This window comes from Populus nigra, chromosome 10 (genome assembly GCF_951802175.1).
Source record: "Populus nigra chromosome 10, ddPopNigr1.1, whole genome shotgun sequence".
NCBI classification, from domain to species: Eukaryota; Viridiplantae; Streptophyta; class Magnoliopsida; order Malpighiales; family Salicaceae; genus Populus; species Populus nigra.
Window position 1 is genome coordinate 8,962,705 of NC_084861.1, and position 285,522 is coordinate 9,248,226.

At 34.4% G+C, this 285,522-nt stretch overlaps 27 protein-coding genes, 2 long non-coding RNA genes, 1 other non-coding gene and 4 pseudogenes across 41 annotated transcripts in view; 14 read left to right on the forward strand and 20 right to left on the reverse strand.

Moving 5' to 3' along the window:
- LOC133704169 (uncharacterized) overlaps positions 1 to 2,545 on the forward strand; it is a 4,042-nt gene extending 1,497 nt beyond the window's left edge. Inside the window, exons 4-7 of one of the 2 annotated variants that reach the window (XR_009844008.1) lie at positions 457 to 575; positions 674 to 876; positions 957 to 1,047; positions 2,163 to 2,545. Coding sequence is in view for 1 of the 2 variants with exons in the window: in XM_062128936.1 (XP_061984920.1) it covers positions 457 to 575; positions 674 to 865; positions 957 to 1,047; positions 2,163 to 2,252 (492 nt within the window). In the remaining variant the exon portion in view is untranslated. The remainder of the gene's footprint in view (positions 1 to 456; positions 576 to 673; positions 877 to 956; positions 1,048 to 2,162) is intronic. The other variant, XM_062128936.1, reaches the window with a different exon arrangement.
- A 5,619-nt stretch (positions 2,546 to 8,164) lies between these two features.
- Positions 8,165 to 10,873, reverse strand: LOC133704781 (transcription factor HHO2-like). 2 transcript variants are annotated; one of them, XM_062129752.1, is made up of 5 exons: positions 10,150 to 10,873; positions 9,748 to 10,073; positions 9,355 to 9,658; positions 9,177 to 9,253; positions 8,165 to 8,717 (listed from the first exon to the last, which is right to left on the reverse strand). In XM_062129752.1, the coding sequence occupies exons 1-5, from the start codon at positions 10,268 to 10,270 to the stop codon at positions 8,370 to 8,372; spliced, it is 1,176 nt and encodes a 391-aa protein (XP_061985736.1). In that variant the 5' UTR covers positions 10,271 to 10,873; the 3' UTR covers positions 8,165 to 8,369. The 2 variants fall into 2 exon arrangements, with proteins under 2 accessions (XP_061985736.1, XP_061985737.1); XM_062129753.1 differs by having other exon boundaries at positions 9,748 to 10,055; positions 10,150 to 10,872.
- Positions 10,874 to 15,729: 4,856 nt separating this feature from the next.
- Positions 15,730 to 17,237, reverse strand: LOC133705271 (alpha-mannosidase 2-like; annotated as a pseudogene).
- A 217-nt stretch (positions 17,238 to 17,454) lies between these two features.
- LOC133705272 (uncharacterized) lies at positions 17,455 to 18,015 on the reverse strand. The gene has a single exon (XM_062130412.1). The coding sequence runs from the start codon at positions 18,013 to 18,015 to the stop codon at positions 17,455 to 17,457; it is 561 nt and encodes a 186-aa protein (XP_061986396.1).
- A 2,883-nt stretch (positions 18,016 to 20,898) lies between these two features.
- Positions 20,899 to 23,261, reverse strand: LOC133705504 (allene oxide cyclase, chloroplastic-like). The gene is made up of 3 exons (XM_062130756.1): positions 22,355 to 23,261; positions 21,676 to 22,269; positions 20,899 to 21,583 (listed from the first exon to the last, which is right to left on the reverse strand). The coding sequence occupies exons 2-3, from the start codon at positions 21,926 to 21,928 to the stop codon at positions 21,060 to 21,062; spliced, it is 777 nt and encodes a 258-aa protein (XP_061986740.1). The 5' UTR covers positions 21,929 to 22,269; positions 22,355 to 23,261; the 3' UTR covers positions 20,899 to 21,059.
- Positions 23,262 to 23,410: 149 nt separating this feature from the next.
- On the reverse strand, positions 23,411 to 28,493 carry LOC133705502 (methionine aminopeptidase 1B, chloroplastic-like). 2 transcript variants are annotated; one of them, XM_062130754.1, is made up of 10 exons: positions 28,277 to 28,488; positions 28,103 to 28,184; positions 27,773 to 28,010; positions 26,534 to 26,695; positions 26,428 to 26,469; positions 26,280 to 26,351; positions 25,934 to 26,013; positions 24,802 to 24,899; positions 24,194 to 24,241; positions 23,411 to 23,662 (listed from the first exon to the last, which is right to left on the reverse strand). In XM_062130754.1, the coding sequence occupies exons 1-10, from the start codon at positions 28,407 to 28,409 to the stop codon at positions 23,517 to 23,519; spliced, it is 1,101 nt and encodes a 366-aa protein (XP_061986738.1). In that variant the 5' UTR covers positions 28,410 to 28,488; the 3' UTR covers positions 23,411 to 23,516. The 2 variants fall into 2 exon arrangements, with proteins under 2 accessions (XP_061986738.1, XP_061986739.1); XM_062130755.1 differs by lacking the exons at positions 23,411 to 23,662; positions 24,194 to 24,241 and adding an exon at positions 24,365 to 24,699 and having other exon boundaries at positions 28,277 to 28,493.
- Positions 28,494 to 30,847: 2,354 nt separating this feature from the next.
- Positions 30,848 to 32,335, reverse strand: LOC133705850 (AP2/ERF and B3 domain-containing transcription repressor RAV2-like). The gene has a single exon (XM_062131248.1). The coding sequence runs from the start codon at positions 32,216 to 32,218 to the stop codon at positions 31,109 to 31,111; it is 1,110 nt and encodes a 369-aa protein (XP_061987232.1). The 5' UTR covers positions 32,219 to 32,335; the 3' UTR covers positions 30,848 to 31,108.
- Positions 32,336 to 45,423: 13,088 nt separating this feature from the next.
- LOC133704788 (receptor-like protein 4) lies at positions 45,424 to 55,123 on the reverse strand. The gene is made up of 9 exons (XM_062129781.1): positions 54,448 to 55,123; positions 53,301 to 54,344; positions 53,057 to 53,207; positions 52,848 to 52,919; positions 51,979 to 52,047; positions 50,981 to 51,052; positions 48,749 to 48,826; positions 47,195 to 47,400; positions 45,424 to 45,996 (listed from the first exon to the last, which is right to left on the reverse strand). Exons 1-9 carry the CDS (start codon positions 54,515 to 54,517, stop codon positions 45,890 to 45,892), a joined length of 1,869 nt encoding a protein of 622 aa, XP_061985765.1. The 5' UTR covers positions 54,518 to 55,123; the 3' UTR covers positions 45,424 to 45,889.
- Positions 55,124 to 65,851: 10,728 nt separating this feature from the next.
- Positions 65,852 to 67,388, forward strand: LOC133704431 (probable galacturonosyltransferase-like 3). The gene has a single exon (XM_062129247.1). It carries the CDS (start codon positions 65,925 to 65,927, stop codon positions 66,963 to 66,965), a length of 1,041 nt encoding a protein of 346 aa, XP_061985231.1. The 5' UTR covers positions 65,852 to 65,924; the 3' UTR covers positions 66,966 to 67,388.
- A 2,139-nt stretch (positions 67,389 to 69,527) lies between these two features.
- On the forward strand, positions 69,528 to 74,215 carry LOC133705702 (serine/threonine-protein kinase STN7, chloroplastic-like). Its single transcript, XM_062131055.1, has 10 exons — positions 69,528 to 70,161; positions 70,268 to 70,354; positions 70,792 to 70,926; positions 71,073 to 71,171; positions 71,564 to 71,732; positions 71,819 to 71,912; positions 72,401 to 72,494; positions 72,593 to 72,649; positions 73,342 to 73,755; positions 73,841 to 74,215. Exons 1-10 carry the CDS (start codon positions 69,736 to 69,738, stop codon positions 74,003 to 74,005), a joined length of 1,740 nt encoding a protein of 579 aa, XP_061987039.1. The 5' UTR covers positions 69,528 to 69,735; the 3' UTR covers positions 74,006 to 74,215.
- A 5,373-nt stretch (positions 74,216 to 79,588) lies between these two features.
- On the forward strand, positions 79,589 to 80,011 carry LOC133705051 (small polypeptide DEVIL 4). The gene has a single exon (XM_062130144.1). It carries the CDS (start codon positions 79,651 to 79,653, stop codon positions 79,789 to 79,791), a length of 141 nt encoding a protein of 46 aa, XP_061986128.1. The 5' UTR covers positions 79,589 to 79,650; the 3' UTR covers positions 79,792 to 80,011.
- A 7,063-nt stretch (positions 80,012 to 87,074) lies between these two features.
- On the reverse strand, positions 87,075 to 92,760 carry LOC133705916 (SUPPRESSOR OF GAMMA RESPONSE 1-like). The gene is made up of 6 exons (XM_062131360.1): positions 92,483 to 92,760; positions 90,476 to 90,614; positions 89,019 to 89,205; positions 88,440 to 88,939; positions 87,464 to 87,859; positions 87,075 to 87,352 (listed from the first exon to the last, which is right to left on the reverse strand). Exons 1-6 carry the CDS (start codon positions 92,488 to 92,490, stop codon positions 87,296 to 87,298), a joined length of 1,287 nt encoding a protein of 428 aa, XP_061987344.1. The 5' UTR covers positions 92,491 to 92,760; the 3' UTR covers positions 87,075 to 87,295.
- Positions 92,761 to 101,288: 8,528 nt separating this feature from the next.
- LOC133704982 (leucoanthocyanidin reductase-like) lies at positions 101,289 to 103,353 on the forward strand. Its single transcript, XM_062130064.1, has 5 exons — positions 101,289 to 101,666; positions 101,771 to 101,911; positions 102,031 to 102,268; positions 102,636 to 102,839; positions 102,945 to 103,353. The coding sequence occupies exons 1-5, from the start codon at positions 101,463 to 101,465 to the stop codon at positions 103,214 to 103,216; spliced, it is 1,059 nt and encodes a 352-aa protein (XP_061986048.1). The 5' UTR covers positions 101,289 to 101,462; the 3' UTR covers positions 103,217 to 103,353.
- Positions 103,354 to 104,447: 1,094 nt separating this feature from the next.
- Positions 104,448 to 113,821, reverse strand: LOC133704980 (uncharacterized). 2 transcript variants are annotated; one of them, XM_062130062.1, is made up of 14 exons: positions 113,264 to 113,818; positions 111,136 to 111,226; positions 110,919 to 111,003; positions 110,638 to 110,707; positions 109,268 to 109,337; positions 108,767 to 108,836; positions 108,321 to 108,366; positions 107,984 to 108,230; positions 107,675 to 107,880; positions 107,478 to 107,552; positions 105,869 to 105,929; positions 105,648 to 105,728; positions 105,450 to 105,529; positions 104,448 to 105,113 (listed from the first exon to the last, which is right to left on the reverse strand). In XM_062130062.1, the coding sequence occupies exons 1-14, from the start codon at positions 113,377 to 113,379 to the stop codon at positions 105,035 to 105,037; spliced, it is 1,377 nt and encodes a 458-aa protein (XP_061986046.1). In that variant the 5' UTR covers positions 113,380 to 113,818; the 3' UTR covers positions 104,448 to 105,034. The 2 variants fall into 2 exon arrangements, with proteins under 2 accessions (XP_061986046.1, XP_061986047.1); XM_062130063.1 differs by lacking the exons at positions 104,448 to 105,113; positions 105,450 to 105,529; positions 105,648 to 105,728; positions 105,869 to 105,929 and adding an exon at positions 106,613 to 107,054 and having other exon boundaries at positions 113,264 to 113,821.
- Positions 113,822 to 117,039: 3,218 nt separating this feature from the next.
- Positions 117,040 to 121,835, forward strand: LOC133704573 (uncharacterized; annotated as a pseudogene).
- A 1,029-nt stretch (positions 121,836 to 122,864) lies between these two features.
- TRNAI-AAU (transfer RNA isoleucine (anticodon AAU)) lies at positions 122,865 to 122,938 on the forward strand. Its single transcript has one exon. It is a non-coding gene; the product is annotated as a tRNA-Ile (tRNA).
- A 2,068-nt stretch (positions 122,939 to 125,006) lies between these two features.
- Positions 125,007 to 128,041, reverse strand: LOC133704746 (transcription factor bHLH30-like). 2 transcript variants are annotated; one of them, XM_062129706.1, is made up of 3 exons: positions 127,573 to 128,041; positions 126,801 to 127,392; positions 125,007 to 125,909 (listed from the first exon to the last, which is right to left on the reverse strand). In XM_062129706.1, exons 2-3 carry the CDS (start codon positions 127,374 to 127,376, stop codon positions 125,427 to 125,429), a joined length of 1,059 nt encoding a protein of 352 aa, XP_061985690.1. In that variant the 5' UTR covers positions 127,377 to 127,392; positions 127,573 to 128,041; the 3' UTR covers positions 125,007 to 125,426. The 2 variants fall into 2 exon arrangements, with proteins under 2 accessions (XP_061985690.1, XP_061985689.1); XM_062129705.1 differs by having other exon boundaries at positions 126,801 to 128,029.
- A 7,560-nt stretch (positions 128,042 to 135,601) lies between these two features.
- LOC133706057 (uncharacterized) lies at positions 135,602 to 138,070 on the forward strand. Of its 3 annotated transcripts, XR_009844430.1 has the most exons (5): positions 135,602 to 135,828; positions 135,943 to 136,076; positions 136,666 to 136,792; positions 136,895 to 136,954; positions 137,460 to 138,070. It is a non-coding gene; the product is annotated as an uncharacterized LOC133706057 (long non-coding RNA). The 3 variants fall into 3 exon arrangements; XR_009844429.1 differs by having other exon boundaries at positions 135,603 to 136,076; XR_009844428.1 differs by having other exon boundaries at positions 135,602 to 136,792.
- A 4,680-nt stretch (positions 138,071 to 142,750) lies between these two features.
- Positions 142,751 to 144,363, reverse strand: LOC133704703 (aspartyl protease family protein 2-like). Its single transcript, XM_062129627.1, has one exon. The coding sequence runs from the start codon at positions 144,327 to 144,329 to the stop codon at positions 142,869 to 142,871; it is 1,461 nt and encodes a 486-aa protein (XP_061985611.1). The 5' UTR covers positions 144,330 to 144,363; the 3' UTR covers positions 142,751 to 142,868.
- A 4,767-nt stretch (positions 144,364 to 149,130) lies between these two features.
- LOC133705123 (transcription factor TCP12-like) lies at positions 149,131 to 151,146 on the forward strand. Its single transcript, XM_062130232.1, has one exon. The coding sequence runs from the start codon at positions 149,558 to 149,560 to the stop codon at positions 150,920 to 150,922; it is 1,365 nt and encodes a 454-aa protein (XP_061986216.1). The 5' UTR covers positions 149,131 to 149,557; the 3' UTR covers positions 150,923 to 151,146.
- Positions 151,147 to 154,090: 2,944 nt separating this feature from the next.
- Positions 154,091 to 157,114, reverse strand: LOC133704123 (uncharacterized). The gene is made up of 6 exons (XM_062128875.1): positions 157,008 to 157,114; positions 156,747 to 156,809; positions 156,580 to 156,659; positions 155,753 to 155,861; positions 155,065 to 155,224; positions 154,091 to 154,886 (listed from the first exon to the last, which is right to left on the reverse strand). The coding sequence occupies exons 1-6, from the start codon at positions 157,008 to 157,010 to the stop codon at positions 154,360 to 154,362; spliced, it is 942 nt and encodes a 313-aa protein (XP_061984859.1). The 5' UTR covers positions 157,011 to 157,114; the 3' UTR covers positions 154,091 to 154,359.
- Positions 157,115 to 167,446: 10,332 nt separating this feature from the next.
- LOC133705273 (uncharacterized protein At1g26090, chloroplastic-like) lies at positions 167,447 to 172,475 on the forward strand (annotated as a pseudogene).
- A 1,351-nt stretch (positions 172,476 to 173,826) lies between these two features.
- On the reverse strand, positions 173,827 to 180,801 carry LOC133704635 (protein CHUP1, chloroplastic-like; annotated as a pseudogene).
- Positions 180,802 to 182,972: 2,171 nt separating this feature from the next.
- LOC133705274 (uncharacterized) lies at positions 182,973 to 186,870 on the reverse strand. The gene is made up of 7 exons (XM_062130413.1): positions 186,834 to 186,870; positions 185,352 to 185,438; positions 185,114 to 185,263; positions 184,660 to 184,785; positions 184,473 to 184,569; positions 184,268 to 184,343; positions 182,973 to 183,440 (listed from the first exon to the last, which is right to left on the reverse strand). Exons 1-7 carry the CDS (start codon positions 186,868 to 186,870, stop codon positions 182,973 to 182,975), a joined length of 1,041 nt encoding a protein of 346 aa, XP_061986397.1.
- LOC133705275 (uncharacterized) lies at positions 186,583 to 193,012 on the reverse strand. Its single transcript, XM_062130414.1, has 9 exons — positions 192,731 to 193,012; positions 192,551 to 192,602; positions 192,202 to 192,398; positions 190,770 to 191,092; positions 190,312 to 190,417; positions 188,199 to 188,369; positions 188,069 to 188,117; positions 187,532 to 187,731; positions 186,583 to 187,324 (listed from the first exon to the last, which is right to left on the reverse strand). Exons 1-9 carry the CDS (start codon positions 192,881 to 192,883, stop codon positions 186,998 to 187,000), a joined length of 1,578 nt encoding a protein of 525 aa, XP_061986398.1. The 5' UTR covers positions 192,884 to 193,012; the 3' UTR covers positions 186,583 to 186,997.
- Positions 193,013 to 198,415: 5,403 nt separating this feature from the next.
- On the reverse strand, positions 198,416 to 203,471 carry LOC133705179 (protein decapping 5-like). 2 transcript variants are annotated; one of them, XM_062130316.1, is made up of 8 exons: positions 203,094 to 203,471; positions 202,416 to 202,516; positions 201,412 to 201,483; positions 200,272 to 201,327; positions 199,581 to 199,646; positions 199,174 to 199,371; positions 198,966 to 199,076; positions 198,416 to 198,864 (listed from the first exon to the last, which is right to left on the reverse strand). In XM_062130316.1, exons 1-8 carry the CDS (start codon positions 203,260 to 203,262, stop codon positions 198,712 to 198,714), a joined length of 1,926 nt encoding a protein of 641 aa, XP_061986300.1. In that variant the 5' UTR covers positions 203,263 to 203,471; the 3' UTR covers positions 198,416 to 198,711. The 2 variants fall into 2 exon arrangements, with proteins under 2 accessions (XP_061986300.1, XP_061986301.1); XM_062130317.1 differs by having other exon boundaries at positions 199,180 to 199,371; positions 203,094 to 203,468.
- Positions 203,472 to 213,381: 9,910 nt separating this feature from the next.
- LOC133705961 (nuclear matrix constituent protein 1) lies at positions 213,382 to 221,900 on the forward strand. 2 transcript variants are annotated; one of them, XM_062131423.1, is made up of 8 exons: positions 213,385 to 213,923; positions 215,093 to 215,302; positions 216,204 to 216,457; positions 216,551 to 216,821; positions 216,901 to 216,984; positions 217,965 to 220,078; positions 221,124 to 221,334; positions 221,448 to 221,900. In XM_062131423.1, the coding sequence occupies exons 1-8, from the start codon at positions 213,609 to 213,611 to the stop codon at positions 221,661 to 221,663; spliced, it is 3,675 nt and encodes a 1,224-aa protein (XP_061987407.1). In that variant the 5' UTR covers positions 213,385 to 213,608; the 3' UTR covers positions 221,664 to 221,900. The 2 variants fall into 2 exon arrangements, 1 of the variants encoding a protein (XP_061987407.1); XR_009844371.1 differs by lacking the exons at positions 221,124 to 221,334; positions 221,448 to 221,900 and having other exon boundaries at positions 213,382 to 213,923; positions 216,901 to 217,057; positions 217,965 to 218,049.
- A 3,626-nt stretch (positions 221,901 to 225,526) lies between these two features.
- On the forward strand, positions 225,527 to 227,972 carry LOC133704417 (piriformospora indica-insensitive protein 2-like). The gene is made up of 2 exons (XM_062129232.1): positions 225,527 to 225,828; positions 226,681 to 227,972. The coding sequence occupies exons 1-2, from the start codon at positions 225,613 to 225,615 to the stop codon at positions 227,902 to 227,904; spliced, it is 1,440 nt and encodes a 479-aa protein (XP_061985216.1). The 5' UTR covers positions 225,527 to 225,612; the 3' UTR covers positions 227,905 to 227,972.
- A 14,128-nt stretch (positions 227,973 to 242,100) lies between these two features.
- On the reverse strand, positions 242,101 to 243,487 carry LOC133705928 (protein MIZU-KUSSEI 1-like). The gene has a single exon (XM_062131378.1). The coding sequence runs from the start codon at positions 243,055 to 243,057 to the stop codon at positions 242,269 to 242,271; it is 789 nt and encodes a 262-aa protein (XP_061987362.1). The 5' UTR covers positions 243,058 to 243,487; the 3' UTR covers positions 242,101 to 242,268.
- Positions 243,488 to 248,624: 5,137 nt separating this feature from the next.
- On the reverse strand, positions 248,625 to 250,277 carry LOC133704690 (nudix hydrolase 1-like). The gene is made up of 2 exons (XM_062129603.1): positions 249,737 to 250,277; positions 248,625 to 249,239 (listed from the first exon to the last, which is right to left on the reverse strand). The coding sequence occupies exons 1-2, from the start codon at positions 250,110 to 250,112 to the stop codon at positions 248,941 to 248,943; spliced, it is 675 nt and encodes a 224-aa protein (XP_061985587.1). The 5' UTR covers positions 250,113 to 250,277; the 3' UTR covers positions 248,625 to 248,940.
- Positions 250,278 to 250,962: 685 nt separating this feature from the next.
- On the reverse strand, positions 250,963 to 251,905 carry LOC133704691 (nudix hydrolase 1). Its single transcript, XM_062129604.1, has 2 exons — positions 251,510 to 251,905; positions 250,963 to 251,419 (listed from the first exon to the last, which is right to left on the reverse strand). Exons 1-2 carry the CDS (start codon positions 251,652 to 251,654, stop codon positions 251,121 to 251,123), a joined length of 444 nt encoding a protein of 147 aa, XP_061985588.1. The 5' UTR covers positions 251,655 to 251,905; the 3' UTR covers positions 250,963 to 251,120.
- A 7,363-nt stretch (positions 251,906 to 259,268) lies between these two features.
- On the forward strand, positions 259,269 to 270,244 carry LOC133704817 (phosphoenolpyruvate carboxylase 4-like). The gene is made up of 20 exons (XM_062129828.1): positions 259,269 to 259,586; positions 260,270 to 260,433; positions 260,505 to 260,619; positions 260,993 to 261,070; positions 261,181 to 261,249; positions 261,378 to 261,456; positions 261,563 to 261,639; positions 261,744 to 261,839; positions 262,653 to 262,794; positions 263,501 to 263,632; positions 263,846 to 263,922; positions 264,045 to 264,323; positions 265,350 to 265,475; positions 265,594 to 265,695; positions 265,779 to 265,925; positions 267,548 to 267,646; positions 267,779 to 267,867; positions 268,558 to 268,684; positions 268,769 to 268,975; positions 269,212 to 270,244. The coding sequence occupies exons 1-20, from the start codon at positions 259,431 to 259,433 to the stop codon at positions 270,037 to 270,039; spliced, it is 3,189 nt and encodes a 1,062-aa protein (XP_061985812.1). The 5' UTR covers positions 259,269 to 259,430; the 3' UTR covers positions 270,040 to 270,244.
- A 5,884-nt stretch (positions 270,245 to 276,128) lies between these two features.
- On the forward strand, positions 276,129 to 276,876 carry LOC133704913 (uncharacterized). Its single transcript, XR_009844147.1, has 2 exons — positions 276,129 to 276,571; positions 276,656 to 276,876. It is a non-coding gene; the product is annotated as an uncharacterized LOC133704913 (long non-coding RNA).
- Positions 276,877 to 280,126: 3,250 nt separating this feature from the next.
- Positions 280,127 to 284,141, reverse strand: LOC133705848 (ceramide synthase 1 LOH3-like). 3 transcript variants are annotated; one of them, XM_062131247.1, is made up of 7 exons: positions 283,803 to 284,140; positions 282,325 to 282,554; positions 282,042 to 282,197; positions 281,626 to 281,811; positions 281,000 to 281,184; positions 280,622 to 280,689; positions 280,127 to 280,456 (listed from the first exon to the last, which is right to left on the reverse strand). In XM_062131247.1, the coding sequence occupies exons 1-6, from the start codon at positions 283,938 to 283,940 to the stop codon at positions 280,658 to 280,660; spliced, it is 927 nt and encodes a 308-aa protein (XP_061987231.1). In that variant the 5' UTR covers positions 283,941 to 284,140; the 3' UTR covers positions 280,127 to 280,456; positions 280,622 to 280,657. The 3 variants fall into 3 exon arrangements, 1 of the variants encoding a protein (XP_061987231.1); XR_009844355.1 differs by lacking the exon at positions 281,000 to 281,184 and having other exon boundaries at positions 283,803 to 284,141; XR_009844354.1 differs by having other exon boundaries at positions 280,622 to 281,184; positions 283,803 to 284,141.
- Between the last annotated feature and the right edge of the window lie 1,381 nt (positions 284,142 to 285,522).

Sequence of the window (285,522 nt, forward strand, 5' to 3'; positions counted from 1 at the left end):
GTGTATCACAGGCCTGCTTGGGTAAGAGACTACGTGAGTGGTTGCAATCATGCGTGTATGGCCGCATGCTTGTTAGTTAAGGCAGACTAAACACTTGCCGATAGCATGCAGTCACTTTTCTAGATTTGAGCCTGCGCCATTGTTAGACTGAAGCAGAGCATAATTTATGGCTTCGTTGTTACATTAAAAAGCTATGGTCATACCAGTATACCACATAAACATGATTTTGGATGGACTTACAAGGTTTGCCAGTGCATGTGTACTCTCTACTCTCCCCTTCCCAATGTAGACGTTGAAATGAACAATCCATGCACTGAAGTTACTTCAAAACAGTTTGAAGCTTTATGATTGGACATGCAATGCTGTGATAAAAGATAAATTGTCATGTATTTTTCATGTAATGATGATTTAATATATCTCATTCAAATACAAACAAAGCCCTCGGATTTCTTTCAGGTCATTTATCTAGAACCTGGTGAGAGTTCTGAATTTGATGCCAGAAATGGCTCTAAAGTTGGAGTCAAAGCAACAGCAGGGCCAGTTCTAGGTCCTCCTTGGCAGCGCCCTGAGAATGGGTAAGAGTTTCTGTGCTTGCAAAGTTGGACTAATTACGTGTGTTGCCTATGTTCAGTACCCATTCCAGTATTAAGTGACTATCTGGTTATGAACTCAGATACCTCATCAATTCTCCACGAGGTCAATTAACACTCTACTATGAGCCTCACTGTGTATATGACAAGGATTTTCTTGAGAAGGAGCATGCTGACATTGTTATCACACCAGTCATCAAACAGCTTCTGCCTAAATTTACTTTGGTTTCAGGACAAGAAGATGCAGTTAAACTTGCAAAGTTGCTGCGTGCCAAGTACCCAGCCTGTACCTTGTTTTTTACATCTCTGTTGACGTACTTATTTATGGCTGCTATATATTTTTATTGACTTGTCCTTATTTTCTAGGTTTATTGTACCAATGAAAAATGGAGACCTCGATGGCAAAGGGTTTCTTGCCAGTATCATTCAGGCAGAGGGAACAGTAGAATCATTCAAGGTTTGCTATCTTTTTACCTACAGACTACATAAGTTCTCATAGAGTAAAATCAGTTTAGGGGTGCATGATTCTGGATAATGCAAAAACAATATGGGGTAACTGTGTCATGTTTTAACTATTATGTGCTGTATGAGATGAATTGCAAGGCTAGTGCTCCTAAATTGATGTGGTACAACACGGGAGAGAATAGTAGATTATATAAGGGATATATATTTTTGGAATGCGATGCAAATATTGCTATTTTTCTCCTTTCCCTTATTCTCAACTGAGTACTGGAAGATGAGGAGCCTCTTCATGAATCCATTTTGTGATTTATCAAAAACAACCTAATCATTGTGACAAAAGTTGATTGTTGTCACTCCTTTCAAGATTTAATCAAACTCTGCCCAAAAGTAGTACAATTTCATAGTAGGCAAAGCTGGGGAAGAAAAGGGGAAAATGAAAATCTGTTCAACCAATTTATTCGAGTCAAGTTTTATTTGAAAATGAAAGAATAATAAGTTTATAATTTGAAGAAAAAAACGGCAAGGCAACTAAAAATATCTTACTTTTATGCACATCTGCAATAGTACTTGATATATCGCAAAAACTACAAATCACTTGGTTGTATTTGTGCAAAGAATCTTGTCTAAGCTATGTCAAGTCCAACTGAGTGATGTCAAACTTCTGTGGTGGATATCCCTGTGTGGAAGGTATATGAGCTACATTGTAAATACATAGATGCCAGTTTGAGGTTGTCATATTTGTGTGACTGGTGGTGACTAAATTGATATCATCGTGTGCTGGGGTGCTAGCTAGCTGGGCTTTCAGGGACACTCCGGGCAGATTTATTTGGTGAATAGTCAATATAGTTCTCTTCTTGTTATGTCCTCATATTACAAAAAGAAAATGCGTTTTGCAGCAAGTCAACAATGAATTGCTGACAGTCTGGAATCAGTTCTGGTCTCTCTTTTTTGGGTTAAAATACGGTAGTTTGACAAGCAGCAGCTATATGTCCTCTTTGATTGTTGTAAACATTCTTTTCTAGCCCCAGGATCACTTGTCCTCTCTATTTGGTGAATTTTTCCTGCATATAAAGCTGAACATTGAGGCATCAAAATCTTCTATTTTTGTAGGAGCTTTTAGCAAAGGAACTACCAGATACTCAGGCACTTGAGCCCACCCCTGGTGTGCCGCTGGAAATTTCAGCACCTTTAAATTTTTAAGGTGCTCGTACGGATCATATTTTAGTAAATATACTGTTTCATCAAATATGTAAATTTCCATATCTCTTTTCTTTTTTTAGCTAGTTGATAACGTTGAAACGGATCATCTAGGACTATTAAGGGCGAGGGGGTAAAAGACAACCAAAGTAAAGGGAATGATCTCTGTAACTTGAATTGGATTTTTCTTTGACCGTTGTAGTATTATGGAAAATTTTGGCTCCCTTGCTATGTATTACGTGGGTCTTTTCTGAATATTATCTATAAAAATGAATAGAAAATGACTTTGCTATTAATTCATTATTGCTGAAGATGCCTTCATTAATGTACAGTAGTGCAATAGGATTAAGATACTAATTAAAATGTAGTCTTGCATACTTGAGAAGTTTGCCAACCTAAGATGGTATAAAAACTGCCGTGGCAATTTTATACAGAAACTGGAAAATTTTGTTTCCGATTTGTGTTCGTACGTACAGTGCAATCACTGGTGAGTTACTTTATGGTTTTGCACTTTCTTTGAAATTATGTTGTCATGTAATTCATTAAAACGCAAGTAATTCTTCAATGATATGAAATATAATAGCTGAGTCTCATGCTTAAGAAATGTGTTCAAGCAATTTAATTCAATTTAATTCATTCTTTTTTAGTCAAGTCTGGTGACTTGATATACAAAGATCAAGGGCAGGTAACTAGTAGCTAGTAGCAGGTAAGGTAATATTTGGTAAGTCAAGGTAATCGATAACTATGATAGTAACAAGTGATATCTGGTAAGTTAGGTGATCGGTAGCTAGTATTTATAAAAGGTTATTTTTTATTGATATAAAACCCACATGGGGTCTCAAAAAAATCTCTGGTAAGTATTGGACTTTAAACCATAAAAGATGAAAAATGAATTCAGGAACGCTGTCTCAACCCAAACATGTTGGGTTTGGGGTGCGTTCCCAATACCAAACATGTTGGGCTCAGGGTGCGTGCTCGAGCCCAAGAGAGCGTTGGGGTGCCTAACCCCTCTGTTAGGCATTGGGCGTGTCAGCATGCACCATCCTAGTATGGGTTAGGCTACCATGCTTGAATTTATATTTCTTGAGTCTCAATTACATATGTTTTTTAAAGTGTATTTTGAAAGAATTTTTTGAATTTATTTTTTTATTTAAAGTTTTAATTACATTTTATTTAGATTCATCAATAATAAAATATAGAAATCGGTTACTAGTTGTAGGTGTGCACAGGTTCATGATGGAAACTAGTTTAGATGGCAAAGTTGTTCATAAGTATTCGATAACTAGACTTGCGACCTGTAAAAAGATGGCAAGGCAAGTTATTTATTTATTATAAAAAAATTAACAAAAAATAGATTAGTTTTTTTTTTAAAGTGTGTTTTGAAGTGTAATAGTGGTTGATTTTTAAAATTATTTTTATTTTAAAATATATCAAAAAAATATTTTTTTATTTTTAAAAATTATTTTTAATATTAGTACATTAAAATAATCTAAAAATATTAAAAAAATATTAATTTAAAATAAATAAAAAAATATTTTTTTTCAAAAGTATTTCCGACACACCCAAGGACAGCGAAGCTCTTTTGACGGTTGCATTTCCAAACCTTGAACAATTTGTCTTTTTAAGGGATCACATGCTGTAATAAATGCTGGAAAGCAGATGGATTAAACAATTTGCAGGCTTCTTGGTTCTTTTTTATTCGGTTTCAAATCTCTTCTTCTTCATACATTGTCCGTCCTTGAACTCATATGGACAGTTCAATGTACCAAAATAAGTCTAAATGGGAATGCCCACAAGCACAAGCACAAGCACAAGGACAAGCACGAACCCAGGCTTGTCTTATACTGAAAGTAGCCATTTCCATGGAGAGCCTTCATCAGTTAAGATTTGAGGTTTTTTTCTGAAGTGGTCATGCAATAAAAGCATCAACATGCTGTTACACACGCTCTCTCTCGGAATACACGGTAAAACTTCAAGTATCAACATTTATTAAAGCATCATGCCTTTGACATGACAAAAAAAAATAAAATGATATTCTTCTGATTTTTCTGTTAGGCCATCGGAATATTCAGAAGTCCCATCAGAATGACACTTCACCACGTAAACCAAGAAATGACTTTATTAGTTTTAAGTAGCTGCAGGAGTCATTTAGCCTTAAGATTCACTGAAGAGACACGTCTCCGTGGTTTTTTCGCAATTTAGCACATTGAGATAAAAAATTGATATTTATATGCGTCGATAACAACTCTCTTAAATTATAAAATGTCGTGACATAATTTGCAATAATAATAATAATAATAAAATATCAGAAACATGTTAAAATTCTAAAAATAATAATAATATTATTATAAAAAAAATATTAACAAGACAAATTTAATAATACCAACAAAAATCATTAACGATGATTGGAATGGATCACACAAGCCGTTCAAAGATGACTAATGCCTCACTTATTTTTAGATAACTTGAATGACCCACCATGATCACAATTGATGAGCTTTCTTGGTGTTGTTAGATTCGTCTCGTCAAGATCTTTTCGATGGTTTCATCATTGAAGTTTTAATGCGTCTCCTATATCTTTTTTTTCTTTGTTTTATCTCTCATCTCTTCTCGTTATAAATTGTAAAAAGAAAATTGAGAGAAAAATAAAAAAAAAGAGAAATTTTAATGCATGCCAGAGTTTTGATGACAACACCATCACAACTATCAGGAATATTTTGATATAATGAATTCAATAACATCAAGAAAGGTTATCAACGATGATTGGAGTAGGTCATACGAGTTGTTCAAAGGTGATGAGTGATATGCTTACCTTTGAAATGGCTTGTGTGGCCCACTATAATCATTGTTAGTGATTTTTATTTGTATCTTTAGATTTATATTGTCGAAATCTTTTTGATAATATCAGTGGTGTTGTCATTTGAATTTCAATATGTTTTTGGGATATTTTTTTCTTCCTTTTTTTGTAGTAAAAATATTACAAAAGGATTTTTATATGTAAAATAAAAAAAAACAAGTCTCCATCAATAAAAAAATATGTTATTTTTATAAAATCAAGATTTAAAATTAATATAATATTTATTTATTTGTTGGTCGATACAAAATATAAGTTACAACAGCATTAAATCTAATTTTTTTAAAAATTAATTTTTTTAAAATACGTTGATATTAAAAATAATTTTTTTTTAAATAAAAAAATTAATATATTTTTAAATAAAAAATATTTTAAAAAACTAATATTAATATATTTTTAAACACAAGGTGTAAATGTATGGTTGGTTGGTCCCATGTGTACCAAGTACACCCTCTTGACAAGTAAAATATATTATAATTGGTATGGAATCTTGGACGGTAAGATTTTTAGGTATGAGTAGATCTCACCAGGGCGGCGGCGTTGTTTAGAATTGTATTATAAATTATAAATGATGTTTTATAAAATTTTTATTCTTATTTAAAATTAAAATTTTATATTCTTGTTTTTTTTTTTATGTTTTGATATTAAAAAAATAAGAAATAAAAAAATATTTTTAAATAAAAAACATTTTTTTTTAAAAAATACAAGCCATGCTTAACGCCGAGAGAATATACCGGGACAACAAGATAATGATTACTCACGATGCACATTTCAGGTTTATATTTTATATAAGAAAAAAGCTCCCAATCAGATTAAAATTAAAATATGCGGTATATTCGGAGGTGGGCCATGGAATTGTACGCATTGGGAGAGTATATTTCTTTCTCCTGTTTTTTATTGTAAGGAACGTGTAGTGAGATAAATTATAGAAATTGCAGCAACTTCACACCCTTGTCCTATGCTTTGACGTGTCGGCCTGGCACAAAAACATAATATTCTTGCATATTCGGGCTTGCATGCTCATTCTGGTATTTAAAGTATGCTTTGGACATTTGTTTGGTACAATCGTTGTTTTAAAATTTATTTGATTGTGAAAAATATCAGCGGGGATAGTATTTAATTTAAATTGATGTTTTCTCCATTTCTGTGATATTGAAGAGAGAACACAATTTCATAGCCAAATATCATATGTTATCAACATCTATCTATACCAAATACAAATTAATTTCTAGCAGCGAGTATTAAATCGATGCCCATATCACCATTATACAAGCAAAATATTACATAAAACATCACCTTCTTCTTTGTCAGTGCCGGTTTGTTTTCACAGTTGGCCACGTGTTTTTTAAAAAATAATTATTTTTGCTTGAAATTATTTTTTTATTTTTAAATTGTTTTAATATACTGATAATAAAAATAAAATTTAAAATATAAATTATTTTAATATATTTATAAATAAAAAATATTTTAAAAAACAATCATGGTAATGAATGCTATCTTTACCGTGTAACCTGTTGTCATTAGGACAGCTATTGTATATCCCCGTCCAAGATGCCACATGGATCACCATCACCAATTATATTGGTGAATCCCCCTGTTACTGGTTTCCAAGAATCGGCTCAACATCATGCAATATTTTCTTCAATCAATGCAGAAACTACCAAAAACGCGTTTATAAGTAGTGTCGTTGACTAAGCTTTATCATCAGAATTGATTCAATGATACCACTGTGATCCACATCACTAGCTAGCTAGCTCGGCAAGCAAGGTCTTTTGTAAGGTTTGACGAATCCTTGCATCTCACGACCCCATAACTTTCCGCTCCTGTATATATATATATATATTTTTTATTTCTTGTGCCTATCCCCATTCAAGTAATGCTAGAAATCATTTCCTGAATCAGTCCTCGTATCGGTCCATGAACAAAATATTGTGCCAATACACTAATTTTCGATAGGGTCCAAGACACTAGCTTTAGTAGTAAAGTTAGGGTTACTCTTTTCTTATACCTAAGATTTTTTAGTAACCTTCCAATATCAACTCAACTGTCTTCAATTTTATTTTATTTTATTTTTTGGCTACAAAAACGATGCTCCCATCAAAATCTTTTGAAAGGAAAAGGTCACGGATGTGGCTGACTACAAATTTGTTCCAAGAAAATTGCGGTTTTACAATCAAAAGTTGGGCCTCTACGTATGGTAGACACATTCAATTCGATATCTGAGCTTGTTTAGCACCTGCTTTTGTATGGTAAGGTAAAAGTTATTTAAACGCAGAAAGGTGCTTATCACATTCTCTCGTTTTCACATTGTATCAAGAGCTGGGCGAAAAGATATCTGATGTGGGCAGTGCCGATTTTTCTTGGTACGTAATAATTGAGAAAGAACTGTGGCATCCGCGTATGGACAGCAATTTGAGATATTATTGTTATTACATGCCCATCTAGTTTTTATTGGTATTTCCTGAAATTCCATCTCCGAAAATTAAAAAAAATTGAACAAATATCTTTAATTATCTCTTTGATTGTTAATATACGGAGAGTGAGGGACACAATTTAAACCCAACCACTTTCGGCTTCAGCTATCTATTTCCTTTATAGAGATTTCTGGACAAGTCAAGTTTTTCTTTTTTCTTTTCTTTTTTTCTAGGAAGGAATGAATTTGTTGCTTAAATGGCCGTTGGTCAATGTTTTGATGGTGATATTGTTAGACGAAGGCCATTGCTTGGAAATTAATCAAGCATTTCCCTGAATTCCAATGATGTTTCCTTCGAAATCAAGCCGTTTCCAATAAAAGAATTGCAAGAAAAGGACCATTCGATTGCAAGCAAAGTGGCGAAAAAATAAAAAATAGAAAGCCAGGGGCCAATATTGCAATTGACCTTTCGTTAGTTGCTTCATGTCCTAGATACACGATAAATGACCTGTACCAGAACAACACAAGTTCGTATGTTAAGGAATATATAGATTTGTGTCCGGTAAGCATTTGATGCCTGCTGCATTGTCTTCTGATCTCTTACCAGTGTAATTTATTTGTCTGTCTTCAATCTTATGGAAACCTCAATGGTCGTAAAGTACATGGATCATTATTCATCTTTTCAGCTGACGAGTCGCCAAAGAAAAAAATGGTAACGAGAAAATAACAAATCAGAAAACAAGAAAAACAAGTTGCACCCGAAGATTCAGAATGATGTCTATCTCACATATAGCCTTTGATCTATAGTGTTGGTTACAAAAATTCTAAACCACTCTTATGCAATGCATGGTAGTCAAACCACTGGGGATGTTGTTGTAGTATGTGTGGAGGAAGATGTAGCAGGGGAATTATTAGAATGAGCACCCCCTTCACTATGACTGCCCCCTCCTTCTGATTGCAAGGGCTCATATCGTACATGGTGTGGCTTTTGAGGGAATGTGGGCGGTGCTGCAGCTATTGGTGCATAGATTCCGTTGGCAGCGGAAATAGGGGAAGTTTCCGCTGGGGCGGTTGTGGCAGCCACTGCTGCATATTCGGGTGGTGGAACCCAGATACCACCAACAACTACAAATTGTGGTGCCTGTTGATTGCTGTTATTGTGGATAGTAGGGCTTGGTCTTCTTGTATGCAGACGGTATTTCTGAAACAAATGAAACATAAAACAGGATTAATGCTTTGCTTGATTTCACATACAAGACATAAATAAACAGCTGAAATTTTTAGTTCCTTTGCTGGTTTTCCATCCACTACATGGCCGGCATAATAAAAATTCTCGCCTTTTATAAAAAAAAAACCCAGCATATACTTCATTCTATTTCTGCGCATGAAGATCATTATCTTGAATCCGTTAGGCCAGATCTGTATTTTTCCAAATTCAGAATTCCTAAGCAAATAGTAGACAATCCTGTCTACGAACCCAGCTACATGTTCACTAATTTTTCCACTGGCATTCAAGCAAGCTTTCTACCCAGCTTCAACTTTTTTCCAAGCAATGCGGGTTCAAATTATCAACCTGGTGGATTTTGATAACCATATTCCATTTTCCTAATTGAAGATAAATTTTATGAATAACAGCGTATGTATAATCATAGATACCAACCTGTAAATGACTCTTGACTTCATCATTAGTAAGTCCATCCACCTTCATTAGCTCCCTAATTTGCTTTGGTGTTGCAGCTGCATTACATTAAATCACAACCACATATCAACACAAATTCAATTCACAGCAATGGCACAACAAAACCATAACCTCCCCTCAAAAAGAATCACTAACTCACCATGTGAACCACCAAGCTGTCGAAGAGCATGTAAGAACCTTCTATGCAGCTCAGGTGACCAACACCTTCTTTGCTTTCTTTGATTTCCCCCATCTATGTCTTCCTTTTTATTGCTTCCACCACCAGTCCCTCCTGTCGCAACAACCGCTGTTGAACTTGTTGTGGAAGCGGGCACTGAAGTTGGTGCTTTAGCAATTGCCTGATTACTTGTCTTCCCTATACTTTTCTCCCTGTGGAAGGGCTGAAATGCACCTCCAGCCCCATTTCTTATCACTTCTGTCACCGCTGCCTTTCTTGGCAGATCCTGCAAGAATCAAACACGCAAAGTAAAAACCATTGTTTTTTTGTCTCAATTTTCTCATTAACCCACGCAAGGGTTGGCCATTACAGTACCTGTTTTTGTGGTGGATCCGGGGAGTGATTCCACAACTGGACAGATCTAAGCCAATCAGATTTCTTCTTGTGATCATTGTTACCGCTGCTGATGCTAGTCTTGTTTCTCTTACTATTATTATGTGATTGCTGCTCTTGATGATCGTCATTTTCATTATCATTTTTATCATAAGAGTGAGTTCTCTTGATAGGAATAAATTCCTCTAAAACCGGCCCTTCACTTGATGTCTGCTCAGAGCATTCTGATTGTCCATGCATGTTATACTCCGTAGTTGTCCCTGATAACTCCCTCTTACATGCCTCAATCGCTGCAACAAACACACAAACTTCAAAAAATTCAATCTTTCTTTAGCTCGCCAAAAAAAATGGTCCAAGATTTTTTCTTAAAAAAAGGCACAAAACCTTGAGTAACAAGCTCTAAACACAAAGGAAGCTCGCGTTCAAAGACTTGAATCTTGCGTCTTTCTTCTTCTAAAGCTTCTACATATTCACCACACCTTTGTATTTTCTCAGCAAAATCCATTCTTTTTTGTTCAAATAACTAACTCTCCAGTCTCGAGAAGAGGTAGTAGTTCCTTTTTGACTTCTTTATATTATTCTTGGTGGTGATGGTAGTAGAAGAAGCGAAGATAGATTATAAGTAGAAGCACAGGTGGGTCGATCTGGTTAGAAAGCATAGATAGATCCGAAAACACAAGAAGAATATGGGATCTAAGTAGAATCACAAGATGGAATAAACTTGACAACCAAGCAAAAAAAAATACTACTTGTGTAATATATACACACACAGTAAAGCTAGCTAGCTAGCTTGTACTGAGAGAGAGAGGGGGGGGGGGAATACTGGTGAGACCTGTAAAAGAATAAGATAAATAACAAGGGATTAGCCTCAGAAACTATGGTTGTAGTCAGAGAGAAGGAGAGGGGAGAGGAGAAAAGCAAAAGCATGGCTTGGTTACGAAGGCATGAGATCGAAGTCGGGGCGTCGCATACAGACACGAATCTTGGATGTGCGGTGTATCCTTGTTTAGAGAGAGAAAGAAGAAGGTACGGGGTTGAATATTCGAGGGCCTGATTCCATTTTCGTCTCTCCGTTGTGGGCTGGCAATGATGTCAGCGTTTTGTCCTTCCATTATCTGGGCGAGTTGTATATTTAAAAAACATTGCCTCGTTCAAATATTATATATATATATATATATATATATTTAACCAATTTAAAATTTTATAAATATTCAATAACAAAAAAAATAAAATTTAATATCCAATAAACAAGAAAAAAAAAAGATAAACTGATATGGCATGAGAGAAAAAAAAAATTCACTATACTTTATTTTTGACACATTCAATACCATTAAAAAAATTTCAATGAAATGATTTTAATCACACATTGAAAGAACCAAATAAATTTAAAATTGATTATGATTTTTTTCAGGGTTAATTTATGATTAATTATGATTTTTTTTATGGTCTTCCAAGATATGATTAGAATCGTTTCGTTGAGATTTTTCTAACAGTACAAGGTGTGTCAAAAACAAAATGTCAATATATTCCTGGTGATCTATTCTTTTTTTCTTTTCTATTTCTCTCGACTGTCAAATCACCATATCTCTCTCTTTTTTTGCCATTAAATCTTCAATTTCATCTTTTCACCATTACAACTTCATAAAATTTTGAGTTAATTTTTGTTTATGTTAATTAATTTGTAAAAAACATATATTTTGAAACATGACTATACAACTATTATTGAGAATAGCATTTATGTATAAAAACAATATTTAGAAACATGGTTGTGTTATAACTGTATTATTTTTCAAATATTTTTTCAACCTATATTACTCTCAAGATTTTTACTGGGTTATGTTATTTAAAAAAAAAACATCATTATCTTCAAATAAGATTAAAATACTTGTCTTTTCCTTGTTCTCACCCTCACTGTCCCTGAAATTCAAATAATTATTTTTTACTTTCTAATTTTACTAAAATTATATGTTAGTTTTAATATTTTTTAAAATTTCAAAAAATAAATAGCATTAATTTTTATTGCTTGCTTTGAAAACACTAGGTCAATTAGAGAACTGTCCAATATTGTTTGTAATCATCCTTCTATCTATCACTAGATAATTGGTTCGCATTTCACCGCAAGTCGAACTGATTTTCTTACAACGTAAAAAAAACAATGTTTAAGTGTTGCTTAGTGTTTCTAAAGAAACCGAGAGATAATTGATTTAGTGTAAAACGGTCAACACCTGGCCTGATCTATGTTTTGGTTAATCCGAGGCAAATCCAGTTAAAATAGGGTCAAAACTCGTTGTTTATTTTTTTTTTCAAAATGATATCATTTTGATTTTTTTTACAAAATAAAAAGATTTGATTGATTTAGATTAACTTGGGTCAACCCACTTGACTCGATAGTTGTCCCGGATTAACTATTGGGTAGAGTATAGAGACAATGAGAAAAATCAAGGAGACCAAATCCAATAAATCAAATGTCGAATGGTGAAATAAAAAAATCAAGGATAAAAAAATAGCAACTAAGAGAATGAGGACCTCATTTGAAAAAAAAATTGAGGGGACAAACTAAAATTTTGAATTAAATAGCAAATTTGAAAAAAAAGCATTAAATTAACAAATAAATCCAAAATAAAAAATAAAAATCAAGAGAATGAGGACCAAATTCATAAAAAAATAAAAGTATGGATCTAAGGATGAAATTAAAAATAAATTAATTTTTGATAAAAGGGCTAAGAATCAAAATTAGAAATCAAAATATTGAGGTCAAACCTTAAATATTATCATAAAATATTGAATTGAAGGGTAAAATAGAAAAGAAAAAATAAATTCACAAAAGAATCCAAAACAAAAATAAAAATCAAGATAATGAGGACCAACTATGAAAAAAAATAAAAATTAAGATCATGGATTCAAGGATGAAATTGATAAAGAAACTAAAATTTAATAAAAGAGCCAAGAATCTAAATTAGAAATCAAAACATCAAAGGTTAAACCTGAAACATCATAAAATAGAAGGACAAATTTGATATAAAAAATAAATTTCAAATGATCAAGTTAAAAAAAAAGAAACTTGATACAATTAAAAAAATAAAGACCAAATATGATAAACTTTATAAATAACACACTCACTCAACTGATTTTTTGCAAGAACTGTATATTTTTTAAGGTTAAAGAGAGAGAGAAAAAGGAGAGAAAAAAAATATTATTGAAGCTCCATAGTGTGTGGGGCTGCTACACGCGTTAAACCACAATGAAAGAGGTGGCAAGACGTATCAAATGATGCCCTAAAATGTGGTGTTCGACCATCGAAAGACACCACATACGCCAACAACTTTTTATTTTTTAATTTAATTTATACAAATATCAAATTGTTTCTGACCCCATACAATATTAACAGAAAAAACATAATAAAAAGACAACCAAAACTTTTAATCTTATTTATAGATTATTTGACTCCAAGGGCACTTCAATAACTATATTGTGTCAAGAAAAAGTAAATACCAAAAACATCCCTACTCTTATTGTTAAGAAAATTAAACTTATGATGGTGTTTTAGATATTATATCATGTAGATCAAAGATTAAAAGATTCATATATCCCTATTTAATTTTGTAATAGCAAATGTGTCCCGTGAAAAATACTCTAAGAGTTGAATTGTCAAGGGCAAAACAATAATTTACTATAGAAATTCATGATAAAATATGAGTATGTACACTGGAAAACAATGAGTTCTTTTTAGTTTTTGTTACGATAAATAGGTAGGATCTTGACATGGATTTTGTTTTTATTTTCGTTGAAGCTATTGCTTATACCCATGGAATATACCAAAGGTATCTATTTAAACCTTATTCACCGCATGTCGTTATCACTAAAAATTATATTTTGAGATATTGATTAAAAAAATTACAATTGTTTTATATATTTTTCTCAGACCGTTACCAAGAAGTCAAACGCACACTAAGGAGAAACAGAGATCTTGTGAGTTGAACCTGAGCGTGAATACGCACTGACGATGCGGCGTGTGATTAGGTCTGAAGATAATGCAGAGTACGTGATCCTTCTTGTCAACGTGGCTGGCTTTTCACGCCTTGTAAGGGCGGCCAAACCCCAATTCCCACGTCCCATTCCCTCCCCACCTCCTCCACTCTTTCCTTGTTTTTGTGCCTTTCCTAATCATTAATTCCCTTACTCGCTATTCAGGCGCGTGATTTAATTTCATAAATTATTTTAAATTAAAAAGTTAAAGAATAATAAAATAAAAAAAAATTAATTTTATAAATTATTTTAATTAAAAATAATAATATAAAAAATATGTACCAAATCTAATATATAAAAAAGTTGAAAAAAAGATAAAATTGAAAATTTTTTCTAATTTCCTAAATTATTTTAAATAGAATAAGTAATGATAAAAAAAATAAGAACCAAAAGTGATAGATAAAAAAATAATAAGAGAAAAATAAATAACAATTAAAAAAATTAAGAAACAAAATTGATATAAAAACAAAATTAAGTCAAATTCTAATGGATGAAATTGAAAAACAAAATCAAAACAAAATATATAGCAATAAAAAAATTAATGACTAAATTTAATATAATCAACAAATAACATGATAATTTTTTTATTTTTTCACAACTTCTGAAAAGTGTATTCCTCTCAAATTACCTCGTTTTTTTTCATGGAAAGTGATTTTTTAGAAACTACTTTTTAATATTTGTTTATCATTAAAAAAGTTGGTTAATAAAAAATACTCTCTAATCAGAGAAAAATTGATGTGATTTTAAAAAAAATATTTTCCTTTTATTTTGAATGGAATGCACTTTTTAGAAGTTATAAAAAATTTAAAAATATCATGTTATTTACTGATCCTATCAAATTTGATTCTTAATTTTTTAATTGATATATATTTTGTTTTGATTTTTTTTAATTTTATCACTTAGCATTTGATATGATTTGATTTTTATATCAACTTTTTTTAATTGATTTTTTTACCAATCATATTCGGTTCCATTCTCTTAATTGTTATTTATTTTATTTAAAATAATTTATAAAAATAAAATTTTTTTAATTCCATCCTCTTTCAACTTTTTCATATGTTAGATTTGGTTATCATGCTTTTAATAAACTTGAAAAAAAAATTAAAACATTGATAAATTATTTTCTAACTCATTTTTTTATGACATAACTAAATATTAGAAAATATTTTCCAACTTATTTTCTATGATACTTTCAAACATAAAAAAAATAATCACTTTTCACATAAACTACTTTCCAGCAAACAAATTAATAAAAAAAACACATTTTTGAAAATCGAGTTTAATTTTTGTTTAACTGAAAAATATTTTTAATTAATGGTAAACAAAAAATAAATTAGAAACTGATTTTTACAAGAAGTCCTAGGACCCATTTCACCATAATTGATAAAGAATGCTATATTTTTTTAAATAGAAAGATAAAATATAAAAACTTCCATTGAAATGAAACAAAACCGGAGATGAAACCAAAAGAAAAGGAAAACAAAATCAGATCCAAAAACACATAAAATTAAATTTGAATTTATTAAAAAGAACAAGGAAAAGGAAGTGAATTTAAAAAGGGAGGACGACGGTGAAAGATTCACCAGGCTACCATGATTTTTTCTTTTAAGAAACAAGATAAAGATGGCTAATTCATTATGGCTAATTCATTATGTACGAGTACATGGTTTCTTCTTCTTCAAGGCTCCGATGCTTTTTAGGAAATCATGGAAATTATTTCTCTCCATAATTGACTAGCTCATCAATTTCAGATACAGATAGGTCCGTGTGATGTTTATACAAGTACTAGCTACAGCCTACAGGTCTTTTCTTTTAGCAAATGAAATGAACTCCGTGCACCCATAGAAGTTCAGTTTGATATTTTCTGGCTTATTGGTCGAGATGTTCTAGGTAGGACTTGGGATAGATTTTTTTTGCCCTCACCTGAAATGTGAAAGATCAAGGAAACAAAAGAGAAAAGAAGCGATCGGTGCCTCTTGCAATGGATAATTCAAGGGAACAGTGTGGGAGAAAAGAAGGGCTGAAGGGAAGAGGATTGGAAACAAGATCTAAAGTGGAAAAAATGTTAAACTCAAAAAGAATGTGAAAGATCGCATTCATTGGGCGATTATTATCCATCCCTCCTTGCCCAAGACCATGTCCATCATCTCTTGACAAACGACAGTCAAGCCTGATCTCTAACCATCCATCTTTTTGAGTTATTTTCCGCAGCAGACCATGCTTGATATCAAAGTTGAGAGTTTGATGTTGATTTTGAATTTCATCCACGCCACCTTCATTTCTGGAGCAGTCATGTGGAGCAGGGCAAGAAGATACATTGGACATCGGGAAGTATTCTAGTCTTGCTGGTTTTGCCTTTTCACATCTCACAAAGCCATTAGCAACATAATATGTTTGCAACCCCATGGCAGGAACAGAAGCTTTCCAGAGGACACTATGCCTTCCAGTAAAAGTTTTGCTTTTATCGTGCTGCTATTCAGAGGACGCTTGGCTTCGAACACAAGTCCAGTTTGAATCCAGAATAGTAACATCTGGCATGTTAACAATAAGCATCGCAATTTCTTCTCTACTTTGCTCCAAGGGATTAGAAAACTCAACATATTGTGAGGTTCCTTCACGGGCATTGATTGCCTTAAACACTGGTTGGGACATCATATTTAGACCTCACCTGTTCTGACTCAAACTGGGATGGGTTATGGTCAGATTTATCATGGCGAATACCAAGAAGTACTTCAATAGCTTTGGACATGAAAATTTGCAAGCCCTGTAAACAATTCTGCATTCGAGTTCCATAGTCCCAAACAACATGATACTTAGCAGTGCCAGTTACGCCGTCCTGATGTTGGAAAGAACTAAATTCCCCATTGCAGTAGTCATCTTGTAGGCAAAGCCTGTGGCCAATTTTTCACGTTGTGCTCTCTGGCAATAAGTATGCCACGAAGCCATCATTATCTCGACAGCACGTTGTCTTTGCTCTAGTACCCGATCAACAGCCTTAAAGAAAGGCCTTGAGATGTAATAGCCACTCCAATAGTCCTGTTGCCTATCAGCATAAGTAAAGAAGTCACCTGATAAAGATGGAAAACCCCCAATCTGATCAGAGCCAACCTCTACAGGAAGAGAATAATTTATCCCGTCAGACTTTCCACGAGGAGTTCGGAAGTACTCATCCAAAGTACCAAATTGTGCCCCTGCATTTAAACTCGGATTAGAGTTGACGTAATCAAATAACATTCGGTAATTCTGAAACTGAGCCTCTGCTTCATCAATACTGATGTAACAGAAATCATCACCAAGAGGAACAAGGAGAGTATTAGTCCGGTACAGAGTTAATTTCTTCCTGTATTGATCCAGTAGCTTTAGTGCTCTCTCCTGAATATTTTCCACTGGTTGATTTCCACTGGATGTTTGCCCCATGGACACAGTTCATAATTAAAGCCATGCATTCGAGCAAAATCAGTTTCACAACAAATAGCAGGCTCGGTCCACAAGTATGAGAAATATCACAGGAATAGAAGGGCATTGTGTATATTAAAATATCAGTACTTCCCTCAGCATGCTCATTTGGATCTTCAAAGTCATCCCCACCAGGATCTACAATGCCTACTTGATCTCCATACTCCTCACATTGATATCATCACCACCATACTCATCTTACATCGACTAAGCAGTCGTACTGGAGGTTGTTGTAAGTGTAACAGCTGAAGCAGGGACACTGATTAAAGGCGCAGAACTATCAACTGGTTGAGTTTGCGATTTTGAAGTAGAAGCCGGGGATATACTGGACAATGAAAATCCAGTAAACGAACAAGTAGCAGTCCCTGAAGAAGTCATCACACTAGTTGTAGCAGAAGCAAAATCCGAAAACGAAAACAATGCAGAGCCAGTAGAAACAGCAGCAGCACTCAACCCCGAAGTAGTATTGCTAGTACCGGTAGAAGTAACTGCAGTAGCACCACTAGCTGGAGCAGAAGCATGTGTATTAGTTAGTGTGGAAAACAACGGCGATACAGTTGTGGATTTCGCTGATGAAGAAGAAGCTGCATTACCATATAATGAAGGTTGTGAAGGTGCTGATGACTGCGTCCCAAACGAAAAAGAATTTGGTTGAAGGGGTTGATGTGGATGCGATAGCAGTGGTACTAACAATAGTTGGCGTTGAAGCTGGAGTGGTTTTTGGGAAAGAAAATCCAGTAGATCAGAAGATTGGAGTAGAGCTTGCATTAAGGAAAGAAGATGAAGAACCAAACAAATTAGTAGTGGTGCTGGTGGTTGAAGCAGTAGATGATCCTCCTAATTCCAGAGTGCTTGTGACAGAAAGCAAATTATTTTACGTGTGAAAGAGCAAGTGCATCTCATCGTCCTGCAATCTCCTCAATAAATAAACGGTTTGCTTGCCAACCCGACGATATGGTTGAGGAAAGTAACCGAGATTTTATAGTGGTGCGCTAAAGGAACTTTTCAAAAGTTCTCCAGCTTTCCAGTTTCCCTTTTCAACTGATTCGCCTGCAATCTAAATCAAGAAATTACGGTAACATTTCTTCGTGCTTCGTTTCAAGTTATTGCAGAACACTGGTTGCTCGTCATGAGCCTCAAATCTTTGACGATCCTTGGATCACAAGTTCTTGTAGCCCATCTCTTGAAGCCTGGATGGATGTGTTGGGCCCGTTGGTAACGAATAGCCCATGATTCTTGAGGATGGCCCAGTTATTGCTTGACCTTGACGTATTTTAGTAATGCTCTCAAGAAAAAAAATATAAACAATCACAAGGGAGGATGTCGACCTTGACATGGTCTGCCAGCGACTCGAGATGAGTTTCTTGCAATCCTTCCTTTTTATCAACATCAACAGTAATAGTATTAATAATGGACCGACCGCCAGCGCCACCGAATCTTTTATATAAAAAACAAATGTTGATAACAGTAAATAAATCTAAATTGAGTGTCAAGACGAAGTGGCCCAAAATTAGGACTATTACTGTTTATTTGACGGAAATGCTATGATTTCCAAGCACAGTTTGATGACATTTTTCCAAAGGACATATTAAGAGCATTCTTATAATTGGTTTATAAAGCTTGTAGGTTGTATTTAATTTATTAACTTAACATTCCTATCTCTTCTCTACAAGTAGATTATAGATTCTGAGTTTTATTTTATCTTTATCTTTTCATGCGAGATATTGAAAGGAAAAAAAAAATGCAAGTCAAGTGAAAAAAAAAAAATCAAAGATAACATGAATAAATGAATAAATAGAGCACCCACATGCATAACATAGGCTGAACAGTACCGCTCGATTAAGGCCTGTTTGAAATAGTAGTAATGATGGGTGTTTAAAATATTTTCTGTTTAGAAATATATTAAAATAATTTTTTTTATTTTTTTAAAATTATTTTTGGTATTAGTACATCAAAACAATTAAAAAACATAAAAAAAATTCGTTTTAAACAAACGAAAAAAATCAAAATTTTTAGGAATGTAGTTTTCATTGTATTCCCAAACACTCTCTTGACCCAAGCTTAATACAGGCGCGAATCCTGTTCCATTCCAAAAAAAAAATTACTATTATTTGATCAAGTTCGTGTGCACAAAACTTCTATTGATTGGTGTGTTATTAATATTTATTTATTTAATTTAATTTTTTTTTTAAATCATGTAGATAAAATCTTTTCATCTATTTATATAATGGATTTTAATAGTGGTTTGATTTAAATTCTCTATCATTTTTAGCTGCTTTTGTGATTTTTTTCCTACCCTTTTTATTTTTCTACTCTTATTTTTGTTTTGATTTTTTGGTTGTTGTCGGGTTTTTTTATATTATCCTTTTTTATTCTCCCGGGTGGGTTGGTGTTGTGGGTATTTTAAACAATTATCTTAATTATGTATTTAATATATTGGGGGAGAAAATATGCAAAATCATGTTCGAATGTTAACTTTCTTTTGTTGTCCCTTAGAGAGTTGAGGCATCAAGAAGGCTTGGCAGAGAGCGAGAGGTGAGAAAAGACACATTGATGGTTCATAAAGTAACGACGAGGATGATGCTTCATTATAAAAAGGAAGAAAGGAATGAAAAAGTATTCATTTCTTTCGGACTCATCTCTCTTCCTGTCTTTATTGATTAAAGGAGGAGGGTAGTGATTAATAAACTTGCTATTAGAGGTTCTTATAAAATGGCTACAATTATAAACCTATCAAAATCTATAAACATCCTACTACTACTACTACTACTACTATTATTATTATTATTATTATTAGTAGATTAACATAGATGTCTGGGCTAACTTGCGCACACCTTGACTAATCTCACGGGCCCTGAAATTAACGACCATGTAAGTCTCTAGTGGCCATTATATGAGCAACCACAGGGTTCGAACCTGAGACCATAGAAAGAGTAAACTCCTTAATCCCAAATTCTTACTATTGAGCCACCACCTAGATAATTAATTATTATTAGTCATAGCTTTGTGTATCAAACGATAAATTTTTTACATAAAAATTAATTGTTTTGATAATTTAAATCTTCAATAACAACAATTTTTTTTTTCTAAGTTAGAATTTAATGACCTCGTCATTCTCTTTCACTAAAAATAGATTAAAAATTATAAAAAATAAAGTTTTATATTAAAATATCATTTTAAAAATTATAAGGATCGGTTACCTAATAGCTTTAAAAGATAGGGATGAAAATGAATTTTCCAAGAAAATTTTAAAGAATCACCTATATTACATGTGTGTTTCACTTCAGTCCTTTAACTTTCAATTAGGCCCTCACAACCAAACAAACATGTAATTAGGTTTTAATTTAAGCTTAATTGTGCAAAATATAAGATTAAGGAGCATAATTTAATTAATATTTATCGGATAGATAACTGCTTTGTATCTGGCACACCGCAATCTCTATTCTCTACCGGTGGCGAGGCCACCACTATCACCCCCTGATTGGTCCCGGATTGCAAGCCATTATGTGCATTAGACCTGATGACATCAATGTGTGTAGCAAGTACCTAATGCGTGCTATTTGAAGGTTATTTGTTTTCTTTACTTATTTTTTTTTTTATTTTGATTGTTAATATATTAAAATAATTTTTTTTAATATTAATTCATTATAATAATATAAAAAAGATATTAATTTAAAATAACTGCAACACTACAAAAACAAACACCGCCCCCCCAGATACATCATTGAGACTTAATTTCTCCGGCGAGAAACAAACATTGACTGGAAAGAAAATGGCAAAAAGAAATTTAGCTAAAAAATAAACAAAATGGATCAATTAGTGAAGTTTTGGATAATCCCACGAGGTTCCGTGGCCTTAGCAGCAGGAGCCGGTTCCACACTTGGCGATGGGGTGACTGGCTGTCCCAGAAGTTCAGCTGGCAAATCAGGTATTCCCTTCAAATAGAAAGTGTAAAACAACTTGAAAGGAAACACAAGTTGCTGCAACTTGACCTGTCCATAGACACCCTCAAAGATCCCAGAACCACCAGTCACAGCTAGGTAGGTATCCTCATAGGTCAGGTATGCTCCTTGTACTGATATGTGACCATAATCACCAAAGTAGAAGCTGTATGTTGCCTCATATCTATCACCTTTCTTTTCTGGCACATTTTGGATTAGTACACAGAGACCAGAAGTTATGCCTAGCCGTTTCTGTAAGTCTCCAGAGTAAAGCTTGTTGGAGAAAGGCACAAGGTCACCGAGAGAGTTTTGGGGTTTTTGACTCAGTTTTAAAAAGGCTGGGCTGCCTCTGTCTCGCTCGTTGATTTCATACACATTCAGCTCTTGAACTTTAGCTAAAAAAGAGAAAATCACTTCATCAATCAAGTAATATAAACAAGATCATTATTTTTAAAGCGAATTATATTGTTTAAGTAGTTTAACTTACTTGGTTTTGGAGATACTGGAGGGGACCTAGGCTTCTTGTTGAAGAAGAAAGCTCTGGTGGTGAAGTCCCTGGAGCTTCTTTTTGTTGAGAAATCATCTTGATCACGAGTTGCTTTGGAGAGTTTGAGGTGTTGAATTGCAAAGCCTTGCGAGTGAGTGAAACCCAATTGTTGTTGGGATTGGATGCGAGATTGGGATCTTGGGTTAGAGAGTTTGAGAGAAGAGACTGGCTTGAGAGAGCTGGTGGAGGCCATTGATGATGCCGGTGACGATAGAAAGATAGACAGAGGAGAGAGTGCCAAGAATCAAGATGGGCAGCTCAAACTCTGTAGAAATAGTACACAGAGAGAGGATTTTTCAAATATTTCATGTCGAACACGTGGGGATTTTTTTTGTATTTTTATTTTTTTCGTGGAAAGTGGAGAAGTGGAGCTGGGCCGCATGTGAACGATCGTCATGTGGAAAGATCAAAATCATTTTAATTAAATTTCGTGGAGGGTGCCTCTCATTTGGTCTATGGTAGCAATAAACTTGCAAGCGGCTCATTTCTATGAACATGGTCGGTTGGTAGCTTGGATGGAGCTTCCTCTTCCCTCTACAAGAACAAGACAGTCATTTAGTAATTCCATTAATGGCTTCAAAAAAAAAAAACAATAAGCAATTTCAGAGCTTATAAATACCATTCCAGATGAGGTATCTAATGCCATCTTTAGTGCTTCATTTCCTCAAGAGAATATACCAATAGGATCCTTGGTTACAAAACACCCACTTGCAAATTGGTGCACGTCCACCCCATTAGTGCACAAGAAGAGATAGGGTTAACTCGTTGACTATTCACCAACCCAGATTCAGGCATCACGGATTTCACACGAGCCAGGTAGGTGTTTCCAGGAAGTTACGGGTCAACACAATCGGCCGGAGTAAAAAACGTGAAAGAAGTCTCTATTCCATGTCCTAGTCAATTAAATAAAATAAACTCCACTCCCCTGTCCAAAAGAAAACAACTATCGTGCTCGTCTCTAGTAGAGACTCGTGCGCCGTCTCAGAGACCACGGTTCGAGAGAAATCAACATAGATAGATAGCATAAGCCTCAACAACAGTATAAATACCTGGACCTACAATCATAGTTGGCCCAGAACCAATTAAAATAAAAACACAGGAAAAAAAAAAACAACCATGCTTGTCTTGTGACACTTGTCACCGAAAAAATCTTCCTTGCCTTTTAATTTTTTGGTTCGACCCTGAGGGCAAATCCTATATTCAGACAGTTTTAAGAATACATCCCCACCTGTTCCTTGCCACAATAATGACATCGGCAAATGCTGGTCGTCATCGACTCAATAGATTCGAATCTAACCAGCAAGCCCCATGATCAGATCAAATGGAGGGACGCAGGCAACGAATGAAGTGAACTAAAGACGAGACCATATATCCTATTATAGTTTGAACTACAAAGAAAAAGTACACGAACGTAGAATCAGAATTACCTAAATCAATGATATAGTTGCCAAAAATAGAAGAAGAAGAAGAAGAGGTCACTCAAGAATAGTATAAGCATGTCTTAGGTATAGAAGAACTTGTCCAGCAGCCATTAATGGAAGTCTGGTTTCTTCTATCTACTTTCCTAATCCATAAACTATAACCTGACTCGCATTGTTTGCCTAGTCCTTAGGAATTGAACCTCTCAAATCAAGATTTGCTTCTTTACCAATCTAGAATGATTAAATTTCAAGCATTAGAGGAACCCACATGTATAAAACCAGAATTGGATCCTACAGTATCTACTTCAAAAAATGCGAGGAAAAGATATTGGGGCCGAAAATATAATAAATTACAATGATTTAACACTTTGTCAAAATTTCCGCACCAGTTCTAGTAATTAAAATGGTATGCTCAAATTGTGCTGCAGGACTACCATCAGCTGTCAAAGTTGTCCAGTTGTCAGGCCACGTTATGCACTCAGTGCTTCCTATTGTAAGTATTGGTTCTGTAGAAAAAGGTTTAAAATGAGAGGCATAAAGGTGGTATGAAACAAAATAACAGTTGTTCAGCATTATACTTGTTTTTTCCCCCCTTCAATGAAAAGAAATGTATCTGATTAGCATGGACACAAGGAATTTCTCTAATTATAGAACAGCGCAAGGTTTAATTAAAATGTCCTGACAATTTCATTTTGTTCACAAAATCACGGAAGATGCCAAATATACTCTATTTTCAGCTAGAAAACACTGATAAGGGTAGGATCGTGAAATGTGTACTGCTATATGATAATTGAGCGGTAGCTAGATTAGTAATGTCACTCTGGGTCCTCCTTGATGCAAACACAGCATGGTTCAGCGCAAGGAAATTGTGTACGACAAGTAAAAAGCATATTTGAAATGCACTACAGAATGTGTAGCAGATCAAACTAAAGAAAACAAGAAATAATAATGGATATGTGAAAAACTAAAGCAAGGATTACAGATTACAGTTGTTAAATAAAGGCAAACAACTCTGGAAATTTAGAAAATGAACTCACCAATGGTAAAAGTTTCACCTTCAACCATGATGCCAGGCCTGTCATTGCCTGACAGACAATTAGACAAAATTAGCGAATTTTTTAGGATGAATGTTCAACAGCATGTGAAAAAAGATTTTTAATGAAACTACACAAGGAAGCTTTGTAGACAAAAAAAATTCAGTCCATCTCTGACTTGAACAAAGATGATGCATTTGAAGGCATTCCATTTGTTTATCCTTGAATAATAACAGGTCCATAAAAATATTTCCACTTTTCTAAACATTGGAAAATTAAAATGGATTATCAGTAGGGAAAATGAAAGAAAAAAGGGATAGGCCTAAATAGTTCAGATTAAGGCTTAGCTGAATTGATTTGAGTTTGTTGTTTGATATTCAACCGGCAAAAGAATTGACAGAAATTAGTCCAGTAGTGCTCATAAAGCAAGGATGATATACTGCTACTATGCCCATGAGCCACGAGGCCTCTTGAGTTATTAGTGCAAAGCACAGCGCAGAAGAAACAGACTGGACCATATACAAAATGTTTCAACTTCACCTCCTCGAAACTTAAAAAAAAATGGACAAAAAAAGCAGGATAGTAAAATATTTTTGTCAAGAGATACTTACGATTATGTAGTATTAATGGTTCAGAATGAAATACAGTCCCTACACCATGTCCAACAAAACGCTCCACCACACCATAACCATATTTTTCAGCATGCTCACTGCGATCATCCAAGTGTGTAATGTTATAAAAAGTTTAAGTTGCCATCAAATAACAAATACATAAGAATGAAGTTCTTATCCTCGCCACCTACGGACAAATCCATCAAGTTCAGGTGATATTTTAGCAAATACAATCATGAAAAATCCATTACTATACAATTAACTATAGATAAAAATATAATTGATAAATGACATGATCAGACAATAACTTCACAAGTTTTATGTTTTTCATAAATTTTCCATAAAACTTTCCATAAATAAACCAATTACCATTGATCAGTCCACAACCAACCACAACACTTGGTAACAAATCATCCGATCTGGAGAAAGTAGGTTTAGGTAATCCAATTGCTTAACTCATAATCATATAAATTATCTAGGAAATGATAAACAAAAGAAATGATGACTAATTACTATGAAAAGCTGTCATCAAATGAATTGTAGCTGCATTGTGAATGGGTCTCTAATCCAGTTCTCTCTCCCTTTTATGTTTCAACTGGTTTTCCAAATTATACCTACAGTTATATCAGCTACTTGAGAGATCTACTCTATCCAGTGGAATTTTTTTCAAAAATGATCCTCAAGTCTAGTTTGCTTTAAGGTAACAGAAACTTAGTTCTATTCTTTTTAAGCAAAAGAACTAGGTTCAACCTTGTCAAAAGAATTAACTGAACTCAACCCTTCAAAAGAGGTTGCGTTTGGTTGGTGATTTGTTATACATATACAAGAATATGACTGCATTGAATTCCACTCATGTACTAGTAATTTTACTAGATAGATAAACATCAGAAATTTTCTGGGAAATAGGAAATGAAATAATATTGAAAAATTAAAAGTAATGAAAATAGTGCACAATAAATAACTAATAATTAATCAGGTTTAAAAAATGCTAATGACCTGTAAACTATGGCTATTTTATGTGAGTACCAAACTGTGAGAATGAATATCACACCATGATTCTAATATAGTAAGCCAGCACAGTAAAATTGTTCTCTTCCCATTCCAACCAAAAAAGGTAAAACAGCCACAATACCTAATTCTCTTTCCGATTTTCTTGAAACTAGCACCATCTTTACATAGAGCTATCCCTCTTTCCAAACACTCCTCAGTCACCTGCAGCAAGAGGTATAAATGAGGTCAATGCCTGAATAACATTTCTGGTGAATGCAAAACAGAAAAAAGGACTCAAATATCTATTATATCATCAATATAGAGGGATATGCAGGTTTCTTTGACAAAAATTGCCAAAGCAGGTATCAGTTGCCGAAGTACAACTTCATCGATTAATTAAAGATTGTCAAATAGTCATGGCTCCAATCTGCAAAGCTATCAACAAAGAGAAATTGTTGTTATTATTACTTGTACAAAATATAACTCACCTTCACGAGACGCTTAAGAGCATCATTGACATTCCCACACAGAAATGTTTTTGAAGTGTCTCCATGATAGCCCTAGTAGGCAAAGGGAAACATATTGTGTATAAGGAACCACCCAAGTTAATGATAAAATGGTGAATCAGGAACTTACATTTAAGTAGACCGTCACATCAATATTTATTATGTCACCATCCTGCACAGAAACAAATGTTTAGAAATGATCCACATGCATGTTAAACAAGCAGCAACAAACAGACCTGCAGCTGACGGGAGTCAGGTATTCCATGACACATGCACTCGTTAACTGATGTACACACACTCTTTGGGAATCCTCCATAACCAAGAGGTGAAGGATAAGCACCAGCATCAATGATCATCTGGTGCACTGCTTTGTCAATCTCATTTGTTGTCACTGATGGCTGATTGAGATAAAGAAACAAGTAAAGGCCGTATCAAAAGGATATAATCTTAAAAATCTCTGGTATCAAATGCCACTAAGTATAAACATACCCAAAGGGTTATACACACACACACACACACACAGAGCGATAAATAGAAAAAAAAAAAAAAACAGAAAACATCCTCCTCCAAAATCATAAAAAAAAGAACCAATTTTGTAAGGAAATGTCAGGGGAAAATGAGAGCTTTTATCTCTGTTTTCCAGTTCTATTCTACCTTAAGAGCATAATTTCAATGCATGAAAGTTGAAGAGAATTTCTATTCACAGGAACATGAAAACCTCAAAGGTGTTCAAGTGACAGCAAGTTGAAAGGTCAAAATACCAGCCTGTCCTTAATAAGATAACCACACAATAATATCATAGGATTAATATGCATACCGGCCTGTCCTTAATAAGATAACCACACAAAATACTGGCCTGTCCTTAATAAGCTCAAATTTGGAAAGTGGCAGATTGCATAAGTGTGAGCATTCCTAAGCAGGCATAAAAGTCATTTGCAATGAATTCTGATCAAAGCATGCTCATGCATAACACCTAGATAACAAGTCAATTAACAACTGACCATGACGTCAAGCAAAGGCTTTGACTGTTTAATGACTGTTAAAGAAATTTGTTATAATTAATTGACGGGTAAACATTTGTTTTCCAGAAAATTATTTAACCAACGTGACAAGCATATGAAAACCAGAATCACCCTGCAGTTGACACAAACACTTCAGAAATGCTAAAAGATTGGAATTTGAAGTCAGGAAAATTAACTAAAATTCAAAAAAGTAAGAAATGGGACATTTTGCTTTGCTAAAATTCCAGCTTTGCATCGTTGAAAGTGTTCACTAGCATATACAATGGCTTCTATCCCGTGAGAAATTTGTTTAACATTTGCTTGACTAACTATCAAAACATAGACTTAAACATTACTAGATAAAGGACCAAAACCTTAACATAAAATACCAAATCATTCAAAGTCAACAAGAACAAAAAAGTATAGGCATCTAAACAGAACAAAAACATAAAACATAAGGGAGCTCCTACTTACCCTAACCAATTTGCCAGCATTATCCAAAACGCGAGCAGCAAGCTCGCAGGCTGCCCTCATTTTAACAATCCCTTCAGAGTCATGAATCTGATGCTCACTAGAAATATCTGGCAACTCATTTGAACCTAAATATGGAGGCTTTGGAATATCATCGGGCACTGGCAACCTTGGCGATACTCTCCCCCGCCTCAATGGTGGCCTTTTTCTAAACTTAACCGTCTTTTGAAGCTCTCGTTCTCTACAAAAATTAAATAACACGCAGCCAAACCAATCAAGAAAGTAAGCAAGTAACCATAACACAATCATCACTTCAAATTTCAAGAGGCGTACCTCCTGATTCTCATGCCCTCTTCTAGAGGTGAAACTCTCTTTGACAATACGACGAGTCGTTTACGATACTGTGCATTTTTTCCTGGATTTAGTAATTTGAAAGCATTTAGGAGGAGGACTGCATTTTTGTGGAGTGAATTTAGTAAAAAAGAGTCAAAAGTTTGAGAATTTTACCAGTTGGAGGAGAAAAGGAAACTGGGGTCACGCTGAAAAGAGCTGACTTTGACCATGATGATGATGACGAGGAGGAGGAGGAGGAAAGTTGCAGAGGAGGAGGAGGGGAAGACATTGAAGCAGCAAAACCCATTTTTCTCTCCAGCAGACAACGAGAGTGGAAAGAAAGAAACGAGGATAAACCAGAGAGAGAGAGAGCGGGGCCGGTTTATGGATTAATGGGTCCGATGGTTCTGCAACTGACCCATTTTAATATGGTCTGGGCCAGTTGTGGGTCTTTGTTATAAGGCCAATATTGTGATATTTGGACACTCCTTGACCTTCAAAATGTGCGATGGCAAATGCATTGAAATTTCACCTGGGAGCACTTGACACATCCGTTTTCTTCTTTTATTTTGTTGGTACAATTTCATGCTGTTCACTTTACTAACAACACTAGCCAGGCCAACAAAAGTGGAAGCATGCTCTGCATTTCCACCTTAATCGTGGCAAAACCATATTGTGGAAAGACATGTTTCAGCACCCATGTGTAAATTGGCCAAAAAGAAGTTGAATTTCTCAAGTAGATTTGGTAGTGACAAGAAGGTCTTGGGTGTTTGGCTCTGCATTTCCATACCTGAAAGAAAAGTAAAATGAACCCGTTAGGCATGGGTGGAAAATCTATGGTTGCCCTAATAGCATATGGGGGGATGCCGCTTTGTCAAGTTGATTTACATGGACAAGCCACCAAGCTCAGGGCAAATGGTAAGAGACTTGCCCTGGCCTCCAAGGGAGATTCAGGACAGGGAGACGTTAGGTTCAAGTCTCACTTCCAAATAATTTCTGAATTTTTAATTTTTGTATATATGTATGACTAGATATGCAATCTCTTCTTTTTTTTAGAAAAAAAAAAAAACAATATGGACCCTTGTTAATTCAGAGGTTAATTGCTAATTGCTCTATGCTATGTTGGATGCGGTGAATGGACTGACTCTTCTTCAACTCAAAAACTTACGAAGCATGCTTCAGGGAGAATTCCGCGTAGTTGCCGGCAAGTCCAGCTCACATCTCTTTTTGTTTAGTCGGTCCAATATTTATATCCAATCATTTTAATTTCAAGCCTGATTACAATTTTATACGAGCTACTGTGACTGTTGATTTAGGAATCGATGTGATTTGGTACATTTAACAAGGATCTATGAGTATCTTGCTAATTATAAATTAAAAAAAAAAGAATTATGTCAAAGAATTTGTAATCATATTCACATATTTTTGGAACGTGGCTAGGAAGAAAATGCTGGGAAAATTAACTGTGTCAGAGGAAACTGCAAACAGATTAGCATCTCCTTAACAACTAGAAGACTTGGAATCAAATCTGTGAGTATCTGGAAACCCATAATTAAGTGATGGAAATGTCAATGATCTTGTGTGGTTTGGAGGGTGCCATGGATAATTGTACAGTGTCACGCTTATTTCTTTGAAAATACCAGCTTTGACTACCATATTGTTCGTTGACAATAATTCATGGTTTGACATTTTTCCATTAGATTAGCAACGTCAAAGCTCTTATTTAATTGGCAGTGACCTTTAGGCCACCGGTGTAGGCCAGTATCGAGCGGATTTAGCTGCCATCTACCACCAGGGTTTAACGTGTAATGAGAAGATTAATATGCTAAGATCAGGGCAAGCATCGAGATTTGAAAAGAACTATACAACTAGCTTGTTTATTGAAAGGAAAGAAAGAAAATTTGACCGTGAAATCAAGATTCAGCTGGTCCAGAAAACCTACATTATTATTATTTTTTTCCCTTTGATTCATAGAAAAACTCCATGAAAGGAGAACTTCCTCAAGCTCCCGTACACACTGGATAGGTGGGTCTCTCCAGGGTGCCTGTATCTGCATAGAAAGTAAAAGTAAAGTCTGTTCTTATTAAATCAATTGTGTTTGAAATATCCGACCCTGTCTTAAAATCCTGGAGCTGTTTCTATTTCTATATATGTATAGTCATTCTGGAAGAAATATCTCAAGAACAACACCGGCCTTCGAATTTCTCTGAAGACACTTGTTAACTATATAAGAAGCTACATAGACCAAGGCCTGTAATGAACGTGAAACCAGCTTCAAATCATTTTTCAAACTAAATAACCATCACCTCAAAAATTAACTTTTCCTGTGGATTGCTTTCAAAAGTAAAAGGTTTTCCCACTTGCCAGCTTAGACCTGGTCCTTCCTGGGCAAAATCAAAGATGAGCTGTCTTCTATTTGTGCCACAAATATCCATCATTTTCATGTGCCACAAAGGTAGGCTGGAAGTGTGTATGAACATGTAATGGGATTAGGGGCCAAGTTAAAACACTTATAAATCGAGACAAGATTTTATAGTGATAATCAGCCAATTAGCCTGAGCTTGTTTTAGGACAAAGGTGCCGTCCATACCTAATCTCTATCTCATATCTCATCATGAAGCATGAGATTATTTTGTCAACACGGAAGATATATTTTAGGAAAGCAACACCACCAGAAAAGCCAACAGAAGCCATAATGCTACATAACAAACATTGAAATATTAAAGAACAGTTCAAAAGGCGATGTGGAACATAAACAAATTGAGAGTCATCCATTTCTTGTTTTCTTTTTTCTTTCGTTATACTTTGTTGCACCTAATTTCAAGCTTTCTTCAGCCTTTTGTCTTGTAACAAAATAATATACAATTACCCTTTTGCGCAACTTGCAGCAGCTACACCTCCACCTCCTGAAACCCCACCCTCCCTACACCTTCCTAAAATTCACAAATTGCCAAGAAAAAAGCAGAGAAAAACATGGACAAAAACCAAAACACTGAAAACAAAATGTTACAAAGCTCCAATGATCCTTTGTTTCTTGCTATACTGATGATCTAAAGACAAAAGCTCCATTTCTCTCACTGATCTCTTCCCATTACACCCATTTTCCATCCCAGGTACGTTAAAGATGTTGACCCCAAACAACCTCACCATCTGAATCGGTTGAACCGGCTGGACCTGGTTGGACCCGCTTCTTGCTTTCCAATCAATGTAAAGCTGCTTATCTGGCCCTGTTGATCTTTGAAAGCAAACAATGTCACCAGCTTTCAAGCTCTTTTCTTTTACAAACCGGCTCCACCCTTTGGTCAAAACATAACTCTGGCTACTATTCCAATAAGAATAACGAAACCTCCACACTTTACCACTCATATCTTCCAGGTTAAGCAACACACCCTTAGTGCTACAGCTTGATGTACTCTGCAAAGGAAAATGCTTTTCTGCATGTTGTTTTGGTATGACAAGCCGATTTAATTTCCCAACGTCACTTGGAGTCACAGCTTTCTCGAAAAGCTGTTCACGCGCTTTCAACACCCGGCCACAACCATGGTCATAGCTATTACTCCCATAGTTTGCTGTATTCTTGTATTGCTTCCCATTTACCCCATTGTTACTCCTTTGGTTCCTTTTGCTTTGCTCTAGCTCATCGCTGTACGTATGTTTCCTTAACATGTCAACGATTTCAGCTTTTGAATGAGTGATCAGAAAAGCAGCCTCTATCTCATCATCTTCAGTTTCATTAACCTGTTTGAAGTTAGTCACGGCATCCCTTCCACGAAACCTTTGCGCAGCGGTATCATAGGCTCTCGCTGCTTCATCTTCTTCATTGAATGTCCCAAGCCACACACGCTGGTGCTTCTCGTAAATCTGTGCACCCCAGCGACCATTTGGTTGGGGGACAACCCCTTTGTATTTAGAGGAAGGGAGCTTTCTTGATTCGGCTTCGACACCTGATTCCAAATCAAGAATCACACTATTGCCGCTCCCAACACGGCAAAGTGACTCAGGTGGTGATTTTGTTGTGGTAGCTGGAGGTGGAGAAGGGGTGAGGGAGGTTGGTGTGATGGATATGGAGTTATCAGTACTACTAGTTGTGCTCTCATCTACGCAGCTTCCATCCATTTCTTTTCTTTTTGTTGTTGTTGTTGTTGTTGTAAAGAGAGAGGAGCAAGAAAGACAGAGACAGAGAGGGATGAGGTGTTTTTGTTGACTAGAACTAGAGTTATGATTTGGGTTGTGTTTGAGGATTTGAGAATATATATAGAGAGAGGGTAGAGGTGTTGGGTAAAGTTTTGGGATTTTAATTTTAATTTTGATTTTTGATTTTATGGGTTAAATTAAGAAATACGGGGTGGGGTGCACTGTGTAGTCTTGGGAGAGATGGGGACGTGGGTGAGGTGGGTCAACCCAAGGAGGAGATGGTAAGGAACTAGGAAGATTCATGGAGTTAGGGTCGTAGTGTGTGTGTGTGTGTGTGTGTGTGTGTGTGTGTGTGTGTGTGTAGGGTGGGGCCCTTGCCAACAAGTTGATGGGGTTCACATGATTGTGGACCGTGTTTTAAGTTAAGTTCATCCCCCCGAGCCTTGCTGCTACTGCTGACTACCAAGCATGGTCTCCTCTTCCTTGTTTTAATTTGTTTTCTTCTCATGTACACTTCATAGTTCATATCTTATCCCATCCGTTTGCATTGCTTTCTAAACGGGGCGGTCAAATCTAGAAATTTAAAAAAAATTTAATAGTTTTTTTTTAATTAATATGGGTGTTCGGGTTAGCTTGCGCCTACCTCGACTAATTTCACGGGTCCTGAAGTTAACGACCATGTAAATTTCCAGTGGCCTTGAGAGAACTCGAACTCGTGATCATTGGGGAGCAAACTCAAGGCCTGACTCAAACTCTTTTAATGGTTTTTTTAATTAACATGGATATCCGGGTTAGTTTGCGCGCACATTAACTAATCTCATAGGCCCTAAAGTTAAAGACTATGTAAGCCTCCAGTGGTCCTGAGGTTTGTAGAACTCGAACCGATAACCTCTAAGGAATAAATCTAAAGTCTAATTAATTAAGCTACACCCTTCAGGATTTTTTTTAATGGTTTTGAATGGTCTTGATATGGGTCGATATTAAAAATAATTTTTGAAAGATAATAAAAAGATATTATTTTGATATATTTTTAAGTAAAAAACACCTTAAAAAACAATCAATACCACACCTACAAACATCTGGCTGCTTCCATCGAAATCTTCTCTATTATTTGTTGTTGCTTACCATTAGTTAGAATCCAGTCCAGATAAACATGGAGGGCTGGGAAAGGGAAAGGGATAGGGTTTCTGTTGGGTTTGGTTTTCTTCCCACTAGGAAGATGGGCAGTGGACCTCGCCAAGATTAATACAACCATTGCTATTCGCTGGTTAGTAGTAGTAAGTTGATGGGGGTGGATAGACACGAGGGACAAAGGCTCACCCAACAAGAAATTCCCGTAAGAGTACACCTGGCTTCATTCGATTCGCCCTCCTACAACTTCGGTTTGTCTTATTGGCTAGGTTCACCTTAGTATCTCTCAAATCGAAAACCTCCCCTCATTAATATCATCATTCCATTATTTTGCCCAACCAACGCCTGACATTTCCTGTCACCAAGTGGGTTTCCTCTTGATTGTTTTTTACCCTTTACTTGCTTGTTCATGCATTCAGCCCATGGCTCCATGTAACTAATAACATGCAAGCGCCACCATCCCTTAATCCAGGCCATTGGATCAAGATCCAACGGTCGCAGATAGATTCAATCTCCCAAGGGACCCGGGATTTATTTATTTATTGTGGGCAAGAGAATCTGGTTTAGCACAATTTCTTTTCGCTCCCGTCCCATCGTATAATCAATAATGGAGATCAGCGAATAACATGAGGGGCGAAAGTGATGCTATAATATGGGTATTTTGTACGGACGAGCCTGGGTCTCCAGAAGGCCCACATGGCAAGTTGATAAAACCATCTTGGAGTTTTACTATTGGCTACGCTGCTATGGTTTTGTGTCCGAGTGGGTCCCGATTAGAGATTCCACCTGATTTCCTTCATCCACTGATCTAAGGTTAATCAACAGGAAATCATGATAGTACTAGTTTTAATCTTAATTTAACACTGTTCTGTATTATTACTTAAAAAAATGTTTTGGGAAAAATCTAACGTACATGTACGGTATTCTTGTGTGGTGATACGGGGAAGCTGTCTTTCTGTTTTATTGCCTCTCCTTACAAGTGGGAACGAGTGAATCCAATGCAGGGCTGTCCTTAGAGAGAGAGAGAGAGAGAGAGAGTTATTATTGCATTGAACATGAAGTATATGATTTGTAATGTTACCACGTACGCTAGCAAACTACATTTACTGGATTGATTTGGGATCTATGTGGATGTTATGCCCTTTTCAGCATCTTTTTTTTATTTTTATTCACACACCTGCTGAAACAATCAGGGTACTAAACCAAGTACTAGTTTGGTATAGGGTGGCTTTCAAGCATTAAATTAATGTTATTTTATAATTTTAATGTATTTATGTTAAAAATTAAAAAATAATTAAATAAATATTATATTAATATATTTTTAATTAAAAAACAGTTTAAAAAACAATTATATATTATAATAACAAAAACACACTCATAAAACAATGTGAATAATTTAGTTATGCAAATTCAAGAGTGCTATTTCCTTCTCTCTTTCTCTTCTTCTTTCTGAGGAGTTAATTATTAGAAATTAAGTGATAAATTAATAATTGGATATAGCTCGAAGATAAAGAAGAGCATCCTCGTGGTGGTTAGTTGGCATGGCATGCCCGTGATGATATGCAATTATTTTGCTTTGTTTACAAATTGTCAACACGACTAACTAATTATTGAGACCGAGCTAGCAACTTAATAATAAATCGATCCATTTTCTGTACATCGTTCTGGACTCCATTTTTTATAACTATATATATATGGGAAGACGGGGACTGTTGGTCATGATCTTTCCAATTTAAACATGTGATTCTAAACTAAATTCTTCCCTTTCCACCAGGAGTGTTGTAGAATTGTTCGAAGAATTTTCCCTTTCCCTCCCCCTTCTTCTTTTTTTGTCGCTTGAAACAGCAAATATTTCCCCGTCCTGTTGTAGTCACTAATTACGGACCCTAAATGAAATCATGTTAATATTTTTCTCTTTTTTTAGATTAATATAGTTGTTTGGGTACTTAACTTGCGTGTATCTTGATTAATCTCACGGATCCTGAAATTAATAATCATGGAATCCTTCAGTAACCCAAAAATTTATAAGTTTTGAATTAGTAATTTTTTTAAAAAAATAAAATCTAACCAATTAAACTATATTCCATAAATTAATCCTGATTTTATCTCAATATCAAGTTAGAAGCCACCTAAATTGGATTGATGTGCCAACCTGCATGACCACGTTAATGACGAGTAAGGTTAAATGCGTTAGAACACGTATCGCTAGGACGTGACAATGATATTCATATCAAGAACTTAAGTTAATATTGCTCAACTTTTTTTTTTTTTTAATTTACCGGATTAGCTCAGAGAGATCAATTAATGCTATATATCTAGCTTCTTGGTATCATTCCGCTAAACAATATGGTAAAGGCAAAAATAAACAGCGCCCCAGGAAAGGTATGATTAGCACATCTTGATTATTGTGTTCCATGAATATATGCTTTCCTCTTCTTAATCATCATCAAACTCATCTGTTTGGTTGCTTTCAATAATGGGCGTGATTTGTCCACCATGATTTTTATCTCTTAAACAGTTGCCCATGCTTATCCTTTTCACTCTCGATAAAACGTTTTCTTTCTTGATAAGAATATATATATATATATATATATATATATATACACACACACACACAGTTTTTTGTTGCTTTCTTGATGATCAATCTTATGTAAGCCTATTAGAAGTACACTAAATTTTCACTTTTTCCTCATTAGAAACAAACTTGGCCTGTTCTTCTTAGAGATAACACTCTCATTTGTTTAACCCCAAAGTGTGTATCACACCCTTATCATCACAAGGCAACCGAACAATTAATATTTGATGATAAAAAGAAAGGGGTAAAAGAGGATCCTGACGACGGAGGAAATTTATTCAGGCGTCAGCAAATCCCAATTGGCTCAGTGCGTGCGTGGTATGCCTCAAAAGCAAAAGCATGTGCTCATTTATTTCTACAGCCTTTTCCAATAAAAAATTACGTTTGTGGTTATCTTAAATGAAACATAATATGTGTGTGTGTGTGTGAATGACATGTTATCACTTTCCCACTCCCTAGGGTTTTTTTTTCAGTTGGAGATGACTTAATATATGACTTAAGATGTCGACGCCACATCATTCCCACCGACGCCGTGCCATGTCACATTTATTGAATTAACATTGCAAATCAAGATGGTACACGTTTGTGATGAAATCACAATACAGGGAATCTTTGATTTGGATGCGTCCTTAATCTGCTTTAGGCGATTTAGATTAAGCTACTACTCCCTAATGATCATTAATTATGTTTTACTAGTACGTTCTTATTAATTAATGCCGAAGTGGGGGCAAACATGAATACATATATAGCCTGCAAATATTTGATGATGACCCCACAGCATTAAGAAACTTGAGGCTATGGCTTTTGGTATGTCGGAAGAGGAAAGGATAATTGATCTCATTTTACGTTTTTTTTTTTTTGGATGTTGATAGGAAATTAAGTCGCCAATTTCCTCTGATTTCAACAAAATAATAAATTACCATCAACCACAACAGCGCCAGTACCAAAATGTCAAGCTAATTAACGAAGTAGTAACCAGCTGAGTGCCCCCAGAAAAAAAAAAAAAAAAAAAAAAGAGTACTAATGAGCTCTTGCATCACGAGAACCAAAACTTTAGCAGGCTGATGGCAAATGGCTAGACAATTGAGTGCTGGGTTATTCGCGTCAGTAAAGATTAATTTTATATTGATTTTGGATCCATCGTTGTAAACCAGTTGAATGTTTACGCGTAAGGGGAAAAAAAGTGTTACGGAGATGGCTGAAGAAATTTAGCTAAATTACCACATTCTTTCTTCTTTCTTTTTCATTCTTATAACAATATTCATACTCGTCTATAAATAAAGATTTTTATATATATATTGCGTGATTAGTGGACTTTTATGTAAATTTAGCTAAGATTTTTATGTATTTTTTATATAAATATATATATATATATTTAGAAGTAATGAAGTGTTGAAAGTTCCCTGTACAAATGGATGCATTATATCATCAACACGAGCTGTTGGGTCAATAGCCGAACTTGATCTAAGCTCCAAGAACTCGACAAGTTTGGATTTTTAGTGCGTAGACTATTAAATTAGAGATAGCAGGATACATTGAACCACATGCTATTTTTATTATTATTATTAATAAGACTTGGTTAAATTCATGGGAAAATAAAAGGAAGTATTTGAGGTGAAGATCTTTTGTCCTGACACGGTGAGATTCTTTTTTTAATCAAGTTGCTATTATATTGTACTAGATAAGATTAATTAATCTGGTCGATTTTTTTTTAAAAAAAATCAGAGAGTGGAGGTAATAATTCGAGAAATGGGAATATATAGAATCCAAAATATATTGCTCCGAAAAGAAAATCCAATATCACATGCTATTTATTTCTGTAAAAACAAAATGCTATTTACAGGGAATTGGAAAGACGTGGCAGAAGCTCCGAGATATTGTATCCTCCGAAGATGAGTACTGATAATTATTCTCGTGTCTTTACTTTTATAAAAGGATAAAGATAATAAAGAATGAGGGTGAAACAAGATGACTAGATGCATACGTGTTAGAGAGTGTTTCCACGTGGCGTAGAGCATAAACGGTGGGTCTGTGGTCCCGAAAAAGCAACCATCGAGTGAGTACTCAAAATCCCTGATCGCCTTTTGCCGTATGCAGCTGATTAATCAAGTAGATCACATATATTATTATTATTATTATTTACAGAAATAAAAAAAGGTGAGTCACCACCGAGGAAAAGTTTCATATATATATAATTAACTGGTAAGATTTGGAGATAATATGGGGAAGAATAACCAAATAATTTAAGTGGATTTATAGCTTATAATAGTATCGTTCAACTTGCTTTTGCTTACGTCAACATGTTCACACGCTTATATGTTGCAAAAAGAAGAATAACAGCAGAAGTTACGGATAATGATTAACTAGGCAGATTAATACGGATTGATCATGATATTAACTACATTATCTTTGACTGTTGCTTTGATGCGCTACCGACGTGGACAATCCTCGTGATTTTCGTTTCGAACTCGTCCCAGTAACAATGATTGTTGATTTCCACTGCTGAGCTGGTTTCCTTAATTTTTTTCTCATTTATTTTTTTTTCTCAGATAAAACTTTTCTAATTTTAGACTTCATATTTTTCATTTTTTTTGAAAAGGAAAAAAAGAGACGGTCGGTTTTGTTCTATGTTTTGTGCTTAAAAGACAAAGAAGTGGTTTTTTTCCTCATAATCTGGCAACCATTTTTCAAATCCTTAACTGCACCCATTGTCCAACATTAAAAGATTGGTCGGAATGGAATTACTACTCTGGTTCTAGAGTCCACAGAGAAAGGTTCTGTCTCTGACTGCTTCAATTCTACTTTTAGAGAAGGAAACCGAACAACATCCACCTAGGCAGAAACAATCGTTTCAAAGTAAACCAAGAACGGGTGCAGAAGCTAGGCTAGTAGGCTCGTAGCCCTTAAGTGGGGCAAGGCATGCAGCCCGCACCATGTAACTCTAGAAGTTGCTTTTGTTGACTATCCATATCAAGTAAACATCAAGCAGCTAGCATCATTCCAGTGGTCATAAGCGGGCCTACCACCTCCTGCATGCCACATAACTCTCTCCACTGGTGCAGATGTGGTGCGAGTCAGATCGAACCTTTCGAGGGTATCTGAGAGAGTGACAGTACTGTTGTTTATTTCATTTTTTTTAAAAATAATATTTTTTTATTTTTTAAATTTATTTTTAAATCAAAATAAATAAATAAATTTTTTTTTTAAAAAAAAGTTTACGAAATAATGATGCAACCGCAGCGGAAAACCATCCCTTGACAGGTAAGGAAGGGGTTCCTGAGAAGATAAGGCGCCATTCTGTGTTCTCTACCCACCATCTCGTATCTGTCCTGTTGGTCCCAGTTTACATCAATTATTATCAAGCTGCTCCATTGAGTTGTAGCGAGGGAGTGAATTCCTTATTCTTTGTACATATAGAATAAAAAAAGAGAAGTAAACTCCTTGTTCCCGAACAAAGAAAAATAAATTAAGTATTGGAATGAAAATACTACTTTTGTGGCGAAAAAAGGAGGAGGGAATTTTGAAGTCAAGGGTTATAGAGTTTGGACCGCTAAATTGTATTGATGAGGTGTCATTCAATTTGACCCGATCAACTCTTAAATTTCAATGGTTTCAACGATTGTCCCAATCAAGCATTATTTTCTTCCATTTGGAGACTAGTGCGACCGGTCCGTTAATTAACCATGCCTGATTTCTCTTATTATCTCCCCGCAATCAATGTAATAGGGACGTCTTTTTATTGGCTTCAAGAAGGAGAAATTTTCAAAAGAAGAGGAATGGAGATTAGTACAAATTCGATATTTTGGACTATTCTTTTTTTTTTATATATATATATATATATAAAACACCAATAAATAAAAAAATTACTTGTCCTTGATAACAAATTGGTCCCGAACAATCCTCATAATCTCTTTTATGTCCTTAAGAAATTGAGCCCTACTAATCCTTATTGGCTGTATGTGTTAGAAAGACAAGCCAAAGCAGCTCAACCACCGCAGACGATCACTCCCTACAACATGTACCAGCAACCACAACTCCATCTGTTATCCCTATAATTTAAAATCAACTCAATGCAAGAGCAATATACACGGCTGTATCTTTCCGAATTCTTTTGATGTGATCCTTAAATACAGTTCAACTAGTTAGATATTCAATTTTTTTTAATAGTTATAAGTTTAATTTTTTTTAGAATCACTAAAAACTTACATAATTATTAATTTTAAAACTTATAAAATTCAATATACAAACTTACATGTAGACAAAAACAAAAAAAATTCTTTCAGTGTGCAGGTACGTAGCTAATAGTACATAATTAATAAACAAGTCAGGTGCACATAATTGATCTAAAAAATGTTTAACAAATTACCCATTAAATCACTCGCATAAAATCAAATGTGATTAGCTGTGATTTTCAATTCACTAATGGGTGATCTTTATTTTATTTTATTAGTGGAAAAAATCAAGCGGACTACAAGCAGGGTATAATAATGTTGCCGACATGGCACGCATCAACTAGATCTTTACAAAGTCAAAAATATAAACTTGTCCCTTGGTGGTTGGCTGGCAGGCAATACCAATAGCTTGACGTAGCTAAAAAAAACGATGTTCTTGTTTTCTTCCCATTCTGGTCAATCGTCATCTTGTTCCTGCTAGCAACTAGGGGTCCTAGTTGCCAATTTATACTATATAGTAATTGAAGATATTTCATTTAATATCTCAAACAATCAAGTAAAAGCTAATTAATAATCTCAATTTATTATAAGAACTGATCATTATTATTTACGTGCAAGCTCATTTGCACTTCCAACATCTGTAGATCACTCAATCACATGAACAGTTCCCAAGTAATCTATTATTATTTATAATAGATTGAGATTTTAAAATTCAAATATTCGCGTGTTTGTATTTGAATATCGTTGATGTATCCATTTTCCTCTACGGGGGAATTATTTAGCCAGGCAGGGGATCATATGGGAGAGAAGACTTTTTCTTATGCGTGTACCCAGGTCAACCAAGTCAACACTTTTTTTTTTCCTTATAAATTCGCAGAAAACGGAGACCTCCATGCATGCGTTTACATTGGAAAAAATATACAATTATACACACACAGACGCGCTAACCAGTGGCTCCCTTGGATCTTATAAAGCCACGTCATGGCAGGGGCATGGCTCTTTGAAGTAGGGTTAATTGCGTGGTTAATTGCTGTGGATCTAGGAGAAGTCAAGAGATTATGGTGCTGAGTTTTACTTTTTAACCAGGGCCCTTGCGTGGTAAATTAATGAAGGCTTTTCCTCAAGGATATACAAACTTCTCTCCCATCGCATAATGATAGAAATATATTATATAATTAGAGATTGGGTCTTAATTTATCGAGAAAAGATAAATCAACACATAGCCTTTAAACCAGAAGTGCATGTACATTTATTTTTTTTAGCTGGTACGCCTGGGAGGATGACCATGAGGAGGATAGGCAGTGTCTGTGTGGTGGGTGCTTCATTATTTTGGGCCCATGGGCAAGCCGGTGCTTGAGGTGATCTTTCGAGAAAGTCTTGTCATGTTCTGTATTTTTTTCAAACATTACAACAATTATCTCATTTAATACATCAAACGAAGAAAAAAACAGATCCGAAATTTGTCTCTCCTTGTTATCTTTGAGAGGCGAGTAAAATAATATTTGTCAAGGAGTGCTGCATGGGCCATGATTGTTTAATCCCACCGAGTCAGTGCATATGGCCTGTAATTAGAGAGATTAAACTAAGCAAGTGACCAATATGCCAGTGCACAGAGATTAGCTCAAGAGAAGATAAGGATTCAAAGCTTCTCGAATTGAACACCTCTTTAGTGAGACACTGGTCGAAGTTTCAGTGCTGAGATCACGATCCACAGGCGGAGCCTAGCCAGATACAGACACTGAAAAAACAGGAGGGAGGGAAGCTAGCCAATCAGTCCCAAGGACACCCTGACCATGTATAGGTTTTAACCTAATATAATATTGTATGGTTTTTAATTAAAGCAACCACGTCTAATCTTAGATAATTAGTTCCCATAATTTGGATCTCGTGGTGTTTGTAAACTCTACGTGGCCTTACCTAACCCCCAGACGTTACAGATTAATTAAGTCACTTCGGATTTTCTTAGGACATACATACATATCGATGTCACAACTCGCAGTTTGTCCACCGGGAGTTCATCAAGCATGGTGTTTTAGGAGGGTTTTTTTTTTTTCTGGTGATATTTTTTAAATTTATTTCTCACGGCCTGATTTAATTAATATTCGAACTATAATAGTTGCGCAATAATACTTCTTACCCATCAAATTAAGCCCACGTATTCCTCTAGTTCTGTTTTAGTTTATGGTCAAAACTTGAGGGATTTGATTATTTATTAATCAAGATTGCAGTTGAAAATGGAACCTCTCGCAAGATTAGTTAATAAATTAGTCTTACTTCAATTATATTCTGAATTATGAGTCCGAGTCAATGTTCAAAACCCCGTCTGGATTTAAGTGGAAAAATCACCCATCTCATCACGGAGGGGTCAGAGTCAGCATTGATATACAGTACAGTACACTTGCATTAGGACATACGCAACTTGGGCTTCATTACATCGCGGTGCCAACTTAACATGCTTCATACATTTATAGTATCCATGTGTATGGCTAATAATTATGGTATTCTTTGGTTGCTGTTTCAGAAAAAAAAAAAAAACAGTGAGAATAAAAGAGACGAAATGTAATACAAGATAGAGATAAAATTATATCGGGTAATGGTATATAAGATAAAATAATTATTTGTTATGGTATAAAAGGCAATATATATATATATATATATATATATATATATATATATATATTGCTTTTCAACTTACATGTTTAAAACAATAATTATATATTATTTTTATTTTATTTTATATTGAGTGTTAAAATTAATAATAATATAATAACCCTAATTATAAATAAAAAACAACTCAATAATTTAACTTGAGATTTGACCGACTTGGAACTAGGATCGATTAAAAAAAAATAGATGAAAGATTGATTCGACATATAATATGCATTAATTTTTACATGATATATATTTTGAAGATAAAAAACAATAATTATATCTTTATAATCATTTTTTTTTATGTCACCAGTTTTAGAAATATATAAATTAACTCTAAAATTATTTTAAAAATAAATTTATTTTTATATTTTTATTTGATCAATCAAATATATTTTTGTTCTTGCTATCACCGTGTTTTTTATCCCGAAATAAATATCCTAAATCAACATGTAACTTTATAAAGTATAACCATGTAAATATACCTCACAATGATTTGTAGATACATTGATGTTAGAGTAAACGGAAACTTTAATTAATAGTTTTGAAAGCATGATACTAATACCAGTGATGATTACATTTTCGAAATCGTCATAGAAAATCATTTGATATATTCTCAAAGATTTGATGTCGAATTCTACTAGAAAAAGGAAAAAGTAACAACAGAAGAGGTTAGGTCCCCTTGCTGTAACTGCGCCCTCTTGAAAAGAAATAAATAAGTATATATAGACACACGCACACACACCTGATCATGAAGTATAATCAGATTCTTTTTCAAAGAGCAGAAGCAGTCAAAAAACGACGACCGTGATGGAAGGTGACAAGCAAACCCTAACGTGGGGTCCAAGTTTGAGATGATATAGCAGTGGTGATGCTAACCTTCAAAGTCCAAAGTTAAGGTTTTTGACATTTAGGGCACAAACATATCATATGCGAAACCAGCAGAGATTCCCTGAGTTTCTTTATGAACTGGGACGGCCGGTTCTCAATACGACAACACTCCTGCAACCTCAACTACATATTTTCCTAAAACCGTGTTGAAGATATGCATAATTGATGACAAAGAACTCGCAAGCTTGTGCTGTTATTATCACTTTGACTAGTGATATTATCGTTCCTAGGCCTACTCTAGGTCTTCTTCATCATTCTCGTATTCTCTGGAAGCATGTTTATTTTTTTATTTTAAAATTTTATTTTAATTAATTTTTTAATGTTTTTTTAGAACGTTTACTAAAATTAAAAATAAATTTTAAAAAATAAAAAATTATTATTTTAATATATTTTCAAATAAAATAACACTTTTAAAAAATAACTATTACTAAAATAGCAGACAAACTCTGTATCTCAGTGAAGCATTCTAATACCTTCCATCAGTCTCTTTACAGCTACAAGCTAGCCACCAGCAAGTTAAATTTCACCATGCCTTCGTTTGCAAAAAAAAAAAAAAAGATTGGGAAAAGTTCAAAAAATAGCTAACATATAGAGATAATCTTAATTTGGTCCCCAATCTATTTTTTATCCTGATTAAGCCACCAATTAATTAATAGATTTTCAATCGGATCATTTTATTAGATTAAGTTAACAAAATAGTCAAGTAGTCATTTAAAAAACATGTGATCTCTCTTTACCCTCATTAAAAACGCATGAGTTTACTAAAATTTCTCACATAAAGAGATTTATTTATGTAAAGGTTTTGCAATTCTTCATATAGTTTGATATATCATGAGAGCTTCACGCCATTCAAAGTGAAGATCTTAGAAGATTCACAGTTTTTTTAATTTTAGAAATTTTAGAGAATCTGATTGAGAATTCATTGATATGTTAGAAATGTAATTGAGATGAAGAATAGGGACCTAATCGATCCTACCCTCAAAGGCTGGGGATTTCTGCGGGGTTTGCTCAAATACAAACTAGTATTGTGGTGTTATATTTATAGATTATTTGGTATTGAGATTTAATTACTTTTTCAAATGTGTTCAGATTTAAGAATATTAATTTATTTCAAAAATGATGAAAATAATTCTTCGTGAGTATTTTTAATTGTAATTAACTTCATCACATTAAAACTAGTATTAGGATAAAAATATAATTACATTAAAACCATTAAAAAACATTTTAAAAAAAATCATACCGTGCTTAAAAGTATTTTGAAGAACTCCTTCCGGAAAACATCATAAGATACACACTTGATTTGCATTTTTTTTTCCTTAAAACTTCAATGATCAATGTGTGATGCAGCTGATGGTATGAAGGAAAACCACCTTCCTTTTCTTGTTTTTTCTTTTTTCAAAAATCATGTTAAAAAATCCAACACGGATCATCAATAATCCTTTATACAAACAGATTGAGCTTCAAAATTATACTTCATTGGTGATGGTGTGATCTTTGATTGTATGAAATCCAAGGTTCGACCAAAGATATTCTCTGTAAGAACACAGATAAACAGTGCTGCCCGACAAAGCCAGCTCTACCCGGAAGTCCATAGAAAGAAAATCATTTCGAGTGGACACAGCGCAGCTGTCTGAAAATAGTAGCATTATTGAAAGTTTTGCCTGAAGTCGAGTAAGAAGATCATCAATAAGCAAACACAACTCGTTTGAATGATGGAGAACCGAGCCATGGTGAACAATCTTTAGTTTAAATTTGTTGCAGAAATAACAGGAAGGAAATGTCAGTCCATGACAGATAAACATTGCTTAAGCTGAAAATAATTTCCGCAAGGAACTGGAAAAATAATCAACCAAAAAGTTGTATCATACAATGCTACCACATCTGGGACCACTGGGTATAAATGTGTAACATAAATTGAAGATCTACTCACAGCAACTTGTCATAAAATGCTGCAAAGCCGCTATGATACACTAGGAAGGCTTATCCAGTTTGTTGTCAGTAAGAAGGGAAAAAAATACCAGATACATTGCATTCTATAGACAGTGTGACTTTTTTAGACCCCATCTTATTTCCATTGTTCAAAGAATCCAAACCCACGAAGTTTCCTTTGTGGAGCAGATGCAGCTCACATCCTATGTGAGCACTTCGAACTAACTACATCCAGGGTCCCCTCTCCATGCTCTCTTAGTGAGCTGAAGAATATGAAGATCAATATTATCTTTTTTCAAAAGTCTGTTAATGTGGACCATAAGGTGATGGTAACCCTTTGGCATGTTGGCTCTCCATTTCAAGAAGCATCAAGGACTTCTGCCTCTGGTATCTGTTTCTCTTGGCAGCCATTGCTGGGAGAATACAATTGGATGAAATTAATCAAGATTCAATAACGAATGCATGATACCAAATGAAAAATTAGAGTGAGCACATATAGTTGTCACATAAACTGAAAGGTTCAAATTCTTTCACGGCGGCAACGACAGTGATGGAGACAAAACTTTTAGAAAGGTTGATGTCAGATAAGAGACCCGGACAAATGAAACCATCGAGAAAACACTCCTACTTTTTCCCTTTTCTTTTTGGCTAGGAATAACACCATCGAATTTAAATAGTTAAACTGAGGATGAGAAACCTTCCATAACGACAGCTGATATAGCCAAATTGAAGATGATGGAATTGTCATTACTACACGCTATAGAAGTTTCATGTTGTGCTACTTTCAAACAAGATCTATATGGATCCAGTTAGGAGACCAGATCTCTTGGACAGACGACTTCCTTGGCTACTATGGAAGAAACTCTTTTGATGATGAGATGATATATCATTGGCATGATACCCAGTTGCAAATTCTAGGTGGTAGTTACCCTATCTTTGGTATATTGTGAAGAATAGCCATTGAGGGATGAAAATATATGTAAGGTGTATCCACATGATGTCAATGTGGTTAGCACTGGTTTTACAGCTCTAACCAAACCTCTGGCATCAAGGCATACACAAAAGTACAGACTATGATACCTACAAAGTACTAACATCATCTAGCAGCAGTTCAATGACTGAAAATATATCACAAGTGGCTACATGCAACGTTCAACTATACAAAGGTTTGTATTTCAAATGACATCTCATTCCCAAGTCCCAATCCTTGTTGAACTACTCCTGCAGTTTATATGTTATACGGTGCTTCAAGAATAAATATAGTTCCAGATTTCAGATCCTAATTTAATCTACTGTAAAAAATTTTATTCTAAACTAGCACTCCTAGTGGTTAACACCGGAATTTTAGCATGTTGTATCAGGAATAGAGAATCCTAAATGATTAGTGGTTTCAAACTATTCTGCAATAAAAGGAAGTCAAAATAAGGTCCAGAGGTGGAATGCAGTCTCAAATTTGACTGGCCTCTAGAGTGATATCTAATATGCTCTGTAATGCAAGCCTTAATTCAACAACACGTTGTGACAGATGACATATCAGACCATCTGATAGCCATGACATCATGAATGAACGCAAAAAAAGCTACAAGTTGAACATTCTTGAGAAATACTTACACATTAGATCGTGAGGTGGAGCAAAGTCGTAATCATTTCGACGCCTCCTGATGCAGATTATGTATCCCAATACAAGCACAGAAACAATTACCAGGCAGGATAAGCCTATCCCAATTTTACCACCAGTGGACAAGCGACCATTTTCCCATAATAGAGAGCATTGTGGCAAAGATGGTACACCACACAAACCTTTGTTACCTGAGAGACTGTAAGAGAAAGTTTTCTTTCCTAGTGAGTTGTTAAATAGACATTAATTCAATTGGAAATAAGATTTAAAAAAAATGACCAATGGCTTATACGTACCCTTAAAAGGTAAGAGGGGTGAGGCATTCATTCAATTCACATCGTAAGCAAAATTAATCTCCAACGAAGGAAAAAGAAGGGAAAGACAAGATATATCAAAATTGGTATATTCCAGAAATTGTGTGTCCAATAGGGAGCCAAACATTCCACACAGCAAGTAAAGAGTTGTTTATTAGAATTTTTTGATGCTGCAAAAAGTAATCTGTACTGCATGCATTAATATGCAAATATTAATCACCATTGGCAAGTACCGTATTTTTCAGTTTCCATAGCAGTAAATTGGCTAGGAACCTAGTTTACTGATGACAGATAAAAACGCTGGTTGACAAAATTATCCTGAAGGTAGTGGTGTGCTTGCTAGAAAAAGTTGATAATCTGGTTGCCGAAGAAAATAAATTTAAGTAGCCACAAAGTTCCTAATAAATCAAAGAATATTTAATGACAGTTTTTAGGCTTAACCTCCCATTACAATTTGACAGTGGGCCGAAGGAAATGAAAAGATGTTCTGGTATATCAACAAAATCACAGGTTTGAACAGATTAAGAAACTTTTTTCCAATGTTGAGAACAAACAGCAACTTGAACTGAAATGGGGATCTCACATGAAAAAAAGGGAGAGTGGGTAGATAGGACTTCCCTTATTAACAGAAGACTAACTACAAACCAGGGGTATACATTGCCTTTTCTATAGTAGCAAGAGTGAAACTCATGCAGATACAACTTTTTGGGAAGGTATGGCTGAAAAAGGAAAGATGCATGCAACCATCAGACTAGTGGTTCAGGTTTGAAGAATATAGTGAATTGTTACATATTATGATTGTCCATCTTCTTAGATAATTAAATTAATTGGAAAACGATGAAATTATGATTTGCAAACCTTTAGTAAACAACAGGCACCTCTCTTGAAGATAATCATTAACGTTTAACAATGCAATATCAAAGACAACTAAAAATCATGGACCAAAAGTATACACTTCACTATTTTGATAAATGTATTCCTCCAAGGAGCAAGGTCTTTCAGATTAAGTTAAATAGACTTAGAAGTCTTTCAGTTTTCATCCTCTAAAGGATTTGAGGTGAATATAGAATAATCGAAATCTGTTGGTGGATAAATAAATAAAAGTAGAATCAAGAGATTTAAAGTTAGCACATAGGCTTTAATGCAGGATGATACATGCCAAATATTTTATAACTCGAAAATTGTTACTATAATAAACTAAATAGAATTGTGAAAGCTAGAAATGAGACATACTCAATAGCTCCACCATGCACACCAATTGAATAAAGTTCCTCTGGTACTCGCCCTTCCAATAAGTTACCATTCAACAGCCTGGAAATAAAGAGATGTTGAGGCAATACAATCATGGAAAATAACTGGGCAATCAACATTAGAATTGTTAATATTTGGACTTCTATTGCAAAATGTCACAGGTATTCAAGTAGCTAACATTTGGTGTTTTTTCAATCAATTTGCTTATCAAATAATAAAAAAGGGAATACAGTGTGGTACATCTATCAACAAGCAGAGTTGCAAAAAAGAATATACTGAGGGAATGTTCGCAATGGAGCTCATGAAGTGGTTCCAACAAGATCTGGTTTGTTCTGGGGAGGTTTGTGAACAGGTGGACTTAATACTTCCTAAAAAATAAACAGAAAAAATTGAAAGAGCAACATGTAAAGATGCAATCTAACTGGAAATGCAAATATGATTTTAATGGGTAGACATCAAACAACTATAGTGCTTCTGTCTTGTGTTGCTTCAGTGTTGACTTGATATTATAGGATTCTGACACCAGAGAAAATTTCAGCAATTTAAAGTTGTGACCACAAAACAACTGTCCTGGTTGGCCTTTCTGACAGAAAAATGTTCATTTTCCTTTTCAAATATAGAGAAATTGCAATCCATTAGATGTGATTATTCATTATAACAACGGAAAGAAAAGAAATCTAGTAATGAAATGTGACAGTACTGATTTCATTATAAGTTCTATGGCCTCCAGCCTCCAGGGACTGGTCAAGTAAAAGCAATACAATGAAAATAAAAGAGTACAATTACGCAGAGAATGGTCCATCAGAAACGAATATGAATATTATCATAAACAACTTAGGATTATATGAATGTTCAGTTAAGAAAAACAATACTTCCATAACCAGTTCTATAAATAATTGCATGATATTATATGCTGCTCGTGAGAACCACGTTACACTTCAGCTGAACAGTTTAACCACTTGCCTGTATTGGTGGAAACACTAACAGGACCTTGGTTCCTTCATCAACAAAGGCAAAGTAGACAATCAACTAGAAGAGCTGTCAAACATAGAGATCAAATTCCTTTCTTTCTAGTCTACCCACTATGGTCTAAAAAACTAACACTCGATATATCCTCAACAGCAGTTTTCAGTTATTTTTAACGTCATGACCATATGCTTCTAACAATGCAGCACACATTGTATTACCCCTATTGTTCATGTGCAAGTGTAAATGCACATGAGCAATGGATTAACGAGGACAACTGATCCATGTCACCGCCAATGTGTCGAATATTTATTTTGATGATGGTGGGGTTTTACACACCACCTCAGGCATGAGCATTCAATGTCATATGTGTATAGCATTGTTTGAGTTTTCAATTTGTAGTTACACAAATTCCTAGCATGAAATTAGTTGTTGAACTTTAATTCATTACTAGTTCAAAGATAACTGAAAGACAAAATTTTAATGATAAGTAGGATCCATTCTATATATATATATATATATATATATGGTGTGGATGTTGATCAATCTCTTCTAAGTTGAAAAATCAAAACATTACATTTAAAATTGCAAGGTAAAATATCCATCTTCTATAATAAATTTCAAGTTCTTAACAAACTAAAGTAAACAGATCCCAACTCACATCTTGGTTAATTCCAAACAAAGTGGTATCATTGATCTAAACATGAGGTTGAATTAAATAAAATCCATGTAATAACCAATATTAAGTAAAATTATTTCAAGAAAATCAAACTACTTCAATTTCTGGCAGAATATACAATTAAAAGCATGAAAATGTTCTCCCTATTTGAATGCATGAAAATATGCTGACAGCACGGCATGCAAGATGGAAATGGGTAAGACTATCACATTTAAACTCCAGACTTAACAAATAAAAATTGGAAAGGAGAAGGACAACAAATTTTCGCTTTTAGATCCAAATATCAAACAAACCCCTGCTGTGTGTGTGTGTGTGTGTGGGGGGGGGGGGGGGGGGGTTCTCCCTACTGGTATGCATGATAATATGCTAACAGCACGGCATGCAAGATGGAAATAGGCAAACACTACCACATTTAGACGCAGACTCAACAAATAAAATTTGAAATGGAGGAGAATAATAATTTTTTGCTTCTAGATCCAAATATCAGACTTGCAGTCTGTGCGCACTCGCACGCGCAGATATTTATGTCAAATGCCTCCATTATTTATTAGCGCAAACAAGCCACTTACACAAGCTGCAGATGAGTTACCGAGGCTAAACTTTCTGGTATAGGGCCCAAGAACTGATTGTTGGACAAATCCCTACAAAGTACAGATCAGAAGTGTTAATAAATAACATAGTGGAATGCCAGAGTAAGTTTCTAGTGGTCTCAGGATCAGTTTCATGGTGTAGATACAACATCACATTAGAATTTCAAAAGAAGATGATGGAACATAATTTAATTCGGACTCTTAACTTCAGTCATGGAAGGCTAAAGTTTGTGCTACCCTATAAAGCAGACAGAACAAAGAAAGTGAACTAGCCAAGCAGATGAACGAATATTTTAAGACAAAGGGAGAAACAATGATAAACATCTAACAGAGTAGAAAAGTTTCCAAACTCAAAGAAGAGAGAAACCATAGGGAAGTTTACAAACAAGGAAAACTGGACTCAAACACCCATGTAAACCAGGAAAAAGGAACACTTTGAGCAGAAGAATGAAAGAACTAGAACGTATCAGCGAGGCAGACTTCTTTCCATGGACGAACGAGTTCTAAAACATTGACTTGAATGATTGTACATCCATGTCTTAGGGAGTGGAAGTCCTCCAGATGAGGTGGAAAAGAAAGTGTTCCCTCCTAGAGGGGTCTCAAAATCAAACATTCTTCAGCAGAGGGGATCATATGATCTTCATGAAAAAACGCATTAGGGACACATGCGCTAAGTCAATTTCTCTCTATTTATCAAATAATCAACAACAACAAAGCCTTAATCACAAATTAATTTGGGGTCACCTAGGTAACATATAAATAAATTAGTGGTACTCAATCATGAAATACACTATAAGAGAAATTTTATCATAAATGAGACCAGAGGTTACCATACACATTAAAAAGCAGGACCACAAAATATCAACTGTATAAAGCATATAAAATGCTGTAATGAGACCAGAGGTTGCCATACACATTAAGAAGCAGGACCACAAGATATCAACTGTATAAAGCATATAAAATGCTGTACGACTTACAGCCGGACAAGAGATTGTTGACCTAATCCTGATGGTAGAGTTCCTCCCAAAGAATTAGTACTCAAATTCCTGCAGGTTTAAAAGATAAAGATTAATTACGATTGGAAAAACAGCAAAATAAGCACAAGAAACTATGGGAAGTGTAGGTCCAAGTTCAAAAAAATTCTTCATCCATGATGTCACAGTAAAATTTTAGAAGATTTAACTTTGAAGGCAAGGCAGGGGTCACGGAGTAAACAATTCTCAAATGTAAGCTAAAGTAGCTGAATCCAAAATCAATAATGTTTATCATGACAGAACACGTGAGCAACCATTAGATTCTACCATATTAATATTTCAAACAACACTTAGATTATCTACTCAGGAAAAAGTGACATAAATTTGATGAACTCTGCAGAGCTAACAATAATGATGCTACATGTTGCATGTGAGATCAACTGGAAGACAACTAATTTGTTTTTTGATCAATATGTTAGGATCCTTTTGCATTAATTAAAGCTTTTAAATGGAATTCACTTAGAAAAAAATCCTATAATTAAATTTAGTCCACTCAGAAGAAATCCAGTAATTTTGTGCAGTAAATCTTTTGATAAATCATACAAATTAAAACTAGCATCTTCACCAATAAAGAGCAGAATGATTATGGTTGAAAGAACAGGTGCAAAAGATGGAAACAAGTTGTTAGTGATCTCCAAGAAGACATGTCAATTTGAAAATTAAACCTAAAGCATCCTGCAGTGCAGTAGAACATTGAGAAAAGACACTCATTTCATACATTTATGTGCAACAAGCTAATATCTTCTGCATGATTTCAGCAAATAAAACATAAAACATCTACAGCGCATAAAAAATCGGATGCTGATACTTACAGGCTTACCAAGTCCGACAAAAGAGTAATCTGCTCACTTATACTGCCTTTCAAGCCTTGACTTCCAAGATCACTGAACGAGATACCCAAGTAATTAATAACATGAGATTAAACTCGTCTTCTGAAACAAACAAATAAAATCTTTCTAATGCATCAAGGCTTGGACAAACGAACGTGCAAATAATTCAATACACAAAACTGATTGCTTACATTTGTGATATCACAAGTGCAGTCTCGTCTTTGTTGGGATGGCATGTAACTCCTTCCCAAGCATCCCAGCTAGTAGGAGCACAAGGATCCCCATTCCATCCCATTCTATCAGGAACCCGTAACGACTCTTTCAACGCTCTCATTGCCACCACTACCAAAATTAGAACACATTCCCAGTTAATTTTCAATAAACAAAATCATACTAATTTACCATTCAAGATACCAAAAACCCAACATCATATACCTTGCTCGGGCATGGTTGAGAGATCATTAGGAACCAAAGCATAAATCTCAATGCCACTAATTATCGGTGCGCCCACAACCGGCACAAACTTCAGAGTCAACACAGTACTGCTCAAATTATGCACTGTGTAACTCCAACTATAAGCTGCAAAACTCCCAACTTCCTCGAAAACGTCCACCCTCTCCACATTCTTCTCATTCACCACCACATCAAACACTCTCTCCGATTTCTGCTTCACACTTGAATCAATCTCCGCGAAATGAAACCACAACAAATAATCCATTTTCGCATCGACTGACACTGCATACTCCAGTGTTCCATCTCCAGTTACCGCCGTTTGGTAAAGCTTCATTGGAAAATAATTAGGCGGCTGAATGGTGCCGGTTATGGTTTCTCGGGTGGAGATGGAGTGGATTATTTTTGTCGTGTTTGGAGTTTGGAACTCGGAGTCGGACTGCCATGTTCGGCCAAAATCATCTGTGTCGTTGCTAAACCCCGGGCCCCACTGTGTGGACCCACAGGATAAACGGCCGTAATTAACGAGGGTGAATTTATCGCCGATTGTTGACGAACCGTAAGATAAGGGATCGATTTGACGGATTTCGAGGGATCCAATGACAGGAGGGTCAGTGGCAATACTGTAAAAACAAACATCCGCTTCACCGTCTTTAACAAACGCGAAGAGATCGGAGTACGCGCCGTCACGAGCGAGATTCTCAGGCCAAGGAGAACGCCAGGAAAAGACGAGAGTACCCTCGACGGATGCGTCGAATGAAGGAGGGTTAGATTTTCCGTCGTAGTTGTCGTATACAGTGAATGTACGGAAGTAGTAACGGCCGTTAGGGAGAGGGAGAACGTAGCAGTTTTTTTTGCCGGAGGAGAGAGGGAAGAATCGGAGATTTTTTTCTTGAGGGTAGAGGAAGTGGAGTGGCTCTGACACTACAGAGGTAGCTCCGCCTGTGAAGTAACGGTCGGACAGCCATGTCGTGTTGAATGGATCGGTTGTGTTTGTGGAACCGCCACAGTCTATGAAGTATGAAGTATCTGTAGTAAAAAAAGAAGAAGACGACGAAGAAATGCGGTTAGAAAACAGAAAGAGTGATAGTTAGATCGGTTATAGAGGGAGGGGAAGGGAATGAGTGCTTACTGCCAAAGTGGAGGGAGAGGGAAGGGGAGAAGAGGAGAGGGAGAGAGAAGAGGAAGAAGAGAACAGACATGGTGAGTGTGCGATTTGGATTTGGAATGATATTGTTTGTTTGTTAATGTTGTTTGTTGTTTGGACATGGAGGAGGGAAACAAGGCATATTTAACAGAGGGAAATAGTAAAAGGAATGGTGGGAGGCGAGATTAGCGGGGAGTTGAGTGGGGAAGGGAAGAAATTGAGCTGAATCTTGTATTTTCTAGATTTGGACTCGGAGGATTTGATGTTGTTAGGTATTCAAAATCTTTTGATGGAATCAAAGTAAGTAGAAAAAGGAAAAATTGATCCCAAGGGAGTGAGTTTTGGTAAGGAAGAGTCAAAATTAGTTGGGAGAAGTCATGAGCAAGTTAAAAGCAGGTGATGGTATATTTAAAGACTTCTTCTCGTGAACGTGTTGAACCCCACAGATGATGAACAGTGAAGGGAGGCCTTAGTGCTGTAGAACTTGTTGTTGAAAAGAGATTGTCGTCTGTCCTCTCGGAGATGGCCGGCAATTGATGAATTCAGGCTGAAACTGAATGCGGTGTGGTTAAGTAGGGATGGCGGAGCTGAAGAAGAAAATCCGCGTCATCCATTGGTGAATAGATTATGGATCTTTGCTGTGGGTCATTGTTGTAACGGGTCCTCTCTAGACGTGGCCTCCATGCAAAAGAATAAATAAATAAAACCATTTTTCTTTTGGGAAAATCAAAGTATATTGCGCGTGCAGATTCTTCTTCTCTTTTTTTCTCAGTTTTCATGGAATAGAAATGGCCGTGGAGACTTGCAATGACAGGTAGGATTTTGTGTCGTCGGATCAAAATGAAGACAGGAGCAAAAAGGATATGTAGCGGTTGCCGTTTGGCGCCTGTTGGTCCGAATAATTAAGTTCTTCGTCTGCTATTTATTTATTTAACGCCCAAGTCGTCTCCTTTACCCAGCCACTCGACCCGTGTCCCCGGCACCAAAGGCGAGGGCACTTAATTACATTAGCTGTTAAGATTTGTAAAAATATACAGAAGTTTTCCACGTCTTTGCATAGGATTCAAATTTTAAAAAGTTAATGTGAGAAAATAGTTTTCTTAGTTAATATGTTAATATTATATGGATGATCCATGTAAAATTAGATCTGAAGAGAAAAAAATTATAGAATAGATTCTAACTACTGCTTTTCATATTAACATAGACTGTGCGCCTAGTGCTTGGCCCATAAAAAAAAGCACGTGTAGGCTTGCAAGTATAAACCCACACGCGTAGATTTTTATGTTTTCCTTAAGCATCATCCACCTCATTCTTTGCAAAAAAAATTTATTCAAAATTTGGCTATTGTGGTAGCTCAAAAAACAATACTCTTGTTTTTTCAACCCAAAAACTTATTTCTAACTTATTTTTTACCCTAAACACCTGGAAAATACCGTTAAAACCTTGTATAACTAATCCATGACCTCAAAAAAAGCAAAAAACCACCATAAAATCCATAACTAACCTCAAACCAAGAGTCTTTCAGAGCTTGTATATGTTTTTTTAAGTGTATTAAGAGTAAGAAAACACTTAATCTTAGCTTCTCTCGTTATATGGAATTATTTGATACAAAAATCAACTATTTTAGTTGTTGAAATTGTTGTCATCGATAACTTTCTCCCTTTAAGCTAGAATTCAGTAACTCCTTCTCTCTCATTCAATAAAATGAAACTAAAAAAAAATATATGGTATCAAAACATAATATTTTAAAATTACAAGGATCGATTACCTAGTAATTTAAAAAGATAGGGGGTTTAAATAAACTTTTCAAACAAACTACAAAGTTGCCACCTACATCACCTTTTTTTTTCTCACTTAAGCCCTTTTTTCTTCCTATTCAACATTTACCCCCAACAAAATACATAATTGGGATCCAATTTAGGTTAAAAGGGTTCAACCGTGCAAAAAACAAGTTTAAGAATTAAATAGAGATTTTTCAAAAATCTTATTATTTAAATTCACAGTAAAATATGACAAGAGTAAAAAGTAAAGTGACTACATTAAAAATGTCCCATGCTTTATAGTTTCTTACTATGTTGGTGCTCGCGCTATATTATCGGTCTGTATTATTTTTCTATTAAAATATACAGGCATCCCTAACATGTTTTTTTTTAAATTAGATAAATTAAATAACTTGAGTTATAGTCTCATCAAACTAAATAAGCTGGTTTTATTTGAGTCATAAAAAAAAAAGAGAGAGAGGCAGCGATAGCAAATAAGAAAACATGTATAGATATCAAAAAAAAAAACAAATTAACGAGGGCCAAAATAAATAAATAAAACAATACACTATCAATTTGAATTGAAAGTGAAATTAAAAATAATAAAAATTTGATAAAAAAGTTAAGAAAAAAAGCAAGAAATCATAAAAGTATGGATTAAATTGAAAACACAAATACATAATAAAAAAAAACTTGAACATGTAATTTGTTTCAGCTTGTTGTTTTAAATAAATAAAAATCATAAATATAAATTGAAAAACTTATGCATGCATCAAATTAAAAAAATCATAAACCACTGTGTAAATAAATGAATATTTGCTTATTTAATATCGCAACATGAGTTGTTTATCTTATTGTGTTTAATGAATTTGTTTATGAAATCAATTTGTAATAGAGATTGGCACACATATAAAATTTATTGAATACAAAAAAAAAGTTGCACATATTAAAAATACTATAAATAATAAATATTTAATCTGTATAAAATATATATAAAAAATTACATATAGATCACACCAACCAATACAAAAATCAAACATTCTTAGTACAATTAAAAATAATCTATATTCAACAATGGCCAGACCAAAAAAAAATCATAAGGAATGGACATCAATTAAAATATAAATTTTTAAAACACATAAAAAATCAAAAAATATAAAAAAAAACTAAAAAAAAGCATTGATACCAGGCACTGCTGGGCCTGGAAAGCCACGCCTGATGCCTGGCCCAATCAACAAAATGTCTACGTGCATGCTTTTCACTTCAGTTCTTTTTTTTTATAACAACCAATCACCAAATAGCTAAAAAAAATTAAGAGATGAAAATAAATTTTTAAAACAAATTTTAATGTTGTTATCTATATTACTAGTATTTTTCACTTTAGTCTTTTATTTAAATTTAACCCTCTCAGTAAAAAAAACATGCAATAGGTTTGATATGGGTTCAATCGTGGAAAGAAAATGTTCGAGGACCAAAAATAATTTCTTTAAAAATACACTATTACATAATAAACACTTAAAATGACTATGGTGAATTCCCTACGTGTTTTAGTTTCTGTTAATAATTTTTATATGTTAATTTTAAAGTTTGAAATTAAAATAATCAAGTAAAAAAAAGCAAATCTCCTGCTTTGAGAGAGAGGGAGAGTGAAAACTGGCATAAAATCATGTTTTATAAACAAGGGGGGGAAAAGAAGCACTGCCCTCTGTCAACAACTGGTGTGTAGCTGCGTGTGCAGCGGGTAAAAGAAGCCTCCTACAGCGCAAGTGACAGCGTCACGGGCCCCTTTCGTATCTTGGAGCGTGCGTTTATTTATTCCATGTATTCATAAATGACGGATTCAATCGCTGGCTCCTTTGGTGGTATGTTTTTATTACAATTGTTTCACTCGTCACATGCAACGTTCAATTGATTCTTCCTTTCTTTATTGGTAGTTGATCGAACACATCACTGAATAAATATGGAATAATTACCGGACATAAAGAGACAGACCAGTCAAGGTCAACTCGCTTATTTTTTAATTCATGTTTTAGCTTCAAGCCATGATTGATACGAACATAAATTATTGTTCCTAAGAATAGGCAAACATGTAAAATAATCACCACACTCGTAATTTCATTCATTCTGAAACTCATTTGTTATGGAATATTACAGGGGTAAGTTGGTCATCTGTGGATTCGGATCATGCCCCCTCCGGGTTGACCTCGTGTAATTTAAGTGTTTCCAATAAAATCTACGTCCAAGCCCCCGACCTAGATGTCATTTCCAATTACATCTATGAACAGATTTTGACATGATTAATTAAGATTTTATTCAAATATAAACATATGGTATAATTTTTTTAAATTATCAAGCATGTTGAGTTGTTAAGTTAGTATGCGCGGGCACAAACATGCTTTAATGAAAGCGTGATGAGTTTGGACAAACCCGAACCCGAACCCGAACCCAAACCCAGCCATTGAACTTGACATTGTGCCAAAACTCATGCTGGGAACTGGTAGGGTAAGTCCCATGTTTGGGTCTCATAGACATGCCATAAAATATAGTATTTTATGGTTTGTCATGTTTTCATGACTTTGCTATATAAAATAAGCGAAATACAACTTAAAATATCACAAAAATAAAATTACACTTCAATCTCTCCTCTCAATGAAAGAGCAAAATTTATTGGTTATAAATACATCGCGAGACTTTCAGAACAAAAATTCATAATTTTCATCCTCTATTACATATATATTTTTTAGAGTATCTCTAATATTATTGTATTTTCTCTTAAAAAATTATTTGTTTAAACATCAGAGAGTCCCTGTCTCCATTAAAAAAGACTTTTGCAGATACTAGGTACAAGTCATATTGGCATTCTAAGTACCAAGTACAAGCTATCAACTATCTTGACTAGAAATAATATATAAGATTATTATAACTAGTTGATTAATCGTTTATCCAACCTACAAATCCTATTTATAAACTATTTGGATTTTTTGACACATTATAGCATGAGTTTAGGTTTTTTTCCTTCTATAAAACTTTGGGTACTTACTGTTTTAATACATAAAACAAGTGCTTCACAGAAAAGATAAAAATACACTAACGGGCATGGATGGGAGACCAGGTTCAGTCGAAACTTTCTTATTACATTGGAGATTCAATTGAAAAATCGATCTGCCGAATGAAGATTTATACAAGGTTGCTCCATAAATACGCTTAGCTTAACTATAATTACAGTGATTCTGCACTTGGCAATGCTTGCTTCGTCCTGATTACCCCGCCTCTATCTAGCTCTTATTCGAATCAATTGAATTTAACCTGGAAAGAAAAAACAGAGAGACAGACTGTCTTCTCTGATAAAAAAATCAATGTCTAAATTCGTCCATTGCGAAATTACATTGAGTTCAAATAAATAATTACAATTTCCTTTTTATATGTCAACCACGGAAGTCGAGGCAAGTAACTAAAGAAAATATATGCTAACAGCTGTTCCTAATTAAGTCCCAGCTATACAAATGTAACCAATCCAAATGTACAAACCACTTGTGCGTACGAGGTTAATAAAGTTTTTTTTTTTTTTACTACTATAAATGGTATTAAATGGATAAATGAAAGAATAATAGTAGCACAATGTTAAAAATAGGTTTCTCGCAGTAGTTTAAATATTTTTCATTGCCCAGCTCCATCAACAAATTCAAAATACCACCAGAGTCTTTCAAGAGGCTCAATAACCCAATAAAACACGTGTAAAAAAACTAAATAGGCACCCGTGATTGGTTTATGTAATACAAGGCGTACTTCATGTGATTACTCGGGTCTTTCTTTATGAGAAACTGACTTGTGATTAAGCTATATAGAATTGAGCTCTAAGCATTGTCTAGTATTTACTGATATAGATTTTAAGATTTTATTTAATATTGCGGTCAAACGATAATTTTAAATATTTTGTTTAGATTTAAATTAATTTTTTTATATCTTTTTAATTGTTTCAATATCACACATAAATTTTAGAAATTAAAAAAAATATTTTAATATATTTTTAAATAAAAAATATTTTAAAAATCAATCGCTAATAATTTTTTGTTATTTTGCTTCTAATATTAAAACAATAAAACCAGCACAACATTCCATACACGTGTATACATGCAATCTATAATTAACTGTGGATCCCCATGGTAAATAAATTGATAGATTTAAAAATCTACACGGAATTATTTGTTATATGTCAACTAATATGTTTTTTTAACATGTTTCATTTATCAATACATAAAGATATCGATGTATTGCATCTGTCAATGATATTAATTAAACAAACCCGTATTTTTTTATATTAAATATCACACAATTGTTTGAAAATATAATAGTAGTTAATTTTTAAAGTATTTTTTATTTAAAAATATGTTTTTAATATCAACATATCAAAAAAACATAAATTTATTTTTAAAAAAGTTTTAATTTTTTAAAACCAAACTAAAAATTAATATTGATTCTACGGTTACAAAAAATATAAAAATAACGTAGTACTACTGAGAATGTACCAGTCACACCATAAGGAATAAGCCCTTTTCATCATCTATTTTTTTTAAAAAAAAACACACCTAGAGTATCGAATTTAACATGGCGTGCATGATGGTTGAACCAGATTGTTTCCGCGGTACAAGTGTGTTTTTTTAAAAAGTTATTTTTTATTTTAAATTAATTTTTAATATTTTAAAATTATTTTGAAGCAGTGATTTTAAAAATGAATTTTGAAAAATGAATTTTTTTATTTTAATATATTTTTAAATAAAAAACAACCACTTTACATGTATCTTGAAAGGAGGCTAGCTGGATTGGTTTTTGGGATGATGCCTGAGGTGTGAGGTCCCTCGATTCCCATTATTTTCAGCGCAACTAATTACGATTGATTAGCAATCTAGCTTTTCTATGGAATGGCTCACAGCTGACCAAATTGACGATCCAGATCTATTGCTAATTGATAAATGTAAAAAGTGCAGATCGAAGCGTGGAAACACTGAAATTTAAGAGCATGTGTGAATGGAGTTCAAGACTCGAAGCAGTCTGATTTTCAGCACGCCATCTCATGTGCCCTAATTTAAGGCGGCAACAAGGGCGTTTACGAGAGAAATCCTTGAGTTGAGGCGACTCTGAAAGTGGCTTCTAGATTAAATGATAACGTTTTCGTTGAAATTGAGAGATGGAATCACAGCATTTCCAGAAGCCTACGACATTCACCAATGAACTGTCTACTCGTTGACATATATATATATATATATATATATATATATATATATATATATATACATGTCAGAGTAGGTTAACTTGGAAAAAAAAACAAATAAAAACAAAAGGTTTTTTGAATGGCTCTATGTAATTGGGCCAAACTAACCATATCGGGTTTTATATCCAGGCACAAACACAGGCAGAGTAGGAATGCATGTAAACTCAATATTTTCATCATGTTCTTAGACGTTGTTTATTGTTGAGTAGATAAATTGAGCATGGGAATTTTTAAACTCTACCAATTAAGTACATTCTTTCAAAATTAAATTAACTTTAATTAATTTATAATTCTTCTTTATAGCATGAGCCAGTATTATCAGTTAAGAATGAATTGCTAATGTATGGAAAGGAAAGGATAGTATTGATTACATGTGTTATTTGTCTCGAAAAACAAAATCATTCCAAAGTGTTATTTAGCTCGGAAGTAAAAGAAAAACCGTTCGTGTTGTGGTTTTCAGACCAATACCATCGCCGGAATATATACTTTAAAAATGTAATTGAAAAGAAAACGATCGACTTTAACTAACAAATAACTCCGGCCGCTACACGTTCAAGGTGATGATGCTTTGACAGCACATGCAATCGTCACTGTATTCCTTGGAAATTCTATGGTTTATTTTGCTTAACTTATATAACATCACTCTATTTATCTTGAATATTGAACTACTCGCATGAATCAATCTCAGTCATTATTGGTGACTTTCATTGGATTTGATGAATTAATTTCCTCAAGATCTTATCAATTATTTAGATGATACCATAGTCAAAGTTTCAATGTATTTTTACATGCTTTTTTTTTCTATTCTTTTTTTTCAATGAAATTTGTGTCAATCCATTTTTATCAATTTCTTTAAAATTCTTTATTATCAAGGATGATATGTACTGTGAAATCTGGTATTGTTTTATATTGTGTTAGTTTGCTAGATTTTTTCTTGAATAGTGTTAGGTTTTTTTTTTAATAAACAATCTATATAATTCATTTAAACGGTGTGACTTATGAATGATAAATCCAGCTAGAGATCTGTCTTTATTTGTTTTATGAAAGATGGTTTTCAAAACTACTTTCTAAGCTTTTAAATGATTGTTTACTATTATAAAAGTTAATAAATGAAAAATACTTTACGGTTTAAGAAAAATTTTACTTACTTTATAAGAAAGTATTTTTTTTTTATTTTAAGTGAAATATATATTTCAAATGTTGTAAAAAATTAAAAAATATATCTTTTTATTTATCGATTATATCAAATTTGATACTTAATCTCTTGATTGCCATATATTTTTTTTAATTTTTTTTGGTTTATTTTTTTTAATTTTATTTTCTAAAATTTGATTTGATTTTTATATAAACCTAGATCCTTATTTTTTTTATCATTATTTATTTTTATCTTATTATTTTTTATTTGAAATTTTTATATCCATCAGATTTTATTTTTATTATTTTAATAGATATTTACTTTGTTTGAAATAATTTATGATTTATTTTCAATTTGTTTTCATTTATTAATCCTCATTGTTTAATAATTTTTTAAAAAATATTAATAAATTATTTTTCAACTTATTTTTCATGAAATAACTAAATATTAAAAAAAATTATATACTTAAAAAACACTTTCCATAATTAAAAAAGAACAGAGAATAAAAGTGTCCCCAGCACAGATATTGTAAGCTTTTAGCCCCACAACGAACGCTATATGCTTGTCAGTGTCGCGAAGCCCATCCGTGGATGAATGAAATTTCCAACTTGCATTTGATGCTAAGTGGAAAATAGGAAAGTGTATTTGTTTGGGAGGGAATAGGGAGATGGGACAGCCATGCACCTATCATATGCTTGCTTACTTGGCCAGTGGACCAAGACCAACACTAGAAGGAAAGGGCAGTATGGTAAAAGACCTATAGCCCAACTGGCAATAAGCAATCGCGCTACATTGCATTTCAAGATTCCAATGTAAGAGGGTGATACGTCAGCAAGTTCTAGTTAATAGATCCGCGCTAGGCTGCGGTTTTTGTTAAAAACAAAACCTTAATAAAATAAAATAATCTTTAATTTAATTTTTTACCCATATAATTAAATTATATAAAAATTATTTTGATATAATTTAATTGATTTGACCAGTCAAAAAAATCCTTTTTAATTAGTAAAAAAAGTTAATATAAAGATATAATTAAAAATAAAAATAAAATTAACATAGAAAAAACCTTTTAACTTAATTTTCTGCTCAATCTTATTTAAAATTAAAATGTGAGAGTTGCTTTAATATGATAAAATCAACTTGATGATAAAAAAAATTAAAAATAAAATAAATGATGAAATTATTATGAAAAAAAAAACATACCAACCCAAATTATTATGAAAAAAAATTGATAGTTGAGTTTTTGTTTTAGAAACGGCCAGCGCCGAGTCAAGAAATGGATGGAGGGGGCACTGGCACCACCTTGGCTGGTACGAATCATTAAATGCATCACTGATAACGGTAAAGGTAGTGGCCCTCGCGACAAGAGGTACAGATAGGTAAGCCTTTAGGCTCGAGGCAGGGTGAGCCGATGGATGCACAAGGAGCCTGGATAATGGACCATCTAAGTTGACAAGATACACAGCATAATTGGTGGTTAGATGTTTAGCTCGGGGGAAAGTGGCAGTAAAGTTGTGGGAAGTTTCGGTGGTTTTCAAAAATGACTAGTCGAGGGAAGATTGTCCAGATCACGGGTGGTGAGTTGTCAAATATGGGGCATGGCTAGGAATACTACATAGCCCATCAGGTTCACGGGAACATGTAGATCCAACAGTTTTAGCTCGATTAAATATACAAGTTCATGGGTTTTGAACCCCTGCTCCCCGGCATTCTACATGAGTTTTTTTTTTTATCTGTGGGGTTACCACTACGGTAGCACCACACAGAATCAGCTTTCTCAAGAACTTCAACATATTATCAAATTATGTATTTGTTTTTATTAAAAACAAGCCATGTCTCTGCATATGCACCAAGGCTCCGTCTGGAAACAAAGGTTGCGTGCAATTAACCTCGTTTCCAAACAGACACTGATACATTTAAACACTGCCTTTTACAGAACTGATACACTTGGGATATCAATTTGAACAGTCGTTTACTACCAAGAACGACATTGGAATAAGTTCTGGGAAGGACCTGGATATCTCATCCTTGCTTCATTTTTATCGGGTCTGGGAGTTTTTTTTATTTTTATTTTATTACTATTATTGCCGACGAACACTATTTTAAACTGCTTAATCAAACAGAGGAGCAAGGACAAGTAACATTAAAAAATAAGAACAATATAAATATTCTTGCAGATATATTTTAATTTTGATAATTAACACGTAAGACTTAAATAGCTGCAATACAAATCCAATAACCAATCTATTCTAAAAATCTCTCTATCCAAAAAGTATTTTCAGAAAACAAGAGGAGGCATGCATGGATTTTCATGAAAAACAATCCACATAATCGGACCAGAAAATGATAGCATATTTCCAAGCAAAGGGGGAGAAGAAAGACAAAGACGAGGAAACAGTTTCTATTTCCACCCCTACTTCTATTTGGGATTGAAATTGCAAATCCAGCTCATTAATTTATCGTCCTAGCAGCATTGGATAAGTGACCAGACAATCTTCTCATATAAGCTAGAATCCAAAGCAATTAAATTCACAGGATCAAGTCAATAAACGAATGTTTCCATGGATCCAACAAAGTTTCCCTAATCTCAACAAAAAAGCTAATGGTGTAATCAAATCAAGTAGAAAGCTTCTCTGGCACGTTTCCTTTACTGGGAAACATTCAAACAAGAAGGATAATAGCGAAAGATACCCCCTAAAAGCCTGGTGTTCAACGTTAATTCCCATCTCATAAGCAGACACGATTCCATGGATTAGGTTTGTGCTTACGTGTCTCCATACAAAGCATAGATTGACCCACCTACGACTTAGGTTCCGTCTGCATCGTGATGGTATGATTAAAGATGTTTTTAGATTTAAGTTATTTAATTTTTACTGTTTAAATGTATTTTTATTCTAAATTATGATAAAAATTTAAATTTAAAAAACCTATAACTTATAGTTTTTTTCCGTATCACAATCATAAAAACTATTAAAAAACCATACAGCAAGTGAAATCGCTGTCCAGTAAGATAACGTGAATTAATATTAAAATCAACAAACGGTCAATGATTTCAGTAATTTTCTTGATTAAAAAAAATTCAGTGTAAGGTAGGTGCAATCACTAGCACAGGATGAAAACCCTTGTCCTTGGCCTTCAATTACAGACAAAAACAAAAGGGACTTTGCCAGCCTGGCTATAACCCACACAGTCTATATTCCCACTCTCTCACACAAAATCCCCAAACTACCCCCAGCCAACTATCTCCTCTTATCATCATCTCCTGTCGCCACCATAGTCCATACACCTAGTTTCAAACACCATGTCAATCCTCTGCATTTTTCTCTTTCTAACCACCGTCGTCGTCTCCGTAAAGAGCTTACCAAACGCAGAACTTCCTGCGTTTAGAGAAGCACCGGCATTTCGAAACGGCAGAGAATGTCCCAAAAAGACATGGCCTTCATCATTCAACAACCTCAACCACCACCACCACGATCCTTCTATAATTCACATCGCAATGACACTCGATGCCACCTACCTCCGTGGCTCCGTAGCCGGAGTCCTCTCCGTCCTCCAACACGCCGCCTGTCCTGAACACATAGTCTTCCACTTCATCGCCACTCACCGCCGAGCCGACCTCCGACGCACAATCACCTCCACATTCCCTTACCTAACCTTCCATCTCTACCATTTCAACACTGATCTGGTCAGAGGAAAAATATCCTCTTCCATTCGCCGAGCTCTGGATCAACCGTTGAATTACGCGCGAATCTACCTCGCCGACCTCTTACCGTTCACAGTGAGGAGAATCATCTACTTCGATTCTGATTTAATCGTGGTCGATGACGTGGCAAAATTATGGAACATCAATCTAGGTGCACACGTACTTGGCGCACCAGAATATTGCCATGTTAATTTTTCTTATTATTTTAACTCTCGGTTTTGGTCGAGTCCAGTGTATGCGACATCGTTTACGGGGAGGAGAGCGTGCTATTTTAACACGGGGGTGATGGTGATAGATTTGCGAAAATGGAGAGAAGGGAAATACACTGAAAAATTAGAGTACTGGATGAGAGTACAGAAGAAGAATAGGATTTACGAGTTGGGTTCATTGCCTCCTTTTTTGCTTGTTTTTGCCGGCGACGTGGAGGGCGTCGAGCATAGATGGAATCAACATGGGCTTGGAGGCGATAATCTTGAAGGGCTGTGCAGGGATTTGCATCCCGGTCCGGTAAGTTTGTTACATTGGAGTGGTAAGGGCAAGCCTTGGCTCAGGTTGAACTCTAAAAGACCGTGTCCGTTGGATTCTTTGTGGGCACCTTATGATCTTTATCGCCATCCCACCTTGTTTTGTGATACCTAGCTAGGTTTGGTTGATGGTGCTGTGATCTTGATGGTAGGACAAAGGTTGAAATGTGAGGATTTTTGTCAGGTCTATCGTTGAGACCTAAGGGGGTTACGGCCGTTAAAAGAAATTTGTTAACGGCTGTGATTTTGTGGAAAATGGAGCGTTCAATTACTTTGAAAATGCAGAGAAAAAGTGGGATCTTCGGTTGTTTGTCATGGTGATCCGAGAAAGATGATGATTGGCTGCGTGGATAAAGGAAAAGCTAGGTGGTGGAGGGTTTTTTTTTTTTTTTTGAAGTAGGTTTTCTTTGAAGATTATGGAAAATCGCTTTCAAAGAGTTTTTGGTCTTGCTTTTGTACAGTATAATAATAATAGAAAGTAAAAGGGGTATGGTTAAATACCAATAAGGGACCTCCACCTACTACATTGTTTGATTAATGTTTGTCGCTGATCAAAAGTTGTTTTAGCTTTTGTTTGTTTGCTAAAAACTTTATTGAAATTATTTTTCAACATTAATCAAAAACTGAAAAATAAGTACATAATTTTTTTTTAAGTTAACCTCTTAATAATGTCAATTTAAAAAAAAACATGTTTAAAATATTTTTATCAGTTGCTATCAACTTGTTATTATTCACCGAACACTACAATAACCAGCAGTTCACGATATTTTAAAAGGGGGTTTGAAACAGTTTTAAAGTGATTTTTTTAAAATATATTAAAATATTTTTTTTATTTTTAATAATAATATATAAAAACGAATAAAAACTATAAAAAAATTAAAATAAAAAAAATTCAAGATTTAGTAAAACTATGATCGCACAGTTGCGCCAAGAAATTGTTGATATAATTATTATTTTATTTTTAATTTTCAAAACTTTTTATTATTATCATTAATATCATCACCTTTCTTTATCATAGATAATGTGTTTTTCTTGATTTATTATCATTACTTAAAAAATATAATTAAAAATAATATATCTTACATAGAAATATTAGAGGAAAACATTTTTCTTGATATGTCAGGATAATTAAAAAAATAACGGAACCTTAAGTTTGTAATTAAAATGTAAAGCAAGCGCGGGTTCTTGAATTGTCGTAGGTATTGGTTGCATTATTTTGGCCAAGAATCGCCGCTTGTTTGATTTAAAACCAGCGACTGGAACAATTTCTTTTCCTTCTTTCGTTGATTTGCTCAATCAGGACTTCCAAGTTCCTAGCTAGGGAAATAAAAGAAATTGAGCTCTCTTTTCCCTCCTGTTTGCCATTGATCTGGAGCTTTTCCTGTTTGTTTTAAAGGTTATATCGTGAAGCTATAGTTAATTTTTAAACAGCGATAAAGCTAAAGTTTTTTTTTTTTTTTTCCCAGAATGCAATAAATCTAAAGTTGAAACTAACATTCACACTCATTACACTTGCTAGAGAAGGAAAGAAAATAAAACGATGGAGTATAACTTCCACTCCTAGTGCAGGCAAGGCAATAGTAAATAGAGAAATGGGAAGAAGAAAAAGAAAATATTTGAATTCACTTGGGTTGAATTTGAGGCTCATATAAGCTATGCCCCGACCGTCGATGAATGCTGCCGCACACAGCTGGAGGGAACGTCGGAGTGGAAGATCTCACTGTATACGGAGCTGAACATGTTCCGGCAAAGAGGATTGAGCTCTGAAATGGCTATTGGCATGGATCATTTTAAAGCATTTATAATGAGAATGCAAAAACAAGTTTAGTGGGTATTTGAGGGTGTTATAATGAGTATTTGAAGGTGTTATACGGTTAATTTTTTAAATATTTTTTTATTTATAAACATGTTAAAATAATATATATTTTTTTTTAAAAAAAAAACTTAAGTTTTAACTTACCTCCGTTTAGAACCCTTCCTTGTGGAAAGTTAGGCCCGCCCCGAGAGGCTACAATCATTCCCTATATTCCATCGTCTTTGCAAGTTTCGTTCGAATGTTAAAAACATAAGCTCAATTATACCAACCAACGCACCGTGAAATTCAATCATGCATCTCTGCCAAGGATTCGATAAACCGACTAGTAATAATGCCTTAAACCGATTCTTGCTTTGGGCTTCGAACATGGGCCTGGGGTTCCATCGGTCACTGTGTATACCTAGGCTGAATCTTTTTTCCTTGGGCTTTTTCTGGAAAACGTGTCTTGTTGACATCAAGCGTGCTCACGGTACAACATCATGTACGTGCCTCTTGGGGCAATTTCAATGGCAAAAACCAGTCAAATTGTCAATATAATATTTTGAACAGTGTATTTTTTTCTTCATGTTGTATTTCAATGAAAAATGGCATCTTGACATGTCATTTTGTATTTTATATGGAATGAAAAGAAGAGAGGGGAGGAGTTTAAAGAAATAATAAAAAACAATTAAGATTTTCCCTTCATTTTATGCCTTTTTTTTTCAAAAAAAGAAAAAATAAATAAAGTAGTCAATATTTGTTACAGGCAAGATCACGCATGCATACCACCTAGCAAATGCCATGTGGATAAGCAGAAGCCCAGCCCAATCATGTTTACAAGTATCTACGTGTCATCTGTGGTGTCCATTGCTTTTCTTCCTCTTCCATCCCCTCAAGCCATCAGTACTGCTATCCACACAAAATACCTGCCATAACTGTCACTGTATAACCAAGCCAAAAATATCAAAGGAAGAAATGATGAAGAAAGAAAGAGAGAAAAACTAGAGGTCTAAACTCGAAGCGGATTCAAGAGAAACCAGTGACTTGACACTTGAAGCGGAGATTCAAGTAAAACCTTTTTTCTGCAGTCATGGCCACTGTGACATCAGGAGGTGCAATACCTATCAAACTCCACAGCACTCACAGACCAAAACCCCCATCTCCATTTCTTGGAAGAAAGCTCAATCTCAATCCCTCTTCAAGAACATCCATAGCCACCTTACACCCCAAAACACTTGCAGTTGTTGCATCATCAGGAGGTGAGTTCTTCGATGCAGTTCACAATCTCTTTTTGGGTGTAGGAGTAGGGCTACCATGTACAGTGATGGAGTGTGGTGATATAATATATAGAAGCACTTTGCCAAAGCCCAGTGGGTTGACGCTTACTGTTCCTGGCGCTGCTTTGGCTTTGGGTACTTTGTCTTACCTCTGGGCCACTCCCGGTGTGGCTCCTGGGTTCTTTGACATGTTTTTTCTTGCTTTTGTTGAGAGATTGTTTAGGCCCACTTTTAAGAAGGTTAGTGTAAGTTGTGATTGGTTTTATTGTTTCTCTTGGCTGGATTGTTTTTGTGGCTCTTGATTGCATATAACTTGTGGTTATGGGGTTTGGTTTTTGGTTACAGGATGACTTTGTTTTGGGGAAGAAGTTGGGCGAGGGAGCTTTTGGAGTGGTTTATAGAGCTTCATTGACGAAGAAGCCTTCTTCCAAGGTATAAAATGTTTGATGAAATTATTTTTTGTTGTCAGAAACTTTCTTTGAACTGGTTCTTCCAGAAAATGACTCTTGAATCAATTGCATCATTGTGTCTTTTTAGGTACATGACTAAAGTTGAATTGGTTCGATATTTCACAGTTAATTCATGACATTAATTTTACCAATCGCTGCACTTTCTTTATTAGCTGTCCTGCTTAAGCTAATAGATTCATACCTTTAAATGCTCTTCAACATCAGATGTTTTTGGAAGATATTCTCACTGATCATTTCATGGGATGGCCGGATGATTAAAAAGGAAAACTAATCAGTTAATTCTTTTGGTGTTTTCGATGTTCTGGTAATGATTTATGAGTGATGCACATGCTTCTTAGCTTTCATTGACTAAGAATGCCTTGAGGAACTTAATACAGTACATTAATTTGTGGTTTTTAGGTGCCGTATCAGAAGGAAGGTGACTTAGTATTGAAAAAGGCTACTGAATACGGGGCAGTGGAAATTTGGATGAATGAACGAGTTCGAAGAGCTTGTGCAAACAGCTGTGCTGATTTTGTGCATGGATTTCTTGAGGTGTTGATCTATAATGACTAGTACTACCATATAAATTAAGGGTATTTTTATCTCAAGAATTGAGCAAATCAATCTGATAGCTCACACCCTTTTGTATTCTGTTCCTTTTCTGGTGACTTGAATTGCTAAAATGGAACTAATCTCAGAATTCTTCAAAGAAAGGAGCTGAATATTGGCTCATATGGCGGTATGAAGGGGAGGCCACACTTTATGATTTGATGCAGAGCAAAGAGTTCCCCTACAATGTTGGTACATTCTCTCTGTTTCCTTCTTTATAATAATACTCATTACTTAGATTCAATAACTTATACATCTGAATCCCGTGTTTGAGAACTTTGTATAATCAATTAGCTTAAGTGAAAAGGTTGATCCTTCCTTCTGAGCAACAACTTTCAGTCTTTAATTGGTGATAAATATTAGGTTTTTCTATTGTTGATGTAGTATCACAACTGAACGGTCTAATTCATCTGTACTTCTCATTCTGAAATAGAAAATATGTCATTTTGTTTCTATTCCCAACTGATTTTGTAGATATAGCTGGTTTGGACTTAATTGGTTCTATAAAGTTGCTTCAAGATTAAACCTTGGTTTATTCAAATTACCAGTGCCAGTTTTAGTAATATTACCTAATGTTCAGGTAGAGACAATGATAGTCAAAGAGGTACAGGACTTGCCTCGGGGGCTGGAGAGGGAAAACAGAATCATTCAAACTATCATGAGACAACTTTTATTTGCGCTGGATGGCCTTCACTCGACAGGAATTGTGCATAGGGATATTAAACCACAGAATATTATTTTCTCTGAAGGTAATGACATCGAGATTTCTTCTAACATAAAAGTTAAAGTCAATCTAAGATCAAATTTTTCATGTTTTCATGTAAAACTGGAGCAGGATCTTGTACATTCAAGATCATTGATCTTGGAGCAGCAGCAGATTTGCGAGTGGGAATCAATTATATTCCAAAGGAATTTCTTTTGGACCCAAGGTACTTTCTTTCTCACAACGCAACAACAACTATAAAAGATTATGGTGACAATTTTATTGAAGATAACTAACTATATGACAGGTTGAACCCCCAACTTCTTCACGAGTAACTGAAATTAGTACTGAGACTCATGTGATGCAATCATTTAAGTTTGAATCATGCTTGTCATCGAGTTCATAGTTCTGGGATTCATTCTTCAGATCTCCAAAAGGAGCTTTCCTTTTCTTAGCACGTTTATGTAGCATTTAGCCTGTTTATATAGCATTTGAATTCCTTTATTTACTTTATGTCGATCACCATGGCACTTCACAAATAGGAAACAGGCATTGCTAACTAAATTTTTGACAATCAGATGGCCCTTCAATTTTACATCATTTTTTATATCCATGATTGTAGTAGAGACACGGCATACATTTTCTTTACTTGGTTTCTTTTTCCTAATTTCTTTCCCGATTATCATATTGTATTCACAATCCATCCCATCTCAGATATGCAGCGCCAGAGCAATATATCATGAGCACACAAACTCCATCTGCGCCCTCAGCTCCTGTGGCAACTGCACTATCCCCAGTGCTTTGGCAGGTGCAAATACCAACCGCAATATCTCCTAGTATAATTATCATGAGCCTGGCATTCTCCCTCAACGAAATAATCTTCCTTCTGATTCTTTTGACAAACAGATGAACTTGCCAGATAGATTTGATATTTACAGCACTGGTTTAATCTTCCTGCAAATGGTGAGTGAAAATCACTGAGCAGCTATGGTTACCGTGTTCAAGCGCTGAATACTTTGTCTGCCATGCATCTGTTCACACTTACAGACATTCTGTAGTGACTTTCATATAAGCAGTTCAAGAATGGACAAAAATTATTAAATCCTTCTGTATATCAACAACAGCAGCGAGGAATCCTTTTCTTTAATGCTTGAGGGTACTATCTACTGATTCATGCCCAGAAACATTTTGCAATAGGAGTACCAGTATCGTAAATAATGGGGAGTTGTGGAGGGGAGGGGGAATGAAATACAGTAAATGCATTCAGGGAAATAAATTATGCATCTAGGTTAGCATTTTCATTGATTTACCACTCAAATTATCACATCAAGAAACTGTTTGAAATGTTCTGGTTTATAAATTAAGATTTTAGTTGCATTGAAGGTCAAATAAATTGATAAAATGTACCACCAAACATGAGTGATTAGGTCACATGCCATTTTCAATTGATCAAAGTAGAACGAAGTACTTGAAAATTCAAACATTCAGCTAGTCACACACTGGATATGAGAAACTGTCTTTAGGCATTATTAGCTCTTAAAATAGCAACGTGCTTCTTCATGTTGTTACCTGAGTCTAAACAGATTGCTAGTTTTGACTACTTCTTGTGATGGAAGTTTTTAGTTGTATTCAACTTTTAACACCTCTTCTTACAGGCCTTTTCAGGACTACGATCTGATAGTGCACTCATACAGTTTAACCGTCAATTAAAACGATGTGATTATGACTTAAATGCATGGAGGAAAAGCGTAGAGCCACGTGCCAGCTCTGACCTTCGAAAGGGTTTTGAGTTATTGGATTTAGATGGTGGGATAGGATGGGAGCTTCTAACTTCAATGGTTCGATATAAAGCAGGACAAAGAATAAGTGCAAAGGGAGCTTTAGCTAACCCTTACTTCGATAGGGAAGGACTATTAGTTTTGTCCTTCATGCAGAATCTCAGGCTGCAATTGTTTCGAGCAACACAACAGGATTATGGAGAAGCTGCCGAATGGGTTATTCAGCTAATGGCAAAATCTGGAACAGAGAAGGAGGGTGGCTTCACAGAAGCTCAACTTCAAGATCTGAGAGTCTGTTTTTGAACTATATTAAAAATTATTTTTAACAATATCGTTCACAGAGGAATCTCTGACTGTTTCTATTCTTTATGTTCAGGAAAGACAAGAGCCTAAAAAGAAGGCAAGCCCTCAAAGGAATGCTCTTGCGTCAGTACTCCGGCTCCAAAGGAAGATTATGAAAACAGTGAACGAGAGCGTGGACGAGCTTAACAGACGAAGGAAGAGCCTCTGGTGGAGCCGATGGATCCCCAGGGAGGAATGAAAACTGTACATAGATGCATATATTTTAGTTTTTATGTAAATTTTGTAACTGCAGTATTACATCTGACCACTTTGGTGGAATAGAAAATCATGTGTGAAGATGAACTTAGCTGGAATCTTTTGACCGCACGTGTAAGCTCCTTCAGTAACGATAAACTTATAGAAAAGAATCGATAAATGAAATGAAACTGCCATGAAGCATTCTAAAGTCTTCACATTCTTGCGGAAGTAGTTGAATATTCAGACACGCTCTGGGCACGGCATTTTAGAAGTATTTTTCTGCAGAAAAACTGACTCATGATGCTTGCTTTTAAAGAAATGTCAAGTGAACGTGGGTTCTCGATATTGATGATTGCAGAGAAAAAGTGAAGAAACTGCTATTAAGCATCGATATTTTCTCACCAGCTTTCGACAGCTTCAGATCAGACCTGTGCCACTTCTAGTAAAATAAGAAAATTATTGTTTTCGTGGAATTTTGAAAATTATTTTGTGTTAGGAATGGATAGCACTAAGCTCCTAGTAAATTAAGAAAAATAAAATTAAAAGCTGCAAGTAACAAACAGTACAAGTACTATTAAGCCTCCAAAGGCCTTACAGCAAAAGCAATAAGTTCTCAAGCTGGCCTTGCTCTTTGCGTAGCTTGAAGACACAAAGGCCTTAGGCCACTGCAAAGAAGATTAGGGCCATGCTCATCCTTGATGAACAGAACTGACTCTCGCAGGAGTCCCACCCAGCAACAGCATGGGTAAAAGAAAAGGAGAAAAACTGGGAGGTTCAAGGTTCACAAATTTATTTCCTGATGACATGTTGCCACTGGCACATTGCTCCCGTTCTTTCCTCTAGAAAAATCTTCCCTAGAATCACAAGCTGAATCATCTATCAACTTTAAAAGTAGAAGATTCCACATTTGTTTTTCAGGTCTCATTCATGCTGGCTGGATATTTTACATGAGATAAATGTGGTTCACAAATCATTTACCAGAAAATAAGTGAAAATCACAACACAACTTCGAGTTAATTAATTAATACACTTAAAATCACTAAAATTATGAGAATTCATCAGCATGCAATATCTTTTAAATTAGTTAATTGAGCTGTTCATATCCATATTATTCGAGAATAAGCAACGATTCTACAACTTTAGCCCTTAACTTGTTCATTCTTCAAGCCATCTATATTTTCTATTTATGATCGCATACGTTTCTCTATTCCTGCGTGGTCATGGGACTGGGTAGCTAAGACTGGACAACGGTAACCTGGCTGGCCTGATCAGTCAGCTAAGCAAGGACACAGTCACATGTTAAATATCTGTTCGTGCATAATTGATTCAATAATTAACTCGTAATTACATGGAGGATTTCTCGTAAACTTCCCGTTAAGCATGAAGTTTACGACAGAATTAGAATTGGTCGAAAAAAACACAACTGTTTGATCAAATTGAAGTATTAGTCCATGTTAAGTTATGGCCATTTGAATGATTGGTTGAAGGAATTCAAGGTGAGGAGAAATCAAGCACAGCAGCATGTGGGAAGAAAGTTGCTTCATAAACAAAAAAGCGTATCAAAGTAGAATAATTCGCATGGTGGTCGAGCAAATATTAATTATAAACTATGGTTTCAAAGCTTATTGAACTAAGATAACAAATAATATTTATGTTGAGTCTATCACAGGCAATGTTATTGTAAATCACGAGACATTCACGTGCAAATCTGACCTTCTTGTTCAGTACAACAAGGCTGTTTTTATATGTGTGTACAATACAACAAAACCCGGCATGAAACACCTCAAACAAGACCTGTAACTCTTTGATTATAGTGCAATTAAAATATCAAATTTCACTGTTATTAGTTATCATCGTCTCTAATCTTTAGTTGAATCTTTGGTTTAAATGGTGGTTTTCATCACAAATCCTGGCATAGCATGCCATTGCTGATGTCATAATTACAACCTGTAAAATATTTAAATATTTTTGGTGCCTAATAATGCATGCATCAAGTATAGGGAAAAACAGGTAATGTGTGAACATTGAATATTTTTAGAGTCCACAATCATCAAATGATGCCCATTCCTATTAACTAGTTAATTTTAACTCGATATTTTTTATGCTATGAAGAAATCCAAATCTATAATAGGATGATAATTCAATATATTTAGGTTTATCATGAGCTGAATTTAAGAAATTATAGGTCTAGCAAAATACTAAACTCAATATATTTTTGTTTAATGATACGTTGAGCTCAAGAAACCATGAATTTAGCTGAGATTTCTTTGTGAATGATATTATTAAAAATAATTTTTAATATAGTTCAAAAACAAATTCAATATATTTTTAACCCATAATAAAATATCAGATCTAAAATACTCGGGTTCAACCATATACTGAACCTAAAAAACTATAAATCAAGCAAAATATTATACCCAATATACTTGGGATCAACCATGCGATAAGCCCAAGGAATCATGGGTCTTACAAAACGCCATACCCAATATACTTGGGTTCAGCCATGAGCTAAGCTCAATGAACTATGAGTTTGACAAAATACCAGATTCAATATACTTGGGTAGGGTTCGTTGAGCTCAAAAAACCATAAATTAACAAAATATCAAACCCCATACATTTAGGATCAACCATGAGCTGAGCCCAATAAATCATGATTTGAAAAAATATCAGACTCGATGTACTTGGGTTCAACCATAAGCTGAGTCTAATGAATTATGAGTTTGGCAAAATATTAGACCTGATATACTTTATTTCAGTCTTGAGTAGAGTCTAAAGGAACATGAGTTTAGTAATTTACTAGACCCAATATGTTTAGATTCAACTGTGAGCTTGATAAATTTTCAAACCCATCTCACCTAGGTTTTGCTCCCGACCCAATTGATATGTTAGGACCATAGAATTTTATTTTAGAATTATTAACATGGCCTATTTATGTTAGAAATAATCATCTCCCTATACTTGTAGATGTATGAAATATCTTTCAAAAGACTACCATATTTTTATCTCATTAATGATTTGTAAAAAATATTTATTTCTTATTAATGATCTATAAAATATCTTTATATCTCATTAATATCATCAAGCAAAAACAACTCTCCAGTCCTTCTACTCCACCAAATCAACAAGGTTCAAGGAGTATAAATATTCTTTGAACCACTTAGGTAAGAGTTTCACTTTTTCTTACTCTTAAAACATATATATCTTAATCTTTAGAGCATTAATCACTAAAAAACAAGAATAAACATTCTCGTTCTTAGATTTTAAAGTTTTTTATTATTATTATTTATTATTATTATTTTAAAGTTATTGATTTTATTATTAGAAGATCCTTAAATTTCATCAATAGAGACTGTTTTGCAGGCACTAAGATATTTACCATTGATTTTGCACTTCCTCAACTAAGAAGAAGGAAATATTGACATGAATATTTGATTAACTACTATTTAAATACCTAATAATCTGATTCATGAGATTTTAGAACATTATAACTTATACATATATGTAGGTAGCTTCTTTTAATGATCGAAATGTTAATACTTTGTCTACTAGACACAATTAACAACTGCGGTACTGTCCAATTAGACTCCGGAATCTCAAGATATTTGTAACATATGTAGTAAACCTATTATCATCCAAAACATAGAAACAATTAAAGTCATGTGTTATATATTCAAGGTAAGCACCACACATAGCATCAAAATATCTTGTCCGGGTTTTAAGAAAAGTGTGTAAGAACCAACAAATTTCTGATCATGAGCTCTTGAATCGATATTGACAGCTTAAAATTGTTCAAATAGAGAGATTAGAGTATGAATATCATTGATTATTTATTAGAATGAGGGTTAATGGAAGTTGGTGTCCCTTTGTGAAATGGGAGGAACACGAGACCAAGCAAGTGGCTGATTGCTTTTTGATCAAGTTTAATCTACTCCTTAATTTAATCAATCACTCAATTGGGCTATGTGCTCTCACAGTTTTTTTTTTTCCAAGATTGGCAGTGTAAATATATGGTGGAATCTAGGTCATATAACCGTGAGATTTCACTTCTTGACTCACTCTTGTTTTCTTTTCTGGGAATTGGAGATTCTGGAGTTGTCTTTCTTGATTTTAATTCACTGCAAAATGGTATCCTGTGATTTGGACGGCCATTTCATCTCTCTTTCTATACGAGGACTTCTGGTATTTTTTTAGTTCTTAGGCATTCCACCAATGTGACCAGTCTGTCAAATATTTGAGTAGAATTTCAAGTGAGGAGTGGATTCAAATTCCCATCAAATCTCAAGAGTTAAAATGTCGGCAGGATCTTATTCTCATGCGGCCTGCTGCCAACTTTACAATCTGACATGATTTCAACTTCTCTTTCGACAAACCCCCTGATATGTGTGTTCACTATTTGATTCACTGGTGATTCTATGGAGGTAAACTATCACATTAGGTCCCCTGTCTACCAAAAATATCAATTAAACCGTTGATTTACAGTGCTCATTTGTGAAAGTAACTAACTTGGAAGTGCTTGTCAAATTTCTTGATGGCTTGGAAAGTTCAATCAAATATAACGAGTGCTCCTCCATGCTCTTTGAAATCCCAAGCAGCTGGTTGTGGGCATCTAGTCCCTTGACACTCTTTTTTTTTTTCTGATGAAGCACCGTGTATTGCATGGAAAAAGAAGTGATCATGAATTATAAATATTAAGAACGGAATGCCCACCAAAGAATAATTTTATGGCATCCTCTCATGGGCATGGACGTACAGCCAAACCACGTACATTTAAAGTAAACAAATATCCGTCCCAAATCCAAAATCCTCTAAATTATGCAGCAAATGTCCAGAACTAACGTTTGGATAACACAAATAAAAATGAAATGTGCTCAATTATCCATGGATTGTGACAACACCATTGTATCATATGCGCTCATGCCCCACATGGAAGGATTTATATATTCATAGAGAGTCAAAAGAATTATTAAGATGAGCAGTCAAAAGAATTATTAAGATCAGCTCACTATAGTCTTTAAACATGCTGAAAAGGTAATTAATATTGCTTTGATATGTAGGATTCAACTCCCTTCTATTGCCTGTTTAGTTGGATCCAACAAGAACACAAGCAATTTTAAAAAGAGAAGTTAAGAAGTAGAATTTATTGTCAAACTATGATCCCATCATCATCTACAAATTGAGAGGCAGCCCATAAGCTAAGAAATTTGTCACCTTATTGAAGTAATGGCCGACCCACTGTGCTGGTGGGTGATGCCTATTTTCCTACACAATTAAGGATATGGTATAGATTATAGAGTATGACGGGGCAAGAGAAGAGGGAGGAGATGGGGGGGCTTGTTTGGATTCTTTTTATCATTTTCCTTGGAGCGTTGGGGTATGGTGCCCAAGTGGGGTTGTGGGGGCTAGTTGGCATTGTCTGGTGGGTTTAGCGACACTGCACGCCCTTTCATGCCCCATCGTTGGCTCTTTACTAGACCAGTCTGAGCTAGGACCACACCCATCTTACTATATAAACAGCCTCCCCTTCTTGCACTTCCATTTCAAGCCAACTCACACAAACTTGTATCTCAAAAATCATTTTCCATTCAATTCAACCAGTGACCCCCCCCCCCCCCCCCCTCCAGAAAAATAATAAAAAAATCACTAAAGATGAAGATGAACAGTGCTCGCATGGGGAGCTCAAAGAGAAGGATTTCAAGCAAAGGGCTAGGAGCTGTCCTTAGAGAACAAAGGGCTAGGCTTTACATAATAAGGAGATGTGTGGTCATGTTAATATGCTGGCATGATTAACACTATAATCTCCTCCTATAGTTACGATGGGGATAAGTAATCTTCCCCTTTTTTTTCTTCTTGGTGGAGTGTAAATAGCTGCGGCAGGGCTGGAAATTATTATGGGAGAGTTTTTTTTTTTTTTCTTAACAAATTTTGTTATGGCTTGGCCTTATGGGGCTTCGATAATCAATGTATACACCGGATAGTATGAATCAAAGCTTCGATATTATCTAACAAATCATTGCAATTGTTAATGCTCTCCCTGTTCCTTTTAGTTTTCTAGCTTTGTATTATTCTTTTTCCTCAGGGTCATAAGGGCGCATGGTGATCAATATTTGAGCGTTGCCTTGTGATTTAGTGGTCTAGCTGACCCTTCACTGCCTACCTCTTCTTCTTTATTTCCCTTTTAATTTGTTTTGGCATGAATGAATGCTTTACTTCAGACATATATTGCATCTAGATTTTACTTTCTTTGATTAACCCTGTTCGATGCCTCTAGCCATCTCAATTTGGTTGAGACGTCATTTGACTAGACTGTTCATAGTCAAAGCGATATTACTATCTTCGTGTTCAATAGGGGGGAAAAAACCCTCCAATATCTTCTTTTCCTCTGTGTTTGCTTCACTCATCTGAATCTCTCGAGGCATGTACAGATTCATGTAAAAAGAGTTGCTATAGGTACATCTAGGTGTTATCTCTGCAGGAGGAGAGGTGGGGAGATCCTCTCTTTTCCTGCCTTAAACATTATAAGTTTCTATATTTGTTAGAATTAGGCAGCTACTGCTAGGATTGTTGATTTAAGATCAAGATAAAGTTCAGAATGCGGAGGAAGGAAAATTGATGCATCTCGAAGTTGTATTCTTTTGTCCCGAGTCTCTAAATATGCAAATCCCATAACTAGAACTCCATTGCAGTAAAACGAAGAGGGCGTGGAGATAAGAAGGAAATAATATTCAACCGTAAGATACCAAGTGAGATTTTCATTGTTTTACAGCCATGATAGTAATCATCATTGATGTATTCAAACTCATTTATGTGTCAAATCTAGTTGATCCAGTTAAAGAGAATAAATTATTCAGAGTATTTTGAAACTTGTACTGTCAATTTACACTTTTTTTTCCTTGTTTCTTGTTTTTTAGGATGAATTTGAGAGCTAATCTTGCTCGCTACAGAAGCACAAAAAAGTAGCAACTCTTTTTGTAGATTTGGATGACTGGCTAAGGTGAAGGTGGGTTTGGACAGAGGCGGTCGTATAATGGACCGTGAGGTAGATGTAGGTCCATTAATCATTTGAAGTGAGGATTAGCTGTGATGATATTGCAGAAGCCCTTACTGTTTAATCATCATGTTATCTCCCACCTATCTCTAAGACACGTCCAAAAAGGCGTCAAATTAAGCACAGAAAATGGCTTATCATTGATGCTTTCCAAATCCTCTGTGTCTATCGATGTCGAGGCGGTATTTCATGAGTACATTAGATCTCCTTGGTTTTCCTTGAGAAACAATCCATCCCTTCAGCTGTCCGCTTTGATTAGGAGTTTGATGGCTGGTAGCAACTAATTTTCATATAATTACTCGGTAAATGCATGGTCTGTTCACCAGTCCCTCTCTTGCTAGTTCTTTCAAAAAAGAAGATGAAAACAGTAATTGTACTCTAAGGGGTTTTTTGGATCTTCCTTGACCCTCTTGTTGCGGTGGCTTTGTGGTCAAAACTCATTTTGTGGGCCTCGTGAATTATTGGGTTACAACCCATACTCACGTGTGACACGTGTACGGTAAAAGATGAGTGCTGCGTCTAACGGCACCCCCATTTTTGTTTCTTCTACTGTATTGTGCCTGTGAACAAAACAGGAGTAAGAAGCGACCGAGTGAAATGACGGATTTTGCTCGGCGTCCATACATCCACGCATATTATACTCTGAGGCCACCTGCACACCAAGACTGTAACTTCTTTCATCCGAGGATAACACGTGTCAAGATCGGTTCAGACCTTTTTCTTCTTCCTTTTGGATATCTTATGATGATGAATTTGACTGTGACATTCCAGTTTCCAGAATCTAAGCTTTTTATCCTAGGGATTGTAAATTCCTAATGTTGACTGAAAGAAGTGATATATGGGATTGTTTTACGCTTCTCTTTCCGTTTTGGATTCCCTTTTTCTTTTAAATGTGAGAAGATGCGGATTTTATTAGTCTTAATATCTTAAATCTGAGTACAGAAGAATTTGATTTTTGAACAAACATGAAATTTAATTTCAAGATAATCTGGCACTTGAGATAAATCTTAGTCATTACCAAACTCTTTATAGTATACAAATATTTAGTGATATAAAAAGCTTGGTTTAAATTTAAAAATTTAAATTATTAAATAAAATCTTGTATTATAAATTTACTTGTATAACACTAGCTGCTTGCCTTTTCCTTACTAAAACATTCATGATCAGAATCTAATAGTAAATTCATTTCATGAAAGATATTACAATTTAATTTGAACTCTAATATATATAAGTACAAACAGATAATTTTTTTTATGATAATTATATTATTTGATGATTAATGAATAGAATAATTAAGAATACTTGTCAAAGATAGCTTAAAACTCAACTCAAACATAAGCCAATACACATGGGCTACTATTTGATTTTATATTGAATGACAAATTATAACTATAATGAATGTGCAAAATCAGATAAATAAGATTAGAGATTTAAATTTATTACTTGGTAGGATATAAATATAAGAAAACTGACCCTTGAATACACATTGTAAACCCTATTCTAAAGCATCAAAAGGTAGTTTTTTTATTAAAAAAAAATCAAGAAAAATTGAGACAAGGATACCACACCGTTCCCCGACATGTTGATATTGCTTCCTGTAGTTTGAGCTAGAAAAATGAGAGATACCAATGGGCTTATTAAATTACTGCCTCTGAAAAAGAAAGTCTTGATACCACGAAAGTCAAAACGACGTCGCATAACAGTGCCTCCACCACTGCACTGAAACCAAGAAATTGAGGACTAATGATTAGAGGTTTAATGCATGCAAATCTGGTTCTGATTTCATTTCCCATCACATAATTCCTAATATTTTTGGTCAATGACAAAGTTAAAATCTTGAAAGCACAAATTAAACTGAGTTTAATAGTTTAGATAACATATCACAGGGCACATCACTCCGTACATGAGTGCCCTACAGGGCCTACACGCCATTAAAGCAGTAAAAAAGCAGAAGTAAAAGACCGGATTTACTGCTGAAGATGGAGGTGCATAATCCAATTGAATGGAGACGGCTGCAGACGATAATGGTTTCTGACATCCACAAATATGGCAATAAGGTGAGACATATATATTGTCTGCGTACTGTTTGCAGAGGGGAGTTCAAATGTACAACTGTTGCAAGATGTTGATGATGGCAGTAATTTCCAACGCACGTGCCTTCCTTCCTTTCTGGTAAAGGGTGAATCAACTAACATAAATGCATCAACAAACATGTTTTCCGTTGTTTTCTGTAGTCACTGCCAGCTAGTAGTGGGATTTTTTTAAAAAAAATAGCATAGTTCTCCAAAAGTTTTGTGAAAATAGCAAACTTGAAAGAGTTTTTAAAAAATATTACAACTTGAACACAATCATGTTTTAAATTATTGTTTTTATCCATAATTATTATTTATAATAGCGGCCGTGTCTCAGAATATTTTTCTATACAACCGTTATTTAAAATAATCATTATTTAATGAATGTTTCAAAACATCTTCCATTTGCAAATTAATTAACCTCATCAAAAATCAACTAAATATTTTATAAATATCTAATGATTAAAAAATGAAATTGAAGATCCAATAGCCAAGAAAAAAAAGATAAGATAAGGTGATCTAATGTGGCAAGAGATATAAATATAGGAAGAACAAAAAAAAGAAGAATGGATCACTAGGGACACACCGAGATTTTGTTTTTGACATACCCAATACTGTGATCTTAACGACACAATTCTAATTATACCTTGAAAAAAAATCAAATGAGATCGTAATTAACCTTGAACAAAACCGTTAACAAGTTATGATCATGTTTAATGATTTTTTAATATGTGATTAGAATTTTTTTGTTAAAATCTTTTTAATGGTACTAAATATGTTGAAAATAGAACTTTAATGTATTTCTGAAGATTTATTTTTTATTGGGTTCTGAATTTTAAATTTTATTTTTTTATCATTAAATATTTTTTAATCTTATTTTTTAATCATTAAATATTTATAAAATCTTGAATTAATTTTTTATATATATGTTAATTTAAATGAAAAAACATGAATTTGTTTTAACAACGATAGCGGTCGGTTGTTTTTAACTACTATTCTCGTCGACTGTCGTTTTCGATCTATGTTATTTTTCTCAACTTTTCTATGGAAATGTGTTTAAATTCTAAAATACTCGTAGTAGTAGCTAGTGGGTCCGCAATGTCAGGTGAACAGAAGCTGAGTTTTGCAAACTTAATATTCTGCTGTCGGCCACATAAGAAGGTGCCACCTCTCACTCTGTCCTGTCTAAACAAATAGAGAAGGAGATGACCCGCAGGTGATTGTCAAAACAGCAGCTTTTATGAAGCCCACGTGCACCTCCTCATCTTAAACCCCACCATGTCTGATTCCTTTTCAATCAGCATTCAGCAAATTAAATAAAGAAAAAGAAGCTGAGCAAGGCCAAGGCCAGGACCAGGCACGGGGACCCCCGATTTTTCTCTGTTATCAATAATTCTTCGCTTGAATTTTGCCTCTGTGCGTGTGCCTGTGCGTGTGTAATGGGCCATCTCAAAATTAGGTTTTGAAATTTTTCAAACAAGGTCTCGAGGTGCTTCAACTCAGTTATGAAGTCCACATCGTGGATTTTGCAGGCAACTAAAGCTTGTTGGGGGTATTAAGCCATTTTTCGCCTCTTCGTTCTTTAATGGTTTATGCAGGTTAATTTTGTAAGACAGCAAATTAAGCATTCTCCAACTGTTCACATCATGTTGTTTTGAATGTCCATGCGCTTATGAAGTCATTTTTGTTCAGAAACAACATAATCAGAAGATAATCAATATGTAGTTTGACAGGCGAGGAAGAAGAAGCCTAGGCTTCTGGAAGGACTGGTTAAAATTAAAACATGCATGCATGGGCTATAATCTAATGCTATAATTTGCACAGTTCATTACCATTGACCGGTCAAACGTTTGTTTTTGGGCCAAATTGATTAATGGGCAAGTGGCGAGTCATTGCTTGCTGTGGCTTATGGTAAGCAGAATGCCTGTCGTCCACTCGTGGAGTTCTGTTAGTAGATGACAAGGGCTTTGCCGCCAAGTAGAGGATGAATGGTCCTCTACAAGGACAAAAGTAGTTGCTCATCAGACGACAGGCCATTTGAAATTCACTGACATGTTTCTTGCAAAGAGGTGACAACTGACAAGCAAATTTACAAGCAGGCAAGAAACTGTCAGCCCCACCAGCTGAGGCGTTTGACAGTAGACGACAGCTCGTTTAGAAAACAGGTGAACTATTTCTGTGTAATCATCTGAAAAACAAGGTTTCAGGCCTTGCTGCCTGGCTAATTACAGCAAGGATGGTTTGGTTTCTAAGTGAGATTATGCTTCTACTATCAGGTATTGGGGAATGACTATTAGTTATCAATCCGATTTGATCAACGTGGTCTCATAATTTTATTATATAAGAAAGACCTGATCATTTATTTAAGACTAAATGAAGAACATGCAGCATTTCGGTTCTAGCAGATACTGAGCACTTGGCTGGTCGGTAGTTGGGTCTGGTAATTAGAATCATTGTCTCTGTTAAGAATGTTTTTATACCAATCATTCGAAGGTTGAACAACTAAAACCCATGTTTTCCCAAAGGTGGAAAGGTCTTGGCAACTAAACGATCTCATTAATTGACTTAAGAGAGTCAGCCCATGATTAGTACACCAACTAGCATTTATCAAGGATTAGCTTCACTTTATCTAAATTATAGGAACCTGACTAACTGTTATATGATCCAAAACCTGATAGCTAGTATGCCCTTTAATGAGTATTAAGTGATTAGTGTCTTAATAAAATCATGTCGTTGATGGTTCTTACTACCTAAACATGAGAGATACTTGGAGTTCTGAACAACTTCATGATATCATCCTGTTGCTTCAATTTTGTAATGCGGTTGGAACCAAATGCATGAACATGCAAGGCACAGACATGGTCCTAGACGAAATAATTGGCATTCTTTTTTTGTTAGAGCCCAAACTGGCCAGGGTGTAGAGGTCCTATCTGTCTGTTTCTTTAATTGCATGATGGCACCAAAAGCGAGAGAAGCCCTAACCCAAGTATTGGACCCTGAGAACAACACCAATACCCAGCTTCTCTTGCTTTTTTCACGAGCAGGTTTGGCTTCGACACTGAAGGGGTGCCCTACTTAAAGCAGCTAGAACAGTTCCCTCACGACATGCTGCCAGCCAAAGCATTTACTATGATGGGTCTTATTCCAGCTTCCCCACAAGCAATCATGCTGCCCATGTACAAAACAACTGTGCCGGTTACGTCTGAACAGATGATAAGGTTTGACCCGGTGGTCTTTCTCAAGCCATTTTCAAGCCAGCCTTGTTCAATCTGGTAATGCTTTAACAAGTTTATGAATGTTTCGTGGTACTGCAACCTGTGTCACTCACTTTGACTCGTTAAATCCATCTCCTTTGTGTTTTCCTCGGTGTTGACATACAATGAAACCCTCCAATAATTTTATGTTCCACTCTATTCGACTGAGCTTCTTAAAAGCTCAAAACAGGTGGTCATTGACAAACTAACTTGCACAAAAATCCCATGTCCGGCTGCCCAACACCCATCCAATACCAGAAAAACTTTCGAGTTTTGAATCACTAGTCTTGATTGGACTTGGTAGACCAATTTCCCCTCAGACAATAGCTACTCTATATAATAGCACACGGGCCGCTACTAACTGCATACACCAAGAGATTCCAACCCCTCAGTGCAAGCTGGGTTTGTGGCCTTTCACTTTCTGAGTGACCTTTTAGTTCTATCCCAGGTTAATAGAAGCAACTAATCATGAACTTATGCAGCACTGACTTCGGCACCGTACTTTTAGAACGTGCAATGAGCCAAAACCACTATCTAGAATGAAACCCATGCAAAGTTCATCAATGGTGCATGTAGATTACCTTTTGATGGTTTAAGTTTCTGACATGTATTTGAATTCATTAGCATCAAGACTTGGAACTAGATTCGGTAACAGAAATGCTGAACTTTTACTCTAAAGTTCTTAAGAAGAGAGAAACGGACGATAACTTCGATCAATCCCATAGCAATGTGTAGTTAAAAATACAGCATAGGTTATAATAATAGTAACTTCGGCAACATGAACGACATTGAAGTTATCCAGCAAAATATTATAGTTTCAAAATGCATCCACGAGGAGTTAAAAGTAGAAGAGAAAAAAAAAGTCAAAACATAAAAATGATCCCCCTTCCACGATCAGGATTGAAATTGCACGACCATGTTTAGTCAGCCACCCTGCCTTCACCCCATGCCATAAAGCTATCTTGTGATCCAAATTCCTTCAAAATGCATTTAAGGACAGCATTAGCATTAACAAAAAATTCTGAAGCAATAACAAGATGTACTGTATAAGACAGAAGGCACAGAAAATGTTGGAGATGACAACATACAAGCTGGCTTAGTCTGAATTCTGGAGGTGTATCAAGTTCTATGTTTGCTGGATCAAGTTCCAGATTCTGGCACTCCTCTAGATCTTTCTTTAAGTGCTCTGGCCCCAAACGAGCATAATCAGAAAGACCAGATTTGCCACTCGCTCCAGTCCCATGACCACCCCTGCTTGGGGATTGGCTCTGAAGAAACTCATCGCACAAAGACAGCCCTTCCACAAGTTGTTGTGAATCCAACAGATGTTGTGACTCATTGTCCCACCATTTTGTCCCTTCCTCGGCACAGTTATCATTAACACCTGCCATTTGATCAACATGATTTTCCATCCCTGGTTGGTCATCGTAACAGGGGTTTTCATGTTGAAGATTTGCCTCTTCTAAATTTTCAACCCCGGGATGCTAAGGAGAAACCAGAAACCACGAGGGGCGCATGTCAGAATCTCCTTATCTCATAAGCAATTTAGTGTAAGGAAATTAAATCCATGTAGTTGCAAATAGCTTATAGAAAACCTTCCCAAGTCTATCAGTCACTGGACACCATATTTCTTTGAATACTGCTTCATGTCACAAATTTGAGGACACAATCTCATGAGTACAGAAATGGCAGGTTTTGTAATTTAATTCAACTTACTCTTTATTCAGGGAGTCAAGTCATGTATTTTTGCCTTTCTGAAATTTGTCCTTTTCCTATTTTTTTGGACATAATTAGTATCACAGAGGATGAGGAGGCTAAACAATCCAAAGGACAATCAACTGGCACAATTTAATCATGCAACTAACTTTATTACAGGCAAAATGCAGTCTTACAAAGAACAAGCACCCAAAATTTGAATTCCTTGAGACTGCATTTCTAAAGGATGAAAAACAAAATGCAGACTATAGAGGTTATGCTCCAAAATTTGACAAATTCGAGCTTTTTCATGGCAAAGAAACAAAAAATGATGCTCTTTAAGACACGATCAAAAGGAGAAAATTTTACCTCAGCATAGGGTTCTGTGCAAACATTAGTAGATTCCTTTCCCAGGTCAAAATCTTGGCATCGCCTTTCAGCACGAGGTGGGTCAGGAGTTACAGACTTGGGAGTGACTGGATCTACTTTTGCAACCACTGCATTAGCAATTTCAGATAAATCTTCTTCAGTTTTTTCTCCCTTGTTCACTGCTTGTTGCTGATAAAATACTTTGGAAACTACATACTCTCCATCCCTCTCATCCTCCCCTGTTCCCAGGTGATATTGATGCATCACCCAATTAGTTTTCTCAGCTTTACCTCCTCTGACAGTACTTGTGTAAAGAACCATAATCTTTTTACACCCTTTCTGAACCCCATCCAAGATCACTGGTTTGGTCCTGCCAGTCTTGTGCCAGCGGACATCACCAAAATCATCACCTTGAATCTTTCGACGCTTTCGAGTCCCAGTATTGTACGCTTTGATAGCTCTATGAAAGAAGTGGGATATACTGCCATCTTGCTTAACACCTAAAAAACTTAGATTGTGAGAGCTAAAACTAAAGACTTTAAGAATCAAAGTTGAAAATCAAGCTGACTCCATACCAACCTGGTAGATTCTTAGGATGGGTATAGCAGATTCCATCATCATTTTCAACAGTTGGAATGAACTCTTTAATAAAAGGATGAGGTTTTATGCCTCCATTGCCAGCTTTTGCAAGTAAATGCCAAATAATTTCTTGATCAGAAGGATCAAATTTCACCCCTCTGGGTAATCCAGGCCACTCTTGAACAACCTGTAGACATTCAGTTGTTCTAAAATTAACTTGGTGAAGCAAAGAAGGATCATTCTGGCTACTTGCCATAATAAATAGCACCAAGGAACAAATAGGGCAAAAAATGGAGAACAATAGACAGAGCATACAGATACATTCATACAAGAAACATCATGGATTCAGTTTAGCTTTACAAACCCAATCTGAGCCCCCTGTACTCTTCCATTCATTTAATCGCAGAATCACACAACCGTAAATCTTGAACCATGATCCACCTATTTCTCCCAATCTATTTATTCAGAAAACTTATTCTTTTCATGCCTGTATAAAAGTTAAAAGTCCCGTGAAAATTTAAACCCCGATGCATCATTAATAATTTACAATGATCATATTGCCATACATTGGTGCATGTTATTGCTTTTTTGGTGGATGGCTCCAGCTAATGGTGTTGCATTGATACCACTATGGAGAAGAAGAAAGTCCTTGTATCATTTCAAATTTATAATCCAATAACAAGGGCTATGCACCCCCCAAAAGCAATATCAATTTCTTGAGATTTAATGCTTTCATACACATGCACAAACATCAGAGAAACTTTAGTTCCTGAGTACACAGACACCAATAAATACATTTACTTTATAACATTGCAAAAAATTATATCCAAACACGTAAAATATGAATCAGATATAGCAGATCAGTTTGGCTTCTGTAATCATAACAGGGAAAAGGTTGAAAAATATCAGTTATGAGGGAAGAATAACAGTAAGCAATTTTTCTTTGAGAATTTCAAACGTTTACCTCTCCCACTTTATTCATATGTTTTACTTATGATCAAATAAAATACAAGCTGACACCTAAAATAGGAGAATGTCAAGTCCCTCTACAATAAACATGTAAGTGTCAAACAACTTCATTGAGACAACCAAACTTAAAAATCATTACAGAAGGATCACAATAGATAATAAATTAGAATATTGATGGGTACTGCATGATATATTGTGTCTGCATGTAAAGAAAATAATGTCTTCAGCTACATTTAGTTATAGAGATACATGACTTAAAAGATATTAGAAGAAATGAATTCTTGAGATCCTCAAGAATTTCATAAAACTTAAAAATGTTTCCACATGTAGCATGTGCCATATTAGAGACCAACTTTGCATAAACTTTCAGTATATATTTCACCTTATTAGAATCAATATCCAAAAAAAAAGACATGCTTTTAATGATAAAATTCAATACATTATCATTAGAGAACCATTATGAGGTTTGAGAGAGGTTAGGAACATACATCACTGTTGTCAATAACATGGTGGCAATTTGGACAAGTTTTACAAGGATCACTCTTCCATGCAACTCTTTCATGATTACTTGCGCTAGAAGCACTCTTGATTTTTGTTGCGAATCTATTACCATCCACCAGCCATGGCCTGGATACATTTAAAGAAAAGGAATCAAAACCATGATCTGGGGCTACGACACTGACTAATCTTAACTGCAACTAGAGTTAGAACACAAGTACTGAAACAATCTCAGAAACAGACAAAATTGAAAAGAAAAAACAAGACTTAGGGCCTCAAAAATACATGTCAGTAGGGGCGTTCAAAAAAACCGACCAACCGATTAAACTGAAAAAACTGAACCGATAGAAAAAACCGAATAAACTGATTAAAAAATAAAAAAAATACCCGGTCCGGTTCAGTTCCGGTTTAAAAAAGCTTAAACCGATTGAACCGGACCAAACCGGACCGGTTTAAAAAAACCTATATAAAGAACCATCCCTAACCCTAAATCACTTTCCCCCTTTTCAGCCGCCACCCCCCCTCTCCCTTTCCAACCTCCCCTTCCCCTTCCCCTTCCCCTTCCTAGCCCCCATGTGGAAGACTTTGATTGCTGGTTGCTTTTCTTGAATTTCTAAGTGGTTGCTGTGATTAATAGCTCAAATTGATATTTGACATCAAATTTTTCTTTGATTTAGCTCAGTGATGAAGATTAGCTTTATCCAAATACCACGGTCTGGTTTTTCTGGTTTTTAATGCTAAAAAACCGACCTGAACCGAACAAAACCGGTTCGGTTTGAACCGGTTCTCGGTTGGGTCCGGGTAATATTAATAAGGAATACTATTTTCCGGTTCAGTTGAATTTTTGGGTTAAAACCGGACTGTGAACACCCCTAAATGTCAGTTAGGACCGGTACCCCTGTGCAGTCAGATGATGCAGAAACATGTACTGAAATATGTCATAGTGAATCACATTTTAACACACCTCCCATTGATAACTAAATGACTAATAACAAGTCACAAACTTAAAAAGAATGTGATATCTACAATCTTATCACAACCTACTTTAAATGTATTAAGTTCCCTAAACGAAAACTAAAATGGTGTGAATACGGGAACACGGTTTGAAATCTACAAAACTACATGGCTGTACTAACCGCATGGAAATGTTTGTTTGAAGAATAAAAGAGCCATGAATTTTTATCTCCATGGATCTAATCAACACTCTATAAAATCCATGTTTCAAGGACATAGGATTAAAATCAAAGCTATCACAACCATGAGTTCTTCATCTTATAAAATAACATCAAATATCTGTGTTGAAAATCGCTCTTAATGACCCAAGCAATTTGCCATACCACGTGCTTTAACAGCATCAAGATGAATATATCAAGAAAATTGCTATGGTGACATCATCAGGTCACCATTTGTGCATGTAATGCCACAAGTACACTTTCTGCCTAAAAATTAAGGAATTATGGTTACAGAATAAAAAAATTCCTCTTCCCGACTTCATTTTTAACAAAAAAATTAATGAAATTTCCATAACCCCACCATCAATGGACAACAACAAACATACAATAATAATCACAATTAACTAAAAGCATAATCATTATATACACTACCATTTACAATTAAATTGCATTCACCCACAATGCAAACACGGATAAGAACCAACAGTAAAAAAAAAAAACTTTCCTTTTGAACCTCTATATCAAATTAAACTGATTACCAAGTTGAGATTACCTCAATAAGCTGTAATATTCAGTATCACCTCCCAAAAACTTCAACTTAGAAACAAAGCAACCAAATTGACATCACACCACACACAAAGACCTATATTAAGAAGAACCCAGATGATCTTTTATACCAAACAACCGATCGACATAAAAAGTCACTGCAAAACTTCCATTAACCCATAACTATTTAAAACCAGCCCAAGTTAGAAACAGGTAGTAATACAAGAATATGCATCTACAATGTGATTCTTGAATTTAAAAAGGGAAAAAGGAACTTACCCAGCCATGAGAAAGTAGTAAAAGATTGATCAAAGAATCAAAAGAGATTCAGAACCATAAAGGGATGGTCTTTCTCTGTTCTGCTTCGCTTCTCTCTCTCTGAAAGAAAAGGAGGTTATTTGGAGGTACTGTTTCTTACCATTTTTAATGCGCCCCCCCCCCCTAAATTGGGTGGTTTGGTCATTTTAATGATAAATTGGTGTCGTTTGAAATTTGAAACCGTGTTTTCTTACTGTTGTGTTATGTCCGCTGTTAGTGAAGAGGAGGGAAGTCGTAATGGAATCATTACTTCCTGGGAAGTGGGGCTGACTGCTGGTTGCTGCAGCAAAGCTGTACGTACGCTTACTCATACATTTACCAGTTTACCTGCACTTTAACTATCATTTTTAGCAAGTCATTTAAAATTTTATTTATTCGAATGCAAGTTAAATAACTTCCAACTAATTCCGAACTATTGCCATTAAGAAGGAGGTTTGGAAAGAATATTTGCGATCGTGGTTGATCGTGATTTTAAAAAAAATTGACTTTTTTAGTTTTATATTATTATTTTTATATATATTTTTAAATTATTTTGATATAACATATTAAAAACAAATTAAAAATATTAAAATATATATCATTATAATTTATGTTCAAGCAAAAACAATTTAAAAAACAATACTTACCATACTATACACATAGCAGTGTTTGTTTTTATGATGTCACTGTATTTTTGAAAAAAAAATTAAATTAAATTTTTTGTGTTTTTTATTGTTTTAATGTATTTAGGTCAAAAATAAATTTTTTAAAAAATATATATTATTTTAATATATTTCTAAATAAAAAATATTTTAAAAAACAATTACTTATATAATATTAAAATATTATCTTTCAGCAACAGTTGTGAGGATCCAGAGACAAGGTAGACCGAGGAAAAGATTACCATACAAATGGCTCCTCTTAAATGTATGCTCTTCGTTCTATATGTTTTTATTTAGTGCTCATTAACCAGTGTGTAGTCTGGTAATAGTTTTTTTTTATAGTGTATTTTATTTAAAAATATATTAAAATAATTATTTTTTATTTTTTAAAATTTATTTTTAATATTAGCATATCAAAACAATTTAAAAATAAAAAAAATGTAATTTAAAATTAAAAAAAATCATTTTTTTAGAATAAACATGGCCACATCACGAAAACAAACACAACCGAGGACAACGATTTTTGATGCACTAAAACGCTATACAGTTATAGTGTGAAATATGTATGGTCTACGTATCAGTATGTATAAAATAGGAGTTTCTGTACGGTTTTCCTGTATGAGATCGTATACATGGTCTCAATAAATCAGGAATGTTTGCACTTCCTACACCTTCCGTGTATGTATATTTTCCATTTTTAAGAAGTTTTAACATTCCTTGTCGTCATCAAATACGTACCACGCTGGCTAGTTCATTTATATAAATACTTTGTTAAAATCTATAATAATGTCTTTTATACATAGAAACGTCTCTAAATTATGTTTTCACGATGCCCAGTTACGTATAATTAAGAGAATGCATGGAATAGTAAATAAATGATAATGGTCCAACGATGGCATGGATAAGCTGATCATCGTTTTAAAAATCCGAAAACATAGCAGTAAAATAACAGACACAATTAATATCATTTTTAAATAATAAAAAATTCAGACACTTGAGCATTCCTGTAAAAGAAAATACATTAACAATTCAAGTAGTATTTAAAAATAATAAGATCTTCGTAGCAAGATTTTCACTTGTCAGGTACAATGTGTTACAGTCACGCTCGAATTCCAAAGTTCCCTTAATTTCTATGCATTGTCTGTAGATTGATATATTTCCTAATAATAAATTATTGTTATATAGTAGCACTCGGTAAAATATTCTTAATTGTTGAGACTTCAGGATTTATTTAATTGAAATATATGCGGTCAAAAGTAAGAAAGTTGTCTTCTGGGTCATGGAAATCAAACCACAATCACTGCGTGACTTAAAGTTGTATAAAATAAAGTAGGTTTTGTAGACATTGACTATGAAGATACATTTAATATATATATATATATATATATATATATATATATATATATATATATATATCAGACTGGATCGGACACTATGACCGAAATTGAACTAAACTAGATAAATACATGCGCATGTCTTTTGTTACCCCCTGGGTTAAAAAAAAATCAAATAAATTCCTGCATGTCCCTAAATTCATTTTAATAAAATTGGTCAAATCCTAGTCTAAAAAGAATAAAAATAAATGAGTGCTGGATAGATAAATAATATGAAAAACTATAAAATTCTCTTCCTCTTTTTTTCGTTAATGATTTTATTCAACCCTTTATGACGGAACAAGGATCTTGCACGTCTCACGACTTGTTCTCGAGGTGCACACCAGGCATCTCATGCAGCTTGAGAGAACATTATAAAAGCCTTGGATCCATGATGAAAAACAAGGCCCAATAAAATATATTTTTATTATCCGATCATCGCCAATCGAGTTTGCTGCATGAAAGAGAAAAGTTGTTCGTTTTTATTGGACAGGCTTGCTTTCCCTCGTGTGATTTTTTTTCGAATATTCTTGGACAATATAAAGATCAATCATTGCCGTGTGCAAAATATACAGTAAATACCTCACAGCTTTGTCTGTTCGGAAATAAGGTTCCACTTGAAGTATAACCTGCATTTTATACTGAAAAACATTATTCTAAAAATTTCACTACCAAAACTGAGATTGCACCACAGGTGCGACCTATAAAAATAAGTTAGGGATGGTCAAGTGGTTTGTTAAGGGGTTTGCTCCCTCTTAGGTCTCAGGTTCAAACCCTGTGGCTGCTCATATGATAGCTACTGGAGGCTTACATGGTCATTAACTTCAGGGCCCGTGGGATTAGTCGAGGTGCGCGCAAGCTGGCCAGGACACCCACGATAATAAAAAAAAAAAAAAAAAATTAGGGATGGTCAATTTCAATTCAATTTAGTTTTTATAAAAAAAATATTTAAATTAAATTTTTTTTAAAAAAACACTAGAATAAAATGATAACCGGTTTTGATTTGGTTTGGTTTTTTAAAACAAAAACCAGTTCAAACTGGTTGGATCGGTTTTTTCCGGTTAGGCTGGAGTTTTTTTCGGTTTTTTCGGTTTGGGTTTGGTTCGATTTTTTCGGTTTCAGAATTATAAAACTAAAACCAAACCAAACTAGTTGATTTTTTTATAATTCTAATTAGTTTGATCGGTTTTTTCACAATTTGATTTTTCTGATTAATTTTTTAAAATTTTCTTAATTTAATTAATTTTTTTATTTTTTTTCACCGGTAAAACAAAACAAGTGGGACAATTGCTTCACAGGTGATGGTACGGGAAAAGAGAAGCAAACTCGAGTGCATTCAGTGCTCCATCAATGCTTGATGGAAGCTTCTTCATCGTTTAATGCTTAAAATTTATGTGCACATTTCTAGCAATGAGAGAGAAAACATTTTATTGATGAAAGCTCCATCAATAAAATTTATGTGCACATTCCTAAATAAATAAATAAAAAAAGGCAATGTGCAAAGCAACGAGAGAGAGAAAAAACATGTATTGGAGCTCTCTAGCATTCTTATAATATTCACTACAACTCTTTTAACAAACACTAATCAGTCGTCTTATTTTGCACAAGAGCTTGATAAGAAGCAACAAATTCAGATTCTAGAACTATTAAACTCCTTTTATATATTATAATTTTGTTTAGTATTACATTCAACCGTGTTTTTGAAGATTTTTATGTTTTTAGTATCAAGTTAATTTTTTTTTTGTTTATTAATCTTTTTTATATGCTAATATTAAAAAAATAAAATAAAATATTATTTTAATATATTTTAAAGTAAAGAATATTTTGAAAATCAACATCACTATACTCCTAAAAACATTTACGGTTTAAATGCTTAGAACATGCTTTTTTTTTATTTGATGTTGTTTTATTTTTACATGGCCAAAATTATTTTATCCATTACCTTGTTAAGAGTAATTATATAATAAACTAATTATAATTTTTTATTACTATTATGGAAAGAACTAGAATATAATTTATATAAAATATAAAAATAAACTTTTCAACACAAGGAATAAGTTGCCTCTACCATGAACATGGAATATTTAAATATATTAACTGCCTCTACTGCCGATGTAGTTGAATGAGGTCATGTGAAGACAAGTACTTGACCCGTATTTTTTTTATTTTGTTTAGATCATTTTTTTCATCTCTGTGAACTAAAAACCATAAAATAGAATTGAAACTTCAAATCTATTTTATGGTTTTTCACGGATAAAAAATCACAGATCATGCTAAGAAATGAATTTGCAATTCCATTAAATAAATAAAAAACGGATGGAGTTGTGTTGGAAGAATTCCTTTCTCGTCATTCAAATTAAACCCAGCAAGATTTTATTCATCTATAGTTTAGTCCAATCCCAATCAACACCTATCGTGGAAATCGGCCATCCATGGTGACTAGTCGTTGAGCTTCAAATCAAAGTAATGGCCATGGATACGAGCCAATGGCGTGAGCTATGTGATTTTTTTAAAACTAATTATTAGCCTTTAACAGTAGTTTGATGTGCCCTTCAGAGACCAAATTCAAGACTCTGACGGGGGGCAGGTAGTAGGTGGCCATACGATTTTATTATCTAGCAGCACTTAATTCGTTTTGTTTATTTTTGTATTTTAAAAAAATTTAACTTTTATTTTATTTTTTATTTTAAATTAATATTTTTTAATATTTTCATGTTATTATAATATACTAATATCAAAAATAATTTTTTAAAAATAAAAATATATTATTTAATATATATCTAAATAAAACATATTTTAAAAAGTAACCAGATCTACACACCAAACAGACTCCTCGAACTCCTAACCAAGTAGCTGGCTTCTTTTGACAGCTTAGCCTAATAAAAAGGATCTTATCAATTTCGTATACTCCAACGAATCAATTTCGTATCACCAACGATTTTATGATTGGAACGCGTAGCTGATCTAATCCTCACCAACCATCTTCGCTCCCTGTATGTGGTGGTCCGTAAATAAAGGTCCGGGTAGACATCTGTAAGGAGATTCGATCTTAATCAGTTGATTACACTTTAATTCTTTGCGATTTCTAGAATCCTAGCACGCGTTCTAAAATTTAAGATATTTAAAAATAATATTAATATATTAGTTAATTGACTGACTTTAGTTTTAATAATTTAATTCATTCCATGTAGTTAATAAATATATCTACTGACTTGATATTAAAAGTCTAGAGTGCTAATAGCTGATAGCAAATAATATCTAGTTAGTCGGGTAATCGGTAATTGGTATCTTTAAAAAATCTTATTTGATAAATATGGAACTCTTCGGTGATAAAATTAGTAATTTTATAAAAAAAAATGCAATAATATTCTAGAAATAAGTGTTCTGAAAATATATATGCGGTTAAGAATGAAGAGGTTTTGAAACTTTGTTCTAAATGATTCATAGTGTATTTATAACTCATAAATCTTTTTAAAAAAAAATTAGAGATGAGGGGTTAGAGTGTAATTTTATCATTCTGGTATTTTTGAGTTGTATTCTACTTAAAATAATATGTATTTGATTAATTAAAATACCGAGGAACTTGCACGGGATCTTAAAAAAATTCATGAGGAGTGTTGGGCTTGAGCCAATTAGAAATAAAAAATGAATCCGGAAACGCTATTCAGACCCAGACATATTGGGTCAAGGTACGCTCTTGAGCATGTTAGACTAGGTCGTGAAAGCCCGAGCCTATAGGGGTTGCTGGGGTGCACGCCCGGCACCAAAAATGCTGGGCATGTTATGCCCACATTAGATATGACAACACGACCAACAGGGTGCACGCCCAACCTAGAAGCTCGAGCTCATGCTCTTTAGAGAGTTGGGCTCGAGCTACTATACTCGATCCCATTTCTTTTGGTTTCTTTGATGTACTTTGGACTTGCAATAGTAAACCCGAGCCCGAGAGATATTCTTGTGGAACCTATTTCATGAGGGATTTTTGGGATTAATTTTATTTATATCCATCACTTATTAATCAAAAATTATTTTCATTGTGGTTGGTGCGAGGACAATGATAAACCAAGACTTGTATTTTTGTTTTACCTTTTGTTTTCAATGAAATCCGTGGGCTTTAAACTATGTAATAATAGATGGTCGAGCATCTATGATCTCTAATTTTTTTTAACGTTTCAATACCAAAACAGTGTTTATTATTATTATTATTATTATGATAATAAATATTTTAATTTTTTTTATTTAAAAATATATTAAAATAATATATATATATTTAAAAAATTATTTATAATCTTAGTACATCAAAATAATTTAAAATAAAAAAATGATTTTATACGAAAACACGATGTCGGTGAATAGCCAAACATGGTCCAGGAAGGACCGGATCTACCCCACCAAAGTTTTGGTATGCTCTAAATAACAGCGAGGGTAAACACTACAATAATTAATTTTAAAATGAATGTACAATTTGAACCATGCATAGTTTACATTATATTTGACTAAATCATGTCTAGAAACGAAGATTATGAAATGAAATCCATATTGTTTGAAAAATAAGGAAAAGAGCAAGACAATAATGAGAAATTGTAAGGCAATAAATGGAAACACCCACCAAACTAACAAGGACAGTCTCTTCGAAACACACTTGGAGGTTCAATGTTCCCTATAGTTTTAACTTTTGTCTCAAAGTAATTTACTCGTGCGCTTAATTTCCTGTTTCCAACCAAATCGTCTCTCTCTTCATCATGTTCTTTCAACACCATTTCTAACATTTTCGTGTGAGATTCCAGCATATCTCTTAACTAGATTCAAAACTCAAAACGTCTCATTGGTTCCAATTGAAACCTCATCCAACTTTCATCCACGTTTTCCCCCTGGTGAGAATAGAACTTATTTCCCCAAGTAGAAAATGTCAAATCTCAATGAGTAGTTGAAATGGTGCGCCACGAGGAGAACTACTTTTGGGCGGGTATTTCAATTTTCTTATTTATTTCTTGCCAAGAAATCCCTTTAAAGAAACGAAGGAAGAAAAGACTTCAAAGGAAGTCGAGGAAAAATTGAAATCTCAATCATTAAAATTAAGAAATCAGTTCGTGTTTCGAGAAAAAGAAAAGAAAAGAAAAGAAAGAAACGTAGAAACCTAACGATGATAAGTTGAGGCCATCTGTGATCTGACAGAAGCAAATGTCATAGATGCTCTCATCCAACCATCAAAATTGTTTTTTTTTTAAATAAAAAAATGGGTATTTAGTAGGAGTTGAGATAATTAACCAGGTTCATATCATTTTATATTTTGTCACGCTGGTATCTGATAATTGATTTCAAAGAAGTTTACTGAAGATAAACGAAAGGGAAGCAACGGACGCTAAAGATAACGAGATAATTTCATTTTTGGTATGGATTATGACGATCTAAGGGATGTTTAGATACCAAGGCCGATCGGACTGCGTTAGCCGATCAACAACTGCAGTGTATTACGAGACTGTTTGTTTACAAGGGGCAATATGTTTGGTAATAAAAAAAATTACATTTATTGTTCTGGCCCCACTGTTTACTGTGTTTGCAACACAGGGTAAAAAGAAGCAGCTCTTCCATGCTTCTGTGGAGAGTGTTTCCAGTTCACTCAAGTGAATAGACGAGGGTGGCTCTACTATTTACGTGAATAATGAAGTTATTTTTTATTGTTTTGGTTAGATAGGTTCAGTTTAAAACTAAATGTATTGAACTGAGTTTGATCTAGTAAAATAAAATAAAATAAAAAATTTTATTTTTTATTTTTAATTGTATTTTATTCAAAAAATTAGTGTTTAACATTATTTAATGACACTACATAAATTAGACGGATATCGTTTAATGACATAGTATTTGCAGAATTTGATCGTAATTCCAATTTTATTTCTGATGATATTTTACCTGATGTTGTTGCACGCTTAAGAAACCAATAAAATTATAGTCCTTGTCGGATGTATATCATGCGTGATGGAATTGTAGATAGGTTAATGGAACAATAAAAAATATTTTATATAAAATATTATTTATTTCATGGTGTAATAGCAGTAGTTAAATCTATAATATTTAAATTAAAAACCATCAACAGTAATATATATTTTTTAAAATTATTTTACAACCTCAATTTGAAAAGCATTCTTAACTAAATACATTAAACTATATTTTTTTATTCAACTTTAATTTTAACCACAGTTTTAATCAAACATATATAAATACTAAATCAACCCAACTAAAAATACTTTTTTTTAAATCCCAACCATAAAAACTATAACAATAACAAACACAATGCCTTACAGCCCGAGTCACCAGGTGCTAGATCAACACATAAAAAACACTCTTGGAAGGACGCCAGTCAATGATTGCAAACCCATTAATTACTTAAAATTTAATCAAAACTCGATAAAAAAAAAAGAGAGCTTACAATTTGGTCATGTAACGTCTGATTCTGTCTAAACTAGGCTGTCATTGATCCATGGAAGAACCAGGAGACTTTGGGGTTGGAGTCCTCCTGCACGAGTTTAGCTACCCGTCAGTGTTAAGAAGAGAGCTAGGTGACGAAGCTAAGAGTCAACCATGCTTCAAGAGCACTAATGGGCTTGATCTGGTGAGATGCGTATCACTTCATTATTAAGATAATAAAAAGTTAGGCCAGTTTGGACTGTTGAAGGGCAGCTGAATCAAAACTGCTAGGACCGTCATTAATTAATTAATATTCCCGTAACATTCCCTATATAAATGTATCGTAGTAACTGCACGATTACATCTCAAAATTGCCAATCCTTTTCTTCTTCTCAGAAACTGTGGCAATTTCTTTCTTTATTGTTTACACACAAGTCCATTAATTTTAAGCCCTCCTCTTCTATGTTTATTAATTAAATCCGGACAACAGAAAAGCTAGAAACTATTTATATAGTTGCAAGCATGACTGTTTCAGCTTCTATCCCCACAGCGAAGAGTCGAGTACTCATAGCCGGAGCAACTGGTTTTATCGGTCAATTCGTGGCCAGAGCTAGCCTAGACGCCGGTCGACCAACCTATGTTCTTGTCCGCCCTGGCCTTGCTGGCTGCCCTTCCAAGTCCAGAGTTCTCAAATCTCTTCACGACAAAGGAGCCATGATTTTACATGTATGTCTCATAAGATTACTACATTGTGAAATGTTACATTTTCTATAATCATTCAACTCCCCCCTCTAATTATTTCGGGTGTGTGTTCTTTCGATCATATATAGGGGTTGATTAGTGACAGGGAAAACATGGAGAAAATACTTAAAGATCACGAGATTGACGTTGTAATATCAGCAGTTGGGGGTGCAAATGTATTAGACCAAGTTGCCCTGGTAGAGGCTATCAAAGCTGTTGGAACCGTTAAGGTAGTAATAATATTTAAGTTTGTTAAGATTCTCATTTTATATGTATAGAAATAATTTCGAGTGAGGAAAATATAAGAAATCAAATTCATTAACGAAGTGGGTGTTTATTTATGTTGCAGAGATTTTTGCCATCAGAGTTTGGGCATGATGTAGTGAGGGCTGATCCTGTAGAGCCAGGGCTGCAGATGTACAAAGACAAGCGTGTAATCAGACGGCTGATTGAGGAGTATAGGATACCCTACAACTATATTTGTTGCAACTCAATTGCTTCTTGGCCTTACTACGATAACAAGCACCCTGCTGACGTTCTGCCTCCTTTGGATCACTTCAAAATATACGGTGATGGCACCGTTAAGGGTACGCCACTCCTGTCTGCAACACCTTTTTTCTTCTTCCTCCTCCTCCTCTCCCGGCTAAACAGAGTGTTTGTAATATAGGTAGATGTCATTTTTTTAAAATGCTTTCTACTTGGAAATATATCCACCTATCAACTATATTAAACCTCAAGTTTTTTTTTTAGAACAAGCCTTGAGGGTTGGAATGGGAGCAAAGGCATAATATTAATGTTTTTTTTTTCTTTTTTTCGTAATGATATAATTTGAAAAAGGGTTTATAATGGGGAAAAATATAATAACAATTGAAATGAATTTCATGAAAGAAAAAAAATATAGGGGACTTGTGCTCAGTAATGAAATGGCCCTGATCTCTATCATGATCCATGCAGCTTACTTTGTTGCTGGCACTGACATCGGGAAATTTACAATGAAAATTGTGGATGATGTGAGAGCTATCAACAAATCAGTTCATTTTCGACCATCCAGCAATTTCTATAACATGAATGAGCTTGCATCACTGTGGGAAAAGAAAATCGGAAGAACCCTCCCTAGAGTTACAGTCACTGAAGAAGACCTACTTGCTATTGCTGCAGGTCTTCCTTCTAATTCTGGTTTCTCTCTATGACATATTAATTTTTAGTTTTAAAACATATAAAACATTGCAAGTTATTTTTGTTTTTGTTTTCCCCGTTCGACAGAGAATAACATCCCAGAAAGCATAGTTGCATCATTCACACATGATATATTCATCAAGGGTTGTCAGTCTAATTTTTCAATCAATGGCCCTGATGATGTGGAAGTTGGCACTCTATATCCCGATGAAGCTTTTCGTACCTTGGATGAATGTTTCGATGATTTTGCTCTCGAGTTGAAGGACAATAATAAGGATCTAGGCAGTAACGGAAATGCTACTCCAAATCATGTGGTCGAGTCACTGGCTCTATCAGCACCCTGTGCTTTGTTGGTGTGACAAAAAATAATCATGGCCTCTCTTTTTCTTGGACGACAAGTGCTTGAATAATGTTGCCAGGCAACACCATTTGCTTGTACGATTTACTCGGATTCCCATGATTTGTTGAAACAGTAATGGATTTTTATTTATATTCATTTTGCAGTGAATTTGCCATTGAAAGATGCCTGCATTACCATGCTCTGTGATTTTCCTGTCATTTGGTAGCAGCAACTGTAAAACCCGATTCCAGTATTGAAAAAGAACTTGGATTATCGAGTCAATTAATCATGCTTTTCTAGCCCATGAGTTGATGATTAGGGCCTGACTCAAACCTGCAGGCAAAAATCGGATTATTAGGAGAAATTAGAAGACAGAAAAACCCAAACCAAATTAGTCCCGATAAGAATAAAGGAAAACTCCAAGGACTTTTAAGAAAATACAAATAATATTGCCTCCCTCTCCCTAGACAAAGAAAACCAGGGACCTATGAGTTCCTCATAAACAAAGAAACCCGTTGCCTATGGGTTTTAAATCCGTATGTGAAGTCATGCAAGAATGCCAAGACTCTCGAAATCCATTGGTGTCAGCAATTTCTCTTGCAAAAAGCTTTCAAACATCCATGCCTTTGCAGAGATCCCTCTGGCAGTGAATCAAGTAAGTTTGCAATCGAACTTTTGGGTTTATAAATAACCAATTCTCTTCCGTTGAAGTTTCAGGAAATGAAATATGCACAGAAAGTGAAAATATTGGGAACTAATTGAAAGGTAGAGGTCAACCCATTATTGCAAAAAAATAAAAAATAAAAACAAAAACCTAGGGCACTCTGCGAGGCCAATGGAGTCCTCCTGACAGCTTATGCTCCTTTGAGGAAGCAACAGAGTTATGGAGAATGGAGACCTACTGAAAGGGATTGCAACTGCTAAAGGAAATTGCGTGGCTCAGGCACTCTCTTTTCTTAATATTTACTAGTTATGCTACCTGTAAAATTGGATGAATATATACAAAATACAAGAACAAGACTGAATTGATTGGGTTTAAAAACAATTGTGCCTCGGGCGGGCCTATGAGGAAGGGGTGTGTGTGATGGTGAAAAGTTTCAACAAAGGACGGATATGAAGAATAACCTTAGAGAGATTCAACTGGACATTTAGCAAGGAAGAATCCTGATTTCGGTGATGATTGTCAATTGGGTCTTGTTTGGAAGCTCCAAGTAGAAGAGAATCAAAGCAAGCTAACTAGAACCGCCATCTAAGTCATCAAAAATCTTTATTTTTTTTTACCAAGTCAAATACTCTGAATCCTGAATTTTACAAAGCCCTATTTTACAACTATGTGCAAAAATACAAACTGATATGAATTGTAGTCTCCTTGTAAACCCCCCCGCCTCCACTTAAACAAGCATCCAGGTAGTGTAGAAGTGGAATATGCAGTTGAGATTTCAATCGCAGGGCCATTCATCTGGCAGAAAACTAGAAAGATCAAGAACTGATAACACCAGACGCTCATGATCATCCAAGCTTTCTTGATTTACTTCTACTGACGATTTTCAGTTGGAGATGTTACAACTTGAGTAATTACATGTATTCAGTGTTACAGCATCCCTTTGGACCACCATATATCACACCATCAAACAAGAAAAAAAACTAAAAGAAGAGGTACTTTCATAGTTCATCAAATTCTGTCGAGGTATATTTACAGTTCCTGGAAAATGGTACAAAACTACTGTAACATTTGAATGGAGGACACCGCAATTGTAGCTTCCAGTGCGTGCTTCATCTAAAATCACAAGCAGCGAGGGAGCCTTCACTATTACACATGTTATGGATACAACTGGAACTACACATCATATACAGGCAACCGCTCTTCAATGGGGACGCGGCAGATTGGACATTTTTTACACTTCTCGCAGCAAGTGCTGAAGGCAAATTGAAGAAGATAATAACAAAAGGAATCAACACATTTAAACAGACAATTTCTACTTAATGTGAACATGGGAAAGTAACGGGGAAAGCAGATTTTTATTTTTATTTTTTAACAAGCAATGCTTCTTTTACTTGTACATGACATGAACAACCATTATGAAGGCAATGGGGTTAAGCGACAAGCTAGGTTTGTTCCTTGCGGCTAATTTCCATCATCAATGAAAAGCTTCTCTCACCAATAATCTTAATTCTTTTTTATTTTTCATTCAAAGGTGTGTACTGTTCACAGCATCAACAAATAACAATAAAAGAAAAGTGGATCCACATACCTGCAAAGGGCATGATGCCTGCATGGAAGCAGGACCACATTAATTTGTCCTTCAAAACATATTCTACACAGGATTTTGTCCTGATAGATACATCGAATCAGCACAGTGAGAACCAAAATAAACATTGAGAACATGACTGGTATCACAAAGATTAAATAGAACACAAAAGACAACAAGGTTGTTCCCAGAAACTATTACATTTTGAAGCCTTTCATACTCCTCCTGGCTAAATTTTGTAATTTCTGTCTGCTCAATGAGCAAAGCATGTAATCTCCGAATCTGATATGAAAGAATTGAAGAGTTAAAGTTGCATTTTTTTTTATTAAGAAAAGGCATAGTTCAACAAAACAACAGTCTGGATTGATACAAATAAATCTAAAACTTGAGCCTTACTGAAAGGGCAAAACAACTGTTTGTACCTCATCAACAAGTTCAGTTTTGGGCTTCTTCTTCACAATTTCTGCTGAAAAAGTATTGTAGCTGAGTAATAAGAGCAGAAGGAAATATTAGAAAAGATATAACTTAGCATAACTTCTGTGATCTAAAAAGAAATTATGCAAAGTATGTACACTGCTCTAAATTATTCATCCACTGGAAGCACAAATTATGTTAAGGAACTTTATGGCAAGGCAGCTTCTCTAGCGATGCCTTCATTTTGGATGCCAGTCGAGAGTGGCCAACACTTGGTTAGGTGTGACCTGAATAGTGGCCACTCATGGCTGACATTGGGTCGAGTCCATGTCAATTTTCCATAGACAGCGCTTGAGACTGAGTTTCAGTTGACAACTGGTTGAATTTGATTGAATAGGAAGAGTGCCTTCGAAACTTTTGCGAAGGGCATTGTAGAATTTGCCAGCATGGCCAATGCACTCATGGTTTCAAGTCAGAGGTGCAGATGCAGTTGCACAGGTGTTACATAATGGTCAAAAACAACGCATGGTTGCAGGGCTTGGGAAGTTGGGGAGTGACAATACCTGTGGTGATAGTTGGGTCTGGAAGGGATGGCCCTCCCAGAGCCACCCAACCCAACATAAGTATTATTCACCACCAAACGCAACCACACCTTGCTCACTTCATTGCAGCCATGAATTGTTAACATGTCTTAGCAAATTGTCTTTTAATGTACACATTTTAATTGGTTTCACTAGAAATGACAGTTGAAATACTCTAAATGAATAGATGCCTTATTAGAATCAATATTTTTATGTGTCTTATCTCATCAAGTGATGTACATTTCAGCAATCTAGCATAATCATGCATAGAAGAAGAGATTGTAGCAATATTCTGTAAAAAAAAAAAAAGATTTGAATATTTTCAAGTGTAATGGTGTGATTCCAGAATCATGGCCCCATTAAACCATATGATGGAATGGAACCTTCCAATTCTGTTGCGCAACAGATGAATGCATTCTTATTGTCATAGCACAATACATAACACTGCTGCCAAAATTTGATTGGTAGGACCAACATATCCCTTGACCAACCAATGGAAATTTTGAAGCCTTGAAAGCCAGAAGAGTGGAAGATCCGTAAGATTAGGGGTTAAAGCAACTATCTCCAGACAGTGAAGCAATTAAAGTATATAACTGCCCAGCTCAGCAAAACCCTAAAGTTAAAACGCTATCAGTTTCTTTGACATTTAACTCGTCAGCAACAAGAAAATGTATGCATTAAATGTTTCTGTAATCCTCATGGCTGTGCTGTTCATAATAACACAATTGCAAATGAAATTTCTCCCCATTCTTTTTGCATATTTCAGCACCATATCTTCCAGTATCTCGAGATGTGTGTGCATGTCCAACTATGTTTGAGTGACACAAAGTGTATCTGTGTATATGATGCAACTCTGAATATGTTAAATGGAGTTTTAATAAATTCATCTCGAGACATAGAGGTAAAAGGAAGGTGAAGGCAATATTGGAAATACATATCCTTGGAACCTTCAGAGAATATTATGCCTCTGGATAGAGGAAATGAAACTAAAAAATCCAACAGAAAGGCATTGAATTTTTTAGCATAGAAAACATACCCTGAACCTCCAGCACAATAAAGTCTAGCCCGCTCTTCACTACTACCCTCATCAATTGACCACCACCCCAGTAACCTGTCAAAAGGACCCAAACATAAGAAATAATTACCGCTTCATAGTCCTAGCATTTCATTGCAGGTGGTTACTGGTTTAGCAGGGTCGTTCAAATTTTTATATTTACCAAGAAAAACCTTTACCTGGATCCACGGTACAAAAATTCAAAATAATCACGAGCTTTTGAAGTGACAGCAAAGTATCTACCAGAACCAGCTCCAATACTTAGTAAAAGGACAATCTTCTCCACCAATCTATATGCAGCAAACAAAACCCCAGCTCCTTGAATCAACAAAAGCGGAGCAAAAAGAATCAGAAATGGAATATGTTCAGCACCAGGTGGAGTTCCCTGAAATTGATGGTAATAAAAAGGAAAGGTAAGTTTTACTATGAACCTAACTTGGGAAAATTTGAAAACAATCATCGCAAGGAATTGCCAACACCTATGATACCTCCAAGCGCATGAAAAGCATGATCTGGAAACCAATGAAAGGAATTTTCATAAAGTGTCCACCGATTTCCTGAGGGTTGCATATTCCACTGCTCTGGTGGTCATCTTCATCTGATACCATCAAGCCTCTATTCCAGTCAACATATCTACTTGTTGATGATGAACTGGGTCCTCCATTACGGGAATGCCTATGAATTACTGGATTATACCACTTTGTGCAAACTAGAAAGGCAAAGCACTCTGCAATTCTGTCAGGGGAATAATTTGATTATTTCAGCATGCACTGACATGAAAAATCAAAACCAACTTAAGTTTCTGTTAACAGAAAGGGATGATACCCATAATTTATAAACAAGTCCCACCAACCAAGAACTACCAAATCACCTGCAAGTAGCACCCGTAATTAGAGAAAAATAAAAGACAGCACAGCATGATAGTTGTTAAATGCTAATGACCATGGATATATTTGCCATATGGTGAATAGGCACCTAAATACACGCTGCCTTTTCTCTCTCTAAGAAAATTGATTCTTGAAATGGTTGAAATGGAGGAAATGGGAACAAAACAGTGAGACCAATTCCTAGTCCGAAATTAAAAATGTCCTGGGTTTCACACCCACATCCAGGCCATGTCGTGTAGTGTTAGACAAGGGTGTCTTGAGCTAATAGTGAATAGTCTAAAAAACACAGTTTGGAAAGATTACAGAAAACTAGTTTGAAAGGTGTTGATTTTTCCTGTCACTCAGCACAGAAAATAATTTTTTGATGGACAATAAACAACTCACCACATAACTTGAGAAGAGTAAATATGGTTGCAGCAATGAAGAAGACCATAGATATTGCAACCCAGAAGTGCTAGAAACCAAAAGATAACAAATATGTCATCAGACATTCTGGGGGAAAATCAGTAACTGAAAATTCCCAAACACAAGCACAATAAATATTCAAAAGTAAAAAAACTTCATCATATCTACCACAATATTTGACCAGGGAAGCATTCAATAACATCTACTTTATGTGAGCATTTGAGGAAACAAAAGACATTAGGTACTTTGGCCCCTTGTCTGTTTAAATCAAATTAAGATTCTGCTTGTTGCACCTTTAATAACTAGAACCTGAACAAGAATGTCATTTATTGCACCTTTACAGTCATCATTTTCTTAAAACAGCAAACTGTACACACCCTAACTGGATAAGCAGCTGCCCAGCAATGGCTAATCAATCACCATTATATGCTACACAGATTCTAAAATGATTTGTAAATTCAAAAAGAACTCTAAACTTACAGGAAGAGTCTCCCATATTGCTTCATCGCTCATGCTTTCTTCATCTCCAGGCATTAAAGCTCTACACATCCTAGAATAGAAAATTATAGCAAAAGAAATACATCAAAAAATTGCTTGCCAAGGAATACTTGTGTGTGTGCATGGACACACTACAACTTGAAGCAACGTTATAATTTGATCCTAGAACCAACCCCTCCCATGTACCACAAAAGCTAGAATGTCTAAAACCTACCCATCATGCTCCAATTAAACATGGATTTGCAATCTGATTTTTCATGCAATGGTATTTTGGATAACCAAAAACCAGCAACATCAAGATCTTTTACTGGTTTTGAAGCAGGGGCGGAGTTGGGATTGAAAGGTGTGTGTGTGGGGGGGGGGGGGGGCAAAGAAAAAGTTTCCAAGAAATGCGGGGGGTGTAAAATCTAAAAAGAAGAGGATAAATAAAAAGCATTCAAATGAATATTTTGAAAATTTTAAAGGGAGCAGTTGCCCCCTTGTCCTCTATGTAACTCTGCCCCTGTTTTGAAGCATTCATAACTAACTGGATCAAGGAAGAATTTTTGGCCCAAAAGTTCAGAGCACGAAATTTATAGTTCTAACCCAAAAGGGAAAGAAAAAAATAGAAGAAGAGGGTGAGATAGTTGCTTGTCATTGCTTAATTTTCTTGAGCATGTTCATATAAATGTCTTGAAACTTGATTTCTACATGAACATGAAGTGAAAACAAGTATCCTCATCAAAGCTTAACAGTGAAGCCAGCTAGTAGCACTGCACATACGCATTCTTTTATACACATTAGCGTGCATTCACCTTCTCCTACCGTAGGGAATCCATAGTAAGATCAAGCAACAGACTGTCCTGCTGCATCCAATCACACAAATAAATACATGTGTACACCAAATGAGACAAAGCCCAAAAACCAAACACCAACTACCTGCCCTGTGAATGCTAGCATGCCCCCTCTAAGTGCATGCCACCTATGACTATTGCCATCATCCCATATTCAGGCAAGGTGGCATATTCCTAAGCCAGTATTGCAAACTAAATGTGACAATGAACCACATCTCAAAATATTCTGCATGTGAAGGCAAGCAGAAAGGGAAGCAATGGAAGATGTGCGTTTGGGATATTCCTAGGTTGCTGAAGGAAAGACTTCTTAAAAATCATTTACTCTGCATTTGAACTAGCAATTAATCACAGAATTTGTACTTTCAATGATTTGTGCCATAGATATGTCCATAATAGACCTTGCAAGACTGGTGGAGCCAAAATTACAGAATACTAACATTTTTATAAATTAGCAGAATGATCCAAATAAGTACTCAGGTAAAAAAAAACAGAGAAAGTAGAGACTGAAAGATAGATTACCTGATGTTATCAATCAAAATTGCTGTTTCAAATGCTAACAATGGAAGAAAGACAATCTTCAAATTTACAACTGCAATACATTCAGAACACAAATCAAAATAATTAACTAGGTCCGGGCACTTTGAAGAAGTATTCTAACCCATGAACGCTGGTAAACCTAAACCGAGGTTCATCAGATGCATAATGCAAATGAAAGATTGATGCAACAACATATCTGAATAAATGCTGGAAATCTAATAGTGTCAAAGATGATTATGTGATTAAGAATGCTTCCTTTTTACCATAAATGCTCTCGAGATGTATACAGAGTAGAATTTCAAAAGCAACAAGCAATGGCGTCGCCATGACAGCATGACATGGTGCCCACTGTCCATGAGAAAGAAGATTTTAGCACTTTTAACTACTGGTTGGTAAATCATATTCGAATTCCCCTGGGGAATCCTGTAACAAATTGTCACACAATAAATATAGCTCAAGTAAGTTAAAAATATCCCATACGTGGCGATCATGGGGCATTGACGGAGCAGGTAAGGAAAACCGACCACGTGCAACAATTGCATGAAATAGCCACAGAGGTGCAAATACAATCCTGCACAATATAACAAAATCCCAAGACTACTGAATAGCTTATAAGGAAAAGAAAATAAATCATTACGAGGTCAGATACAGGGTATAACTACTAAATCCATGCACTTGAACATGGATGTCATCCAAATTCCATATGGTTACAACTGAAAATATTTTGTGGGAGATATTCCATTTTCTTGTCCTCGGTGCTGTTACAATACATGCTTGAGCGTATAAATTAGTTAAAGAAAAAAATAGAGACGAAAACACAAGAACATACTTGCATTTAAAGAATCAAAATATATAGATCTCAGGAAGTTGTAAATAATAGAATACTTGGCAATATAACTTAAGAATGAAATTGAACATTGCAGCTCACACTTTTTAAGCACATGTAGGACCATCTTATAGGTAGTGTTTGGTATTTGTTCCAAGATAAAAACCAACAACAAAAAAGAAAAGAAAAGAAAGGAAAGGAAAAGGAATATAGGACTAAGGCGGAGTTGTGTTTGGTAATCATGTACAAGATAGTGTAAGCGTCTTTGTATCATATTTAGTTGATTGTGTACAAGACAATATAAAATGCAAAAAAAATAATATTTTACCCTTATATTATTTTTTCTTTATATAATACATTTGAAACACTAGATATTTATTTACATTTCATTATTATGCATCATTTACTTATTTAATAATTTATTAATAGTAATATTCTTTTCATTTCACATCATGCTAAAATTAAATTATTAATTTATAACTTTTTATTTAAATTTTGAAAAAAAATATTAATTCAATAAATTATTTATTTATTAATTATTTTTACTTTTAATGTAGTATATAAAAAAATCATTTATCTGGTAAATGTCTAATAAATTGTAATTTACTTTGGTTAATGTTAATTTATTTTTTTATCGGTATGTGTTAGGAATTATTTATAATCTATTTTAGCTAGTTAATTTTATTCAATTTTCATTTGTATAATAAAAATAAAGTTTTATTTGATGATAACATTGGCTGGAATTGTGACCGGATTCCATCCTATCAAAATTTTCTCTCTTTACTTTCTATTCTCTCTCTCTCTTCTTAATATTTTTCTTATTTTTATGATTTTTTCTTTTATATTTTTCTCTTTTTTTCAAATTCAATGGTGGAAATTAAATGTTGCAAAATTAACGGTCCAGATCTTAAGTTGGGGTAGAGATGAGAATTTTCAAATGTTTTCAAGGATATTTATAGGGAAAAAATATTACTTCTATCCTTCTTTAGGGACAAAAATCGGCTCAATTTCTATTTCGAGGACGAAGATGAAAATGAGTTTTTGTTCCATCTCTACTACCAAATAGGTTTTTATTGTAGTTGTCTCCGTCCCTTCCGTTATGTTAAAATAACCAAAGGCTTTCATTGGTTCCAGAACTGGAAACCACAGTCGTATTTCAAATTAAAAAACATCAGCAGAAGCACCATATAGCCTGTTAGGTTTCACATGGAAAATTGAAGTTTAAATTCTAAAGGAGAAACCACTATTATGGTTCTCAAGGTCAAGGTGATTATAGCTAGCGAGTAGCATTGCCTGGCGTTAATTTCATTTTTTCACTAAATTGAACAAAATACTGTTTATCCATAAATGGCAATAGCTAAATTGTTGCCACATGAATCTAGTTTACAAGCACAACATAATCCACACTACACCAAGCACATACATATAAGGCAAAAATTCTGCAAGCAACTGAAAACTAATTGTGAAAGCAGGACTTCATCAACATTACAAGATGTACCATTCAATGCATGTATTCATTTGAACAGACAATAAAACGGACAAAAACCCAAAGATTTTCACAAAGTATTAATCTCAATCAAGCACTCTAAAAAGCCCCCTTTACACAGTGATTAAACCCGAGATGTTAAAAGAATCACAAATTCACAAAATAGGTCATCAAGAATTCCCATAAAACACTAAAGTTTAGAGCTTTCTCAAGATATTCACTTTCTCAGCAGCCAAACACAGAGAGAGAAAAAATATTAAAAAAAAGGGTTACTAAAGAGGGAAAAAAAAACTGACCACCAATAGTAAGAAACAGCACGGTCTAGCTTGAAAGACAGCAAAAGCGTGAATGAGAAAAGCAAGGCATGAGCTATAAGGCCCTGTGATGACTTGGCGACTCTCCTCCAGCTCATCACCACTCTTCTTTGAACCAGCAGAGAAGGAATTTATAAGGCAAGTTCCAATTTCCGGAGAATTGACTCCCTTCCTATTTCGGATTTAGCTTGTTTGTGTTTTCGGAAGAGGAAACTGTGAGCGAGAGGAAAGAATTCGGAAACTACAGAGTGAATGAATCATGAATGGCATCGAAACAGAGACATTTTTGTCTTCATGGCTTCACTTTCACGGCAAAACAAAGTGAAAGAGACATCTTTTATATTGACGGAAATAGACATGGTTTTTTGGTTTAATTACAGGACTGTTGTCCGGGTTCGTGGGAGAATGGTCGGGGTAGTTTGGTAACGAGTGATGAGAGAAAAGGGCAAAGAAGACAAAGTCGTTGGTTGAATTGAAAATAACCATTGCAATTCAAAAAGTTCCTGAAGTGTATTGGCAAATGGATAATTTCCCGTTTCATCTTCCGTTCGTACCAAGATAAGGAAGATATATATATATATATATATATATATATATATATTATGTCAAGTTGCAAGTTTAGCACTGGGAGTGATCCCAGCTAGCTGGTGATGGGAAGGGATTATCAATTTGATGATTTATTAATGGAAAGGGGAATCATTGTATGGAGTAAGGTGTAGGTGAAAAGGTGCAAGGCACCATCAGAAGTGCTTGATTGAAGGATGATGTGACAGATGAACATCTTTGATTGCTTTCAACTCCATAATGATTGCTGGATCGGTTAGTGACTTTGCTTTCCATCCTATCATTTTGAATTTGATTCAAGCAGTTCATGGCAATTTCTTGAGTGTTTTGACAGGACATTTCCTTATTCTTAGTGCGTTTGTGCAAGGAATAATAACGTTGTTTTTTTAAGGGTTTTTTTAAAAAGAAATTTTTATTTTTATTTTTAAAAATTTATTTTTGATATTAATATATTAAAATAATTTAAAAATACTAAAAAAATATTAATTTAAAACAAAATAAATAAATAATATTATATATTTTTTTAAAATATTTTTAAAATATAAAAACAAACCGTTTATATCTAACTTGGATGAAATTTAAAAATAAACAAGTCAAAAAAATGATTTTATCAAATTCTATCAATCCCATCTATCTCGATTGAATAAAATGAAATAAATAAATAAAAATAATATTATTTTAATTTTTATAAAAAATAAAAAAATTGTTAACTTAATGATTCAAAAACCTTGTTATTTTATGGGTCGGATCCCAAACCAATAACCATATATATAAACCAGTCATGACCATTAAAAAAATCAGGAGAATCTTAAATTTCACTCTCCAGCATCAAAGATCGTAATTTCATTTTTTCTAGTCAATAATTCACTGCCATTAATGAATATTCAATAATGAAAACCAATAAACATGGCAGGTAGATTACTTTCAGTGTTTCATTTGCAGAGTTTTGGTAAGGAAATTTAATTTTGCCTGACAGTTTAATTCTAGCAGCGTTGAACATATTCCGACGCCACGGACAGGCTCTCATTTGTAATCCAACAATGTCCGGTACGAGAGTCTCTGTGTAGCTATAAAATATCATCTTGCATTTAATATTAGCCTACGTTTTCTTAAAGGATTGTTTTTCTGAGAACATATCGAACATGAAGGATTATACACCTAACATTTATGGTTCTAAATGGATCAATCAAAGATGGTTGAAACTATTGGTTTACCTGTTATGAAAGGTAAAAATAAGAGTAAAGCGTGATGCTGTATTTGGTATAAAAAAAAAATAAAAATATTAGTGTTTGTATATTCCTAGTTTAACCCGCTAGGTTCACGATCAACTGTAATTTAAAATTCTTCTATTGAAATATTTTGATTTGTAGTTAAATTTTATCGTATAGAATAAAGATAAAGAGATTTAAACTCGTAGCTATTTGATTAGTAATACTTTGCTATTATATCAAAAAATAATTTTAATTTAAAATTTAAACTCTTAAATGAGATTTTAAATTTTAAATTATATTATTATCTAATAATTTCATATTCAATTAAGCTTTTTTAGAGACAATAAAATTGTTTTCAAAATCTCTATAATTATTCTGGAAAATTTAAGGCAAAATTAGCATTGACTCGAGTTGTTTCGTGAATTTATTTTCTAACTTTTTTGATGTTGAGGCTTCTCATTGTATATAAAGAGTGTATATGAAAATGTAATAATAATTATTTTTAAAATATTTTTTATTTAAAAATATATTAAAATATTATTTTTTATTTTTTAAAAATTATTTTTAATATCAATATATCAAAATAATTTAATAACATAATATTTTTCAAAATTGTTTTTACCCAGTAACATCCAGAATGAAATACCAAAAAGGATCTACCCAGCAATCGCAAGATAATGGCCTGTCGGGCAGGTCTCATCTGAAATCTACCTGACCTTTGGGCAACGGGAAAAGAATAACGATATTGAATTCAACGGCGCCAAAAGCATGGGCAAATCCTGGCACGCCACCAACTATCAGTTCAAATCCCGGCATCCTCTCCCGTGGTTTCTTTTTTAAAAGTACAGTACTTACAAGGATGTTATTACCACCGCGTACGACGATGCTTAACTTGAAAGGTTTGGCTTAAAGATGCAGCGTCTTAGATGCATCCAGGGGAGTTTCTTTCGCCGCGGACTCCATAAGATTCTCACTGTTAGGAGATCCGAAGGCCAAAGGGAAAAAAGAAAAGATCACACACAAACACGAGCTTTTAAATAATTTTACCCAAGTCTGTAATCTTCACCACTACGTTGTGTTGGATTTGAAGTTCAAATTTGAAGGTTTAATAACTGCTAATGCATTAAAATGCAGGAAAAAAAAATGAAATGTTAAGGATATTTGCTTGGTGTGGAAAAATTAAGTTTAATGATGAGATACAATAAATTTTAAAACAAAAATAAAATTTAATAAAGTTGAAAAATAATAGATATATAATCATATAATGATGGGACCTAATATTATTTATAGGAAAAAAAAGGGAAATGAGCCAAGATTTTAAAAGAAATATTTCAAACAACATTTTGCCTTTTTTATATATTGTTAACCTACCCCTGATTAGGTTAACATCTCAATGTCGTCAGAATAATACAAAATACTAAACATAAATAAAAGAAAAGAAATGTTAATCCATTAATAGTGCTAGTTAGAAATTGAATAGTGGTTGGTTTTTTAAATATTTTTTTATTTAAAAATATATTAAAATAATTTAACTTAGATAATAACCATGAAAATTTGGAACTTCTCAGATGAAGAAAAACATCAGTACTTCTTCATCACTTATTTTACACTCGTCTTGTTTATATATATATATATATATATATATATATATGTAGTTTACATCCTGATACACGTACAATGACATCGACATAGTTACTTGACCTTCGGCAAGTAGCTTCTTCCTTCTTTGATATCCTTGGCCACAACTATAGCGATATACTCCCGTGGAGCCAGGCAGGAAGTTTCTGAGCTATAGCAGTTAGGAAGACGTCCTCCTGGGTTGCCAAAGTTTGCATACGTTTCATGTGATGAACTTGAATACATAACTTATTAATTTGTTCTTGTATAGAAAGATAAGAACGTTGGTTTTGCGTGGATCCTATAATGCTACAGTAACATTATAAGATACAATCTACATGAATTTATGATCTAATGCGTTGTAGTAAACACATCAATATAACACACTACCATGCTAACAAACTTGCAGATGAAATAAATTGATGGTTTATATGTTAATTATCTAGCCAGTACCCACGTATTGATGATCAATACAGATTATCTTGTATAAAAGTGATCTACAATAATATTTTATCATTTTTTTATCCAATGTTATCTGATTCTTGTCAAGAATCATCTTATAATTAGTCATGTCCAATTTGCTCTTCACGCGAACAAAAAAAAGATGGGCTGAAATTACATTTATAAAATTTGAAGGTTAAGGAGAACAGTAAAATCCCCTTGGAGATGTGGCCACACTTGCTTCTCTTTTATTTAAAAACAAATGGGAAAGGATGGAGATTAAACCCTGAAATCGATAAGTCCACAAAACCAAATCAGATGCTGTTGTGTGGTCGAATGAAGTTCAAATCTTGACTGAGAATGATTTTCTTGAAGATTTTTGGTGCTTTTGAGGTATGTTTTCCCCATCACTTTCTCCCTTTTAAGTTTTTTTTTGTTATGGTCCGTACGTGTGTTGTAGATTTCAGGCAACGTTAAGTGTTATCCAGGGTTTGTTGTTCAAGAATAATGTTGTGTAGTGGATTGTTGACGGTCCTTGTTCTTCTTCTTCTGTTTTTGCTGCTTCGCCTAATTTAAAATAATTTGATATATTTGTTACACGATAGAGGATGGATTCAAAGGTTGTATGTATTGGGTTTTCATTATGGTGGGAGATTTGAGGTTACCACATCTTCTATCAATGAACGAATTTAGATTTCAATGTATTAAACTTTAAGGAAACTTGGGTATTTTAAGTTTTCGGATGAATTTAAAAAATCAATCAGGTATCAACAATGTTGGATACATGCGATATTTGATACTTAGGAAATCCTTTAAATCTGGGCATCGTTTGTTATCTGATGATGACTGTTTTTATGAAGTCATGAGCACTCGAGGGTGTATGGACTGGTTCATATATATGCAGAGCTTGTCCCTCTACTTGTCAGTGACTTAGATGGGTCTAATGATTGCCCCAACAGGGAAAAGGGTCAGTTTGGACAAAATGGTGGTGTTGGTCTTAATGAAGGTGTAGGTGAGACTTTAATTAGTGAGGGTTTTGAGTATGCTGAAGACTGTGAAGTGTCTAATGCTACCGAGGGTATGGATGCGTCCGTCTTGGGGAATGTGTGGAACTATCTGATGTTGGTGCATGATGAGGAGATTTTAGTTAATGTGCATCATCTTCCACTGCATCCTGTTCTTCAATCGAGTTTGTGCAGCAGAGTCATTCATCAGATGATGATGATGCAGATGTTGGTAAAGAGGGTAAAGTGCCAGGATATGAGATTGACCGCTCAGCATCATCTGACCCAGGCAACTATGATAGTTCTGACAGTGAAGAAGAAGATACAGGTATCAAAAGGAGCAGTAGGTCAATTACATATGATCCTGATAATCCAACATGGCTTGTCGGTATGGTTTTTAACAATGCTGAACAATTCAGACATGTTGTGAGAAAATTTATTGTTAAAAAAGGATATGATTTAAGATTTCGAAAGAATGATTCAGAGGAAGTTAGAGCTTGGTGCAAACCAGGTTACTATTTAATGCTTTATGCAAGTAAAAATCAAGAAGAAGTTTTCCAGATCAAAACCTCTAAGCCAAAACATAAATGTTTCAAGGTGAGCCATAGTAGGACAGTGACAACAAAAATATTAGCTGAACATTTCAGAGAAAGAGTGCTATCTCGGATTTCAATAACAGCTAAAAAGTTGAAAGAATTAGGGGGTTTATTTGGTAGTGTAATGAGGTGTGGTTGACCACAGTTTCGAAAGTGTTTGGTTAAGCAATATTTATCACAATTTTGCATGGATACTACTGAAAACTCTATTTTGAAATCTCTTAAACCTACCTTTTCAAACCGCAACCATAATGCCAAACACGCACTTAGTAAAAACTCAGCTAAATGTCCGTGCCTCATTGAGTATGTTGAATAGGGTTAAAAATAAGATAACAGATGAGGAGCATGGTGGTTTAAGAAATGAGCATGGTTTATTGTATGGATATGCTAAAGAGTTAGAGATGACTAATCCTGGGACAACTACTGATGTGAAAGTTGATAATACTAATTTGAAGAAAAGGCCAATATTCTCATGAGTTTTATATTTGTTCTGAAGCATGTAAGCAAGGGTGGAAGGCTGGCTGCAGACCTGTCATTGGTCCTGATGGATGTTTCTTGAAGCATTTTTTGTCAAGGACAACTGTTATATGCCATTGGGAGAGATGGGAATAATCAAATGTTCTCCATTTCTTGGGGTGTTGTGGAATTGGAGAGTGCAGGTACTTGGAAATGGTTTTTGGATCATTTGATGGCAGATCTTAATGTTGCCAATGAAGGTGAAGGGCTCACAATCTTCCCTGACGTGAAAAAGGTGATTTACGTCACATTATTATTTTGTATATAAGTTATTATTATTTGACTTTTTATTAATGTTCTTTGGTCTTTTGCAGGGTCTTCTATCAGCTGTTCATAAAGTACTCCCAAATGTTGAACACAGACATTGCGCCAGACACGTATATGCTGCCTAGCAGAAAAAAATGGAAAGGAAATGAGAGGAAGCTTCAGTTCTGGGCATGTGTTAGAGCAACATCTGTAAACAATTAAAAAGAGTTTGAAGAACTTGATAAAATGGGTCGTGTAATAGTGCAAGATGTCTTAAGAGTACGGAGAGCAGAGTTTTTTCAAGCCTTTTTTTCAGCACAGTCCCACAATGTGTTGATGTTGGCAATAACATTATGAAAGCTTCTAATGGATGAATCCTTGATGCAAGGGCCAAACTAACTGTAAGACTGCTAGAAGAAATCACTGTTACGATTATGAATAGGATACTTGTGAAGAGGAACTGTGCATTGAAGTGGAAAACACCAATTGCTCCAGAAGTGTTTAAGATATTTGGAAAAAACAGAGTAGAAGCAGGTGATTGGGCTCTTGAATATAATGGAGATGATGGATACGAGATTATCAAAGGTGGCAGGAAGCATGTTGTTGGCCTTAGAAACAAAACTTGCATGTGTAGAGCTTGGATCTTACAGGCATTCCATGCCCTCATACAATCACTGCAATGTACATGGAGATGTGGTCCCTGAAACTCAAATAGCACTTTGGTATCATAGTGAAACATTTCCAAGTACATATTCCTTCTCTTTAAAACCTGTTAGAGGTCAGACTTTTTGATCTCCCACTGAAAATGCCCCTCCAGAAATTAAGAAGAAGCCTGGATGACAGAGAAGAAATAGAAGACAAGACAAAGAGGAGCCAAGGAAGAAAGGAAAATTGTCTAGTAAGGGTCGCTACATGACATGCAAGAATTGCGGTCAAGTTGGGCATAAAAAAGAGGAGTTGTAAACAACCTAAAAGAACTCACCAGGTGTTATGTGCAGCTACTGGCCTTGATTTTGAGTTATCTATTTTATAAGTTAACTAATTATTTTGTCTTTGGTAGGAAACTAACAGAGATAGTGGTGCAACCAGCAGTAATAAACAAAGTTCTGAAACTCCTATGAATGTTTTAAACTCAAGCACACAATCTGACGTGAATATTGTTGGAAACAAAAGTGAAGAAGAGCAAAAATTCTCTATGCATCAAGTTGACCAAGAAAATGTTAAAGGTAAAAGGAAAGAAAAGGTCATTGACTATCAAACAAGACAGGAGAACGTTAAGGGAAGAAAAAGGGTAGGGGCCCTGATGTTACACCACAATTATCTAAAATGCAGAAATTGAATGGGCATGGAGTTTATGCTAGCACCAGAACTGCTGCGCGCATTGTTAATGTAAGTTCATTAGCTTAAACTCATGAAATAACTTATTAGAATAACTATTTCATAGCTAACTCTTGTTTTGCAATGCCACTATTCATTTCCAAATAGGATTATAATACCAGGACCTTTAAAAATGAAAAATGCTGATACCGGTTCAACAGTCCGTCAAGCTTCTACAGCTGCAAAACTGAATCAGCCAGCACAAGGTTCAACTATGCATAAAGCTTCACAGAATGCAATCTGGAACTAAGCATCAACTACCAAAAAGGTTCAATCTTATTTGCAAGGTGTAGTTGACCACGGATTCCAGTTATGATCCTTGTTTTTGATAGACATGAATGTAATGAATGTTATATTTTGTGGGTATTGTCCTCTGATGATATGCCCGGTATTATCATCTCATCTACATTATACTGCCATGAAAACTTTAGATTGTTTCAGGTGCGAAACAGAAGCTTAAATTATTCTTTGTAGGTTGTTATGCTGTGACTTCACTTATTCCTTGTTAGATTTTGTACCTGATTATCAGTTTGTGCCTTGCTACTGTGGTTTTGTTTTATTTATTTTTTGTGTAACTGTAATTTACTTGATAATTGCAGTTTTTGTCACCTGATTTTTTGTTTTTAAATGTTCTTGCCAATATTATCACGTACAGAAACTTTTAAGAAATTTGACAATACCAGTTCAGTTCCCACTGGTGAAATCTAGAATTCATTGGAGAATTGCAAAGCGTCCGTTACATCCAAGTCAAGCTAGGCAAGGGTGCTGGTGGAGATGCAAAGCCAATGAATGTTGTTTTCAGCGTCTACATACCCATCAATCTTTGCATTTGGAAAAGCATTACATCTTCTGTTCATGGTAGGAAAAGCTAACTGTGTATCCGTACCATTTACTGCTAAGGGTGACTTGGTTATAAGGAACAGTGGATTTGACTGGACCATTTTGTAATTTGTACAATTTAATGACTTGATTTTGAAACACAGATGCTCTTCTTGCATCAGGTTACAAAGGTATCAATTGATTTGCAAATCATTGAAATTCATTGCTTCTCCAAATTGACAAAGATGCTTCACGTCCACGATTGCACATAAGAACTCCTGTCCTGTCCTGTCTTTTCTCTCGCACCCATCACCAGAACCGACATTCCCCGATGAAGATGACGAGGTTAATAGATCATTAAATATATATCATGTTGCCTCAACTCAATTGGTTTTCCTTGTTGATTTGGGGATTTTTATCACTTGCTTCTTTTGATCTCAAAGTTTGGGAATTAGGGATTTTGCTTCTCAAAGATCCTTTCCCCTCCGTTTTTACAACTAATGGGGTTTTTGTTTGGACTTTGTTAGTTGTTATTATTCATAGTAAATTTTGTTTATAAATATAATAAAATAATATATATTTTTTATTTTTTAATATTTATTTAACATTAATATATCAAAACAATTAATATATATATATATATATATATTAATCAATTTTTATTTGAACCACACTTCCAACAAGGGTTAAAGAAAAGCAAGGGTGCATGTTATATGTTACACACCACAGGATTTTTATAAATCTTACTTACTCAGATAAATAATGAGAGCTCTCCATTTTACATGTATAATTTGAGAGTTATTTTATTTCATATATTAATCAAATGTAATTATCTTAAAATATATATTAAATACTTTTTTAAATAAAACAATATTTGGCAAATAGAAAATTTAGTAATTGAAGAAATTTGACAAGTACAAGGATAAAATAATAAATTAAGTGCATTTACATATCATAATTTTACTTTCAAAAAAAAGTACAGTCAATTTTATGATAACCTGACTATAATTTAATTAAATCAGAGTTTCTTTGTCAATGCAAACATGCCATTTGGTTGATACATGACCAACTCTCGATCATCAAGTGCTTCGTTAAACTAAGTGATAAGAGAGCTGTTCGTTTAGTTATTTATCTCTTGCTCAAATTATTATTTTATAATATTATTTAATTAACTCGAAACTAACCATCAATTGGCCTATTAGCTCAGTTGGTTAGAGCGTCGTGCTAATAACGCGAAGGTCGCAGGTTCGAAACCTGCATGGGCCATGACCTTTTTAAAAAGAAATGATTTATTACTGGGCTAGGTCTGTAGTTTCTCCAACATAACAGGCACAATCCAACCATCTTGTTTTATCTCAAATAAAGGGTTTTTTTTTTTTTTTTTGTAATTTAAAGGAATAATATCATTTGAAAAATATTTGATGAAATTATATAATTTGATATTGTAGTGGGCAACATCCATTAAATATCACGCCGTACACGCATCACATTGATTAAAATTTAAATAAATAAAATACAAAAGCAATAGATGGACTCTCTCCTCTCTTTTAAAAAAAACCAATCATCTCCGTCAAATATCTCTTAAAAAACTTGTTAGTCACTTAGATTATATCCTTAAAATAACTAAAAATCAAACTCATTGTAGTCTTTAAACATTTGATGTTTTTGTGTTGAAAATTCACTGTTTTTTTTGTTGCCACCAACTCTACCGCCACTATCCTAATCATTCTTATAGTCCTATAAGCAATGTAAATATAATATATTGCTATTAGTTTGTATTTGGTTTGATTGAAATTAAATAATTGTTTAAGTTGAAATTAAGATTTATGGTGAATTTAGAATTTGTTGAATCAATGATAAATTAGTTAAAAATGCATTCAATTAGAGTTTATATGATATACTTGAATATGAAAAAAAATTGAATTAAAGATGAATTAATTGTTTCAAATAATTATGTGTTGTGTTTAATTTAGGTTAAGTTGTCGAATTAAAAATTTTGTGTATATTATTGGAATCAACTAATAATTTAGTTAAATATGCACAGATATTCATGCAATAGAACACAAATATTTATTGAATTGATTATGACGAGTTATATGTTTCACTGAATTGTTAATAAGTTAATTAATTTAATATTTTCTTTAAATTAGAACATAAATATTTATTGAATTAATTATGACGAGTTATATGTTTCACTGAATTGTTAATAAGTTGGTTAATTTAATATTTTTTTAAAATTAAATTAATTTACTCTAAATTTTCATTTGATTTAATGCAATTGAGCATGAAAAATATTAATTGATAATGTATCATAAATTATATTTAATTTTTTTTATTAAGTTTGTATTAATATTAAATTTTAAAATTTTAATTAATTTTACTATGAATTTTATCAGGGTTGAAGTAATTTAATATAAGAAACTGGATTGGAAAAAAAAAAGAGCAAATGGGGGTGCCACTTCCCTAAAATTACTAATATCATGATGTGTCATGTTTATAAAATCCAAACCATATTATCGTGAAATCTAAATAATAATGATTTATAATTGTTAAAAAAAGTCAATTAAAAGCACATCAACTTATATATAGAAATGAAATCTTGATTATTAATACTAAGTCATGGTTTGTATTTTATAATAATAATAATAAAACATATATTCAACAAGGTAACCTGCGAGGAATCCAATAAAGTTTGAACTAAAATGATGCAACTAAAATGATACAACAAGGTAACCTGCGAAGAAATCTAAATAATCTTGATTATAAAAATAAATAAATCAAGCAAGTGTAAATCTACGAAAGAAATCTAAAATGATGCAACTAAATTCATTTCTTCCTGACCAAATAATCCGCTATATAATTTCTTTCTTTATGAATATATGTGTAGAATTCACGAGAGAAAATTAAGGTTTTGCATTATATATTCGACAAACCATCAACCATTGCAACTCTTATATATGTCTTTAATGAACTTCATAACTTAACGACATCAATTCTAGTTGAAACGAAAACAAGTAGAACAAGAAAGAAGTCAAACACAACAAGTACGTACGTATTACTAATAAGGTCCCTTAACTTATTTTGTGGCCCTGAGAACATGAATGCAGCATTAGGGTTTTTCTTTTCTTTTCCTTTTCTTGTTACCCTTGAGAAATTAAAACAAGATCCGGAGATGACTGAAGCAACATTGCACTGCCAGGAAGAAGGTGGTGGTGGTGGTGGTCAGTAGGGACTTAGCACATGACGGGAACAACATCGTCACCATGCATCATACATGATGATCCATAAATTCCACCAAACTGACGACAGATAGAGAATATAAACAGGTTAATACTTTGTTAGCAAGCTAAAAAACAGCTAAGGATCTTTTTCGTAGGAAGAGAAACCTTAATTTGAATACATCTTAATACATATATATATCCATCCTCCTTTCTGCCAACCATTTATTTGTTGTCTAGTGCTTGCCCTTCTCCTCCTTGTGTGATATCTACCCACCCACCCCTTTTCTCTCTCTGCACTAACACCCGACCACAAAATGGAAAGGTAACCCCACCAGGCACCAGCCCGTAATATATCCATTCTCTCTTCTCTACGTACACCATATTATGTAGTGATGTAAGTCCGAAAATACACACCAATATACCATCATTGCCTCTTTGTTCACGGGTAAAAACTACACAAAACACACCAAAAAAGACACCCACAAGCAAAAAAAAAAAAAACCAGGAAAGGAACTCATGGTCTCTTAGTAAAATTATAGAGACCTGTGTTGTTGTTGAAGGATATTGATATTGGTTCTTTGTCTCTTAACACTTCCTGAAGAAGACTCGTCACCACCTGTCTTCTCCATAACCGATTTCAGTGCTTCTTGAATTGAGCTTATAGAATATTGCAGTGGTTGCTGTTGCTGTTGATGATCATTGCTATCACTTGATGAATCTTCTTCACCAGCAATGAACAAAACATTCTTTACACGTCCACCAAGTGTCGTGATCTCAGCTTTTAATGTTCTTAAACGCAAAGCTTTCAAGGTTTTTATTAGGTCAGGCAAGAGATCAGACCTATCTTCGCAGCAAAGTGATGCTTTGAGCACAAACTTACCATCTTCATCAGCTGTATCCACTGTTAGCTCATCCATTTCTGTTGGTACTGGACTTGTTTCGGCTATCAAAGAAGTCTGGCGTTTTAACTCTTTAACATGTTGGATCACTTCTGCTAGCAGTGAAGCTTTGTCTGTCTGGGCCACAAACAAAGGAAAAGAATCAGTTTCATGCACGTTAAAGTTTGTACTTTACTCATAAAAAACATGAATTAAAAGAAAAGGAATCAAGCTATAATGATCATTTTGTAGGTTGAAGGGCAAGCAAACATAAATTATTACATGTAAAAATTAACTGTCTTTCGGTGTTTGAAAAGAAGAGATACTTTGGGGATATGAAGTTTTGATTCGTTCTTTTGATGCATGACTGATCAGGCAGGCATGAAAGTAGGTTTCACTAATGGTGTGGGGTTTTGAAAGAGGATTAGGGCACGGGGTATCTATAAGTGACTGACAAGAATGCTAGTTTTGTCTGTCTTTATATCTTTTCATTCTCCACTTAATTGCTTTGTCTGGTAACCGGCAAGAAATTTCCATGGAAGCTTTTCAACATCTCTTTGGTTCCTCTTTATCATATCAACTTAGCGACATTAACGCTTATTCCCTTTTAGTTTTTCTTTTCTTTCCTCGGAACTAGCACAAGTCCCAGAAGGAGAATACACCAAAGAAAAGAAAAAACAATAGGACGTAGCAGTATTCAAAGGATGAAAACAAAAGGATAAGCTAACCAAGAAAAAATGTAACTGCATGCCTTTCTTATATCTAAAAAGTGAATATATTATGTTTTGGTGGCATCTATATTATCAGACCAGCCATTTAACTAGAATCTTCAGCAAGATTGACAGACATCTTTAAAAGAAAAAACTACTTGTTTTACCACAAAACAAAATGACACTACATAATTATGCATTTTTTTAATATATAAAAGAAGAGCATGCTGTTTTATTTAAGGGTTTGATATTTCATATGTTAATTTAACACTTCTGTGTAGGTTTTCAAAATTAGGTGATGATATACTATGATACTTACTTTGGTCGTGCTGGGTAGTAAACTACGTAGCTTGGCAAGGTGGTTGTTGATTCTCTCTCTTCTTCTCCTCTCAGCCTCACTGTGACTCTTAGAAGCAGCAAGAGCCTTAGCATCCATGATTTCTTGAGCAGTCATGTTGCTCAACTCAGCTTGCAACCCGAAAGGAGCTGAACCGGGTTGAACCACTGGTCCAAGAGTTTCAGATATAATCCTAAGATGATCACTTGATGTACCCTCATAAGCAAACTGAAGGGAAGGAGATCTTCTATTGAATAAACCCCCATATGAGGAAGGTATTGGAGGAGGGATAAGAAATGGGTCATGGTCACGAACTGGGTGATTTGAAGTGAAGTGATCTGGGTTAAAAGAGTGGGCTGGAGGGAGAGGCCATGGTAAGATCGGTGAAACTTCAGGGAAAATCAATCCTGATCCTCGTGCTCCTCCATAGATATCACTGCTTTGTTGTTGGTGGTGCTGTTGCATTTGTTGGTGGTATTGAAAAAGTAGCTGCTCTTGGTAGTTTTGGAGGTTATGGATTGTTTGCTCTTCTTGGTCTTCTTCTTTAAGTCCACACATATCTCTCTCTGTCACTCTACAGTAAAAAAGGAAAAAAAATATGGAAAATTCTATTGCTATGAAATTGTAATCATATTGATCACTTCCTTCTAGCTGTGGAGGTATATGAGAGGGGGGGGGGGGTGGGGTTGTACTGAGTTTTACTTTTCAATTGGGAGAAGAAGCAAAAAGAGAACACAAGGAGATAGAGACAGACCTTAATTCCTTTGGTATGTTATTATGTACTGATTTTCAGTAATCTAGACTCCTTTATCTTTGGTGGTGGTGGAGATGGTAAGGGAAAAGCCGAAGAAAGAAAGCAAGTTTCAGGCTTCTCTCTCTATATATCAAAATGAATGACTCTCAATATCTCTTTCAATTGGGTAGGTTTTCTTTTGGATGGAACAGCCTTTGTGGAAAGGGTGTGGTGATGACCCTTTTTATTCTAAACTTCAACTATGTAAGCTTTCCTTTTTCTTTGGTGTTTTGCTGGTATCTTTTTGGTTCCTTTGTTGTTTTATGCTCTACTTCTGTGCTGATCTGCACCTCTTTCTCTCTCCCACCACTCTAAATATATAGACTCTGTAAGTACTGCTAAGTCTCCTTTCCTTTCTTCTTACGGCATTCTCCATCCATCCATCCATCCATCTCTGGAGCCATCTGGGGTGGGCGTGGGGATATCTCTTTATTTATTTATTTTATACACACTGTAATATATAGCCCCGGCCCATGTAAAATATCATTATTTTGTTGCTTTGTGATTGGTTCAAACTGTATAATTACACTCTGTGCAAGTGCAGTTAATTAGAGAGAGTGATCGAGTGAGTGGGGGGGAGATGGGAAACACAAAAACAAACACAGTGGTTAACACAGGTTGTCGACCGACCAAAGACCGAAAAGGCTGATAGGTTTTTTTTTTTTTTGATAAGCAAAAAGGCTGATAGTATCATCATGATAAAAGGCTTAGCTATGTGTGTGTGTGTGTGTAAACCCTGTGCTCTTTTTTCTTTTTTTTTTGGCAATTAAACTTTATTAATTAGTAGTACTAAGATTAGGAGTAGTAATTTTTTGAGGCTAGTTCATGACTTTATAACTTTGATTAATTACCTCGACCGGTCAAGCCTCCCACGTTCTTCCATATTTCCACGCCACCCTTTCTGCTTCCCCAAGACCACGTAATCATTGTGTCTTCGATCACACTCCATCTCTTTCCTTCTCTGTCTAGCTAGGTTTGCTCTCCACTCCATAAGGTTCTTGGTTTCAGTTACATGTATATTCATAGCTGTTATCGGTCCTTTTGAAATTTAGAGGAGCCCTTTTCAGTTCTGGTAGGTGTAGGAGAATATTAGGGTACCCGTATATTTTGATAGTGATAAATGGGGCCGGGTCAGGGTGGCTCCTTTTCGCTGGGGCATTTTGGAAAAGAAAGTTGCTATGTGCTTCAGTTCTCTTCTTACAGTCCTTGAGTGGCTGCAGCTGCATTTCCTTTTCATATGTGTGTGTGTGTGTGTGTATCAACTTGTGTAATGTATCCACATCACTGTGTTTTGTTTGAGGAAAAATTCAGAGCACCCTTTATAAGATTACAAGGATTTCAGTTCTTAATTAGAAGATAATAATACTAATTGGACTAATGATTTATCTAGGTTTCATTTACCTAGAGTCCATTACAGGGAATCTTAGGGTCTCAGGTTTGCTATATTATATACTCTAGTTGGTTAAAAGATTTTGTTTGGCGTTGTTGAGCTTCTCATGAGTTCATGGTTTGATTTCTTTACTATATTTTTGGAGGTATATTGCTTGAGTGAGTGCGATATATCATCACTGTCCATTGTCCAACATTAATCCCATATTTATGTCTCAAAATGAGATTTGTTTAATTGGAGTACAAATGTAAACTGTGTTAGTTGTTGCTGGTGGTAACATTTCTCAATTATAACTTTCAAACGCCAGAAGCACGATGGAATAATAGATGTTTCTAATCACTTTTTAAATGCGTGGGCACGCCAATCTAGATCAGCTTCTAATCACTCACTGCTGTCTCTTTATCCTATGCCACGAGCTCCAATTTTTTGCTGCCACTGGCTTCAAGCTGGTTGGGCCTAAAGAGGTTCAATCCTTCTGTTGAACCATAATGGGTTCACGTTAAAAAGAGCAAGAACGAAAACACAAAATATAATGTAATGTTTCTGTGCACTCGACCTGCAAGGTCGGGGTAATTACACAGTCAAATAAGCAGCCTGGGTCTCAGAAAAGTAAACACAAAAATCATACAAGCAACCAGCCTTTCATTTCCCTTTTCAACACAAATAGTCTGGAGCAAGATACCGAGGAAGAGATTTTTTTTTCTTTTCTTAACTGTTATATTCTAAATCGGCTTCTTTTTAATAACAGTTAGAAGAACATATATATTAAAAAAATGAATAAATCCCATCACAGACCAGCCATCAGCAAGCCCTTTCCTAATGCCTCCTTTTGGTTAATTGCTTTATCTTCATTCCCTAGCTACTTCTTAGGTACGGAAGAAAACACTCTTTACCTCTTCAGGCCTGTCACTAGCGGCCAGTAGCCACTACTTTCTTCCATATTGTGTTACTATTTGCTAGGGAAAGGAAAACTCAGAGAAGGGCTTTTAGTATTTTTTGGATCCAATGTAGTCACGCATGGTTGCTCTGGTCCCCATTTCTTTTATATACTTTTCATCTTTTGTAATATCACACATTTTTTATAATGTGGTGTTTTTTTAAGCAGCTTATTCAAACTTCCGATGATAGCTGCACCACCCACTAACATAACCCACGAGACATCCCTTTTTGTGGGGTTATGATGACATCAATCCCACCCTATCATGACGTTTGTTCCTCAAGACATTAGTGCCCATGCTTCTCCTTCATCTTTGCCTTAGCGTAGAAGGGCCTTTTGGCTTGTGATGATGAGTGCTGTTTGAATTCATTCGCATTTGGCACCAATGATTCCCCCGTCTCTTGCCATATCATGCCAAGTCACAAACCAAAACAAGAGGAAGAAAAATCGAAGCCTTAATTATAAGATCTATTCAGGTCGCAGATCATCGTCTTTTAAAATTTTATTTTTGAGTATAAATACTTATTTAAAAGGATAAAGATATCTTGAAATTAGTGAAATATCAAACTTATATGACATGAGTGTAATTTATTTTTAAACTGTAACTTTTTTTAATTTAATTAAACATTAAATCCAATCAAATTATCATACCCGACATCTTTGAATTAAATATGCTCTGAACTCAGGTACACATTATCAATCCATTTGTATCCATCCTAAACTCTCATTTTGTTGAGGCTTGCTTCTTTATTAATGAATAAATTAAAAAGGATAGAAATTGATTTTCCAAACTACCACTATCAATCCAAGCATCAAGCTAAAATTAGATCATTTTGTCATTACCAACTAACACTACAGATTGATGATAAGCAGCGACAACTTATTACCTTTAATACAATAGTTAACAATTCGCAACTAAGTACTTCTAGTCTCTGAAATGGTATCTTGCGGTATAAGTGAAATAATATCTTGCAGTATAAATATGAAGCATTTGAGATTGTAAATGTTTTTTATTATATTTTTTTATCTGAACCAAAACTCCATAATGTAGAGTTTTGTTTTTATCCCTCAGAGATCCAATCCCAAAACCACACACTTTTAGGAGGAGCAATTATCAATCATCTAACATTACACAACTTATGACCTTCCTCTTTCCCTGACCACAAGAAGTATCGCAATTTCTTTTCAATTGTTGCTGCTTTCATAGCATAAGGAACAAAGACAGATAATAAATGGACAAGCTACTTAGAACTGATTTAATTAAGAACAACCTACCTCCAATGGATAAAAATCTACCCTTCCACAAAGGCAATGTAGAGTTGATGTTATGGAATATAGTTTCCACATCGATGTTCTACATGAGCTTAATTGCACCAATAGGAAGGCTTAGATATTTGAAAAGAAGATCTTCTTGCTCGCATCAAAGAATTCTAGTTGTGTAATCACAAATCTGATCTTTTATATCAACACCAATAATACTACTTTTAAAGAAGTTATTCAGACCTGACACTAATTCAAAGCATAAAAAGATGCAATTAATATTCTACATGCTATATAAAGAAGCTGAACTGAAGATTAGCATATCATCCGCCAAACTGAAGGCGAGACAGCATAAACTCATCATGTCTTGTTTAGTTATCAATGTTAAATGGTAAATTGGACAGCATGTTTACTAGGCTTTTGTGAACTTGTTGAGTATAGTTTACAAAGTTTATATTAACTTTTATATTGTAATAAAAATATACGATTAAATTAATCCTACGTGGTGGACATATGGTATTATAGAGAATTATACATTAATTAATGAAATCGTATACTATTTAGAACTGACACGATTACATATCAATTTCAACCCAAACTCAATTTTTCTATATTTATTTGATATACTTAAAACTCATTTAATTAAGCAGTATGTCATTTGTCAATTAAATAGATAAATAGAAAGGTGCAAGCTCGACTCTAATATTATGGTATCAACCTAAACGTCTAGTTTATGTACTTATTAATAACAGGGGTGTCGAAGATCCTCTCCGTGATTTACATTATAAAGTACACTAAACATATTATTCAACTAGTTTTTACCTACCACTCCATTAGAATAAATGAAATCAAAGTATTTGCTAGATTCTTTCTGCAGCCTAAGCCAGGTTATATTTATATGACACTAATCATATGCACCTCGATTATAACAACTTTTGTGGACCGTTGCTCGTAAGAAGTTGGGATGTCAAGAATCACAGCAATAATTGAACGCTCAGGTTCATTAACAAGCGATAATGTCCTTGAATATCCCTTATGATCCAAGACGTGTGGTCCGTCAAATGTTTTTAAATAATTTAAACATGGGACATACACTAATCATCCTACTAAATATTTTTTTTGATTGGGAAAATAAAATAAAATAAAAGGGCTGAAAAACTTCATTTTTTTTCCCGTTTTCATTACAGTTAGCTCCAGGTTTTGACAGTGCTCGATCGGTTCAATTTGGATAGGATATAATTATACAAGACGACGTTGATAGATTAATAGAGTTAATTAAGAAATTAATTTTTATTGAAGAGAAACCCTAGGTTTCAGGACGAAATTAAACAGCTGGACAAGCCCCAGCTTGCTCTTTAGAAGTTCCCAAACTAATGTATGGTTCGAACTGAGAATATTGTGTGAGCTCCGACAGCAAGTTAATAGTATACAGTTTGTCCAGCAATCTTACTGATGAAATTAAAAGTCCTGTAAGTTTTGGTGGCACCAAGCATGGCAAAGATGCGTAAAATCTTTAGTACATAATAATGCTCTCCAACTCTTAGAGACGGGTTTTCTTTTTATTTTAGAATTATTACACACATGGTTGGTTTAGTCCTTGTTCTAGCTACTGTACTCACTTTTACACCACAACTGGCCCGTTAATTTCCCTTTCTCAACTCTCCATCTATCAAACCAGTTTCCCAGTACAAAACTTTTTGTAATGCACAAGACAAATGGGCACTCATGCCTTCCACTAAAGGGTTAAATGGATTCTCACCAAGCTTATCGGGGTCTTCAAAAGGTTGTGTATTTATAGTCCCTCTTACATTTGAAGCCACGAGCAGGTAGATTCATGAAATCGAACCCGGGATATCTCACCTTTTTTATTCAGGTTTACTTCAGTTTTTATTTTATTTTTTGTTGATTCGTTTTATTTCCACTCGCTTGAAACAGCTAGCGGTAACATCACAAGCAAGGTTACCACTTACCAGCGCTATGCTAGATAATCAGATGTTCCAAAAAGCACTTTCATGCACGTAAGTATATGTCTGTACAATTGTATACACATAGCTCAGAAAGGTTCAATAAGAGTAATTAGAGCAGGAAACACGATGAAGTGACTCAAAGCCTGGTTCCTTGCTGCTAAAAAAATCAGCTTTCAAATTTATCAGTAAACTTTTCCATAAAGTTTACTGCCACGAACCTATGCTGCTACAACATTATGCGAGCCTCAACTAGAGAAGTCTTGTTGCATCAAAAAAAAAAAACAAGTCTTGACTCCCCATCCACCAACTTGGAATTTGAGAACAGTAAAAGAACCGTTACCAAACAATTAAACAGAGATTTTCATCTTCTTCTTGTTTTTTTATAAAAAGGGAAAGAAGAGAAAAGAAAGAAACCGGCGAGAATGTCAATTTAAATCAAGCCTAACAAGACATCAAAGAAGAGTACTAGTGGTAGTGGACCTAGACTAGGAATCACAATGCATGCCACTAGCTAGTAAGTATTAGATCTTTATGTCCTTGAAAAAAGTAGAAAAGGATCAAAATAGTCTACATGACTAACAGGTTTTGGACGGTCAAAAAAAAAAAAAAAAGAGTTTCTGGCTTTAAGCCAGGAAGATCTTTCCATGGGACCAAATAGAATCTAATTAAAGCATTCCCTCAAGATCTCACAAAATTCAAACTTCTCTAGCATGCCTTAGTAACACAAGCTTCTTCATCTTCTTCTTCTTTTTGACAATAATCGAGTGATAACACAAGTTGCCCTAATCATGGATGAACAAGGTATATTTCGTTGTCTGGTAGGAGATATATTACTAGTCCCTTTTCTCTTCCAGAGTCAAAAATAACACCCGTATTTTCAAGGAATTGTGTCCCCGAAGCGGGACAGTGCACTCAATTATACCTTTCACCCCCATACGTCTCTTTCACTTGCAAGTACAGAAAATGGTCTGGTTATCATTTTTCCAAAGCCGAAAGGTAAGCTGATCAGTCCCACTAAATCATATGAGATCAAACGGAAGAAGCTTAATTAAAGCAAGATGTAGCTAATTGAAATATGGGAATCAAACTAGTTATTAATAATAAGCAGGTAGAAGACTATATATATATATATATATGTTGACTGAAACGAATTCTCTCATGTGTTGGGAAAGCGTTTTAAACCTTTTCCATTGATTGCTGAATGACAATTAATATTTAAGTAATTGAGTAATCATTCCATTATCATCTTCACTGTTGAACTTTCTTTTTTAACCAATATTAATGAAATTAATTAGCTGGACCCAACACTGATTTAAAATAAAGGGAACTGGAAAACTACTGTGTAACCTTTTTGTTCGTCGTCGCTTCATTTTGTTTTTAACTCTTACAAGTTACAATGAGCCCTTGTGAGTCGCTGTAGTTTTATCTATCTAATCACAGGATACAAAATAATAGATTTCCAGGCACACTACTTATTTTTGCGTCTAAAAGTGTTAAAAAAAATTGAAATTTATATATATTTTTTTAATTTAATTTTTTTATGCTTTTATATCATATTAATTTACTAATGTTAAAAATAAATTTTAAAAAAATAAAAAATATTTTAAAAACAATCAATACTATTAAATCAAACATGCTCTTGAATGGGCAGGTGACCTTGAATACGTGAATTACTGGGGTTACACTTGACATATTTCTTCTTTTTTTTATGGACAGCCATTTAAAAAAATATATATATATAATAATTTTATTGGATAAACTAATTACAAGTTAAGGCCTTTTATCCCTGATCCTTTTTTTCTCATAGATGAGTGATTCAAAAAAAAAAAAAAGTGTAATACAGTGTTAGAAAGACTCTCTTACTGTTTTTTAGTGTAAGTAAGCACAGCTATTTCTGCGTAAATCTTTTAGTAACATGCTTATATAACAAGACACGAGTTATATTTCCATGGAAGCTCTGAGTCAAACTTGCAAACGCACAAAAAAAATGAAAATGTAAATGTAAATTTTAGTTTCAACTGTTATGAAAAACAAAGAAAGTGAAGAATAAAACATAGCCGAAACCGAAATCCAAAACCGGCCCAATAGACAGCATAGGCCAGCGGGCCAGCCTAGTCCAGGTCCGGTCCCATAAACGACGTGTCGTTCAAGTCCATCCCTATTAGCTCCTGGGAGTTGAATAATGCATCCCTCCATATCAGTCATTCCACAGCCCAAAACCCATAAACAATAAACCAATAACATAAAAAACAAAAAAAAACATATTACTTCAAGCTTCATACCACCTCGAATATTAAAACTATACATCCCTGCTTTCAAAAAAAATATAAATAATAAATATTCATTATTAGTAATTGTTTGAATATGTGTTAAAAATATTTTTTGTTTGGTAATATGTTAAAACATTATTTTTAAAAAAATTTATTTTTGAAATTAATAAATCAAAATGATAAAAAAAACAAAAAAATTAAAATTAAAATTTAAAAAACACAATTGTATGCAATAACTAAATCTCCATCTTCACTCGTCTAATTTCTTTAAGTTCTCTTTGTTTTCTAAGAAAATCAAATTAAATCCCCAATCCTCTAAAAATTCTTTTATCTTTGGGCTTTGATTGATATAACTGATTGGAGAATCTGAACGTGACTCAAAAGTCGCGGAAGGTACGGATCTCGTTAATTTCTCTCATCCTCATCCTCTTTCTCTTCAATTTTATTTTTTTGACGAGCACTCAAACTACTTGCTGCAATGAACGGGATTATTTTGAACCGGTGTAGTGCTTAGCACAAGGTAGTTATCCAGGATTTAGAAACAATCATGGCCAAGTCAGAAGTAGAACAAGCATCTGCTGCGTTTAGGATCACACTGGAAGGAGACTGTATACCTGCTCTGCTCCTCGCTTCTCAGTCAGGTATTAACTGATTGATTTTGCCATGTTATACATTGCTTGTAGTGATTCACATATAATATTATTGGTTTTTTTGGCAAGCTTGTGATTTATATTGTGAAAAGCACTGCATGGGTAAGATGAGATTGAATAGAGCTACAAGAGTAATTTGGATAATACGTCATCTTTCAATTAGGAAACAAGCTGAAAAATATTAAAATAATAACCTGATTGAAGGTGTTTTCATTTTTTATGAAGAAATTTTGTTATTATCTTAATCAGTTCTTTGGTAAGCTGATTTGTTTAGAAATGTCCTGCCAGGGGTTAGTTTTCATTTATTGAAACACCGTTTAGTTACTGTGAAAATTTTTCATGTTTATGAAGGGGTGAGTGAGACACTAAGTATTTTTGACACTGGATTAAAATTCTCAGATTTCTAACTTCGTCTTCGAATGTAGAATACTTGGTGCACGTTTTCAATCTCAATTAATAGGAAGAGCTACAGAAGTGGGCTCTGAATGTATTTTCAATTGCAGTGATTATGCTTTCTGTCCTTGAAATTCCATAGTTTATTAAGAAAATTGATGCTCTAAATCTCATTTATATTCTGTAGCTGTTAATTTGCATTGATATCTTCAGAGCGAGAGTTAGTTGAGTTTGATGGTTTGTACCATCAAAGCAACTGGGTTTTGAGAAAATAGGGAAGTCCAGCTCGTAGGACCTTGCCATTCTCACATCAGGTGCAGTTAGGTTCTGCAGTTAATTTATTTCCCTTCCAATTTTCCTTGACTGATGCATGAACTACTATGTTTTTTTTAATCAATTCTTTTTATGATTTACAGGTTACCACTGAAACCAACCTTGAGAAGATGGGATTAGAAAAGTTTCATTCATGTAAACAGGTAAGATAGACTACACTATACATGTTAGTTGTCTATACAGGAAATAACTTTATATAGACTACCTTCGGCATCCCTGATGTAATGATGTATATTTCAAGTCTCTGAATTTGCCATTTAGATTTATGAGGGATTTAATTATTCTACGGCTAATCACTAATATGATCAATGGATATGCTCTTAAGCTAGTACTGCAATGTAGTTGAATTAAAGCATGTGAATTTGCTAGGTACTTGTATTTTTTTAAAAAAGTAAGCACAGATACACATTTGTCAATTGATATTAAGTCTTTACTTGAACATGTCAAATACACATCAACCATTTGCCTTCAACTAATTTATCCTGCTGATATATCTTGAGATTTTGGAACTAAACAATCACCTAGTCATATGCCTTGTTAAGCAACATCCATCTTTACATTTCTTCAGAAAATTTATTTAGGCATCATCATGAACATGTACTAAAATTCATCTTTTAAAAATAGTGATAACGTTTTCCTTAATTGTAGGTTTGGTTGTATAACATTGGATTTGGAATTCTGGTTATGAAGTGGAGAAGGTCTGTGATGTTTCCAGCGGAGATCTGGCCTGTAGCATGTGAGACTTTCCTCTGTTCTTGTGTGTGTCTGTATTAAATTGTGTGAATTTAATTTTATCATTAAATTTATAATGTTTTCCAATGATTTTAATATATAAAAAATAATTATTTATTATCTTTTTAAATAAATTTTTTTTTTCACAATGACAAACAATCACACAGTCTACGATGCATCATGCACCAAAATACAAAATACATTTTTTAAGATGAGTTATGTGTTTTTTACATCTTATTTGGTATTGTGGTTGTAATTGTTTTTTAAAATATTTTTAATTTGAAAATGTATTAAAATAATATTTTATTTTATTTTTTTTAAAAAAATTTCAAAATAATTTTCAACCCTTTATCCGGATCGATTTTCTTTGTTTGTTTTGTTTTTCCTTTTATTTATTTGTTTCTTAGGCAATGATGTGGGGACCCAAATCCACGTTGCTTTCCTATGGATATGGCCTTTGTATTGCATATGGGCTAAATTTCTAACAGAACATATAAAATCCTCGTGCAGACAGTTTTTTGAGCCAACATATTTCTTAAGTTTTAATTTGTTGGGCTTCAGTAATTAGTGTAGGGCTTTTAAAACGGGCTTTTCCTGGTTTATGATTAGCTCTCAAGCATTATGTCTTGCACGTATTCGCTTGAAAGAAAAGAGAGTCACAAAATGGTTACGACAGGAATCACCAACAAAACAAATGTAGAAAGACAAAAGTGTTATCGAATTTTTCAGTTTTTGTGATCTTTCAAACAAAAACTTCAATTAAAAAATTGACATTAAAATAAGCCAGATATATTCCAATTGAGCATGTAATTTAACTTTGATCAAGATTTTGTTTCATTAAATTATAAAAGTGCCCAACTAAGCTTGTAAAGATCTTGATGTCCAAGTTGTGACATATATACGAAGAAATCACTGCCAAAATGGATGCAGAAAGATAAAAGGTGTTATCGAATTTGAGGTGAAGTGCGAATTTTTGGATCTTTCAATCAAAAAATGGCATTAGAACAAGCAATGGACGAGGGAGGAAATCCAGTTGTTGATTTTTCGAGAAAAATGCAACTGTTGCTGGTATAGTTGGGGAAGGGTGTAGCACTGGAACATGGCAAGTTGCTAGGCTGATAAAGAACACACAAGGGATCTGTAACCAAGATCATTCACACAAGAAGTACCGTACACAGAAGATAAGATATAGTCTCCACGTCCCCATGCAATGGCCCATCTCACAATATAGTTGTGATTAAACGAGGGGAGGGAGCGAGGGAGGGGAGCAGCCATGGCAGCTAAAACGAGTACAGAACCAGCTGTCAAGATGGGGGCATCACTCCGGCTTCAGTAATTCCTCTCACATGATATTTATCGAGTCCCGGATTCTGCTCCCGTTGTCCTTCCTCTCTCAAGTCTCAACTCTCTCTTCTTTATTAGCCCCCTTTTTCTCCTGAAATGCAATAACTCTGTGCCATGGATGTTGGGCTTATAAAGCTCTCTCTCCAGGACGCAGGCTCCTTGCATTGATCAAACTAAATAGCAACCAAATCAAATCCAATCAACCTGAAACAAGTCATTTTATTGTGTTTTTCAGGTATCTATCTCTGGAATCCCGATTGGAATGCGTTTAGAAATGCATTCAAACCAAAAAAAAAAAAAAATGTTTTTTTAGGTATTTTTTATGGTTTTAATGTATTTATATGAAAAAAAAAATAAAAAAAAATCTAACAATGAAAAGCATCATTACCAAAACCCTTCATCTTCGTAATGTTTATTTTAGATTATATAGGAAGGGAGGGGGTATGATTTATCCTGCCATCTAGATTAAAAGGAGATATAGTGATTAGTAAGATTTATCATTTTAGATTAGGACCTTACGTATCGGGATTAACTTGTGCATCTACTTTGATATGTTTGTTTGCAGGACTTCCCATGGAAATATATAGTTCGCTATTTAATTCTGATCACATTCACTGCTTGGTATATATCCTTAATCCACAGGCCATTATATTCATGTGAATCAAATCAATTTACTTGTGGTCCTATCAAGTAGAGAAAATCACATTAAAGGGGAGTTGCAACCTAGAAAAGAAGAAACATCTGCGTTTTACATTTATAGTTGGGACAATGCCATTATTAATTACAAACAAATATAAGAAATGGGGATGGATCCTCACATGTTGCTTAACATTTAGGAGGTGTTTGAAAATATAATAATGATTATTTTTTAAAGTTTTTGTACTAAAAATTACATCAACATAATATTTTTCTTATTTTATAAAATTTAATTTTGATATAAACACATCAAAACGATATGAAAACATTAAAAAAAATTAAATTTTAACCAGCAATTATTTATACCCAGTCCCGAATTGACACTAAAATCTGAAGGTGAAGTACGATTTTTTTTTTATAAAAGAAATACTTAATTCCGTCATTGTGGCAGAAAATTTGTATGATTCAAACTATTTTCTATGCAAGCTAAAGCAATTTCTAATAACTCGCTGTCTATGATTGTAATCTGAACAGTATGGAAGCTACTGAACTAATTAATGTAAAGTAAATTTAACACATGACAAGCATAGTTTTAAAACCCGATCTAGAAATCGACCCAGTCTAATGATCACGTTACGGGTCAAATATGTTGATCCTGGTCCCAAAAAAAATCAAATAAAAAAATTACTTTTAGACTCCCAACGGATTTTTACTTAGACCCGAGCTGGTCCCAAATCTGGATCGGTTAGATTCCAAATCGACCTACCAAACCGGTCCAGGTTTTAAAACTATAGTCAAAAGAGATTATCTATGTAAGCCGAGTGCTTTACGCTTGTTAATTAGTAAGTGGCTATTTCTAATGAAATGCATCCTATCTATTTACGAGAAAAATGTTTTAATTTAAAATTATCCTTAAGTTAATTGTATATTAATAGAGATTAATTTCTTAAAACAATATTAAATGCACATTCTTTTAAATATACCTGGTATATTAAAAAAAATGAATTCAAAAAATTAAACACGGATGGGAGTCCATCTACTTGACCACCAAATTTACTTCTCGTAATTATTATTAAAAAAAAACATGTACTTGCTTGCCCAGTATTATGAAATATTGCTAACAGTCCAGTAAAAAAAGGAATATAGGAATATACCTTTTACTTCGTACTTGACAGTTTGATGTTTTTTTTTTTAAAAAAAGTTCAGTTAAAAAACGGATCTCTGAATAGCAAGCCTCCCCTGCAATCATGAGCATCTACTGAATTTTCATTATGGATTATTTGAGATTGTTGTATATAATATTTTTAATATTAAAATATATTAAAATAATTTTTTATTTTTAAAATAATATATAAAAATTATAAAATATATTAATTTAATAATTTTTATATAAAAAATATTTTTAAAAAATATCTAAAAACAAAAATAAAAATTGTGTTAGACACCGATGTTTTCAGATTGTTATTATAGTTTATTTTAAAATAAAAAATATTTCAAACCACAATTAATATCATATTTTTAAACACTTTTTTACTTTAAAGACACATTTTGTCTTTTTATTTTTTATCAATCGTAGCGCTTCACAATTTTTTCTATAGATTATTTACCTGAGAAATCATCTCCATTGAGGTTTATATTATTCCATCAATTTCCTTAGTTAAAATATTATATACTAATCACCCATGTATTTACCTAATAAAATATGAATTAGAGTCGTATTTTGTCCATATACTCTTGTTTTTTATAAATTTTTTTTATGAATTTTAACATTCTACTGTATGTTTTTTAGATTTTCACCTTTTCATCAAATTCTGATAAATCATAAAACACGGGTAAAAAAATTCTGATAAATCATAAAACACGGGTAAAAAATATTTGCGTTGATTAAAAAAATCATTATATATATATATATATATATAGAGAGAGAGAGAGAGAGAGAGAGAGAGAGAGAGAGAGAGAGAGAGAGAGAGAGAGAGAGAGAGAGAGAGAGAGATTTATCATAAAATTTTAAAATATGAGAATCAGGTTACAAATACTCTCCTTTGTCGAGTATTTAATATTAGTTTGGAAAATACCGTTAAAGTGTTTAACTCGAAAGGGACATCACGAGACTGTGGGATATCTACAGCACAATTGTTTTCTTATTGAAAAGCGCTATTTTAAATGGTATACAGCAAGTACCCTCGCTTTGCTTTTACGTGGAGTTTAAAGAACGACATTTTACTTGATTTTTTTAAAAAAATATTTAAACAATGTTATTTACTAACTAGATTCTTGGCCGAATTGTGCCTTGAATTATATCATTTTTTTATAACCTTAAAAAAATTATGGAGATATTAAGAAGTAAAGAAATCTATATATACTAGATAAAGAAGCTTAGTCTACAATTAAATTAAATATCAAATGACATAATTAAAAAAATACAAGCTTAAAATATAAAAAAACAAAAAAAACTGAACTAATTTTCTAAATTTAAGTTAAACTTTCAAATTTACAAATTATTAAATCTTAGATCCGGGCTCAATCAATATATAAGCTTAATTTAATGTTAAACGATGAAATCGAAAAACAAAATATCAAATTAAAAAAATATTAAAATTTTCAAAGTATTTTTTATTTAAAAATATATTAAATTTTTTATTTTTTAAAAATTTATTGTTGACATTACTATCAAAAATCAAAGATCAAGAAAATTTATTTTAAGTAAATAAAAAAAAAAAAATTTAATTTTTTTAAATATAAAAAAATCATACTTTTAGATAGTATTTTTTTTTCATTTTTTGGAATCTCTCGTGTACATGCAAATCAATCTTGTTAGTTTTTTACTTATTTTCTTTACTGTGGTTTTAAGTTCTGTTTGTCTGTAATTGATTCTTGAAATGAGGCTATCCTTTCACCTGCAGACATTGTTACTTGAGGTTATTTGTTTTTATTTGAGGTTATTTGTTTTTGTATTTTAAAAATATTTTTTAATTTATATTAATTTTTTAATATATGCAGATTATTTAAAAATATTAAAGTCAAAAATAAACTTTTAAAATAAAAAATTTAATTCAATATATTATTGAAGAAAAAACACTTTAAAACACAGGCACAATTCTTATATAAAAAAAAACTGCATTATATGAAAAATCTTTTTTTTATTCACCATTAGCCTGTCTTCGTAAAGGAGGAAACATTGACAACCCATTTTAAATAGACAAAAAAATAAAAATAAAATCGCATAATATCTAAAAACGATAATTAATATTAGGGGGTAGTATTTAACGACAGTTGATCACAAATTTCTCTGAAAAAGAAAAAGGAAAGGGTAGAATTACGAAACGAAAATGACCCCGTTTCGCATCACGAGACAGCACAACCGCGACGTGAAAAACCGAGCCGAGATTTGCCCCTATCAAACTCCAACAAAAATCCTTGTTGCATCAGATTCCCAATCACCGAAAACCCACCACTCTCCGCCTCAACGGGTTGAATCGCCAAACACTTGATTCCCTCGCTTATATCTATAAAATAATTCCTTGGCGGCGGCGAATACAGCGACTCACCACCGAGTTCCAAACTCAGTCTTGGAAATCTCGGTCTTGACACGCCCGTCACGTTCACACAAAGATCAAAACCACTCTGAGTGGACGCACCCCCTGCAGTTGGACTCGGTAGCTTCACTTCACGCTTAAACGCCGATAATATCTCACGGTAAGCTGGCTCTGTTAAGAAAGTTAACGTCGTCCCTGAGTCAATAACTGTCCCGCCGTTACCTAACTCGTCGAGTGACCACACAGAAGGGTCAATATGTAGTTTTACACCGTCAACAAACACTCCTTTAATGGCAATGTAGTAAAAGGTGGGGGCTTCAGGGTTAATTAACAACGGCGTGTAGCTCATCATGCTTTTATTATCCTTCTTAGTGGAAACGACGTCGCCGATCATGAGATAGCTGGTTGGAGGAGGCGAGAGAGTATAATCCATGAGGCAATAAGAGAAGCTGCGACCAAATCGACGGCCCAACTGAGAAGCAAAAGAGATGGGCCCACGGCCTAAGCCCATTACACCACTGGCCCCATTAAAACTCGACCCGATGAGACTCGGACCCGAAGCATGAAACCCGCACCCGAATGCGATGCTCTTCAGCTTCATTTCTCTACCGGAGCTTGTATTTAAGGTCGTGGTTTCTTTGGAAAAGAACCCAGAAGTTTTGGACCCATCAGAGTAGACGTACTCGTATCTACAGGTGCTGTGAAGGCGAGTGTGGTTGCAGGGATTGGGGTTAGGTTGAGGGACGAGCTGACACAGTGAGCTGAAACAGTGAGTTGGGGAGAAGGTGGTTGAATGGCGAGCGAGGAATGTGGATCCGGGCGGGTGGATGGAGCAGTTAGCCTTGCAAGCAGAGCATCTAACCCAAGTGAGGTCGCTCCCGGTATCTGCAACGAGGAGGAGGGTTTGAGGTGGGGAGCCAAGGCGGATGGAGACAAAGTATTGGCCAGAGCCGGAGGAAGCTCCGGACATCAAGGGGGATTTGGAGGAGGTTCGACGGTGGTTTTGGTGGCGGTGGTGGCTGTGATGGAGAAGAGAGAGACGTTGGAGGTCTGAAGAGAGGGATTGAAGTGGGGTAGGAAATGGTGTTTTGTGGAGTAATGGGAGTTTAAGGTATTCCGTCGTGGAGGTGGAGAGATCCACGAAGGCGAGTAAAAGGAGGTGGAAGAGGAGGGAGAGAGACACCATTGTGCTGTGTAGCTCTGTGTGTGTGTTGTGTCCGTGAGAGAGAGGAAAGCATACGCGTTGTTTGGATTTAAATGACCGTACCATAATTAAACTGGTGCCTGTTGCTGCTGCTGTTTGTTTTTTTTTTAACAGCTGCAACTTTTATGGCACTGGGAATAATTGGCTGTAACTCGATCCCTGTAGTTGTCTTGGAGTGATTAATTAGTTTGGATAGTATCACAAACAATTTAACAGTAAGCTTTAATCACCCTCCATGCAGTAATTTCTCCTCAAAATCCCTTCTTCCTTGAACGAATTTTTCTCTCTTTCCACCACTCTTTTCTTTATTACCCTCCATGCAGTAATTTCTCCTCAAAATCCCTTCTTCCTTGAACGAATTTTTCTCTCTTTCCACCACTCTTTTCTTTATTACATTTTTCATAAAAAAAAAAAAAAACAAAGTCATTGTTTATGTACGTAAGAGTGCTATATGAGGCACTGCATGTAACAACATCAACATAGTTCTTATGATTAACGGGCAGGCTTCTATCTTGAGAAGTAATAAGATTCGATTGAAACTATGAGGACTTTGCATATATAAACAACAAATTCTTGATAAATAATTTAATAGGAAGTCTGGGTATTGCGTGAAGCTTTGCATCTAATAAATTCATCATGGTTTCATTAGATGAGGCGTTATGTTTGAAGGGTAAAAAGAAGAAGACGAAAGGTTAAAAACAAAACAACATAAAATTGACAAAGAGACTGAACAGAAACAGATTCAAAACAAAGAAGTTGACTGTTCGGTTTATGAAACTAGGAGGACTAATCGATTACCTCTGTTAATTACAGGGAGTAGAGCTATAATTCAACTCCAACGTAAAAGGGGACACATAAGAGTGGAAAAGGGAGAGTTCGTGGGAGGAAGAGCGACAGTAGTTTGGGGCTGGTGGGGGTGCCTTTTATTTCTTGGCATTTACGCTCGTGACATTTTGTGGGATTTATACTGGTTCGGAAGCAAAACCTTTAGATTTAGCATCCAATGGTGTCCCTAGCAATTTAACCAGCCTATAGGAAGTCGCCACATGGAAAACCTAGCTGGACTGTTCTTTTGTGATCATTTGCTGGGGGCAGAGCAGGGAATGATGTGTGTGGTGGCATTTACGGAATTTCTGGGGGGAGACTGACCATTGCAGAATACACATCCATACCATAAAAGCTGCACTAGCCTGGACCTTTCTTGGTTTCTTTCTTTGGTTAGGCCTCGACGAATGATTTCATTTGTTCACATGCTGTTTTAACCCCGTGTAAATGTAATTGTTTCTTTCTGCTATGTAATTTTTTTTTATTTTTCCTACAATTTTTATATTTTAAAATCATTTTAATATACCAATATAAAAAAAAAATTAAAAAAAACTCATCCCCTCCAAACATGCCGCAAAAACAAACTAATGTTACAAAATAAAGGAAGGCATCTTGGGCTTTAGTGACACTTCATATAGGGGCCTAGTTATTCAACCTAACTCTAAGAACGAGCCCAGTAGCCTAGCCCAATAAGGAAACCAGCCTTTTAGCTACATACAATCCAGGGCCCCGTTTTCATTTCCTTTGTTTTGTCCCCCCCCCAACATTAACGATATCTGTAAAACAACTAAATTATTCCTCTGAAGTTTTAAATATAACCCTCACAAATACATTTACAAGCAAGGATTTTCTTTAATTTTCAGTATTTTAACTCTAAATAAATAACACACACACACACACACACACCAACCAAATTTAAACGCACTATATAACTGATTTTATACTGTCAATTATATCAATGAGTTCAGATTCAATTTATTTTACTTATAAATGCATCTTGAGTACCTCGCTTTTGACGTTTTATACTTTTATTGCAGTATTCAGATTCCCATACGAAGGAATCAGCATGCAGGTAGGTTGAATCAGCATGCAGGTAGGTTGATTTGTTTGTTAAGTGCAGATTTACCCCCCCCCCCCTCTCTCTCTAAGTATGTGGAGCACATGAGAGAGAGAAGCACGTGAATAGAGAGACAAGTCCAATTGCCTGTGTCTACCTTGGCGGAACATTGCAGGGAATAAATCTCTATATATCTAGAGATTCTAGACTAGGAAAATGACAGTGAAGTAACATGAACACTGCTCGCGAGCGCCCATATCTATGTAACTTAAATTTCAATATTATCTTCGTATTATCTCAATTTGATATCTTTTATGATCTTCATATACTTTTTTTAGTTATCTGTAATGTTTTCGCGACTCTGTGTATTCTCAAGCTGAGTAATCAGTGGATGATAATTAATTTTGTATAGATAATATGCTTTCAAGATGATACTTGTAAGACAATTCCGTACATCAAAAGAGTACTTTTCTAAGGTAAAAAAGAGAAGAAACGAAAGATTACCAAATGGAAAAACATTACAATAAGAAAAAGAGAGAGATCAGACAGGAGGCCTTGTCATGTTTTTGGGCCGTTATGGTAGTGCAATCCATGCACACGAACCACCAACCACCGCAGCAACTCTCAGTCACAACCTCAGCAAATACGCGTTTGCGAGGCTAGAGTGGATGCTGCTATGACAAGGAAGAAGAATGGATAGAAGCGGTGTATGTATTCAACACTTTTGAAAACCAGCTGGTGCAAGGGGCTTGACGAGAGGAAGAATGCTGAGTCTCCTTCTTGGTCACTAAAATATTATTCTGAGGATATTGGAAGATGGGAAAGACGGTGTGCTGGCTGGAAAGGCCCAAAAACCGCATCCTGAATTCTCATCTTACTTGAGGAAAATTACCGGAGCCTCTATCCAGAACTAACCATGTAATTTTATGGGAGATCACATGGTCAACTCTGATAGATCGGAGCAGAGAAGGAATCAATCAAAGCCATCGATTTCAAAGAAATCAAACTCTGTTGATGATTTCAAGATCAACAACAACAACAAGTGATGGTTTTGCGGCGAGGGGAGCCCAGACCCTAAAATCAGGATCGAGGTTACGAGGTTTGGGCTTCAATTGTTGTTCTAACATTTTTGCGCTAATTTAATCCTTGTAATGTCCAATTGCATCACAACAGTTCATCATGTCTCTCTTCCCTTTGTAGTATAGTTTTTTTTTTAATTATTTTTTATTATGATCTACCATTGTTTTTCAATTTATTTGTAAAATTCTCATCAGTATTTTTAATACAACAATATATGAAATTTATGCTATATATTTTTGTTTTCTATTCATAGAGAATATTATTCTAGATTTACTTAAATTCGTGATGTTAGAAATATTTTTCTTTTCACCTTAATGAAATCCTATTTTTGTCAGCTAAAGAAAAATGTTTAACCAATTATCGTTGAATTAAAAGTTGAAACATGTAAAAGGCACACCATGAATGTTTCTTAAAAGCTATCTCAATTAAAAATATTTAAATTAATAAATGAGTCATAATTAATTTTTAATATCAAATCCTCAACATGTTTCATCAAATAAATATATTTAAAGTTTATACGAACCTATCACTATAATTTTGTGCAAAAATTTAATTTAATGAGAAAAAATAAATGTGATAAAATTTGAACTTCTACTTAACATGTTAAAAACAATTTACCAAAAAAAATTAAATAGACTTTCAATTTTATGTCGAGGGGTTGATTGTTTTTGTGGTACAATCATGGTTTTACAAAAAATTATTTTTTTATTTTAAATTTTCATTTTATTTTATTATACTAATCTTAAAAATAAATTTTAAAAATAAAAAATAGTTATTTTAATATATTTTTAAATAAAAAACCTTAAAAAAACAATCATTACCTCGTTAAGAAACATTAACTAAATCTTTTCAAAGGTCAAGATAATTGCGGATTAGCATGCTGCAAATAAACTCATGGAAATACTCACAAAAGATCCATATATTGTTTTAGATAAAAAAAAAAATAAAACATATTCAATAATACGAGGCAATAAGAGAAATGAAAGTAACATTGAGCCTGTTAGTTTGATGAAAAGTAATTCTTTTTAGAAAGTAGTTTTTTTTAAATAAATTCCTAAAAAGTAAATTATTTTCTGATATTTGATAGTATCATGAAAAATAAACTGAAAAATATTTTTCAATATTTAGTTATGTCATGGAAAATGAGGTAGAAAATATCTTATTAATATTTTTAAATTTTTTTATTAAAATAACAAGGAACAAATCTTACAAATTAAAAAGTTAAATGATAATGAAATTGAAAAAAAAATCTAATTCTATAAATTATCTCAAATAAAATAAATAACAATCAAAGTAATGAAGATCAAATCTAATAGAAAAAAAGTTGAAAGATGATAAAATTAAAATAATAATAATAATAATTTTATAAATTATTTCAAATAAAACAAATAACAATCAAAGAATGAGGACCAAATGTGATAGATAAAAAATTTCAATTAAGAAAATGATAAAAAAAAATAAAAAATTATAAAAATTTCAATTAAGAATGAGGATCAAAATTGATTTAAAAATTAAATTCAATTAAATTCAAAGGGATGAAATTGAAAAAAAGATTCAAAATAAAACATATAACAATTAAAAATTTGAAGATCAAATTTAATATAATTAATAAATAACATGACATTTTAAATTTTTTTACAATTTTAAAAAAATATTTTTCATCCAAAATAAAAAAAAATATTTTCCTGAAAATAAATTTAAATTTTCCTTTTAAATAAAAAATATTATTTATTTAATTAATTTTTTTAATGATAAAGAAATACAAAAAATTTTCAAAAGTAATTTTCAAAAAACTGCAAACAATCGTGCCTTGGTCGCCCAGTCAAGGGAAATTTTCCTACCCATGGCTGTAAAAGCAAGTTGGCTCAATTTTACATGGCCCTCACTCTGCTGCTCCACTGAGAAAATTACTTGTCCTTCTTTCCCCCCTTTCTCTAGCTAGGTTTCCTAGAGGTGGCCATGTCTACTCTGATCTAAATCTCATAAGCTCCTCAAAAGACCCTCTTCCACTTTCTCTGAGCAAGAATAGGCAGAGAAAATTTTCACCTGTACCCACGTGAATTGTTGCCAATGAATGTGGGCTAACTCTTCAATTTTGTACTCTTTATCACTATCAAAGCGAGCTCCTCTTTCCTGCAACACGTTCGTGCACCTGCAGCAACAATCACAATTCACAAATTGCACTACTAATACTGCAGTTCATTATGCCTGAAAGAGATGAAGATAAGGCTTTTATCACTAATAAATAGAGGCTCCTAGGGCTGATTTTTCTTCGATCTTGCACCAATAGAAACTCCAAAAATAGCTCCTGAAAAGCAACGGTGTTTCAGCTATGTTTTCTTCAAGTAGCGGTTTCAATCCTTTTGATCAATACGCTAACCATACCATGATTGCAGGCACAGAAAACCCTAGCTCGATAGAATCTTGTTCTCAAACATTCTTGCAGCACTTCCCCGATCCCTTTCTTGATGTTGATGATTTGCTGGTAGGTGAACTCTTATCACAACAGCAGCAGCAGCATCAGGAGGAGGAGGAAGTTTTGGGATCTAATACTGCGTTAGCAGTTGAGGCTCATGATCCGCAGACTATCCCTACAGCATCAAACGAGGAAACAAAAATCAACAATAAAAAGAAGAGAAGTAATGTTGATACTTCAAAGCAGCCAATTCGTCAAAGGCGAACCGGGAAGGACAGGCACAGCAAGATCCATACTGCTCAAGGGCCTAGAGATCGAAGGATGAGGTTATCCCTTCAAATTTCCAGAAAGTTCTTTGATCTCCAAGACATGCTCGGCTTCGATAAAGCAAGCAAAACTATTGAGTGGCTCTTTACAAAATCGAAGGCCGGGATCAAAGAGCTCACAGATAGTGTTCCGGGAGGGAGAAGAAGATGTAGCATTTGTGCTGACGGCAAGAGTGTTTGTTCCACTCCAGAGAGTGAGGTTGTTTCAGGCATCAAGCTGACACCTGAGACTAACGGGGACAAGAGAGGGACGAAGGCAAAGAATGACTCATTAGTGAGCAATCCTAAAGAGAAAAGGAGCAAGAAAGTGCACAAACCAGTCTTTAATCTTGTTGACAGAGATTCTAGGGAGAAGGCGAGAGCAAGGGCGAGGGAGAGGACAAGAGAGAGAATGAAGAACCAAGGCATAGACACGTCAAGTGATCGGTCTTCTCAGGCAAACCCTAACAAATTGGAAAAGTTTGAGTCTTCTAGCCCCCTCGAATATGGTGAAAATTTGGCTCCTGTGAACCAAGAAATGAGTTCTCCATTGAAGGTTGGTGATGTAAAAGAATCCAGCAATCATGACTTGCTACCACATCAAATGGATTATGTCAGCATCACTGGGAATTTCTTTTGGATCACAAATTCACCAAGATCATCTTCGATTTTCGATTTCTCCGAGAGCGTTGCGCTTCCAGGTGGGACAAACTGCAAGGATGAGTTTCCAGGGTTTCCTTTGAATTCTGACATGACAAATGATAGAATCCAGTACAAATATAATGCATTGACGAACATGAAGCTACCAACATTAAACGCCCATGAAGAAAGCCCTAATTCAATTTTCATGAACATGCCAAATCCCAATGATCAAAACTCCATTTCAATTCTCATGACCACCACCACAAATGGCAATGCAAACCAGTCCTCCTCAAATTCCTTTTTCGCCGAAGACAACTTTGACTGCTTATATTGAATTAAGTGCCTAAAATCTTGTGTTTGTTGAACTCATGTCCAGGGAGTATTTTTCTTAATGGTGGAAGGAGAAAGAAAAGATATATAATTTCTTTCAGAGATTGTAAGCATTTCTACCTATTGGATTGGTATGTGTCAGTCTTCGCATTCTAATTCGTTTGCAATGTGTGTGTGTATTTGGAGTCTATTTATTGTATTGAATATATCTTGTTAATCTTCCTGCAATGTGATGGTTCTCGATCTAAAACAGCTATTAAACAGTAGTAGATGAGTTGAGCATAGCTGAACAATTAATAGCTCGAATGAGAAAAAATAAACGAGGCTACAAGATGGAAGTTCAGCCCTTAGAATACATGATGCTTTTGGGGGATCTGTATCAGCATAATTACATTTGTTCGTGGGAAGACAACAATATTTACTGAGAGTTAGCAATCCATAGACTGCTTTTCTCTTCCACAAAAGTTTAAATGATCACCTTGAAGTTATGTAGTTGAAGACAAATCGCAGCTGCAATGAGACAAAAAAACCAGGGAGATTTTGAATAAGCATGGATATATATATATATATATATATATATATATATATATATATATTTCAGCATTTAATTTTCATTCTATATAAACATCTCTCATCTATGGTGAAACAATCTTCCAACAAGAATTCCCACATATCTAAACTTGCATAGCTGGGCTAAAAATAGCGTACAAAAGTATTGTCCAATTTGGAACAGATGGCAAAAATTTGTCCTCCAAAAAAAAAAAGAAAAAACCTATCAGCTAAATTAATTAACTGCAGAATTTGACAATGCCAAGATTTCCCACTAAATTAGAAACATTGCCTATTTATTAATATATTTTTTATATACAAGCTAGTTAATGAACAAGGCAGCGTTTATTCTTTTATGGAAATGAAGAGGGAACAAATGGTGGTATCAAAAAAAGCTTTTTGGAGAGCAGCTCGAAGGTAAAAAAAGCCTCAAGTACTGGAGTTGACTTCAGAATTCTACAATTTGGTCACGACAAATTTCCAGGAAGCAATATCGGCTAAAGCCAATGGTTTCAGATAGAGATATATCTATCCAATTTTTTCATTTCTTTCTTTCCAAATCTCATTTCTCTCAGCAAGTTAGCCTCCGGTCACCAGTTTCAATTCCATGACCACTGTGACAGAAAGAGGTAAAATGTATAAACTACGAAGAAATAAATTATGAATGCCATATCAAAATCAGTTTCCTTGGGGTTGAATGTTAAAAGACACCAATCTTAGAATGTCCATTGCTAAAGAGAAGATCTACACGGCTATTTACTCTGGTGTCGATTACTGTAAGTAAAAATCACATTACCTTTCTATCGGAATATTCTTGCATATAGCAACTACTTAATGAAAGGTCTAAGCAATCGATCGGAGCGCGCGCGCGCGCTCATCTTCAGCAAAAGTACAATTGTAGATCATCAATGTTCACGCTAGATGAGCTTGGAATGCCATGTATATAAACTGGGTGCAACAAATAATGAATTTATAGATCTATCTATATATATATAATGCAATTACTGCATGAAAGTATAGTAGGCCTCCACATCCTCCTATAAAATGATACTATATCTATATTTAGATGTTCAGACTAATAATAACCATCATAATTCGTGCTTCAATATATGCTCAATCCAGAAGATAAAAGGCAGCTGATGAATGATAAACGAAGCTACTATCATATTTAAAGCAGAAGTACAATTGAGGAAGACTGTCCAAGACAGGCAACAGTGCTTGAGTAACTCAAGTAGTCATCATAGATAGAACCATCATTTTGGCAGTGAAATGTATTCCTTTAGTAGTCAACACAAACCTAATCAACCCAAATCCACTTAACTTAAGCGAAGTATATATTTAGGGTACGAACGTGGTGAAACTTCAATGTATAATTTTCGCTTTGGTTAGTAACGGGTTCACCTTGATCTTTTGATTGTAATTAAGCCCCTGCAATATTAAACTGAGTTGTGTTTCTGAGATAAACAAAAAGAAAGAAACCTCCTGATACTGTTATATTAAATTGGATGTGAATGATAGGCTAGTAAAAGTCAATAATAATCAATGACAGTACCTGGCATATCACTGTTCGGAGTTTTTTTAATAAGGGTTGGTTGTTTGCTTGTTTTGGCTCGGTTGCGTGATCTTATGGCAGTGTTAGGTGCATTGCTTACAGTCGATGTAACATATGGTCTTAATGTCAGTGCTGTGCTACAACCGTATTGCTGTTCAATGACAGAGTTGTGATTGTGCAAGTTCTTTTCTTTTTCTTTTTGGTCGGACGGTGAATAAGCCAAAAAAAAGTATGTAGACTAGATTACGAATGGAGAGATTTAAAAAGATGATCTCTGCCATTTTCGATTTTGCCGCCGTGCTGTGTAAAGTTGATGGCTCGGAGTTTATAAGTCTATGCAGTGTCTGCTGTACACTGATCCGGTGGCCTATGCACATCTATCTTTATGGTATCTGGTAAGCTGTATCAATTACCAGATCTTGAAGGGAATAAGAAGACACCGCAAATAAAAGACACAGCATTGCTGCTTGACCCAAAATCTTCATTAGTTAATACATAGGCTCTTGCACTGGGAGAGTAGTATGTATTCAGATGATAGAAGGAAATCATCATCCCTCTTATGCTTTGTTCAATTCTTTAATTAGAGGGGAAATGGAAGAAATTCTACAGAAGTATGGGCCCGGCATGTAGGAATAAGAACGGTATAAATGGCCCCGTGCATCTTGATCGCCTAGATTTTTCGTTTCCTAAATTCTTTCAGGTTTGGACTTTCCCTCAAATCAGGGAAAAGTACCCGCATATTTCCACTGTGATCCCTCTCTTTTGACATGACCTAACTAAATTCTCCAGAGCTGCTTTTTGTTTGAAATAGATGCTGAACAAAAACAGGCGACAACGAAGGCTTCAAAACATTTTGAGGGGAGGAGATGGCCCAATAGAAGAACCAAATACAGCAAGATTCTTCAAGGACATTTATTGCCCTACCCTTTCTGAAATGAACAGGACGATGGCCTCAAAACGCAAAGAATCATTTCATAAAGGATGACAAGATAGAAAAGCAACAAAAGTAAACTCCGAGCTACTTGATAGAAAAAGAGGTGCGAGAGAGGGAAGAGGGAACAAACAGAAATCTTTGGTAATAGCCATTTCATTTCTTTATTGAAACAATAGCATACAACACTGGTTGCACATCCAATGTAATAACTTCTTGTGGATCCCCTAGACTCGGGGGGCAGGTGAGGGGGAAAAAACCAAACCAAGCAGTAAATTTGTATGTACAGAGATCCAGAGCCATTTACACTAGGCAAAGGATGGAAAGAACATATTAGAAAAATTCCACACCACATGATCCAAGGCCTTAGGATAAAGAACACCGGCTTCATAACATCTGGGAACCATACCTAAACACGTCTGGCATTCATGGAATTCTGCTTGCGCTTGCTGCAAGAAACCGTACCCTGTGACCATGATGATGGCTTGAAACCCCCCATCAGCAAATTAGTGGCCGCAGCGGCACTAATTTTCCTTTTCTTGGATTCTAGCTCCAAACGTTTCTTATTGGACATTGAGGAACCAGATGACCCAGGAAATATTGAAGCAGCACTGATCAATGCTCGCTTATCCTTCCTATTTTTGTCAAACTTGGAAGAGAACTTTACATGAGCTGCAGAGACAGCATCTTCTTCAGTTGCTGGAAGCAAGCGTATGCCAAGACCCATTTTCCTGGAAGTGGACTCTTCTTCAGCAACTCTTTTCTTATGACTTCTCATTCGGGCACGAAGAGCCTTGTTGAGGGCATAGTCATCCGAATGCCTGGCATCAGATACTCGCTGCAGGCGGACTAGAACAGGCTCAGATTCTTTCTTCTTCTGCAAATCCTCTTCCTGATGTTCAAGACGGTAAAATGGATCTGAAAGCTTGCCTTTCTCTGGAAAACAAAGAAACAGGTCAAAATGTTGGATCAAGAAAACAGAAAATTATGTGTTTGCATGACCAAGAAGAAATGACTGTCTTTGCCTCCACTTAACCAAGAGAAAGTGACACAGAGTAGTAATCTGCAGGACATACAAGTGTAGTGTTGTAAATTCATCAGAGTTAATGCCAACCTTCATCTGCAGGGAGTGCAAATGTTTCTGCATCCTCAACATCAAACTCCTCATTTTTTCGTTGAGCCCCACTAATAATCACATACTCGCAATTTTTTGGATCTGTCTGGATAACAATTTCATGTTTGCAGCATGCAGATTTCATGGTAAAGCTCCATATCTGAAGAAAGCAAGAACAAGGTCAGTCAACAAAAGAAATTTGCATCAGCAATAATACACAGAAATGCTATGAATAATCGCACACAAAAACTCCAGTTGACTAGCAGCTCACAAAAGTAATTGACCGATGAAACTCTTATGTGGACTAAAAACATCTATAAACAAGACATCATGCCAGTAGGACTCAGTATGCTATCTGTATGCAGCACAAGCACATGTGCACGGGTTCACACGCAAGAAATGCACCGTTTTAAAACGAACTGCCATGGAATACAATTGTTTGATGCTAGGAGATGGCATTTCTTTCATAGACTAAAATCAAATACCAGCAAGAATACCATACCAGCAGACACTGTATGAGCACGCGCGCGCGCATATGTGTACACTTGGATGTAAAAACATGTGAACGCATATGCGTGCAAGTGTGGATATGTTTCAATCATGCAGATAACAGAATGCACTCCTTTGTTGTATTCTAGTTTTCTATACAAAAATTTCAGAAGCATTTGGAACCAGTTGTCAGAGTTACCTTTGTAGAATAATAATTTCCCACTTGCTTTTTCTCTGCATTGAAACGAACACCCTTTGCAATCATAGAATTGCAACCACCACACCATATATTGAAGGGCATTTCGAACCTGAAAAGCATGAAAATTATTGCATGCAATTATAGGAAGTGGAAATTGGGCAGCTGGTTAAGAAACAAATGAAGTACCTCTTCTAGGCTTATCATCTACAAAACGATCAATTGGTGATCAGTGATTAAAAACTGTCAAAAGGGAACCTCAGTGTAGTTTCTGGTTTTTAATGACTACGAATGATATGTTTTCCTTTTGCCCTCATTTTCATTGTCTCATCATGAACGCAAAACAAACACTACCATTTATTACTTTTCACAGTTATCAAATAAGTATTTCATGTGAAACATTGTCAAACTTTCATCAAGTTAAAAAAATTTAAACTAAAAATTTTCTTATTGTGATAACATCACGAAAAAATTAAGGAATCTTCCAATGAAGACTATCCATTAACCTGAAATGCTCTAAATCCAAGCTTTCCTCAATTATTCAGTTAACCTCATAGATTTGTTGCTAAAACAGAGAAACAACTACCACATTTAGCAAGCACATTCTCCAATTTCCAGTCAAATTACTTCTTTTACGGATGGAATTCTTTTCATATATTTCATACTCACTTTAGCAGGTGGTTATTCAAGAAAAAATAAATTATCCTTTGATCTAAAGAGCTAAATTCTACAACACAACCAAAGTAACAAATGCCAGTGCTAACCCATCCGTCAGAAACTTCCCTCTATGCAATAGATACGAAAACTTGAGACACGGCCATAATTCATACCTTATTATCAAAATACCCTGGTCTAATTTTCTTGCTCTCTCCCTCAATGCATGTTGCCCATGGAATTTGTTCAGACCACCCTGAAAGTAAAAAAAAAAAAAAAGTCAGAATCCCCTTTTTCTCAGAAATCATCTACATCACAATAAGATAGTGCCCGATTTCGTTACCTTTTTCGGGGACCATTCCGGCGGGTAGTAAAAATTATCGGCTCTAGCTGCTGCAAGAGAAGACTGAAAATACATCGTCATAAAACATGTTAGAATCGTTAAAAAAGAAATCAAGCTCATTGAGAATTTCAATTAAAGATCGTGAAAGTTTCTTCATTTACGACAATTGAATAGGAATCGAAACCCTAACATGGAAGATCAAATCATTAACAAAGAAACCCTAATTTTTTCATGATTAGAGAGAGAGAGAGATTAGCGTACCATTTTTTTTAAAAATTCCGGCTATAGCAATCAAGATCGATTTGTCCAGCTTTCTTATTAGGAATTTGATTTTGGTAAAGTACCCGATCATTCACGTGAAAACGCGGTCGTTTATTACCTATTAAGTCATCCATGATGAAATATCTATAGCTACAGTTGAATTACCCCTCTACCCTCCATCCTTCAATTTTTAAAACTTTACTTTAGGTTTAGAATGATATTTGAACACAATTAATTTATTATTTTTTATTTGTTTGGGATAACACTATCTTCTAATTTTTTAATAATAATGTAATTATTATATTTTCTTTAAAGAATAAACAATCAGAACATTTGTTTCAGGGATCGTATGATTATTTTATTTTTATCATAATAGTTGGATTATACAAGTAATTTTACTATGCAAATTCATTAGCCTTGGTTTTAAGGACTTGATTATCATTTTCTAATTATTTTTTTGTTATTTTTATTCAGTTCCAGGAGTATTTTTGTTTTTTTTTATATATAATTTTATGAACAATTGAATTCTTCTATTACCCTTGCTGTTTATTTTTTTAGCTTTGACTTTAAGGCGTGGTTGTAATTTCATATTTTTTTTTTTATTGTTGTTTAGTTGTAGGGGCATTTTTGGTTTTATACACATAAAAAATATTGAGCACACATTAGCGCGTTAGCTGCTCCGTCGCTTTCAAGCGATGCATGCAGCTGACAACGGTGGTTACATTCAATCTTCCACCACATCATTTGATGTGTCTTAGCGTCCACTTCCTTTTTAGGTGACGTGTATATTGTAGTGAGTTTTGGTTTGACGCTAATTGGCTTTTCTTTCTTTTGCTTTTTTTTTTCTTATATTTTTCTTTGGATTGTGTGTTGACTATACAAAAAATTATATCAACCCTTCAATTTTTTTTTATTCGGTCTTTCTTTTTTTAATTACAATTATTTTATTTACATTGATTGTTTCTTATTGGATTTTATTTTCGATTTTGTCCTATATTGTTTGATTTTGTTAGTTTTTTTAATCAAATTTGATCCTCATTCTTTTAATTGCTATTTTTTTCAATCATTTTCTTGATTTATTTGTTTTTCTTCAATTTCATCTTTGAACATTTATTTTTATTGAATTTGTATGTCAAGTTTGATACCAATTCTTTTAATTGTTATTTTTTAAATCATTTTCTTAATTAATTTATTTTTTTCAATTTCATCCCTAAATATTTAATTTCATTTAAAATTTTCCTTTAACATTTAATTTTAATTGGTTTTTATGTTGAATTTAGTTCTAATTTCTTTAATTGCTATTTGTTTTGTTTTGCATTGTTTTTTTTTATTAACTTTTTTTTTTTAATTTCATCTCTCAATATTTGTTTAGTTAAGAATCTTACTTCTTTGTTTTTAATGTTTGCCTTTAATAGGGTCATCATTGTCTCATGACCCTGATCATAGATCTGAAAGATTAGCCAATGTTGACTTTGATATTTTTTTAAAGCACTTTTTTCAAATATTTTTTTGCTGGTATTTTTTCCGCTTTGCTATTTATGGGATCGTTCCAATTTTATATCCTAAGTTATGTATTTGATTTGTTTACCTTGGTTGACTGTCGGGTTCACTCAAGTTTTTTTATACATGTTTCCATCATACCAGCATGTATCCATTTTTTATATTTTTATTATGATGTGTTTTTCCTTTCATGATATTTTTTTATGGTGTAGATTTATTCAGCCATTTTCGTATGTATTTATTGTTTAAGCCATTAGTTTTTATAGTGAATTTATCTTTTATTTATTTAAATAAATTTTTTTAGTAAATATAGTAAAGTAAATATTTCATCTTTACAGTTTCTTTCTCGGTTATTGTTAATGATTTTTTTATTTACATAAATTATTATTGATTTATTTAGTTAGATAATTACATAGGCTTTTTAAATGATACTTTTAATTTTTCATATGAAAAAACACATTAAAGCAGTCTGCATACCTGATATATATATTTTTAAAATCATAACCTATATGTCAAATTCATGATTTTAATGCCTTTTTAGTTTTTCCTTTTTTTCTGGAATTTCTTTTTATTCTTTACACTTTTTGTTTTTGAAAAATTATTTTACACAGACTAAGAAAATGATGTTTTACTGTAGCAATTGCAACATTATTCTATTTTTCGACTATGTTAAAAAATAGTTTGAGACCTTATATATTTTTATTAATGCATATGATCTTTATTATATTTTATTATATGTAAGCGTCGACTTTGTGATTCATGATTATATTTTTTACTTGAAGTAAAAAAACATGTTAATAACACATACATATTAATTCTTTTGTGTTGGAAAAAAAATTATTCGACCTGTACCTAGATGAATTGAATAGACATATTAACAATTTGTTTTTTGTATTTATTGACACAAATAGTTCCCATAGGTTTTTTGATTTATAATTATAATTTTTTAAAAAAATAAATTTGAAAAACTTGCATATTTATTTTTTATAAAAAAAATTATTCGACATTTGACAAAATACGAGTTTGATAATTAGTTTATTCTACATTCTGTTGGGTTTATATGAATCTTATTTCTAGTTTTTTTACTGGACCGGGTCAACACGTACAAGCCCATTAACTTTGGAAAATAAGTTGGGCTATAGTCGAGCTCTTTTTTTTTTTTTTTGAAATTGCTAGTTTTTTTTTTTTTTGGATGAGGTAAGGAGGTTGATATTCAATTTAGATTAGATAGCTCCTCTATAAATTTTACAAGGTGAAAACTTTGAAAAAAAAATATAATTGGGTTGACAAATTGATGGACAACCTTCCACGTATTATGTCAACCCACCTAATATTGGATCTCACTCAAACCATGCCCTGTGTGTGTAAATATATGTTTTGAAGTTTTTAGTGAAAAAGATTATTAGCTACTTAATTTTTTATTTATTTATGGAAAAGAGGATCTCACATATAATTATTATAGTGGATCCGAATTTAAATTATGTAAGCTGAGCAATTTGGTGAATTTACGCTATACATTATAATAAACATCATGAAAATAACATCGATTTCACTTCAAATAGTTCAGTAGTAATTTTCTATGATACGTCTTTGGATGTGGTTTCAAAAAATTTCTGAAGAAAGATTGAAATTAGTTAGTGAAATTTTTCAAAAATTGTGTTTGGATTCACTTAGGTAGTTAATTATTCTTGAAAGAGAAAAAAAATAGAAATCTTCACCTTAATTTCAGGATAAAATAAATTAAAATAAAATAAAGATCAACGTTCTTTTATCATAACTAAATATGATCAACATTGAAAAGCATTAAAGTTACCACATATACAAGTTTATATATATGTCAGACATTGCTTGAATCAGGTTGGTTCTATATATTGTACTGTGGTTTCCCAAACAAAAATCACCTTCCTCTCTCATTGCCGGTGATTTTACTTAATACTAAAATGATATTTGACAATTTTTCCAAGCTGAAATGATTTGGAATGGAATTTTTTAACCTAGCTATGCATGCTTTAAACTCTCAAGAAATTATTCTTGTTGTAAACTCTCAAGAAATCAGCCTCTAGTAATTAAGTAGCTTGCTTTTCTTCCTAAATTTTCTAAATTAAAATCTTGAGATTAGCATCATCTAAATACATTTAATTAGACGTGGGAGGTAAGTTTTAATTAAATCATCTAAAAAACCGTTTAGTTTTAATTGGCACTCAAACTATATATTCAGCTGTACATAAGTTTAATTTTTTACATATCAATGAGTTAATTTCACTTGTGCTATGTCGTTAATCAATATAATTATATTACGGCAGGTAGCAATTGGCAAGAACACCATATATATATGCTCTGATTAACTTTAAAGAAGAGAGTATTGTCTTGAGCTTGCACTAATTAACAAAAACAAACTACTAGTTATATCTTGATTAATTTCTTCGCAGCCACAAGATGAATGATGCAACATCAGCTGGAAACACAAAGGTCCCTGGCATATTATTTTGTTTTGTAGAGTATAGAATTGATTTCCAAACTCTTATACATACTGTAAGAAGAATTTTTGTTTTTTTGTTTTTTTTTTGAGAGAGAGAGGTCGTAAATTCATGAATTTGAACAAAACACTGTTGGATACAGTTCCGATATGTGTTGCTTTGTCCCTTACTTGTAGCAAACAGTTGCCACATTGCTTTGGTCATGGAAAATGTGGATTGCATATTCCCCACCCTTTTATTTAGTTGCAATTCACTCAAAGCTCGTATGGATCTTCTCTTCCACACAAGCACGCTTCCAGAGAGAGAGAGAGTGGAAGGTGAGAAAAAGTAAAGAGGTGATTTATACATAATATATATATACATGGCAGCGCAATATTTATTTTTAAGGAATTAAAAGACAAACGTAATCAAACGTAATATAATTCGAGGTTTGACAATTGTAATTATAATGACTCCCGTTTTGTTGCTTGATTTCTAAGGAACTCTCATTGGGAAAAGGTTCTGCCCCCTCTCCTTTCTCTTTCAGCATTAAACTAGCATAAAAAGGTGCTCGCAAATCCCACATGAATGGTGAAAAATTAAATGAGCCCACGCAAACATTTTAATCCTCTCCCACACTGCTACATTAGACTCAAACTGCCGAACTTGAAGAATTTCGTCGTCCTGCTACTAAATCTTCCCTCCCTTTAGCTAGCTCCTCATTTTCTTGCTCCATGCTTCCTCTTCAAACCCTTCTTCTCCTACTCTTCCTCCATGGCCTTGAAAATTTCTCACATTCCATGTGCCCTTCTTTGCCTCTACCTTCTCTTGCTAGCATTTCATGAGTTGCGTAATTTCAAGTCCAAGATCAACAACAACAAAGATCAAATCAACAACATAAGCAGTTCATCAATCTCTCATCACCCTTTCCACAATAGAAAAGTTCTTGTTAGCAAATTTGACTTCACCCCATTCCAAAAACATCATCAACAACAACATGAAAACCCTTTGCCTGATGAAGAGGTGCATAAGAAAGCAGCTCGAAGTGAGATTGATCCGCGTTATGGTGTCGAAAAGCGCCTTGTCCCTACCGGTCCCAACCCGTTGCACCATTGATGATTTCTTTTCTTGCTCGATCAATACTAGTCTTGATGATTAATCAGGTGAATGAGAATAAGAAATGATGGTTAGTGAGAGCTTTCATAATTACTTTGTATGATGTAATTACTCAGTATAATTTTTGCTTCTTCACCTATTCTTCTCTTCACTCATGAAGCCATAAAATCTCAGATTTTATAGATCATGGTGTATGATATTGTGAGTTTGAGCTTGTACATGTATATATCAAGACATTATCATTATATCACCAGAGAGAAAGGTAATACAGAGATTTTGTAGGTTTAAGTTCATGATTACAACGATGATGCTTTGATTCGATAAAAGTCACAACTAATTATTATTTCTAATAGTTTAGTTTATGAGATATCAAGGAAACATGAGTAGCTGTGACGGCACGGCAAGGGAGAAGGAGATATTAACCTAAAGTCCGACACCAAATAATAATGATAGTACTATTTTATAATTGGGGTTGGTAATTTGCTTCCAAGCTTTCCTTTCTTTGAAGATTAAGAAAAGCTCACACTTCAATAAATAAATAAATAAACTACATAGTCCATGCTCGTGCTTTTGCTAATTGTTTGGTTTTTTTTTTCCTTTTTCCTTTTTGAATTGTATATACTACTTTAATTAACTGTTATAAATCCCAATCGATCAATTTGTGTTCTTTATCTTTCTCTTTTCTTTTCTTTTTCCTTTTACTTAGAGAAGCTGGAGCCCAAATAATTGGAAAACCTTCAAGCAATACAATATTCCGGTTGCTCTATTTCCATTTGATGGAAGTTAATCACGGCAAAAGTGGAAATTTAGAGTAAAAATGCCCCATGACTTTTCTCCTGCTCGCATGTGTTTTATGTTCCCGAGGCCTGTGAATGGAGGAAGAGGAACCAACTTGTCTGCTTGCTTGCTGGGGATCAGTCCTGGAGTGTAATTTGCCATATGGAGAGCATTAATCCTGCTGGCAATTATAGATAATTCCAAAATTGAAAAACATATTGTATTTCTAACATGATTTGATAATTGAAAAGGACTTGCAGATAAAGATATTCTCTAGAAAAATCATCTCTGTAACCCTTGCCTTTTCTTTTCTTTTTCCTTTTGAATATAAACTAAAATATTACACAGAAAAAATCTTTTTTATATAGCCCATGGTTTTTCTTTTCTTTTGAATATAAAATAAAATACACCAACCTCCGAGTATTGGAGTCGATTGTAAATTAAATTATCTGCATGTTGATGGTCACTAAACTTGCATAAACATCTCCTATATAAAAATGGGTAGCAGTCTTCTCCGAGCAGCACTTGTGTGCTTTAATTTCTTTCTGGGTATATATCTTTAGGCATCATGTGCATAATTAATATTACGATCTATTCCCTAATATTGTCCTATTAAGCTGGAGCTAGTTACACCCTTGTAAAGCTTAATTTTCCACATCGATTAACATGTATCGAGACTTCTGTGGCTAATATATGTGCGAGAATTTCTGCAAACAATGATTTGGATTTTCCACATCCATGGAAGTATTTCCAAATGAACACCAATAGTATTATAAATTGAGCAAGAACGGGAGGATTTATTATATGTGTACTTTGACGTCGTAGCCATGTACACAGTTATTCATAGTTATTTGATTCAAGGGCGTACTTGTGTTGGATCAGGTATACCAATCCCATTGTCGGCTTAACTCCATTTGTGGAATCCAAAACTCGTATACAAACGAATCCTTATATCAAACCCTCTCGAATACAGAAATAGGCTTACAACTCAGCCCACGTTACTTGCCGGAAATTGCACTCGGTATTCTAAAAGAAATGGGAGAGATTGATTCAGCTTTTATGGAAAATGATTTTGTTTCAAGCCCTCACCCCCTCGATCGCTCCTCCCAGGACCAAGAAAAAAAAATGTGAGTGTGATGGAGAAAATTATATTTCTCGTACATACAATTCTGAAGAATTACGTACTTTCAGCCTTGTTATTTGATAAACAAAATCAATTTTAGAGGATTGACTTAGTTATTGAGAAGTTATACTTCCTTTTTTTTTTTTTTTGCATTTCTTATTGTTCAAACTTTGTAGCAAACATAAGAAGTAAATAAAATTCTTTTAATGTGAATAGCCTATCTTTTATAGAATTGATGAAGAGATGAACTTATATAATTGACTTAGATGTGGGAGGATGATCCATGAATACTCTTAGTTTTTTATATATAACTTGTATAAAAAACTTAACATTTTAATTATGCACTACGTACAATACACGGGAAACTTAACAGATATGTGGAGCAATGACCGCAACCTGCCTTTGTACCGCTGGTCTACGCAGCAAAGAACCAAAACCAAAAAAAGGGAACTCCATAGCATCAACCAACGGCCATGCGTGGATATTGATTGATATTATCCAGCAAAACCAAATCCATTGGTGATCATCTAGACATTGAACTTGACAATTTGTAATCTTGATCACTTCAACTTAATTATGAGGACTTGTAACAACATCACTTAGCCATGAAAATTGATTGACTGCTTACCAAAATCCACTAGCAGATTGGCAGAATCTAAACTAATCGATATATATATATATATACGGGTTTCGTTTATGTATATAACATGAGGAATCTCTTACATTCTTTTTAGAAACATAATCATCATATTCATTGAATTCAAATTAAATAGACATACTTGATATTTAATAAAAATGATAGCAACTTAACTCCATATTATTGTATTTCTACCACTTATTTTCAAATTAAAATATGATAGATAATGTTTTTAAAACAGCGTGAAAGGATTTAAAAATCTGTATAGATATTACATGTCCCATATTTTCAAATTAAATTGCATTCATTTGAAGCGAAGTAAGATTCTGGCTTTCAGATTTGCAACACACAATCATAAGAATAATTTACCCTCCTTGATTCTTGACCCCTCATCCAACTCCACACCCCCCCCCCCTCCCCCCCCTCAAAGGCTGCAAGAGGAGGGGGGGCTGTCGTTTTACAGCAGATACGGATAAAGGATTGGCCGACTAAAATCTTGATCAATTTGGTTATACAATAATGCGTTTAAAATTGCAGTGCTGATTTGTTATATTTTTCCTCTGACAACACAATGCGTTCACACATGTCGACAGGACAGGAACTGTTAGGGTACAGAATCCAGGGCCATTGTCAACCAAGTGGTCGTCTCTATTAATATACAGGTAATTATGCTTCGTCACGTAATAATACTAGCTAGTGTCCTGACAAGTTGAGGGACAATTATAAGATTGTCAATTATCTAATGATAGCATTAATGGAATGATAGGGTACCTAATTAATTAATGAAAAGATGATTGAAACTAGAAAAAGAAATTCTAAAACACCTACTTGAACAATATATCGGATATTACTTAGGAGTAAAATATTATCCGTCCTGTCATGTCCATTTCGAAAATATACACGGATTATTGATAATTAACATGAATCGAACCGGTGGATTTTCAAAAAAACAACAATCAAGTAATTGAATATTATTTGGAAATTTAAGTGGGTTTTCTTTTCCTTTTTTTTTTATATAGATAAATATCATTAGCTACACATAAATTAGATGCCACACTAGCTAGAGGCAAATCGAATCATCATTAAAACCATGTCTTAATTGAAATAGACATAAAGTAGAAGCACAGATTGAAAACGATATCACTTCATATAACAGATAGTTAACCCACAGGTTTTGTTTTGTTAAGCACGAAGTTGATGGTGCACTAACCCGATAGCATCAATAGATAGAAACAAGCTGTCCACACATAACATTCATCTAGAAACTTGAAACATTAAAGATTTCTTTTGGAGATACGTATGTTGCTATGTTTTTATGACTTCCTTAATCATGTGCACGGATAGTGTCCGTATATATATACATGTAGATTATGTTGTAGGATATAAATGTATGGAGCACCACAATATCTAATATATATCTATCAAAGGAGAAGAGTACTGATCGTACGTGACATCGTGTGAGCCATATAGGTGGTACAGTACTTGAAGGAACTGAAATTATACAACAAGGTGACGATCATTCAATGATGAAATTATAGATCTGAATGATCGGCTTTTCTCGATTTTTGACCTCTTAGTTTAGTTGGAGCAAGAAAGATGGAAGAGATGGAATGATCAGATTTGATTTGTTCTCAAATAACCATGGGATATTGAGATAATTTTAATCAGTGTGCCAAACATCGCATCAGACACGTAAACAGATCTTTGTACATTTACAGACATTTATGGCACTAAGAAGTATTATAAAGTCGTCTCTCCTCACCTTCCACAGGTTAATCATATATACAAGTTTACTTAATTCACCTCTCTCTTTGTATATGGCCATCATCATCACCAACGAGAACATGCAACAAATCTAGCTAGCTAGCTGAAGCCATTTTTATTTTCCCACAACCATTTCTATGAAATATGGCACGTCTACTCATAGCCCATGTCGGTCATCGCATATATAGAAAGGTTCATACCATTTGCAACCGGCTTCTTCATTTCAGTTTCTGTTCTTGTGGCACTGGGTGCCAAACATAACACAGGCCGCACCAAACAAAAGCGTGCGTACTCATGTGCGGCAAACAAGCAATTCCAAATGTCGAGGAACTAATAAATCACCATTGGCATCACAGACGAGACCTGGGTCAAGAATTAGTAACAAGGCAATTCCACTCATGCACAAGAGAAAAGCTGGTGACGATGATCAAGACATTGTGGTGCGAATCAATACGCACGCAAGTATTACCTGCCGAGCTAGCCATTTTCATTCAAATTAATTCCCCTCTAAACATTTAAATATACCAAAGTCAATAGTTATGAATATTCAAATGGTCATACAATAATATAAATAATCCAATAGTTAGAATAAGAGTTGTGATGTACATACAAACAAAAGAGAAAAAAAAATAAATATTAAAGATACATCACAACTTCAATGATAATACTTTCAGTATCATTGAAAAAATATTTACAGGACAAATTCACACACTATAAAAAAACCAATTTTAAAGTTGATGATGATACGCCATCAAGTTAGATATCAAGTACGGCAAAAATAATCTTGATGGGAGAGAATATGATGGTCATGCGAATCAACTTTCTCGGATGCCAAGGTCACCTGGATCCAGTCCCTCGCAGGGCTTTTCAATATATAGAATGTATATGCTTGGTGAATGACGTTTGGTGATCTGAATAAAAAGGGGATTTTGAGATGGTGAAGGTTAGTTTGGTGACAGATCTAGCCAGGTATTGTTTTCTGTCAGTTGAGGGCGGGGGATGTCTCTGTCGAGTCTAAATTGTTACCCCTCGCAACCTCTCCTCGGCGATCACAGAAGGAGAAGCAATGGATTTTTGGAGCCTTGAGGGAATGATACTGTATTACTGTGGTCTCTTAGTTGAGATCGCCAGCCAAAAACCTTCGCCTGAGATGGACTCAACAGCCAAGTTAAAAGGGACGAAAGATCATGAAATGCACGCACGCCCAGTATGTTTCCTTTATCATCCTTTTATTGAGTATTGGACTGGATATTTTTGTATTTTTTGTTAGTTCACCGGATATTGTCCTCTGGTTCTTGTCCTTGTAATACTGTGGGCTTACTCCATTTTTCACTTAATACTAAATTATATCACTGATTACAAAAAAATAAAAAAATAATTCTGATATTGTTTTTATAATTACTCTTGTATTTTAAAAAATTATAGTTTACACTCTTTATAAATGTAAAATAAACTAAATGATATGATAATCTAGTATGTAAAGTGTTACACGCATAACAAAATTTAAGATGTTGATTATAATTTTTTAAAATATGAAAAGTAAATATAGAAAAAACTAAAACATAATCAGGGTATTTTTTTAAAAAAATAAAAGTTCTTTGCCCCCTCTATTTAAATAGTGCTGAAGAAAACTGAAGTGTTTTGCGGTTGTTTTGGATGCGTGCGTGCATATTGGGTATTAATTCACACTAATCAAAGAATTTTACACGGACATTTAAAAATGTTAATGTACTAGATTAATGATAGTTTCAAATATGAAAAGAAGTTTAGACAATTAAGTGAGATGCTTTTCTAAAAAAACAAAAATAGACATAATTTTCAACTGAATATTAGATGAAGTTGAAATTTAATCAGTGCATTATACAAGCCTAGTGCACTATAGGATCAACCTCCTAGCACTAGTCGGGGTCGAGATTAATAAGCTCAAATTAAGCATAGAAGTTGCAATTTTATATTATTATTTTTTGTATTCTTAGTTATTTTTCAGATTCTTTTTCTAGTTTGGTTTCAAAATACTATTTGAATTGAGTTTTTATTAATTAATTAGGCCAGTTTTAGCCACTATTTTAAATAGTTTTGCTTGTTATTTTTCTTAAGAGTCAAAGATCATTGACATTTAGAATTCACCCATCAGATAATTTAGCTGTAATTTTAGAATTTGAGAGACTATAATTCTTTTTTTCCCTACAATAAACGCACTCAGAACCACAATTCAGTTGGTGAGAGGGCTTAATTAGGGGACAAATCTTGGTTCATGATTGTCTCGCAAATAATAATTAAGCATCCAACGAGGCTGTTGATTGTTGAATGGACTTTTTTTGTGTGCTTTTTGGGTCTAATATAGCAGTAATCCTTGGACAAATTTCATTGATCGGAATGCCAAGACAGGGATGATTGGCTTTTAACCTTGTACCATGTCTAATATAGCAGTGATCCTCGGACAATTCTTTACCATTTTGTAGAGTCCTGCTCTCAACATATCATCATGAGAGGCCTAACAGTACACTGCCCCCCCTTCTAAAGAAATAAATAAAATATAGCCACAAACTGATCCTCTCTGGCATAAAAATAAATTAATTACTTCAGGGATTGACCACCTCTTCCCCTTAAGTTTTGAAAAAAAATAAAATAAATTTATATAGATTCATGTCTTAGGAGTTTATCGGTCTGGACTGTATTATATATTGCAGGCGAGCAGCATTATTAAATCCAACACTAAAATGGTCTAAGCTAATTACAAGAATTTTGCACTTTATTTATTTCAATTGAGACACATATACTAATTTAAAATCATATATTAAATTTGATATGAGTTTCATTTATTGTCTTCATTTTTTAAAAATTACTGAAATCATAATTTTTATGTGATTACTAATTAATACAAATTACTTAATTTAAGTGGACAAAATTAAAAATGATGGAAAATTATAAAATAACAGAGCCGTTTCCTGAGTAGATGAGTGAAATTACTAGGTGAATGTTTTTTTTTTTCCCGCAAAAGAAAACAAAATGCAAAATGCAAAGAGCACCGACGAACGGTATCTTACAATCAGGCGATTAACCAGTCAGGGAACTAATTGATTAATCGATTAACTAATTAACCACCAAACCCAACAGGCCAAGAGGCCAGCTCCACACCGAGCCTGGCCCATTCTTTATCGACCCACTGAAACTTACACAAGATTTGCAAAAGATGGCTTCTTTTTCTTCCTCTCCTTCGCTACTCGCAAACCCAGATTCTGTTTCTCTCTTTTTAAACGTAGTGGTAAAATCAAGACGCTTAGAAGAACAACAGCTGCACCTCTTTCCATTACTGCTGCTTCTTTGAATGATGATAATGATCAAAATTCTTCAACAAAGTTGCTCACTTTTTTAGGCAAAGGTGGCTCTGGCAAGACCACTTCTGCAGTTTTCGCTGCCCAGGTTCTTCTTTCAATGAATTCTTGTTACCCAAACTAAGAAATGATGTCAATTTGTTTCTGTCTTTTTTGTTGTATTCAACCATTTATGTTTACATTTACATAGTGTTTATGACGGGCTAGAGGTCTGAAATTTAAAGACATTTATTGATAAAGAAAGGACATTGTGATGGAACTATGGCCTTATTATCTTTGTTCGGAGTTTTTAACAATCTATCAAAGAGACAATATATTTATGATTTTAAACTGTCTGAACTAAATGCGTACTCATGAGACTGGAATGTAATGAGATTGAATCGAAGTAGTCAGTAGATGAATGACATTTAGGAGACTTTTAAGGAAAATAAACCTTTTTTTCCAGATGGAAGTTCCTTTTGGCCACTGTTTACTTTTGAAGGTTATGTCAATCAACGACAACTTAGATTGATGATATTTAATACATCATTTTGCTTCTTAATCGTTTAGGCTGGAGAAGAACGGTAAGCATCTATATTTTCCTTTTCAAATTCTAATTAGTAGTAATTATTAAGGAATTAACGACGAGCTTTACTTTCATCAATTGCATTATAATGGGAATGTAGAAATTTAAACATTGGTTATTTATTTTGCATTTTTTGTTGATTTTATATGTAACTCGTGCAAGTTATGGTGGTATCTTAATTTTTTTTTGTTTCGTTGTACCAATTTTCTCTCAGCGTTGTGCAATTTTCCGGGCTTCGGACATGCTTTGTGATACAGACCCAAGATCCCTCTGCTGAATATCTACTTAACTGTAAAACTGGAACTTCTCCTACCAAGTGCAATGGCAACCTTTCGGCTGTTATGTTGGAAACCACTAATGGTTGATTTTTCACTTCTTTTTTCTTGTTTTATGGAACTTAAAATTTTTTCATGTAAATGCTCTGGGCACATTCTGAATTGCTCATGATATCTGCAGGTGCTTCTTGAGCCTCTTGGTTGGCTGAAGCAAGTTGATTCTCGTCTTAAGATGATTCTCGTCTTAAGATGACTCAAGGAGTTCTTGAAGGGATAGGTATCTAATAGCTCTCTGTATATGCTTGTGTTGTATCATAGTGGTCAAATAGTGCACTTCCCATTGAATGTTTTGTATCTTGCATCATAATATGAAAGGTGGTCGGAGAAGAGCTTCGTATGCTTCCTGCAATGGATTATATTTCTGCACTATATGTACCTGCAAGGATTTTAGGACCATTAAATGCTAACCAGTCCAACGAAGATAATTTTGAAATAATAATATACGATGGAGTCAGCTCTGATGAAACCCTGCGGATGATAGGAGCAGCCAGTAAAGCGAGGTTAGCTGAATTTCTAACCTCTTCTTCCTCCTCTTCCCTCTCCACCCCCCAACTCTCTCTCTCTCAAACTGTCTGTATTCAACAACATAACTGGACGCAGATTGTATTTGAAATATCTGAGGAACTTGGCTGAGAAGACTGATCTTGGAAGATTGGCTGGTCCTTCACTCCTGAGACTTGTTGATGAAGCATTGAGTTTAAGTGGCAGTAAATACAATTTGAACGGAAAAATGAGTACTGAAATATGGGACAGTTTGGAAAGGATATTGGAGGTAAAGGTGATTGCTTCTCCATTTCTTCATAAGCCTGATAGGATTTTTTTTGTTTATTATACTGCAGCAAGGATCTTCTGCCTTTTCTGAACCATCTATGTTTGGCTGATATCTTGTAATGGACCCTAACATTCCAACATCTGTAAATTCTGCATTACGTTATTGGGGCTGTACCCTACAAGCTGGTGTGCAAGTTTCTGGTGCTCCTGGAATTTGTTCTTCACATTTGAATGAAGAATCATTGGAAGGAGCCAAGAAAAACTTTTCACCCTTGCCTTTTGCTTTCATTCCACATCTCTCAATAGGTTACCCTCCAGAAAGGAATTCGATCATGCTAAACGCGGTCAGCCAAGATGCAAAAACTCTATTTTCGTTGCCAGCAAGTCACATCAATAGCATGGCACCACCAGTAAAGTTCGACACAGCTAAAACATCAATTTAAGTCTGCAAATTTATGAGTGATAATAATGTGAACTTAGTTTTGTAAATTGAACTAGTATCAGTTCTGAGATTGTAGTTAGCAAATTTGATTGGCGCCTTGAATAAAGTCACGAGCCTTTAAAGGTGTAAGAAGATCCTTTTTTGTACATATCAAACTAATGCGGAAGTAGCGAGAAGCATGAATTCATTGTTTCAAGGCGACAATTTTCCTCAACTCACTGCTTTAGGCATCACCAGCACTGTATCCTGTATTTTTGGTGGGATAGTGCAGATGGATCTTCGTGCTGCCTTTTTGTCTAGTGCAGTTTCTTTAGTAAAATCGAAGTCATTTTTTATGCTTTTGATGTAAATGCAGTTTGGGGGAGGATCTGAGTTGGTGGTTGAAGCAGGGGACCCGAGACGTGTAATCTGTCTCCCGACAAAAATTCAAGGTAAAGTAGGAGGTGCAAAGTTCGTTGACAGAAGTCTCGTAATCACAGTGCGAAGGTGGGACTTCAAAGCTACCAGTTATTATTTGCTTTCTTTCATTCTTGTCTGCCCAAGATTGCTTAAGTGTTGTCAATTGCTTAAGTGAACTAAATGGTGTGATTTTTTATTTGTTGAAGCCTGAAGACATATTTATGACTAACCGTTATAGATTTTTAACACTTAATTTTCAGACGGTGATTTGGAGGTGGAGGGATGGATTAGACTAAATTACCCAAAACCACCCTCAACGTTTGGGTGGGTCAAATTGAAACTAGACTTTACTATTATTATTTATATAAAAGTGTTTGATAATATAGTAATAATTTTTTTAAAAGTATATTTTATTTAAAAATATATTAAAATAGAATATTTTTTTATTTTTAAAATTATTTTTAATATTGGTATATTAAAAAATTTTAAAAATATAAAAATTAATTTTAAATAAAAAATTTTAAATTTTTAAAAATACTATTTGAAACGCAATTCCAAATAATCTTTAGTACCACAAAACTATTTTTTGATAAAAAATAGATCCTTGGTATTTCTGTTTATTTATTTTTTTATCTTTCAAATCTCATATTTTCATGACAGGTGTCATGTTTTTAACTATACCGGTTGAAAAATAGCTTAAGGTATTGGAATAAAAAAAAGCTAAAATCCAAGGACTAAATTCAGTTTAATCTAATTTTCAGGATAATTTTTTTTTATAATGAAGGCAATGGAATATTTTGAAACGGGTACTCGAAAATTGCTATGTGGTTTGCGCTAGAGAGAGGGAGCCCCTGCAATGTTCATCAGCGTGAAGCTTTCGACTTTTGCTTTTGCTTTATTATATTATACCATAGCCAGATTGGCAAAGGAAAATTTACCGGTTACCCATCTTGCCAGCTATCTGTAATCGGCATCCAAACTTTTAACTTTTCCTATACAACATTTCGCATGAAGATCATATTTTGAAGAAAGTACATACCTCACCGTGTTTCTGCGGGATTCTCTGCAACAATTCTGAGAGCCAAGCTCATAATCTCGCCTATTTACCCCCGCGGAAAAGCGAAAACGCACCTGTTTCATTACCATGGATTTTCCAATGTGTTTAAGACATCATAGAGTTCATTACCTTAACTTCTAAAGTAGGACAATGCCCCTTGGCAAACTAGAAGTGCAGAAAACAGAAATCTTATCCAGTTGCAGTATCCAAGTGAGTCTCGACTGAGAAACCATTAGCAAATACTACTCCCTTACTTCTTAACTGAACATCGAACCAGACAAGTCTAATTCCCAGGATAACTTCTGATGCTCTTTTATATTTTAAGTTTCAAGTTTCTGTAACAAGGTGAGGTTGAAACTGTGATAATTGACAATGTTTTGAACAATCACAAATCCTTGTTTACAGGCTTCCAGCTATTCAGTCCCATGTCGACTTTATAGCATCTCACCAACGCTATGATACCTGAAATCCATTTTCTTCTTGCATTTGTGTTACCCAAACTAAGCACGCGTAAGCAAACAGGGAACCAAAGGACAAGAAAATTTATAAATATTTCCTTGTATAAATTCACTTTCCCTTTCTTGGCTCAAACTGGACTGATTTTATCTACAATATCCATTCTATATGAGACGCAACATACAACAGAAAGGCTAAGGGAAAAATTATGATCCTTCCGTCTTATTCTCTTCTCCCATTTGTGAACTTACACGGCTCCTCAGTTCTTCAAAAGCTTTCATGCTCTCTGCATCGAAGCCTCCAGCAAACTGGAAATAGGTCCACATCAAGAGACAAATTTGCAAATTGATAATTTGTTTCAAAGTTTTAAGATTAACTTGTAATTAGATTCTATGGAAATATAGACACCAGAGAGAATTTGCAACTACCCTGGCAGTACCATAAAGTGTTCGTCTAATCACCATCTTGATGATTTGCACTTGAGTGTTCAAATTTAACATCATGGAGATAAAATATACCTGATGAACACGGAAAGCGAAACGAACCCCTTGCAGTACCAAAAACTCTCTGTTTGGTTCTTTCTCAGGTCCGCTCATTGCATCAAGTTCTGATGCAACACGCTTCATGTACTTTCTTGCCAACTGCACTGATGAGAGCTTGATCTGCAATGAGAAAGATGTTATACGACCAACTTTTATTATTGAAACAATGGATGTTTTTCCCTTGAATGATCTTCATTTTTTTAGATACCTCATGCAAACATGAATTATTCTTGTATCATGACTAAATTTTATCCATTACTAAAAAGATAAAGCTGTCTTCAAGGTCATTTATCCAAGACAAAATGTGGGGTAAATGCATCTTGCTGAATCATAGGCATGCAAGAATTTCTCATGACCTTGTTCATCATATCTATCCACTGATAAATATGCTATAACTGGTTAGATATGAAATTATTGATAAAATGGTAGATTCCAAGAACCAAAGATGGAAATCCAAACAATGGTTTCAGAACTAGTTCCATATATGAAAATGAATCAAAATTATGTCCTCACGTTTTAAGCATACCTTGCCAACAACTCCTGAATCTAACAACCAATTAGCTGGGATCCCCAACTCCTTGTATCGTGAAACAGCCATGTCCCTTGTACGTAATAGAGCATATACACTGTTTTCCACTCTGGCAAAAAGTTGAAGAAAAAACAAGACAGAAAATCAAGCAATTTGAAATAATAAACTATCTCCCAACAGTTCATTATGTTAGAAGGTATCAGGCCACCACTATAATTCGTAGGAGATTACAATTAGAATTAATAATTTGAAACTCCATACACAAAATATAGTAGTAAGTAGTAAGTTTCACTTCTCCCCAGAGTGCTATAATCTATTGAATTAACAAGCATGGGAAGAAGATTGTACATACTTTTCGAGAAATTTGTACATCCTTTTTAAAGCAGCTTCACATGGGAGGATGGAATCATCAACAAAAGAGGTTACTTGCTTCTCCAATTTCATGAGATCCTGGTACTCAAAAGCTGCTTCTCTCAATGCATCAGCTTTACTTTCAGGCCAGTCAAAGTGCTTGAGAACTGCTCGTTCATCAACCTAATGAAATAAAAAAAGAAGTTATGTTCAGAGTCTCAGAAAATAACCTAGCAGCCAAGGAAAAATCACGTTTGAAATTATATGTCAGGTGAAGTTTCTCTCTATGCTTCTACTGTGCTAGTTAAAGCACTGAAGGAAACAAAAAGTTCATAGATTTCTGGAGATTAAGTTATGGGCTAAAGTACAATTCTAAGTGGGGCAATAATATTGAAAGTTATATGATGAAGGTGTCGGCATGATGATCTGATTGTGGCATGCATATATGTTCCATATTTCCTGAAAATATCTTTGCCCTTGAACTAAATGAGATACCTCGTCCCTTTTTCATCTTAAGCAGTCATTGACATACCAAGAAAGATAATTCCTCATCGAGCCAGTTTACAAAGGCCACCAAGTCATCTATGTTGGAGAAGGAAGCTGCTCGAACTTCAGTTGCCAATGACTGGACGAAATCACCTTGAGTTTCAACATCAGCTTTTACCTGGATCCAGCACATGCAATTTCACATTATCGATCAGAGCAGTGAAACTATTTTATGAGCAAAATAAAAAGGTAAATGAAAGTACAGGCAAATATTTAACGCACAGCCAACAGGAAGGATGATCTGTTCTCGATTTCCCCAATCATGTTGCTGCGAGCATCTGTTATATTAGATGTTGAAGAAATTAAAGAATGTATCCTTCTTTGCCTCACGTTTCATCAAAGTCTGATAAAACTCAACTAGTCCCGGAGCCCGGTGAACTTTATCACCACTTCCTACTCCTTTTGGCAAGCTTCCAGGAGTAGGAGGTGGACGAGGCAGTCCTCCAGGCAGTGGAGGCGGTGGCGGCGCACCTGGAGGAGGTGGTGGTGGAGGTGGCACTCTGCCTGAAGGATTGAAATTTGTAGCAACTGGAACACCAGCAGATGGTTTTGGAGGAGGCCGAGGCACCTTAGGAGGCCTCTTCTCAATGTGGGCAAGTTTCATCTTGCTTATTATCTGAGAATCAACATCCTTACCATCATTAGATTGGTCATTTGACCCACCAGAGGCAACTGGTTTCTCTTTTAATTGGGAAAGTTCTACTGGCAAAGTTACAGGTTTATCTCTCTTCCCCTTTGTTCCAAAATCAAAATTTGAACTGTCACCAAACCTTGCTGCTCTTGCTTGTTCTGCCTTTTCCTTGACATGCTTCTCCCTTTCTAACGCCAACTTGTGTCTATCTTTATAGGCAGGATACTTTTCATCTAAAACTCCTCCCACTGATTTAGACATTACTTGGAAAGATGAAGCGACAGAATTTAGTGAGTCACCAGGAGAGTCAGGAGCATCCTGCTCCATCTTCCCAAACGAAGTGATGGCTACAGTATCACCTGCATTCCTTAGCATCAAGGTTTCCAATGGACCCCTTGGTCGGTGGCTCATGCTAGTCCTGCTTGGAGATCCTCCTGAGAAAGATCTGGATGGCAATGAAAAGGAACTTGAATCATCTTTGCTTCTGCCCCATTTCTTCAGTTTTTGAATTAAACTAGGTTTTTTACTGAAACTGTATCTGCTAAAGGAACTGTCAATGGCAGTATTGTCAAAGTCCTCAGTTCCAGGAGAAGACGGGTGAGAATAGTTGCTTTCAAGATCTGTGTCTCCTTGTCCTTGTTCTGACCCAGCATATTCTAACAATAGTTGTTTAGCCCTCTCCTGGGACTTGGGGCTCAGACTTTTATTGAGATCACGAACTGAAACTTTTACTGAAGGTGAGTGGTAGTTCCGGAGCTCATACCTCAAGCATGCATTGACCCAGCGAAGATACACTAGCTCTTCAACTTCACTAAACCTGTTCATTTGAAGTCCTTCCACTTGTTTTAGCAGTTCTTCTTTTGTGTGCCTTAAATTGTTGGCCTCCTCTCTTACCTTCGCAACCATTTCTATCTGCAACACCAATAGACAAAGCACATCAAATACAAATTAAATGATTGCATACACAAACGCACATGACATGTTATGATGCAAAAGACAAATTTAACCATTCCTCCCTACTTATTTTGTTGAACTATATTATAATTAAGAATTTATTAGATATCTGTAAGTACTTAGTCCTATTTAACATCTCAATCTTGCTGTATACTTCACTGTGCAACAGCTACTATAGAAAAAGGTGTTAACTACAAAGGCAAGCATGTCTGATTGTTCCTTAATTCTCCAAAGTAATTTTGCACCTGCTGAACTCATTCTTGAAAGGAAACATGTTGCATGGATGACAGCATATCTCTCATAATAAATGAAAGAGCTGCAATCTGAATTTAAATAATATGCCACCAATCACCATCTAAATAGGCTGAGGAAAAAAGAAAGAAACCTCGGGAATGTGCCTAACATCTTGGGCGAAAACCATGTTTCTTACCTCTGTCATATTGGAGAGGGACGCTACTTTAGCTTCAGCTGCACCCAGCTTAATAGTCAACTCTCTCTTTTCATGCTGAAGTTCTTTGTTCTTCCTCTTAAGTTCCACAACTTCAACCTCCAACTCTTTCGCAGCTTTCAGCCTCTTTTCAGCCTCTGCATCTTTTTTCATGGCTTCTTGTTCTCTCGACTGAAGACCAGAAACCTGTTGTTTGAGCAATAATAACTGGCCCTTTGTCTGGTTAGCATTAAGCTGAATTTGCCTCTGCAGCTCCTTTATCTTGTTCCTTGACAGTTCCAATTCCTTCTTGGCAGAAGCTCCCAGCAAAATCTCTTCTTGAAGCTTCTTCCTCTCAGCTTGCAGGGAGTTGATGGTAATATTAAGTGTGTCAATCTCACCTGTCTTAATTTTGAGCTGCCTTTGTAATTCGACAATGTCTGATTCCTGCTCCTTCAGCCCATAGTACTCGAGCAATTCATCTTCAAGCTTCACCTCTCTCTCCTCCAATTCTTTTACTAGGTTGCGCAAGCATTCCAGTTCACTTGCATTGTTTTCCATCTCAGTTTCATAAATCATGTCTTTCTCTGCCTTGTCAAACTTTTCCCCATGTAATGGATGATCCATTTCCCCAGAAAAAAGATCTTCAAATTGAGGTAAAATATCTCCGTCTTCCATACTAGGTGAAGTACCTTGAGCCCGGTCAAAAATGCTACTAATCAATTTAACCTCTTCTTCTTCTTCTTCTTCTTCCACCTGCAATGTATATTTCACATTAATTCAAAATAAATGATGAAAACAGTACCTCACATATGTGGTCGTGATTGAGATACAAAATTAATGTTACTGTATATACTTACATCTTTCTCTTTGAAGCTATCATCAGCATGTGTAAAATGCTGTTTGTCATCTTCTTTGACTTGATGTTGCTTAAAGCTTGCTTCACCATTTTCTGAGTTTCAATTCGACCAGAGTAACCAAAAAATGGCAAGAAGCACATAAGCATAACAGCACAGCAAACAAGACTTGTAAGAAAGTTTGCGATCTACATAAACTATACAGCTTATATTGCATTTATAGGATGCTCTCACTGCTTCTGATAAAATATGTAGTGATGAATATAACTCGTAGAATTTGTTACCTGAACGCTTAGCTGAAGAGTCTGATGACTTTGCAGTTTTTACATTAAGCTGTTTAACTGTAAAGGCTGCAATTGAAGCAGCAACCAGGAAGCCTAACCTGACGATCATGTAGGTATTGTTGGTAGCAGAATCCTAACCTTCCACTCATCTATAGAAATAAATCAATCCCAAAACAACTCTCCACCCATGTTTCCTTATCTCCATAACTGAAAATTCAAGCCATCATGGCCCTGGAAATGCACCAAGAGCTATCCAGAATCTGTACAGCCAATTGAGCTTAATAAGAAATACCAGTGCAAAGCCTGTATAAAACCTAGATTAGAAAATCTATAATCATATGCAAATTCAATGACTTTATCTATTAGTTTCTAGGAAAGTCTGCGTTATCATCTTAACAGGTTTACAGACCTCTCAAGAACGACTTGCTTATCCACGAAGAATTCCTGGTAGCAGAATTCCAACCGTCTTGCTAAGAGCTACAGAAACCACCAATATAACCAGTGGCCAGTTTGCTCCAGAAGGTTGTTTACAAATTGCAAAAATTTGGTAGATATATCATCTTACCATTTTGTTTCATAGGAATGTATAGAGTTAAAGAAAACCAGAAAGCAACCTGAAAGAGAAGAGATACTGTAATTTTTAAGCAACAACTTAAAGCTCCTCTGGTGTCTATTTTCTTACCCGTGTATCCCAAGTAACTGTTGAGCAAGTAAAAATAAAAAGTTATACTTAAGAGTGGACTGTCTGGTCTTTTATTTTATGCCTCTTAAAGTCCTAATAAATGATTCTGTTGGCTGTTAATAGTAGCTAATGCTTAGGTGTCCCACTGGAACCCTATCTAGCAGATAAATATTAATCTCTAGTTGATCAGATCTCAAAGATCAAACTATTAGTAGACTTTAGATATCTGATTGACCTTAGCCTTTTTCTGGGTATTCATTTTCATTGGAAGAGTGACCACAGCTTAACAGGTGTGATTTAAGAAAGATGGGTCCTCCCCAGATAACGCCATGCTTCCTAGCAATTGGATCATTTGTTGGCAGAAAGTAAAATTTTGATTTAAGGAAAGGGATCAAGATGAAAGGAAAATAGAAAAGTGGGTTTGTGGAGGCAAGTAAGGCTGTAAGGCTGAAATTTAATTCCCGGCTGTTTGCTTAATGGACAGGAGCATGTGTAAGAAGAAAGCCAAGCATATAAAAAAGTTAGGAGGCGAACTTTTTGGTGATTGATTGCTCATTTCACATGATTGCCCTTTTTGGCTTTTGTCTAGAATTTCTCATCTCTAACTTAAGAATTTGGGTTTATTTGCTGAAATTCTTGTGTTCGTCAGACCACCTTCTATCTTTTGGATTTTTAGGATGGCATATTTGAAGGAAACTCCTAAGATATGATAAGGTCACATAATAACATCTTGATAAAACAATCTTTGCTTTCTCATCATCTTGACAAAATAATCCATATGCATTCTTCAAACCCAACAAAACATGAGTTAATCTATCACGAGAGTGCGCTGGAAAATTCAGAAGCAGACAGAAACACTAGCACCCGTCAATATCTATTGTAGGCCGAGGAGTTTATTTGTGTAAACTGCTCAATAAAATAAATCAACGAAGCGAAACAAAAACACACGAGTTAATATCCTTTTCTGGGTCTTGAAAAATGAGTGGTTACCTCTGGCTACACAGGCACAGTAGCAGCCAAATTATATGATCCAAAACCAATTCAGTGACCATGGGCTCTCATTATTTTTGTTTCTCTTTTAGCGCTCTGCTGAAATTATAGCTAATTAATTATAAGCATATGGGTCGTTTTAGGCACCACATACCAGAACATTAGGTAGTCTGTTCCTAACACGAACAAAAGCAAAGATTGTCCTCCACTTTTCAACAAATCAGCAAGGACTGACCCCTATGCTGATATGACAACAAACTACATTTACAGACGTAAAAACAAAATTTATGGCAAGATAAAAGAAGGCATACCAGGTATGTGTCATGAAGAAATACTGGAGCCAAAGCATGTCTGAATACTGAAGGGTTAAGCATGAGCGAAGCTCCATTTGAACCACAAATCTTGGCTTATGATGGAAGCACTATTGGATAGACAAGGGAAAGTGGAGTGGATAGCTTGCAGCGCCAACTCAAGTGCCTGGGCGGCAATGACTTTTTTGAAAGCTTTGGCCTCAGTAAGTCACACAAAAGCACTCATTCTTCCCAAATTACTGGTTTGCCCAAACTTGATGCGTTAATCACTTGAGCTTTATGCCAGGCACTCTCCTTCTTAGTGAGCATGCTTGGGATAAATTGACAGGTACGTGAAGCTTGCACAACCAGAGCACCGAGAAGTGAGCTCTGATCCTGATGTTTACTTTCTTCATGTAATTATAGCACTTGCATAAAGGAGTGCTTAATCTTATGGCTTAATCTTCACTCAAAGGTTTCGTTTGAAAGTTTATATGGCACATTACTAATTGTCCTGAAAATTTCCTAGCCTTCCCCATACGCGGAGGTTAGGACCGACAACTAAAGATGTAACATGAAAACTTTTCTCAAAAATCTTCAGATGAACATCTTGGACGAAAACAAAACCTTCTGTTTCGATTGGTATTCCAAACATCAAATCAAGAATACATTCATTCATCAAGAACAATCAATGTACGGACAAAGTAGAAACACAGCCTGTCCCAGCCCCTAGGGCATTTATCCCTTCAGCTCTAACACCCTGTTTATTTTTACATCATTAAAAAAATTTAAATTTCTTTTATTTTTTTCTTTGCTTTCAATTCATTTTTTTTATTTTTTTTACGTTTTCAAATCATTTCAATATGTCAATATTAAAAATAATTTTTAAAAAATAAAAAAAATATTTTAATGCTTTTCTCAATGAAATGTATTTTAAAAAATAACCGTAACCACACTCTCAAACACCCCCTAAATAGCATCGGCTCTTGGGTTAAACAAACTATTGGAGGCTTGCCACTAAATAGAAACAGATTAGAGGAGCATAAATGATGACTATATTACAAATAAGGACAGAAACCAAAATCCCCCACATCACAGTTCACCAATCCAATTTCACATCCACGGTATCTTTTATAGCCATCCATGGGGAGAAGAGGCGGTAGTTATTGGATAGTTCTGCTCAAGCGTTGTTATAATCAGGCTTGATTGTCCCATTTCCACCTTCCTAGCTCGGCCTTGGCTTTTCCTTGCCTCATCTTCCACCCAAGACCTGCAGTAATTACTAATTAGAAATAGAGAACCATTTAAAAATATCAGAATTTTAACATTTACTTCTCCTTGAATAATAAGATTCCAGCAGTATAAATGAAGTAGGATAATGCCTCAGCTTCAAATAAAACTGATTATCCACTCTCTCATTTTTCTTTTTTATATATCAAACTGATTGTCCACTCTAGAGCAGAATACATGTTCAGAAGGTATGGAAAGTCAAGTGAATTGCCATATTAAATTCAAAGTAGATCTATTAACTTTGCTAATCAGACAGAATACTCTAGAGCATGCTCTATTTTGAACATAGAGTGAAGCACAACAACAAGACAAAGCATCTACCTTCTAAATCCATGCAGTGCTCTCAACACTCACAATACCAAAAAAAAAGTTTATATAGTGCTAATTATGCTATCCCAAAATATATCAACTGATTCAATTAAGACGATTGTAGTTCATGAAATATTGCATCAGATCCAAAATGTATAGGACATCAGATAAGGTCAGGAACTGATGATTGTTTGAAATGGTAGAGAACATGTTATGTATGTTTACGAGTACATCAATAGATTTTCTAGACATCTACTTCTAGCTCTGCACGACATGATAGGAAGCAGACTTCCAATTTATCATAGATGTCATTACTTCTCACACTAACAGAGCAAATTCTAAATTGAAAAAAACCAAATTGATAATATACAATGATAGCTTTGATTACATCCATTTGTAGAGAAACTAGTTCTACATTAAAAATGTCAACTATAAATCAAGTAAATACTACAGGTTCAGCAAATTATTATGAAAGCCATGCAACAAATTAGTAAAAAGTTGATCCAGACAGACTCTGAATTGTAATCCTTACCTGAGGATTCAAAGAGCTTCAATTCCAGCTTTCCAGTATAGATTTTGTATCAAGCATCCTTCCCTGCTTCAATTGTAATTCACTAAGGAATTCCTGCAGATTACACTGCTCGGCGACATACACAGACCTCTCAGATGCAAGCCTTTCTGACACCCCATCAACCTTTTCCTTGAGACGGGGCAGTAGTTGCCTCTGACAATCCATAGCTGCCTTCTCCTTCAAATACTCCTCGTAAGTTTTCACCTGTACAATTTTCTCCTCTTCCAAATCATTTAAAATGGCAATATAAAGCTTCTCAACCTCAAAACCTCGAATTTTTTCTTCATTCATCTTCTCATTCCAAAACCTTTTTATATCTTCTCTCTCAAGAAATTCATTCCTGATTTCTTCCATTGAAGCTTCCCTTAATAACTTATCAGCTTCCAGCCTCAATATTTCATTGTAAACTATATCAGACATCCTGCCACTTGTCAGAGCAACTGCCGCCTGTGCCTTTGTTAGAGGTTTATTTGGCTAAAACCACCTGCTCTGTCCTGTGCAAATTTAACCATGGAATCATAATGTTCATATGCAATTCTATGACATGAGCATTTCCTTTGAAATTGCTCGACTCCCAGTCCCACAAGATTGGCACAAGCCTAATACTTCATTTTCTGCATGGTGGCAGAATTCTAAAACTCACAATGCAACCCTAAGGCCCCTTTTGGCCTAATTGGCATTTCTTGTTTTTTCTAAAAAAAATGAAAGCTAAAAAAATAACTGGCACTCACAGAAATAAGATATCAGCAGAAGCTTTACTAATGCAGATTGCTCTTTCTCAAGCAGGAAACAAAAAAAAAAAAAAAACCACCAGAGTGAGAGAGAGAGAAGAACCCAACTGATTGAATATATTAAGATTATAATTTGCTTATGTGTCTTTCTTGAATAATAAATAGATATATGTGTGTGGAGGGGGGTGTCTTGAATAAGGTAGTCAATAGAATGCTTTTAATCACTTGAGTTTTATGTTGTCAATAAGTTAACAAGAATGAAAACATCTCTAGTTATAGTTCACAAGAGCATAAATTTGGGAAGGGAAATGAGAAGGGGAAGATACCAAAAATATTCTGATAATGCTCCTGTCCCCTGCCAAAAAGTTCAGGTGATGCATCTGAGCTTATCTCCGTTGCATCCATATAATCTACTTTTGTCCTCAACATACTGTAGACAAGTCAGGTTTTCAAAGGCATGAAAGGCTGGTGAAATTACCAAGCTCATTTTTACTTCTAAGCAATTCTATAAATTTAAGAATCACAGATTTGAAATGTATTTACCTGTTCTGTAATTCCTGACAAAAACACATACTCTAATTGAGCTTTCCAGTTGATCAGATCCTGCCGAGAAATAAACCTGCACCACCAGATAAGTTATATTGAGAAGAAAGGCTAAAAGAAAAGGGCCTGTTCTTAGATAAAAAGAAGACGAGAAAGCTGATATGGAACTTATGGAAAAATGCATGGTTAAGTGCACATTGCACACCTCTCGGGGGGAAAGCAAGATCTTCCATCATCTGAACTTTCAGAGCAGGAATTCGTCCCTGACAGCTTGCTGGGTATGATGCCAGCCTCAGCAAGGCCTTATTCGCAACCCAGAAACAAGTGTTTTAGAACTCCTCTATAACAAACTCAATCTTAGATTGGAAACAAATATCAAGATTAAGCTGTACCTTGGATGGATTCAAAATCTGGATCTTCAACAAACAAGTCATGAAATGCAGCAATTACTGAACCAGAAAGTGATATGGATGGAACAATTCTATGCTTCTGATTCCTAGAGGAAAAAAAGGGAGCTGCTGGGCCATAGCATGCAAAAGCGTTCAAAAATGCAATTTCATCAGATGCATAGACAGGTTGTTACCTTTCCAATAATGAATTCAAAAGATTACCAGAATGTAATCAAGTAGAAATATGCTTTAGCGATTGAGGACATCTACTTAACAATGAAAGCAGTAATTTTGAGGCACACATGCATAAGTTCTGTCCCTACACATTCCCATCAGCCAAGAGTAATAATTTTTTTAAGTGTATATGCCCCTTAAGGTTCACTGAGAAATTCTAAGCAGACAGGCCAAGGTTTAAGTGTATATGCCCCTTAAGATTCACTGAGGAGACATAATTTACCTTTAGGGACAGTTGCGCCGGTATCATCGTATATACCATCCAAAGCTGTCTTGGACACGGTAGCAGCATTTTCGTCAAACACAAAAGTTTCGGTTTTATCAACTATGGTGTTCTCAATAGAACTTGGACTACGAAATCGGAACTTAAATCCTGTAATAGCAATAAAAAAATTTAAAAAAATATTAATAAAGCACCAGAACAAACACGAAAGTGAGATAATGGGAACGAGGAGGCAGACCATTTCTAGAGAAAGAGAAGTATGCAATGGCGGCTAACAGAGCAGCAACACCGGTACCAATCCCAGCAGTTAGGATTTTTGGCAACCCTAGTATCCATATTGAACAAAACCTTTAATTACCGGATTACGTAAAGTAAAATTGAGGAATACAAAAGATAAAAAGAAGAGAAAAACTTTTCTTCTTGTTCTGTGGAGGGATTCGAGAAAAGCCCAGCCTTTGAAGTCGTCACCGTCAGTCGGAGTTGGAGGAGAGGATCAGGTCAGGTGGAGGTGTGTGTCGGTGAGAGAGGAAGAGCGGCGGAGGAGTTTGTCAGGGTTTTCGGATCTTAGAAATGAGAGATTACGGCGTCGTAGGAGTAGGAGCAGAGCAGAAGCGAGGGAGTGACGGTGGTGCGGGCGTAGAGAGAGGAAGGAGTGGCCGTATTGTTAGTGGCAGAAGAGCACTTTTTTTCCCTCCTCTGCTGAAAATAAGATGAAACGATCAAAGCATCAAAAAAGTTGGCGAAACTCGATGCTGGTGTTCATTCCGCTTCTGTTGCTTTGGTACGCCTCTGCGTCCCTCAGTGTTTTCTTAATTATTAGCAACAGCTAACAGCTAGCCACCACAACCACCCAATAACATACCTAACACTAAGAAAAAGTTACCTGCACTGTGTTTTTTGCTTCAACTCCGAGATTATTTTTTTTCTGGGTTGTAGATTAATTAACAATTTATCAATTAACTATTAACAGTTAATATATATATATTAAAAAAAACCGACAACACAATAGCTTGCTACTTGTCCTATAGCCGGGGACGTAAGGAATGAAAATATCACTATAGTAGATGTATTTTCGGGTATTAAAACTTTTTTAATTGAAAAATAAAAAATATTGTTTATATTGAATAGAATAAAAATATATATATATATATATATATATTTAAAAAATAAAAATAATAATAATAATTAAATACTAAAATGAGAAGTTAATAGTAATGAAAAGGATTAAATGATAATAATATAGATTATAGATTATAGGATAATTATGCTGTTGCTGTCGCTCTTCCCTCGGTTGCATTGTGGGTGGGCACTTGTTCATCCACATTGCCAAATGGTGTTATTGTAATTAAGGAATTGCTTGATGGTTTTTTCTCAGTGGCCTCGACTTAGGGGTGATTCAATTGACAGGGAGATTAAAAAAATAAAAAATAAAAAGGCAATTAATTTTTTATTTACCCGTGCTATATTAGTTGTTTGCCTAAGCATGTAACACCGTCCATTCATTATGTAAAGGAGTTTAAGTGACAAAATATAAATGAGCGACAAGCAGTGAAGTAGGAAAAAACAAAGTATACGACCCACTGAACTCTCCTTCAAAGGACCCCCCCTGTTCCGAGTCTTCCGACTGCTTGAACTTGTACTAGGAGGAAGAGGCCATCAATGGTCTGCACAGAGACTTCTCCGCCAGGGTCGGTGTTGGCTTATCATTGCCTTAGAAGACCTTTTGCAATAAACGTTTTCAGTAACCTCATCAACATGCTCTTATTTTTCAGATTTAACCTTCCAACAAACACACCCAAATGGTTGGCCAGCAAAGATTCTCCGCTAAACAGACCAAAGTCACTCTTGAAAGAATCATTCTACAACAATAACACTTGTCTGTAATTACACAGAAGGATATTGCATTTGATACTCTTGTGTTCTAAAAGCATCACCTTTAGCACTCATAGGTGTAACTATGGCAAGTATTACACAACCACCAAGAACAACAACCAGCATACCCAGGGAATTCACCAAATATGCCTCAGTGGAGTAGGGCGATGTTATGTTGTGGATTTGCAAGAATGTAGCTTTCTCTAGAATTCCTGTGGCAGTAGTGGCAACAGCAAGTGCATATATATAAATCCCGAAGAATACATGCCAGGGAAGTAGAGCAGCTCTACTGTTTATTGAACCACCAGGATACCAAAACGTGTAAAAGCCAGCAGCCCACTGTACAGAGACAAGCAAAATCATAAGAAGTTATAAAAAAAAAAAAATTATGTCCGGGGTTCTTAACACTCAACAAGAAGAACAAAAAAAAGGCACTGGATATATGCACAAATGGTTGTGCTACTATATATAACTGGTCCAGCATGACCCATGAAGCTATTCAAAAACAATGAAGGGAGGGAGGGGAGAGAGAGAGAGAGCGCAAACCTGAGTACCAAAGAGGAATAAACAAGTTAAGCCCAGCCATGAATGCAGAGTGTAGAAATGATCAACACCCTTCTCACTGTGGAACTTATAAGCAGCCCAGACTCCTATTGTGCTTAAACAAAATGCCATAGATTGCATTGTCAGATGCACTATCTTTCTGAAACTTTTAGTTCCTGATACAGTCTTGTAAGCTAGCATCGCTGCACCAAGCAAAACAAGCTAGCCATGTTACATTTCTCCAACTGCCTATTTTTCCACATTCAATCAAACAATTCTTACCATTTCTAACTTCTAGAACACCTAAAATCTATCAGCATTTGTTTACGTTCAACAACAACGACAACGATTCAACATGGCCTTATTCCTTCACTAGTTGGGTCGGCATACAGATCCTTTCGCGCCATTCCGTGAGATCCATAAAGAAAGGAGAACATATTCATCCAAATCAAGCTATTTCTACATTAAATATTTACAAGCTATGGAATTGAAATAATTATTCTCAGTAAAAGAAAAAGGTAAATGAGTAAAAGGAATTACCTTCACCATTCAAGAGAACAAGACCAATCACCAGAAGAACAGGATGCACCTGTGAGGAGCAAGACTATTAGAATACCAAAATTAAGAAGACAATGGCTGATTGAGAATAGAATTTTAGGGTTTTTTTTACATTGAAGATGAGGCTTTTGTTATCGGATGAAAGAGCCAAGCCTCCTCTGAAATGGAAGGTCCAAATTAGAACGAAAGCAGCCACCAACACTCCGATTACTCTCACCATCATAGTTATAGTCGGAAACCTAATCACCGGAACATCCATTTTTTCTGCAGTCACTTTTTTCGATCATCCAGATTCATAGGATTGGCGGCCCGCTCCATTTTTATTTCGATAGCAGCCAGCTGGATTTACTTCTTAGTCCTTAGTGGGCGGGCGGGCGGGCGACTTGACCGTCTAGGGATCTCTTACCAAACCCATCGCTTGGTTGCCGTTTCACTAAACGAAGCCTTTTCTTTTCCTATAACTACAGTAGCAGTTAAAAGTATTTTTTTATTTTTAAATATATTAAAATAATTTATTTATTTTAAAATTTTATTTTTAATTTCAATACATTAAAAAAATTAAAATTAATTTTTAAAAAAATTGATAAAAATTAATATTTTTTATTTTTTGAATCGTTTTGTACGTTGATTTTAAAAATAATTTTAAAAAATAAAAAAATATTATTTTAATATATTTCAATACTTTAAAAAACAATCATAACCACACTTCAAAACAAAACAAGTTTAAAACAAGTATTAATCTAGCCCGGTCTAATGTGAAAATAATTAAATAGCTTTTGTATTGTTCAACTTTTTTTAATAACTGAGTCCATCTGATAATCTTTTGTTCGTGAAATGTTGAGATGGAATATAGCTTTCCGTTAGTTTTTGTTAACAACTTGACGGTTGAGTATGATGGAAAGATCGGTTAATTATTTTCAAGACTAAAAGGATTGAATGTTTTATGTAGTAGAAATACAAGGACTGGTTTATAATTTACTCCAGTATATAAATAATAATCAGCTAAGAGAGAACAAATTGCAATTTTTGGATGTCAAAATCCAGTAAGCATGTAAATTAACGTTCAAATTAAGCCAAAGTAGTGCTTGACGAGTCTAATTAACAAATAATAATAAAATGAAAAACTAACGTCAACTAACGTGTGCTCAGAAGATAGATTATCAGATGGAAGTTAAGTTCTATTTATACGGTAGACATTTAACAACAACTAATGTGTGCTCGGAACTTTTCTGTTATTATACGGTGTAACAAAATTTCATTTATATGAAGATTTTAAAATTGACTTTATACTCTTATTTGTAAATGGTAAGTTTAGAATTAGAGAAAATCATGCTGGAAATAATATAATTTAATATATTTTGAGAAGTTATCTTATAGGATTTTTATTCCAAATTAAAAAAATAACATCTTCTTATTTTTAAAAATTAAAGTATTTAAACCTAATAAATTTTTAATTCAAATTAAAAAGTAAGATATTTTTCTACTATTTATACAATAAACTATGATACGGGCTTGTAATCAAATGGAAAGAATGATAGCCTCGCGTGCAAGAGGAAAACTTACCTCCCTCTCCTTATACGTAAAACAATGTTTATATTTTCTAAACCTTTTATCTCCAATAATAATTTATTTTTTAGCTCTTAAACCAAAATCATAATTTTTTAAGCTCTTACAAATTATTTTCCTAATAGCTATATTTTTCAATAGATATTTATTTTCTTTAACAATTATTTTCCTAGCAGTAATATTTTAAAAGTTGGTTGCACTCTTTAATTCTCTATTTAATTTTTGTATGGATGTTATAGATTCTAAACCTATATATAAACAACCTCTATCTCTAATTATTTTTTTATTTTATCTTTTAATATTATGTTATTTTGAAATTAAACTATGTGATTTGTTTTCTTTTGACAAGCATTTTTTTCTCTTCTAGTTATTATTATCGTATTTTCTTTTAAAATTTAATTTATTTATTATTTTTTTTATCATATAATAAAATGAACATAAATTTTATTTTTCTTTAAAACACCCTTGCAGGAACCAAGCATTTTTTGTTTTTATGTTGCAAAGAAATCAGCTTCACCACGGGCCACCTGTCCAGTTTGTCCTACATTGAAAGGATGTTTTTTTTTTTTTTTTTTTTTAAGCTCAGCACACACAAGGCTTTTAATATTCTCTTTACTCGCACTTTTGCTAACTTAAACACTGAAAATATCCCAAAATACCTTCGTTGTTTTGCTAGACTTAATAGAACCACCCTCCCCGTAGAATCCAGTCCATTTGAGCCTCGTAGGAAGCCAAATCTGTCGTGGAGGTTTTACAACCCCATCCCTTGTTAGTCAACAAAAGTTAAAGGATTAGGTCATAGACTGTCAGGGAAGAAGAATGAAGTTATAATTCAAAACTCACAAACTAAGAATAATTTACTCTTTGTTATACCGAAATCTAGCAGTTCAGATAGGGCATTTCTGCACTGTATTCCTACAGATCTCTCCCTTTAACCGTCTTCTATCTGTTTATTTACGTGATTTAAATCAAGTACTCAGATTGTTTCACTCTATTCCAGCAAAAAAAGCAAAACAAAAAATTAGAAAAATGATGCAAGACATTATCCTCCCAATTATTAAAAACATGCTCTTAATCTGCTCTATATACATGATACATCACAAAGCACACAACATATCATGTCATCAATTTCTTTGATTCAGAATACGCAAGTTCACTTCGAAAACTTTGATACCTGGGAGAGACCGCTGCTAGTATTATAATACCACTCAGTAAAGCCAAGCTCAGTCCTAAACTATTAACAACCATGGATTCTGGACTGTGTTTCGACACGTCTTTCTTTGTTTGCAAGAATGTAATCTTTTCTAGCAGTCCTGTTTCTGCTGTTGCCACTGCTAACCCATATGTGTAGAGACCAAGAAAGATGTGCCATGGTAACACTGTTATCCTCACTGTCCGCATTTCGCCTCGATGCCAAAAGCTCATGAAACCCATCAGCCACTGCACATTGAAACGAGCAGAAAATGTTTATTTCACGATATATAGCCAACTTCTTTTTTACATGGATACAAGCCTTGCAGCCCATGGTCAATAGTCATAGTCAACGAGTTGTCCTTAGCAGTAGTACTGTTAGCAAGTTCGAACGCAGGATATCCTTGTATTTGTGAGGGACTCACTCCCGCTAGATGAGAGGAACATCGATCAACAGATGGCCAAATAACTAATGGTTTTTCCAATACCTGCAAAGGGGTCCTCAATGGTTCCATTGACAACATTTTTGAAGAAATGGAGACAACAACGGCAAACAATCCCTAATCAATTGTTCTTAAGAATCACTGGTCTATTTTTTTTATGCATTATTAATATTTTCTGCGAAAAAAGTGGTCAAAACTTGAAACTATTTCCCCAAATTTCAATCCACTTTCAGGTCATGACCTCTGATTTTAACGAAAATTAGGAAAAAGTTCAAAGATCACAAGAAAAACACAGCACTAATTTGTTTCTGTTTCCGTCTTGCTGGGACGTTCATTAAATAAACAAACCTAGAAAGTAAATTAATTGGGCTGGCTTGTAGTCCATAATTATAGTTATTTTTTTATTGAAAATATATTAAATTAATATTTTTAAAAATATATAATTTTTGACACCGCACATTAAAATAATTTAAAATTAAAAAAATAAAGCTGAAACAAAAAAAAATTAAACGCAAAAACAAAAATCCCTCCCTCCTAGCCCTGAAAAAAGATGATAATTCCACACGTGCTTCTCCCTGAAAGAGCATCCAAATCCAAAAAGGAATTAAACAATGCTTTGTCATTGGTTGGTAAAAGATTAACAAGGTGGTTATGTCTAGACTGATAAATAATTGAATCATCAATAATATAGTTGTGTTGCCTTCTCCATTTTAATTAAGAGAATGTACACGTAAGGGTCCACAGTGGCAATGGCATTATCTAGGATGTTACTTGAAAATGATGGCCATGCCCCACCACATCAAGATCACTAATAATTCATTTCCAAATGAACAAGAAAGCAAAAAACCCAGTAAATATAAATAAACGGCAAACTGTAGTAAATACGAGTAAAATAAAACCAGGAGTGAAGAAAACCTGAGCTCCAAACAAGGAAATGCAGATTAAACCCATCCAAGAATGCAAACTGAAGAAATTTGCCACAATCCCATCGTTACCATGAAACTTTGTCCAAATCCCAAAAATCCCACAAGCCAGAGCCAGTCCTTGAAGACACAAATGCACTGATTTCTTGAAACCCCTTGAACCAGGCAACCATTTATGTACCAAAATTGCTGAAATCGCCAAAACAAAGAAAAAGAAAACGGAAACAACAAGAGCAAGAATCAACCTCCATTTTGTAAGCCACTACCATGTTATAATAGAGCAAGCTAATTAAGCTACTATCCATGAGTACATTTCTTGGGTTGATTAATGCCAAAATTACCTTCTCCGCTGATGAGAATGAAACCAATCACCATTAGCAAGGGATGGAGAACCTGTTTTAAAAAAAAAGGAAAAGAAAGAGAACCATAAAATTTAAGTTCAAGAAATGCAGGTTTTTCTTCTTTTTGTTTTTTCTGGTTTTAGTAAATGTGAGACAGGGGAAAGAGAGGAAAGTACATACAGCGTAAATGAGGTCTTCTTGAGAGGTGGATTGAGGCAGAAAGCTAGACTTGAAAACAAGAGCCCAGGAAATGACTAAAGCTGCTGCTAAAAGACCTGAGATTCTTGCAAAGAGGAGAAGTGGGGTTAGTGAAGGAGAGACTGGGGTTGCCATTTTGGGAGTCTCTGCCGACGCTTGATGTACCAGATCTATAGGGTTACTGACATGCCTTTTTTAGTTCTTTGTTAGGAAAGGCCAAAGGGATGTCTTGCTTGGATTCTCCTCCTGTTTTTCACAAAATTTGGACAGGATATTAGAAGGAAAAAAAAAAAACAAAAAAACATTTGATATGATGTTATGTTGCAATTATTTTTTAAAATTATTTTTATTTATAAATATATTAAAATAAATTTTTTTATTTTTAATATAGCAAATTAAAATAATTTAAAAACAAAATAAACATTAATTTGAAATAAAAAATACCTTTTTAAAAAATATTTTTAAAATACAAAAACAAGCTAACTCTAAATTTGCTACTCCAAGGCACATTTCCCTATTCTTGTAATAATATTGTTATTAATTCATTATTGTATTTTTTTATTTTTATCTTTTAAATTTAGTTTTTATATTTTTAATTATTAATTATTTTGTTTGTGTTTTTTTTTTAATTTCATTCTCCTTTATTTTTTTTTTCTATTAGATTCTATCCCCATTTTTTTTTCTTTTGCTTTTGCAAACTTTTTTTAATAATGTCTTTCAAGGATTTCACCCTTCACAATTAAATGAGCTGGTGATTGAATTTCTTGATTTAATTTATATCTAAAATTTCACTTTTAGAAATTAGTTAAGGTTTGAGAGGTTTGTTTTTTTTTATCCTTTTTTTTGGGTTATTTTGTTATTTTTTATGGTTTGTCTTTTATTGAGTTACCTCCTTATATTTTTTTTTTTCAGTTTAACTCCTTATCATTTTTAATATATATAATCTATCAAATTATAAATGTTTTTAATTTCAACCCCTAAAATGTTTTAATGTTTCAAATATCTTTGTTAATTATTTTTATTTTTCATGATATTTTTTAAAAAAATTTCATCCACCATATGTTTTTTCTTAAAATTTTGGTCCTCATTAGGTCTCAAACTTAGTTTTTTCTTTTACATTATAAATAGACTCTTGAACATGATTCATAGATGAATGAACACTTTCAGGGTGTTAAAAATATATATAAAAAATCTCATCAACTCAAGATTTTTTAATTAATCAAATATAATTACATGTGAGTTTGAAATGCAAATAATAAAATTCAAATCATGGAAGGTGGAGATATTAGATGTCTTCTTTTTATACTTGTCTGAAAGTGTGATTGCGGTTGTTTTTCATTTGAAAATATATTAAAATAATATTTTTAAATTTTTTAAAAATTATTTTTGAAATCAGTATATTAAAATAATAAAAAAACATTAATTAAAAAAATAATTTTTTTTAAAAGCGTTTGCTGTCATTGACAGCAGGGACATTGGAAATCGATTTCAATTTTGATGTTAGTATATAGCCCTGCTGCAATGTCACAGGCACTGGGACCACCGCCACTCGGCCATCTTGTTCTAGAAGACGGTCGAGGCACGGAGACTCTTCTAATGAAAAAGACTCACCAAACACGATTGTGCAGACTCCACAACCAGTTATAAAATCATTTTTTTATACGAAGCGTATTTAAACTATGTTATCTTTTAAATATATTTTAAAAAAAAACTTTCACTGAACTTTATAAAAACACCAAACCCTTTTTTTTTTTTACGTTGATTTTATTTTCAAAAAAAGAAAAATACTAGGCCAGCGAGTCAGTGACCCACATCTGTGATTTGACTGGTTTGATTATCTTCACCCTTCGTTTCAGTGTTGCTTTGTCTCCATTGTCGGGTCCCGAGTTCTCTGCCCCCATAGCTCAATAGCTTCTTCAAGAGAATGTTGCCATGGTTTATCTTGTCAGCATTTTTATAAAAACAGTTATCATTATGCTTATTTGTTCACTGTCAAATACCTAAACCTATTGTCATTTATTGCAGCAGGGTTTTTTTTTTAATCAATAATATAGGTTTTGATTTATGTTTTCAAAAAACTCTTTTAATAAATATTTAGAACAAAGTAATAATTAAATATCAATCTTTTAATTACAAATTGAAATTAAAAAAAAAACCTCAATGGATGAAAACATCTGGTGTCGTTTATGTTTTCTATTTTCTGTTTTAAAAAAATATATACCAATTTGTTTGTTTTCATTTTTTATTTTCAAAAAAATGAAAATCCACAATGAGTTTTCTAAACTTTTGAAAACGAAAACACTAGGTTTTAGTGTCAATTAGGCCAGCCCAAATTTATTTTTTTATTCAACATAATATTATTTTAATATTTTTAAATAAATTTATTGATTTTGACATGACTTGATTAATTAAATTGCAAGTTAACCTGTAGTTTAATTTTAAAACTGTTTCAAATAAGAACTTGAATTATGAATTCATAGGTAAACTGGCCGGGAAAGGAAGATTTTAATAATTACGATAATGACAATCCTTTACTTGTTCCATGCTTAACGGGGAATCATGCGGCGTAACGGACATGCGAGGCGACCAGCATGAACTTTTGGGAACGCGGCTGGGGCTGCATTTTTAAAAAATTTAAATTTTTTTTTGTTAAAATTTAATATGATTTATATATTTTGGATCATTTTGATGTGATGATATTAAAAATAATTTTTAAAAAATAAAAAAACATCATTGGCATGCATTTTGATACGAAAAATTATTTAAAAAGCACCTGCAACCACACTGTCAAACACCCACTCGACTTTACAATTGTCTCGTTCCTCGGGTTCCTGGACTTGCCAAGCAATCAACGCCGTCTGTTTTCGTCATGTCGAGTAAGTCAACGGTCTGCATCTATTTGCGGGCACTCTTTTCTACTTCGCACAGAATTAAAGATTTAACTACAATCTTCTTTTCAGACAAATGCCACTTCGTGCGGTGGGAATCCACGTGGTTCAGCAATCGAAACCTACTGAAATTTATGGAGAGAATTCTATAGCTTTTCTAAATAAATAAATAAATAAAGGAAGGAAGGAAAAAATGGCAGATTTCGTATGAAGAAATTATTGAACCATGATGAACAAAGGAAAAAAAAAAATATAATTAATCTATCCCCATGATTTTGTGACATTCTTTTTGTTTTTTTAAAATTATTTTTTAAAAAATAATCCGAGATGTCCTTTTATATGTGTGTTTCTGGTATTGTTTGGCACAAGCTTGATTAAATAACTTGACAAGAAATAAAGAACATTTAAGGAAAAAACAGTCAAATTATCAGGAAAAAAATAAAGGAATAGGGGCTAAGTTACAAGTAAATATAAATACATGGATTCAATAATTACTTTTAAAACTAAAGGGATCAATTAATTATTTTTTTCTAAAACAACATGGATTAAATAATAGTTTAATCTTATCTAGAACGGGGAAGAGGGTTTTGAAGCAAGAAATTCCCGCTCTGACTTTAGCCCTGAGTGCTTTAGAAGGACCTTCAACCTGGTGGATAGTTAAGGTAGACACGAGTCCATGACTACCATCGAGGGCTGAAAATGTTCTATGATGGATAGACATAAACATCAAGTCACATTTAAATATCATTACTAGAGTTTGATTTTTGGATGTAAGTATTTTTTAAAAGTTTATTTTTTCTTGAAATTATATATATCCAACTCATATAAAGAATTTATATAGTTATTAATTTCAGAATTGATAAAATTAATTGAGATATATATATAAGTTGATTCGAATACTTACATTAATTAAAATAATATTCAAATTAATTTTGCATCTACTATGTCGATAATGGACACCAGACTACCAGTTTAGTTAAACAATGTACTATGATCAAATCTCTTAAACATTTAAGTTACTGCTGGGGGTGATGTTACCTGGCAATATATTCTCACGTACATTTCTTTTTTCTTTTTTCGCCAAGAATTCCTTATGAACATTTTCAAGAGCCAAATAAAAAGATAAATTATCCTGTACACAAGACCCTCAATTAGTATATTATTATTTCAACAGTTTAAAGGACACTCTCTGAAGATAATTTCCTGTGTTAAAATGAAATCGACCTTGTCTATCTTTTCGTTTAGTAAGACATATTCAACGAATACGCATGGTAATAATCTTATACCGAATATTGCTTGTGTAAATCTAGAGAGGATGCTGATGTTATTTCCAGCATTTGAATTCTATAACAATCAGTGATCACTGATTACCAGGCTTCATTTCTTTCTTCATACCACTTGTTTCCAAAACCAATCGGTTCGGTTTGAAATCTCCAATCAGTGATCAAGATTTTCTTCATAGTTTTGGTGACGGGCTTTCATAAGAGATATTTTTCTTCAAGGTCGGAACATGTGCAGGCCAGAAGGTGGTCAGCCACTGGTTTTTCCCTCTGTTCAGATAGCTTTCACCTGAAAACGACATGAAAGAATCTCCGATGGTTTTCCCTTGTATAAAGTGGCGATTAATACAACTCCAGCATGATGCTTATATATGATAGCCCCATTGTCAAGGGAAAATTAAAGGAAGCAACTTAACACGGAACAGGAGAAGAGGGGGGAATGGAAATCTCTTACAAGAACTTCAAGGTCGGAACATGTGCAGGCCAGAAGGTGGTGGGTGGTGAAGCCATGCCAATAGTGCCGCAACCCCCAGAACATAACAAGAGTGACACAGAGTCACTAGTCTCAGCTCTAAAGCAGAAAAAAATGATATTTTTTACTATAATGATATTTTTTAGTGTTTTTTCTTTTAAAAAAAAACCAAAAACACCTGCTAACATACGAGCGGGCCGCAGCCAGGCCTTGGGATGCGTCAGAGGAGATTAGTTAATGGCAACCGTTTTCATTAGAAAAGAAAACGGAATGTCTGTGACTAAATAAAGCACAGCTCTATCAAGCTCAAATGCTACCCTTATTATAAGCGGTTGACCTTGCTGCTGTTTGATAGGATGTGTTTCACATCTGGTTTAGCTCAACCATATGTGTGCAAGATACGGATGCATTCCACTCCATGCCTTCTCCACACTTTTCAAGGCATGGAAGACGACACCTCGAAATACCTGGGGGTGCTTGCTCGCTTCGTCACTGCAACAGCAACTGAACTATCAAGTACATAGGGAGGATTTTGCTATCTTGGACGAAAGTAAGGAGGTAGTCGTGTCCTGTCTTAGCAGCAAATGACTCGCTGAAGCAAACTATATATGCAGCTTGCAAAACCAAACCTCCAACAGAACTATACGAGGAGTCCCACAAAAGTATAATGTTGTCCGCCCTGAATCATGCCTGAACTATCATGTAAACTCCAGCTCCAATGCTCGTTCTTCTAAATCTTCGGATCTCCCCAGCTTATAAAAAATGCCACTCACATTAACGAAATTAAAAGGCATCTTACTGCTGCTCACTCTTCAAACATGTAAATTTCTGGCCCTCCTTTTGATCACCTGTTCTGTCAATCACAAAAGCTCTTCCACTCGTTATTTGCTTCTCTCCCCGTCAAACTTCCACTTCTCACCTCTTTTGTTCATTATTCTGCTCATCGCTAATGCTCACCAAACTGATCTATACGCTAAACCCGATTGATAAACATGTAGACTTTCATTAAGGAAAAAAGAAAGGCTCATCAATTAACTCCATTGGAGGACCACTAATAACGCAAATGCAAAACAAACAAGCGGAACAAATCCCCAAAAGATACACATGATATCTTTAAATTAATACACTGCTGCTTCATTATCTTCACTAAAAGGACTGTTAGGCAAAGGGAACTCCAATGATGACGCATCCTATCCTTTTATTATCTAGACAACCAAAAAAGAAAAACAACAAACATGCACAGCCCTCAATTAGTTTGTTGCTTCATGAGCATGAGGCTCCATGTTTACCTCACTATAACACTTCAGAATACCCAAATACTACCTAAGAAACACGATTAGGCGCGCCCCGGCCCCGGCCCCTCCCAACATAACCATATCCATACCCCCTTCCATAATAAGATCCACGAGAACGACCACCACGTGGAGGACCACGACCACCTCGTCCGCCCCGGTACCTTGTAAAGTCCCCAAAGGTCTGCATAATCGAACAACCAAAAAACTTATTTCAAACAAGCAAAAAACTTTGAATAAGACTCCACAAATTTTTGCAAGGGTCAGGAACGAAAATCAATTTACCTCTGTGTCTAATTTCATTTGCTCTGAGAATCTAGTCCTTCCATTTTGTGAGTCATTACCAAGCGCATTACATGAGATGGTATCAAAAAAGTCATCCTTGTTATAAACAGGCTGCAGAAACAGAGTATAATTAAATGCACGGAGCCTGTGATAACTTAAAACAAAAGTTATATTCAGCAAAACAGAACACACAAGATTGCAATATTGCCTTAACCTCAATCTTAGCTAGTTCATTTTCATCTTCATCTTGAGAATCATCTTCACCACTGGCATTTCCATCTTCTCCATCCTTCGAATGAGATTTGTTGTTCTTGCCAAGATGACCCCAAACTTCATCCTTCTTGAACTTCTCATTCATTGCCATAAAATCAAAATCCTCAGTGAATTTTGTCACCGGTCGTGAGCTCTGCACAAGAAATATTCAAATTGAAAGTAGTCAAACTCTTGCTATATTTGATGACATTAACTACAAATTTGCTATGAAGATAAAAGCATTGTCCTCCCAAAAGCAAGTAAATCTGCTCCACAATTATATAAAAGAGATTATACCATGACCACAAAAATCTGGACAGCTATCTATTAAGAAATGAAATAGAAATAAACATCAAGAATTACCCCAGATCCTCTTCCTCTTTCACGTCCGCGGTAACCATGGCGAGCATGAAAAGTAGCTCCATTTGGCTTAAAAAGAAAACAGAGAACAGACGTTTAGAACCCTGATCATGTAGTTAAGCTATTGCCTCCAAAGGAAAACACATACTCCCAAAAAACAGTCAACCCAACACGTAATGATCAAGCACACAGTTAGGTCTCCATAGAAAAAGATTAATAGAATTCTAACATAACAGGTGAAACATCTAGCCTACTGAAAAACATTTGTAAACTGTGAAGATAATAAATGAATTCAACGAGATGAGGCGCTTTGGAGGGTTCTTTACTGCTGATGTATGAATAAGAAAATTATCCTTCAGTGCTCATTAACTCGACTGACTCAAAACTATGGGATCAATAAAAAAAAACCTGTTCCAGTAAGTTGTTTGGTTATAGCACTTTGAACTGTTGCAGCAAATCCTTCCTTATGGTAAGTTGATCTCATTTGAGTATCCATAAATAAATGCATTGAGATCACTGTCCAGAATAACAAGAATAACTAGAAACTTCAGAGTGGAACCACACACAGATATCCACCAGGAAGCATATAAAGATTATCAGCATGCAGGCACGTGTAGCACAAAAGGTATATTAATATCTATAGTTAAAGATGGGTGTGTGTGTGTGTGTGTGTGTGCATGTATGGGAGGCACACCTTATGGCTAGCCCGTGAAGGAACTGGCAATGGGAGTATGGGTGGCTGAGCTTGTGTGGCAACTGGCACTGATGGTTCTGGTTCTGGTTCTGGTGATGGTGATGGTGCTGCTGCTGCTGCTGCTTTAACAACCTCAACATCTTTATGGGCTGTTTGCACAGGCTGAGGAGAAGGAACTATCGTTGGTCCTGATTGCAATAACTGGTCAGGGGTTACCAAAGGAGTTGGAGTTGGTGTTTCTGTGCGAAGAGAATTGGATGCTAAAACAGCAGAGGATGCAGATTGTGTCACGCTTTGATAAGGCATTGTTGGGCCAGAAATTGAACTAGGTTTGTTGGAGATTGGTGGTACAATGGTGTTTAAATCTGAGCTGGAAGTTGACACAGGAGATAGCACTGGAAAAGTAGCACCTAAATTGGTCGTAGGAAGTGCAGAAATAGGAACCTTATTAGGTATCAGACTTGGTAATGTTTCAGAAGGCAGAGAAGCAGCGGGTATTAAGGGTACAGTTGAAGGCAAAGTTGATGGCACTGAGGAATGGGAAGTTAAATTAAGGGAACTAGTGATGCCAGGAAGTAGAGGAAGCGGGATATCTGGCAAGGAAGCTGGCAAGGTTGACACCGGCAGGTTTGATGGGGGCAAGTTTGAAGCCGGCAGGTTCAAAGGGGGCAAGGTTGAACTGGCTAAATTTAAGGCACCAGTGGGCAAAGAAGTATTGAAATTGGGGTATTGCATGGGTTGCTGCATGGAAGGAGGCATTGCAAGTCCAGGTGGCGGTCGAAGCAAAGATTGGTGTAAATGTGGAATCCCATTAGGGGGGCCATAGTAGCTTTGCCAATACATTGGCATTGCAAGGCCACTACCATTTGCATTTGGGGGGGGAGGTGAAACTCCCCATGCTCCTAAGCTCCCTCCAGGTTGATATAAAGGCAGCCCACCTTGGAAATTTGACCCAGGTAGCCCCCCTGGTCCATTGTTGGATCCAAGGTCAGTCAACGACCCACTGACAGCAGAAGGCAAGCTGGTGGAGGTGGCAACTGGACGAGGATAATGAGACTGCATAAGAGATATAAGGCTTTTCAAGAGTGAGGGTAGAAAGGATTGATGCATCACAGAACTTAAAATTGCACTTCCATTTACCTGTATGATTGCTGGGTCATTGTTTATAGGTGGAAAAGACTGGACTGGTGGAGAAGACTTAACCTGCAAGTCCTGTGATGAAAGTAAAAAACACAATATCCAGGATTAAAAATGGCAAAACATTGTTCATCAATAGATAAAATGCAGTATGTAGGTATACAGAAGCTATCGAATCAAAGAAACATGTGCACCTTTAAGTGATCCACAAATCTATACAGGATAAGCTAATGTAAAACCATGTTTTTTATATTTCCCCAAATTGCAGAGACAGCCAGTTGTGAATAGCAACGGGTGAGATAACTGAAAATCTTTGAGTAACATGCTCTTTTCGTGAAAGGGAAACCCACATATCAACCCCAGAATTACAAGGACTGAGCATGATACACTTGAAATACAGAAAGCTTTCGCAATTCATCTGATAGTAACTATTTGAGTCCGTGAGGATCTTGACTCAGCAGTAATTATGGATGAAGAATCAGTCTCAGTGGAAAAGAATTGGGCAACCAACTCGTAAGAAAATTGAGTACCTACTGACCTTAGCATCCTCCTTCAATCCATTATCAATTCTTAACACAATACATGAGATGCCAACTTGAAATCCCACTCCAACCCATCAATTATTACATGTCCCCCATGATCAAGCCATATTACTTGAGGTGGAAATAGCAAGCACAAAGCACCATGAACTGCTAGTGCCATCAGTGACCGGGTCAAGGTGCAACGATGGTTACAATAATAGTCATTCAACACGAGCTTGAGTTTTTCATTATATGCAGGTATCACCAAAAACCCAGGAAGCAGAACTGCTTGGTTTGAACAGTCACCAGATGGATAATCAAAGCATAAAGATTTGGTGCGCTTTGCTGCCTTGATTTTAATTTACCAAGAGTATAAGCAGATATATTAAATGACAGCCACAAACAAGAAAATGTTAAGTTTCTTTCTCAAACTTGATTGGAATTTTTCAATGGCCACTCACAGTATTTATTTACAAAATTAGATACCTTGATGTCACTTCCACGGAACAATATGTATTCATAAACTTTATCACTAGGAAGGATTTGTGGACCATCCTTTTTCCGCCCTTCTGTTCCAAACGACCGCACTGCCAACATTAAAACAAAACAATTCACATTTACCACAACATAGCAACTTCAAAATAACCAGAGATAAACTAAACAAGATGCAACATCAAATTGATCACTCAAAAACATATCTCCACGGTAAACTTAAGAAAACAAAATACCAATATACACTGTTACCATGTAACTCTGGTGTACACGAGAACTCTGTAGCCTAACATTCACATCATTTTGAGTAACAAACATCAAAAATTTGTGCTTTAATGCAAGATTCACACAAAACTACATGACACAAAAACCCATCAAATTGCAAGCTTCGGTTTCTTTTTTTCTAGACTAACAAAGACTCATCAAAGATAATAACTGCTAGATGAATTTAATTGATCGAAGTACCGCTACTAACATACTATAAAGTCAATAAAGAAACTGTAAGAACTCAGTTTTTTGCATCCAATGCAAAAAAAAAAAAAGCCAAACAGTGAAACTAAGTCAAACCAGTTACCAAATCAGCAGAATATTCAAAACCCACGTCAAAGAATCACTGAAATAAAAAGAAGAGAAAGACCCCAAAAAATCTCGGCGGAAAAAAAAAAAGGGTACCGTTTTTCAATCCAATACTGGACTCTTCAGTGTTGATATTATAAAGAATACCCTCGTATCTGATCTCACTCTTTGATGTCAAGCTAATCAAGCTTCCGATATACGAATCCGCTGTCGAATTCGATCTTGAAGTCGACGCCGTATTGATACTGTTCTCACCTGCTGCCATGATCTAATCCCAATCTCTCTATTTCTTACAGTTCCAACCTACGCAAACATGCACCCGCACAAGTATCTATCTATCTCTTTGAGAGAAGCCCCAATTTTTTAAGTCGAGATAGAGGGGAGAGGAGAGAGAGGCTAGGGTTTTGAGGTTTTGATTGTGATAATAATCGGATTCGTTCAAGGAGAAGATCTATAGTAATAATACTAGTAGTAATAACTTAGTCATTTAGATTTTTTTTTTATTGTAGAAAAAATATTTCTGGGTGTTGTTTTTTATAATTGAAAAAAAAATAAACAATATAAAAACTGATATTATATAACTTAATCACCTTGGTATATCCAAAGTTAACATGATAATTAGTAAAAAATACAAATGTGATCAAAATAAATATTTAAAATTAATTTTTTTAATAAATATTAAAATGAGAACATATAAAATCAACTCGAGTTAACTTGAATTAATTTGTTTATATATATATATATATATCAAGCAATAAAATCATAATAATTTTATGTAAAATAAATCAAAACAAAATACAAAATTTAATATTAAATAATAAAACTAAAAAAAATCAAAAAATAATTTGAGTCAACTCAAGTTAACATATTAGACTCGCGGATCCAGATCATAAAACCAAGATGACCCAATAAAAACCAAATTGAAACATTATGAAATTCAAATTCTATCAACTCAATTTTAAAATATTAGATTGAAAAACAATGATTAAAAAAACACAAAAAACAAATTAAATCTACTAGAGTTAATCCGACAAACTTATGATCCAAGTAATAAGATAAGAGTAATCTTATAAAAAACAAACCGAAACAAATCACGAAATCTAATTCTTAATCAATCTAATGTTGAATGATGAAACCAAGGGGGATCAATTAGGGAAATAAAAAAAAACTTGAGTCAACTGAATTAAATTGTTAGACCCGCAATTTCGGTCATGAATATGGGATGATCTTGTAAAAAATAGATTGAAAAAAATTATAAAGTTCAATCATCGATTAACCTAATATTAAATAATAAAATTAAAATTAAAAAATATTTGATAAACAAAAAAATATTTGAGTGAGTAGTATTATGTGAAAAGGGGCACAATAAAAAACCTCCCCTTGAGTTTTTTTTTTTTAACAAACTTATTGGTTCGTACTATGTCACTGCTTATAGTAAAAAAAAAAAGAGCTTAAAAAAATCTAATCATTGATAATATATCTTATAGAAAAAATAGATTTTAACATTGAATTGAACAATATTATAAGAGCCTGGGTTAGCCAGGTTAGCCTACGAACAATATTTTAATATTAAGATGGAAAAACATTTGATCCACTTGGATTAACCTGAGTTAGCCTACGAAAATCGCGAAAATAATCTTAATTAAAAGAACTCAATGTTAAAAGATAGAATCTATAAAAAAATAACATCTGATTAAAAAAATAAAGTCGAATCAACCAAGCAAACTCGCAACAAAAATAATGCACATCATCGGATTCAATAATTTTTTTTATCTCATAGGTTTTTTTATTCAATTACGACAATAAAGAATATGATATTTTTCTGTATGAAACAACATATTTTTTAAAGCACAAAAAAAAACATGATAGGCATGTAGGGCAAAGAGAGCAAAGGTAGATAATTGACAACAAGGGTGAAATTGCATTCTTTTAGATTTGAGTTAAATAAAAAGAATAGATTATCGATAATAAATATTGAAATTGTATTTTTCTTAAATTGAGGGACAAATAAAGCATTTTTTTTAAAAAAGCAAACAATAACCTAAATATTGTGAATAAACCTATTGAATGTGCTATCTGGATAGTAGACTCAATTGGATTCAAATATTTGTTTTATCTGTTTTTTAACCAAATATATAATTACAAAACAAGGAACCCAGTTGCGAAGACTTGTTCAGTAAAAAAAACAGTTCAGCCCGAGCACCTGGACTTGTCTTATTTTTTTTTATTTCTTAAAGCGGAAGATGACTTGTCTTCTGCCCCATTTTTTTTATATATAAAGATAGTAGATGACATGTTTTTCAACCCATTTTTTCACTCAAGACACCTATAAAACACTTTAAACATCTTGATAAACTTATCAATGACCACAAAACCTCAACAAATAGATCAATAGACCAAAATTAATCTAAGCTAAAATCATTCATGCAAATAGATTTACCTCCTCATGCAAGGAGAATGAGAAAAAACATATAGGTCAAACTCCCATCATGACATGGAACTCATCGACACAAAAATGAATATTTTTTATAGTTGAAATCATCGTCAACGATGAATTTCTTTTTCTACTCTAGAACGTGGAAATCCTTTCTCTATCCTCTCACAAAAAAGAGGATACCTCGTAGAATGGAAAGCGAAAAAAACCACAAAGCTAAAGGCCTAGAACATAATCATAAATGATGAAATTAAAAAAAAATTAAAATAAAACATTGAAGAAAAAAACCAAGTCAACTCGAGTTCACCATACCAACCCGCCACCCGCGACATGAAATTGGAATTAAAAAGTTATTTAAAAAAAATAACATAGAAAAAAAAGGATCAAAGTTAAATAAATATAAAAATCTTGAGTTATCCCGGGTTAACTTGATTAACTCGCGACCTGGAATAACCACTTGGAAAGGAAAATAATAAAAAAATCAGAAAGCTCATGATCTAATAGTCTAACATTGAATGATGAAATTAAAAAAAATCTTAAAAAAACATTGAAAAAAAATGAAACAACCCGATTTAACTTGACTAGCTCGCTACCCAGGATAACCCTACAAGATAAGAAAGAATGAAAAAATAGCAATTAAAAGAACATGAACTAAAATTAGATAAAAATAAATGAAATAAATGTCAAGGGACAATTTTTTAAAAAACAACAAATTAAGATAATTGATAAAAAAAATTAAAAGAACGAGGACCAAGTTTGGATAAAATAAATAAAATATCGAGGAACAAAATTAAAAACAAGAACAAACCAAGAAAAGGATAGAAAAAAAAACAATAATCAAAAGAATAAGTGTTATATTTAATATATATAAAATAAAACCATATTAAAATGGAAAAAATTGAAAAATAAAAGTAATCCAAAAAAAATAAAGGTAATCAAAAGAAGGAGAACTGTGATTAAAAGAAAAAAAATTAATGGAATGACAACTTTTAATCTTGATTGACCCATGACAGATTTCAATAAAAGGAGAGAGAAAATAGAGGTGGAGAAAAAATCTCATTACAACTGGAAATCATGAAGATCACTACATGTGCAGCACTGTCAGCTACGCTGCCACTGGATGCTTCAAAAAACTTAGTGACTGAACCTTTTTTTATTGTCGTAAGATGTAGCACCCACCAACCATTTTTTTTTATTTGTTAAAATTCTAATTTATGATCATGGTTTATATATATATATATATATATATATATATATATATATATATAGCACAGATAAAATACCAAAATACTCCTTGATTCTATATTTGTTTCCAATGTCTCGATGGACAATGAAGTAAATTCATTATTTAAAAAAATGACACAAAAGCCCCCTCTAACCTGTTTTTGGTTTACTTTAAGGATATTGATATCATTTAACTAAGAAAAAAAAAAGTTGATAGACCATCATTCCCTCTTATTAGTTTTATAATAACAAATAAATCTCATAAATAAAAATCAATTTTATTTTATATAAAAGCCATTTAATTTTTTGAATGAAAAGTAAATACGTCATTGCATTGTGTAGCAATTCATAGTATAGTAAATATAACCATACAGTAAAAGACTAATAGGATTTAGTTTTTTCTTTACTTTTTATTATGGATCTTTATAGCATTAACAACATTCTATATAATATGCAATTCTATAAATGCAATAAGACTCTTCTTGATAATGGTTAAATTAAAACAAAAATAAAGAGCATTCATCCCCACAACTCCCTTAAAAATCATAAATAAAAATTAAATAAGCATGTTTAATAATCCACGTCCACCTTTTACAAACAAATCTCCTGTAAATCATGAAATCATAAAACCATGTTTAAATGCGTGTAAATGGCCACACCAAAAACCAAGACATTTATGACAATGTCTGATTCCTCCTGGTAGAGATAGCTAAACATGTTAGATTCGTAGGTGTTGTCGTTTCATTACTTTGCTTATTAAAATTATATATTTAGATAAAAGAAATTAGTGTTTTACTGCATTTTACACAATAAAATTAATATTTTATATTTTTACGAGAATGAGCTTACTTGTTTTGCTACGAGGATAGTTAGGTCATTTCTTGGTAATTTAAATATAATTACCAATTTAATAAGGATTCCTGTAGTAATCATTATTAAATGTTACAATAAAAATACTTAACTTACCTTAAAAATTATTTTCATTTGATTACCTTAAAAGTTAAAAGTACTTAATCTCATTATATTTTGATGTTATCATTAAGCTGGGTTAGTAGCAATTTGATTTCTTCTTTTTATATATAAAATATATATAAAAAATTATTGGCACGTGGCATGAGTTGTAGTTCGGTGGAATAAAACCAGCTTTCACCGTGACATTTGAAGCACCACAAAGCCCTCTTCCACGTGTGGCTTCTCTCATGGTGGTTTGGCACAAGCAATCCTTTTTTTTCCTTTCTTGTTCTCTTTCTCATCTGTATTGAATTCCATGTTGGCCATTAAAAAATTCAACATTATCCTTTTATATTTTACATTTCATACTTGACCCTTGATATTTTGATTTATAAGTTTGATTCTTATTTTTTTATATAAAATTTTAATTTATTTTTAATTTTATCATTCGATTCATAATCTTAATTTTTAATTTCTTCAAGCTTGGACCTCATTCTCTTGATTTTTATTTTTGGTCTAAAGTCTCATGTGAGTTTGATTTTTGTTTTCAATTCTGCTATTCAATTCAAAGTTTGATGATATTTAAGATTAGATTCTCAATCTTTTGATTCTTATCCCTTTAATCAAATCTTAATTTGTTTACAATTTCATATTTAGATTCATAATATTGGTTTTTATTATTATTTTAAATTTGATCATTGTTCTCTTGATTTTTTATTTTTTTGTTTTGGATTCTTTTGTTTATTTCATTTTTCTTTTTAATTTTACCCCTTAATTAAGCCCTCATTGTTTTCATTTTAGATTTTGATCCTTAACTCTTTTATCAATTTTTTATTTGTTTTTAATTTTATTATTAGATTCATGATTCTGTTTTTTTTTCACATTTGATCTTTATTGTCTTGGTTTTTATTTTTTTGTTTTTGGTTCTTTTGCTCTTTTGATATTTCTTTTCAAATCTTCCATTTAATTCAAAATTTTAGATTGTCCTTTTATTTTTCCAGAGACGATTTGGTACAAGTATCAGGTCATGTGTTAGGTGGGTTGAACTGATTTAACCCAGGTCAAATTAAATTTTTTATTTTATAAAAAAAGTAGGAATGGCTTGATTTAAAAAAAAACAAAATAAAGGATAATACTCAATGATTTGTGACCCGCTCTTGACTAGGTTTGCCACGGGATGACCAAGTTATGGACCAACCCATGTGTTTTTTACTTCTTATCATTTTACACAAAAGTCAATTATCCTCAAATTTCTTTTAAAGCTATTCTCAATGTCTTATACTTGATTATCTCGTTTGTATGACCCTGTTTATGAGTTTTGACGACCTCATCTAAATTTGTTGGTGTTTTGTTTCTGTAGATTTCTTTTTGTTATTTTTATCCTTATATGTTTGGATTTTTTGAGATTGACAACAATGTTTTTGTTTTTTAAATGAACAGTTAAAAGACTCAAGTGTCATCAGAATCAAATAATTATGAAACTCCACTGCAAGGACATTTTTATCCGTGTATATAATCTTATTTATTATTTTCAAATAGGCTTAAATGCATCTTGGTCTTTCAGTAATATAGATTATTCTTTTTAAAAAAGAAAAAGTTGGTGGTGCGTGACAAGCTCACGTCAACGAGTGGATGTTATCGGTGCCCTTTGGGTAGCGTGCGTTGTGATGTATGACCGTAAAATGTTGCCTTTTACAATTGTCACACGTCGGAAAACACCCCTCGCGTGGCATCGGCCCCCGGCCTGGCGATGACGGTTTTTGCTCTCTCTGTTAATTGGAATTGATTTTGTTGAAGTCGCCACCTAGTATTTAATTGAGGGTTACTAGGAAACCCGAGTTGACTGGTCTTGTCAGAGATTCACGGGTAAGGGACTGATTGTGGTTAGGGAAGGTATTAGCACCCATAACGCACCCTACCTGAGGTAAGCTGCTTCGTGACTTGACGTGTTAAAGAAGTTTTAAAAATTGTCTTTTCATCAGAATTTAGAAATACAACTTCTGTACAAGTTTGTATTTCTACACCGTGATCCAATCAAAATATTAAATCCTTCTTTATTCCTTGCAATTTTATCCTAAAAAAAAAATTCACAAGACAAATAAGAACACACACATTTTTTATTATATTTTTTTCTTCTTTTTTCTTTTTTCTCTTTTTTACATCCACAATACAAGTTATAAAATTCAAAAATAAATAAAAATTACATCACATAATTTACAATTTACAAAATAGTCCCCAAAACTCCAGAAAATGCAAAGGAAATGCTCCAAGAACACGAAAAATTCATGGCGACGCGTCTTCCCACGCGCCTCCGTCACTGGCGGCGCGTGGGTTCACGCGCCGTGAGGAAAACAGCCTGCCGGAACTGGCTTCTTCTCCTCCGCAGCGCTGTAACCTGCAGAACAACAAAGAAACACAACAACACAGGCAGTTGATTTTAGTTTTTATTTCAGATTTATTCTTCTCGGGTCTTTTAGATCTGCTCCGGGTCAACTGCTATGGTTCATCTTCCTCTCTTCTGCTTTGGCGTACTGGCAGCAAGGAGCGCTGGAGGTTGTTGACCGGTGGTGAAGGAGATCGGCTGCTGCTGCTGGTGGCCGATCTGTGGGCTCTGTTGAAAGCCGGCTGAAGAAGGAGGATTTGTCGTGGCTGGGGTTGCCGGCCGTGAGAAGGCTAAGAAGAAGGCAGTTGGGGCTGCCGCCGTGTTCGGTCTAGAGAAGAAAGGAACAGCAGCCGGCCTCTGGTTTTTGACAGAGGGGAGTGAACGACCGAGAAAGGGGTAGGTTCCAGCGGTGCCCCTTGATTCTCCAGTTCCCTTCTTTGCCAAAGAGAGGTGGTTGGCTGTGTTTAGGGAGAAGATCGGTTGAGAGGAGAAGTCGTCGTTTGGGTGCTTGCTGGAGTGGAAAGGGGAAGCGGTGAAGATGGGAAGCTGTGTTTGGGCTGAGGTTTGAGGTCGTGGCTGGTCAGCGGCTGGAAAAGGAAGAAACCGAAGGCAGAGGAGGAGATCGGTCTCTGTTTTTGGAAGAGATGGAGAGGCAGCCCTTGGTTTTTTTGCTGAGGAGAAAGGGAGACGGTGGAACCGATTGAGAGGGAGGATCGGCTTGGGTGAAGGAAGATGGAGAGGCAGCCCGCAAAAAAAATGGGTTGAGCGACAGGTTTCTCCCCAAAGAAAATCAAAGCCGGGTGGGGGTGACGGCTTTAGAGAAAAAGATGAGTTTAGGGTTAGGTTTTTTTGTTTTTTTTCTGATGTTGTCAAAATTGCCCCCCCTTCATTCTGAGTTGTAGGCTGCTATTTATAGGCAGAGTATTTTTTTCGGGCTTCAAAATTGGTCCCTCAAGTTTTGTGTTTGGCCCCTAATTTCAATCAATTCATTTGGTAAAAATTAAATTGGGTCTCTTAAAATTCTGATCTTTTCAATTAAGTCCAAATTAGGCTCCCAAACTTAATTTTTCACCAATTAAGTCCTCAAATTAATTTGACCCGCTTAAAGTATAATTAAGTCCTTGCACTTAATTAACTCCTTCAATTGGACCCAAATTAATTCTTGAACATAATTAAAATTTAATTTGGCCCATGATTAAATCAAATTGGCCCATTAAAAATTTAATTATGTCATTGGACTTAATTTTTATGCAAATTCGTCCAATACTCATTTAATTTGACCTTTGAATTTGTATTTTTCTATTTTTGGGCATAACAACGTATACTTGGGCCTTGAAATTCTTCCGAAAATTGCAGCTTGATTTTCGCCTATTTTTGCAGCTTTTCTTGGTCAGCTTTCTTCGCATTGCCAGCCTTTTATTTTATTATTTTTATTTTGATTTTTTTTTATTTTTTGATTTTTTTGAAAAAAAATGAATTTTGGAGAATCACCCAAAATTGGGTGATGACAACAACAATGATAGAGGCGTGACAATGTCCTTTTCCCAACAATATAGCATGGATGACAAGGGACAAATGACTTATCTTTAATAATCCTTTCTTTTTTCTTGTTCCTTTCTTTCTCATCACTAGAAAGTGCAAGTTGATCCTCTTTCTTATTCTTTTTATTTTTAATTTTTGTCGATGATCATTTTATAAAAGTTTTGTTTGTTTTTAATCTATTTCTTAATTTACAATTTCTTATCTATTTTATTTCCAGTTTGGTCCTTTTCGTTTTTATCTCTAGTTTTTGTCTTTGGCCCTCTTATAAAAGTTTTGTTGATTTTCAATTTCATCATCCAATCTAAGTTCTGTTGGCTTGGTCATTATTTTCTTGATTTATTTTCACTTGTTGAAGTTATTTTTCTTTTCAATTTAACCCTTCAATCAAATTATTTTTCTTGCTCTTTAATTTATTTTTTATTTAGATTTTCTCCCTTGCTCTTTTAATTACCATGTTTTATTTTATATAATTTTTTTTTGTAATTGATTTTTTCCAGATTTTATTATTCAACACTTTATTTGTCAGGGATTAGGCTTTTTATTTTATTTTTTCCATGTATGATACTTTCATTCTAATGACTCAGATCACAGGTTTGAAAGTGTATATATATATATATATATATATATATATATATATATATATATATATATTAAAAAGATTGACTTTGTGGTTTTTTTTTCTATCTCGCTATTCTAATCTCATTACCTGGGCTACGAGTTCTGTATATGAACACAAATTAGCTCGCCCTTTATTATCTAGGTTACATGTTTATTACACTATCTTGGGTTGACTATTTTTGTATTTTTTTTCTAGTTTCGCACTTTAAAATATTTTCCAAGGTCACTGTGATATTGTTTTTAAATTATATGTTATATCGTTACCTAAATTACCCTATATGTATTTAATTTCTAAAGATACTACTATGATTCATGTATGAATATTTTTATGTTTCAAGTAGATGAACTTTATTTTTAAAAATAAAATAATATTTATTTTTAAAATAATATTTCTAATATGTGCAATATTGCATAATGATTATTTTCCATTTTATTTTATTCAATTAATTTCACGTGTGTTTGTTTCTATTATCATTTGATTGAATATAAATATTTATATTAATAAACAAATTTATTAAATACAACCAATTAAATGACCTACACTGTGAGATCACATATCTTCATCTATACATGTTTCTTGATTTTTTTAGTTTTATTTTTAATTATCCTCAAAAGTTCTATTTGTTTATTTATATATATATATAATTTTTGATTTATTTAACTAGACACATGTATAAATTTTTTAATTTATATTTAGATTTTTTTATAAAAAAAATACTAAAAAATCTTGTATATTTAATTTTTTTTTGGAAAATTGTTTTTCAAGACGCGGCGAAACAAATAGCTAGTAAATAAAAAATTGGACGCTGACACCAAAAGCGACTGTGAATTAGCGCAGTAGCAAATAGTGATTAAAACAGCATAATTTGGGGGCATGATGCTGATGACAGGATCATAGAAACAAAGAGGACCCCCGCACACCACGCTCCGCTCCAAACGGTTAGGATGAGTGTAATTTGCATTTGCTGTAACAGTTAATTTTAAAAGTGTTATTTTTATTTTAAATTATATTAAAATAATATATTTTTTTAATTTTTAAAATTTATTTTTAATATTAATACATTAAATATATATAAAAAATATATTTTTTTCAAAAATAATTTTGTACCGCAAAACAGATGTTAACGCAACTGCCCTTTCCTGAAAAACGCAGCACGCCAGAAACTACGAGGGCAAAACTGTCAATACAAAAAGCCCGACAGAAGAAGAGCAGAAAATAACATTATCAACGAAATCGAGTGTACTTCGCCCTTAACATTCTTTTCTCGTCTCTGAAAATTAAACCCAGAAAAAAAAAAAAAACCAAATTTCAAGAAGAAGGTTTTCCGTTCCACCAACTCCGTTAACGATCTCATTTCCAGTTCGAATCCGTTAACTCTTCTTCAGACGGAGAAAAACCATAATTTGGCCCGTCTTTCTTGAATTTCTTTTTTTTGGGGTTTAGCAATCAAGCTTTTCGATGTTTACGCCACAGAGGAGGCCGTCGCCGGCAATCACGCTTACTCCTCGGAGTGAGATGCACAGAAGTGGCGGGGCCAATGCGGGGGCCACTAGCACTGGAATTGGGGCAAAGGGCAAGGCGGTGGCGTTAATTGACGGGGCGCTCCCGCCTCCACCGCCGGTGGGATCGCTGAGTGGGAATGCAGGGGCGCTGGATACGGAAGATGTGGAGGCTTGGAGGAGGTTTAGAGAGGTGGGTTTGTTGGATGAGGCTGCTATGGAGAGAAGGGACCGTGAGGCGCTTCTAGAGAAGGCATCGAGGCTTGAAAAGGAGGTTAGTTAGGGTTTTCCGTTTGTGGGTTTTTTTTTTTTGGGAATTTGGGGATTTTTTTAAATTTTTTTTTTGGTTTTGTTTGGAAGAATTTTTCTATAGGATTAAATTGATTAAAGGTAGGGTTTTTAGGGTTTGACAAACTGCTTTTAATATGTTTTTATTGTAATTTTATCACGGGACTAATTATTTGTGTTTTGTTTTGAATTTAAATGAGTGTTCCATTATTTCTCTAAAGGCTTGAATGAAATAGGCACATGAAAAAGGCAGAGTTCACCACTTTTACTAGGGTAAATGTCCATAAATCAAGTGTTAAAAATAGTCATTTAAATCTGATGCTTGTAATGCACACTTTTTATGCTTATTTTAGCAATCCTTATAATTCTTAGGATACTGAACTAGCAATTAATTAAGTTTGCTAGACCTAAGAATGAGATTCTATTAGGTGTTATCAGAGAGGGGGCTTTTTATTTATCATAAACTCTGTATATATAAGCCGAACCAGTGCATTAGTTTAACAGTGGTCCAATGTCGTATAGTGCCTTTGATGTCAATCAGTTTTAGTCTATAGGTCCGACTCTTCAACTTTTTTTTACCTCTATTTTTTGTTGTCTGCATCTCATCTAGTATTTCAAAAGGCCTCCATTTTAATTTTGCCATTTGATAGGTTTTACCACCATTTGTAATTTGAAGTTGGTTTTTCTCGCTTTTTATATGTTGTATAGAAAGACAAGGAATTTGAAGATGGGTGAATATTGATCTGGACTGCAAAGAATATGAATGCGATTTAAAGATCACTATTGGGCTAATTGAGTCACTGGTTTTGCACCAGTGCACACCCTTGGTGAATGGTGAAGATTTTCCTGCTTATTCTTCCACCTTTTGAAATACTTCACTGAACTTTCACATTTTCTGTTTTCATTATTCTGAGAAAGATGCCAATGTATTCTCAATCCCTCTTTTGGATTACTACAATACTTTAAAGGAAATAAAATGGAGCAACTGTAACTAAATTTGTTTGAAAAGTTTTAATTTTTAATTTCTTATGTTATGCAATTCTTTTTTCTTTCCTATCATATATTACAAAATTACTGGTGAAAAATCCAGAATCTAAATTTAAGAAAGCTGTACCATTATTTTGATCGTCTTTCCTTACTTTTTTTGTGGCGCAGCTTTTTGATTATCAATATAACATGGGCCTCCTCCTTATTGAGAAAAAAGAGTGGACTTCAAAGTATGAAGAACTAAGGCAAGCATGGGCAGAAACTGAAGAAATTCTCAAACGTGAACAGGCAGCGCACTTAATTGCTTTATCTGAAGTTGAGAAACGACAGGAAAACTTAAGAAAAGCATTGAGCGTTGAGAAGCAGTGTGTGGGTGAAGTATGTTGTTTCTTGCCATTGGTCTCGTTTGAATCTTCATATTAATATACTGTTTGCTTCTTTTTATGCTCTGTTTGACTTGCAGAGAGAAGATGAAAATTGAATGAAAAATGCTAATAAATTTATAATCTGTTTGGGTCATGCAATAGTTATGGAGCAAGATATGTGGAAGGGAGGGAAATTTTGTACACGATTGCTATGTCTTAATGGTCCATGTTGGTAGTTAGAAGCAACCTGATTTTGCATATGCTGCGCACTCATGTTCATGGGCCTATTCATAGGTTTTAAACTTGGATTAATACATTTGATTCACAGGCATCTCCTTTTTCATTCACTTTTTTTGAAGTTTTTTATCGAAAAGATACCACTTGTTTGCATAAAAATTACATATCTTTTTTTGAAGCAACCTCATGGTTTTTGCTTGTCATATTGTTTTTTTCTTACTGATGTAGCCTACTATTCATTCTTTTGGTGCTTGGATGTCCTTTGGTTTCATATATGTGATCCAATAGACCTTTGTTATGCACAGCGATAGTGTGCTGTAGTTGTCAGAAAATATAGTTAAAGCCGGTAACTTTGCAATCTGTCTCTTCAATTACTATTGAATCTGGTGGTTATGCACCACTGATATCCAAGAGAACCTTAAATCAAATGGCTGAAAGTCACACAAGCATTGCTTCTCTATCATTTATCTTTTTTTCCGTGTTGAGTTAAATATAATGTTAAAAGAGGCATGGGCAATCTTTAAACTTGTTTGGTTATGATGGATTTTTTTTGGAATATTTCTTGGTATCTGGTATGGTTCCTCACTGTAAACTTTCTCGTTACTTAAGTTTTTATCGGATCTCTTTATGGAAATTTTTTTGTTGATACTCATTGATTACACCTCTATTTATTACAGCTTGAAAAGGCTTTGCATGACTTGCAAGAGGAGCATGTTCTAATCAAGAAAGTTTCTGACTCAAAGTTGGCTGATGCAAAAGCTTTGGCTGCTGGAAATGAGGAGAAATCTCTGGAGGTAGAAGAAAAGATGCGCGTTGCTGAATCCAAGCTTGCTGAAGTTAACATGAAAAGCTCAGAGCTGGATATGAAATTAAATCAGTTAGAAGCTCGTGAAAACTTGCTTCAGAGGGAGCGCCTCTCCTTTAATACAGAGTATTCTATACTGCACTTCACTTTACTTCTCTCTTTTGTATATATTAAGGATGATATGTGACTTTTAGTGCCTATCTCATCGATTTTCTTTAGACGAGAAGCACACAAGGCAACTTTCTATAAACAGAGAGAAGACTTGCAAGAATGGGAGAAGAAACTACGTCAAGGGGAAGAGAGCTTATGTGAGCTCCGGAGGACCCTTAACCAGAGAGAGGAAAAGGCAAGTGAAGATGAGAGGGTTCTTAAGAAGAAGGAGAGGGATCTTGAAGAGGCAGAAAAGAAGGTTGATATATCATTTGCTAAGTTGAAGGAGAGGGAAGTTGATGTAAATAATCGGCTGTTGGGCTTGGTTACAAAAGAGAAGGTGATTCTTAACAGCTTTTTATCTAAGTTGATTGCCAATGAATTTCTGCATAATTTGTATATTCTATTATTTGTTCCAGGAAGCTGATTCTCTGAGAAGCACCCTAGAGATTAAAGAGAAGGAATTGCTTGCTTTGGAAGACAAGCTCAGTGCTAGAGAAAGAGTGAGTTGCAAAACCTGATTTATAACTGTTGAGTAAGATAGGATATACAGAGAATCCAATGCCTTTTAAGCAGGTATTATGAGAACCATGAAAAGGCATCTTGTTTTTCTGAGTATGAGCAATGAACTATATCTTCTAAATTAGATCAGTGTCAAGCTCCTACCCGTTCTTTTTCCTTAAAGTGAAAATAGTAAGCACCAACTTTCGATCAATGGAGTCTTGAGATTCCTTTTGCATGCAAGATGTTCTTTTGCGAACTTGAAGATGTGAACCTTTTATTTGATGGGGAAATTGTATGACTGTTTTAGAAGTTAGACTTTGTGTATCGCATTCAGTTGTTTATGTACTTTGTACATCTAGAGTTTCTTTATCTTTGAATTTCAAGTATGCACACTACACTCTTTTATAGATTATGGTGCTTTTCTTAAATCAATGAAATTTAATTATGCTATGTGGGGAAAAGATTCGAAGAGAGGTCTCCGTCATTTGTTTCTTGTGAAGACTCCTCAACATTGGATTTTTACTCATGTTTTCATTCATGTGAACTGTTACAATTAAAATACTGGAAACTTAAATCGTTAAGGTCTGGGCCTAATCTTGAACAATAAAAATTGTCTGGTAAGAAATCTGTGTTTGAATTGTGTGTTAAATCCCAAAATAGTTACCACTTGACACTTTTTACAATACAAGTTGCAACCTTTTTCCTGCAGTGAGAAATGAGTAGAGTTTTTAGTTACAGTTATAATTTCAAGTACTAGATTCTTTCTTGAGTACTCTTTCAATACATATGTTTAAAGATCTTTGATGGAAAGGTACTCAAGCCCCATGTATCACTGCATGATTATTTTATTAATTAATGTTATTTTAAATAGCTAGCAGACATCTTTTGGCGGGGTTTTATCCTTTAAGCAACAATGTTGATATGATTTTAGTTAAATGAAATGTTAGCTGATAATTTATGTTTCTGGGATTTTCTACAGGTGGAAGTCCAGGAGCTCCTTGATGAGCATAGGACCATTCTTGATGCTAAAATTCAGGAGGCTGACTTGGAATTGACAGAGAAAAGGAAGAATCTTGAAGAAGAATTGAGAAGCAAGTCTGATGGAGTGAGGCTGCTGGAAACAGAAATCTTTCACAGAGAAGAAAAGTTGGGAAAGCGAGAGCTAGCTTTGGATAGGAAGTCTGATAGGATGAAGGATAAAGAGAAGGACCTTGATGCAAAATTGAAGGTTGTAAAGGAGAAAGATAAGTCTATGAAGGCTGAGCAGAAACAGTTGGAGCTGCAGAAGAAGCAATTGCTTTCTGATGAAGTAAGTGTGCAACTCCTCGAGGATGACTGCGAGAAGCTGAGGGCCGAGATTGCTCAGCAGGAGTTGCAGATTGGGGAAGAGAGTGAAAGCATTAAAATAACTAATAACGAGAGGTTAGAATACCTTCGCTTGCAGGCTGAACTGAAACAGGAACTAGAGAAGTGCCGGCGCCAGGCAGAGTTTCTTTTGAAAGAAGCTGAAGAGTTAGAACAGGAAAGGGAGAGGTCTGAGAAGGAGAGGGAAGTGCTGGAAGAGAAAAGAGCTCAAATTAACAAGGAGCAGAAGGACATTGTTGAAGAGAGAGAGAGATTAGAAAAGATGAAGTATGCTGGAGGGGAAAGCCTGAAAAAAGAGGAAAATGACATTCAGGAGTATGCTCAGAGAGAGTTGGAGGCTATTAGACTAGAGAAAGAATCGTTTGAAGCCAGAAAGAGGCATGAACAATTGGTTTTATCTGAAAAGGCTGAAAATGTGCACATTCAAATGGTTCAAGACTTTGAATCAGAGAGATGTAATTTTGAGACTGGCTTAATAAATAGGCGGGAAGAAATGGAGAAAGCACTGCGAGGAAGGGAAAGGGCGATTGAGGTGCTGAAGGAGAGAGAACTTAACACCATTAACAACTTAAAAGAAGTTGCACGCAGGGAAATGGAAGAAATAGAGTCTGAAAGACGTGCAATGGACAAGGAAAGACAAGAAGTTGTAAAAAACAAGGAGAAGCTAGAAGAACAACAATATGGAATTAAGAAGGACATTGATGAGCTTGGGATGCTTAGCAATAAGCTTCGGAAACAAAGAGAGCAGGTTATCAGAGAAAGAAACTACTTTCTTTCATTTGTTGAGAAGCACAAGAGCTGCACGAATTGTGGAGATGTTACTAGGGAGTTTGTACTTTCTGATCTCCAGCCACCGGAGATGGAAGAAAGAGAGACCCTTCCTTCACCAAAAATATCTGATGAATTTTTCAGGAATAATGAAGGTGGTGCAGATGCTTCTGATATTCTGAATATCAAGAGACCCCTCAGTGAAGATTTGGGATCCTACTCTCAGGGACGCATGTCGTGGCTCCGCAAATGCACCTCAAAGATTTTCAGCATTTCTCCTACTAGAAAGATTCAGCATGTTTCTGCTCCAGCATTTGAGGGAGGGTTCCCTTCATCACCTGTGCGTGCTGATATGGAAGAAAGAGTTGAGGGATCTGCTGTGCAAAAAGCTATCACATCCAGTTCTATTCCTGTAGATCAAGCACAAGTGTCCTTTGGTACTGCAGATGATACTGTTGACATTCAGCATCCCCAATCTGATGGAATAAAAAGAGATGCAGGTGGTGGGTATTCTGTGTCTGTTGATGATCAAAGCTATATGGATAGTAAGACACAGGACCTGCCAGAAGATTCTGAGCTGTCAGAGCTGAAGAACAGAAGGCATAAACCTGGGAGGAGACAGAAGGCTGGACCAGGCAGAACAAGGTCAATAAAGGCAGTGGTTGAGGATGCAAAGTTGTTTCTTGGGGAAAGCCTCAAAGAAACTGAATATAATTCAAGTGTTCAGCCTAATGATATTTCTCGTAACAGTGATGAAAGTCGGGGTATAAATGTTACTAAGAAATCAGACGTTGCAAGAAAGCGGCAACGCCTACCTATAGAAAGAGAGCAGGATGCCGGTGACAGCGAAGGACACTCTGAGAGTGTCACTACTGGTGGGCGCAGGAAGAGGCAACAAATAGTGGCTCCAGAAGAGCCTACTCCAGGGCAAAAACGATACAATCTTCGACGCCACAAGATGTAAGTTTTTTGTGCGAGAATTTATGTACTGTGATGACAGCAATTTAATAGCTTTAAACATGGTGCGATGAGTGCATTTTGGGAGTTTTAGTGAGAGAACATGGATGTTTGTTTTATATATAATTTCACTTGGTCAATCGTTTCATTTGGTTTTCAAATATCAAAATTTTAAAACGCCAAGCAATTAACTACTGTGCTGTCAAAGCTTCTGTGTTTGAGAAATCAGAACTGTATTTGAGATGGCTGTCTGATTTATTTTTGAGTGAAAACTGTCGAGTTATTTATCATCGTGTTTTTGGGTTTGAAGTTTTTAACTGCCTGCCCTAGTTCAATTCTGCCCATGAGGAGAAAGATTACCCCCTGGGCAAGTTCATTCTGAAATGCCATCAGTTCACGTGTCGGATGTGTATAAAATGATTTGCTTGTGTATTATATGAGAGTTGCAATCCATCCCATTTTATCATGAAATTCTGTTTTGGTGCAAATAATCCATACAAGGTCATTTCAGAATAAAAGGAATGGTACATTACATTCTATATTGGTAGGAATATTTGCAGCTGCATATGCTATTTCTCGATCACCAGTTCATTTCTCGTTCAGATGCTGTTTATCTTTTTGTGCTTAAAAGATCAAAGAATTTTACGAAGTTGGAGTAGCCGAGTTTGCTAATGCTTTAAGGTGCATTTTTCTTTTCTTATATTGAAAGGCATTGGGAATGTTATTAAACACTTCATTGTTTTTACTGTAAAATTGAAAGTGATCCAGGTGTCAATTTGGGGTTTCTTTGAGCAGATATGGTTGCTATCTGAAATAAAAATACACCCTTTCTTATGGAAGATGGTCAATATTAGCATTTGCACATTATTTATTATTTCTTTACAGAACTATTTGCATATTATAATAAATAACATTAAGTGATATTGATTATTGCATTTTTGTGCGATTTATCTTACATAGGAATAACGTGTTATATTATAAGAAACGCAGCAGCAAGGAAGAATAATACTGCTGCTAGTTCTAAAGATTTTATTTCAACTGTGAGCAGTGCAGGCTTGACCGCAGCCACCCAAGCATCATCTGACTTGATGAAGGGCGAGAAAACAGCTGATGGTGCTGCTGCTGTGGAACCGATTCGAAACCCAGAAACTGCTTCTGGGCTGTCACTTGGAGTCACTAGTGAGAACAACAAATCTACCGACGTGGTGCAGGTTACTACACTAAAAAGTGTGGAGTTATCACAGGACAAGGTGGTCAGGGTAATATCCTACTGCTCTTGTGAAGCTGGCTAGTAGTTTGGTTAGGATTCTTGTTTAAATATTCTTTCCCGCAGCTGTAGTAATTGTTTTTTTTTTCAATTATTGTATTGCAGTTCCAAACAACAGATGTTGATTACCAAGCTGAGGCAGCGAAATCAGTTGGAATTACAGAGTTGAGTGAGGAAGTAAATGGGATACCAGATTTCGAGGATGAAGCTGAAAATGGCAGCACAGTACATGAGGATGAAGATGACTATGATGAAGATGAGTTGCAGCATCCTGGTGAAGTTTCAATGGGAAAGAAGATCTGGACCTTCTTCACTACATAGTGTTTGTTGCTATCGCTCTCTCATCAATGCCTAGATAGTGATGTAGTTGGAAATCATAGGTTCTCATTAAAATCCTCATGCACTTTCTCCTTTCCCTGCGTATTTGTTGGGAATTTAAGGGTTTCGTCTAGATGGCAAGTCCTGGCAGTAATTTGGTGGTTCAATTTGCAACATCCAGATTGTGTTTTTACTATCATGTATTTCTGAAATAAGTGCCCTGAGCTCTCTTTTGTTCAACAGCTGTCCAGCGAATTAATTTCATGCTCTGGTTCGTTATTTGTTCCGGAACAATCAGTGTCTCCGGTGATCTCGGCTCCTCACGAGATTGCTCCTCGGGACACAAAACTTGGGTGACCGGTGGCTGTTCGGTTATGAAAAGCTTCACCCAGATTGCAGAAGTTTGTTGCATGTTGTGACACAATTTGATGGAAACCTGTACGTGAAGAACCGTATTGCTGGTTTTCTTCCTTGATATTTTGAGGATGGTTAGGTCTCTTAAGACGTATATGCAAAGAACACATACGTCTGTGATCAGGAAATTGCTTGCAAATGGTGCCCTCTTAACTGACCTTTTCGATTGGGAGAAATTAAGTAGATGGTCATGAGAAATTAAATAACTGAAAATTAAATTCTTGTACCGAATAAATCATAACAGATGCTCGGAATTCTAATTCAGTAATTCTCGTAATTGTTGAAATCTAGCTAAAAACGTAACCTCCTTGCAAGGACGCCCTTTTAGATGGAACTCCTCTTCTGCTCCCGGGAAATCAAATCAATTCGGATCTTTCTCGGGTTTATCAGTCGCTCATTGTCAACGTCTTTTCCTCTTTTCTTGTACAGGACTCGTTCGCTTAATTATAAAGTACAGACAACAGGCCTTGAGCCCTCACTGACGGATTAGAACTGCTATAATGGATTAAAGTGATGGCGATTAATATCAGTAATTTATTTGATTTAATTTAATGTGAAAGCTAAGGTACTTTGCCTTCATCTCTCACCCCCGAGCTCGCTTACTTTTTTGTCTAGAAAGAGGCAACCACTAAAAAGGCAGTGTAGAAAAGGACCTTTCAACCTGTTAATAGGCCTGCCAAAACAATCAAGTAGAGAGTGGGCTATGCCTTCTTACCTCCCACCTCCCTAACCCCAACTAGATGCCGTGGTCCATGCTCCAACCACACCGCCAAGGCTCCGGTTGCAGTTACTGTTGTTTCTGGACCTTGTGTTTTCTCATCGCTTCCTCCGCCCTGTATCTCTTGTTCTCTAGGAAACACCTTAACTGAATTACCTAGATGGTTTCTGTAGCTTTATTCACCACATGGGCCCAACTAGATTTATGTCTTGTCCTTTAAGTTCCCAATCTTAGAGCAGTTAGGGAGGCTCGTCTTGTCACTTTCGTCTTAATGATGTTGTCAAGCACTGTATTCTCATCATTATCTTTGTTATTAGTATTTACTGTGCGGTGTGTTTTGAGCCAAATAGAAACTGCATGGTTATTTTGGCACCCTTGATCTCACATTATAATTAGCTCACTTGTTTACGCTCATTTCTTGATCGTAGAGGAGACAAAATGCATTTCTTTTTTTAATCTCTCATTAATTTTTTTCTTTTTTTGTTAATGCTCGATAATAAGAACACTTGGTGTGATCTTCAGGACCATTTATAGTTTGTGTTTTTTTATCCCAGCATATATGTGCCATTAATTATTATTAGCGGCTGCAAACTAGTGGTTTCAGGCTGGTTCCTTGAGAGTTACATATTAAAGATGGGACTTGCAATGCATCAAGTAATTAAAAATCATAATTGCGAATCAATTAGTTGATTTGCAAAGAGGTGGGAAAAACTGTGATAAATAAGTCAAAATAAATAATCATTATTAGTCATTTACAATGGCGTGTTACCGATTATTTTCTTTCCCAAGGTAACTGATAGCTTTTCAATTCTAAGAAGGTGGCCGGGCAGTGAAGGGTGAATGCTTTCCCCCTTCATTTCTTGGATTCAAACTTCAAATTTTAGAACAAGTACTTGGAAGAGTTTATTAGATGCTGAAATCTAGTCTCGTACAAGATGGTATGAAAATACTCATCATTCTTATATATATATATAAAGCTCTTTTTTTACAGTAATTATATTCTATCTTTTATAAACTTTTATGTCTCCAAGAAGATGAAAACGCAAGTAAACAGAGCTCCAAACAGAAGAAGAAAACGAAACCGATGACTTGCACCGATATGAATCTGGAATTCTGGATACCACGTGAAAAGGGCAAGCTTTTGTTTATTTGAAGAGAGCTGGAGCTATGAAAGAAGAAGGATGGGCAGCTAAAAAGGCAGGCATTTACTCCAAGGAAAAAGCCCCGACTACTAACCCGTCTACAAGCCTCTTTATCCCACTTTTTATAACATCAACGCTCCCTTGTCCTTAACCCTATGTCTCTCCGCAGAGGACTGTTACCACAGCAGCTCGAAAAGAAAGAACAGAAAAGCAAGTCATAAAACCCAACTTTGTCTTGCATGTGCATGCTGGATCTCTTGTTTTTGCATGTACAAAAACAATCAATGGCCCCCCCCCCCACCTCAAAAAACCCTAAGCCTTAACTTATTCTCTTCTCTTTAGCCACCTATCTCTACCATAAATTCCCCAACTACCAACCCGCCCTTTAACCCTCTTTAGTAGGAAAATCAATGAGGATAAATAATCATAGTTCCTCGCACTGTTATTAATGGAAATTAGCTCAAATATACGGATAAACCTCCATTTAAATACATGAAGTTTCAAGTCTTTTACTCTTATCCGTTCTGTCTCTAATGTACTCGATACCGAGCAATATCACCCCCTCCCCCTCAATTCTTTTGTTGCGAGTTACGGTTAAAATATCCTCTTTCAATTCACATGTAATAATCAAGGGTTTTCATTCAAGACATAGAAAAAATCCTTTGTCTATCTTGAAGGATAATTTTACCATGAATCATAATAAATAAATATTCGCTCTACTTCACTATTTTGTATAAAAAAAGAAAATATAACAAACTCATTTCACACTAAAATAGCTCTTTATGATATATTAGGCCTTGAATGGCATTAAACAGTAGCGCGCAAATTAAATGAGATTTTTTAAATAACATTAATAAATAATTATGTGTGAGATGAAATTAAAAAAAATAAAAAATTAAGATTTAAATTGATAACGGATAAAATATTAGAGGTTATATTTGGGTTTCTTTTAAGGGTTTATTTGAGATTATAATAGTGATTATGGTTTAAAGTAATTATTATTTAAAAATATATTTAAATAAATTTTTTTATTTTTTTAAAATTATTTTTAACAATAGCATATTAAAAAAATAATTTATTTTTAAAAGTTTTAAAAGTTTTAAAAACACTAAACATAACTTAAATCCAGCCAGGAAGAATATCGAAGGACAAAGGATGTCACCTATCTTCCCCTTCGCTTTCTGAAATACACTGTTCAAGGCCCCTTCACTTGCTCGTGTTCTGATCCTTTATATTATTGTCATTACTATTATTGCCATCACAGCTTTGAAAGTTGTGCTTGGATCCTTCTCCTGTCCTGCTCCACTGCTATATTACTCACCTTTCCTCTTCTATGAACAGAAGAAAAAACAAGTGCATGCTCAAAGTTTCGTTTTCTTTCCAGTGTTTTCTTAATTTGTTCTGCTTTGGTTTTCACTTCTCTTTAGATGTCTCTCTCCGAGATACCTTGGTGACTTCTATAGAGTGTAAAAGTCAATGGCTATCAAGAGGATACCATGTCCATGTCCCTCAACACCTCTACTCCCTTTGCTTTTTTCTGTTTCTCTTCTTTTTCAATCTTAAAATGCTCACCTGGGTTCAGGCCAAGTTTCTTATCTCTGCCAATGTCTTCTGTTAATGTTCTGTTTTAACCCAACCAGTCTTATATTATTGTTTCTGCTTAATTCTCTCTTTACCCATGATGAAGACTTTTAACATAAACAGTCATGTCATTTTGGTCCTATGCATAATGAGTTTAGGTGTTTGGTGCTATGGGGAAGAAGATTATAATGGTGCAGTTCCAATGGAGGAAGGTGAGAAAACAGCTCTATACTCTGCCATTCAAGGCTTTGTAGGTAATTGGTGGAATGGCTCAGATCTCTATCCGGATCCTTGTGGGTGGACTCCTGTTCAGGTACATATACACCTTTTATCCCCATGAATCTTTTTTTTTTTTTTATGAATGACCCCATGAATCTTTACTGTTACATTGCGCAATATATTGTCCCAAGGATCACCACCTGATTTTCTGTATCCTTTACAGTACGTGATCATCAGAAGTTTATTAAAAAACTATATAGAGATGAGATTAAAATATTGCCATTTTAGACGCATTTACTGTTCTTTTCTGATATACTGAATTAGGTTGTGCCATTATGATGCAAGCCTGCTGAAGTAAAATTGTCCACTAGTATAGTTTGAGGGGGTACCGATTAACTTTTGGTTATGTTCTCAAAGCGAAACACCACCCCACTCCATGATTTAGCAGTATGGTTCGGTGTGATTATAGATAGATTCATGGCCATGTCCTAGCTAAGACCATAAATGGTTAAATTTCCGTAATCCAAATTTACTTTTGGGGAATTTCTATGACCTGATTTGAAGTGAAACAACAATCTCTCACTAACATTTTTCATTGACAATGTACCAAGTGATCCATCTTCCCTGGAAACCCCATTTGGAAGTTTAAGTACTGTTTTCATCTGCTAAAATCCTGAATACTGCAATTTAGTGACATTAGAGAATAATTTAACGTCATAGATCGTGAAGGCACTCCTTTGTAAAAGCTACATTTCCTTCTCATCTGAACTGTCTTGCACAAGAAGTTTATCGTTCATGTACAAGTAGGGATTTTTAATACTAGAGATACGCAATTATCACTCCTGTCATCATTATCATAATTTTTGGGATAGGATTCAGTATTAACCATGTGCATTTTTAGTTTAAAGTCTCCAAAAAATGTGATGCAATTTTTTTTCTTTCACAGGGAGTCTCCTGTGATCTATTTGATGGGCTTTGGTATGTCACTGCTTTAAGCATTGGACCCATTCTGGACAATTATCTTGATTGTGCTCCAATTGTGGAGTTTAGACCACAATTGTTTGAGCTCAAGCACCTAAAGTCTCTAACTTTCTTCAGTTGCTTTGTGTCTCCCCACGAACATCCAATCATTATCCCTAGCAAGAACTGGGAAAAACTTGCAGGCAACTTGGAAACATTAGAGTTTCGATCAAACCCTGGTCTCATTGGAAAAGTTCCATCAAGCTTTGGTAGCCTAATTAGGCTCCAGTCTTTAGTACTACTAGAAAATGGATTGACTGGTGAATTACCAAGAAATGTTGGTAACTTGACCAAGTTGAAGAGGCTAGTCCTTGCTGCAAACTGGTTTTATGGGAGGATTCCAGATAATTTCGGTGGGTTAAATGAGCTATTAATCTTGGATTTAAGTAGGAATTTACTATCTGGGTCTCTGCCTTTGACTCTTGGGGGTCTCAATTCACTTTTAAAACTTGATTTGAGCAACAATCAGCTTGTAGGCAGCCTGCCAACAGTGATGTGTTACATGAAGAATTTGACACTTTTAGACCTGAGAAACAACAGCTTTTCTGGTGGATTGACCAAGTCACTGCAAGAGATGTATTCTTTGGAAGAAATGGCCTTGTCTAACAACCCGATTGGAGGAGACCTTCAGGGCCTAGAGTGGCATAGCCTACAGAATTTGGTGGTCCTGGACCTCTCCAATATGGGCTTAACAGGTGAGATTCCCGAGTCCATTGCTGAATTGAAGAGGCTGAGATTTTTGGGTCTTAGAGGCAACAGGCTCACAGGAAATCTCTCCCCAAAGCTAGCAACTTTGCCATGTGTTAGTGCACTCTACCTGGATGGAAACAATCTGACAGGAGAGCTCAAGTTTTCTGGATGGTTTTATGGGAAAATGGGTAGGCGTTTTGGGGCTTGGAATAATCCAAATCTGTGTTACCCGGTTGGGTTAATGTCAACGGGCCATGCTCCATATGGGGTGAAACCATGCCAGCAAGAGGTCTCCTTAGTTGAAGCCAGCACAAATTCCATGTTAGGTGATGGCAATTTTAATCAGAATTCCCGTTTAATGGCCTCTTTGGGATTCCCAAGCTACGTCATTGATGGGTTTTGGAGGTTTTATTTAGTACAGGTATTTATGATGGTTCAACTGCTGAATTGTTTCATATAGGCCCAAGTTTGTGATGATGCTAAGCCTAGAAAGTAAACCTTTTAAATGTAACCGAAGTACATTAGTTTTCTTTTTCTTCCCTTTATCAGCTTATCTTTTACCTAGTAGTCACCTAAAGTGGAGGGTAATGGCTTTGCCCGCTATACAGAATCACAGATCTTTCTTTTGTATCCGAATGTTATTGAGTTATTTTATTTTATGAAGATGTTGATTGAGTTTATGTGGTTAGATACTCTATATATACTTTAATGAATGTGTCTCCCATTCGAGACATAACCTCCATATTACATAGGAAGCTTTGACAAGTGCCCGATTTTTATGTTAATTAAATCTTTTCAAGATTCAAGACATGACCTGTAATATTGATTTTGCTTGTCCCAATCTCACTTGACCAGCAGCGTTTTGTCCCTTCAAAGCTATGGAATGTTTGCAACTTAATTCGGGATCTGGGGATTTTGGTATTTTACTCACTGGCCTTTTTAGGGCATGGACAGCCTTTACATTAACTAACATGCAGGACATGTAATTGGATTTGCAGCAGCCAGTGCGTGCTGTACTTTTGATCGTGTTGCTAGGCTTGCATCTTAATGTGTACGGTGCTTTATGAACCTTGAGCATAGAGCTGAGACTAGGGTCCATTGAAGGACAAGAGAACAATGTGCAAGTTCTGTCAGCTGATCCGTGTTCTCTTTCTTCTAGGGTGGTTTCTTGTGAGCGGGGCATTAATAAGCTCTGAACTGTGACGCCTGCAGAAGAAATTGAATGTTCTCCACTCTCTTAAAGACTCTTCGTTGTCCAGATTAAAAAAATAATAGATTTTTCAATCCGAGTTTTTTGAATTTGTCAGCCACCCAACCAAAGTCACCACGCGTCAGTTTCAGTTGCCAGAAACAGGTAATTAGTTATCTAAAGATAAGTGTTTTGTGTATAAACATTGATTTTATTTTCGTAATTTTTATTTACAGTCTTGCAATGACGTAACAGAAAGGTAGTGTATGCTAAAGATTGATCGTGAAATTGTCGTCACCGAGTCCAGTAACTGTGTTTGAACTAATCGTTCCATTGACAGAGCCGCGCTGCGGCCATTAGTTTTATTTCCTACCATTCGAGGCATAATTCGATGGTTTGTGCCATGTTTCAACCAATCAAGTGGATGTGACATGCTAATGCAGGGAGAAAGCATTACTGGAGACGACAACTATGGCCATTTTCTATGCTGTACATTTGATTTGATTTGCAAGTTATTGCTACATATCTTAATCTTAGTTAAATCGATCCATATGGCATTAACCACCAAGACATCGGTGAGCATCGAATCCTTTTTCTTTTTTTTTCCTCTTCTTTTTCAAGGCAATCTCATATTGAAATTGTATCAAATTGATTCCTGTTAAATTCAAAGCTTCAAAGCTATCCCTTTTTTTTTTATTCCCCATTTGGAGTCCATCCAACTTTGACTCGAACCACCAGCTTAGTAAATCCTGATTCATTTTCCTACACCATGAGGTCATTAGAATGAGAATAATTAAAATTTTAGGGGAAAATGCAACTTGTAGCTTGGCCCATTTACACCTCAATTCATAGACCAAATCTTAAATTTTAAATTTTAAATCAGTTCACAGTGCTTCGTGGCTTTCTTCGGTACGCGACGAGGTCATATAGTTGAGGTTGCTGAAGTTTTTTAATGACTTCACAGTATCCTTTATAGTTTCGAACAATTGTCTCGGCACTCTAAAAAGGTTCATGAAAATATATCAATGTTTATACATTTTCATAATGAAACTATTCGATATACATTAAAAAAAAATGTTGAGCAGTATTCATAATATATAATTTCGAACAATTGTCTCAGCACCCCAAAAAGCACTTCTAGTTTTGTTATGCTTTTTATCTAGTTCCAATGGTATTGATTTTAATTCCACCGACTTATCCTGCAAGCAAAAACACCACTGAGTTGAGCTTGTGTCCTTGCTAAAATTAGGGGATAGACCAATTGCCGTCTAAAATAAACTAAAGAGTGAAAAAAAAAAGAACAGAGAAGTTGAAATATGAGAATGTCAATTGTCTCGTGCATGAGAGAAGTATCTCCAATGAAATCAATTACTTAGCTATTATAAATTAATTTGTTGAAATCAAAAGTCAAAGATGAAACCGTGATGGGAGAGCAGAGCAGGTGAAGTTGCATAGAAACTTGCTTTGCATGCGACCCCTCATCCACGCAACCACCAAATTAATTCCAGGGTCCGAAATCAAGTCTGACTATTCCTCCTTCATCGTTTTCTCAGCACAAGCTGGAGAGAGACTTGGTATTGAGCTAATCTCTGTTTTTTATCCTATTATTGATATATAAAATTATTTAATAGCTTGTATTTTATCTGCAGTAGATCTTCAATGTAATTGGATTTTAAATCTTGATTTTAAAAAAGTTAAAATAATATATTATTTTTATTAATAAAGACTTGTTTTATATTTATTTTATATGTAGGAAACGATCGCTTGTGCAGACATATTAGTCAGTGTAAATTAAAAATATGACACATTGCAGACTATATTCTATATATAAATCAAGCCTTAAGACATGCGGTAGGTATGGAATTGGAGCCCGCAGATGTAGCCATATACAATTAGACTTCTCTAATTTATCAGCGACAAACGATACCAATTCTCCATCGTTGCTGCTCTCATTAATCGCCCTGCAGGTCAATTAACAGGAAAAAACGCAGACGTACCAACGCCGAAATTATGCTAATCTGTCCATGCTTTCTTGGAAACTAGGCATTGAGAGTTCTTCATTCTTCCAGGAAATTTGGTCTCAAAGAGGATACCCTTGCAGAACGCGAACGGTCATTCCTGACTGATACTTGTGGAGAGAGGAAGGACCCAAACATGCACAAACACGTCACAAGATTGATAATGATCTGCCCACTTTACCTCGCTAGACCTTCACCGACGTCTAACCCAGGCTTGAAATGGAATAAAAGCGGCAACCATGGCATAATGGACGCCTGAGTTATCACAATTAATTAGATCTCTGAAGTCAGCATCCTGAGAAGAAGACTGGCAAGGAGGTATATTTCTTTCCCCAGCCACGCCATATTTCAAACTCTAGCTTGTTTTTTAAATAAAATTATTATAAGATCTTTCTATTTTTAACAATCAGATAGAAAATAGGATATATAAAAACTTGTTTGAGAATATTCATAAAACCAAAAAAAAAAAAAAAAAGCGAAATCAATGCCACATATGACTGCCTTCATGTGACATCTATAAGACCATCCGTGTGCTTCACGTACAAGAAAAAAGCAAGACAGCTGCCTTGAAAGGTCACCATAAATCACTGACCAAACCATAAGAACTTGACTCTAATTAAGACCATTTCAGTATCCGACAACTCTATACCCATAATCTTATTCAACGTTAACGTTTACCTGCTCTATGTGTCGGTCTCAATCGCACATGTATTTATATTTCCTATTTTTTCTTACCTAAATTTTAATTTCTGATTCAGCATAATTTGACAGGCGAGATCAACCTAATCACGTTGACATTCGATATTAGAATTAGAATTAGGACATCTCTAATTTTGAGCTCGGTACGCACCTTCTTAAGACTTGACAATATTTATCTTGCCATGTGCTAACAAGTAGCGCTTCTTGTTAGACGTCTTAATTCATGGGCTAATTACATACTTAATTTAGTTCCCCAGATGACTTGTTGCTTGATCAGCTAAGGTTTTAATTAATTTGATCAAAACAAGTTAACAGAACCCAACTTGTGTCCCATAGGACTTAAACCCTAACAGTTATTTAATTAACGGTTTTAAATTATTCTGGCTATCTAGCACTGAGATCTTATATATATATATATATATGTCTATCATTTTCAGATTATATATTGTTTACTGGAAAATTAGAATATTTAATGGACCCCATTTAGCTTGTTTTCTTACAAGAGCTTCGCACGCAAAAGATTATATAATACTGTGTATCGACAATTTATTAATTTATTTTATAAAATTGAATGATGAATTAATAACTCATATATCTAAAAGATTACAAGAGCTTCACCACTAGTTTTTGTGGGTGAAGAAAAATTGTAGTTTATGCAATTATAAAGTCTATTGCCAGCACCAAATATTTTGGAGTATTTATTTGAAACCGTTGACATTCAAAAATCAAAGTGAAAAGTCCCATGGTCGTTAGCGTGCATTTTACTTCTCCCGTCGAGCTAGCTAAGCTCTCTTTCCTAAATTTCTCTTTCCCTCTTCCCATGGCCTTTTTTATCCCATGCATATATAACACACACACATACAGGCAAAGAGAAATCTCTCTCTATATATAATCCAATCTTGGTAACAAAATATCACAACTCATTTTTCCTTCCTAAGCTAAAACCCTACACAGTTTCCTTTCAAAAACACAGTCTTCAATGGCTACCTTTTCTTCCTCTTTTCATGCTAAACACCTTTCGTTCATTAACATCACAGGTGTTCTCTTTATCATATTCCTTCTTGTTAATTCTGGTTCTGCCACAAGACCGGGTGCTACTCTAATGAGGGACGAAGATATGTCAAAGAAATCGGAGTATATAAAGCCTCACCGGAGATTGTACGAGACAAGTTTTCGACACCAGAACCACATATTCAACTTCTTGCCGAAAGGGGCCCCTATTCCACCTTCTGGTCCGTCCAAGAAACACAACTCAATAGAAAATTGAGCAACCTGTAGCCCTTGATTTTTTATTCTTATTTATAGATCATACCTCTTTTTTTCGTTTTTTTCCAGTTTTGAGTTCTTGAAATTGTCTTGTCTAGAGGGTTGCAAAGGTTGTTGAATGGGATCGGAAGCCTAATTAGATTAATTAGGCCATAAGGAACTGATTTTCTCTGCCCTTTTTATTATTATTATTATTATGATTAGTTCTATACTGTATAGGATAGGTATTATAGATGAGCATTACTTATTTGTTGACATGTAGTGTTCATTTTAATACGAATCAAGGAAACTGTTTACCTTTCTTTTTTAAGTTTGTTAGTTTCATACTTTATCAAATTGGTATGCTAGCTCGTGTTTTTTATGTTGATTTTATTTGCTTTAAAACTTTTTTTTTTTTTTGTATATATTGTTACGCTCTCTCTCTCTCTCTCTCTCTCGTGTCAGAAACTGGATCTTGCTACTTAATTTATTTTTCCCATCTGAGCTAGCTACTTTAATTTAGTAACTGGATTACTGCAGATGAAGTCCTCAAACCCTATCTAAAAGTATTTCATAATTTGCCTATGTTATTCTCTTAAGGGAAAAAAAATCCTTTAAGATTAGACCTCGTGGCATAGCCCCCACCTCTTGTTGCCCCTGTTCAACGTGGGAAACTAAGCTTCCTAAGTATTTTCTTAACAAAGTTTAGCTAGCTACTAATTAATTTTGGCAAGGAAACTGTATTGTTGGGGTAAGAAATCACAATGTTGGGCCTTATATTTAGCTATAAATCAATTTCTTGCGTTTTGATGTCATGTTTCTGGCTTTGATTGCGTTTTCTCCAAATGGAAAGCTATTTGATACATCATTATCGTATGAATAGAAATGTGATGCAATGCGATATCCTTGAAAATGCCGAGCTAACAATGTCAATGATAGGATCAAGTGGTGATTGTTTTTAATTATGCAATCAGATTCTTTCGCCTTAAAGTCCTCACATTAAAATGTCTCGTGCAAGGCATGGCCTTGAAATTCAATCTTCGAAACCACTAATCCTATTCTAACGAATATAAAAGTCCTCCCATGGCATAAATGTTATGTCACCTTATAGACATATATTGGTATTTAAATCCCTAACTAACTCTATTTAAAATAAAGATTAGATATGTAAATTATTGTACGGAATGCTACCTCTGCATCCCATGATGTTAAAATCTTTCCTCTGTGGTTTCAGGTTTGAGTCCTGTGGTTGCTCATATAATGGTCATTAGAAACTTATATGGTCGTTAATTTCAGGACCCGTGAGATTAGTCGAGGTGCACATAAGCTAGCCCGGACACCCACGTTAAATTAAAAAAAAAATTCTTAGAGCCAAAAAAGATAATAGTAAAATAGAAGTATGAGACAATAAGCCGCTTCCTGTTCCGAATATCAATCCATATAGCATTGCGATATCCATGGCCATCCAAATCGAACGTGTATCAAGCCATAATTAATTTGCCATATAAACCCAAATACGAAAAATGGAATGGGAGGAGGGAGGGAGGCCACTATCAAATGAACATATTTTCCTGACTTCAGTTTGTTTTCACAATTGTAGTGTCCCACTACAACATATATGACGACCAGTAAAAGGCAACCGTGGAAATTTGCACGGTTGGTGATGATACATGAAAAAATTACATCAATATTTTATATAAAATATATATCTCTATAAATATTTTTATAAATATTCTAAATATTTATTTTAAAAAATTTATATAAACATAGCTTCGTGTCTCTAAACTAGAAGGTCAGAGCTCATCCCTCTAAAATTTATCACTCTAAACTTCAAGTCTGACATAACACAATTATGATATAAGATTTAAACAAAACTTAATAAATATTTAAGTCAAGAGAATATTTATTCTCTCTGTCACTTGTACAAATATCATACTGACTTAAGCTCTAGAGTGTTTTTTTTACAGGTGTCACTAGGCCCACTAAGTTCTTCAAATCTAGTTTTATCAGCCCATGCAAAGCGCTTCCAATCTTTCTATCGAAGATATTTTTCGGCCTTACCATTGACGTCGTCAGTGAAAAACTAAGTAAAAAGCTAGTTCATTTATTTTTTTAAAAAGCTCTTTTCATAGTTAACGAAACCTCAACGTATTGGCAACTATGTGAACACTATGTCTACGGCTACGCTAATAACATGTTAGCGGCTAAGTTAGTGATTATACCTTGGCTACGCTCCACGTAGCTACACCAGCGGCTATACACAGCGACATCCACGGTGACACCCACAACTATGCCTATGGCTACACCCACAAACTACTGTAGCACAAACTACTTTTATGGTGACTTGTACACACAAAAAATATCACCAGGACTTGGAGGCTCTGATGATGTATAAAAGTTAATATTATCTACTGTAAATATTTCTTTCCTCACTCTTGCTAGGTCAAGTCTTCCAAACATATTTGTTTAAAAGACTTGGGGGTTTTAATGCTACATAAAAAAATTACACAAATATCTCATACAATATACACATCTTTATAAATATCTCGATAAATATTTGAGATATTTATATTTAAATATCTTAGATATTTCTTATTATAGTAAAACCATATGCATGTATCCAACTTTCACTTTGCTAGTTGTGATTTCTGTGAAAAGTGATTTAGCATTATTTTTCTGATATCTCTAATCTTTTGTGTAGGTACGTATACTACATATACAATATTAGGCTGTTGCTTGCAGAAATGGAGGGCTACGTACCAAGACTTTTGACAATATAACTATTACAATGCTGTACGTTTCATATTTAATTATTATCAATATGAGAATAGTTTTTCAAGCTAATTTGAATGGTATTGGATATAGGAATTGTGCAATGGTTTAGATCAGGGATTGATCATAAAATATATGTTCTAGCTACCTTCGGGTTCAAGAAATAGCTATAGTACACTTGACCACTAACATTAATTAATTAAGGAATGAAACATGTATCATAATCACAATTGAAAAAAGGGCTCGCTGCTAGACTAAAGAAACAGAATCTTTACGTGGTTCTTCTTGACATTGGGAAATTGTCTGCACTTTAACAGTTTTGAAGCAAATTCCAAATCTCCATGTACTCCTGAATATGCAAAACCGAATTCCAACCATTTTTTTTTTCCTATTTCTTTCCAGCTAAGTTATATTCCTAGTGTGGTGGTGCAAACGCGGTCACAGCCAGATTTAATTGGTACTGGCTAGTAAATTAGTCATGAACAGCATGAGTGATTTGTGGTAAAATATGAAGTCAATTTCCCTTCCTCATCACATGGGGTTTTTTGTACGGAAACCTGTTTATAAGAAGGCCGGGGCTGGCATTAGCCCCTATTTATTGAAATTGAGGATCATCACAATCATGGATTTTGGAAAATAAAAGCCAAACGATGTGCCAAGTTGTCTGTGAGATGGTGATTCCATTCTTGTCACGAGCATCCGCAATGGCGACATAAGTTCCCCTGTCTCCAGTTGTAAGTAAATTTTCAAAGTTGACTGCACATGCTACACCTCTAGCTCGATTACACTACATTGACTGAACCTAAGTTAATTATACTATATATTCGAAAAATCAAAGAACATTATTAAATGAAACCCTATCAACTTGCTGTGAGTAAACACTAGTACTGGCTTCGCTTTGGACAGTTGTTATAAGATACACGTGCTGGTTAATTACAGCTTTTACAAGCAAAGTCACTTTGCAATTTGGGTTGTGGGAACAAACATCTTTTGCTTTCTTAAGTTGTGAAGACAAAACGTAACAAAGAAAAAGGATTAAAAAATTAATTAATTTTAAAGAAGCATCGCATGGTTACCGTTTAGCAATTGATATAATCATGTATTATGGCTTTGGTTGCTTTCTTGAATAGAGTAAATGAGAAAGGATTGTCCATTTTGTGCAGTTCAAAATCTTTTGAACATCCCAATAAATCAAAAAACAAGCATACTTTATAGTTCATTAGATTAAGTTCTCGGATTGAAATAGTTATTTAAATCAATTAATAAAAATATTAATTTCAGGATTTGATTATAATACTGAGAGAATTTAATTTGAGCTCGAAATAAATAAATAAATAAATAAAACGTTTGGCGAGCCATCTGTTAAAGCTTTGTCCAACAAACAACATACGGCTAAAGTATTTAACATATATACATGTAGAACATTTGATTAAAAGATTGACAGGTTTTGCTGAAAGAACAATTTTAAAAGAACACCATGTTGAACTCCTGACCACATGTTTGTAACATATATGGAGTTAATTTAAAACTTAACTGGATGTTAGATTCTGAACTTGGTTGTTGGAAGAGTCTTTCGTTTTTCCATATATCTAAGATTTATGATGTCTTTATAGTACTAGTCCTAGAAGTATATTTGCTTTGAATCCCATAACAACTACGTACTTTGTAGTTAGGGGGATTACACTTTAAAAGTAATGAATTTTCAAGTTAAAAATTAACAATTTTAATTTTTTTTATTGATATAAGGTGTATTTTTTCAACAATGTCACTGTCTTCATTAAATTGATAAAATTATACATAATGTACGTAGTAATAGATGTATATAAGTTAATTTTGGGTTTAAAGGGTATTTATTTAAGAACAAGTGTTAAAGAATTATACAAATTTATTCTTGAACTTTATTTAAAAATTTAAACTACTAGGTCAAGATGATCATTTGATATTTATTTATGTATTTCTTTATTTTTAAATTTAGATAACATGTACTAATTATAACTTAATAATGAATTGCGCTGCTTTTTAATTTTTAATAGTTAGGATATTTTTGAACTAGTTTTTTTTATATATCAAAGTTAGGCTGCCTATCCGTGATTTCTCCGCTAATACATATTCCTTGAAGATTTCTTTCTGGCAATATAAAAATTAATTCTTTTTTATTTTAGCAAAAACAAGCGAAAAGTTCTTTCGGACAACAGGCTCTCCAAGATCGTCATGAGAAGTAGGTAAGGGTTCGCTTAATCAGAAATATAATTGATAAACTAAGGAATTGTTTTGAAAAAAATCCAGTTGATATGACGGTCTTAGTACCTGATTAATTTCTTGTTTTAATTTCTAGCTTTTACCGTTTTGCTTTAGAGTAACACGTCAAAAAAAATTATTTGATAAGGATTTTAAAAATCAATTGCTTAATGTTTTTTGAGTGGAAGGTAATTTTTATATAAAAAAGTACTTTATAGGTATATTAATTTTCATTTAAAAAATCAAGAGATATTATTTCTTGAAGATTAAAGACTGCTTATTTTATTTTAAAAAATAACTTTGAATATTTTTAAATTAACTAACCTTGACCTTTTTTATTTTATACATGGTAATTAGCTAAAATTTAATTATATAGTTAATATAACCTTACGTATTTTAAGATTAACTAAACTCGGTTGTTTTATTTTAAATATATTAGTTTCCAAGTTGAATCAATCTTACTTAAATTTTGTAATAGTTCTATTTACTTAAAAAGTATATGAAAAGCATATGATGCCTTGATCGTCGTTTATCTTTTTGTTATTTCTTTATTATATTTAAGTGTTTTTCAAAGACAGAATCCATTTTTTATGCGACTCATTTAGCTTTTTTAAAAAAACTAATTTCTTAAGAAAAATATTTATAGTAAATCATTATATAGTTAAAATCGTAACAAAATATCTTATTATTAAATATTTTAAAGTGGTTGGTTCATAATACAATAAACATAGCCGAGGCTAAGAGGCCGTTTAACACTGTGGCTGCGGCTGCGGTTAATAAAAAAAACAGGACCGAGATGTTTGGTTATTTTCAACCACACTTTTTATTTAACATGGCCCCACCGAAACTGAGGTTGGACCTCAATTTTAGAAAAGCAAGTAACACCTGCTTTTCACTCCATGCCATACACTTTTCACTGGCACTTTTTTTCTTGTAAAAAAACCTTCCTTGTCCGAGCTTAAGCTCTGTTCCCTTCCCCTCTGTTACCGATCTGGACGAGATTAATGAAGATTGACGAAGATTGACGTCAGAGATAGTGTTCCATCTTGTTCCCCTCTGTCCCTTCTCCTGTCAAATGAAATATTTTAACACAACATTTTCCCAACCCGAGCTCGTCTCCCTGTTCCCTTCCCCCTTGTTCCCTTGTTCTGGACAAAGATTGATGCCAGAGACAGTGTTCGTCATTGTTCCCTATTGTCCCTTTTGTTGTGAAGCGAAGGTTAGATCACCTTCACCGAAATCATTTATGCCGAGCAGTCTCCATTGTTTCGGTTTGCAGGAAGCACAATAGTGCTGGGAACTTGTTTCTGAAATCTTGATTTTTTAATGGAAATTGTCTGTTGAAGAAATTATGTAGTTGCCATTTTGGGTTTTGAGTACTGATTTGGAGATTTTGTATCCGATTTATGGATCAATTTCATTTTTTTTATTTATCTCCTATGGGGCTCTTTTTGTTGTTAATCGACCATTCAAACTGGTTGTGTTTTCCTTACACTTTGTTGATCAGTTTTCTTGGCAGTGTTGGCGGATTTCAAGATTTCGGTAAACTGTCTTCTTGTGTGTAGTTTTATCTGTTGGTGATCTTGATTTCTTGAGAGAATTGTGCTTTAGGTTTCGGGGAAGCAAGATGATGAGGTTTTTCCGAGTACGATTGCAATCTCAATTTCATTCCAAATGATTTTTTATTCGATATTGTACCTCGCTCAGCTAATCAAGGATCACAGCGATCTTCATGTATGGATTTTGTACGAGATGAATTTTGTACGAGATGGAATTGCAAATAGTTTGATGGGATAATAAAAAATATTTTATATAAAGTATTATTTATTTCATGATGTAATAGGTGTAATTAATTTTACAATATTTAAATTTAAAACCATCAATATTAATATATATTTTTAAAAATTATTTTATAACCTCAATTTCAAAAGCATTTTTAATCAAACACATTAAACTACTTTTTTTTCAAACACAGTTTTAACCAAACACCTATTTTTTCAAACCAACCTCAACTAAAAGTACTTTTTATAAAACAGTTTTTTTCAAATTATAATCACAACCGCAATACCAAACACACTCTAAGTAGAGTTGTGAAAACCAGCACAGAGTGAGAAATTTTTGCTAGCTGAAGATCTCTCTCTCTCTCTCTCTCTCTCTCTCTCTCTCTCTCTCTCTCTCTCTCTCTCTCTCTCTCACACACACACACACACACACACACACACACACACACACACACACACGACATATTAAATCATGATTTGAGGTCAACTATGGAAAAAAGAAAAAACAACGATGTGCCTTTTGTGTGGATTACATTTGCTTATTAACCCGATAAAAGAAAGGCTTCTGGACCTAAAGCCCACACTGTTGTGATCTGCATAGACTCTAAAGTCTAAGGCCCAACAAATCTGAAAAGATGTGACATAAGCCATGACATAAGGGCTTCATTCTAAGTTTCCAAGTATCTCTGGGCTTAGCAAGAATCCATGTCCAAGACTGTTTTTTTCCCCTACGGTAATGAATATTTTTGGATTAGTTTATACATTGATTAAAATTTAAAAAACATTACAAATAATTTTAATGGTGTATAATATGTCAGTCTCTTAAATGCAGATTTCTAGATTTCAATTAAAAATAAATCATACTTTGTCACCATCAAACTAACTCCCTAAGAATTAAGCGTTCTTTTGAACCATATTTTCTTAAACATCATATCAACTCTCTAAAATTGTATTTGCTGTTTTTAAATATGGAGAAGAGAATTTGAAATTGTACAATGTTTCAAAAAACCGATTTGTTTTTTTTTTTTTGAAAAAAAAACACCAACTTAAATTGAACAAATAGCCGGGTAGGAAAACAAGTTCTTGCGAGCTTGACACCCTTTTATACATTTCCAAAATTCCAGGCATGGTTTCCATTGTAAGTGCTTTGGTTTGGTATTGATTTCGCCTGTTTATTTTCGTGGTTTATTCTATTTTGATTTTTTAGATGGCTTTTTATAATTTTAATATCAAAAAATAAAAAAAATAATATATTTTTAATTAAAAAACATTATCTACCAATAAATCACATTGCATTGGGTGAAATAAAGATATCTGTTATTACGTTGGCAGTCTAGCATTTCCTCCTAGAAAAACACAACCTATGAATACGTGGATACAAATATGCTACTCTATTCTCTCAATGAGTCTCGAGCTAGTATGGCTCAAAATTCACAAGCCAGTAGATTTGAAGGAAGGCTTTTCATTGACTTGTGTATCTTGGATTGTCGCTCCTGTGAATTTGAGAGAGAGAGAGCGCAAATTAGTCATGTATGTTTGATAGCAATACAAAGCAAACAGTCAATTCTTGCAGTAGCTGTTTCAGAATATGTTGCAGCGCCCATGGCGAGGAGAAATGTTTTGCAAATGTGAAGCGAAACTACAAGATGGAGACTTTTACGTGATGCCATGTATATTTTATAGGTCAGAAATTTGTATGCAAGACCTTTGCTTTATTGATCCAATCCCAAGCAAGGATGATATTTTAATTCAAAATCGGGCACACCAGAACACCGATTCTTTTTTTTTTTTCTAAGCTATGTTCAAGCTCTTCCCATCTTTTTTTTTATTTTTGGAACAAGGGTTTTTTTTATTAATATGTGTATTTAGATCAACTTACTTACATCTCGATTATATTCTAAAATTAACAATTATATAAGTTTTTAATAACTCTAAAATTTATAAAATTTAATCATGTAATTTTTTAAAAACACATCTAGAACACCATATTTAACAACAACTTTCATAATTAAAACAATTACATTTAATACCAGCGAAGTTGTTATGCTGCCCATTAATTAGCGTCGTTTTCCGTTTGGCTAAAGAAACAGGACATGGAGTTGCAATTTCAAAACTTCATCCTTAATTGTATCGAATATAACCAACCGATATTACCTAATGTCTCGCATTAATAGCGAACGAAATAAATTAGATGTGACATCCCACAGGTGAACTTGGATGTCATCCAAAAGGGCTAGCTTTGGAATGTTCATAGTTTAAAAGAGGGAAAAACATAACCTTCATTTGCATCTTGTTTCGCCACCACTGAAAAGTTCAAGAAGATACAAAATATATATATTTAGATAGTAGTTAGTAATAAGAATTTGAAATTAAAAGGTTTGTTTTTTCTATGGTTTTAAATTCGAGTCTTGTGGTTGCTCATATGATGGTCATTAAAGGCTTACATAATTATTAGCTTTAAAGTCCGTGAGATTAGTCAAGGTACGTGAAAGCTGATCCGGACATCCACGTCAAACTAAAAAAAAAAAAACAATATCTATGCGTTAATATACTTAGCACCACCTGTCATGCCACCACCTTGCTCTCGTTCCCTAGATTTCAAAAGCATCATACATGTACCACATGTAAAACATTAGTTTCATGTAAAACAAAAAAAAATTATAACTCTCGATCCCACAGTTCCCCTTCCCAAAATGTAGTAAATAACTGCAAAGAAAAAAAAAAGAAAAAAAGGAGCAGAGACTAGCAAGAATGCGAGAAACCGTCCCTTTTTTTTGCTGATATCTATAAACTAAAACGAGAGAGAGAGAGCACAGGCAGCTATCAAGTAGATGCTGATAGCCTGATACTACAAATTACGTCCAACATGGCACACGGCCTCATCAAACTCTAAGCAAATAAATACTAAGTTCAGGACCTCCAGGCCCATCAGGATTCATCATGTAAAATGCCTCTGAATCTTTTGACCCCACAACTCTCTCATACCTGGCTCTCATGTACATGATCTCCCCTATTTCGGACCCTGTTGCCCCATTCCCTGGTAAAACACCAGCTCCCATCGAAACTGGCTCCACAGCCTTCAAGACTTTCCAATCTTCAGGCCTACATTCACGTCTCGTTGCATACCCACATTTCTTACCATTACAGTAAGTCCTCCATAAAGGCTCCTCTAGCAACCTCCCTGCTTTTTTACCTGCCTTCTTTTCACACTCTAGTGCAATTCTAACTAACCCAGAAGCCATTTCTCGGACTAGTATACTTGTTGGTGTTGCAAGCTCAATCAAGAAAGCTGGATTCTGTTTTGCATCTTCTTGAAATGAAAAATGAACATGTCCACGACGATACCCGAAAAGGGTACCTATCACTCTGGTACTTGAGTGATAGCCTGACCGGCCCTTACTCAAAACAGTAAGAGCTGATCTGAGCTTAGAAACTGCCACAATCGGAAGGGTTTTTTTCCTTGGAGCAGGTTGAATTGCACCAGCAGGCAATGTGATTCTAAGCTCCTGATCATCTTTCAACTCTTCCGAACAATGTGAGAAGGAGTTGAAAGTCAAGATTTCCTCATCATCGTCTTCTTCATCCTCGACAACTTTCTTTCCCCTGTTGAAGTATCTCCTTGAGAAAGAGAAAGAAGAGTCATGGGGATTCTTGGCCATTATTGTCTTCATATGGGAAAGAAAAGCTAAAGAACAAAGGAAGAATACTATGGAGAGAAAGAGGTAATTAAGATAAAATGATAGAGAACAGATTTTAGCATATTTGCTTTTATCTAGTGGTTATGTAGGGTGAGTTCTCTTATTGTTTACTTCTATTTCTTTATTTTTGTCAGCCTTGTTGGACTAAGAGGGACTAGAGAAGAGAATCCTGACAAAAGGAAGGTGAACTGCCACACCTAACTAGAACAGGAAAGAAAGAATTGGAAGAGAATGGAGACAAGAACAGGGAGGAAAGGAAGGTGGAAATAGACATAAGAGGAGATTTTTTTAATTGGTGGGGGGATAGTGGAGCCTTATGGAGACGATGGGTGGTGTGACTTCTTCAATGCGTGGATGTTGAAGCTAGAGATAAGGTGTGGGATAGAAAGAGAGAGAGGCTTGAGTCGCTTGACTGATTACTCTGACTTGCATTGGAAACAGTTTTAAGTACAAGGTAAAGCGACACCAACCGTACCCACCATGGCCATCCCAAGTCCCAACCATGTGGGCTTGTAGTGATTTCATCCTCCTGCAACTCGCTCCCAAGCACGATGCACATGTACCCATGAGAGCCAGCAACGGGATTATAGAATAGTAAAAAAAAATAGATAAAATAAACCGATTTGAAAAAAATATTCAAGGAAAGAAGACGATTTAGAGAGCTATAGAAGATGTTTATGATTCGTGAGTTATAATTGTTATATGCTATTCTATTAAATGGTAAAATTTATGGACATAAAATTCAAAAAAAAATAGAATAAAAAAAGACCTCATAAGCATACCAAAACTTTAATGAAAATACTATTAATATCATTAAAAAGATTTTAATGAGACGAATCCAACAGTACCAATAAAAGCCACCAACAACGATTAAAATGAGTCACATGAGCTGCCAAAAGAAAAGCAAGTCTCGGCATTTTTTATGTGCTCATGGGAAAGAAATTCCAAAGTTTCAGTGTGTCTTTTAAGTTATTTTATTTTATTTTCTCTCTTGTTTCTTCACAAATTACAAGGGGAAGGAGAGAGAAAACAAAGAAAAAAATAACGTCGAATGTATATTGAAATTCTGATAACAATATCACCGGTGTCGTTGAAAAGATCTTGATAAGATGAATCCAACAACACTAAAAAATATCACAAACAATGAACGGAATAGATCACACAAGTCATCAAAAAAATACCGAGACTCACTTTTTTTAGGGCACAAATGTAACCTACTCTAATTACCAATAAAAATCTTTCTTCATATTATTAAATTTATCTGATCAAAATCTTATCATCAATTTCATATTATTATTATTAGAGTTTGGGTGTCTCTAATTTTTTTTTCTTTGTTTTATTTTCTTTCCTCTCTGACATAGTATCATAGCAATAATCATATATGTCTTATGCTACTTTTATACTGTTTATTTTAAAAATATTTTTTACAGAATATTATTTTATTAATTTCTTTTATTATGTTAGAATCCCAAATAACTCTTACTTTTCGTGCTGCGGGAATGATTATTATCCCGATGTGTAGTTGTAACAACTAACAAGAGTTTCTAAGGTGTCATAAAGCCTACGATCTTCCTACGCTGATTCTCTTGAATACTGCCTATAAAACCAAGGAGTCCTGGCCTGTGCAGCCATATTCAGGGATAAGGTGATCATCGGTTCGAAAGGTGAAAAATTCAACCTCATTGAAAAGATTTAATTTAATTTAATCTGTGAGTTTTTCAGTTCTATTACTTTGTATAGGTAAATGAGTTTTTTAAAACATTAATTAAAATTATCAAAAAAAACTCAGAAACATATCACCAAACACGTTTGATTTTGCAAGTTCGGAAACCATTGAAACAACAATGTCAGAACTCTAATTTCCATTTTGGGAAGAGTGTTGTTCTACCAGTTCAGCCCATACTTTTCCTTTTCTTTTTCTTTTTTAAGAAAAAGATTAGATAATCTGGAAGATTTAATTCTACATTATCTGCAAAACTGCAGATGAGTCAATGATAGCTTACATGTGTTTTGTAGAGAATTGGAGAGCGACAAATACTGGAGACGGAAGAAGGTAACATAAATAAATCACAAATTCAGCTTTCTATACGCACAGACTTCATGATAAGATCCAAAAAGAATCCACAGAGAACCTCACATGATGGTGATGGTTATAAGTGATCCTGTCATCACCAGGAGCTAGATTTATTTGTTTTTCTTCCCTTCCATCATTTTGAATTTTCATGGCAAGTTCTGTACGAATTATTTTTTTAATTATTATTTTTCAAGTAATTTGTTTGAATCCCTAAACATCAACTTTCATTTAAATTTTTCTTTAACATTTAATTTCAGTTAATTTCTATAATAAATTTAATTATAATTTTTTTAATTACTATTTGTTTTATTTTATATTATTTTTTTATTAATTTTTTTTCTCTCAATTTCATCACTCAATATTTTATTTAGTTATAAATCTTGTTTTTTTATTTTTTCAAGCCTGCATTTAATAAAGTCACTTTAACCTCATAACTCAGATTATAGATCTTAAAGATTAGTTCGGGTCGACTTTGGTTTATTTTTAAAGTATTTTTTTTTAAATATTTTTTTTACCGGTAATTTTTTTCGCTTTACTATTTATGGGGTCATTTCAATTTCATGTCCTAGGTCATGTGTTTGATTTGTTCACTCGGGTCAGCTGTTGGGTTCACTCGAGGTTTTTTTTATCTTTTTTTATATGTTTTCATCATATTAGCAGGTGTTCATTCCTTACATTGTTATGACATGTCTATTTTTTTTTTGTTCATTTTTTTTTTGTTTTGTAATTTTTTTAATGTTTTTTTCTTTTACACCTTTTGTTTTTGGAAATTTATTCTACACATACTAAGAAAATGATATTTTAATAAAACAATTACAACATTATTTATTTTTTCAGCTACGTTAAAAATTAACTTGAGATATCACATATTTTTATTAATGCATATTATCTTTATTATATTTTATTACATATAAGCATCAATTTTATGATTCATGTTTTTATATTTTACTTGATGAAAAAAATGAGTTAATAACACCTATACATTAAATTTTTGTGTTGAAAAAATAATTATTTAACCTGCAGTTAAACGTGTTGAATAGATACATTAACACTTTGTTTTTTTTTTTGTAAGTTCTTATAGAATTTTTAATTTTTAATTATAAATTTTTAAAAAATTGATATATTTACTTTTTGTTTTTTTATCTAATTTCTTTTTTTACGTAGTCAGTATTTACTAGAAAAGTATGTGATGGCTAGATAGGGTGGCTTCCATGAATATCTTCCTGTGTTGAATTTTAGGGAGTAAAAAGAAAAGATCCCTAGGTGCTGCATAAAGACATCTGAGAATTTTGTCTCACATGCTTGAATTATATGTTCTACATGTGATGGACAGTATCTTCAAAGTCCAATCTTGATATATTTTCAGTTGCATTATTAGTCCACCGATCATCCACATGGAACATGTTGCAGAGACAGATGCCACAGTGCCTTGATTATTTATTTATTTACTGGATAAATAACACTAGACCTCGAATCTTCTGTTTTTTTTTTAAATAAAAAATAACCTTACTCATGGACCTTCAAATTCATGGTTTCATTTAGTAAAATCTAACCTTTTCTTTTGTTTGATTCCATGGTACCGACCAAACCACGGATCAACTAACTATGATCTATAACCCAACAACTTTAATGCGGTCCAGATTTAGATACTTAGTCACAATTTCCTTGGACAACTATCTAGCTATCACTTGAAAAAGGACCTCATCATGGAATGAAACTAAAAAAAAGGAGGGTTTGGTCGCCACAAGATGGACTTAGTGAAAGAAATAGCTAAACCACCAAAACGCTACTGAGACAAATGTCCATAGTTCATTCTGATTGGATAGTTCTTGACTTTTTTCGATCAAATATTCTATATGGATCAGTACCAAATTCAGATGGAATTGTGGTAAGAACTGAACGACTACTTGTGTCGTAAACTGGTGAGATGCTATCCCACTGGTGGTTTAGGCTGTGTGCCCGTGCTCGCTTGAATAATTTGGAGCAAATTATAATTTAGTCCCTGTATTTTTTTATTATCTAGCATGCTGGTATTTTTTATTTCGAAGATCACAAATCAGTCATTGATTGAAACTGATCATCAATCTTTTTTCAAAACTCCCATGCCACCCTTTTAAAATGCCCTTCTAGTTTTATCTGTACTGGGTAGGTTTGGAAAAACTTGATAGAAAAAAAGGGGGGGATATTCCAGGGAAAAAGCAATTATGTTATAACAAGTAAGAAACATAAGGACTAAATTACAAGGGAATATAAAAATATAGAGACACAATGTGAGGTTTCAAATAGAAAGGGGTTAGCTAATTATTTAGTTTAGAGGAGGGGACTGAATAACAGTTCACTCGAACAATTTTGTATTTTCACAGATCCAGGCTTCGCTAGCGGCTTCAATAGAACGACAACGAATGAAAGAAAACGTGGGCGTGGCTTAAAGCTATGACAACCATGAAAAGGAAAACTCTGTGCATCATGAAGGACCACTCAATTTATCAGGAAGAGACCTTTCAAAACTCGCGCTGCCTGGTGTTGGAATATTACGTGTTGGTCTGTACGAGTAATCAATCACGGCGGGACAAACCTAGTTTTCCGTAATCTGGCGACCCACCATTTCCATGTTCCATTTATTCATCACCCTCCCTTGAACACTCTTGCTCATATTAGTGGCCTGAGGTGAAAACTGCTTAGGATCAAGTTGACTTGCTTGTTGATTTGTTCATCAGAGGATTGTCTGGAATGAATGCGTATCAGGGTGTGTCATTTAATAGATGTCCTGTTCTGGTCTCCTGCAGGTATTCCATCAGTGCGTATCTTGATCCCAGAAGGTTAATTTGGCTCCCATCTTTTAATTAAATCCTGTCTTCCAAATCTGATTAAACATTATGTATAGGGAGAAGAACCGAACCAAGTAACATGTAGCATTAATAGAAATTGAAACTTAGCTTTTCCCAGTATGAGACAGGAGACACATACAGCATTAATATTAACAAAAAAACAAAACCAGGAAAGCATTGTCTGCACAGACACAATACACCGTGAATTGGACTAGTTTTTCAGATATTAAATCACTTATAATGGTACTCTAAACATTAGATTAATTATAATGATAATTTTTAAAGAAAATTTAAACATTTTTATTGACTGATTTCGTGCCAGTCTTATTCTGTAGTGTATATAAAGTAAAATATAGTTTTTTAAACTAGGAAAAAGAACAACAAAATAGTGTTTGTGAAGATCAAAGTGATTTTCTGCTTTATTTATTCACAATTAATTGTTTGAACAAACGATTACATACATCAAGTTTAAAATCGATGAAATAACTGTGATTCATTAATTTATCTACGTAATTCTTAAGAATTGAAACTTTTACCGATGCATGCGCATGATCATGGAAACCAATAATTACTTTAATCGTCGATTAGGTCAAAATTCAAAACAACCCAGAGATTATAAAACTATACAACAACTCGGATTGAGTACAAATACAGAGATCAATCTAACCCCATTTTTTATTTTATTGTTGTGGTGTTTTGCAACAACTACAAGGTAGGGCAACGAGCAGATTCAAGTCCAACTGGTGCTTAACAGGTGGCACTCAAATTCAACAATTAAACATTTAAACGACCATCTTGAATCCATCTACTGTGTCGATCTCTCGAATGACACGCGGTCTTTCAAAAGATTTAACAAAAATAATAATACGCGATGACGGATTCAAGTCTAGATCTCTTAGCCAATCATTTGAGAAAGTAAAAAATGTATAGCAAGCAGAAAGTCTCTAGCAGCAACTACACGATCAGAAATGGATGGAAGCCATCTTGCAACAGCTTTTCTAATGGCCAAAACAATGGCCTTGGGAGGCTGTCCCACTCGTACCAATCCCAGCCATCACACTTGTCAGGCTCGAGATTTTGAGGCAGCTGGTTAGGATTGGCCAGGACTGCTCGCAAAACGATCATAATATAATGGGATGGCTCTGCTCCCTCATGGAAGAGGTTGTTGGTAACTTTAAGGACCTCTATGTTGTCAATGTCCAGACCCGTTTCCTCCTTCACTTCTCTTGCAGCACAAGCTTCAAAGCTCTCACCTGACAACCATACGAATTGGTAGTGTAAAAGATTCTATTACTAAAAAATTCCACGCATTGATATTCTAAAAGAAAATAGATTTGTGGGCCGATTGCAGTATGAAAAACTAAAAGTATTTCCATATGACCCAAAAGATGAGCTGACTGGGTGATTTTCACTGATTATTTGTGAATTAACTTGCTAGTTTTCAATGACATGACCCTATAAATTTCCCCTTGCAACCAATCTGCTCTCGCAAACACCCACCCCATTCGGGGTAGGTAAGGGAAGAAAAAAACCTAGTGGGGGTAGGTAAGCAAAAACAAATATTAAAAAAAAATAACCAGTATTACATTTTCTTTTTTCTTTTTGTTTTTTTTTTTAAGGTTTATCTTTCTCCTTGGTCATCTAATTTATTTTTAAGTGATAGCATATGATTTATATGAAGAAGTAAAACAATTAATCAAGATTCAACAAGACAAATTTAAAGAAATCTGCAACTCATGGAAAGACAAACCAAACTCGAGGTGGCCACCAGGGAGAGCGAAAGCAGAGTTGCAAATGGTGGCGCGCCGCCGGCCCAAGAGCACAGATTTTCCCTTCAAAACGAACACCACTACCCCAACTCTTGGCACTGGTGCCTCCACACGTCCAGCCTCCTTTTCCACGCCGCAAATTACAGGTCTCAAATGACCGACCCTCTTGCTTTCTCCGTTCACTTGTTTCTTGAAAATATTTCGGTCACCAAAGCTTGTTGGAGGATGAAGTATTGAAGACAATTGAGAAAAGGATCGTGCAGAACCAGCTGACAGGGTTTTGCAAGATGGGAACTGAAACTTGTTTGATGTTGTTAAGGATCTTTGACCCCCCAGCCCATGGAAAATGGAGGCCATTTGATTTGTTAGCCCAAGCTTCCCAGTAATCGAAAGATTAGAAGTGTTCAAATGAACGACGCGCAAAAGAGCTTCACTGCTGCAATCTATAATTTTTTTGTTCTCAAGAAAAACATGCTATACCATGTTTAAAACTTTAAACACAAAAAACTGTGCGACAAAAGTTAGGCCACTGGCGTACAAAAATCATACTGTCACGTGTAAAACCGATGGTTACAAGGTTGCTTTCACCAAAACTGTACTCAATCCTGGTTTGGTACAGTAGATACTTGGCGTTTTAGCTGGTAAATTTTGAATTTTTTTTATGTTTTCACTTTGAAGTACTAACATTAAAATAATTTTTTTAAAAAAATATATTATTTTTATAAATCTGCAAACAAAAAAACATAATGATATTCTCACGCACCCCAAAAAAGTCTGTTATGTTCACTGCAGGACTGCCAAGTTGTTGTTGCCCCTGTAAGTCTATGCTTGCATTCAATGCTTTTCCTTCATTTTCTGAAATGGGAATGGTATCTATTGCATTTAAAAAAGGCCTGAGCCCATTACAGTTCTCGGGACTCGACTTTACAAGGCTTTTGAGAGTTTAGACATCTGGACTGTGCAAGAGCTTGGCATTGAAAACTTCAACGCAAGTTCCGGGCAATAAACTCAATGGCCCAACACCTCGGGATTTTAATGGAGGCTGAGTCTAAGAATATTTGTACGGATAAGATGAATAAAATGCGAATTAGATTTAGTTGAATAATCAGGTTCAAATCTGATGATCTAACTAGGATACAATTTATACATAAAACTAATACGATCAAAAAGAAGAAAAGGAAGAAGAAGAAGAAAGAGAGGAGGCGGGTGGGTTAATTCGTTTCCAGCGATAATTAAACTCAAAATGCACCATCAGTCAACAGTACATAAACTTGTAATTGCTAACATCTGACTTCTTAATAGTTAATAATATGATGCACATAAAACTAATTATAACAGGATAAATAAACATGAGCAGAAAGAAATCTAGTGATCTGGAAATGGGTTGAACCCACTTTTTACCATCTTCTCCAAGGGCAAAAACAACGGGTTTGGCAGATTATCCCAAGCATACCAATCCCAACCATAACATTTCTCAGGCTCGAGATTTTGCGGCACCTGCTCTGGATCGGCCAAGTTTGCTCGAAGAAAAACAGTAACATAGTGGCACGGCTTTGGTTCCTCGAGAAAGACATTATTTGTAACTGTTAGGAGCTCCGTTTTGTTAATCTCCAGACCCGTTTCCTCCTTCAATTCCCTTGCCGCACACTCCTCGAAACTTTCCCCTAAAGAGCAAACAAATTGATGGTTTGTAATTAGTTTAGTTCTAGAACTAGGGGTAATTTTTTATTATTATTATTATTATTATTACTTACCGAACTCTAGGTGGCCACCGGGGAGGGCGAACGTGGAGTCACCGACGGAGGAACGGCGCCTCCCCAGCAAGACGGATTCGTCCTTCAACAAGAACAATACCACGGCGACTCTAGGCGCCGGTGGTTTCGCTGCGTTTTGTTCCATTTTCTAGTGGTGGTCAAAGAGGGTATGGAAATCGCCTTTTTCATTTTTATAATGGAGGGCAGCGGAGCCGTTTTGGCCACTTCGCAATTGCTGCTTTTTCTAAGTTTTTCCCGCCCCGGAAAGAGGGGATTAATATGCTGCTTCTGGTGTGGATGGCCGATTAATTATCTATCAAATGAGATTGAGCCACGCCATTCAAATGGGGTTGAAGTGACAATATAATTCTTTTGTGGGGCGGGATTGGCCGGGGCAAATCTGGCTTCCTGGTGGCGTGGCATGCCGGGATTTGTATTCTCTGCTTTTCTTTTCTGGTTCCTTTTGTTGTTTGTAAAGCTTATCTGTGCTTGGGCCGCAAGCTCTGAGCTCGGACCATATTCCATGTGGTCAAGGTCATATCTATAATATTATTGCCTCTCCCTCCAAAACAACTTATACAAAGCATACAAATTATGTGGTTGAATATGTAGAGGTGAAAGGTAAATTTATTTTTAGAATAATTATATGAAAATATGTCTTTTTTATTTACTTCTTTATCTAACCCATCTCAATCAAACACTTAGGCATGTTTAATTTACAAAATTATAAAAAATATAAAAATATCACATTATTTATTAATTATATTAAATTTAGTTTTTAAAATTTTTATTGTTATATATTTTGTTTTAAGTATTTTTTTTAATTTCATCTCTTAAAATTTGATTTAATTTAATTTTTATATCAACTTTGATTCTTATTTTTATGATTGTTATTTGTTTTTCTCTTATTATTTTTTTAATTAAAATTTTTTATCTATCAAATTTGGTCATCGTTATTTTGATTGTTATTTATTTTATTTAAAATAATTTATGGAATTATAATTATTATTTTTAATTTAATTATCTTTTAACTTTTTTATCTGTTAGATTTGATCTTTATTATTTTGATTGTTATTTATTTTATTTGAGATAATTTATGAAATTAGATTTTTTTTCAATTTTATTCTCATTTAACTTTTAAATTTATAAGATTCGTTCCTCATTATCTTAATAAACTTGAAAAAAAATTACTAGCAATTTATTTTTCAACTTATTTTTCATTACATAACCAAACACTAGAAATTATTTTTCAATTTATTTTTTATAATACTATTAAATATAAAAAATAATTCACTTTTTATAAATTTATTTTCTAAAAAAAATATTAAAAAAAAATACTTCCCAGTAACAAACATAACTACAATGATGTTTGTGCTATTTTTTATTTCAATTGCTGAACACAAGTTCAATGAAGAAAATATAGAACTGAACGAAAAGCTTTTATATTTAGTATGCAGCATGCACGACAAAACAAATCTCTAAAAATCTAGATATTTATTAAGATGAAACCTCATTTATACAGACAACACATAACCCTTTTACAGTGAACGACTGAACGTGTATATATGTTCATTATCTATATTTTCACAGAGCCGCTGTAATATTGCAGATAAACATGGTAAAACCTTATATTTGTAGTAAATATTATTACAACAATTCTGGATTTTATTTTTATTATTATATTTTAAGTGTATTTATATTTTTCTTAATATAACGGGGAAAATGAACGAACCACCGCACAGAGGGGGTGATTGACTAGTATATGTTTAAACACCCATGTTAAATAAGATAAGTATATCTTTATAACGGAGAACACCGTCCATGTCACCATGAACAGGATTGAATCTTGTATTTGTTTTTGCATTTTAAAGGTTTTTTTAAAAAAATTTGAATTTTTTTATTTGAATTTAATATTTTCAGATCATTTTAAATAATTTTTTTAAAAAAATATATATATTTTAATATATTTCTAAATAAAAAATATTTTAGAAACAAACCCCCCCCCCCCCCCCCCCCCCAGGTTCTGATTGCCGTGTAATCGCAATGGGAAGGGATTGCCTTCGTTAGGTGAAAATTGATCCCAAGAACAAGATGTACGTTACTCTAGTCTATCTACATGAACGGCAATATTTTTCTTGATTTTATTTTTTTATTAAAAATATATTAAAATAATATTTTTTTTATTTTTAAAAAATTATCATGGATATCAATACATTAAAAAAATATAAAAATACAAAAGAATTGAAATAAATAAAAATCAAATAAAAATTAATTAAAAAAAACACGAAACAAGCAAACTCTAATTTACAAAGAGGGATCACAGTATGAACATATGCTCCTCCATGCGACATAAATCATGCAACATATGAGCTCGTAATTTAACGATGACCACATAAAGAATTGGGAGTGCAAACTGGAAGCGTTAATAATTGATAATTTTTTCTATGTAGCCGGGCAGTGCTTTCCGAGTCATACGAACATCCTAACTTTTTCGCGATAAGATTCGATTTGACGTTGGGTGGATTGTTCACATATTCTCTTGGAATATACTCTCACTGCATTGATGACGTCACCAAGCACCCAGGTAAATGACAAACGCGCGTGTAAAAAGTAAAAACTGTGCGCCCCCATGACCCATCACCCTTTTTCGAGATAATTATATTCTGATTTTCTTATATTCCAAAGGAATATGATAGGTAATGTCCGTGAAATCATTTCAAGTCATTGGCTATTTCTTCACAAAAGACTGGGAGAGTTTAAAAAATAAAAATGAGCTACTAGCCTTGCTGGGGAAGGGCGGGTCATATAAAACGGCTCTACATGCAAGCCTAAAGCCAGGATCCAGAACCAATCATATCATATCATATCCCGTATCATGCAAGGACCGATATAGAAGTCGTGAATATTTTGGCGAGAACGAAATGTTCCCGGCGAATCAGGACCCCACTTCTAGATTAATCTCGGACTGCTTACGTGGTCCATGTTAAAATGTACAATTTTGGGTCTAATGTTATAATGTCTGTCCAAACAAATACACTGTTTTTGTTACTTTTGTACTGTAATGTGCATAAAGGAACAAAATAAAAGGGTGGAAGCTGGCGACGTATGATTTGCCTTGGGGTCTTGAACCTTGATGTGACAGACAGCATCGAGAGGATTGCGTACTAGAAAATTTTAGAGAAGTTACCGGTGGGATGCCATTTGTCAAGATGGCTTTACTATTATGCAAGGTCAAATAATTTGCAACCGCAACGCTATTTCACGAAGAGACTGGTCATTCAAATTTCAAAGGTATTACGTAATAGTCTGTACGATATGTTTTTAAAATATGTTTTATTTTAAAATATATTAAAATAATATATTTTTTATTTTTTAAAAATTATTTTTAATATTAACATATCAAAATAATTTTAAAATATCAAAAATATATTAATTTAAAATAAAAAAATTCAAATTTTTTCAAAAACATTTTCCAATCGCAGTGCCAAACATTACACACCGCTTGGGAACCGCTTTCCATGAAAAAATCTAAAAAAAATTGTTAAAAATTATTTTTTTTAATATTTTGTATCGTTTTGATGTGATGATTTCAAAAATAATTTTTAAAAAATAAAAAAAATATTATTTCGATGTTTTTCGGCACAAAAAGAACTTTGAAAATCTACTGCAATTACACTTCCAAATATGTTATGTTGTGGTTATTTTTTTAAAAAAATTAGTATACATGCTAAATAAATTGATAATTATTAAAGTTTAGATTGAAAAATCAAGTATTTAACCAAATAAATGAATAATCATTTATACAAATATAAAGTATTTTTTGTGTATCAATTTTTTGTTTTTTATTGCTTGTTATTTATCGTCACATACCCTTTTGCATCCTTGTATTTATAGCAGCCTGTAATGCATTGTTACATATCGATCCTAACAAAATGAATTCACCAAGCTTGTAGTTCTCTGTTGATTATGATTTCTCGAGGTGAATTATTATTCAACGCCGCCGTGTAAAACCCAAGATCATTGATTTTGTTTCCAGGCAGGTGATGCAAGATCCAATCTAACCTTCTTTCATACACACATACAATACAAGATGCTGTGATATTTTGTTCATGCTGGGCTGCATTTTGTAACACGTAGCTGGATTTGGGTAAATTATCTACTATGCTAGAAGAATCGGGGTAAAACCTCATATTGTTTATATGAATACCGAAGGAGCTGCCTGTATTTTTTTAAGATAATTCCATCTTCTATTTTTTTTTATTGAATTTTTTAAGTTTTCTTTATTCTATCTTTCAACTTATATTGATTTTAATTTAATTTTAATTTGTTTTTATAAGATTATCTTAATATCAGATAAATATTTTGATATTTAATCGATATTTAATTTCACGAGTGTTTGTTTTTATTGTTATATCACTGTAAAAAATATAGTTAATAAATAAAAGTCTTTAAACATAATAAAGTCTATGTTTCTGGTCATGAGTTTAGTGGGTTAAGTCGTGATGTCTGAATTAATCTAATATATCAACACCTCAATATTAAAAAAAAATTTCATTTTGAAATTTTCTTTAAAGCTAAAAGCATGTATTTTTTAATGGCTATCTAATTTTTTTTTGGTCTTATCAAGTCGACTAAATCATGCAAGGACAACTCCCAACCAGGTTAATTTTAAACTTAGGCTAGGAAATGAGCTGGATCGAGAGGTTTTAAGGTTGATCTACTAGGCTGGCTTTTTTTTTTTAAAAAAAAATATCCATCTTCAAAAATTTTCTTTGGAGAGAGTCTTTTTTATATATTTTTTAATTTTATCATTTAATATTTTGTTGATTTTGAACTTTGTATCCATAATTTGTTTTGATTTATTTTTTATGAGGCTACCACAGTCTTTAATAAATATCTTAATTTTTTATTGATATTTCATTCTACGAGTGTTTATTTTTTTATAATATTATTAAATTAATTTTTTTTAAAAAATAAAATTATTAAACATAATAAAATACAAATATAAGTCGCGAGTATAAGAGATTTAGCAAATTTAGACGTAGAGCATGGGTCAAATTGATTTGTATCTCTGTTTGTTTTTGCGTTTCAAAAGAGTTTTAAAATTTTTTTAAAAAAATTTAATTTTTTTCTTCACTTCGAATTAATATTTTTTTAAAATTTTCAAATCATTTTGATATGTTGATGTCAAAAATAATTTTTAAAAAATAAAAAAATATTATTTTGATATATTCCCGAGTGAAAAATACTTTAAAAGCAACCATAACAACGCTCCAAAACACAAGTGTAATGATTTTAAATTCAAATATATTAATTTTAAATTCAGATTTAAGGAAATATTTCAATAAATTGTAAGATTAATATGAGTTCTGAATTTTTTTTTTATATAGCGACACTGTCTGCTGGACTTCTTTCTATCTAGATATGTTTCCGTACATCTTTCCAACTCTAAGCTACTTAGACCATTTTTTTCCTGCCTACGTGGAGGAATAGGAAATGGTATTCTCTGAAGAAAAATCACCAGGACATGATCAGTTAGCTCAGCCACGAGTAAGCGAATACACGATAACCAAGCCATTGATTTTCGTATTTTGATAAAAATCAAGAGTGAGGCTCCGGAGAAATTGAACGCTCCCAGTTTCCATTCCCCTCCACTTTGTAGATTACACCCTTTGCCACCTGTCCAATTCTTGGGTGGCATGATCAATCATTGACCGTTTATTATATCCAGCATGTCCTAAAATGTTAACGAAGAACCACTATTTTTTTTTATCAGCAAAGAAGCAGTTGTGTACAAAGAGTCGCGTAAGCATGCTACATCTTCGCCATTTTTTGTATTGTGTTTCAAAAAAATGTTAGGTAAAATCTATTTATTTATTTTTAATTTATTTATTATTTGAAGGTATTTTAAAAAATAACATAGCACTCTAAAACAAACAACACCTTCTTCAACAATAAAATATTAAAGTGACGGTTGATTATGCCTTAGCATTGAATGAGATATGTCAAAATAAAAACCCCCGTTAAATCAATCATCTTTCAACCGTAATATACTTTCACAAATACACTCATATCTGCGTTAAAAACTACGACAATGAGTCGATATCAGTGTTTTTTTTTTTTTTTTGAGTTGTGGTTAAATTTATTTTTTTAATTTTTAATTAATTTTTTTAATTTTTTTAATATTTTTGATATATTGACATTAAAAATATTTTTAAATATAAAATATTCCAGCACCCCCTTAGCCAAGTCCATACAAAAAGGAGGAGGCAATCGAGGTCACAAGGGACCCTCTTCCTTCACGGGCACGATGACTCCACCACCCAGACAGACACTAGGAGTTGAATAGCAAAATCTCCTGCGCCACTGCATCTACTATCTCTGTGTTTGGAAATATAATTCGAATTATATTTTTATAAAATTTAAATTTTTATTAAAAATTTAAATTTTTTATATTTTCAGATCATTTTAATATATAAATCTTATTTTTTTTTTAATATTATTTTGATATATTTCTAAATAAAAAAACACTTTAAACTGCAGTCGATGTAATAATTTCAAAACCCTAAATAACCACTGCTTACTCTACACAACAGAGTATTGCTAAGACAACAAGCCAAATAAAACGGCATATTACAAAAATAATAACGATTTTTCTTAATTTGCCACGAGAACACAGGTGAAGAAAACTTTGAAATTTAACTCTTTATTTTTTTTGTGGCCATTGATTTAAATGGCAACGAGAATTAATATCCTTTATCTTTTCATGTAAATGTCCACACGGCTTGCACTGAGTGTATTTTAGACCACCCGCGCATACATACATACATACATACATACACATACACATACACATACACATACATACACATACATACATACATACATACATACATATGACAAGCTATATAAATCAAAATAATACATCATTGATATTTGATAGCATAGCCCGCATCCCATTTTATTTTGTAGATAATCACTTCAATTGTACAAATCTTCAAAAGCAGGTAGAGCCGCCGGGCATCGCTTTTTAACAATAAGACTCAAACAGTAAAAAAAGATCGGAACCTGTCCGTTTTACCCAAGGAATCTACCGAGAATGATTCCCTCTAAATCTAAGACCTAAAAAGCTAATTAAGAAAAAAAAAAGCCAACGATTTTTATGGGATTTTTTCTTTGAATTACACGAGTTGCAAGATTTAAATTTAATTTTTTTTTATAAAAAATTTAATTTTTTTTATATATTTTAAATCGTTTTGACTGCTGATCTCAAAAATAATTTTTTAAAAACAAAAAAAATTATTTTAATATATTTTAATATAAAAAATTATTTAAAAAACAATAACAACCATACTTTTTAACACCTTAACTAACCTTAAATATAGAAGCTCGTGCTAGTCCCAACCTACTATCCATCTCTCAACTGGTCTAGAATTCCCATCCTATGAAAAAAATCAGTCAAGTGCTTCTGTCTGAAATTAATGTAAAATCTCGACAGGAAACTTTTTAATTATCTCCACAAGTTAATACAAAAAGTACTCTTTAAAATCTTGATACAAGTTTTCGTATTTTAAGGCATTCAAGACCTAATTAAAAAAAAAAAAAAAAACAAATAAGTTTGGAAGTCTTCGCTGGACACTGATTTAAGGTTTACCCAGATAAAAAAAAAAAAATATTCACCGGCACGTCATCAAGCTCAGGTCCCACCATCTGTAAATAAATAAATAAATAAACTAATAAAAGGCCCCACCGAAAACAAATCAAGGACTCCCTCTCCCTCCCTCTCCCTCTCTAAAAACTCTCCACCATTCCCTTCCTCCTCTACTTCACACACAGTCTATCTTCACTCTGTACATCTTCAAATATCTCTTACTCTCCCTTCTCATCTCTTGATACAGATCTATTTTTGTTCTTGCTGAAAATGACGGACACAACAGATGATATAGCAGAGGAAATCTCCTTTCAAGGCTTTGATGATTACTGCAAACTGCTTAAGAATTTATTAAACGATGTGTTGCAGAGAGAAGTTGGTACTGATTTCGTCGAGAAACTTGAACGCAATCGCACTCTCGCTCAGGTCTTCTTCCTTTTCTTCTACTTCTCCTTATTTTTGTTAGAGAGAAGTTACTGTGATCGATGATCATAACTTTAAACTGGTCTTGATTATTTTTTTTAGTGTTTATTGGATTTTATTTGGTGTGCGGATGTTGTCATCATTGTTTTTGCTAGTTTCGCGTATTGTGTTTTTGCATGGTTTTGTTTTGTTGAGGAGAAAACAATGGAAGCAAAATTAGTTAGTATTATTATTATTATTATTATTATTTACTTCTTTGTTTATTTTTGTGATTGCTAGCTTTTTGATAAATATTCTTTCGGTGATTACTTATTTTTTCTTAGTACGTCTTATGTGTTTTTCTATTTTTTTTAAAATTTTAAATTTTGCATGTTATACTAAGAAGTAATAGCTGTAATCAAAGAATAAAAAAAGCTAAAAAAATTATGTTCTTTTATTACATATTTGCTAATTAAAGGTAATTTTTTTTTTTGAAATAGCATTTATTTTATACTGTTTTACTTCGTTTAGCCTCAAAGCTGTTGCAGTCTTGTAGATTGTGATGACAAGAAGAATCAGTGATTTATTTATTATTTTTTACTGGTATATTTTTCCTGCATTTTCATCGATCAATATTCATATATCGAGAGAAAATATTAACGGAAGTTATATATATATATTTTTTGGGTGTGTGTACGCGTGTATAGAGTGCTTGTAATTTGAGATTGGCGGGGATAGAAGACACAGCTGAGTTGCTGGATAAGCAGCTGGCATCAGAGATATCAAAGATGACATTAGAGGAAGCATTGACACTTGCTCGTGCTTTCAGCCATTATCTTAATTTGATGGGAATTGCTGAGACCCATCACCGGTACGTATAAGTTTCAGATAACTTTTGAAATTGAGCATGTTGACACTGCATAATGTATTCCTTTCATGCAGGGTACGTAAGACACGGGATTTGGCACATCTATCAAAATCTTGTGATGAAGTCTTTAATCAGCTGTTGCAGGGTGGAACATCGGCTGACGAACTTTATGACTCTGTTTGCAAGCAGGTTTGTCTGTACTGGTATTTTTCTTTCGAGTTTTCTCTGACGGTTGGGTTGGTCACTGAAACTGACACTGAAGAAAGCAGAAGAAGTTTTCAAATCGCAATTTGTGTTTTTGGAAATTCTTACAAGTTTAGGGGACGCATCAACTCGATCAGCCTAAAGAATTTTACCTGCTTCATTCAGCGGAACTTTTTTTGCATGATCTATAAGGACTAATAACTACTACCATGACTATGAATTCTTTTATTTCCCTGAATATCTTAGCTACTAAATGGAGCATATCAGTATTATATAATTGCAATTTTTAAATGCGATCCTGCTAAGTAGTTGCTAACAGTTCTTATATCATGTTCTTGTCCAAATCTTGTTCATGCAGGAGGTTGAAATCGTTCTTACTGCACATCCTACTCAAATTAATCGTCGTACCTTGCAATATAAGCACGTTAGAATTGCTGTAAGTTATTAATGGCTTGGGCACCAGTTGTTATGTTATATATGATAATATTAGATATTGCAACAATGTCAAGTGTTAACATTTTGGATGTGAACTTGCTCTGTTTGCAGCATCTTTTAGATTACAACGATCGACCTGATCTCACACAGGAAGATAGAGAAATGCTTATCGAAGATCTGGTATAGTCTCAAACCTCAATAATTCTGCTTAAGAGTCACGATCAACGTTACAGTTAGAGCATAATGATCCGGTGTCAAATTATCTCTTCTTTTTATTTTTGGTGGTTATATTATTTTTGCTTTGCTAGGTAAGAGAGATTACTTCAATATGGCAGACAGACGAGCTTAGGCGCCACAAACCCACGCCAGCAGATGAAGCCAGGTCTGGTAAGCCAAGTTACTTCTAAATCTGATTGAAATAACTTACCTTTGGTTCTTTGGAGGTTTCTGTTACTTGGTGATGCCTGATGGGATCATATTTTGATAAACTCAGGCTTGCACATTGTGGAGCAGTCTCTATGGAAAGCAGTACCTCATTACTTACGTCGTGTCAGCACTGCGCTGAAGAAGGTTTGCTGTCACATGATAGTGTTTTCTTTCAAATGATTGTGAGAAGTTGGTTGACTTCTTGTTCTTGTATGTGGATTTGATCGCTGCGTTTCTTTTCCCCTTAGCATACAGGAAAGCCACTTCCATTAACCTGCACGCCAATAAAGTTTGGGTCTTGGATGGGGGGTGATAGAGATGGAAATCCAAATGTAACAGCGAAGGTGAGCCTTTCAAATTAATGATTGGGTTCTCTGGTATTTATCTGGGAAGAAACTAATTTAATTGAAGAAAATATTCCCACTCATGGGTTGTGTATGACAGAAGTTGGTTCATTAATTTATCTAACAGGCACGTGCAAAGAATGATCCCTCTAATCATGTTGTAGTATGGTAATGTCTATTTAGGAAATCCATCTGTTTTCCTTAGAACAAAAATGAAAAAGGAAGTTGCTTGCTGCTTCTTTCTAGTTACAATTAAATGTCCTGATGAATGCCTAAGATCCAAGTTTATTGAGTGACAATATCATGGCTTTGCTTTAAAACCTATGGCATTTTTGTGCCATTAAAGTTATCTTGTGTTTATTTTGCATATTATCACTGTCCTTGTTGTTTATTAGCATCTGCACTTCAGAGTTCAGTTCTTGATTTAAACTATCGCATGACATATCCACATATTGAAATGACCCTTGCATCAGCAGACATGCTCTTAAAATTGAAGGGTTGCAATATTTTTCTGTGCCCCAGAAGACTTTCTTGTTGGGATACTTTGTTGTTTGTTGCCAGATTGTGTGTTTGTGCAGTCAACCATTGCATCATTTCATGGGAAAAGCTTAGTAATTGACAAGGACTGATTTTCGATGTGGCTATTAGCACTCTACCAATTCATAGTGGCACTTCACCTTTACAACAGGAGAAAGTGGGGTTCCACACACGCTGGAGTGCTAGTAGAAGAATTCCTAATCTTTTCCTGTTATACTGTACCGTTTCTATCAGGTATATAAAGTTGTTAATAGATTTTGTTTTTTATTGTTCCAGGTCACACGAGATGTCTCTCTTTTATCAAGGTGGATGGCTATTGACCTTTACATTAGAGAAGTTGATAGTCTCAGATTTGAACTATCCATGTCTCGCTGCAGTGATAAGTTGTCAAGAGAGGCACATGACATTCTAGAACAAGGTTCAATTCACTGGAAATTTACTTAAATTATGTAAAAAATTTCCTCTGTGGACAATCTGACAAGTAACCGTCTAATTAGATAAAAAAAAAAGGGCCTGCCCTGATAGCTTGACATTAATTGTTAGGTGCACTGTTCAGTTTCTAAAGATATAAAATAGCGATAATTTAGCTTGATTTGAGAATATTTTATCTTGAATGTTTGTTATTAAGACTTAATATGTGAAGTGAGAGACAATACTCAACTGAATCACCTCTTGAGTTTCAACGAGTAACAGAAGCTGTTCAATAGAAATTATACTTGAGAGAATTGTTATGTGACAGCTGTTATTTACTGAGGATGGTTAGCATGAATGATGGTTCCATGCTAACATTTGTTGATGCCTTCTCTATTTCAATTATGACTGCTAGAAATTTTGTCATGGTAAAAGAATTGTTCATCTGAGTTAAAGTTGGTGTTGTTCCTTGTGCAGAAAGACAAATTGTCAAGTTGCTCGGTGTCTTTCCTTTCATTTCTTCCTATGATATTTTTCTATAATAAATACTGTTTATATTTGAGTGTGTGTGTGAGAGAGAGTTAAATTCAAGATTGATAAAAACAAGTCTTCCATGTCAATCATGTATGGTTAATGTCACATGATTTTTATGGCAATCATCAGGTGTTTTGTTCCACTTATAATTTCTGATGGTTGGTGAATATTGCATGCAGAAACTTCTCTGGAGGATCGGCACGAGGGTTGGAATCAACTGATGAGCAGAAACCAAACAAAGCATCATGGCCAACAAACTCCATCACTTCCTACGCAACTTCCAGCTACAGCTGATCTTCCCTCCTGCACTGGTAAAGAAAAGCTGTCTCACTAATCATTTATAGTCATGCTTTCCCTGCAATTTTCATTAACAGTGATATCTTATGCCAAGTCCCTTTTTATTCATTAGAATCACTATCATTACTTCTTTTTTTAGAGTGATAACCAAACTTCGTCAAGTCATGTATTGTAATTTCGACTATCAATAACAAAGGTTCATAACTTCAATTTATCTCTTCATGTAGAATGTGGCAATAATGGTGGATCACAGTATCCCAAACTACAACTTCCAGGGACTGATTACTTGCCGTTGAATTGTCAGGTAAACTCACCTATCTGGTAGCGATTTTGTATAGATATTTCTCCTTTATCATTTTCAATAGTATTTTGAACTAAAATAGTATGTTTCCTTTTCTTTTCTTGTTTTTTTTTTTTTTTTTACAGGATGTTCAGGATTCTTCAAACTTAGAATCTTCATTCCAAGATTCTAGCCATGGCTGTTGCAAATCAATTACAAATGGAAGTATTGCTAATTCTGACAGCCATCAATCAGCTCCAAGCCCACGAGGATCTTTCACCTCCAGTCAACTCCTTGCTCAGAGAAAACTTCTCGCGGAATCTAAGATAGTAAGATCCAGCTTCCAGAAGCTTCTAGAGCCAAGTCTGCCTCAACGTCCTGGAATCGCTCCTTATAGAATTGTTCTTGGTCATGTGAAAGATAAGGTATTATTACTTTCTGCAGCTTCAAATTTGTCAAATACTTGAAGTGTAGTACATGTAAAACCGTAAAACACATAATATCTTTAAATGTTATAACAAATATCGAAAATCCAGTGTCTTGTTGAATGAAGTGAATGGCAGACTTTCAAAAGGTGCAGTCTGATTGCTGCAATTTCAGTTCAGGAGTTCAAAATTAATATGATTATTTCCTTCCCCTTAAATTTCAGATGAAGAAAAAAGGGAAAAATACAAACAAACTGTGATTTGAGCTTAATGGAGTTATTTTTAGGCAACACCTCACATGTTCTCTAAGCAGTCAATAGCTTGGAGTCAATTTTTTTTGAATAATCAACATAAGAGGGTATGGAGGAGGGGATATAAAATACAGGTGTAGTTGTATTGATTTTAAGTCAATAGAATTTGATTGGGCCCTGAGTTTTCAAGATATTTGCATTTGTTAATTCATAAAGAAGTAGATCAATGAAGATATTCTTAGCCAAACAATTTTTTTGTTAAGCAGATACTTTTTTATGATTACTCTGAATTAACCTTGTGAAATCAATAGCATAAACTTTACTGAATAACTATGCTTCATTAAGCTTCCTTCTCGGACAGAATTTCTCAAATTGTTAAAATATGAGATAGGGATTGTTGAGTAGCTATTTCTAAAATTCTTAAATGTAGGGATTGATGAGTAGATTGACAATTTGGCATCCTAATTGTGTTTTTGATATCTGATGCGACTTCTAGCATTGGGTGAATTAATATTGTGGGGTCAGTATGAAATAGCTGCTAATCAATATACCATTCATTTAAGAAAGAGCTTGTGGATAAAGGAAGTGTCATAATGGTTATTAATCAACATATTCATGGATTTATTTTTATTTTCCAATGACTTTGGCGGTGATTCTTTTTAATCTGCTAAGGTCTTTTACCCATTTTTAACTGAGCAAGGCTTCAGTTTTTTAAAAATTTCAGTCATATGCTATATCATTATAAACATCAGTATACTATGTGTGGTGATCTCAGCTTACGAAGACTAGAAGACGGCTGGAACTTCTTCTTGAGGATCTTCCCTGTGAATATGAGCCTTGGGATTACTATGAGACAACAGACCAATTGTTAGAACCACTGCTTCTATGCTACGAGTCTCTGGTAATAACTTCTGCATTATTATACCATTTTAGTTCCTTTCTTTTTGAGTAATAACTGAAAAGAATGAAAATATCACCGGCTTGGCTTTACTTTATTCTTCATTTACTGATTTTTGCAGCAATCTTGTGGAGCTGGGGTGCTAGCAGATGGCAGGCTGGCTGACCTGATAAGAAGAGTTGCGACTTTTGGAATGGTATTAATGAAGCTTGACTTGCGACAGGTGGGATTTGATTCAGGTTATAGGTAGTAAGGTAACAATGTGCTCATGTAATATGATTTAACTGGACTTTTGGAATGCAACAGGAATCTGGTAGACATTCTGAAGCACTGGATGCAATCACCAAATATTTGGATATGGGAACGTATAGTGAGTGGGATGAAGAAAAGAAACTGGAATTCCTAACAAGAGAGCTCAAAAGCAAGAGGCCACTAGTTCCTTCCACCATCCAGGTAACGTGTTTAAATATCATGATAGCGTTAAAACCTGAGCAATAATTTTAATGGGCATTATCTACTGCAAATGCGCAATGGCAGGTCTATTGGGCTTAACCAATAGGTCGTCAGCTTGAGGCCTGTGAGTAGCCACTTTATGCAAGCTCAGAAGGGAGTCTTTTGTTCTCTAAGGTTCCTATTTTGATGGGACCATAATTGAATAATGGTCTTCTTGAAACTTTTCTAATAATATTGTGATGCGGAAAGCTTATCTATTTAAACTTCTCTATTGGAAAAAGAAATGATAACAAGAATTGAATAAACAAAGTTTTTCATCGGTTTTAATTTTTGGAATTATGTATTGTTCAATCGCTTTATACCACATTAGTTTTGAGGTATAAAAGTAGCATGGAAATATTTTTATTTCTATTTTTTGGAGGTGAGTGCGGGTTACCCAAGGTGGTAATTTTGCAAATTGTGCAATCTTTTTTGGGATCAATAATGTGGCTGAGCAGGATGAAAGTTTGGAATTATATGACATTCGTTGACTACTGTTTGCATTACTTTCTTCTTCAAATCTTTTCGAGTAACCACATTCAGCCTTTTGATTTCTTTACAGGTAACTGAAGGGGGTGTTTGAGAGTAATTATGGTTGCTTTTCAAAGTATTTTTCGCTGAGAAATGCATCAAAATAATATTTTTATTTTTTAAAATTCAATTTGATATCAACGCATCAAAAAGATCCGAAAACATAAAAAAAAAAAGCAACAAACAACTTGAATTTTAGCAAACCTCCATCTAGGCCGCACTTTCAAACAAGGGCTGAATATAACACGCTCGCATTTGTTGTTCATGTCTTATTTCAGGTGGGAGAAATCATCCTTTTTTTTTTAATCTATTTAATGTGTAATGTTTTCCAGCACAACCAAGTTAAGTTCATGTCAGAAGTTAAAAATAATATAAATTCGAAGCAATTGTGAATCTCTTAGAAACAAATTTGTAAAGATACTTACAAATGCGTCCCTGCTTAAGACTAGCATATTCTTTGTTCATAAATTCTGCAGTTATAATTTAATGGAGCATACAAGTGATAAAAGATGTTAATGTAAAAATAGATCTACCGTGTACAAACATGTACATTCACTAGACAAATGCATTTAACAGGGTTAAGCCCTAAAAAGCTGTGGAGGAAATTCCTAAATTTGCTCTTGTGAACAAACATTAATTTCCAAATTGATTATTGCGTTGATATTAAATTCTTTTGGTGAAATATCATGATCTTAAAAGGTGCATGGGAAAAATGCAATGCAACTTATTTCTTTGTGAAAATGATGCATTCTTGTATTTTGGCTTTGTCATTTTCTGTACAAATATTAAGTGAAAGTAACTTTTTGATCCTCGATAATTTTGAACTAACTCTTTTGGAATTATTTTTGCATTAGTCTGTCAGTGTGGTTGGATTGTATAAAGCACTTGTTAAGTAATTGAAATTACCATAGAATTCATGGCCTTTTGTTGAGTTGAGAATATGATATTTTCTTTTCAGAAAGCCTTGCAATGGATGCATTTTATGCACGCTCCCATTGTCTATCTTTTGGTTTTTGTACTTGTATGCCACCTTTTAATTTGGTTTTTGGCAGGTCACTCCTGATGTCAAAGAAGTTTTGGATACGTTCCGCGTTGCTGCTGAGCTAGGGAGTGATTCGCTTGGAGCATATGTGATCTCTATGGCATCCAATGTATGAAAAACTGCTGCTACCCAGTCATTTATTTTTATATATATTCTAAGATAATATTACTGTCATATTTGGGTTTAATAGCAGAATATGCGAAAAAACATTAACATTGTCTTGCATTCTTTTTCTTGACAGGCCAGCGATGTCCTTGCTGTGGAGCTTTTACAAAAAGATGCCCGTCTTGCTGTTAGTGGTGAGCTAGGGAAACCATGTCCTGGAGGAACGTGAGTTTATGCCTCTTATATGTTCATATATTGCTCTGTAAAATGCATTTCCTTGTTTATTCTGTCATTTGTTCATAGGAATGTATGGTTAAAGCATGGAAACAAGATCAGAAATTTTTTTATATTATATTGTTTCATTTAATTTATTTGATATGGTAATGTGTAAATGCTAGCATGCTCGCTAAAAAGAAGGCATTCTTTTATTTACCTAAACAATTGAAATTGTGCAACATGTTTATTTACAGTTTTGATTTTTAGAATAAAGTGATGTCCTGTTATTATATAACGGTGTCATTTGCAATAGTGATTTAGTGACATAAGTGTTTAATCATTGCTGGTACAACAAAATTTTTTCCAAGCATGTTCTTTTTAGAGTATTTGAGATAATTTCTCAGTCACATACACCAGTTTTTCCTAAACGGCTTCCTTTGTGCTTTGATCTTTTTATTGCTGATTCTGCGAGCCTACTAAGATTTTCCTGGACCTGAGGTTTGACTATTTGGTTAGGTTCTATGTTTGACCTGAGGGTAGATCACTCAATTCTCATTTCATAATCCACTGAGTTTATAGGAAGTAGGAAATGGAGAGTTCTGTGACCCTTTTGGCATGGTACTTCGGGTAATGAAATAAAAAGTTTACACAGTATTGACAACAAACATTCTCACAAGATCTACACTTGTCTTGGAATAGGTTGCGGGTGGTTCCTTTGTTTGAAACTGTGAAAGATCTTAGAGGGGCTGGTTTGGTTATCAGGAAATTATTATCAATTGATTGGTACTCAGAGCACATTATAAAGAACCATAGCGGGCATCAGGAGGTATTCATTTTAAAAGCCATTTTCAAATTGATTTCAGTAGATTCTTAATGAAACTCTAATCCCTCGTATACTTCCCATGAACAGGTGATGGTTGGATATTCTGATTCTGGTAAAGATGCTGGACGCTTCACTGCTGCTTGGGAACTTTACAAAGCCCAAGAGGATGTTGTGGCAGCATGCAAAGATAATCAGATTAAAGTAACTCTATTCCATGGACGAGGAGGGAGTATTGGCCGTGGTGGTGGACCAACATATCTTGCCATTCAATCCCAACCACCAGGTTCAGTAATGGTAAGTTACCTATCTGTGCATCATGGATGCCAGTAATCAGTAAGTTTGGTCTCATAACATATTCTATTTTCCCCTTCTATCTGCTTTTTTCTGTTGAAATTTGTAAATATTGATATTGCTATGCTCCATCTTTTAAGACCAGAACACGTATAATCAATTCTCATATCTGAACTTGTAGACTGTTTTAAGTGTTTAGGCTTCTGTTGTTTAACGTTCGATGTCCTTTCAATTGGCAGGGTACTCTTAGGTCTACTGAGCAAGGAGAAATGGTGCAAGCCAAATTTGGGCTGCCACACACAGCTGTCAGACAGTTGGAGATATACACAACTGCAGTTCTACTTGCAACGTTAAAACCCCCAGAACGACCTCGAGAAGAAAAATGGCGTAATCTCATGGACGAGATTTCAAAAATCAGCTGCCAAAGTTACCGGAGCACTGTATATGAAAACCCAGAGTTTCTTGCCTACTTTCATGAGGCTACTCCACAAGCGGAGCTTGGTTTCCTTAACATAGGAAGCCGACCCACAAGAAGAAAGAGCTCAACAGGAATTGGACATCTTCGTGCCATTCCATGGGTATTTGCCTGGACCCAAACAAGATTTGTTCTTCCAGCATGGCTTGGAGTTGGGGCAGGTTTGAAGGGTGTTTGTGAGAGGGGACACACCCAAGATTTGAAAGCAATGTACAAAGAATGGCCTTTCTTCCAATCTACTATAGATCTTATAGAGATGGTCTTGGGGAAGGCAGACGTTCCTATAGCGAAGCACTACGATGAAGTCCTTGTATCTGATAAGAGCAGGAGAGAACTTGGTGCTGCACTAAGAAGAGAACTCTTAACAACGGAGAAGTTTGTATTGGTGGTTAGTGGGCATGAGAGGCTCTCAGAAAACAACCGGAGCTTGAGGAGGCTCATTGAGAGCAGGCTCCCTTATCTCAATCCAATTAATATGTTGCAGGTTGAGATTCTAAAGAGGTTGAGAAGCGATGATGACAATCATAAACTCAGAGATGCACTGCTTATTACTATAAATGGTATTGCTGCTGGTATGAGGAACACGGGCTGACAAATATCTTTGCAGCTTTATGATTTTACAACTCGGCGAACTATATCATGGCTTTTCCTACGTTCTCTTCTTTTTTACTTTTTAGGGCCATCATTTGATGGCCTAGTTGGGAGTATGGTATCCGTCTAAGAGATGAAGTTCTTATGAAATATTAATGCGGATAATAATAATACAATTAAGTGGATTTCGTTTCTTGATATGCAAATCACTTAATTCTCTTTCGACCGTTTATGTAAATTATGGAAATGACTCGAACTTTGTATGCTCACTTGCAATTGTCTTCTTGTTCATCAGTAAACTCTGCCAGACTAGCGTAGCTGGGTCAGATCTTACCCCTTGGAGAAGGAGAAGAAGTATTTGGAGGAGGAGGAGGAGGGAGAGATCTGTCATTGGGCTTAAAAAGACAGGTTCTGGGTCATATCTGGGCTGGCTTTGTTTTGCTGTGCAACCCTTGGTTTCAAGAAAGTAAAAGACAACAGCTGGTAAGAAATTAAAACTAACAAATTAAAAGAAAAAAAAATTCAATATATCATAAATTTTATTATATAAAAATAATAAAAAAAGAAAAATATTGCGTGCTAGAGGTTTTTTTGGTAAGAGTGTCACGGGAGCAACTCTCTTTTTAGCAAGGAGACGTTTTTAGGTTAGAACCAGAAATTACAAGGAATAGAAGAAGAAGGAAGTTCACCTTCAAGACAAGGGATTCTGAATAAAGAGAGAAGGAACAATAATAATTAAAAAAAACATAAATTTGCTTTTTTTTCCCGAACCGCTTGATAGTTATTTATTTCAGCAACCTGGATGCTGCAAACATCGTTCGTTTTAAATTGAATTTTACATGTGTTCACCATTTACTTTCTTATTTAATTTTAGCATTAAACTAAATTATTATTATTACTGGTCTGATTAATTCTTTTAATGTAAAAAAAATATTCAGGTATTATTAATATATATATTTTTAAATTAAATTATATGGAGATTGAACTTATGTGACCTAATTGACTTTAAAGACTCAAAAAACAACCCGAACAACATATAAAAATATAATTTGACTTTAAAAAAAATTAAAATAACTTATATTTTTTCATATTGAAACGATAATATATTATATCAACTCGAATTAATTTGTTAAATCCATTAACCAAGTCAAGAAACCCTAATAATCATATAAAAAGCAAATAAAAAAAATTAGATCCAATTCTCGATAAACCTAATGTTGAATGATAAAATTGAAAATAAAATTTAACTAAAAAAAAAAGTCAAGTCAACTTGGGTTAATTTGTCAAATATAGCTTACAAGACCGAGATAATCCCTTGAAAAGCAAGTCAAAACAAATAACAAAACTCAAATCAACCCAATATTGAAGGGTGAAATTTAAAAAACAACATAAAAAACCCACATGAGTCAACAGATTAAACTCGTGACTCGAGTCATGAGATTATGATAATATCATAAAATATAAATCGAAATAATTATGAAGCATAATTATCAATTAATCTAATATTGAAAGATGATATTAAAAAAATAAACTAAAACGACAAAAAAACCCAAATCAATTGACCTAATCCATGACTTAAGCTATAAGACTGTGATAACACTATAAAAAGTTAAAAAAAAATATAAATCTCAATTTCCAATCAACCCAATTTTAAAGGACTAAATTGAAAAAAAATCAAATAAAAAAGAACAAAAAAATAATACGAGTGAAATTGGGTTAACTTGAAAAACTCGGGTCAAAAGACCAGAATAACTCCATAAAAAGCAAATAGAAAAAAATTATGAAGTTCGATTCTCAATAAATTCAATGTTGAAGGATGAAATTGAAAAAAAAAATAATTAAAAAATGAACAAAAAAATGACATGAGTCAACACGGCTAACCCGCAAAACTAGCAACCCAGGTCATGAGTTCAGGATAACTCCATAGAAATTAAATAAATTTTTTTTATAAATTCTAATTCCTAATCAACCAAATATTGAAAGATGAAATTAAAAAAAATTAAAAAAATAGATAAAATAATTTGAGTTAACACGGCTAACCCATAAAATTCGTGACTTGGGTCATAAGATCGTGATAACACAGAAAGTAAATTGAAATTAATTATAAAGCTTTATACCCAATAAACCCGATGTTAGGGGATTAGATTGAAAAGAGAGAGAAGAAAATGTCCTAAAAATTTTTAAGGATCAAAGTGAAAAAATGCTTAGCTTTTCACTGTTTATTACTGTAGTGAAAAGCCAAATACTTTTAGCATATACTAGATTATTGGCCCATGTTACGTTTTGCCTTGGATCAATTTTTTTTTACATATAAAAAAAACATTTAGGTGTTGCTAATGTTTTTCTAGTAATTTTTTTATATTAAAAATGGATTTTTTTTGAAAGGTTTTCGAGTATTCATACATAAAGGCTCTTCAATGAGTTCTTATCAAGGGTTCACAACACTCTCCGTAAGATTAAGAGGTCATAAATGGATTCAAGACATCCTAAAATCCTAATAAAATCATATAAATACCCCTTCAAGATCAAGAATAGAGGCCGAAAAAAAAAGGAAGAAAAGAAAAAAGAAACATAACTTTTTCTTTGTTTATATCAACAAATAAATAATGCAACTTAACTTAGATAAGACGTGTTAGAAGTGTTAATACTTTTTTTTATACAATCAGTCCTCTTTTCTAAATTTTAAGACCAATTAAGGTTTTCAGTGACTAAAATACTAGACAGCAACTCTTATTTTTTTTTTTTACTGATAAAGAACAAGAATTCTTTGTCTTTTCCACCTATATTATTCCCAACCATCCTGATTTAGAAAAATGATCACCACGACACCGCACACCAGTAACACCGTGTGTTATCCAATTACATCAACCTGTGATCAGACAGGAGGCTAATTATGATTTATAAAAATTCCCTTCAGTATTTGTGTGTAGTAGTTCCAGTCCAAATATGGTGATGAAGACTTTTGTCTGGAATAACAAGAGAGCACGAAAATCAATTATATGCCGAAGAGATTATCCAAAGAAGTTCTGCCTTATTTAAAAGAATGAGTTAGGAATTTGTTTTCAGTTTCCTGTACCAAGATGTTATAATAGACTTTGAAATTCTCTGTAACAAGGCCAATTTATCATGGAAGGCCAGGTAATCAAGCTGGTTTCTTCATTTTGGTATTGCTACAATAATTATACTAATAGAACTGCATAACAAATCTTCTGGGAGGGAAAGGGAAAGCTTATACTGAATGATTTCACTAGCTTTCTAATAGTACATAAATTCCTGACTTCATCCTTTCATCCTCCACTTCATCTACTGCCGTCCCTCTTATCTCTACCAGGCAAGTAGAGGTCTGTTCTGCAGAGAGTTTTGTGATGTAAATTTACTCTTATTTTGAAATCCTACATCTCTTCAATGTGAACTACAGTCAAGTATTTGGCATCAGTTCCATGAGATTGCGTGGATCAGTGGCCGAAACAGAAACAGATATCTGCAAATTCTGCAGAATGCTATTTTGTAGATAAAAGCTCTTGTTTTATCATAACTAGTAAGTATGCATTGAATACATGTGGATGTGGTCCTTGTCATTATAGAAAATCCTTTCAAATTAATCGCAATTAGTCTAATTGTAACTATAAGGGTGACATGATCTGACTATTAATCAAAATAATTAAACATCGGATTTATCTGTAGCTCATTGAATGCACTTGCATTCAAGCTTATTCCCTGAAAAATAACTGCCTCTATATTAGAATAAGCATCCAATAATGTCGTTAAAATACGCCCAAGCATCCGATGCAGTATCTCTCAAAAGGCCTCCATTTCAAGTTATTCTATTCCTTCAAACAGCCACACCTATCTATCCATTCATCTGATGTTGATGTGATTACTTCTTCGGATTCCATGTTATAATTAAGCAACCTGGCTATAAATAGGACTATCTGAAGGACGTATTACTCAGGCCAGCAAGTGTTTGTGCAACCTCTTTAATTTGACAGGGTACCGAAGAAGAATGGCATCACTCAAAGCAATGAAACCTGTTGGCACTAAGCCAATCGAGCCTTTCAAGAAAGAGCCTGCAGCTAAACCCAGCGGCAGTGCACCCAAAACTCCGGCATCAAAACCAGCCCCTAAAAAGGTCGAGCAGAAGCCCCGGGAGCCTAAAAAGAAGGTATGCAAAACTTTCCTTATATCATGCAGGTGTTTGATAATAAGGTTGAAGATATGGTTGTGTTAAAAAAAAAAACACCAAATTAATGCATTTTGCATCTTCACTGCACTGGTCGTTATACCGAACGGGTTCATAATTATCAACTTGTAACCTTAATGCATTATAAGGTTGTCATAAATTTATTATACAAAATGGTCTAAACATATTCATCATGAAATTGCTAATCGCGTGCGTTGTACGTCTAATTGAGGTTTTTTTATTGGTTCATTACAGGCATCCGGATCCAGTAAACCAACAGCTAAATGAGGATAAGAAAAACAAGTAGGAAGGCATGTGAAGAATCCCATGAAATAGTTATATGTATATTCATGGTGATATCTCCATTATTTCTCTCTCCCATCCATGTGCCTCTTTCAGGCTTTTCGCCTAATAAATAAAATACATATTAATTAGAGGACTTGTTTGCCGTTGCTGGATTTTTCTTTCCATTAATTTGCTCATATTACTGTGAAAGATTTTGAGAAATCAAGAAATAAATCCGTTGAAGGGCATAATATTTGTTCGAATATCACGTCTTAGACAGCAATATGCCTGCAGACAATTAGTAATACTAGAACTCGACTATTCCATCAATGACATTTGTAATTAAACTAAACCGTGTGCATGGAAAGTGAGGTACCTGTTGAACAGCATTTTGTTAGTGTAAACATGCGATTGCATGAGAAGAAAACACACATAGGTACTCCACAAAGACAAGCTGTTTTGTTGGAAAGAAAAAACTTGGTGCTCCACTTCAGATTTATCAGCAAGTATCCTAGAAGGCTTGCAGCTGTAATTGAAAGTATAAGGAAGTACCTTGCAAGTAATTAAACCCTCTGGGAATCCAACAAATGCAGGTTATTCACATTCTCAAAATGATGCAGAAAGATTGCTCCAAATGATGCAGTTCCAAATTTCAAAAATAAAGGATATATAGAGAGAAGTCATAAATATTAAGTTACATATATATCCTGTATAATTAAACTTTTGGCTGTAAAATCACGAACATGTAATGAATTATCTATCAATCTTAAAAGTTCATGTGTAATTCTTTCATATGATGCTAGAATCAAGAAGCTTTTAATATACAGAAAATTTATTAATTAATTTAAAAGTTCATGTTCAAATTTGTACTAAGTTGCATCCACATACAATGTTGAAATTATCTTTCAAGTTAAATTGGATTTATTAATGCCCTAGCTAGATTCAAGACAGTTTTTTCCATATAATGAATCTATTAATTTTAAAATTTATGTTCAATTCTCTTGTAAGTTGTATCTATATACAAATAAATGTATTAATGACCGTAAATAAACGTCACTGGAGGGTATACAATCCTACATGAAACTCAAATAAACCATCATCGTGTTCTTGTCCTCCATTTTCAGTACACAGAGAGACAAGGCAACTGATTAAAAAAAAAAGTTAAACTAATAAAAAGTTTTGACTAACATTGAAATATCATATTAACAAATTCGATGACGACGAGTACATTGATTTTGCCACTATTCTAATAAAGCTATCAAAGAAGACATGGCGAGGAATTCCTGAATTGATATTGATGGCAGCATCGATCCATGACATGCAATCGTGCCGAATTAGAACTTGTTCATGCTTTTCAGTTTTTTCTTCATAAAGAGTACCTTCGAATATATAGAAGATTAAATTTAACACCCATCACAAATATTAAAGATATGCAACTGGGCACCGAGAATGTTATAGTAGAGTTTTAAGGATTTATTTATTTTTGTGTTTTAAAAATATTTTTAAAAAATTAAATATTTTTATTTTTTTAAAATTAATTTTTTGATGTTTTTAAATTATTTTGATGTGTTAATATTAAAAATAATTTTTTAAAAATAAAAAAATAAATACACTTCAAAAAATAACCATTATCATAAATTCAAACACCTCTGAATATGAGAGGCATCTAATGCTCTGCGTATATATCCTTCGAGTTGCTATCCAAATCAATTATTCCAATTCTTTCCAATTTCCACCATCCCCTTGTCATCTTTTATTGTTAACTTTGCCTTTATGATTCTCATTCCTCTTCAACATGCATGAGTACTCCGCCGTATATATAAGAGAAAATGGCAGGTCGTAGAGGCCAGCTTACCGAGACATAAACATTCTATCTCCCCATCAGTCAGTGAAGCATTACAGATTAATGGCATCATTGAAGGCTGAGAAATCTGCTGGCACTGACCAGCCCTCCGGGCAGGCCAAGAAAGAGCCTGCCAAGCTTAGTGACAGCACCTCCAAAACAACGGCATCAAAGCCGGCCTCCAAGAAGGCTGCACAAAAGCCTCAAGAAGCCAAGAAGAAGCTGGTAATAGACGAAGAGTACAGGAATCCTCTCTCTTTGTATTCGTTGTAGTTAATTACTTATTGACACAAGTTGAGTTCTGTGCAGGGAAAACGAAACAAATCAGGAAAGCACTAAGCTAATTGTCAAGTGCATCAGCTGTGGGGTGAATAAGTTGACAGTTAGTCCCATGCTATCTAATTTCAGTACGTTTTAGCTTTTAATTCAATATTGTGTAACAAAAACCCTATCTTACTGATCCAGGGCCATTGATGCATCTGAATGTAAGGCGCTTGCGTTAGATAAATAAAACTTTGTATTTGAAACTAGGCCTACTCATCCATGGACGACCTTGCGTTGCATATCCACTTATGATTGTTTCTACGCAGCATGACCTCGTTAATCGTTTCCATCCTTTCATTCCTCTTCAATTCCTCTGAGGTCACGCCTCTCCTCTTGATTTAAAAAAATGATTGAAATAAAATCATTGATTAAAACCTTCAGAAGGGAAGGCAATATAATTGAGGATGAACGAGCACCCAACAGTTGTAATAACAAAGGACCATGTTCATAGGCATTCCTAAGATTTTTGGTGCAGGGTTATGGACAGACGAAGAGTGAAACAAAACCAAGGAACACTCTTTCTGCAGTCCCTGGCTCTAAACTTGATGCCATTGATTTCACCATCTTCGAGGTCTTCTTTGGGGATATATAGCTGCTTTATAAAAAATGGAAGAGAAAAACATGGTTAAAAAAAAGAGGTACAAGATAATGTGTAGAAAGAACGGTGTGCGTTGAAAGACAGTGGACTGGACGAGAATGCAATTTAGGGATACAGAGCTCCAGAAGCTCTTTAATACCGTACCATCCAATTTTCACACAAATACTTACAACAAGAAGAAGAAGAACCAGAATTCCAAGATTTGCTATAAATTCCCCCCGTCAATAGGTTTTCATGTTTCAGTTTCTTATTGAAATTATAATTATAAATTATAAAAATAAAAATTAATAAAAAACTAAAGGAAGAGAAGATTTTGTTGTAAATCTCCTCACAAAATACTATTAGCTAGAATAGTATTGATTTTTTCTTTTTTTATATACAATTTATATTGTTTTTAATTTTAATTTTATCTCTCAATATTAAATTTATTGAGAGTTAACTTTTTTATATTTTCTTACAATTTATTTTTTTATGAGATTATCTCAAACTTATGACTCGGATCGTGGGTTTGACAGGTTAATTAATCGGTTGGCTCGATTTTCTTCTCTTTTTCTAATTGATTTTTTTTTTAATTTCATCATTCCATATTGAGCTAATTGTTAATTAGACTTCGTGATTTGTTTCGATTTACTTTTTATGAGGATATCCACATCTCATGGCTCATTTACGAGTTGATTCAAGTCAATTTTTTATGTTTTTTTCAATAGAATTTTCAATTTTAATTTCATCATTTAATATTAAATTTATTAAAGATTGAGTTTGATAATTTTTTTCAACTTACTTTTTATAAGGTTATCTTAATGTCATTACTCAAATCGTGATCTTGACGAGTTAACTTGAGTTTTTTTTTTTCATTATCTAAATGACTCTATTTTTTTCTCTTTAATTTCATCATTCAATATTGGTTTGATTAAAAATTAGATTTTATAATTTGTTTCGATTTGTATTCTATAAGGTTATATCCATCTTAAAAAAAAAGAAAAAGAAAAAAAAAGAGTGGAAGAACGTGCATGGACGGAAGGGAAAATAGCAGAACCAAAGATGGTTGAACAGCAAGTTGGAAGGCAACTGGGCAGCTAGTCGAAAGTAAAGAGCAGCCTCCCAAAGCAAAGCGCTTAAGTATTTCATTCCAGTTTGAATACTGTTTCTATGAAAGAATTAAATTAGTCGAAAAGAAGTAGTTCTGGACAGTTTGTCATAGATATAACTTACCTATATCCTTTTGCTTTGCAGACTGTTTGTCATAGATATAACAGTATTGCTGGAATTAATTACAAAGATGACCCAAAATTCATGACATACTTGTAGGGCTATTCAGGTTTATTGACCTCCCCTCCTCTTGCTGTCTTTTCTTTATTTATTTGCTGTCCTTGGATCCACCAATCTGGAAGGACGTTTTCCCATATATTTTTATAGCCGTTACTTGGACAATCCCAGCGGAACTCCCACGCCTCTCCACAGTAGAGCGGGGTTTCGACGCTGATCCAGAATTAGGCTAGATGGGCCTATATTTTACAACTGGTAAGAGCGCGTATACTGCACGAGAGGCCCGTACTTGTATACCCCCCTCAATCAGTTTCTGAAAGGCCCAATTGGAAATAAGGCCCAGCTCGTAATAAAAGGTTGTTGATATTCCAGCCTCTCTTCCACTCCAGGAGCATTTTGGTGTGCATACACTATACAGTATATATGTTATGTTTTTTTTGTACACGCACCATGCAGTCCGCTTGTTTCTCTCAACCGGAAAAACCCTCAGCATAGCCTTTATGTTTGTACCAGTTAAACAAACTAGTAGAAAAATATTTGATCAATTTTTACCCTTTATTATGAAAAATCAATCCATGCCATCCATTTAGACTATTCTAGTTTATTTATCTGTGTTTTTGTTGAGGGTTGAACATAAATTTTTTAAAATATAAAAAAACATAGTTAGATAGTCAAAAACTTTTTGATATTATCATTAAACTCGGTATAATAATATTAAATTTGAAAAATCCCTATCAAATTCTTTCATTGATACTTAATCAACATGCTAACCTCACAGTCCACGTTGTAAACTCTACTAGGATGAAGTAATCTCATTACATCATGGATAATACTAAGATTAATTTACCATCAACCCCATGTCAATGAAATAGTGTATTCTTGTGTGGTGTGATTGGGTAGAGTGAGGTCTTAGGTTTTCACTTCTTTATCAAAATTTTAAAAATTAATTTCGATTTACCCATATGAGATTTGAGATGAGTCGGGTTTCTCTATTAAAGATTTCGATTTTATTCCATGTCTTTTTAAAGTTTCTGTCACAAATTTTAACCCTACCAAATGATTAAGGTCCTTGCATGAGGAAAGAAGGAGTTTTTAATTGAAGTATTTTACAAAGACTGCAGCATCATGATCCAAATGAGTGATCCGGGATCCGAGAACAGTTAAGCAACAAATTGGACCCCATGTAAGAAGAGACTACAGTCTACAGCAACAATTAACATGCCTCGTCAAAAAAATTTTTGTTTTACTATTATAGTCTTGTTCTGGCCCGACAGCGTATACAAAATACGGGTCATTGACAAATGACACCTGCAAATACTCTTACAAGCTTGTTGAATTGCAGGCAATCCAGTTCAATGGCATTGCCTTGCTCAAACTGTTCGTTTGGGACTCCAAATTTATTCTCCCATGTCTTTTCACTGACCACATAAAACAAGAAGGTTACGCTGAAGATTAGATTTTTTGTGTGCAAAAGAGCAGGGTCCGAATGTCGCCCATCAAGGCAACTCGGATTCTGGTTAATGCCGCATAACAACGACTCCATCAGAATCTAAACTTACATAGACAGTTGATCAAAACCAGTCAACGCCGACTTAATTCAAAACAAGTTTACTTTCCTCGGGGCAGAATAGAAAGATCAACAATAAACCTTGAAAAATGGCAGCAGGCTCGAGTCTTGCAGCCATGGCACCACCGGTATGAAATTGCAGCAAGTTCTCTTACAATAAATCATTGGCGAGAAAAATCAAATCAGAGGTGGCAAATGAATAATCGAAACTATTTACCTACCCTATATTTCCCTTCTGCTTTGACATCTAATCTCAAATCTATACAGACCCTTGATTGGGAGAAACTTTTTATTTATCACGTTCCATCTCTGGAAAAGAACACCTCCAGCATATGAAACCACGGTTGTGCTTCATCTGCGGAAAAACAAAAGCCAGAAATTGATATTTCCTCACTTTTGGTTAGAAAAAAACTAGACAAGGCACAATTGAATTTCATGTGCCTTTGGATTTGGAACCCATGGCAATGAATTATACCAATACATTACACTTTCCCAAGAGAAGGCAAGAGAGAGAGCTTACCGGACTATTTCTAAGTATCACTGGTTTACTGTTTGATCAATCTTCATGTTCATCTTCGCCCTCAGAATCTGCATGATGGTGGGAGAAGCAATTCAAGACAAACCACCAAAATAAAGAGGCCAAGTAGAAAAGTAAAATAAAAAATTTCCTTAAAATAGGCCATCCTAAAATGATTTGCAAAGTCCTACACATCATTGATTAGTGATATGGGCCAAGTCTAATCTGAATTTTCTTGACCAAATTCTCATGCTGGATAATATATTCCTCGCCAAAAAATTACATTAAATGTGTTTCCTCATTCCCATTTTTATGGTGCAACTATAGACATACACACATTATAATACAAAACCATGCAATCGACATGTTTTTCTTCCATACCAGATCGAACATCATCACTAAGATGACCCCTTGCTTGGATTTGCTTAGCAAGCATCTGATATATCAAGACCCACCAATATACATGAAGAAAAAGTAAGCAGTAAAGGAGAGTATTGAACACATAATAATAGATTGGACCATCCACCGGGTGTTTTTCCTTGTCCAAGATCAGGAGAACTTCATAGCTGTATCAAAGTAAGAAAATACATGAATTCTTCTGTTAAGTATTAAAAAGTTTACATATACCAATAAATTAACAAACAACAAACAAAGAAAGTTGATAAAGAAGAAGATGGTGGAAAATAATTCTTCAAAACACTAGCCATACACGTAGATATACTTTTAACATGAATTTATATTTTGGTCTTTATTCTCTGGAGATGAACGCAAAATCATTGTTCTTTCATGATAAGCAAAGTTGTCCATAAAGTAGACTAATCTATGGAATGACTCGTGGTTTAAAGGCCTGAATCATGAAGCCAATGACCAGTAATATGAAATACTTCCAGTAGCAGCACATTCATTGCACAATTGTTCAGCATTATGACCCCACAAAAAGATAAGCGTGAAAGTAGGACTAAGAAAATTCAGCAGTTGATATGACTAAGGAATCAATCTATACCAACCTTGTACTCCAAAGGACCCAGAATGGATAGTAAATGAGCCGCAGCAAGATCCAAGACAAAACAAAAAGAATAAAAGCAAAGCTAGCAACCCCTTCTGCGCCGCTGTATTTGGACATCTTTCCCACCTCCAAAAATACATCACTAGCATCATGAATAGCTAAAACAACTGAACCAACACGGCCAAACCTGCAAGAAACAGAAAAATTGGAACAGAAATGAGAAAACTTTATGAACCTTTGACGGTGTCATTGCGGCCACTGGGTTCCATGCAGCTTCTGCATAAGTATCATACTTGTATATGGGCAACACAGTTATGACTTCCACAAATTTTCTAGAAAAATGACTCGCAGAACTTCCTCGGTGAATTGTAATTAACAAAATCTTACCGAACTACAATTAAACCTGCACCACAATACCTTAATATGTAGGACAGCACAATAAGAATGACAGTGGCGACATGATGACTCATAGACACACCAAAATCCGAGCGCCTTGTCTCCCAAAAAATCAGAGCAAATATGGAGTAAGTATAAAATCCAGCAGCATACATATATACTGCTTTCAATTTTAACCTGAAATTCATATAAAAATCATCATTTTAGTTCATTAAGGTGCCATCTTTATCCCACTCAAAGTACAAATCTATAAACAAAAGCTTGGGCCAACAAATAACTGAATAAGATAGTTCACAAATCTTACTTCATTTTTTGGTCTGGCCAGGCCTGGCTTCCTGGCCCTACCCAAAAATATTTTGTATTACCTAACCAAGGCTCATCATAAGTAACACACAAAACAAGAATTTCAGATGAAAGAAAATATATGCATTTCCAAGCTGACTCCTTGAATTTTCTTATCTTCTTCCTTTTCTCATCTGATTGAACATCCAGCGTCTGATGCTCCTTTCCAAAAATCAAGTCTTGTGCTACTTTCTGCAACATGCACATTCACTTCAGCCTGAGCTAACAAAATACTTAGGTGAACAAGGAGAAACAAAGAGCTGGGAACACAGCACAATATTGGTAATGCAAGTAAGAGAAAAGGGCAATTTCCAAATGAAAAAGTAGCTCAGGTTTGCATTTCTAAGTTGTATTAGTAAATGAGGTAGAACCTGGCAACACTGCCAGATATTGCTATTTTCATGAGTAATTTGTCATACAATGACACTATGGTAGTAAAGGAAGAGGTGGACATTAGGGAGAAATGTTTACAACTCAGAAGAACCCCCAACACCTGAAAAGATTTCTAAAGTTCTCTGGAATCCAGGTGTTTGGAAGCATGATTTATAAGAAATGAACAAGCGATAGGACTGGGAGTTAGCTCCATCAACAATAACTTATGCCAGGATAATTATGCAACTGGATCATCTTGGCATCCAGTGGCAAGTTCTTTCCAGCAGCAGCTATATAAACCACTCTATAAAAGACTTTTCCGATCCTATCATGCTACTCAAGAAACAGTGACAAGAGTCATGAATTTCCCGAGAACACTGAATGTCATGCAAGGTATAAGAGTTTGGAATGGACAGAAGTAGCCACTTGCACTAAACCAAGCTTCAAAGTTCTATAAACTCCACGATGCAAGCTAAGCTTTGTTCAAGCTTGGCCCGAAGCGGACAGCCATTAAAGAAAACAAGATGAATTTTCGAGTTTCAATGAAAAATGCAAATTGTCAAATAAAACTTCAAAGGCTTTACATAAAGGCTTGTCAATGTATAGAGAGACCCATGTCTCATATAGCGTTTTTTACTGGTTCAAAACCCAGGATTACAAATTGAAACAAAAAAAAGAAAAGATAAATTCGAGGAGTGGGAAACATGGAGTTCTATAAAACTTTCGATCAGCTAACTGTTTCTCAGAAGTCGTGCAATTATATAAATCGCCAAAATTTAAAACGTTGTAGTTATTGTTATCATTTTCACTCAAATTCTCTCTTTGATCAATAAATGATTGCAAAATTCAATTATTCACAAAAAACAAAACACCTCACTAAACTATATACAACCCACTAAAGAAGAACTTAAATCCAATATGATTCAATCAAGTAACTAAAAAGAGAGGGGGGGGGGGGGCGCAAGCTAACAATCAAATATTAAGAAACCGAACCAGTGAAGACCAAGACTTGAACTAAACCAACTAAAAGGAAACAAAAACAATGGAAGAATGTTTCGAACAAAGTACCTGGAAGACAAATCTGTCAAGAAAGAATCGAACAAAGGGGAAAAAGAGAGCAAAAAGAGGAAGGGCAATGCAATCTTCATAACCTGGATAAGATTCATGTTCCCATTCTATTGATTTCACGTATTCCATGAAACCCATCTCAGATTTTATATTTTTTTCCTTTTCTTCCTTTCGATGGATCCAAGATAGGATTTTTCTTAGCTTTTAGTAAATCACCTGCACAAAAACGCCAGTAAGGCGAAGCACTTTTTTTTTTCTATCCTTGTTTATTTCTCGGTGTCCTACTCCTACTCGGTTTCTTTCTAGAATAGAGGCAACATCATATGAGTCCCCCAAAACAATCAATTTAGGTTATATAATTATATCCTACAAGTTGGCGATTTGGGGTTTCATTTTGGTCCTTTTATTTTACTGTACTCTCTAAAATGGACATGGTTTTGATTTATTTGAACGAAATTACCCTCGAGAGTGTTGGATTTGTTGGCTTTAATTCGAGGAAAGTGACCGTTTGGTTGGATAGAAGTTCGACATGGTTTAGTCGGGAAACAGCAGGGTGCATGTGATCCCGAAGGTAATAGTCGGGAAGCAGCAGGGTGCATGTGATCCCGAAGGTAACTATCCATATTTACTTTAGATTAGATATGATTTTTCGACGGCCTTCCTATGGGCTATAAGTGATAGATACAAAGAAAAAAAAAGAGGTAAAAATGAAGAAGAAGTCCATTTCAGTCCTCCATGAAAATATCACATTATTTTAATAAAACATATTATAATATTCCTTTTATACTTGTACTTCTCTTTGTCTCTCATTAAAGTAAATCTATCCTATAATTACTTCAGAATAATGTAAGATTTATTGACAATGATTGGCCTAAAACTTTTCATTAGAGGGTTTATGGTTAAATGAAGCAGGTTAAAAAAGTGCTGGGTGAAACGTCAGTTCATTCAAGGTGGCAAGAGACATTAATAAAACCTGGCCAATTATATCCAACATTCCAATCTTTAAATTAAATTTCGTGTGTCTGTGAGTAAATGCAGCATCTTTTTAAGCCGAGGACCACAGGATGGATATACCAGAAGGCATCTTAGGCACAAGTTTTGAATCCGGTAGTTGCTGCTACTTTTGTCTAGCCTATGCAACATGCACATAGATTGTTCATATGCCCATCTCTTGAAATCGATCCACGACGATATATATAGTCTCCCTCACTTGATTGGTGGCCTTTTTTCAACGGAGAAAAATCCGTGATAAATTCATGAAAAGTAAAATAAATAAAATTATAAAACTCGATTCCTAGTAAATCAAATATTATAAGATAAATTTTTTTAAAAAAAATAACATAAAAAACCTAACTTGTGTTCGAATTAGCATATTAAATTTGTGACCTGATCATGAGATCGGAATAAATCCGTAAAAAACAAACTAAATAAAATTATAAAGTTTAATTCTCGAACCAACACAAAATAAAATTAAAAAATAAATTAATTAATTAAGCGATGCAACATTTCATCGACAACCTCATACCCCTATAAGTAAGTATGAAAAATAATTCACCAGAACCAATCGGAAACCAAAGATATGTTAAGAGGACTAGATAAGAAGAAGAATAAATTGAGGAACTAAAGTACAAAAAATCGAAGGAACCAAAAAAGAAGAGAGAAACTCTGAGCCCGGTTTTTGTCAGTGACCTGACCTTGACGTTGACTCTCTCCTTCTCGA

Coding starts and splice junctions, on each gene's coding strand:
- LOC133704691 (XM_062129604.1), bottom strand. CDS start 251,654: ATGGAACAAAACGCAGCGAAACCACCGGCGCCTAGAGTCGCCGTGGTA. Junction 251,420..251,509: donor CGGTGGCCACCTAGAGTTCG/GTAAGTAATAAT, acceptor TTTGCTCTTTAG/GGGAAAGTTTCGAGGAGTGT.
- LOC133705702 (XM_062131055.1), top strand. CDS start 69,736: ATGGCCACTGTGACATCAGGAGGTGCAATACCTATCAAACTCCACAGC. Junction 71,733..71,818: donor GAATATTATTTTCTCTGAAG/GTAATGACATCG, acceptor AAACTGGAGCAG/GATCTTGTACATTCAAGATC. Junction 73,756..73,840: donor CTCAACTTCAAGATCTGAGA/GTCTGTTTTTGA, acceptor CTTTATGTTCAG/GAAAGACAAGAGCCTAAAAA.
- LOC133705179 (XM_062130316.1), bottom strand. CDS start 203,262: ATGGCAGCAGGTGAGAACAGTATCAATACGGCGTCGACTTCAAGATCG. Junction 201,484..202,415: donor TCCGTGGAAGTGACATCAAG/GTATCTAATTTT, acceptor CTTTCATCACAG/GACTTGCAGGTTAAGTCTTC. Junction 199,647..200,271: donor CTTCACGGGCTAGCCATAAG/GTGTGCCTCCCA, acceptor TTTCTTTTTAAG/CCAAATGGAGCTACTTTTCA.
- LOC133705504 (XM_062130756.1), bottom strand. CDS start 21,928: ATGGCCTCCACCAGCTCTCTCAAGCCAGTCTCTTCTCTCAAACTCTCT. Junction 21,584..21,675: donor TCCAGTATCTCCAAAACCAA/GTAAGTTAAACT, acceptor TCTCTTTTTTAG/CTAAAGTTCAAGAGCTGAAT.
- LOC133704417 (XM_062129232.1), top strand. CDS start 225,613: ATGATGAAGACTTTTAACATAAACAGTCATGTCATTTTGGTCCTATGC. Junction 225,829..226,680: donor GTGGGTGGACTCCTGTTCAG/GTACATATACAC, acceptor TTTCTTTCACAG/GGAGTCTCCTGTGATCTATT.
- LOC133705928 (XM_062131378.1), bottom strand. CDS start 243,057: ATGAAGACAATAATGGCCAAGAATCCCCATGACTCTTCTTTCTCTTTC.
- LOC133705051 (XM_062130144.1), top strand. CDS start 79,651: ATGAAGATGAACAGTGCTCGCATGGGGAGCTCAAAGAGAAGGATTTCA.
- LOC133705961 (XM_062131423.1), top strand. CDS start 213,609: ATGTTTACGCCACAGAGGAGGCCGTCGCCGGCAATCACGCTTACTCCT. Junction 216,985..217,964: donor AGCTCAGTGCTAGAGAAAGA/GTGAGTTGCAAA, acceptor GATTTTCTACAG/GTGGAAGTCCAGGAGCTCCT. Junction 220,079..221,123: donor AATCTTCGACGCCACAAGAT/GTAAGTTTTTTG, acceptor AACTGTGAGCAG/TGCAGGCTTGACCGCAGCCA.
- LOC133705848 (XM_062131247.1), bottom strand. CDS start 283,940: ATGGGTTTCATGGAATACGTGAAATCAATAGAATGGGAACATGAATCT. Junction 281,812..282,041: donor GTGCTGTCCTACATATTAAG/GTATTGTGGTGC, acceptor TGTTTCTTGCAG/GTTTGGCCGTGTTGGTTCAG. Junction 281,185..281,625: donor TGGGTCCTTTGGAGTACAAG/GTTGGTATAGAT, acceptor ACTTTGATACAG/CTATGAAGTTCTCCTGATCT.
- LOC133704980 (XM_062130062.1), bottom strand. CDS start 113,379: ATGAGCTGGAGGAGAGTCGCCAAGTCATCACAGGGCCTTATAGCTCAT. Junction 109,338..110,637: donor ATTTTGATTGATAACATCAG/GTAATCTATCTT, acceptor TTTCTATTCTAG/GATGTGTAGAGCTTTAATGC. Junction 107,553..107,674: donor TTTTTGTACCGTGGATCCAG/GTAAAGGTTTTT, acceptor TCCTTTTGACAG/GTTACTGGGGTGGTGGTCAA.
- LOC133705850 (XM_062131248.1), bottom strand. CDS start 32,218: ATGGATGGAAGCTGCGTAGATGAGAGCACAACTAGTAGTACTGATAAC.
- LOC133704781 (XM_062129752.1), bottom strand. CDS start 10,270: ATGGATTTTGCTGAGAAAATACAAAGGTGTGGTGAATATGTAGAAGCT. Junction 10,074..10,149: donor TTTAGAGCTTGTTACTCAAG/GTTTTGTGCCTT, acceptor AATTTTTTGAAG/TTTGTGTGTTTGTTGCAGCG. Junction 9,659..9,747: donor CGGATCCACCACAAAAACAG/GTACTGTAATGG, acceptor TGATTCTTGCAG/GATCTGCCAAGAAAGGCAGC.
- LOC133704788 (XM_062129781.1), bottom strand. CDS start 54,517: ATGTCTGTTCTCTTCTTCCTCTTCTCTCTCCCTCTCCTCTTCTCCCCT. Junction 54,345..54,447: donor CCTCTCCCTCCACTTTGGCA/GTAAGCACTCAT, acceptor TTTTTACTACAG/ATACTTCATACTTCATAGAC. Junction 53,208..53,300: donor CTCAACCATGCCCGAGCAAG/GTATATGATGTT, acceptor TAATTTTGGTAG/TGGTGGCAATGAGAGCGTTG.
- LOC133705123 (XM_062130232.1), top strand. CDS start 149,558: ATGTTTTCTTCAAGTAGCGGTTTCAATCCTTTTGATCAATACGCTAAC.
- LOC133705502 (XM_062130754.1), bottom strand. CDS start 28,409: ATGGGTTTTGCTGCTTCAATGTCTTCCCCTCCTCCTCCTCTGCAACTT. Junction 24,900..25,933: donor AAAATCGGAAAGAGAATTAG/GTATTGTGGCTG, acceptor GGATGATCGCAG/TGAGCATGCTGAAAAATATG. Junction 23,663..24,193: donor AGGTGAAACTTTTACCATTG/GTGAGTTCATTT, acceptor CTTTTTCTACAG/AACCAATACTTACAATAGGA.
- LOC133704982 (XM_062130064.1), top strand. CDS start 101,463: ATGACTGTTTCAGCTTCTATCCCCACAGCGAAGAGTCGAGTACTCATA. Junction 101,912..102,030: donor AAGCTGTTGGAACCGTTAAG/GTAGTAATAATA, acceptor TTTATGTTGCAG/AGATTTTTGCCATCAGAGTT. Junction 102,840..102,944: donor CCTACTTGCTATTGCTGCAG/GTCTTCCTTCTA, acceptor CCCGTTCGACAG/AGAATAACATCCCAGAAAGC.
- LOC133704431 (XM_062129247.1), top strand. CDS start 65,925: ATGTCAATCCTCTGCATTTTTCTCTTTCTAACCACCGTCGTCGTCTCC.
- LOC133704703 (XM_062129627.1), bottom strand. CDS start 144,329: ATGGTACGGTCATTTAAATCCAAACAACGCGTATGCTTTCCTCTCTCT.
- LOC133705916 (XM_062131360.1), bottom strand. Junction 89,206..90,475: donor ATGTTATTGACAACAGTGAT/GTATGTTCCTAA, acceptor GAATGTCTACAG/GTTGTTCAAGAGTGGCCTGG. Junction 87,353..87,463: donor AATTCAGACTAAGCCAGCTT/GTATGTTGTCAT, acceptor TGCATTTTGAAG/GAATTTGGATCACAAGATAG.
- LOC133704746 (XM_062129706.1), bottom strand. CDS start 127,376: ATGTGTGGACTTAAAGAAGAAGACCAAGAAGAGCAAACAATCCATAAC. Junction 125,910..126,800: donor TACTACCCAGCACGACCAAA/GTAAGTATCATA, acceptor TTTGTGGCCCAG/ACAGACAAAGCTTCACTGCT.
- LOC133704123 (XM_062128875.1), bottom strand. Junction 156,660..156,746: donor CGGAATGGTCCCCGAAAAAG/GTAACGAAATCG, acceptor TTTTACTTTCAG/GGTGGTCTGAACAAATTCCA. Junction 155,225..155,752: donor GAAATTATTATTCTACAAAG/GTAACTCTGACA, acceptor TGCTTTCTTCAG/ATATGGAGCTTTACCATGAA.
- LOC133705272 (XM_062130412.1), bottom strand. CDS start 18,015: ATGCAAGCTCTACTCCAATCTTCTGATCTACTGGATTTTCTTTCCCAA.
- LOC133704690 (XM_062129603.1), bottom strand. CDS start 250,112: ATGGCCTCCATTTTCCATGGGCTGGGGGGTCAAAGATCCTTAACAACA. Junction 249,240..249,736: donor TGGTGGCCACCTCGAGTTTG/GTTTGTCTTTCC, acceptor TATGGTTGTCAG/GTGAGAGCTTTGAAGCTTGT.
- LOC133705274 (XM_062130413.1), bottom strand. CDS start 186,870: ATGTTGATGAGGTTACTGAAAACGTTTATTGCAAAAG. Junction 185,439..186,833: donor GAAAACGTTTATTGCAAAAG/GTCTTCTAAGGC, acceptor TATGGATACTAG/GGTTGCCAAAAATCCTAACT. Junction 184,570..184,659: donor AGATTTTGAATCCATCCAAG/GTACAGCTTAAT, acceptor GTTGCGAATAAG/GCCTTGCTGAGGCTGGCATC.
- LOC133705275 (XM_062130414.1), bottom strand. CDS start 192,883: ATGGCAACCCCAGTCTCTCCTTCACTAACCCCACTTCTCCTCTTTGCA. Junction 192,603..192,730: donor AAGAAGACCTCATTTACGCT/GTATGTACTTTC, acceptor TTTTTAAAACAG/GTTCTCCATCCCTTGCTAAT. Junction 188,370..190,311: donor AGTCTAGCAAAACAACGAAG/GTATTTTGGGAT, acceptor GAATCTGGATGA/TCGAAAAAAGTGACTGCAGA.
- LOC133704817 (XM_062129828.1), top strand. CDS start 259,431: ATGACGGACACAACAGATGATATAGCAGAGGAAATCTCCTTTCAAGGC. Junction 261,250..261,377: donor AAATGCTTATCGAAGATCTG/GTATAGTCTCAA, acceptor TTGCTTTGCTAG/GTAAGAGAGATTACTTCAAT. Junction 262,795..263,500: donor ACATGACATTCTAGAACAAG/GTTCAATTCACT, acceptor TATTGCATGCAG/AAACTTCTCTGGAGGATCGG.